Here is a 236,097-nt window from a genome sequence, read left to right as displayed (position 1 = left end):
TACCACCCTCTGATAAATATGTATTACAATATAGAAAATTGAATATTTTAATTAACAAAAAAAAATAATTTTAAAATAAATTCTGAATCATATACCCAATACCTGTGCTTTCTAGAGGAAGAAAAAAAGTGCAACTCAAAATCCTGTTACAGTTTTATTTCTCTAAAACATAAAACATTTTTGAAATTTATTTTTCTAGGGCATTGCCATGCCTAACCCTTAAATCTTTTCAAAATGCATAGGTTCATCTGTACTTAGTGTAAATTTTAAGGTGAACATAATCAGCCATTTTCGGCAATGGATACTATCCGCATGAACCTTAATCATGTTAATGTTATGGAAGAAAATTGTCCATGCTCTTTAAAATGACCAATCCATATATATGTGTTCACAATAATTTTTCCCATTCAGTCAGACCTGCCAACTTTTGAAAATCTCCATGGGGGATTTAGCGCGCAACAAGATTTTTAAGGGTTACAATTTTAGTGACTTTTCTGTGAGCATTGTTTTTTACTCCTAAAATAGTCTAAGTTCTCTTCTTTTTTCTTTTGGTATACTAATGATGAGCTTATAGGCCTTGATTTCTTTTATTTGCATGATTCTTGTACTATTAAATTATAAAATTGACAAAATAACTGAGGAATAGAGAAAATGACATTAAAAATAAAGGATTCAAAGTAGAGACCCCGCCCCCTTTTCCCCCCTCCAAAGATCTTCTCATCTATGAACCTTGACTCAAAACACCTAAAACTACATGTCCTACAGTAAGAAGGATGAAGACAGATTTTGATTTAGTCTTACTTATGGTCTTGTCAATATCAATGAGAAAATGGATAAAATTTGAGTTATATTTCTTTGTATTCAGAGGTGCTCTTACCGGCGGAGGCTTAGACAGTAACACAGTAGAAGTGTATACAAAATGGCGTCGATTTTAAATCAACAGACACACGATGTCTGATTTCAAAAATTAAACAAATTTCAAGATAAGGGAGCTACCATTTGATTTTTATGGGGGGGGCTAGGATGAAATTTGAAAAAAATAGGCAGGACAGGAGTTTTGAGTAAAAAAAAAAGGCAGGATGAGACACTTGCAAAAAAAAAAAAGTCAGGATGACAATTTAGGTAAAAAAAGTCAGGATAAACTATAAAAAAAAAGGCAGGACCGAATAGAGTGAAAAATAAAAAGGCAGGACAGAGATTTCGGCTAAAAAAAAAGGCAGGACAAAATTTTTCTTCCTAGCCCCCCCATAAAAATCAAATGGTAGCTCCCTAAACGATGTTTTCTTGAGAGTTCTTTACAGTTCTCATCTTTCAATTAATTATGATTTTGCTGTGGAACTACGGCAAATGTTGCAAATTGTGCTTGAATGATAAATTGATTAAAATTGAAAGGCTGTTTGACCAAATTTGTTTTGAGCCTTGAGGACTGTTACGACCCATTAGGTAATCTGATTACATACAACCACTAATCATAACACCTGTTGTGACTGTTGATTAGTGTAGGGTCATTAACTTGTCATAATATGTCCCAAGGTAAAATGATTGATTTTTTAAAATTGATCAGAAAAACTTCAAAATCGGTAAACAATAATTTTTTGGGGTATATTTGTTGAAAATCGGGATTTTGACTAATTTTACGATCCCGATATCGGGATTCGGGTTGAGGGGTAAAAATCGGGATGATACCGCGAAAATCAGGATAGTTGGCAGGTCTGTTCAGTCTTCATTTTAGGGAATTACTTATAAGTAAGCAAGTAAGTAAATTTTATTTAGAGTCGGAATATATACATAATAACATAAATCATGCGTATAGGTTTAAAATTATGCTTGGATTTTTTTTTTAAGTGCGCGTGTTGTTCAGAGGACACAGGTCATAATTAATTGGATCTAGTTCTTTTCCAGAAAAGTGTACAAAAATAGGTGATTTTTTACTGAAAACGCAAATTTCAAGCTGATTTTTTAATAAATTTTAATGATGGGGGTATTTTTAACACAGACCCTGTGTTGGCTACTGTAAGTAGCACGTTAGTAGTAGGTTATGTTGGTTTGCATGTCTGTTCGTCTGTTGGGCTGCAGATGTTGAATTTTCCCACGTAAAAGTACTATCAAAGACAATTACGGTACAGCTATGATATCAGTTTCGGAATCGGTGGCCTGCTCACTTACTAATCAGTGGGGTCTTTGTTAAAGAAACAGTTTTACTGGAAGGTCGGAAGGTTCACAAAATAGATAGTTAAGGTTTTATAAGGGTTCATTAATAATTCAATGTTTTTTCTCTCTATGCAGTGCCACATCATTAATACAAATGTACTAATGAGTTATATACAAATAGCGACATAAAATTACCAGAGTGATTGAAATTACAGAGAGATTATAGTGTCAAGTTGACACTTCTAAAGACTAAAAACTAAAGACTAGTCAGTGAAGAAGGTGGTATGGGTATCTTTCGCTTTCTTGGATTGTAAAAAAAACCAAAGAATCTAAGCCATCTAAGCCCCAATCTTTAATAAATTTAGCTAAATCAGATGCAATATGCAAATATGAATTTCCATTTAAAAGAACAAATTTATAAGAACATTACTTATAAATATTTATAATTTTATAAGTGAAGATACTTTTTGCTTGATTTTTTTAAGAGTAGTGAACTGAGGGGCGGATCCAGCCATTTTCAAAAGGGGGTTAATAACCCAGGATAAAGGGGTTCCAACCATATGTGATCATATGTCCGCATGCAAATGCATTGATCGCCCCAAAAAAATGGGATTCCAACACCCCCCCCCCCCCTTTTCCACCTTTCGGGACTTTGGATCCGCCACTGGTGGGTCTTGAATAGTGCATTTTCTCTGGGAACAGTATATCTAACTTAATTATATATGTTTCTGAAGAACAAATTATATAATTAATAATTGATACCCCGGCCCAAACCACCTTAAAAGGTTTTCCAAATACTGCAAATGCATTCGCCCTCCCGTATTATTTTTTTTGTTTTAAAGGCTTGAAAAAGTCATGTTACAAAAGAGACGCATGCCTCTGGTTTCAGTGGGGGAATTGGAGTGGACATACACAACTAAAAGGCTTACAGACTACAGAGTGGTATTTTCAGTGTTTACCGTGAATTAAACCGACGGATGAATTATTTTCGTCATGCATAGAATAAGTTTATTTTTTCTGTAACATTTACCGCCTTATCATCGGAATAGCTAGGTGTGTCACGGTACACCAAGGATTTGTATAGACTATACAAATCCAGATGTACACTAATCACTCACAAAACCTACAGTGACTATCGACTGCAAGTTATCAAATCGTAACATAAACTACAACTAAACATTTATGGATTTTTATTCGTATTCAAGGGTTGTGTTAAACAAAAGTTTACAACAAATGAGACTCTTTCAGCTTCCAGATTGTGAACTTTCCATTCCTATGTAGCAACATTCTAACAGTACCTGAATATGGAGTATTTGATATATCCCAGTTGATACATATACCAGGGTATTTCATGAGTTCTTAAGGAGGTGAAGTGAAATCATAGAATCATAGCTAAGAACATTTTATGGCATTCACAGTAATTATCATTTATTACAGACTCAGCCTTAGAGAATATTGTAGGTACGGAATGGAGAAATCACAACATTGCATGCTTGAGTTTTACAGAAACTCTGAAACCCGCTTTTCATTCTTGATAAATTCAGACGACAACACGCTATCTTTAATTTTTTTTTATAACACGCTATCTTTTATTTAATAAAATCTTGATAATCAATTAAGGTAGAGATGGTCACCGTCTTCCTCCATTTAGGATTTGGAAATACCCGTAAACAAGGTTTAGATCTTTAATAGAATGTGCAAATTTTGAGAGTAGTAGGTAAATCATCAAGTTGTAAGAACCTTTATTTCAATATAAAAAATGACACATCTTATCATATTTGTGGTTGTATTTTACAAAAAACAGAAAACTTTTTTTTGGTGAAACTTATTCCAACTTTGCCACATAAGGGGAGGCCACTCAAATGCAAGAGTACATAAATCAGATTAAGGTACTTTAACAATAGAATGGGTTAGGATTTTACCTATTTTATTATGTAGCTAGAAAACGGGTCCAGTGACCCCATTTTTTCTTTTTCTTAACTGAAAGCATTCTATTAAAGATATCTTCTCATATGTTATCTCAAAATTCTATTTGGCAAATTATTTAAAAACTTTATGGATTATAATTTATAATTAAATTTGAATTGTTCGCCCTATCTCTGAGCTTTAACGACTGATTCAAAAGTAGAATTCAATCAAACGTATATAATAAGTTTTTATCTAAAACAATGAAGAATAGAGAGAATGGTAAGTTAGTTATATAAGTCTTTTACAATCTGATAGGATGTCATTTTTTGGGAATTACATAACGAAATAAAACCGAAAATATATTGGGTTGTTAGTATTATTACAGTGCGAAATAATATTTTATTGTTTATATTTCCCAAGGTTAAAACAAAATCTGTTAATACATATCTATTTTCATAAAGAACAAAACAGTACTGTGATTGTAAAGACAATGTTAATCAAATTACGCCAAACGAAAACCTCCCACTTTGCATTTGAAATTAAGACTTCATGGTGTTGAACTTATTAAAAAGTCTTTATTATGATTTGTTTAGATTTATCACATATTTTCATAAATTAAATCATGGCAGTGAAAATGACAGTTAAGGTTTTCTGATTAGATTTTCTTTGTTTCCAAAAGTTATTAATTTAAATAAATACTTATTGTACCTTCGAAATGGAAATTAGAATACTTGAATAACTCAAAGAATGAAAAGCGAAATTGATATATTTAGGAAGACAAATACAATCAAATTTAACGTTAAGTATCTCTGTACCAGAATCTATGAAAAACGAGACAATTTCAAATTTAAAATGATTAATCCCCCCTCCTTAGTATAGCAATATACCAACTTCACCTGCATATGCGATGTACATTTTCAAACTCATTCGATTTTCAAGAGCTTGCTGCTGCAACTCAGACTTTATAACACATTATGAGTGTCTGAGTAGGACTTTTTCCAACACAATTTCATCGAAAGATACCAAGTCAGGCCTTGTTGGTAAATATTCCGTATTAACTTTACAAATAGTACACAAGGTCTAAAAGTATTGATTTTAAGGTACTGTCCATATGTTTATCATGTTAAAATTGTCTTTTATTTGTCTCTGTATTTTTCATTTTTAATGTTTAGTCTATTTTTGGTAATATTCATTTGACTTAACTCGGTACTTCCACATCCCGTCATTGAGTTATTGTGCTATGATGTCTTGTATTCTGTGTTTAAGTTTTGATAATGTGCTTTGTCGATATACGCCTTTTTGATTTATTTGTTGACATATTTGGGTTTTTTTTCATAGAGATTCAGATTAAAACACACTGTTGACTGCTGTACCCTTATTTTTGACATGTTTACCTATTATGTCTGTTTGTTTTGTTCACATATTTTGTTTTACAATATAATCCGGGAATGCGACTATCGTACACGTGACAGGTTGAGGAAGCTAAACAACCAAGTTTAATCCACCATTTACTACATTATAAAATGCCTGTGCCAAGTTAGTAATATGACAGTTATTATCCATCCGTTTGATGTGTTTGAGCTTTTGACTTTGTCATTTAAGAAGGCACTTTCCAATTTGAATTTTCATTGGAATGCGTTTTATTTTAAATTTGTTATTTACTTCTTGTGTGATTAAGAAGGAAGGTACCAAGTAAGAGATGCCAGAGATGGAAAATTCCAAAAAGGGACAATCAGAGCTAGAGTATTTGAATAATACAGCAACTTTATAATGAAAAACTTAATCGCAACTGTAGCTTTGCTAATATTTCATAACACACAGTTAAACATTACTTACCGGTGCCTGTAGTTTTGATGAAAACAAAGAAGCGAAGCCTTTCTTAGCTATCAGTACATCGCGATGTTCGCCTGTTTCATGGAAAACGCGGGCTATCTCACCTGATGAGTTAATTTCAAAGGAAAACCTGTAGCGAAAACAAACAATTAACTGAAGTAAAACGAGCAAAGGTCTATCATAAGATTTGAACCAGTTGGTCAGTCAGGGTGATATTTGAAAGTGAGGATTGTTATCTTAAGTAAGTTTTGTAAATACATATTAGTAAATGAATTTTCAAATTATTTGACAGTCTGCGATTGAAATTAAATAACATGACACAAACTGAAACAAGTTTATAGTATATATTTTTGTAACCTTCGTTAGAAGAGATAGTGAAACAAATAAGATATAACAAAGAACACAATATAGATAAAACGTTTGAACAGGTGATTTTTTTTAAACATAATTCACACGTCACATAGATCTAGTTTTAGAATGTTTCATTTGAATGTTCTGATATATTCAAATTTATATTTTAGTTGTAACTACATTGTATTTATTCTTGTCATGTTTTTTTATTATTATTATTAAATCCCATTAATTTGTATTTAATATAAACATATGTGCAATATGAAGAAAGGTTAAAATAAATACAATAAATGACAGAGTGTAATGAATATATAAAGATAATATCTATTAGAAAATAAATGAAGTCTTACCACTCTGTAAAATCTAAGTTTTCAGACCCTGTACCTGTAAACCAAATAAAAGAATAAAAAACATCAACAACATGCTTAAGAAGAAGTTAATTCCATAAGACCAATATCAACAAGTCAAATAAGGGAAAAATCGAGATAAATGTTACTAGTCATGAAATACAAGTATAAATACCGCAAATAATTTGGGTTGTCTGCAAACAATATCGATAAAAAACAATTGGCAGACAGACTGCAAATGAATCTGAATCTATAAAATAAGTCATCTCAAAGAATATCACAATTGTAAAATTATGAAGTATAATTCAAAATTTTAAGTATACATAATTTATATCCCAATCAATTTCATAGGTCTGACTCATATGCACAAATCCCACTCCAGCTTTGTCTATGTACAAGTGCTTCTTTACGAATGTTTCCAGATAGCAACTAAGAGCTTATAACTGTATGTCATAATTTCGAACATATAACATATATTCAGTTGTTCAGTGATTGTCATTTGTTGATGTGGTTCATAAGGGTTTCTCGTTTCTCGATTATTATTTTGGATAAACTAGACCGTATGTTTTCCTGTTCGAATGGTCTTATACACTGGTCATTTTGGTGGCCCTTTATAGCTTGCTGTTCTGTGTGACCCAATGCTCCTTGTTAAAGGCCGTACTTTGACAGATAATGGTTTACTTTTACACATTGTGACATGGATGTAGAGTTATCTCATTGGCACTCATGTCTTCCTATATCTAATTACATGAATTTTATCAACATCATAATGATTACCGTATAATATCGAAGAAGCTATTTCTTGTTTGTTTAAATGATGTGTACTATTATTTCTATAGAAAAAATGAAAATATTTGCATGGTTAATCTTGTTCACTTTTACTGTTCTATGAAAATGAATACAAATTTGTCTTCTGTCTTAAAAAGAAGATTCAAAAATTTCATTGAAATCAAAATAAAGCTCACCTTTTCCTTCATGTTCCTCCGAGACAAAAGAAAATGCGTCGACTTTCAGAAGAACTTCTTGAAGTTCGCTTGTTTTATTTACTGTCGTGAAACTTATCTGCCAAATAAATAAAGTTAGATATATTGGTTTATGTGTAAGAACAACCATTTTATTTACTGGATACGGCGACAGCAATTCAAGGCCACGAAAAAGGCATTACTTAAGATCATCAAGATTAATATACAACCTTAAGCTATAGGCTATGTGCATAAAAACAAATCAAATACACAGATTAAAGATATGCTACCAACATCACATTTCATAAAGGTCAAACCGTTTAGATACAGTTGGAATCAGATCTAAAATCTCTTAAACCTGTGAGGAACTGTGTCGGAAGAAACGTTCTAAAACGTCTAAATACATATATATAGAAAAGATATTATAAAACTTCTAGAACAGTTTCTGAAAGAAGTGATACTACCTAAGGTCAGTTTAGACTGTTCGAATCTGTTTTTGTTGTTCCGTTTCCTCTTCTAGTTTTTGGTTTAGTTTCAGTGTGTGACCCGGATTTTCTTCATTTAAATCCATTTAAGATTATTAAACAGCGGAATACTACTATTGCCTTTATTATGCCAAATTCATTCTTTTACCATAAATTTGAACAACAATAACATGTTTCCAAAATTGACTCGAAATATTTCTAAATTCGTAACTGTTTACTCGCATTTTGTTACACTACTCTATTTTTTCCAAGTTTTCAATGTTTATTAATATTCATCTGTGACAATGTTTTATATTTTAATAATTCTGTACACATGATATTACATCTAGTCTAGTATAAAAAAAACAGACGTCCACTGCTTAACTTATGGGGGACCTCAAATCGTTTACATAATAATACTACATCACAGATATATGATTGCGCTACATTGTTTAATATTAGGTAAACTCGAGTACTATTACAATACTTTGAGAAAACATGATGATGGTCAAATGCAATTTGTAATTCTGATGCATATTAATACCTGCAATGTGTAATGCAGCAATTTTTGCATTATATATAATTGTAATTTAATGCATTACTTGAGGAAAAAATGTGTAATTTCGTGCCTTTTTCACAAACTATATTTGTTGCACAGGTTGTTCGAGATTTAGCTAAAACAGAATATTAGAGGGAAGGACAGTACTGTAGAAGAGTTTTATATCTGTCAAAACATCATTAATGAATACCTTGTCATAATTAGATAAAAGAAAATTGACATAAAACACTAATTTGTTTGGTTTGCAATCAATATTTTCACCATTTTGGCACTTGATAATAAATGAAGCTCTTTGTTAATTAAAATAGGAAAGAAATTCACAGTTTATATTTTTGATTGGAATAAATAAAAAATAGCTAAAATAGATATTAAACTTCATTTCATTCCTTTCTGTCATTTCCTTTTAGACATATACACCTTGTTATCACATAAGCAACACGACGGGTGCCACATGTGGAGCAGGATCTGCTTACCCTTCCGGAGCACCTGAGATCACCCCTAGTTTTTGGTGGGGTTCGTGTTGTTTATTCTTTATTTTTCTATGTTGTGTCATGTGAACTATTGTTTTTTTGTTTGTCTTTTTTCATTTTTAGCCATGTCGTTGCCAGTTTGCTTTAGATTTATGAGTTTGACTGTCCCTTTGGCATCTTTCGTCCCTCTTTTGAAACGCTAACGATGTTTAAATGTAAAAGTTGTATAGACTTTTTACTTGATACTTAAATTGAATATTTATACGGAACATTTATTGCATATACTTGAATCTTTTGTAACTTCATGTTGTTTTTACAATATGTTAGATTTCTTTCACTTAATAATAACATTTGCAAATTTAATGTGTAACTCAATGCATTACTTTGCAAAAAGTTAGTTGTTATTTATGCATTACTTTGCAATGTTATTCATCCAATGCCTGGTGCCTTGTCTATTATATGCCTTTTTGTTTCTTTGTTACAGATTACGTGGCTCTGTACGTATACATCCCGTCTTTGTCTTATGGTATTTTTTTTGTATTTATGTCTTTCAATTTGGATAATGTGTTTTGTTTATATGCCTTTTTGTGTTTCTTTTTTGCATATTTGTTTGTTTTTGTAGTGAATAAATAAAGGCAACAGTAGTATACCGCTGTTCAAAACTCATAAATCCATGGACAAAAAACAAAATCGGGGCAACAAACCAAAACCGAGGGAAACGCATTAAATATAAGAGGAGAACAACGACACAACCCCGAAACGCAACAGCACACAGAAACGGACCAAGCAACAGACAATACACCACGAGAATAACAAATATAACATCAAAACTAAATACATGAATATGGGATAGACAAGTACCGTGCCACGTCTTAACTCAAAAATAAGAGAAAACAGAAACGACTCAACGTTAAAATGCAACACACACACAGAAACGAACAATATTATAACAATGGCCATCTTCCTGACTTGGTACAGGACACTTTTAAAGGGGAATAAAAGTGGTGGGTTGAACCTGGTTTTAAGGCATGCCAAACCTCGCACTTTAATGGCACAGTTAAATATAACATTTAAATGAAAACAAAATAGAACATAACGTTGACTGATGTACCGTAATTTTTGAAATTCTAAACTTTTGTGTCTCTTTGTTTTGTTCACACATCGTCAATATAATGGAATTTAATGCGATTGTCATAAAAGTTAGTGATTTATCTAGTGAAGGAATATGACAGTTTTTATCATTTGATGTGTTTAAGCTTTCAATTTTGTCATTTGGTTAGGGACTTTCCGTTTTGAAATTTCCAAAAGCATCGGAGCAAGGAATTTTGTGATTTTCCTTCTTTTCAAATATTCAATGCAGAAAAAAAATCGCATTTAGTTATAACTCTGCTTTCTGATAGTTTAATAAATCTTTAATACCTTTATAGTTTTAAATAATGATGTAAATTATTGTATTTGACATTGCTTTTATTAGGCTCACATACATCTTAAAAGATATACACTTGCACTTAAGAAAATGCAGGAACCAAGTCAGGAATACGATAGTTATTATCCCTTCGGTTGATTTGTTTGAGCCTCTGATTTTGCCATTTGATCAGGGATGTTTCTTTTTGAATTTTTCTCGGAGTTCAAATTTTTGTGATTTTACTTTTTGTACATGTTCAATTACTTAATCTAATGGTGTTTTACTTTTAGTTTTGATATACTCTACATTTCATAAATGTATACACTAGTTTTATGTTGTAAGATTCATTGGTGAAACTTTAATACCATAATAAGTTTAAGGACTGTTAAGAACTGTTCAATGACAGATTATGTTGACAGCTTTAAATTTTAATTGCACAAACATAATTCCCCAAACTTAAAGCACTGATTTCCATTTTCAATATTATTTTAAATTCTTTCAAAAAAAAACCCAACCAAATAAAATATAAAACATCAAAGTAAAAATATATTGAAAGGGTTCATTAACTGTTGTATCACCTGCTATCTAGATTTAAAATTAAAAGTACGTGATATTTTTTTAAGTTACAGATAGACGTCATTATTGGCCAGGAAGAAGCCGTTTAATGACTTGCAGAAAGTTAAAAGTACGTGATGTTTTTTGTTAAGTTATAGATAGACGTCATTATTAACCAGGAAGAAGCCGTTTAACGACTTGCAAATTTATTTGTTGTAGCAACAAGTTATTATATTTGTTAGTCACCAAATAATAAATTTTATTAATATTCAAAGTTTGTTGTTACAAAAAGAATTTAGTGGTATACTTATGTTAAAATGCGTTAATTTAATAGCTATATTTGTTTTCGTGCGTGACCTGAATTTTACACTTGTTTTGTATTTTAAATATTTAAACAACCTTGAGAACGTTTTATTATGCATATATTGTTTTATTCATCGAAGTTTATTTTCATGTATATCTTTCCGATACTAAAGAGAAGGCATACATAAATCACTCTTTTGAGCACCATGAATCACAAAATGTTTTCAAACAATATCGTTTGGTATAAGTTTTATTTCATTAAGTCCCACATATTTCTATGGGATCTTCAAAATGCGATTATTTATTTGGGGAAGCTGTTAAAAGCGTAATACTAACTGTTTAAGAAAGAAATGGGAACTATTTAAGACTGGATAGTAGGTAAAACGAGAGTTGCAGGTTTTACAATATTTTATGCAAATAGATATACAATACTGATGAGATTTGTATTAGTCTTGGCTACCCTGGTTGTTGTTTCTTTATATAGTTAGTTATATGTATATGTTACAGGGAATTTGTAAAATCAGGTATTTTGTAAAATCACTGGACAAATCAGTTATTTTGTAAAACCACTAACAGTTTCAATGATTTTGTAAAATCAAGAACAGTTTCAGTAGTTTTGTAAAATCCCTGAAATTGTTAGGGATTTTAAAAAGTCAATGAAAATTGAGCTAGGGATTTTGTAAAATCCCTGATTGCAATTAAGTATAACTTTCTTTTAGAAATGTGTTTTTCTTAATATCAAAAGAGACTAATGATCACTAATGATTTGAAAATATATTTATTAATAAACACGATGAGCTAAAACTATTGATAATGATAATAACTAAAAGGCATATACACAGATATTTAGACCACTGTGCATTTACTTATTTTTTCGTGACATCTACTGTTACACATTTGCACACTTTCTTTTTGCGTACTTTTAATAAAATTGTGTCCATACCACCATTTAAAGCTATTGATATCTGAATTTTCTTAACTATGCTGAACATGTCTTCAAGACATACATAATATTGTTAAAACATCTTCATCTGAAGAATAAAATATCTGCATTAAAGAAATTCATACCAACATTTATAAAGTGTTACTGTTGTAGTGATTTTACAAAAATCCCGGTTTATTACAAATTCCCTGTTACATATACATTGGTTTAAAAACTTAAATTAACCTTCATTGTTGGACTAAGAAAAACTTTAACGATATCAAAGTGTAAAATGAGAATTTGCTTATGTTAAGATAAACTCATAGATGCAAGAATTGAAATTTGCACCCGGCGAGCGTTTCGTCTAAAAAGACTCATAGCTAAATCTTGAATTAACAAAGTGTAAAAGGCTAAATAAAGTACAAAGTTGAAGAGCATCGAGGACCAAAAACTCATGAAGCTTTGTCAAATATAGATAAGGTAATCTATTCCTGATAAAGGAAATCCATAGAATATTTCAAAAATACAAAACCTTGTTCACACTTAATTTATTATAAGTGTGAACAAAGTTTTGTGGACTATTGTTTTTCTGTTTTTCTGTTTGTCTTTTTTCATTTTTAGCCATGGCGTTGTCAGTTTGTTTAAATTTATGAGTTTGACTGTCCCTTTGGTATCTTTCGTACCTCTTTTATAATAATATAGATATAAGAAGATGTGGTATGAGTGCTAATGAGACAACTCTCCATCAAAGTCACAAATTGTAAAAGTAAACCATTATTGCCCAAAGTTCTGTCTTCAACACGGAATCTTGGTTCACACTGAACAACAAGTTATAATTGGCAACACAAATATCTAGTGTGAAACCATTCAAACGTGAAAACCAACGGTTTTATTTTTATATTGACATATCAATGTTAATTCGTGTCAACACATTATTGCTGACTACTGGACTGGTGATACCCCCTGGGAAAGTAAAACTCCACAAGCAGTGGCATCGACCCTGTGGTTGTGAATTACCTCCTCATTGATACAACGATTGACATTTTGTATTTTCGCCAGACGTGGGAAGGGTACAATTTCAAACCATTACAAACACAATGAAAATATTTATTATTCCGCTTCAGAAATATATCATGAAACAACACGTTTTCGTAATGTCATGCACCAGGCTTTTTAATTTGATTTTAATTTCACGCTTGAAAGTTTACAAATATCTCATTGTGTAAAAATGAAAACCAATATTTAAATAGACGAAATAAATAAAATAAAATAAAACTTTATAACTTGATGAAACTATCTTGTTTCTCGTACAGAATTATATATAAAACGGTATGTGTCGTCATATCTGTCATAAGAAAATGCCTGTACCATTGATGTGACAGTTGTTGTCCCTACGTTTGATGTGTTTGAGATTTTGATTTTGCCATTTGATTACGAATTTTCATCGGAGTTGAGCATTTTTTGTGATTTTACTTTATGTGAAATCGGCATATAGTTCCACTTATGTCGTTTATAAAACGACATAAGGAATGCTTACAACTTTTTCATTTTGATTATTTGACTTTTCATACAATGCCAATTAATTTTGTAAGAAGGGAGGGAAAATAAAATAAACCTCTAAACTTCAACTTTATAAGATTATTAATTTTGTTCTTAAATCACCAAAATTTTGTTTATAATTTGATGCGTGCATATGGAATACTGATTTTAATTTAAGCTTTGACAATATTTTGTTTGTCATGGAAGTAAAACATGTGTTCCCGAAGACAAATGGGTTAAAATAAAATAACTATAATGAGAGTTCATAGATCAAATCATTTTAATTTGCATCATGGGGTCTATAGCGTTGATCCATTTAAAAATGATTTTTTAAAGCTCAGAACAATTGAGGAGTTGAAAGACTTTATAATGAAATTTTGTTATCAGCTGTCAGTGATGTGATGTTTTGTTAAAATAATATATTATATTCGGAAAATATGTACCAATATCAGCTATTGAGTATTGTTAGAAATAACAAATAGCATGAAATACAGAAAGATTACATGGACAATACACATTTTAAGATATTTATAAATATGTATTGTATTCAACTGTGAACAAAAAATTACTGATTTGCGTGCATACAAAACGACCAAGCCTAAAAAATTTGTTCTGCAGGTGATTTCAGACTTCATAGTGCTTAAGCACGAACATTGTTATAATGATGGTTCTTATAAATATTTATTTTCGCTTGGGCTTGTATCATATTTTCCCTCCGGTTTATATGATCCGTTCATCCTATATTGACTCTTAAAATTCAAGAGTTTATCTAAAAATGAGGGTACTTTTTTTCTAAAAATGAGGGTACTTTTTATATGGCCTTCCAAATACCGTTTCGATGCCCAACATCACTGAAGAGACATTTATTGTAGAAATCCGGATCTGGTGTACTAAAAAATTATTTACACCATATGTTTGTGGCATAACATCGTGGCCACAAGTTACAAATTTTCTGTTTAGTATTAAATTAATATTAAGATCCATTTTGTTACATCTTGTGATCAATTTTAATTGGCAATCGCCAATGGCAGTCAGCAGGGTTAAAGAACATCAGTTGTTCGACCTGTTATTCAAATGTGTTTTGTTTAAATATACTTTTTCCCTTTTTTGGTCTTTTGGAAAATGTTGTTTGTGCTGTTTTTAGACCGTTCTACAACGAAATATGTTTTACATGCACGTATAAAAATTGCGGTTTTTATCCAACGCAATCATAGATTTGAACGTAGTTTTCAATTTAGACTCGTATATATATATATATCGTGTGGTCTAGCGGGACGGCTACGGTGCAGGCGATTTGGTGTCACGATATATCAGAAGCATGGGTTCGAATCCCATTGAGGGGAGAACAAAAAAAAACAATGGCGAAAGCAAATTTACAGATCTTACATTGTTGGGTTGATGTTTTGACGAGTTGTATATAAATAACGTACACAGCCATGTATCACTATCATTGCTGGTGATCCGATGGATAAATCAAGTGGCGGATCCAGAACTTTTCCTAAGGGGGCCCCGCTAACTGACCTAAAAGGGGGCCCGCTCCAGTCATGATTCAATGATTCCCTATATAATCAACTAATTTTTCCCACGAAAAGGGGGGGATGGTGGTCCGGGCCCCCTAGGGCCCCCTGTATACGCCTATGAAATCTGTTGTAGATTTGTCACTGACTCAGATGTACTTAAGTATAACAATGGCTCAAAATTATACTAGTGACAAGTAGCCCTACAATATTGTAAGATTACATTTTCCTTATTTCTTAAAATAAACAATAATATGTATTAAAAAAACTTGCTCCACTGAGAAAAGCAGACATGAATAGGAGTTTGGGTTTATTGATGACACTAAAGGAATCACAATCCCAGGCAATATGTTGCCATTTTGAAATATGAACATCGGGATGGCGTAAACACATTCCCTAGCAAAGTCAATTGCATGAAGGTTTTTCTCAAGTTGATGAGCCTGAAAATCATCTAAGTTGTCCATTTTAACAATGTCAGCGTTTTAGCATAACTAGCGGGACCATGTTTGTATGTGACAAGGCACATGAGTCAGTTTTAGAATTATATTTTACACTCTTGCAGCTAAATGTCTCTTTATCCCTATGGCTGAATATCTAAGATGAAGTATATTTTTAAGGTAATAAGCAGCGCTCTGAACCCAAGTGATATATGATACCATAAGAATCTTCGGAGCTTGATTATCAGAATAAACTTCAAAGAATACCAAAATCAATCTCAAATTGAAATTGTTAACATCGTTTTCCTTGTAACACAGAACCAAGAAGAATTTGGTCCTCTCGATACCAAAAACTGTTAATATGCCACATTAATATGAACCAGATAGGTCAATTGATTGTATGATATGTCTTGTGCACATATTTTAAAACAACAGAATCTGCTAAATCTTTCAATTTCATCGAGTACAACCACCTGGACATTAACTCACACATTTAGCTGCATCACTAAACCACAATTTTGTTTGTAATAAATAGATAAAGGAAGATGTGGTGTGAGTGCCAATTATACAAAAGTCTACTATGACTTCTAATGTGTAAAGTTTTAAATTAAAATCGTTGCACAGGCGTCTGTAAAATAAAGTATAACAAAGACATACATTTCATGAAAGTATGAATTGAAATAACAATACATCCTAAAATTTTGGGATTAAATTCGGAACAAAAAATGGATAGCTTTTGCAATCTTTTTTATTTTGTGCACAATTTGAATTTAGACGTAGAAATCTAGTACATTTACTTTCATTTATGTATATTATGTATTTTTTTTTAGATTGTACTTAAGTTTATTCGCATTTTTAAAATTGGTTAAGTTTGATATTAATACCGGAACCAAATAATGTCCTTAAACATTAAAACTTTTTAAAAATAGAACTGGTTAGTACTGGTTAGAACTGAAAAAAAACAGATATTCTATAATAAATTATACAACAATGCTTCTTCAATTTCTGTCATTAAAGAATAGCCCATATTTTGAAGATAAACAATAATTGACTCAGATTTTGGCAACGATGTGTATGATAGCCAAACTATGTCTAAATAAAACCATTCAATACACCAGACAATGATAATTTCCTTTTGTTACATAAACACAAGCACAAATAATAATGAAAGTACATAACTATGTGGTGATCAGCATAAACAAATCAAAGAATAACAAGGAAAACTATATATATAACAGTATACCATTTATTTAACATATACTGTGGTGTTGACAAAGCTTAACTTTACTTTGCTATACTTAATTAGGTAATGTTACGTTACTTTAGTAAATGAAATCCAAGTATTGGAAGCCAGGGGTTCCAGCAAATAAATGGCCAGAGGATGACGCTTCCTTAAGAAAAATAATCGTTTCTAATATAAAATGGTCTCGGATATCATGTTTAAGACCTGTAAACTTTATTGGAATGTTTACAATGTTTTGTTGTATGAATAAAAAAAAGATATACTCTATTTTTCCTAAACATCCAAAATTAGGAATACTATGATTTAACCTTTCCTTACCGGTTGACGGGTTTTATATTCAACGTGTGATTCGTTTGATCTCAGTTCTTCATTTGATAACTGAAATAATTTGCCAAATAAAACGAGCAGTAATACTTAATACATCTAAAAATATTCTAGCAACAAAACCGGGTCCAACCCACCACTTTTTTTCTTAAAATGTCCCGTAACAAGTTAGGAATACGGCAGTTGTTATCTAATAGTTCGTTTCTATGTATATGGCATTGTCGTTTTCTTTAAGTACCACTTAATTGTTTCTGTTGCTTCGTTTTATTCTTCTAATAGTTAATGTGTTTCTCTCGGTTTTATTTTTCAACCCTAATTTGTTTTCTCTCAATCGCTTCATGAATTTTGGTTACTACTTTTGTCTTTATTTAACAGTTTATTAAAGATTGATTATATTCATGATAATTCATGTCAACACAGTAGCACTGACTGCTTGTATCTTATTGATCTAAAATATGCCATTATGTTACATTTCTATTATAAATTAGAAAATACGTAAAACCACTAACGTCAAAATTAAATTATTAAATCACGCAGTGGAATGAACCATTTGTGGATTCTTATAAATTCTGTAGAACTTTTGGTCTATTTTAAATCTCGGTCTATTTCTGAAATTAATTCTTACACATTTTTTGATTTGTTAACTCTGTATGCTAACATTGTCCATGTTGAATTTTAATATGTTTGTATAAACATTGAACGGCAAAAATGTGACGTATACATTTTTTGACGTCAGACACGCGAAATTGTTTCATTTACTGAGCGAATATATCAACACAATTCCTGTGTAGTTAAAACGATGGTTTATATATATTTTTTAAACTATGATATGAAATTGATCGGACATAGAAAAATAAAATCTGTTTATATCTATATTTATTACCTACGGCAGTCTATGGATTTCAACTAAATATTAAATTTGAATGCGTCTAGACTTACCTATGCTTCATATGTTTGAGCTTACGTTTTATTATTTATTTAAAATGTTTTGTAATTTGAAAATACATTTCATTATGCTATAAATCAAATATGAGAATTTGAGTCCAAACGGTGGACATTATTTTGACTGCCAATGCTCATTAAAACTATAAATGTAACTACACTGCCCACATTATTTGCGTTTTGTTTGTTTGACAACGTTGATTTCTTCTGTCGATTGCAAGTGAATAGACATGTTACGAAAAGGTATATATTCACGACGCTGAGGGTGACAAATTACACTTTATACGTAGGGACTGTTTCACAACACCAAAGAGATTACCTGTGTATACATTGGATTTTATTTAAAAACTGCATTGACCCTTTTGCAGGCAATTCCGTATGGAACGAATATTCAATTATAACATTTATACGATAAGAAATATAAGAAATAGATATTAATAATTTCCATTATAATTTTAAGAAACCATAATAATACTGCATGTTAATGCAGTGGATGTGCGGGGCAACGGAGACACGGGGTAAATACGTGTGTGAGTTCTTTGGCGAGCCCTTAATATATCTTGCAAATAATCTTACTTATTATAATCTGTTGTATACCTACTCGTGAATATATATGTAACGATCATTTTTATATAGTTTTAAAAAAACCAAGCATTTATACTTGTATGTATTTTGATCCAGTTATTTGCCACCTAAATTTTTATCTAACGGGGTCTGTTTTAAAACAACTAAAACACGATTTCAATTTAAGGCATTTCTCACTATATAGTTTAGAAAATTTTCGCCAGGTCATATAGCTTCGATGGCATGTATTTTCTTTCTTTATTTCCTTCCAACTTTGTCTCAATTTTAAAAGTAACAGCTCATTTTTTATTTTCTGTATACTAGTTTTTGATTGATTGATTGTTGGTTGCTTAACGTTCAGTGGCAAATATTTCATGTATGTTCAGAACGAGCAGAGGTTTGTGTAAAATATGACTCGCTACTCATCGTTTGAACAACCCTGCAGAGTTTCAAAGAATTGCACAATGACTTAAAAGATATAGAAAGATGTGGTGTGAGGGCTAATGAGAACTCTCCATTCAAATAACAATTAAAAAAAGTAAACCATTATAGGTCAATGTACGGCCTTCAACACGTAGCCTTGGCTCACACCAAATAACACGCTATAAAGGGCCCCAAAATTACTAGTGTTAAACCATTAAGTTTGAATTTACATCTTAAAACCACTATAAGCAGATATTTTATATTTCATAAATTCCTGAAACATTGTTGGAAATTCGCCAACCGTTTCATAAGAGAATGAGAATATGAAAAAAGTGACACCGATGACCTAGGAGTTTCTCTAAAACATTTTTTTTTAAAATTAAATCTGTTGGATGGGTACCTATTACTACCCTACGGAGGTACTAGGGTTTTTTTTTCAGGGAGAGAGGGGGACTTGGATAAAATTTGAAAAATTTTAAGGCAGGACGGGAGTTTTGAGTTGAAAAGGCAGAATGAGTAACTTGGCCAAAAAAATACTAAAATTTAACTTGCTTACTATGTATAATATATGATTATCAATCTAGAATTGAATGAACTTTTTCTAGACCACCTACTCCTACGCGCGTACACCTTTTATGTCTTATGCAAGGTTTTAGCCAGCAATGATATCACAAAATCAATTGTCGTATAAGATGTTACATACATAATGATGTTCTAGATAAATTTAATTTCAATTAACCAAGACGCACAGGATTGAAATTTTACCTGTTTAAATCTATAATCAATGTTTTGACACCGTCCCCAAATTTAAAGTGTAATTTGTCAACCTCAGCGTCGAGAATATACCTTTTCGTAACATGTCTAATAAGATGTTTTGTTTCGCTTTTCTTTATTTAAATATGGTTCCTTTCCGAATGAAATTAGTGAGGAATGTTTTTGGAAATATTGATTTTTCCCTTAATAAATTTAGAAAAAAAGACGAGGATACCAACAGGACATTCAAACTCATAAGTAAAAAAATCACTTAACTGGAATTTAACTTATACTTTAGGTCGAAAAAAGAACCACCACTGTTAAACTAGAGAGTACATCAGTTTAATTTAAAAGAAAAAACAAAAAAAACTACCGAATTCCAAAGTAAAATTAAAATGGAAAGTTCCATATAAAGTTGCAAAATCAAAAGAACAAACATATTTAACGTAAGAAAAATCAAATGTCATATTTTTGGCTTGGTACAACCATTTCCTGGTTTTATAGCTAAATAAACCTCTCACTTGTATGAAAGTCGCATATATAGTTTCATTATATAGATAACAACATGTGAGAAAAACTAACAGACATATCAAGTAAAAATGACGAAAAAGACGGTACAGTAGTCAACATTCTGTTATAATTATAATATATAATCGGTATTTATACACCATTGTGAATTTATTTTTTGTATTCTTGTCTTTCATTTTTGCTTATATACTTTGTCTATAGAGTGTATATATGACTTTATTTTCTTTGTTGAAATAATATCTTGTCTATATATATATATATTATATTAGTTGATGTTTAGACGAGTTGTATATACATTATGTACACAGCCATGTATCACCATCATTGATGGTGATCCGATGGATACATCTGTTGTAGGGTTGTCACTGACTCAGACGTACTTATGAATATAATTATTTTCTGTGACTGTATCTTACATTAATTTGTAGGATCCTTTACTATAGATCATTTAGCTGATCTGTAACCATAACATCTTCATGCCTTATATATCATGTACTGTAGTACGCCGCTAGATTAAAACTGACGTGGAAAGGTAACACATGCCCACCGTAAGCTCTTTTTTTGAGAGCCCAGGTGGTCGTGTGGTCTAGCGGGACGGCTGCAGTGCAGGCGATTTGGTGTCACGATATCACAGTAGCATGGGTTCGAATCCCGGCGAGGGAAGAACCAAAAATTTGCGAAAGCAAATTTACAGATCTAACATTGTTGGGTTGATGTTTAGACGTCAGTTTTAATCTAGCGGCGTACTACAGTACATGATATATAAGGCATGAAGATGTTATGGTTACAGATCAGCTAAATTATCTATAGTAAAGGATCCTACAAATTAAAATAAAATTTTGGGAAAATAAAAACCAGATATAGCCATTTTGAATGCGCTCCATAATATTTGATATGTATTCCTTCATTAGGGACGAAATATCATCCACATATGGTTTCTTCATACACTTTTCCTTAAAATAAATTTCCTACTTTGAGTAGTGGAAGAAAAATAAAAAACATTATTTGGGACTAAAGTTGGAAAAAATGAACAGTCTGTTGTATACAGGGTTTTCCCTGGGTCACCTCTTTCGCCAAAACAATATATTTTTCGCCACTTTATTATTTTTTTCGCCATATAACATAAATATATTTTTCGTTTAAAATATACCTTTTTTTGTTTTTACTTAAAAGGGAAAAATATTCATTGTATTTTAAACAACTTTTCTAAATGAGGGGGCCACTATACTTTTATTAATAAAGAAGATATAAGTCCTGAAATATAACAAAATTAATGGAAGTATTTTGATCATATAATACCAGTATAGTTCGTAGGGAGAGTTTCTTTAAAAGAAAAATAATACTAATGTGCCCTTTTGTACTAAGAAGTAGTTTCATATGAAGTCATTACATTGAAGGGTTACTCTCATTTTCGAGGGGATGTTCCCAACCTTTTTGATCAATTTCTTCATAACGACAGTTTTCTTTTCTTGACCATCGTAAATGAAAATATTGAGACGTAAAACTATGCTTGTAACACGTGGTTCACTCAAACGACTTTAAAGTAGTCTCCCTATGTAATTACATATATTAAAGTCAAAGGATAATTGAAGTTTAAAATCGGAGATTTTTCTTGCTTTTGAACATTTTTCGTCACAACAACAGCTTTCTTTTCTAAACTATTTTTAAGAGGAGAGAAGACGTCAAAAGTTTGCTTCAAACACGTGCGTCGCAAAGTGGTAAATAAATTAGCGGAAGCCATTTAACCATATCATTTTGTCAAACAATTCAATCAACACCTTTATTAATTAGTCTTTTGTTGTCGATAGCGATAAAATGCAATCAGCTGTTTATTGGTTTCCTGTCCAAATCTTAATGAGGTCATGGTGAATTCTGAGTATTGTCTGATCGGGTAAAGTCCGCGAAACTCGAAAAAAAAGTAAATAAACAAGATGGAGGAAAATAAATATTTCGCCAAATTCTTCCGCAAATGTCGATTTTTTTATCGCCACACTAATAATTTTTTTCCGCCAGCGGAAACCCTGGTTGTATAGGAGCCTAATAGGAATATCAAATTTTATTACGATCACCTATTTTATTTTCTATCTGTCTCAACCAAGATAAGTAAATAAGATTAACCCACCTTTGCATCTGTCTTGAAGTTTCCCAAACCATGTATAGTTGAATCAGAGATGTAGTGATAACTGTATTCATAATTCCCCTGGAAACGTATATATTTACAATTTAAGATGCCGAATAAACACGTAACACCAATGAAGATGGACCTACACCAGTTCATCAATTTCATCCTCCTTTGGTTTTCAGTCAATCATAGCCGACTAAGTGTAAGTTTTGATCTACAACAAGAGAAAAGATATTCAACGAAAAGAAACATTACAAAAATGTCGAACTAAAATAAAATGTTTTAAGTCCCTTAAAAATTGACAAAATCAAAGGCTAAATCACACTAAACGATTGGAAATCAAAGCTCATAATCCTGACTTTGCACGAGCGTTTTCTTATGTATAGACAATAATGGATTAAATCATGTTATACATGTTATATAACTAGCTAAACCTCTCTCAATTGTATGAGAGTCGCATAAAATCTATTATATTAACAATAATGAGTGAGAAAAACCAACACATTATAGATAGTCATCTAGGGTACAATGCTTATAAATTGATGCGCCATACTCGCGTTTCGGCTTCATAAGACTTATCGGTAAGACTCATAAATTATCAATGAATATGTAATTTAACTATACAATTTTTTTTGCTTCATAATCATCAACAGATATTAGTTTGCATGTACCAAAGTTAAAGAAAGTGCAATTCAATACAGGAAAGACCAGGAGACCTAGACTTAACCCAATATCATTTTTAAATTACTTCCATATCAAACTTCAGAACAAAATGTCATCAAGAGAAATTTGATATGCAGAATGTATTAATGTAACTGTTTTTATATTTAAATAGCTATAGTTCACTTCTTTTAAATTAATGTAAATCATTGATATCCAATACCCAATACCTTCCACTTGAAAGTATGACAAGTAACCTAATCATACATTTTTTGCTCGAGTTAAAGGAAACAGATTAACTCTGACGAATGTCATTTGTTGTGCCTAAATAAATGTAAATCAACATCATTTCATCTTAATAGTACAAAACTATTTTTTATAAAATTTCGAAGCATAAGTCTTTTGACTTGTTTCGGATTTCCTCCTTTTACGCTGTGTACTCTTCTGTTGACATAAGTTACCATTAATAAAAAGTAAATGTTTACAAAACTTATAATTTTTGAAATACTAAGGTTTTTCATCCTCATGAATAAACAACTTAAGCTGGATTTGACGAAACTTTTAGGAATCTTTAGTCCTCAGTACTCTATATTCATTCTTTTGTTGTCCTTTTTACTTTGTTTTATTAGAGCGTCTCTGGTGAGTCTCTTGTAGACAAAACGCGCGTCTTACGCAAATACAATATTCCAATCCTGGTTTCTATGACGAGTTTATTATCACTTTAAGACGATTCGATGAAGTTTTCAATTTTGGTTTCTAGTTGAGACTTATAACCGTATATACATATATAGTTAACAGATCAGAATCAATTATTGGTATGAATTATTACTTTATCATGACAGAGATTAAAAATACTTTTACTTATTTTGATTTTGGACTCTTGTTCGTACAAGATTTTTGAAAAAAAAACATGTTAAATGTGCATTAGTACCTTATTAGATTTTTTAACACACAACATTATTCAATTACATATATATATATTTAAAGCTGTTCGAGAACTTTTAAAGTATAAGATATCCACATTTTAACACACATATGTTTACAAAAATCTCTGTAAATTTCAATCTTGCGAGTGAAACAAATATAGAAGAATTTGGTCCTACCTTGTTGATTGTTCAATTATAATTCAACATAGCTCACATGAATTGTTGATTGTTAACCTTTTTATTTAAAAATCATAGTGTCGACAATATGAACATTACTTGAAGGGGTGTTTTTTAAAATATTACAATTGGTCAAATAGACCAGGAAGAATGAGATTCATATTTAAAGTTTTCGCAGTTATTATTTGTAAATTGTAAATGATGCAGCTTTTTTAAATTGACTCCATAAAAAGGTAAGACACTTAATTATGAATATATAGATATATTTTTGAATAGTATTCTTCATTAACTCGAGGTTGATTATGAAAACAAAACTTTTCTGTAAAAGATTTAATAAGTTTAATAAGCATAAACAGTAAAATCACAAAAACACTAAACTGCACGGATAAATTAATAAATGTTTATTTTTTTTATGCCAGAGTTATTGAAAAAGGAATACATTTGAAGTATGAGAATTTAACTAAAGAAGATCCATTTAACTTTGTACTGAGCTACTTATAGTTTTCACTTGAACACATTTGATATACTCCCAACACATTAAGATCTAAAACTGGAAACATCTTTTGTTTGCTTCAACTTTAAAAAAAATCAATGTATTCATAAATAAACCATTTTTCATAAAAGTTTAAAGATTTGTTTAAATAGTACTGATTAAAAAAGAAAGAATTAGATATATACGAACAGATGAAATAAAATCTCAATGAAAAATAAAGGCAACAGCAGTAAACCGTTGTTCAAAACTCATAAATCCATGGACAAAAGACAAAATCGGGATAACAAACTAAAACCGAGGGAAACGCATTAAATATAATAGGAGAACAACTACACAACACTAAAATGTTACACACACATAAACGAACCTAGCATCAGACAAAATCCCACGAGAATAACAAATATAACATCAAAACCAAATACATGAATTTGGGATAGACAAGTACCGTGACACGTCTTATCGTGTTGGCACAAAAATCGCCATCTTCAGTATACTTTTTTTTTTAAATATAATATAACAATACAATTTTATTATTTGTTTAAAGGGTCACTCCGAACTTTAACTCTGTAATCCTCCCCTTATCGACACGAAACAATTCAAATTTAGGTAGATGTTAATATAGTCTTACATGAGCACAAACCTCCCACTGATCTCTTTACTCGGACATTAATAAGCAGAAAGATTGCAACACAAGGTATAAGAGTTCGGTAAAGATTAACATAATATACGTTTCCAATGTTAACTTTAACTACTAAATAGAGAGAACGAAGATATAACTGGGATATTTAAACTCACAAGTCGAAAACGAACTGATAACGTCATAATTTGTTTTTTAAAAATCGAAAAAAAAACTAGTCCACAAAACATAAAAAACACAACATTAAACAACACGAGCCCCACTAAAATTGGGTTAACATCAAGTGTCTCGGAAGAATGAGAAGACATATCGATCCTGGTCTTCATTTGTTTCTCATGTATGTATAATGAGTCTTGTTATTGAATGTATTAGCATCCTCTGTTATGCATACACTAACCAATATGAAAAGAAATACTCTGTAAACTATCCCGATGTTAAATAGGAAACCATCAGAAAATTTGAAGATTTGACGAACTTTTATTTATTGTTTTGATCTTAGAATGCTTTAGATTTAATTCAACAAAAGCGTGTTGATTGGGTTGATTTAAAATATCGTTATTTATCAATAAAACCATAGATATTTTTTTTCTGTTTTTATTGATGCTTATCAGGGTCTAGCATGTAGTTAACTTTTGAAACTTTGAAAGTTACATTGCAATTTTGCCAGAGGTTATATTATAAAATTTACTGTTTGCAATAGTATTAATTATTCTTAATAATAGGGATGTTCTGGTATCTAACAGAAAACCCTGGTCGTTTTTAGCACAATTTTTTTTAATATTTTGTCCTCTATGCTGCTCAACTTTGTACTTGTTTTGGCTTTCAAACTTTTGTATCTGGGCGTTACTAATTAGTATTATGTGGACAAAATGCACTTCTGGCGTATTAAAATTTTAAATTTGTTGCCTTTTGTTAGCTAGTATTCGTGTCAATTATGTTCTCCTATTTATTTATATGGTAGTCCTGTTATGATGTGTTGTCATTTCAATGTTATATTTCACATGGCCATAAAAAGAGGGAGGTTTGGCATGCCACAAAACCAGGTTCAACCCACCACTTTTTCCTTTAAAAATGTCTTGTACCAAACTAGGAATATGGCCATTGTTATATAATAGTTTGTTTCTGTAAGTGTTACATTTTAACGTTGTGTTTCCGTTGTGTCGTTTGTTTTCTCTTAGGTTTGAGTGTGAATTCACATTGCTATAAGACGTGTCACGGTACTTTTCTATCTCAAATTCATGTATTTGGTTTTGATGTTATATTTGTTATTCTCATGGGATTTTGTCTAATGCTTAGTCCGTTTCTGTGTGTGTTACATTTTAATGTTGTGTCGTTGTACTCCTCCTATATTTAATACGCTTCCCTCAGTTTTAGTTTGTTACCCCGATTTTGTCTTTTGTCCATGTATTTATGAGTTTTGAACAGCGGTATACTACTGTTGCCTTTATGTATATTCATTTTAAGTCTTATACAGACACTCCTGCATAGGTAGTTAAATATAAACCCATTGACTTTGATAAAGAGTTGTTGGAGGGAACTTCTATATTCCAAAAAAATGCACATCTACACTTTCTATGGTACGAAGTTAGAAGTAAATAATTTTCGCCATTTGTACCGGATGGAAAAAAAACATATTTAGTCTATGCCATTAAATAAATGGTTTATTCCATAACGAAAGGATCTAAATGATCGTTTGGAGTAAATATACAAACTGCGTTTGTTTCATCACAAAAAAGCAATATTAAATAACAAAATGTGTATTTCAACAAGCATATTAAGTTATATAGTATAGTTTTAACACTCTGTAAACATAGTTTCACGTGTCATTGATCACTTTCATAAAATCTGTCCCGAATATGATACATGTGTATACCAAATAATCTTTATTTCAACTTTTGACTTCGGTGAACACAATAAATTTTAAATAATTTTACAATAATGACAATAGAAAAGACAATGTCTACATTGAACATATACAGATACTAACTGTTTATATTGTACTTTGTTACAAATATTGCCAAAAAGTATTCTTAAATATTGTTGAATGGTTTCTAGTTGATAGCCGGCATTACATGCAATTATACCAACATCCTAATTGTAATAGTAAGCTTTGCAGATCCCCATGGTGGTTTACCCTGAATTGCGAGATTTGAACATTAGTAATATACTGAGGCCTACAAGAGACCCACGAACGAAGATACCCACACTAAAACGTTGGCAAGAAATTGGTTGATACGGGCAATTACTGTTATTTCAGTGTTCATTTTACCTTTAAAAAACCCTAAATACTATGATGTTCTACTGCAGTCATCGATTTGACCATTTTTCTACAATTTTTGGCTGATAATGCTCTGCAATTTCGAAATGATTTGGCTTTATGTATGATTTGTGAGGCTCTATATGGACGTAAACTGAGTTTCATGTACCTTATCATCAGCTGCATATCTTTTATTAGTATTTAATATATATAACTTCACTTAGGTAACAAATAGTTGTTATGTCCCACACGTTATTTTATTTCGGTCTGTGTGTCGTTCGTCGTTTCATTTGCCCGCCCGTAGGGCCGTGTGTTTTGCTTCAATTTAAAGTTTTTGGTCAAGGTAGATTTTGATAAAGTTGAAGTCCAATCAACTTGAAACTTAGTACACATGTTCCACATGATATGATCTTTCTTATGTGTAATGCCAAATAAAAGTTTGGACACCAATGTCAAGTCCCCATGAACATAGAACGTGACAATGCGAGTGGGACATCCTTGTATTATGGACACATACTTTTTTTTTTAATTTCAAAACTGTTAGGTATTTATCTATATCTATCTTTATGTTGCTTTGTATAATTCATAAGACTCTTATTCTTCGTAACTGGTCATTTAGAATATAGTAATTGAAGACCAAGTCTTTTAGGTTCCGTAACTAAAATCAATACACTGGAACATAAATTGAAAATATATGTACGCATATTATCGAAGATTATGCCACAAAATGTATAAATTGTGCCATATAACAGAAAGTAAAATAACAAAAATACCGAACTCTAAGGAAATTTGAAAACGGAAAGTTTCTCTATAAATTGCAAATCAAAAGCTAAAACACACCAACAATTTTTTCTTTTCGAAATAATGTTCACACAATCAAAAGTCACTTTTTTTTTTTTTTGTTGCACTTCAGCGTTTCTGTGATTTCGTTGTTTTCCTCTTATATATTTGTTTCCCTCGATTTAAGTGTATCCTAATTTTTGTTCTCTCAATCGACTTATGACTTTCGAACAGCGGTATGCTACTGTTGTCTTTATTTAGCACTTTTAATTTGGGTCTGCTGTATTTTCTTTTGAAAAGTCATTCACAACAAGTGGCTTTTTTGTTAACCACTTGTAACACCAATTGAATTCTAGCTTCTATATGCATGCACAATTCTTTAGTAGCAATATACCAACTTCAACTGCATATGGGATATACATGTTCCCGATTTTTTTTTATATTCAAGACCTTGTAGCTGCTACTCAGACTTTGTGGAACGTCACCAGTGTCTTATCAGAAAGTTGATGAATCAAATGGTATGTCAAGGAACGTCTTGTCCTTTGTCTAAAACTGTTCACCGGAAGATACCAAGACCTTTTAAATAAATATTCCGTATCAACTCCACAAGCAATACACGACGGTCTTGAAGGATATATTCTAGATACTGAGTTGTTTATCATCCTTATAACGTGTTGACAATTCAAAATTTGGTGACTATGTAGAACGCATCCATCCCATCGAATTGGAGATAAAAGATACTACAGATACAGTTAAGTCGGCTTCATATCTTGACTTACATCTAGAAATTGACAATGATGGTCGGTTGAAGACAAAAGAGATGATTTCAGCTTTCCAATTGTGAACTTTCCATTTCTAAGTAGCAACATTCCAGCAGCACCTGCATACGGGGTATATATCTCCATATTGAAACGATATTCCCGTGCTTGCATTTCCTATCATGATTTTCTTGATAGAGGGTTACTGCTCACAAAGAAGCTATTAAACCAAGAGTTCCAAATGGTGAAGTTGAAATCATCCCTTCGTAAATTTTACGGACGCCATCACGAGTTGGTTGACCGTTATGGAATAACCGTTTCACAAATGATATCGGATATGTTTCTTGCGTCTTAACTACAATCCCCTTCCCTTTCATGAATTTGACCTACCGAATTAGACTATTTACCGGATTTGTAATCACATAGGCAACACGACGGGTGCCGCATGTGGAGCAGGATCTACTTACCCTTCCGGTGCACCTGAAATCACCCCTAGTTTTTGGTGGGGTTCGTGTTGTTTATTCTTGAGTTTTTAATGTTGTGTCATATGTACTATTGTTTTTCGGTTTGTCTCTTTCATTTTTAGCCATTGCGTTGTCAGTTTGTTTTAGATTTATGAGTTTGACTGTCCCTTTGGTATCTTTCGTCCCTCTTTTGAAGTATTCTTTTATCTGTCTCTACCAATTTTACTTTTACTGTCCAGTCTATTTTTTTCTTTTACTGACCTGTATTTTTTCTTTTACTGTCCAATCTTTTTTTACGTAATATCCATTTGACGTGACTCCGTACATATGCATCCAGTCATCTTTTTTTTTTGGTTTTATCGTAAACTTTTGTATTGTTTTTTTTTATTATTGCTGATGTGCTTTGTCTATATGGCTTTTTGTTTTCCTTTGTTGACATTTTTTTTAAAAGTGATTACAATTTAAACACAATGTTGACTACCTTAACCCTATCTTTGAAATTTTGGTACCTTTAATGTCTGTTTGTTTGTTGGTACTGACGTTATCTTATATGGGAAATGAAGATTAAACTGGCAAACTTCTCACTTTTGTGACCGTCGCACACTTTTATGGAATTTTATGCAACGGTCATACAATTGAGAGGTTTAGGTAATTAAGCATATGGAGTATATGTGTCTCAACTAATACGTTACTCTAAAACTAGCTCAAAGTACGTTGATTTTGTTGAACGAGAAATACTGATTTATCAAAAGTAACCAAGTGAGGGTTATGAATCAATCAAATTAAGGTCATCACTCAAGAAATTTTACGGTCGCCATCATGAGCTGATTGGCCATTATGACAAAAGTGTGTCAGAAATCATATCTGATATTCTTCCTCAGTCTAATAACCTTCCATCATTACCGAACTGAACAAATAAATAACACGACGGGTGCCGTATACGGTGCAGGAAATGTTTACGCCTCCAGAGCATCTGATTTCACTTACGGTTTTTAGTGGAGTTCGTCTTGTTTCTTCATTATTATTTATAACTGTTGATGTAAATGTCCTTTGGTTTTGTGAGTCTTTGTTCACAACTTGGTTTTGATTGTTAGAGGAAAATCAGTTCGGAAAGTCCATAATCACATGGCAAAATCAAATAACAAAACGCATCAAAAACAAATGGACAAGAACTGTCATAATCCTGACATGGTACAGGTATTTTCAAATGTAGAAAATGGTGGATAAACCTGGTTCTATAGCGCTAGCCCTCTCACTGTAATGACAGTCTCATTAAAGTCCGCTTTATTTACATTGATGCGTTAAATAAACAGACACATTTCAAATGTTTCAGTTCAATTAAATTTTCACATCAAGGTCATTTCCCTCTTTGATTTTTTGTCAGCAATAGTTTAAATAAATAGTTTAATGTATTTCTCGGATTCTATGGTGATCCGTCAAAATCATGTTGACCGATTTGACTCAAATTCTCATATTTGATATGTAACATGATAAAACACATATGCAAATTATAATAAGTTTTAAATAAACAATTAACAATGCATATAAATATATGCATATTGGAATTAAATGTGTATTTTAGTCAAGGCATCATCTAAAAAACTTTTTATCGAAATGACTTTCGACATCAACCGACAGTCACATAACACGATATGAACATAAACGTAAATATAAATAGACGGCAACCTCGTGCAATATGATTTTTTTTTTTTATATCTTATTGATTCCATGTTATAGGTTAGGAAAATAAATTAATTTTCGATTTTACCTGTATATGAATGAAAAAAATAAAATAAAAAGTAAAATCACTAAAATACTGAACTCATAAAAAAGTTTTTTTTTATCAAATGACAAAATAGAACAAAAGAATGGAAACAACTGTCATATTCCTGATTTGGTATAGGCATTTTCAAATGTAGAAAAAGGAGGATTTAACCTTGTTTTATAGCGCTAAACCTCTCACTTGTGTGACAGTAGCACCTTTATCGAGTTAGTCAATCAAATGATTCACTTTTGTTTCAATTCCGCAATTGACAATGTTTTCTTTAAAAAACTGAACGAGCATAAATCATTCATAATCCATCTCTGCCTAAGGATTTACATTTAAGTTCATATGAAAACAAATTGAATGAGGTCAAATTATTCACTTGCATTATTTCTTAGCTTAATTTGACAACATTGAACCATACTAGCTGATAAAAACGATTTTTTTACTCACTTTTTCACTCTCATAAATAATTGAACAAAAAAAACCCACACCATTATTTGATTTTTTATATATACAAAGTAAAGATTCGATCTAATTTCAGATTGCCATGATAAGAGCTGTGGGAGTAATAGTCTGTTTTAATGTATTTGTATATGTTAATGCGCAGTAAGTAGTTATTAAGTTCAATATTGCATAAAAGAGGGTTTAAGTTTGTTAAGTAAATAAAGGAATGAAAAGAAAGTATACTTTATAAATTTCGTAGATACCAAGTGCTTTTTTTTATTTACATTATTTAGGAACGAAAAGACTTGATACAATTATTACTATGCACAATAATCTTCTAAAAATTTTTTGGATGTTGTTAAATGAACGTATTAAAATTTCAGTATGCATGAATTTTAACATTAAAAAAGAAATAGTATTAATTAAATGATTAATTAATTGTTATCCGCGAAGTACCCGGTGCATCATGTTTCATTCTTATTCTGAATCAATAGAACATAGATAAAAACGGTAGTTTTGGAATATTTAGACTTAAACTGTATAGCGGATATCCTGAGTAGTAGCAGACACTTTGCCTCGCAGAAAGTAATCCACTAAAGACTCTTTTAAAAAGTTTTTGCAAAGGGTATTTGATACGCAGACAGCTTAAAAAATCTAAATATTATACAGCTGTTCAACAGTCGAAGGTAACACAACAGAGCCACTTAACTGCAACAAAATCCAATGCTTAATAGTTATCAAAAATACCAGGATTATAATTTAGTACGCCAAACGCGCGTTTCGTCTACATAAGACTTATCAGTGCTAACATACATAGAAGCGGACTATTTGATATCAACTCCTATATTCCTGACTTGGTACAGGCTTTTTTCCCTACAAGAGGAATCAGATTTAATTGTACCATTCTGATCATACGAGGTTTCGATTTTATATATCCTCGACAAACGAACAAACACACCTTTCATGTCCAGCAGGATGGAATTACAACTTTTTTACCATGTTTGGATACTACGGAAGCCGATAAGGGCCATTCAAAAAAAAAAATTTATGTCGTAATTACGACATAGCATGTCGTAATTTCGACATCACTATGTCGTAATAACGACATATCTATACTAAAAGAATATTTATTATGATAGACAAGAGACTAAATGACACAGAAATTAACAACTATAGGTCATCATAATGCCCCCAACAATTAGAAAAGCCCCCGCATAGTCAGCTATAAAAGAGGGGGGATTGATACCATAGGGAGAGTCCCCGAAATGCTGTGTGGCAGACAGTGTTATTATTTAATTATTAGCTCCCTTGGTGAAACTCCAAATTTCATATTTAATGTATTTTATTGTTAAATAATTTACATGAAGCTTATGAAGTAAATATATGTTAATTGCATAGCTTTTGCTATTTGAATTCATTGGTTAAAGAATTCTATTTATATTGTAAAGTTTAATATTTGCATCGTCGCAAAATCCTATGTTACCTTCTTTGAATACCTTCAGTGAGAAACTTATATAATTTTGAGTTCGTACCGACCGTGCAAGGGCTGTATAGCCAGTCAAGGTCGTTAAAAACTTTAGTTATTATTTAAAAGAATTAGAATAATTAATTTACTGGACTTAAATATCCTTAATTAAAGGGATGTACAGACAGACAAGGGTGTATCACATTTTTATAAATTGGAAGAATATTTCTTGGGTTAATATAGGGACTGTTTTGCAAGCCAAGCATCCCATCTCCGTTTAAATAATCGCAAACTACATGGCATCTTGTGCTTAGGGTGAATTGAAGTATTGATTGCTCTATTTCTACTTTCAAACGTTGGACACGATGTTCCTACAATACGTTACACTTAAAATGCGGTGTCAAAGAGGGATTTGGACTTCGATTAATTTTTTCAAGTTTATTCGGTTTTTTATATTGTTGGTTGATTCTGGTTCTGTTCGTTTTGTGATGTCATTTTATCAAAAATTACCTCGAGTTGTGGAAATCGTTTTAATAATGTTTACCCTTTAAGTTATTTCAACTAAAAATGCAGTACTGTCGCAAGTAAAGTAGGAAGGAAAGACAGGACAAAAGTACATGTATACGATTTTCTATAATTTTTTTTATCATAGGATATGATGTTTAACTCTCAAGGTGCATATCATCCACTGTGATATCATCTGTCATTGTAAACTTTCTATATCTTAATTCAACCCAAATGCAAATATATCTGACACTCTGCAAACAGGAAATCGAAAATGTTTACCCTTGGTTAAATTTGAATAGAATTGTATTTTCCCTGGCACATATGTTTTCGAAATACACCCCTTCAATTACTTGAACCTTAGTTTGAGAATTATTTCCCAAGTCATCTTCAAATATGTACATTTTAGAATATAGTAATCTACTCCTGGATCGTCCGCGAAAAAGGCAAATATAATCCCGGGTTTTTATTAATTCGATGAAACGATTTTCGTTGCTGTTTGGGATTCGTCTTTCAATTACCTCCATTTCATGCATAAATTTATATGGACGAAAAGTTCCGGCTTCGCTAGTACAGGAATCAATTTCATCACGACAGTTATAACATGAATAGCAGGACAAATCGTGAAGTAAAACATTCCGTGAACTGGTATTAAGTCTTTTGTTTTGCGAACGAAATTGCGAAGATTCTGTTTTAAATCCTAGGGGTTGTAGGAACATCGTGCCCAACGTTTGAAAGTAGAAATAGAGCAAACAATAATAAAATTTACCCTTGTTACATAAAGCCATATAGTATGCGCTATATATACGGAGATAGAAAGAATTGCTTGCCTTGGTAGGACAAATTCACATTCACATTTCATTCAATTTTTATTAATTTCAATAATGAAACGTGGTTTAATTTTGCATCTTTTAGAGAATTGGTATCTGTCAATCAGACAACAAATGGAAGTTTTTAACGACCTTGACTGGCTATACAGCCCTTGCACGGTCGGTCAATCAGACATGAGATCTATAAAATATATAAATTTCTTACTTAAGGTATCCAAAGAAGGTAGCCTAGGATTTTGCGACAATGCAAATATTAAACTTTACAATATAAATAGAAATCTTTAACTAACGAATTCAAATAGCAAAAGATATGCAATTAACATATATATACTTCATAAGCCTCATGTAAATTATTTAACAATAAAATACATTAAATATGAAATTTGGAGTTTTACCAAGGGAGCTAATAATTAAATAATAACACTGTCTTCCACACAGCATTTCGGGGTATCTTTCCTCCCTCTTTTATAGCTGACAATTCGGGGGCTTTTCTAATTATTGGGGGTATTATGATGACCTATAGTTGTTAATTTCTGTGTCATTTAGTCTCTTGCAAATCATAATACATATTCTTATATATATAGCGATGTCGTTAATACGACATAGCTATGTCGTTATTACGACATGATATGTCGAAATTACGACATAGCGATGTCGTTATAACGACATGTTATGTCGAAATTACGATATAGCGATGTCGTAATAATGACATGTTATGTCGAAATTACGACATGCTATGTCGTAATTACGACATAAAATTATTTTTTTGAATGGCCCTTATCGGCTTCCGTAGGATACTTCATGAAACACTGAAAAAAAAATTGACTTATTTACTATTGAATTTTAAATTCGAATATATGAAATTCAATAAAAGAAACGAAACAAGGAATTTTCAATAGTACGTACAAAACTTGATACATTGCATCAAGCAAACTAAAATTAGACAATTAGTCTGATGCTTTTCAGTGACTGTTTAAAGGTATTATTTTATTTGCATTTGCATCTCCATCGATTTCAAATATCACAAATTATCAAAATTGATATTAGAAGTTAGAATCTGAAATACAAACAAAGATGGATTAAGGTGGTACCCAACACTTTCACTAAATTAATTGGGCTTGTTTAATTTTCATAAAATTTTGTCAAAGTAATTTAAGAAAAATATGAAAATTTCAAAAAGTTTGAACCAACGGTTTTGTAAGAAAATTATACTAGTTCTATAGTAGTTTGACAAAACACCAATTTTGATCAATGAGAAGCCTAATATTCCCACAACAACACGACGTAATTAAAACGCTAAGCTGATTTTACAGAGTTATCTCCCGGTAGTGTTAGGTACCACCTTAAAATGTTTAACTCCTTTATTGATATCTGGGTGCTAAATTCTAAGATTCGAAATTAGATTTTTTTTGTAATCCTTTTCCCTATTTGAATTTTACACCATTTATCTCATTACCACAGTATTTCATCGCCTCCCGTCAAAGTGATATATTTTTTAACTTTAAAAACATTTATTCAACCTGCTTTCAGATCTATTTGTGGACATTATTACTCTGTAGAATCAAGGTACAAATATAAGTGTGGACTATGGGACGCTTTTAGGTGTACAGGAACGAGGTAAGCCATACGTATAAAGCGTTCTCTGCTCAACCATTTGCCCGCACTTCTGTTGCAAAATGCACTTTTTGACAGCTAATCTGTTAATGACATTATAACATTCTTGGTTTGAAAAATTTTGACCCTTATGTTATGAGAATTAGTATTCAAGTTCTTAAAGTATAATTATACATTAGTTTGTTTCGAAAACATTTTGAAATCATTTTCTAATAAAAGAGAAGCGCAGGCTGCAGAAAAGAGACACACACAGTTAAGTCTATATTTTCACACAAAAAATGTAGTTAAAAAGCCATTCCAGTCAAAGATGTAAATTTCAATGTGTTTATTACTTTATATTGACAACGCAGATGTCATTACTGTACTAAAGTGTTCAGAAGTTAACATAAAGATTTATTTTGAACAGTTTGAAAAAAATACCTAATTTTTCAATTTAAACTTCGGACGTAAACATTAGGTGTGTCTATCACCATTACACTCATTTACAATATGTTTAATCGAGTTTCATATCTTATATCTGTAGATCAGTAATAATGTATAGTATTATGATTGATAATTAGTTTTCATGCTTTTGAAGATATCACCAGCGGTATGATGAATATTGTTGTCCAGGATATGAACACTATAGTAATTGTTATCGTAAGTGTTGATCATACATATATTTTTATCTAACAAATCTTCCATATACTGCCAAACAAAGCGTCATAACTATTAGCGAATTCAAACGTTATATCAATTCTAAATGATAAAAGTATAACAAAATTATCGAACTCAAAGGTAAATTTAAAAAAGGGGAAAACCATAAAAACTGACAAAATCAAACTTATCAACCAAGTTTCGTATTATAACTTTTGCATTTCACAATACATATTATATTCCATTAGGAATCCCAATATTAAAAGTTGTGATTAAAAATATCTACTAAACCAATCTTTAAAATCCATTTTAGAAATTAAATCATTTCTTTGCAATGAATTGTTTTAAATAAATCTAATACAATAGATCCTAAGTCATATTTTGTTTGAAAGTAATAATTTAGGTTATAGTTAAAAATTATTTTGGTACGATACAAATGTTCTTGTCTTGCGCGTTTTTGTCACAGTCACATAGTTTTTCATTTACTGCTAAACCATTAATGCTAGCAAGACAAATCTTTGTTTGGCTTGCTTGCTTTGCTTGTATTAATGTTTGCTCAAGCATAACAATTAAGATAGGCGGGGCTTCAGCTTGTTTACATCATACTTAAATTTTATTGGACGTTATGTTTGAAGATAAGGACACTAAATTTTAAAACATCACAGTCAAGATGACAAATATAAAGCGCAATAGTAGAAACGGAAGCCAAAAAATTGTATTTGTTTTTTCTCGAAGACATTTTCATCATCCAATCATCCAACTGAAAACACTGTCGTCAAAATACTTTTAGTAAACTACAATAGCTATTCGAACACACCTACTCTGATTTAGTGATTCATTACATAGGTATTTCATTTGACCCATATATGTCATCTTTTAGTACTGTTATTTTTTTTATGTTATAAAGTCAACCTGTAGCTATGCTATATAAAAATGAAAGAATCTGAAGCGAGATGATGTATCAAATGTTCTTTCTTTGTACGTTTTCAACACAGAATACTAATCTCAAACACACCCTAACATAAGAAGGTGCACTTGATTTTCTAATAAAAGGGATAACTTAAGTAGGGGGGATGACTAATATATTGTAATGCCGACATTCCCCCCTTTTTATAGTAAACCTATGTCTGTATAGTTTCTCGAAATTATTGAGGATAAAACGATAGATGTTAGTGAGATGTCTAATGTTACAAGTAGTGTATAACTTGTCATTGTTATTGTGGCTGTTGTTTTCATGATACGACAGATTTGTGTATGTTAGTTTGTTAAGATGTTTTAGTTCACGTACTGATTCTGTATTTTCGCGGTAGTTACCTTATTATACAATAAACTCAAATAAAACTGTTCTAATGATCTACTAATAAATTAAAAGTCGAAACCCATCTTTATTGATGAAGATCAATCGTTGTTTACAAACAGTATCAACATTACGGGAGTTTCCCTAATATGATCCATGGTTGCCGATTGGTAAACAATATGTAACAAGCTCTGTCATTGGTCAGTCGAAAGTATAAATACCAAAACAACAACAGAAACGACGGAGTGTTTGGTTGACAAGAATGGGTAGTGTCAAACTTTAATAAATGCTGGAATATGTAGCTTATGGAACGTTACCTTTGTTTTAATTTAAGGTTGTCGGTGCTGGTATTAATTAAGGGTGTCGGTGACAGGGCTAAGGCTTGTCGGTGACGGTGCTTAGGGTGCCGGTGACGGTGCTAAGGGTGCCGGTGACGGTGTTGAGGTTACCGGTGACGGTGACATTGCTATTGAAGGTGCCAAATCGGGGGCAAATCCTTGGTGCAAATATTTATTGGTGCAAACTTTAGGTGCCAAATCGGGAGCAAATCCTTGGTGCAAATATTTATTGGTGCAAACTTTAGGTGCCAAATCGGGAGCAAATCCTTGGTGTAATTATTTATTGGTGCAAACTTTAGGTGCCAAATCGGGAGCAAATCCTTGGTGCAAATATTTATTGGTGCAAACTTTAGGTGCCAAATCGGGAGCAAATCCTTGGTGCAAATATTTATTGGTGCAAACTTTAGGTGCCAAATGGGAGCAAATCCTTGGTGCAAATAAATATATAGTTTTGTGCAACTTGTTTTGTTAGGTGAAATTCCTAGGTGACAAACTTTAAGAAAGTCAAGTATTTAATATTTATTACGGAAGCTTTATGGTAGGAACGATTTTGTGATTACCTATAAAGAATTGTTGATTGTTGATTGTATTTATTATGTCATAAAGAATTGAGACTTATTATAAACTGTGGGTTAGTGAATCTGGTTGATTTACTTTAATGTGATCGAGTTTAGCGCTACACATTGGTAGTTTAATAATATTTAGATAGTGACAGAGTAAAGTCTCTGTTTAGGTTAGTTATAGATAAGACCAACCATACTAGGAACCGGACTAGGCCAGGAACAGAGCTGTACCACTACCAGTCCAGCATTTTTATAAATAATAATAAAGCATCTAAACTGTTCTATTTCATGTATTTTATTTCACGAATATTTAGTAAATATACAGTAATAACAAAACAAATATAAAATCAATATCGGTAGAGTGTTTTGGTCGACGGTAAACCAACTAGACGTCGACCCTAATATTTTATCCTAATATACATACACACAATAAAAAGATCCCTTTACTTTATGTTCATTGTGTTCTCTGGTGTCCGACTCTAGCACCCGAGAGGCAGTGTTACAATATCCCTTTTATTTATTATGTCTATTGTTATTGAATATTGCGCACTTTGGATTAATTTTGCTTGTAAACCTTCAAACTGATTATTCTTTGATTATAGAGAAGGCGATAAGTGCTTTCTGTTATGTTTACTTTAGTAAGAAATTTTTTAAAAGTGAATAGAAACAAATAAAATAACAATTTTCTTCTCAAATACAAAGTGTTTTATTGTAAAAAAAAACACCAACCATTTGCATAAGTTTTCAAATTATCTATTACATAGTTAAGCAGAACAGTTAGATATCAAGTCGACGACATGGTTATCTATCAAGTTGGATGAAGAAAATACATCCTGTGATGTTTTAAATTTTTTTTATAATTAATACGGACGGAGAACATATCAATCTATAAGTTTACTTATTTTTGTGTCTGTCCTTCCATTGCGTGACTCAAGAAAAAAAAAAGAAAAAAATTGGAAACAATTGTATCAAAAAGAGAAAATCGAGCGAACCCTCTTATGTTAGGGTGTGTTTGAGATGAATAATTTGTCTAAAAAACGTACAAAGGAAAAACATTTGATACATCATCTCGCTTCAGATTCTATCATTTTTATATAGCAAAGCTACAGGTTGACTTTATAACATAAACAAATCACAGTACTAAAACTTAAAGATGACATATATGGGTCAAATGAAATACCTATGTAATGAATCACTAAATCAGAGAATGTGTGTTCGAATAGCTATTCTATTTTTATAAAAGTACTTGACGACAGTCTTTTCAGTTGGATGATGAAAATGCATATCTTCGAGAAAACAACAAATACCATTTTTTGGCTTCCATTTCTACGATTGTGCTTTTTATTTGTCATCCTGTGGTGTTTTAAAATTTAGTGTCCTTATCTTCAAACATAACGTCCAATAAAATTTAAGTATGATGTAAACAAGCTGAAGCCTCACCTATCTTAATTGTCATGCTTGAGCAAACATTAATACAAGCAAAGCAAGCAAGCCAAACAAAGATTTGTCTTGCTAGCATTAATGTTTTAGCTGTAAATGAAAAACTATGTGACTGTTCTTTTGAATACATAAACATTGAATACAATCAGTGAAAGGTAAAAACAAAACATGTCAACCTCTGCAGTCAAATATACAGGATATGCTTCTGTTTATCAATTAATTGGAATAATATGCTTTAATTCCTTCAAAATTCTATGCACCACAAGTAGTACTGTGATTTCACGTCTTTAAATGGCAGAGGTAAAGTTAAAACGATACCAAAATATCATTCAAAGACAACTATTAACCAGTTGATACTGCTGTTAACAATATGAAATAGTGTCTTAAATCTCAATAAAAACTTATCAACAATTTTAAAAATTAAATATTTAATACATCATTTTCTTACAATTTGTATATGTCTGCTGTTTAATTTAAAAAAGGCCTATGAAAGCAGAATAATAAGATCGAAGCGAAGCCTTTAAAGAAAAAGCAATAGAAAACCTAAAATATGGAATCCAATAAATGCGAAATAATTAGGACTTTTAAGACAATAAGTAATCTTCTTTTTAAATAATTATCTGCATCACGTAAAAGTTTTTGTGTATAATATTATATTTTAAAATTGAAACTTTGATAATACTATTCGTCTGAATGCAGAGTTCCATTTTTTGCAGCTGTATGCAATGGGAGGACAATATTAAATAGCGCATGTAACGAAGCATATACATCAGACAGCATTATATACAGAGGAGGAAGTTCTAGGAACAGTGGAGGGGGTACCTGTTCATCACCAAATTACTGCACTAATTGCCAGGATGGATTTTATCAATATGGTGGAAAGTGCTTAAGTAATTGCTTCTTTTTTATCAAACGCTACACATATCATCGAATGAAAGCTCAGAACAAATTGCACATATGACATCAAGATTATAACAGTAACGTTACATGAATAAAATATACAGTGGTTGACCCATATTGACCGCGGACATTTCTACGTTTTGTGATTTTTTTTGTGAGATTTAGCTTGATTTTCACCAATTGATTTCAAAAAGAGAGTTATGCGGTTTTTTTTTTTATAAATATTCACAATTTAAACTCATTGTATACCAAATACAACGAAAATTATTTAGAACGGAGTGAAGGATGGTATGACATGGTTAAAGATCATGTCATTTCTCTGGTATGCCTTAAATATAAATATTCTAAGGTATTTTCTGAAAGGTAAAAAAATTTAAACCAATCGAATTAACAAAAAATGTAGAAAACTAAATCACAAAATAACTTTTTTTTCTGAACGTGTTTAAGGTGGTATGGGTGTCTTTCGCGAACTTGGATAGTAAAAAACAGAGAATCTAAGGTCCAGATTGTCTATCAAGTTAGCAAAATTTGATGCAGGAATGCAACTATACAATGTGAATTTTAATGTAAAAGAACCAATCTATAAGAATATAACTTATAAATATTAAATATCTTTACAAATGTAGATTATTTTTCGTTGTTCTTAAATGTTTTCAAATTGGCATTTTAAGGGGAGGTAACTTTTAAACAGTGCATTTTCTAAAGGAATCTACATGTAACTTTCCTATTTTTTATTTTAGCCGGAAAAAACGTACGGTGACCCTATCTTTTCATTTGATATTCATTGTCTGAAAGCTATCTATTCCTAATTTATTCCTTATTACAAAATTGTGTTTTTTCCTGTATAATCCACACAAAATGTTCCTTTTTGTCACAACCTGTAACTTGAGAAAATGCGCGGTGACCTATTATTTTTATAATATATTTGAACATATATCAATAAATAGAACGATTTGTCAAAGTATGAACAAATTCTATTATTTTTATTTTAGACCCCCATACCACCTTAGTGAATTACAATCAATATATAATCATGAAGTCAACCATTAACATTCCCAATGAAAATAAAACAAACAAGCTCTGCTGGTATTCCTTCATGAACAAACTTTACATGCGTTTATGGCGGTCTCATTCCAGATATTTTCTCTGGAATTATTGTCAGATAAAGCACACATATCCGTTGCCATCGTTTTAATCTAAATGCGAAACGTAGAAAGGTTTTTTAGTCGAAAAGTTAAATTTCCTTTCATACTTTTGTATATCTTTATTTGACAGTTTGTCCACCGATAAACAATTGTAATCACAGAAAATGCACGACATCCAGTGACAATTACTGTCAGTACTGTCAGTATGAGATTATAGACAAACTGTATTGGAGGGCGTATACAAGGCACTACGACGGACAGCAGAAGCAGTGTAAAAGTAAATTTAGATAAAAACATCAGATATACTTTCTAATTTAGACAAAAAAGAGTTTAAAAACAAGGCATTGCCTTATAGAAAAATTACAATAAAAGTAACATTTAAGCATGCAAAAATCTACATGTTTTGTCTGTCGTTTTAATGATCCAATCCGCTCTGCAATTTATAAACATTTAAAAAAAAATTAGATTTCTGTTTTTCAGCTTTATATAGATAAAAATGACAATGAAGATAGTTAAGGTTAACGTTTACTTCCTGGATATGGCTGTATTTTTGAGTTTATATAAATGCATATATCTTATTATACCACGACGTGTTAAATGCAGAATTTACTAGCTGAAGTGATAACTTTACATTTCTTGAGATTTGCGTTTCTATACAACAGTTGTGAACATCGATTATCAAAAAAATTATCTCTGTTTGCACTGAAATGAGACAAAAGTTAACAAAAAATAGGCACATAAGCATATATTACAAGCTGTACAAATATTGAATGCACTGTTCTTTCAAAAAAATCAATTAATAAATAATCGATTAGATATATTGCAGGACTGCATACACCAAATACAATAAAATCAAATCAAATCATGCTGTTTTGATTCCTTTGTACCTATATCATTGATAATGAACAATCATTTGACTTCACTAAACATTTCAGTATCTAATATCTATAGATTACTGATAAAAACGTATCGGCTTTGCATTCAATAATAGTGAAGAACTCTACGAAATGATATTAAAGATGAAACATTTGGTTTTTGTGAATTATTAATGATAACAGACGATCTGTATTTTAAATTAAAAAAAAGCAACGTTTTTCTGCCTACTTATATGGTTTTTATTTATTTTTAGTTACAAAATAACAATTTAATTATGGTTCGTGTAATTTTATAATTTAAAAAAAATAATCCTGGTATCTATGATGAGTTTATTTCATAGTTTGTAATCGACTATCTGTTTTATTTTGGTACCAGAGTCATGTTCCTGGCGATCTGATAGTACAAGATGTTTCCCAGGACAGTGTTCAAATGAAATAATAGAAACATGTTCTTGTACATCTGGTTTTGGAGGAAGTCAGTGTGACACAAGTATGATATTATTACAATTTCCACTGTTTTATATACATATTTAGATTTAGATATTTAATTAATAGAATGTAGATATTATATATGTTTCATTTTATCAGAGACATATATACACATATGTGTGTATATATGTCTCTGATTTTATTGAATCAACAATCGGATTTTTTTTTAAAATGAATGAAAATTCTTACAAAAAACAGAAATGCCGCCCTTAAGACTAATGAAGAAGGTATTGGTTGTAACCTTAAACACATGATAGATATAATTATATTCTCAGACTATTAATCAGTGCTCTTGTGCTTGTATGAAATATCATTGACAGAGTCCTGTTAACTTGTTGTTAATTAAATGTTCAATACTAAAAAAAATCTTTTCCAGACCTTCTGATTGTTTTGAATTTGAACGCCAGCTAACAGTCTAATGATTTTTTTTTGTTTGCATTCGTTAACTTTGTTGCTGTTAAATGTAAAACATGTTCATTTGGTGGATGAATTAATCAGTATTTTTTGCTGTGTTGAAGACCCATTTGGAGCATTAACATGTTTTTTTTTTTTTGGTTACTCTATGTTTCAGTTGTTCTCTCATTGGCACATTCCCCGTTTAAATTGTATTTTCAAAGAAATAATAAAAGGTAAATGTGTGGTTTACGCCAATAAAGACATAATATTAAATCACCATATGACACAATATGAACTGTCCCGTTTGATGAACACAGCACATTTTTTAGCAAATAGTTTTTTCATATAAAACATTATATTTTTTAAAATGTAATGGAGTTTGATGCGACTGTCAGTGAGAGTGAGAGGTTTAACTAAGGATGTTCTTATCCCAGGAATAGATTACCTTATCTGTAATTCGCACAAATTTTGAGAATTTTGAGTCCTCAATGCTCTTCAACTTTGTACTTGTTTGGATTTACATCTATTTTGATTTGAGCGTCACTGATGAGTCTTATATAGACGAAACGCGCGTCTGACGTATTAAATTATAATTCTGGTACCTTTGATAACTGTTAGCGGTCTAAAACCAGGTTCAATCCACCATTTACTACATTTGAAAATGCCTGTACCAATTCAAGAATATGACAGTTGCTATCCATTCGTATGTTGTGTTTTGTCATTTCATTTTACAATTTGATTAGGAACTTTCCGTTTTGAGTTTTCCTCGTAGTTTAGTGATTTTTCCTACATTTCGTCGGCTTCGTCGTCGTCGTCGTCGTCATCCTTGGTGGCGGCGTACACAAATATTCACTCTGTTGTTAAAGTTTTTGAAATTTTGATAACTTTCTTAAACTATACTGGATTTCTACCAAACTTGAACAGAAGCTTGTTTATGATCATAAGATAGCATCGATAAGTAATTTTCGTAAAAATAAAACTTTTTTTCCCCCTATATTACTTATAAATGGACTTATTTTTTTTCTGTGGGGAAACATTGCATTCACTCTGTGGTTGAAGTTTTGAAATCTTTTAACACTTTCTTAAACTATACTGGGTGTGTACCAACTCCGACAGAAGCTTGTTTATGATCATAAGATAGTATTAAGAAGTAGATTTTAAAATAAAAAAATCATTTTTTTCCGTATTTTACTTTTAAATGGACTTAGATTTCATTCCAGTTAACGTTATATACAGTCTGCAGTAACAGTTTTTTTTAAACATTTATTAGATTCATAAACTATCCTTGATTTTTACCAAACTTGGACAGAAGCTTCTTACAATCAAAAGATAGTATCAAGAGGAACATTTTTATTGATTTTATTCCTCATTTTTGTTGGGCCAGCGATTTACAGCAAAAGTAGGCGAACCACTAGGTTCTGCGGAACCCTAACACATTTTTATTTCATGGCACTGAAGTTTTATTTATAAGACATCATGAGTTTTAAATTAATAAATTAAGGAATGAATTAAATTATACAAAGCGATTCTTGTTGTAGTCACAGAAAAGACAACGATTCTTTATGCGGAAATAAAACTTCACAACCCATCACACGAAACTATCACAACACCATTGGATCCCAGTGACACAGGACCACAACCCGTCAGATTTACGAACAAGAACAACCTCAATGCTGCGGAAATTGAATTTCGGGGCAAATTTTTAACTTCTGGAACACCACCTCCACACGACACAACTGGCGATACTCATTTTGTGACAGATTTCGACTATGGTATTGTTTATGGACAAATGAAACTAGAATATATAATAGGTAAAGATGTTTTAAAAAACTTTTCATTAATAAAGCTACTGAAGGAATTAAAAATAATCTTTATACCCCACGCAACGAAGTTGTGGAGTGTATAATGTTTTTGACCGGTCTGTTTGTCTGTTCGTCCGTCCAATGTCTGTTCGTCCGTCTGTCAGTCCGTCAGTCCTGTTTCTTGTCATCGCAACTCCTCTGAAATCACACAAAAGAATTTCATGAAAACTTTTCAGCTAATAAGGACATACTATGTAGATGTGCATACCGACAGGAAATTACGATTCGATTTTTTAAGAGAAAGGCCCTTTTGAACTAATTTGCTTTAATGTACTACCGCAATAGTATGTCATCACAACTCCTCTGAAACCACACAACAGAATTTCATGAGACTTTATAGATAACAAGGACATACTACGTAGATGTGCATATCGACAGGAAGTTACGATTCAATTTTTTTCCGGAGTAACGCCCCTTTGAACTTATTTGCTTTTTTAAAATTTACTTCTGCAGCAGTTTGTCATCGCAACTCCTCTGAAACACACAACAGAATTTCATGAGACTTTGTAGATAAGAAGGACATACAACGTAGATGTGCACATCGAGAGGAAATTACGATTCAATTTATTCCTAGGAGTAACGCCCCTTTGAACTTATTTGCTTTTAAAAAAAATTACTTTTGCAACAGTTTGTCATCGCAACTCCTCTGAAAACACACAACAGAACTTCATTAGACTTTGTTGATAACAAGGACATACAACGATACAACGTAGATGTGAATATCGACAGAAAACTGTGATTTTAATTTTTAGGAGTTACGCCCCTTTGAGCTTTTTTGCTTCAATGTACTTCTGCAACAGTTTGTCATCGCAACTCCTCTGAAACCACAAAACAGAATTTCATGAAACTTTATAGATAAGAAGGATATGCTATTTAGATGTGCATTTTGATTGGAAATTATGATTAAATTTTTCTACTTATACAATTTTTTTTTACACTTATTTTATTTGATTGTGTAAAAGAGCAGTCAGATTAAATAAATAATATTGTGATTTATTATCCCTTTTATCTGCTAAAAATCATTGTCGCAGGAAAAAGAAAGACAAGTAAACTCGATACGATGGAGTATCGATCGAATTATGTCAGGAAGGGAGTTATCACTGTGTTTTAATTATTTCTTGAATCAAATTACAGGCTCGAGTACCAGTACCCACACATTCAGCTGTCCGTCAACGGAAGATTATCCAATTAAAACAAATTACATTTGTTCAAGAACAAACACCAACAACAGTGCAGTATCACTTCCTACATTCGGTCACAGTGATAGGTAAGTTGTGTATTCTTTTTAAATATCAAGAATATTGTTGCGTGATTGTCCACTGAACTTTCTAGTTGTACCGTCCATATTTTGTACTCCAATATTAAAGAGAAAACAGTAATTTTAGCTGATCAGACTGACAAAACAAATCTTGTTAACCATGTTTAAACAGATGTAACCATGTATTTATTTTAATATCTAAGATAAAATCAAATTTGGATTAACGTTACATATGTTGCAATATTTTGGAATAGTTCAAAGGAAAATTGTTTTAGAGGGGCGTTTAGATTTTATGTAGAAAGTAAAATTCCCAAAATACTAAACTCCGAAGAAATTCAAAAAGGAAAGGCCATAATAAAATGGCAATATCAAAAGCTAAAACACATCAAACGAATATATAACAACTGTCATATTCCTGACTTGGTACAGACATTTTCCTATGTAGAAAATGGTGGATTAAAACTTGTGTTTAGCTAGCTAAACATCTCACTTGAATGCCATTCGCATTAATTTTCATTATATATTTTACGATATGTGAACAAAATTAACGGACATAATAGGTACAAATGTAAAAATAGGGGTACAACAGTCAACATTTTGTTATAATCTTAATCACTTTAAAAAAAAATATGTAACTTAGAAGCACAACAGGCATATTGAAAAGCGCATGAGCAAAAATTAGAAATCAGACTACAAAAATCTACCATGGCACAATAACACAATGACGGGAAGTTTTAATACAGCACAACGTCGTATGCACCAAATAAAAAATAACCATTCAGACATAATACATAGTACATGAGAAAAAATGAATTACAAGAATACAAAAATTTTCACAGAACAATAACCACAATGACACGATGTATAGGTAAAGAGAACTTCATATGTATCAAACAGAATACATATAGATTTGCTATACAAAAAAGATGTGGTATGATTGCCAATGAGACAACTGTCCACAAGAGACAAAAATGACACAGACATTAACAACTAACGGTCACCACACGGTCTGCCACAATGAGCAAAGCCCATGCCGCATAGTCAGCTATAAAAGGCCTCGATATTACAATGTAAAACAATTCAAACGAGAAACCTCACGGCATTATTCATATAAAAATGAACGAAAAACAAATAAGTAATACATAAACAAACGGCAACCACTCAATTACAGGCTCCTGACTAGGGACAGGCATTTACATAAATAATATGGCGGGGTTTAACATGTTAGCGGAATCCCTATCCTTTCCCTAATTTTATTGTGTTATTGCTTTAATTTATAATCAAGGAGGCGATTGTTTTACCAACTGATAAAAAATCTTGTCAAATACACGTTTGTTTACCAACTGAGGAATTGTGTTGACCTCCCAAAATTCCTGATAGAAAAAAATCAGCAGCCGAATGTTGTTATTAATGAGAACTGGAAAACTAATATATTGTAAATTTATTGATTGTTAAGTGGATTGATTATTATTTAAAAAAAACCCGGACACAAATGTGAGACTAACTGTCTGAATTCATATTTATACGTCAATAATCAATAATTACTACGTTGCATCATTTGCATTAGTACAAACCTCGTAATATTTTTTCTTGTTTTCACTTATTTAGTAATGTTTTCTTTTACAGATTAATATATAAAATCGATGTAAGAAACGGTGGTTTCCTGAAGTACATAAACAGAGAGACATCCTCGACAATTAAATCGTATCTTTCAGGACAGACTACAACTATAAGCTACACAGTACAATGGGATTACGTAGTCCCATATTTTTCTTGTTTTCAGCTACACGGAACCAGTTGTACTGTTTCACCAATAAATATACAAGATGTAACTGATCAGGTAAACTTCTCATATATTTTATGATAGTATGATACTACACCCCTAACGGGATGGAGTGTGCCTGATATTCATATGATGAAGACATACTCTTTCAATTAGTTTTATTTGAAGTCTGGTGCTTGCATGTCAATTACCTGCTAGAAGTCTGTTGTTATTTATGTATTATTGTCATTTGTTTATTTTCTTTAGTTCTTTTTCTGAAATCAGACTCGGACTCTGAACTGATTTTAATGTGCGTACTTTATTGGTTTACTTTTCTACATTGACTAGAGGTATATAGAGAGGGTTGAGATCTCATAAACATGTTTAACCCCGCATTTTTGCGCCTTTCCAAGTCAGGTGCCTCAGCCCTTTGTTAGTCTAGTAATATATTTAATTTTAGTTTCTTGGTACAATGTTGAATTAAGTATGGCGTTCATTATCACTGAACTAGTAAAAATATTTGTGTAGGGGACAGCTGAAGGACGCCTCCGGGTATTTCTAGCTGCATTTAAGACCTGTTGGTGATCTTCTGCTGTAGTCTGTTAAACAAAATATTTAACTAAATTTTTTTTTGAAAGGACTAAAGCATAAGTTAAACAAAATATAGCAAAAAAAGCAAATGCCAAGGTAAATTTAGAAAGGGGAGTCCATTCATGACTGACAGAATTGAAATGCCAGCTATATTTATCAATAATCGTATGGAAACAGTTGACATTTTCCTGATTTAGTAATATTTGTAGTTGATAGAACATGCATTAAAGTTAAACTTACCTTTATATATATTTCCCAATATTTTTGATTAGGCAGCCAAAAATGTGTAAAAATACATCTCAGACTTATTAATGAAACATACATATAAATCTGACGTACCTTGACACACCTGGATTAGGGAAAACAAAAGACGAAAACCTAATAGCTCGATGCAGAAATACGATAAAAAAGGACACGATATATTCAATGGCAACAGGGAGTAAACTGGATGGCATTTTTTTTTATTCTTCTGTCTAAATGATTTCCGTACAATCACAATATTTAAAGTAATTATTGATAAAAAAAATTATGTTTTAATGAGATCATTCATTTCGATTTTTTTAAGTACTCACATATCAGAGGTTTAAATAATCAATCAAATATTTCACAAAGTAACACAATATATTTTAGAACATAATTACGTTTTCATGGGAACAGTGGACAGATGATTTGGCTGGGATAGATGAATACGAGTTTGACGTTTTCCATTTACAACCTTATGGTGACGTTCTAATGGAAGGAGACAAATTTACCACATCAAATAGAACTTTGTCATCTGTATTAGAGGTGAAAATTAAGTGATTTGTTTGTTAATTTGAATTTTGCATTTTATTGTTTCTTTTGAGATATTGAGATATGGAATCAGTCAATACAAAAATTGTATATTTCAGTTAACATTCTTTGGAAAATAATCTAAAAAAATAAAACAAGTAACCGCACTTTTTTTAATATAATTTATGCCTACATTGATCAATTTGATAACAATAATATTTGTCTGAATCCTAAGATTTGTAGAATGAACTAGTTTATAAGAATACAATGAAATAAGAAAAGTGGTTTACTCTGTATTTATGGATTGAACTAAACGACTCGAATGAAATATCTACATTCACCTCGGATATCACTGTATGTATTTCAGTTGAACGACGGTAGGTAAAGGCTATGGTGGCATACATCTGCAATCACTATGTCAACTTTGATGTATATGCCACCACAGCAATGAAATTAACGGTACCAATTTTCTTGCACCAGATGCGCATTTCGATAATACATGTCTCTTCAGTGATGCTCGTGGCCAAAATATTTGAAATTCAAAGCTTATATTAAAGATGAAGAGCTATAATCCAAAAGGTCCAAAAAGTATGGCCAAATCGGTGAAAGGAATCAGAGCTTTGCACGAGGGAGATACATTCCTTAATTTATAATAATTTATAATATTTTGTAACAGCAAATTTTAATAACACAAAAAATCCGTATTTTCATGCCAGGACCGAAGTACTGGCTACTGGGCTGGTGATACCCCCGGGGACTAATAGTCCACCAGCAGAGGCATCGACCCAGTGGTAGTAATAAAATTAACGGTGCCAATTTTCTTGCACCAGATGCGTGATGACTTCAAAGTTGTTTCCTTTGATTTAGTTTACATCTCCTTTACATGCAAAATTTAACTAGAGTACATAGTTATCAAAGGTACCAGCATATACAACTTTTGTCATAAAAAAATAGTCAAATTTAACAAAAACATGTGAACCATTTAAGTTTATGTCAAAATAATGTCAAAATACATACACCAACAACTTCTAATTTCAGAGTGAGTTAAATGTGACAACACCAGGAGTGTATTCCATAATACTTACAGCTTTTGATAAAGCCGGCAACTATAAATCCACCAGATCTTTATTTTTCTTTGACGACAATTCAATTGTGGAAACAACATCTGGTACCAGAATGATAGTCACCGAAAGTACTGTGGAAACAGATTATGAATGGGTAACTACGGAAACCAGTTTACTACATGTCACATGGCCTGGGCGTTTTAAAAATGAAAGACATGATATATATAAATGGCTGCATAAGATAGAAAGCAACAGTCATGTTGATGACACTTATGATGATAAATTTGGAAGACGAACTGTAGATTGGTTTACAAATATTAAAGGTACATTTGTATTTCCGATTATTAGTTTTTTCGAACTGATCAGTAACGTTATTGTATCAGTCATGCTAAATATGTATTTTAAATGTTTATAGAGAAATATTAGTAGTCAATCATTATATTAGTGTTAAGCTCGTTAAAGGCAAAATATGCTATGTAGTTAAATATATAGTAATACATATCAATAGAATTTTATCAGGTTTCTCTAAAAAAAAAAAAAAAAATAAGAATTAATTATTATTTCAAACCCCATGACGGCGATTTTATTGCGACAACAATGTGAAATTTGAATAAAATGTGTTCACTTGCAATCCTTCAATTGTTTTATTTTTAGGTGTGATAAAGTTTGACATCAACTTTACAGTGTCAGGACCTGATGTTAAATCGTTTCAAGGTTATACAGATGTACCAAACATCTTACAGGAATCGGAGACTTTGCCTGTCATGTGGGAAGATGGACAAAAACTGGACATAAGCGTAAAGGCTACTGACATTATCGGGGAATATACAGAAGATACAATAACAATTTATAAAGACATTTCCAATCCGGAAATAGAAAACCTTTGGTTATCATACGGAAACAAAACTGAATTATTTGTTCATCGGTTAGAAGACTTATCATCAATGACGTAGGTTTTTATTATATATTTAACCGTATATATCAAGACTGATATTCCATAAATAAAGGCAACAGTAGTATACCGCTGTTCGAAAGTCATTAATCGATAGAGAAAAAAATCCTGTTTTCAAACTAAAACCGAGGAAAAACAAATCAACTATAAAATGAAAACAACGAAACAACAGAAATACTGAAGTGAACAAAACAACCAAACGACAACGATAAGATCACAAATACATTTTCCTGACTTGGCACAGGACCCCCGCCAAACCTTACACTTTTATGGCAATATTAGATATAATATAAAAATTACACCATAACATGACAGAAATACAGTACAAATAAATGCAGAAACATTCAGGGCATTTATACACTTGGCTTTGTCCTTTCTAGGATTTGGTCCTATTTTTTGTTGATGGATCAAAACCTTATATTCAGAAGCTGTATTATAAATAATGGACGTTGCTCTCATTTTTTTAATATTGGTCGGGGTGTTAGACAAGGTGATCCTCTATCTCCATATATCTTTATATTATCTTAAGATCTTATGGGTGCTGCACTTAAAAATAACCCAGATATAAATGGTATGAAAATAAATGATTCTGAGTATCTACAAAGCCAGCATACAGATGACTCATGTGTCTTTTCAGACGAGGATGAGCAATCTTTAGAAAAATGTTTATATACTTTAGAAACATTTTCTGAGTTTGCGGGACTTAGGGCTTATTTTGATAAAACCGAAGCCATATGGATTGGGTCAAAGATTCACTTAAGGGATAAACTAACACATACAAGAAATTTGAAGTGGAATCATTCAGGAAAATTTAAACTTTTAGGAATAAATTTGATCTGTTCAGTGAAAATAAAACGCTTGTAAATTTTGTAGAAAAAAAAAATACAGAGCTTACTTAATTCCTGGGTTTATATAGATTTAACATATATGGAAAAGATCACTGTCATTAAATCACTAGCTCTACCTATTCTAATTCAATCATTGACAGTTTTGTCCAACCCGCCTGATGATAAAATAAAAGAAATTCAAAATATTTTTTTTAGTTTCTTGTGGTCAGGAAAACCAGATTAAAAGAAAAGTTATGATAGGGTTATTTGAAAATAGGGGGTTGAAAATGCCAGAAATAAGATCTTTTTGTTATTCATTAAAGATGACATGGAAAGATAAACTTTTAGACCCCTTGAATATTTCCCCATGGAAAATATTATTAATAGATCTATACAACAGATTAGGAGCAGACCAAATATGGTTGTATCCAAAAGGTTTCTTCAAATTTTAATAATTTCTGGAAAGATATTTTAATTAACTGGAATATCCAAAACACTGTCAATAATGTCACTGCTGAAGGGACCATGAAACAATCCATATGGTTAAACAAGAGTTTGAAAATTTATAATAAAACTGTCTTTTACCAGAGTTGGGTTGAATCAGGAGTTGTCTATTTAGGTGATTTACTTGATGAAAACAGTATTTTTTTTCCTTTAAAAGAATTCTGCAAAACATATAATCGTTATATTAATTTCTTGAAATACCATTCTTTGCTTCATATGATACCAAAAGACTGGAAAAATCTAATCACTACTTTAGAGAAAATTACGCGCATATCTAACGATAAATTTGAGTTTATAAAAATCGATAAAAAGTCTTGTTAGTTCTTTTATAAAAAAAATTGTCAATGTATACAGAGCGTCTTACAGAACAAGAAGACAAAATGTGTAAGGAACTAGGCACTCATATAGAAAATTGGGATTTCATTTATAGTTTACCCTTATGTTGCACTAAAAACGACAAATTTAGTATGTTCCAGTTTAATTTTTACATAGAACTCTCGCTTCAAATGCCTTTTTTTTTAAAAGAAATATGGATTAAAAGAAACTAACTTAATATGTAGTTCTGAAATGAAAATAAAGAAACTATAAGTCGCCTCTTCTGGGAATGTACCCGAGTTAAATATTTGTGGTTAGAAATTGTAGCACTTTTTCTAGTTTAAATAATTTAACTTTAATACTTAATGTGGAAAATATTGTTCTTGGGTCAGAGTCTTGGGATGTTTCCCTAAACTTTTTCACTATTCTGGTTAAAATATTACATTTATACATGTCGCTTTAAAACTTCATTACCGACTCTTACAGGTGTCATAGCTATGATTAAAAATTCCTAACGAATAGAAAAAATATCTACCTCTTTTTACAGATCCCCTAAATCAAGATAGTAAATGGGAATTAATTAGAAAACTTAGTTCACATGTGAGAAGAGATCTTTCTATTTTGTACTTACTTAAGGCTTTGTAATAGTTCATGAAGAAATAATAATATGTTGTTGCACATCACAACTGGACAGTGATTTGTATGCATCTTAAAAGTACTATCTATATTGTTCTATATATATTGATATATGTGTACTAGTTTTTGTTTGATTGTATTTGAATTATCTCCCCTTGACTAAGGTTGACATTCATTGTGTGATTCTGTCCTTCATGTTATCTGTTAATGATCTCTGGTGGCCTCTCCTGGTACCTCTCATGTTTAACATCATTGTATAGGCACTGATGCATGTAGCTAGAGGAGAAGGCTGATGCCATCATTAACCTTATCAGCATATTTAGGTATTCTTATCCAGAGTGGTAAAGGATGTGTATGATCGAGTATAAAATTTAGGACAATTTGCATAACTAACTTTTTAATTTTAGATCTATATCTATATCTGTTTATTTATGTATCACAGTACTTGGTGTATTTTTAGATGAAATAAAAATAAATTACCAAAAAAAACCCCATTCAGGACAGATAAATACACCAATAATCAATACAGTAGTATATTTCGAAAAATAACCCCCATTCATGCATACTACCAAATTGAGATCTTGAAATGATATTAAATGCAGGCTAAAGTAGTATATTGCTGTTAAAGAAGCTATTATATTTAATGCGTATGAGATCCTTTTTAGAGACTTATGAATGTAAAATATAATAATAATCGTTTTATTTCTGATAAAGGTTCGAATGGGATACTTATGATTACCATAGTGGCATACACAGTGTACACTGGAAGATTTATGATAATTACACGGGATCTGACGTACTCCATGGAAGTTCGCATGTAACAACACAAGCAGATGCTTCTGTAATATCAATTAGTAATCTAAGTTAAAGTTTCTATCAATCTTATATGTCTTTGCGGTATTTTCATTTCAGGTCAAGAAACAGAAAATTGGCTATGCCACAGCTTTTTCAAAAAAATTGCATACAACTTTGGCTCGTTGAACAATAAATGAAAATCGTAATAATAATGCATTGATATATTTCATTATCTGAATAATTACTTATTAAAGTCTTTCGAAATAGGTAAACATTTGTATAGAAAGCACATAAAACCATTTTTTTTCTTAAAATCATCAAATCTCCAATTTTTACTAGGTAAGTTTTTCTTGATTAACAATATAGTGTTGATACATATAATTTCTGTTAAAATGACTAAAAAAAAAATGCTCGTTTGTTATCTGATAAAGTGGTTGCCTAGTGACTAGAAAAAAAGACAACAAATGACTTTTAACCGCCTGCAACGCTATAACATTAGGATTATTTTGACGTGTAGTATACCGCTGTACGAAAAGATATATACATTATTTTTTTCCCGGTTTTTAGTTATAGTTAAACACGCAATAGTTTTATGGAAAATTTTAGAAAAAACTAGGATAAAGCTCATTTACTTAAACTTGACTTTGATATTTATAATGTATTGTAACGCAACACAATCATGTAATCCGTGTAAGTACTAGCCGATTTCTAAATTGTAGTTATATTCTTGACAACTCTTTGTCAACAGTAATAGCAAGCCTTACGATTGAGTGTAAAACATTTTCCTTAATAAATATATTATTCTTTGAAAATTAGGAAGTCTTTGATATTTGATATTTATATTTTCTAAGTTTTTATTGAGAGATGTTTGCTTTTCTTCCTGTATCATATAACTGAAAAAGCGAAAATACCGTTAGGGGTAGCAAAACTATTTCGATTACCGAGAATCATTATCATACAAAAATTTAAATAAATTGAAATCAAAACTGCCCTCCTAACACTATATAGAAAGTATAGATTTGGTGACACAAACCCTTGTAAAAGAATCCAGGAATGCAGTTACTCCTCTTGATATTCGCTTTAAAGATGTTTTGTATTCTTTGTTCTATATTATTGTTTCTGAATGCTTTATTTAGTTTCTTTCTCATCTGTAAGTCGCGATCATATTTGTTTTTATGTGGTGAAGTTGAGTCAAAATCACGGACCGTACTCAGACAAATATAACTTGTATTTTATTTTATAAACTGAAACATATCAGACAAACTAAAAGTCATAAGTTAAACAATATAATTGAATTCAAATAAATATATCTTCCAGCAAATAAATGTAACTTTAATGTCATATTTTTGCAACAAGGAAATGACACTGAAAATAATGTTAAATTAAAATTATCAGGATTTTTTTCTTCAGAATGTGACTTCTTGTGAACACAAATATCAGAACTCTCCTCGTGGACCCGATTGCTATTGTACCATATATCATGGATGTTTCCATCGACATTTTCATGTTAAACCGGAAATAGTGAACGGAACTGGTTTAACTCCCGGGAAAGATAAAGGTGTTCATGACTCTGACTATTTCATAGACATTACAGTTGTCAATAAAGCCATGCTTTCGTCAGTTCTATCGAAAAAAGTAAGTTAACTAAGTCAATCTTATAAAATAAATCAGTAACGATTACAAAATGTTCTTCATATATAAATGAAACTCTGTCAAGACTAAGAGTCGACATTTTGAACAGCAGAAACCATCAGTTACATTACATTGCAATATTTAAAAGAAATTAAAAAATAAATCAACACAATTATGAAAGAGATCGGGGTTAATAATTTATTATGTCATCACATTGGAAACTACAGGGAATCTTACCTTTCGACAATGGTATACAGTTTATTGCCGAACTTGTCTGTACAATTCTAGGAAATACAAAACACCTAAAAGTAATTTAGACCTGAATTTCAAGTGGTTAAGATAGCTACTTTCATGGTATTGATGTTTCGACGTCCTCGTTATCCGTTTGAAACCAAGATATTTTTTATAACTGCCTTAAAATTGACTTATCCTAATCTATATTTTACGTTATTGCAGATAACTATTGATATAAGCCCACCACAAGCAGGTACTGTCCATGATGGATTACCAGGTAGTCCAGAAGTTGATTTTCAACAGGAATTTAACCTGAATTTCTATTGGGATGGATTTTTTGATCCAGAGAGTGGAGTAAAATTTTACAAATATGTCATATCTGACCATTGTTGGGCAAAAGAAGACTTATTTGTCAGCATTGAGGTACAAATACTACTTGACAATCATACCTCATCTTTTAATTTTGATGCGAATATTGGTTTTACGATTGGTAAAAAATCAAGTAAGAATGTCTAATATATCTTGTCATTATTTTTATCTTTTTAAGCTGTATACTTAGTTACGTTAGTTATGAACATTTCGAATATAAAAGAGTTTCAATAAAATGCGGACATGCGCAGTTTTATGAACAAACCTTGTGATATCTGGGATTTTATGGATTTCTTAAATACGTCATCCAACTTCTAACTAAGCTTGAAAAGACAATAACAATCAAAACCTAAGAGTAAACAGAGACTTAAAAAACCAAAGGACATTTACATCAACAGAAATACTGTAGTCAACACTCCGGTGTTGACATGAATATCAATAATGTGGTCATTTTATGAATTTCCTGTTAACAAAACTTTGAATTTTTCGAAAAACTAAGGATGTTCTTATCCCAGGTATAGATAACCTTAGCCGTGTTTGGCATAACTGTTTGGAATTTTTGGTCCTCAATGCTCTTCAACTTTCTACTTGTTTGGCTTTATAAATATTTTTATATGAGCGTCACTGATGAGTCTAATGAAGACGAAACGTGCGTCTGGCGTACTAAATTATAATCCTGGTACTTTTGTTACTAATCATGAATAATAAATAAATAACAAGACGAACTCCAATAAAAATCAGGATTGAAATCAGGTGCCCCAGAAGGGTAATCATTTTCTGCACTGTGAACGGTACCCGTCTTGTTATTTCTTTTATTTGTTCAGTTCGGTAATGAACATTTTAAAAACCTTAGAATTACATTTTTTATTATATCAAATTGAATATATATTAATTACATTTTCAGTTGATATCATATTATTGAAATCTTTAAATAATGTTATTAGTTGTTTCCTGGTCGTATTCTTAATGCTTACTTCAATCTGACAATTCTGAAAATGCCTTTCAGATTCAAAAAGTTAATACATTGGTAATTTTAAAAGTTTTATGAAATGCGACGAGAAATTTTACATATCCCTTAATTTTCAGGTTTAAGGTATACATCTCTTAGCTTACCAAGGTATAATTTCTGTTTTCTGTTTCATTTTATATCATTGAATGATAGGTGTTCTATTTGTATTGCTTTTCATAGGGGAAAGAAACATATCAAACAATTACGAATTACGTCGCCAAAAAAGAAGGAAAATATTATATGACAGTAGTAGCTATCAACAGTGCAAATGAAGCATCTGATTCAGTTTGTTCTGATGGTGTAACAATAATGACAGACACACCAGCTGTCACAAACTTTGTTTTACATGAAGCTAGAATAAGTCCTATGCTTGTCAAAGACACCAGCAATACACTGTGGATTATTGGGGAAAATCTATCTCGGATTGTTGTGAACGATACTTCTATTTGCAGGTATGCTATCAATGTAACAGCGATTTGTTCAAGTTGATTTTTGTTCATGATTGACAATACTTATTGTCAAATTCTTAAAATTATCATACCTTTAAAATTAATTACAAATACCAGGAACATGAGAATACATCAGTGGCTTTTGAAGCAAGATAGATAAGAATCAAAATCAAAAACAAGAGATTTTAAAGTAGAAAACTCAGAAAAGTTGTGGTAATTACGCCCTAAGCCATGTATACATACGAGAAAAAACAATAAAAAAGTAAACGTATTAGAATTACATTAACGGAACCAATTGTTCTGCATAATTATCGTCAGAGATACATAATGCAATAAAAAGGAAAATGCAATGCATACAACTAAATTTGAAGAGACATAAAACAAATAAAAAAAGACAAAAAAACACCTGGAACATGGAATGTCAATAAAACATTTTATATATTATGTGACGATGCTTGAAATAAAGTTTGATATTTTACTTAACAGTGTTGTTTTCATTTTTTAAACCAATGCATTTTTTTATAGCCACATCACTTCAATAACAGAGGATATTCAATTGTTGCCAGAAGCAGATACGATAGATATAGTTTGCTCAAACTTACCCACAGTATCTTCACCGTTTATATCAGTTCTACCAAGAACATCACAGGTGAGTAGTTTTTGTATATAAAAAAATCAAAAATGTTTAAATTGGAATCAACGATAATTTGAAAATACATGTATATACATGACACATACTTAAAGTTCTCTAGCAGAATCATATAATTTTACATGGTACTCAATAATACCTTTAAATACAAATCTTTAAAGAAAATATATTTGTTGATATACATCTTAATTTCGACATTTCTTACAATAACTGGGATGGAATGAACAAACAATGATGTAAAATCTTATTTGTTGACAGGGTATGCATTTGGGAATCACTTGTTTCTTAGGGTTCCATATTTTGGATATTTTTTTTAATAGTAAGTGTGATGACCACAATTACGATAAAAACATTAATAGTGTCAATGATTTAACCTGTAATTCAGGAGCATTTAAAATCACTCCTTGTTTTTACCTTGGATTCGCGCTGAAAAGTAACCTAAAGTAGAATGTTGTTTGTCTGATTGTCTAGTTTTTAGTGAAAGTCCTGTTTGAATTGCAAATTAATCCAACTATCAAAACATTTGAAAACCATAATTTTCTGATGTCTGGTAATTATATAACTTTTCTTGTGAGAGATGACTGTAAAATCAGTTTGGTTTTACATACCGTCTTGACACCTTTAGCCCTCAAACACAATTATTGTGTATTTTGTTGTCGTGATCATTAATTATTAAGATATTTTTATCAATCTTTCAAGCTAAGCATGAAATGGGATTCAAATATGGATTATATATTTGTTCACGACTACCATATAGGACTGTCATCTACAAAAAATAATCCTGCTCCAGATATTTTACCGTTCCGCTCAACCAAACATCATAGACATTTCAGGCTTAATCATCCAGACCTTACTGAAGGGACATTGTTTTACATCATCATAAAATCTACCAGTAAAGCCAATGTCGATGGTATTCAGGTAAATATATTAGATTGATACTTTTAAAACATTATTAATTTACCGATGGAATATTTGTTGTAGTATGTTAATTAGGTGAAGAATTTAGAATAAAGTACTTGTCGTTTTATCGAACATTATTTAACTGCAAAATGTTAACACAATTAAAAATAATTTATGTAATGTAGGTCGTCGTCTTTTCAAATTTAAAAAACAAAGTTTATCTGAAACAAGATGCATGTCCGTAACATAATATGATGTAAGCAATAGCTCATGTAATAAGTTTACTAATTACGTAAACATAAAGCTGATTAAATATGAATAAATACACATGATTACATAGTCGCACCAGATCAAATTTCAGTTACATTCTGTAATCGTAAATAAACATACATGCATGTTCATTGGAAGTCGCTGATGCATTTAAAAAAGCCCCTTTTCACCTAGCATGAAACGTTTCATATTAGTTGGGTATGGTTTAATGAACTTGGTACTCAGCACAGCCGAGCAATAGTCGTAGAGATACATTGTATATTTATATTTTCTCTTTCCCAAATTTCAAAACTCAGATAACCTAGTAAGAATGACCCAAAATACTTTCATTACACGTCGCAGAAAAAGGATCTGGGATTTTTAGCTCACCTGGCCCAAAGGTCCAAGTCGTCGTCCTGTGTTAACTTTTACAAAAATCTTCTCCTCTGAAACTACTGGGCCAAATTTAACCAAACTTGGCCACAATCATCATTGGGGTATCTTGTTTAAAAAATGTGTCCGGTGATCCGGCCAACCAACCAAGATGGCCGCCATGGCTATAAACAGAATATAGGGGTAAAATGCAGTTTTTGGCTTATAACTCAAAAACCAAAGCATTTAGAGAAAATCTGACCGAGGGTGAAATTGTTTATCAGACATTCCATTGTTAGGTTGCTGCCCCTAAATTGATAATTTTCAGGAAATTTTCCTGTTTTTGGTTATTATCTTGAATATTATTATAGATAGAGATAAACTGTAAATAGCAATAATGTTCAGCAAATTAAGATCTACAAATAAGTGAACATGACCAAAATGGTCAGTTGACCACTTTTAAGAGTTATTGCCCTTTATAGTAATTTTTTAACAATTTTTCGTAAATATTAGTTATCTTTTAGAAAAATCGTCTCCTCTGAAACTACTGGGCCAAATTAAACCAAACTTGGCCATAATCATCATTGGGGTATCTAGTTTAATAAATGTGTCCGGTAACTCGGACGACAAACCACGAAGGCAGCCATGCCTACAAAATAGAACATGGGAGTAAAATGCAGTTTGTGGCTTATAACTCAAAAACCAAAGCATTAGAGAAAATCTGACAGAAGTAAAATTTTTGATCAGGTCAAGATCTATCTGCCCTGGAATTTTCAGATGAATCGAATAATCGGTTGTTAGGTTGCTGCCCCTGATTTGATAATTTTGAGGAAATTTTGCTGTATTTTTGTTATTATCTTGAATATTATTATAGATAGAGATAAACTGTAAACAACAATAATGTACAGCAAAGTAAGAACTAAAAATAAGGTAAGATGACCAAAATAGTCAATTAACCCCCTACGGAGTTATTGCCCTTTATAGTCAATTTTTCATAAATTTTGTAGATTTTCGCTAACGTTTCCCACAGAAACTACTGTTATAGATAGAGGTAATTGTAAGAAGCAAGAATGTTAAGAAAAGTAAGAACTTCAAACACATCACCATCACCAAAACACAATTTTGTCATAAATCCATCAGTGTTCATTGTTTAATATTCACATAGACAAAGGTGAGCGACACAGACTCGTTAGAGCCTCTAGTTAACTAGCACGATTATGATTTTGCACAGGAATGTGTACCTGTACCAAGTCAGGAATATGATAGTTGTTATCCATTCGTTTGATCTGTTTGAACTTTGGATTTTGCCATTTGATAAGGGACTTTCCTTCTTGATTTTTTCTCGAAATTCAGTATTTTCGTGATTTTTACTTATTTTCTTATAATCAACATGTGAACAAATGTCTCATGAAAAATTAACATGATTCATTTACACTAAAGAAAATGTCATATCGTATTTTAAGACGATACTAAATTGATCCTTACTATTTAACAATCTTCTATATAACAGGGAACATTAGTGTTTTTAATCTAGAAAAAAAAATCTTCTTATGTTTCTGAATATTTGATTTTTATAGAGTTATGGTCCTGTTGTAATAGACGTAACAGCTCCAGTGTTTACTGGTTCACACATTAATTTGGAGTTAAAAGATAAAACACTTATTGCTAATTGGACCAGAACAGCATTCACAGATGGAGAGGATCCTCATCCTCTTACGTATCAGTTTGCGCTAGGTTAGTATGAAAAATAAGAGCATTTGCAGCAACCTAAGATAGATGGCAGCAGTGAAAACATTGTGTACTTCATCAGTATAAGAGAAAAAGATGAGTTGTTAAGCTTGGGTCACACATTCACGATTTTTACTGCCGTCCTTGACATGACCATTTCTGATTAAAAAAATCAAAGTCTGTATCCTGTGAATCGATCGTGGATGGATATTCAAACCTAAAATTCAAATTTGAAAAAAAATTAATTTAATAACGACAACAATCACATATTATTCAGGAAGTGTCGATAATTTAGCGTTTCCATGCGAATTTCGTCCGATTATCCCGTTCACAATCCGATTCTAATCTGATTTGTATCTGTCATATGGTAAATAACGACCGAATCTGTCCCAAAAGCGTCTCTATTATACCGGCATAATTCACACAGTGACTAGACGATGAACCGACGCTGACAGAAGAAGTCCGTTAGAAATATGTCGTCATATTTGGAATTTACAGGTACTAGAGGAACGTGATCCTATCCTCTATAAACGGCTTTGTCTCACACCAGTCGTATTATGTTCTGTAATTCTCTGACGTGGGTATGATTTTCGAATTTCGTGCTTATAACGGGACTTTTCCGTAAAGGTATCGGCAAAGTCGGTTCGCATTCGACAAGATATGGATGCAATCTGGACTCAATCGGCAGAAAAATAGAAATGACAAATTTTTGTCCAGATCATTCACTTTCCACAGGACACCGTCCAGAAAACACAGCACTTTGTTAGAATATTGATCCGAAACGCAAGAATCTGTCACGACATAGTCCCGGTATGTAACAGGTAGCACCTTACTGTCGGTGTGTTTGATCACTCTCCGGACTATTTACGATCCTCAGTAATTTGTTACGAACTTACATGACTGCGTTCAAACAATTATAGGACATTTCAGATAATTGAGTATAGTAGTCCGACTTTTACACTTTTTGTGTCTTAAAGCTGTCTGGTCTCAAACGGGAGCCATTATTGGAATTGTGTGACCGTCGATAAAGCGCATATCCGAAATATATGTTATCTTTGATCTAATTTATCTTTTACAGAAACATAATTTTTATAAAAAAGTTAAAGAAAGTTTATAACTATATAATTTGTAGATTATGAAGAATAATACGAAAAGAAAAAAATCATTTGGAAATATTACAATACAATTTTGTAAGAATGTTAGAGTAGACATTTTGTTATATTACTCGTTCTGTTTTATTTATCTCTGTTGTGGTCTGTGTACTATTGTTGACTTTGCCCTTTCTCTTTATCATCCACAGCATTATCGTCATCTTCGACTTGTGAGGTTGAATGTCCCTTTGAAATCTTAAGCATCGGTTTTATTTGTTAAAATGAATCTATCGGGCAATTTAAGCATGACAACACATCATCTTCGATTCATAGTGCCTTAGTAGAAAGGCAAACATGTTGATACTTTTTTGACAATCTTTCAAATTCTTGTAAAAAAAACCTTCTACGATTGAATCCACTATATATCTTCTTTTGAATCATACACTTACCAATTTACTTATATTTTCCGTTAGGTCATTCTGCAAGTGGAACAGACGTTTTATCTTATCGTCCACTTCAGTACAATACCAAATGTATTAGGACAGAACCACCTGACTGCACAGCTATTGACACTTCGTCACTGGACTGGTCATTACACGGACATCACGATTACTATGTCACCATTAAAGTAACAAATCTAGCTGGTTTGTCCATAACTAAGACATCAGTAGTTTATACACACGACATACAGTTACCGTCTGCTGGAATAGTGTATGACATAAATCCAAACAGTGGCAATGATAGTTCTTTAAAGGTAATAGCTACGTATGGGTTGAATCTTTTTAGGAAGTCTCCATGTACAAACAAACTCTGTTAAACTGACAATCTATAAGTATATCAAGTGTTTTTAAAGGATCAAATAGTTGATCATTGATCATTTCTAAATTTACAGGCGTAATAACCGATATCATTGTCGAAAATTTGGATTATTATATCCAATGTTAATCAATTTTTTTTCTCCTATTCTTTTAATCAAAATAAGAATAACGAATCGTGCTTTTTTTTTTAAACCTTTCTGTTAGTGATTGAAATCTGGTTACTGCGATAAATATATCCCCAAACAAAATATTTATTATATCAGTGGTTAACCATGTGTTTTCTTTCATTTATTATTTTATGATTTATTATTTCAGGACCTTATTGACATTGATTTTTCTGTTAAGTTTGATTCCCTGGCTGCAGAATGGAAAGGATTTTATCATCCACACTTATCTTTACATTATAAAGTCTGTGTTGGAACAGTGAAAGGGAATTGTGATGTTACTACAAAAACTAATATTGACAGTTCGACCAATCAACATGTATTTGATAACTTGCTGCTAAAAAACTTTCAGGTATGTAATCATTGTATTATAGCTAAAATATAATATATCGATTACAAAGACATTTCAATGTATCCTACGAAGAATGAAGTGAATCGCAAGAACTGGATTCTCAGATTGAACATGAGTCGTCTGCTATGTATGCATCTCGGAAACCAACCATATGTGGGTATCAAAATTAATCGATTAAGTAACAGATTAAGCGACTGTCTTGGTATCATCTACCGATCAAAAACTAAATCGCTGCTGAGTTGAGACACATACATATCTTAAACTAATAAACGATGCTATACATAATCACTCTTTTAGCCTTGTTTTTGAAAAAAGTAGCATGCCCCTTATAATAAAGTCCGGCTCAATATGCACGAGCGTAACGTATTCATTGAGGAGAGAAATGTTAACGCCATACGATTGGGCTGAACGTATGCTATTGAATTAGAAAGTTGCAATCATCATTTGCGATAATTCCGAGGAAAAGAACACTATGTGATGCAGACCTTCTTGTTTCATTTGAATCGTTTTTTTCAAGTTACTCAAGTTCACAAAAGATGTAAAAAATAAAATAACAAAATTACTACTAGGGAAATTCAAATCGGAAAGTCCGTGATCAAATGGCAAAATCAAAAGCTGAAACATGGATATCAACTGTCACATCCTGATTTGGTACAGGCATTGTCTTAATCTGATAGCTGAACCTCTGAATTGTATAACAGTTGAATAGAATTCTATTTTATTGACAATTATGTGTGAATAAAACAAACAGACATAATAGATAAAATTTCCTTAAAAAAGGGTACTGCGGTTAAAATTGTGTTAGAATCATAGTCAGTCAGCTTTTCTAACCAAGGGTACGGTTTTCAAACAAAAGATGGCGCAACATTGATGTCACAAATTTGGCTTAATCTGCCAAGTGGATAGAGGAGGAGATTGGAGCGTAACCCTTGGCTATAAAAACAAACAAATATGTATCAAACAAAAAACAACAAAAAATGCATAAAGACAAATAACATAAGCAAACACGAATTACAAAATACAAAAAATGTACCATAGCACAATAACACAATGATACGTTGTATAAGTAAATACAGAGCCAGAGCCAGAACTCAGTAAACATAACCAGGTACATTAAGGAAGACAAATTATGATACTGACATTTTTTTTTATCAATTAATATAAAAAAAGACCATAATTCTAGAAACAACTCGGTTTGCTCTTTCTGGTTCTTGAATCCAATTCTCCATAGAAAATTACAATCGTTTATGGATATTGGAAAAACATCTTCATTTTGAAACATGCGAATATATTTTTCCATTTTCCATTTTATTTTACTTTCAGAAATACCACATAACCGTTGAAGCTGTTACCAAAATTGGTTCTATCAAGGGATCATCAGACGGAATCACCATAATCAACAATGCCACAGAGATATCTGGAGTAACCATTAATGATGGGTCTTTATGCTCAGGTGTTCTATTCTAACTCACTCTTAATTAAAACTCCCAATTACTTGTTGCTATTGCAACGGTGATGTCACAAGTAGAGTAAGATTCAATCCCTTTCTGAGATGTTCGACAACACACGAAATACTATTCACGATAGTGTACCGTTGTGCTATAAAAATCGAAATTTGATATCTTTTTAACTGATGGTATTGTTTGTGTAAGTAGTTTAAATATTTACAAAAGAAATATATGGGACTACCTGAATATGTTTCTATTTTCTTCTCATGATTACACTTTAAACAAAATAGATAGTGAATGCGTTTCTTGACAATAAAAAATAATATCATTATTCATACTATACTGTTTTATACTGCGATGTATGTATATCAATATCATTGAAAAAAAAATGTCAAAAATTTTATATTTTTAAAAGTCAGTGTATTGCTTTGTTGCAGAACCAGTTGTCTTAAATGGAAGCCATCATAGACGGGTAAGTCTAAGACATTAATGATGTTTATCATTAAACTTTGAAAAATAAAATATAAATAACAGGGTAAATGGAGAATGGAGAAGATACTTTAAAAAGTAACATATAAAACACAGTCTTATAATAGTTGACAACATCATGCCAAACAACAGTAGTTTTATAAGATATAAAAAAATAAGCTTATACATCCATCAAAAAGAAACAAATCAACGTTACAAAATGATGGAACCTTATGATTTCGAAAATAGAGCGACCGCATACATCTTTAACGTAAGCGTCACGTGAATATAATGTATCACCGGCTATGCACAAGGTAAGTGTCTCGTGAATATTATGTATCACCGGCTATTTACATCCACAACCAGTCATTATAAAATTGGCACACTCGGGTATATAATACAAGCGGGAAATTATAAATAAGACTTATTTTCGAGTATCTTAAGACAAAACACAGAAAAAACCTGTTACTTGTAAGTTGAGACATAAACACATCATATAGGACAACAAATCATTCATGGAGAACGTAATAATTATGATTTATCAGTTTCAGTCGTTTCTTCTTATAATTCTGGTTGCACATATTTTGTGTAATTTGCACAAAAAGGCCCTATTATTTAAGTTTGTACAGTGCGAAAGTGCACGACTTACATAAAAGTGAGATGTATCAATAATTGGGAAGATGAAATCATCACGCTTGAATAAATACGTCCTTTGTTAGTCTTGTATATTTTGTATTTTAGTTTCTTTTGTATAATTTGGAGTTTAGTATGGCGTTCATTATCACTGAACTAGTTATATATATTTGCTTAGGGGCCAGCTCAGGGACGCCTCCGGGTGCATGGATTTTTCGCTGTATTGAAGACCCATTGGTGTTTTTCTGCTGTTGTTTGGCCTATGTTCGGGTTGTTGTCTCTTTGATACATTCCCCATGTTTTTTTTTTATCAAATTCATTCTATGTCAATATTGAGGACTTAGGGACGACATCAAAAGATCAATAAATGATTAAAAGCTTAATTCAAGTAGTTTGGGGGTAGGGGGTTAAACTTGCTTCAAGTTTTGTTTATCCTACATCGATTTTACATATATCCATACGGGTCAATCAATTTTTCCCAAGTTAAGTTAAGAGGGGGGTAGGGGTAATTAAAAAAACTATCTGAATTAAGTTTTTTTTATCCTACATTGAACTTTTGATGTCGTCCCTTATACTTATAATAATCGATGATATTATTCAAATCTCGACGAAAGACAAGTAAAAGTCGATAAAGTAACACGTAGAATCGTAGAACACGCTGAATTTAGATACGAAATACGAAAACCTAATTTCTTTATTGAAAATTGAATGAAGACTTACCAATAACGTTACCAGTCCATAAACATATTTAATTGTTTTACATTATTTATTTTTTACAGGATATAATTTCAAGATGCGAAACCGATATAGATTACCAAACCTCGACTACAACTCTTTCAGCTAAGTGGGAAATTCCGGACGACAAACTAAAACAAATTGTTAGAAACGCATATTGGAGCATTGAACAACGATCTCCAGTTGGAGGTATTTTTAAAATTTGTTGAGAAATGAATTATTGCATACTTTGTCATCAGTTCAAATAAAGAGATAATTTATGTCAAAGCATATTTCTTTTATATTGGCTATTATATACTAAATGTTACATACATATTGTTTACAGTGAGCCTTTCATTATATCTCTGTAGATATGTGGCTACGGTACAGAGACTTCAGTTACATAGGAAGCCAAAGTCATGTGATAGTGAATGAGTTAGACCTACAGCCTGGTTTGTCATACAGATTTACTATAAAACTGTGTGCTGATGATGTATGTTTCCAAGTGATCAGCAGTAATGGTGTAACCGTTGTACCGAGTTACCCTGTAACTGGTTCTATGGATGTGAAAATAGAAACTCAAAAGGTGATTATTTATATTTAAAGAGAAGGAGTGGTGATATCCAGGGAAAAAACAAATCACTGATAATAAGGAATAGTAGGGCGCAATAGGCAATAGAGCAACAAATCAAGGAAATCATGAAGGGAAATGCAAGCCAGTAAATCAGGCCGTTGGTTTTTCTCGGTTGTATTGTTTAACATTATGTCTTTAATAACTGACTAGGGGTATAAGATTAAGTCGATTCTGTCACCTATAGTTGCTTATATTTTGATTCTGATTCATTCTTATCAATTTGAAATCATACAACATCCTCCTAGTTTCAAAGTGACGATTTGTTTGTGCAATATTGATAAATATTTATGAATGATCTAGCCTTACTTACGTTAATTATAATTTTCCACACAAAAGGCTTGATTACTGAACATTTTACACATGTTGCCTCAAATTGACGAATATTTAAAAAAAACAACACGTATTGTGCACATCGTGTATAATTAAAATTGGACACATATAACACGGGTTAAGTAACTATTTTATTCCTGGTGTTTTAACCTATATATCACAAACGTTTGATAATAATAATTTCAGCTCATAGTGACCATTGCGGCTATGTATGACCCCGATATAGAAGACAGATTGGAAGCAGTAGATGCAATAGGAGTATATGAATGGGCTATAAATGGTGGTTTATACGGAGATGGCTTGTTTGAAAAGTGGACTGAAATAAATACCATTAACAAAATTAACAACACCCATGTAAGATAAAATAGCCTACACATATTATTTGTTGTATGATATTCTTTAGAATAATAGTTGTAGAAAAAATAAATGTCGTTTAATTTTTACCTTATAATTACCTAGAATGCAAGCTTTCAAGTAACTGCAATTGGACAAGAGTTGAAATGTAACATAGTACAAGGATTTTTGAATTCTTATCGGAACTCATGTCAAACTGAGTTAACACCTTGATGATCTGATCCATTTTTCTATTAGGTTGAATTTGATATAACATTGTCCGGCGAAATAGATTTTACGAAGTGCAAGCGTTTTTATATCAGAGGAGCTAATAAAGCTGGAGTTTGGTCTGTTGTATCAACAGATTTAAAACAGTGTCATGTAGTTGACAGCCATAGTCAGATTAAAGCAAGAATCGTAATTGACGCACTTGGTGAAGCAGGTATTTATATTTTAAGGGTGTTATCGGTCAACAAACTTTGAACCTATTTATAGGGCGAAAACAAAGGGACAATTCAACAAAAGATGGTCGTAACCTTGACACATGGAAGTACGAAGAGAAGACAAACAAATGTCAATCATACACTACATAGAAAAACTAAAATCGATGAAAACAAAATCTACCATAAAACTAAGTGTATTTTTATTAAGGCCCCGGAAAGAATAGCACATTATAGCATCAGTTAAAACACGTCGTATTGAACAGAAATATAAATTATTTTGATAAGGAAAAGTTTGCCATAGGTGTCGTAATTAACACAATTAATACGTAGCTCAGGAAAGATCGATTTAAAATCTTAAAATGATCAAACTACACACGTCTACTAGTTACTGATCAATTAAGTTAGCTAGTTCACTGATTATTTTTCGTTAAACACATATTAATACGTGTAAATTAAAACATTTTCATCAAATGTTTTGTTTTTTCAACAATATTGTGCATATAAACTATAATGACACTATTTTGTGTCAAATTAGAGCTATAACATCACATTTAAAAAAAAAGATTTGTTATTAAAAAAACATAAAAATGCAAACTGTATATATGTAATCGACAAACTTCATTGAATAATTATTATATAAATGAATGAAAAAACTTTTTATTGATATAGTCAACGTCATAATGTATACGATGTGAACGATGTAAATACAAAGGTGTATACTTGGTACACATTATTTATACGATGTTGACGATGTAAATGATGTATGCACAATATTAAAAACATCACAATATAAACTTTGTTAACGATGTAAAAAGTGATAGAGTCGATATACAAAAATCAACACGATGTTGACGCGATATTGTCAAAATTGCGATGTATACGATGTGAACGATGTAAACACTAAGGTAAAGTCCTGGTTCACAACGTCTATACGATGTTGACGATGTAAAAACGATATTGTCAACATCACGATGTATACGATGTAAACGATGTAAACAGAAAGGTATGGACTTTATATATATATATTCAACATAAACACGATGTCGACACGATATTGTAAACATTGCGATGTATACGATGTGAACGATGTAAACACAAAGGTAAAGACTTGGTTCACAACATCTATACGATGTTGACGATGGATGTAAATACAATATTGTCAACATCAGGATGTATACGATGTGAACGATGTAAACGGAAAGGTATTGACTCTATATTCAACATAAACACGATGTTGACACGATATTGTTAACATCACGATGTATACGATGTGAACGATGTGAACACAAAGATAAAGACTTGGTACACAACATTTATACAATGTTGACAATGTTAAAACGATATTGTCAACATCACGATGTATACGATGTCAACGATTTAAACAGAAAGTTATAGAGGCAATATACAACATAATCACGATGTTGACACGACATTGTTAACATCACGAATATACGACGTGACAAATGTACAGAACATAAAGATAGGATACAATGTTAACACAATAACGACACTATAAAGTTGACAATATAGACAAAACATCGTGCACTGGACATACTTCGCAGATGTTCTGTAGAAACCAAGAAGAGATATTGACTTTGAATTAATATCTTTTAAAACTTAGATGAACATGAAGATGGTATTGGAGGTGGTGTATTTCTCGAAGAAAACGCAGCTTGGATACCAACGGATGTGGACTATACCCCTTTCAAGAATGTTCTATCTGCTGTATGGCCTTTACTCAGACATAAATCATATCAGTGGGGAGTTGTTGAAGTGAGCAGTAAAAATGCACAGACGTTCTATAAAGAATTTACAGATGTTGTGATAACCGATCCATGCTCTCATCCTAATACAGTGCTATGTGGACAAACAGGTAAAGTAATCGTTTTTTTTCATCAAATATAGCTTTTGCTTTAGTTTGTGAACTCATTCAAGTATGAAACAGTGAACGCATCAAAAAGACAAAGACCCGAGAGAATAAAATATGAGAAAAACAGCCCGACACGTACATTGACGTTATTCTGTAAATCTAGAAATAACGTTATGACATTCAATTTCAATGCTTTGTTAGATAATTTACAGCTTAACAATACCTTTTTACACGGATGTATCAGTATCTTATCGTTGTAATTGTGAAGTGGATAACGATGTTATATGTAGCGTCAAGAAACTTTCATAACTCTTAGACACTTGTTTATCATTGTTATTTGTATCTAATTGTTTAAAGGTTTTTTTTCTTCAGACGAATGAAAATAATGTATGTTTTGATTGAAGAGCATTTCGATAAAGCTGCTTTTCATATTTTCAATATAAATCACTACTGACAAGTAAAACTGGATAAAATTAAAAATATAACAAATTGTAAAATACACTTCAATTTCATTACAGTCAAAAACTTCGCAAATATACATTTTAATGAAACTGAGTATTTAACTCATGGAAGACGGTATGCAGTTTGCGTATACGCACCCGAAACTGTGATTGAACATGAGAAATGGACAGAAACATTGGACACAGTGACATTATGTAGTGATGGTGTAACAGTTGACTTAACACCACCAGTACCTGGAAAAGTGTGGATTGGTCCTGATCCACTCGTTTTTTATCAGGTAACTTTGCTTATACTTTTGTGTTTCAAGATTCAAGAATGGTGTTATAGAATCTATATATTTGAGTTCCTTGAAACTGTGTCGTTTCACATATGTATGCAACGTTTGATACAAATATGTTACACTGGTTTTCAGTTTCGTACTTAATGTTACCTTATCAAAATTTTGAAAATCGAGCGTCACCGATGAGTCAATTTGAGATGAAACGACATTCTGACGGATACAATTTTTGGCCAGGTATTGATGATCAACGATGGGCCATGTTTCACACGAGTTTTAGAAAAACTCAGCACAGTAAATCAGTTTGATAGTAAAACAATTTTGTTGAAGAGGATTAAATACTTAAAAACTGTTGTGATATAGAGTGATGTAGAATGATATAAGCATGTTTTATCATGTGAACAAAATTAAGAAACGCACGTTTAGTCTCCACAAGAATCATAGTTGGAATCGTAATTATGAAATGTTGAAAACTAAATATTAATTAAGTTAAACAGTATTCTAACGAAACAGTAAACTTCTAATCGTCGTGACAATTCTGATTAAGCTTTATAAGTCTAAAAACATATACATCACGAATAAGACACGACGTGTCCGGTGTAACATAACTTTTGTTCCTGCCTTTATTTGCTATCGTCCAATTTGAAAAAATAATACGAAACTGATAACAGTAGATTGACACCAATAGGACGATTTCGAAAATAATAAAAAAAATAATTATTCCCTTTTCGCACTATTTAATGTATTACATTGTTTTCCTACAGACATCTTCATCAGATATCACTGTTAGTTGGGATTCTTTTATAGACGTCGAAGAAGAAAGCAATTCAATGCATTCATCTGGAATAAAACAGTACTTCATTTCAATTGGTAAGCTATCTGATTTATTTGAGCTTTGAGAAAACCACAGTCGCCTTACTTTCAATGAATAAGGTGATTCCAATGTATACAACAATACACAATTCTACCTCTATATGCCTGATACAAATAAGTTTGTTTTATTAAAAAGAAATAATTTCAAAACAGAAATTGTGAAATTATAATTACATAAAAAAATAATTTTTCAATTGACATGTCCTGATATTTTATACATTTATTAATATCCGCTTTGTGACAAAACGCCCTTAACAAGTTCTGGATTGCAAAGATAAACAAAATTGTGAATGACATCAAAAAGAAGTAAAACGTGTCTCAAAAATGTCATTTTGCGAAGTTGGATACATTGTCATTATTATGCACACTACACTTTGTTTGTCAATTGAGATAACCAAATTGGAATAGATAATAGGACAATAGAGTGAAATAAAATGTATGATGTATTCTTTAGGTTCTATTGAAGGTGGTGTTGATATTGTTGATAACCACAATGTTGGTGTGACTAACCATATGTCTTTCCATAATCTACAACTTCAGAACGGCCACAAATATTTCCTTACTGTGAAAGGTAATACCTCATGATTATAAGGTTATAGACCTACAATTACCAATTAGCATTTTATCGTTCGAACTTATAACAGTAAAACGTCTTTGCAGATATATCCATTTACCGTTCAAAAAATATTTACATTTCAAGTTACATTAAGAAAACGAATTAAATTTTAAACTCTTACAATTTCCTATTATGGTCTTTGTTATGTTCACGCATCGTTGTCAATATAATGGAATTTGATGAGAATGTTGTGCAAGTGAGAGGTGAAGCTAGCTATAAAACCAGTCTTAATCCACCATTTTCTACATAAGAAAATGCCTGTACCAAGTCAGGAATTTGCATTTATTATGAATTCGTTTGATGTGTTTGATCTTTTAATTTTGACATTTTATTAAGGACTTTCTGTTTTTAATTTCAGTATTTTTGTGCTTTTACATTTTTCATATTAATTTCATTAAATGCCTCTGAAGGTTGCTTTATTTTGAATATATACAATGCAATTTCCCATAGTAACTCATTTTACGACTAAAACAGTGCCACAGTTATATTTATAATGATAAAATTCCCAAGTTATGTCTCTACAAAATGAAAAATAGATCATATTCGAGCAGGTGAACCAAAAGCAAAAACTGTGTATATTATAAATCTTCCAAAACGAGAGGTGGTTTGCCAAACAGCTGTACTTACGAAGTGCAACATGAAAGTGAAACAACATATTTTAAATTTATCGATGTCGGGAGAAAAGTCATTCTGCGTACTGATGTTGTTAATCATCTTAACAACGTGTTTTATAGTTTTTTTATTTGTCTTTGTTCTATTATTAATATTACTTTTACTGTTGGTTGGTTTTATGTGATATCCGTTTGACGTGGCTCGGTACTTATACATCTCGTCAATGTGTTTGTATTGGCTTTCATTTTTTTGTGGTTTGATTAATATATGCGACCTTTTGTATTTCTTTTGTTCTTATAACGTGACTCTGTACTTTTAAAGATCCCGTCAGTTCAGGAATAACAGTACTGTAGTTGAAGAGTTGCCACCGTCAATTGTAGATTTGACGGTCGCAAATGCAGTTTAACTGGCGACGCGTAGCGGATACAGTAAAACGGAGATTTGCGACCGTGAAATCAAAATTGACGGTGGTAACTCTTCAACAACAGTACTGTTATTCCGACTATAATGCATCACAAAAAAATATTACGATGAAACTTGAAAAAAGGGCAAAATTTTACAACAAAAAAAAATCCGCGAAACTTCATGAATGATTTTGGCGCAAAGACATGATGAAATGTGACGTCATACAAATGAAAACTTAAAAACTGGAGATTATTGCGTTACCCGTACGATTCAAATTCGGATAATTTTACATTAAAACGGCGAATTCGAGATAGGTTTTGTTTTATTTTTGATTATATAGTAGTAATCGAACATTTGTTGATTCAACAATTAAAAATGGCGGGTCCATCCTTAGTTACGCCAGGTCAACTGTGGATTTTACGGCAACTTTTAGCCAATGAAAAAAATTGTTACATTTAAATTGCATTAGAATATGGTATTGATCTATTATATGTCATTATGATCTTTTTCTATTATAATTACTATATTCGTTGAACCCCGTCAAAATCATTCAATCGTGTAGTACTGGAATTAACTATTTTTGGATTCTTATAAATTCTATATATAACTTTTGGACTAGCTTAAATCTCGGTCTATTTCTGAAATTTATTCTTAAATACTTTTGATTTTTTTAACCCTGTATGCTAACATTGAATATGTAAATTTTAAAATTGTTTGTATGCACATTGAACGTCAAATTTATGTGACCTATAAAAGATTTCTGGACGTCAGACATCAATGTAAATATAACGAAATTTGATTAGACTGTCATTAAAGTGAGAGGGTTAGCGCTATAGAACAATTTTCTACATATAAAAATGCCTGTACCAAGTCAGGAATATGACAGTTCTTGTCCATTCGTTTTTGATGCGCTTTGTTCTTTGATTTTGCCATGTGATTATGGACTTTCCGAATTGATTTTCATCTTAAGTTCAGTAATTTTGTGATTTTACTTTTCATTAAAAATCATTTAACAATAATAATCTGCTTCAACTTTGATGAATGTTATAATGTCTATATTATAGGGGTCGAAGGGATATTGTCATAACACTGTTTTGTTGCTATTTCTTTGATGTACCGTCCAACGTTTTTGACGTAAGGTTATATCTTAACTGAGACTTACAGCTAGTAATTATTTTCAGTTTTCTTTTTCTTTTAACAATATTCACTACTTAAGGGCATCAAAAATCAATGAAGGATAAACAAATAAATTTAAACAGTTTGGGGGTGGGTGAGTCAAAATTGCTGCAAACTTAACATCGATTTTATATATATATCCTTATTGGTCAATCATTTTTTCCAAAGTTAACTAAAGAGAGAGGGTAGGGGGTCAATGAGAAAACTATATGAATTAAGTTTAGAATCCTACATTGAATTTTTTATGTCGTCCCTTAAACTTCGAAATGCTGATCATTTAATAATTTTATAATTTATTCAAAGGTGTTGACTTCATAAACCGAACTGCAGAAGTTCGATCGTCTCCTATAACTGTTGATACAACACCACCAGAATTATCGGGCGAGTCCATCTATATCAAGGGTAGAATCATCTCTAATCTAACAATAATACAGGCTTGGTAAATATGAATATGAAGAATGTTTGTTTTAAAAAAAAAATATGATGAAAGTAATGATTATCTTTTAACACAGATAAATTGGTAGATTCGATTTAAAAAAAATGTTCAACAAATATTGAAAGCAAAAATGTTAAAGGAATGTTTCTCTAAAATGAAAAAGAAATTCATATTGTTATCCTAAACTATAATTTAATTGTAACAGTTGGGAAGACGTGTTTCTTGATATCCAAAGCGGAATAGATTACTATACATGGGGAGTAGGTTCACTCAGTGGTCAGGATGATGTCATACCGTTTTCAAAAATTCGTGAAAACTGTGATGTGTCGGCAGAAGATGAAAGTTTTGATTTAACAGAAGGCCATCCTTATTTCATAACAGTTATGGTAAGAAACATGTATGTGCTAAAATAATAACAAAAATATTTGAAAAAACAATGTTTCGATTTTCCACTATCCAACAGTTCAAATAAAACAAATACAAATTCAACGACTTGCTATGTAAAATAAGTATCTGTCTAAAAATGTATTTGTCCGATAACCGTTGTGATTGATGTCAGACAATGTATTTTCTTAAAAGTTCTAAATCTGTCGGTATTAAAAAATAGAAATCATATATGACGAGCATTACTTTTATGCATTGATGTTTTCAAACTAAAAACAAAAAACAAAACAGGGGCATCATTTTATTATATTAAGTACACCAGACTTTTCAACATTGAACTAAGAAACGGCAAATTTTAGATATGATTAATGTGGCCAGGTTAATACTGGCAATCTCCATACTGTTAACAACTTTTAGAAAAAAATACCAAAATATCCTCCACCTTTGAAAAGAATTTTAAAAAAGTGCCCTTTGTTCATTAAATACGCTCTTTCATATATTAGGGAAATTGGTGAACACGACAGAAACCTGATAAAAATATTTTCATTATTATTTGAACATATGTATGAATATTGTGGATATTCGAATATATCATTTTGTAAATAATCTTGATGTTAAAATATGGTTTACTAAACGCCCATTTCTAGAACAAAAAATAAATTTCAGGTACTCGAAAAGTGTTTTTTGTTCGTACCAACCGAAAGAACTGCCAAAAATACGGGTGGTATGACGTATAAACTACACGGAAGAATGAACTTATAAATTCTTTTACATTCAGATCTGTGTGCTGCGAAGAGAACCAAATGTTCAACCATATCTTCACCACACCATATCAAAGCTTTAGCCTTACATATTTGAATGTCCCTAATACTTAGTATATATTCTGTCTACATCAACAAAGACAGGTCAAATTTTGATTCATCTTAGCTTCTTTTGAGTCTTTTACAACTAAAATGTCTGTGCATTTACCTATTTCCCTAATTATTATCAACGGATTTATTATTGAATTTTGTAATAAATTGTATGTAATTGACTTAACAATTTTGGAGTGTCAAAACCAATATGATGTTCTACATAATTTACGTGCTTTTGAAAGTCCGTTCAACTCGGGAGACAGCTATGATTTTTTGACACATTGGGGTCTCTTTTAGTTTTAACAGCTCTTCAACATTTGTATTAGATTTTGGATTTTCTAATTTTTGGCCTTGAGCAACACTGAAGAGTCATGAATTGCCAACATTGCATCTGGTGCATTGAAACCACTTAACATAGCTCATCAGATGTTCGATTTATATACATCCTTTGCTTTCCAATATTCGACTTTGTGTATTCCTAATGAAGTTAAATCCACAAATGCGCTTCGGATGTATGGAATTCTTACGTTTTGTTTTCAATTTTTAAAGGCGTTTAATCGAGCACATCTTTCTACTGTTAAATCATCATGGGCCTATATTTATGACATGTCACCACCAACTGCCGGTCATGTATACGATGGCAGTAACAATAAAACGGAAGCCTCAACAAAAGATATAGATTACCAGATGGAAATGGCACAACTATCGGTTTACTGGGAAGGTTTCCATGATCCACATTCAGTAATCAAGTATTACAACGTCCATATTGGAACATGTCGAGGTTGTAATGATGTGATGGCTGAACACACTGTTGGAAAAAATACAGGTATACTTTTTGTGTTCACTATTGTGGGTTCATTCACGAATGCTTACATGACAGACAGAACAATTGTGAAATATATCTTAGTATTGTCAAACTAAAGAACATCCAACGGATTAACTTTGATAGCTCAAAGCGTGCTGTTCATTCCAGTTTAAAAAGTAAAAAGAAGGTATGAAAATATTTGTTTGTGTATCTATATATCATATTACAAGCAGTGTAACCCTTTTCCTTTCCTTTTTCTAGATTTTAACGTTCAAAACCTTAATCTACAAGCTGGAATCAAATACTTTACCACTGTTACTGCATGCAATACTGGAAATCTATGTACATCGGTTACTACTGACGGTGTTATTATCGATAACAGTCCACCTGTCCAAGGGGTAGTACAAGATGGTGTTTATGAACATGATATTGAATACCAGTCGACAAGGTATACTGGTAAATCGAGTATCGCATTCATATCTCAATCACAGTGGGCTATGTTCTGTATTTTGTTTGCCTGTCGATAGCCAGACATTTCTTGTTTTGACAAAAGACCTATTTGTTATATAAATCATTATCTTACCTAAAAATAATTGGTAATCAATAGTTATATTCATAGTATATCATGATAATAAATAAAACAACATAACGATAAAAACAAGCATTTAAAGGAAGTCATATACTTTTTGCTTTTGAACTACGGATTAAGTAAAAGTACAATAACTCCTCACTAAATCATTATAACATATGTTTATAAAGTCACCAAACTACAAATAGCTTACATTTCATCATATTATATTTAATTTGCAGAAATTACCTGACAGCGAAATGGTTTGGATTTGTAGACTCTCAATCTGGAATAGATCACTTCGTTATTCGTGCTGGAACATCGAGAGGATCCGGTGATGTATACCCCCCAACAAGTTTGACTTCTTTTGATATGGTTGTATTGTCTGATTTGCCCAACCAACTACCTCTTAACCATCGGATATACATTACAATACGTGCCTACAATAAAGCAGGTTCGTAAATGAAAATAACACAATTTAATATTCCTAAACCTTACCTAACTACATCCTTAATAGATTTTGCTCGTCAAAAACGCTTTTCCGAAAATACCTATACCATGCACAATTAAACTTAAAATGAACTACGTAGAAAGTTTGGAGCTATATGGATAAGGTAATTAGATAATCAGCAGTGTTATCAACCCAGTGCTATACATTGAATGGACCAATATTTAAAAATAAACTCATCATAGATACCAGGATTGACATTTTGAATTTGAGCCAGACGCCCGTCTACTAAAAAATCATCAGCGACACTCGAATAAGGAAAAGATAAAAAGGCCGAATAAAATACGAATTTTAAGAGCATTATAAACCAATAATCCCCCCAAAACTTGCCAAATACTGCTAAGGTAATCTTTTCCTGAGGTAAAATAAGCCTTAGTATTTCAAAAATTCTAAATTTTGTAAACAGCTAATTGATATTTATGACCAATAGGCTGTTGATACCCTCGAGCTCGGGGAATTAAAACACCACCAGCAATGACATCGACCCAGTGTTTGTAAATTATTTCATTATATATCTGTTGTTTGGATATTTATGATTTTTATGAACTTTTTGACCTCCCATTTAGGGCTTTACTCGGAATCTACATCCAATGGTTTCATAGTTGATATTTCCGCACCTGTAATCATCGCAAAACCTTCTTTATCGGGTCATTTGGGTACATTTTTAGAGGGAATAACTGTCTTACGATCTGCAGTTAGATTTCAGTGGAATGTTGAAGACAGTCAGTCAGCTATACAAAAGCAGTACATTTCGTTGTCATCACACATATATGGACAATTCAATACATCTTCTATAACGGTATGTTTTCTAGTAGGATTTGGAGTTCATGCGACTCATTCAGTATTTGTATGGTGTCTTGATCATCGATTTACGAGATTTGATAATTGGCAAATTACTTTCTTACGTATATACAAAACAGACCAGAGACGTGAATTAACTTTGCCTCTGATATCTTTTGTCCGTCTTTTATACTATGTTAGTGGGCATGATTTCCTTCATCTCCGTGAAACTAGATAAAGATTTTATGTTTTGTATAACCAAAAAACCTATTTATGTAGACATTCCTAATCTTATTTTTGTCAACTACTCTAGAATTATCGTTCATCTTTGCGTTGTTGGTGTGCCCTGCACCTTTTCCATAAGTATAACATGTAGTCCGTTACTGTTAATCCAGTGTCAATTGTTACACTTCGTGAGATTCTCCGTACGATATCTAAGCCATAGCTTAAAGTAGTGCTACAGTACTGATTTTTTAAATAGTTTATTAGGCTAGTATGAAATGTACATTTATAGATATATTCTTATAGATGAAATATTATAAACATCTCTGTATCTAACAGTTTTTGCACGTCATCTTTTACGTTTATAAATGTCATTGCACAATTTTAAAGGTAGCAGGAATAATGAGAGAATATACCTTGACCGGACTTGATTTCTCTGATGGTGGTTTATACTACATTAAATTAATTGTATGTAATGGTGCAAAGATTTGTACAGAAAGTGAATCTGACAGTTTTATAGTAGATACAACACCACCAACGTCTGGTTAGTACTTGCTCACACTTTGTAAAAAATGTAAAAATTGTTTTGTTCAATTAGAATATACTTAATGTTACAAGAGGTACACACAATATGCTTTATTGGAGATACCAAGGCTAATAAAATTCCATATGAAACTTCTATGAAAAGTATAATATCTGAAGTAAAGCATACCACTGATTGTTTACCAAATTTTTTAACTGATTGTTCTGTAAAATTGTTAAGTTATATGTAAATATTTTATACTGTTTATATCTTTTATCAAGGTATGTTCGCTGTGAGTACATATCATGCTGCAAACCTTCAACGTCATACACTTGGTTCAATGTCTTGGTCAGAATATCGCATACATGTTGCTTTGCTTGGATTCAATGACATCCATTCTGGCATCGACAAATATTACATATCAGTTGGCAGTGAATTTATGGCTTTTGATTTAAACAAGGTAAACAATGAAAGAAAATATAAAATCTTAATAAAAAGGTGTACGTACGAAGTATATTAAAGTTTGCAGTTTTATATGGTAGAGTTCCATTTAAAAAAAAATATAAAAAAAAAAAAAAGTAAAATCACAAAAATACTGAACTCAGTGGAAAATCAATTTGGAAAGTCCATAATCACATGGCAAAATCAAAAAACAAAACGCATCAAAAACGAATGGACAAGAACTGTCATATTCCTGACTTGGTACAGGCATTTTCAGATGTAGAAAATGGTGGATTAAACCTGGTTCTATAGCGCTAACCCTCTCACTTTAATAACAGTCTCATCAAATTCCGCTACATTTACATGATGCGTTAAATAAACAGTCACAATTAATAAAATAGTCAAAATATGTGTACATCAGTCATCATCGTATAACAATTTTAAAAGGAACAATTTAACAGGACACAAAAAACATCTACTATCTACGAACACATGGATTGATTTGAGTGTCTGACGTCAGAAAAAATTATATACGTCACATAAATTTGTCGTTCAATGTGCATACAAACAATTTTAAAATTTACATAGGCAATGTACGCATACAGGGTTATAAAAATCAAAAGTATGTAAGAATAAATTACAGAAATAGACCGAGATTCAAACTAGTCCAAAAGTTATACATAGAATTTATGAGAATCCAAAACTTTTAAAAGGAACAATTTAACAGGACACAAAAACATCTACTATAAATGCGTCATATTTATTCTTTAAAGGAAGGAGAGAAATATACCAAATGGACAGTCAAATTCCAAAATCGAAAATAAACTGACAACGCCATGGCTAAAAAAAAAAGACAAACAGGCAAATAATTGTACACAAGACACACCATAGAAAAGTAAAGACTTAGCAACACGAACCCCACTAAAAAAAACTGGGGGTGATCTCCGGTTCTCTGAAAGGGTTATTTTATGTACGTCATTTTTAATAAGTCTACAAAGTGGGACGAATGAGATGAAAACATGGTTTCTTCTAGGTTGATGGCTACATAGTCTTATGTTCTCAAATAATCACCGTCGTTTTAGCTCCATTGCAAACCCAATCAATTTATCAAACGCATGAATACCAATTTTGCATTGTTCGCTACAAGCAAAAATCCAATCAAGCGACATTATTATCTTTATTGAGTTAGAGTCTTTTCTTTTTGATTTTTCTTCGGAGTTCAGTATTTGTGTGATTTTACTTTTTACACGAAAGGTTAATTCCAACATTTCCGTAAGGTAGTGATAGTTATCTTTCTTTCAACAGAGTAAACGTCATTATAAACGTGAATAGTACTTTTTAATGTATACATCACGAAAATGTATGACCTACGTCAGATATGATTCATTATCTACAATAGCCACTTTTCTACTGAGTAATTATGTACAAGAAACGCGCATCTTGCGAACATTTTTTTTTTATCTGGAATATAACATGAATTTGTTCAAATAATGAAACTAAATAAACTGTTCTAACTTTTCAGTTAAATTCTTCGGAGCATCTTGTTTAACTACGGTTAATTCGTTTATGAGTACTTCCGTCTGCTTTATGTCGATCTGTTCATTGTTTCCATGTATGGTACATTGTTGTCAAGTAATCTCGTCCTACAGTAAACTTTTTTTTATTATGTAAAATTTAGTTCCTATTGTAAGAATGTGCATATTGTGAAGAATTTCTTTTTATTCGAAAAGAATCACAAATGACAGGTTATGTTCTCAATCTTATTTCTCAGTGACTGAAGGTAAAGCAGTTTAACTTTCTGTTCACAGAGAAATAAAATCGCATTTATATTAATTCAGTCTAATATTTAAAAAGACGAGTTGTCAACTGGCTATTGCATTCGCCATGTACATTTTTGTATTATTCATATACATTTTTTATCTACTGTTAACTTGCGTTAGGAATTTGAAGCGGAGAACAACAACAATAACTTTGAAAGCCTTAAAGAAAGAAAGACAACAATGAAAAAAGTAAAATCACAAAAATACTGAACTAAGAAGAAATTAATTCGGAAAGTCCATAATCACATGGCAAAATCAAATAACAAAACACATAAAAAACGAATGGACAAGAACTGTCATATTCCTGACTTGGTACAAGCATTTTCAAATGTAGAAATTGGTGAATTAAACCTGTTTCTATAGCGCGAACCCTCTCACTTTAATAACAGTCTCATCAAATTCCGCTACATTTACATGATGCGTTAAATAAACAGTCACAATTAATAAAATAGTCAAAATATGTGTACATCAGTCATCATCGTATAACAATTTTAAAAGGAACAATTTAACAGGACACAAAAACATCTACTATCTACGAACACATGGATTGATTTGAGTGTCTGACGTCAGAAAAAATTATATACGTCACATAAATTTGTCGTTCAATGTGCATACAAACAATTTTAAAATTTACATAGGCAATGTACGCATACAGGGTTATAAAAATCAAAAGTATGTAAGAATAAATTACAGAAATAGACCGAGATTCAAACTAGTCCAAAAGTTATACATAGAATTTATGAGAATCCAAAACTTTTAAAAGGAACAATTTAACAGGACACAAAAACATCTACTATAAATGCGTCATATTTATTCTTTAAAGGAAGGAGAGAAATATACCAAATGGACAGTCAAATTCCAAAATCGAAAATAAACTGACAACGCCATGGCTAAAAAAAAAGACAAACAGGCAAATAATTGTACACAAGACACACCATAGAAAAGTAAAGACTTAGCAACACGAACCCCACTAAAAAAAAACTGGGGGTGATCTCCGGTTCTCTGGAAGGGTTATTTTATGTACGTCATTTTTAATAAGTCTACAAAGTGGGACGAATGAGATGAAAACATGGTTTCTTCTAGGTTGATGGCTACATAGTCTTATGTTCTCAAATAATCACCGTCGTTTTAGCTCCATTGCAAACCCAATCAATTTATCAAACGCATGAATACCAATTTTGCATTGTTCGCTACAAGCAAAAATCCAATCAAGCGACATTATTATCTTTATTGAGTTAGAGTCTTTTCTTTTTGATTTTTCTTCGGAGTTCAGTATTTGTGTGATTTTACTTTTTACACGAAAGGTTAATTCCAACATTTCCGTAAGGTAGTGATAGTTATCTTTCTTTCAACAGAGTAAACGTCATTATAAACGTGAATAATACTTTTTAATGTATACATCACGAAAATGTATGACCTACGTCAGATATGATTCATTATCTACAATAGCCACTTTTCTACTGAGTAATTATGTACAAGAAACGCGCATCTTGCGAACATTTTTTTTTTATCTGGAATATAACATGAATTTGTTCAAATAATGAAACTAAATAAACTGTTCTAACTTTTCAGTTAAATTCTTCGGAGCATCTTGTTTAACTACGGTTAATTCGTTTATGAGTACTTCCGTCTGCTTTATGTCGATCTGTTCATTGTTTCCATGTATGGTACATTGTTGTCAAGTAATCTCGTCCTACAGTAAACTTTTTTTTATTATGTAAAATTTAGTTCCTATTGTAAGAATGTGCATATTGTGAAGAATTTCTTTTTATTCGAAAAGAATCACAAATGACAGGTTATGTTCTCAATCTTATTTCTCAGTGACTGAAGGTAAAGCAGTTTAACTTTCTGTTCACAGAGAAATAAAATCGCATTTATATTAATTCAGTCTAATATTTAAAAAGACGAGTTGTCAACTGGATATTGCATTCGCCATGTACATTTTTGTATTATTCATATACATTTTTTATCTACTGTTAACTTGCGTTAGGAATTTGAAGCGGAGAACAACAACAATAACTTTGAAAGCCTTAAAGAAAGAAAGACAACAATGAAAAAAGTAAAATCACAAAAATACTGAACTAAGAAGAAATTAATTCGGAAAGTCCATAATCACATGGCAAAATCAAATAACAAAACACATCAAAAACGAATGGACAAGAACTGTCATATTCCTGACTTGGTACAAGCATTTTCAAATGTAGAAATTGGTGAATTAAACCTGTTTTTTTTTAAGTGTCCTACATTTTGGAATAGATATCAAAGAAAAACTTTTGATTCAAATTTGTATGTAAAACAAGCAATGGTCCAGATTAGATAACTACAATCAAAACGTAACCCTTATTTCACGAACTTGACTACCCAGGTCCCTTATATGGTCTAGACGGTTCCTGTTTCAGGTTAAAATCATAGCAGGAGACGTTGACGACGCTTACTTTTACCACGCACTAGTTTCGTTTCTTTTACTGTTCATGAGATCCATTATTTTTAGTATTTTTAATCTTATTGTTTTTTTTTATTTTTCTGTCTTGATTTGTATCTTTTATCTTGATTTGTATCTTTTATATCGATTTATGAGATATAACTTCAGTCATCTACTGTTATCTAAATTTTTTTTTTTCAAGTGACATCTCCATGATCTATAAAGCAGATAGATAAGAACAATAGAATACTTATCAACAAATAGAGAATAATAAAAAAGATTTTACTGATTCGAACAATTTTTGCACCATGTTTATCACTATGAATAAGCACTCAAAATTAAATATCAATTATAGTACAAAAATAAATAAAAAGACATACATTGCTGATGTTTGATGGTTTCAGGTCCGAGGTTTGCCAATGGAATTTTATCACAACGATTCTGGTATTCGGTATTTGGATGAAGGCCCTCTGCAATTATTTGTAGTTTCCACTCAGTTAATGAAGAATTACAACCATGTCTTTATCAGCGTTTGGGCAGACAATAAGGTAATGCATACATCTTATAATAGCACTAACATCTCTTATCATAATAAAGATGTTGGGTTTAAAGACACAATAGCACAAATAATGCTAACATCGTTAACATAACGGAATCTTTGCTCTGGTCAGTACTTTATTATTCAAAAAAAAAAAAATAATGATTATTTTCATGTTTGATAATTTAGGAATTTTGGTTCTCAATGCTCTTCAACTTCGTAATTTGTTTGGCCTTTTTAACTTTTTTGGATTCGAGCGTCACTGATGAGTCTTTTGTAGACCAAACGCGTGTCTGGTGTATATACAAAATATAGTCCTGGTATCTATGATGAGTTTATTTACGCCACAGTGAAGTCAACATTAATATAAAAAAAAAATAATAAGCAAATTGCTCATTTATGAAGGATTGATTACTGTTTTTTGATAAGCTACAAGTGTAATTGTCAAAATATATTTATTTTATGCAAGAAAAATTTCATGTCTGACTTATTTAAAACAATTATTTAATATACAGGTTGGATTAAGAAGTTCAATGATACATTACAAATTTCAACTTATTCCTGGAGGTTACTTAGATTTAATAAGACGTTGCACGGCTCTGACATGCCTTGGTCATTGTATTTGTTCGCCAAACTATAAACGTTGTCATCTGAACGGAGACATATGCACTGATGTGACCACAGGTAATTTAATGAAATTGCAATTAAATAAACATTATATATTGGGTTTCCGATGACAAATATAATCAAATGATATACAGTTTTCACTAATGGACATGATTCTATACCATATGTTTACTATAAAATCAGTTTGAGTTCAGAGTGAATAGAGACATAGAGTCTAGCAAGCATTTGTTAAATGTTTTCACAATTTGTGTTATACTATAGGCATTATTTTTATGCTAAATGGTGTATATTTGATAGCAATACTAGATTAGTTACTGTTGCAATGAAAATAAAACTTTAGGAAGCGTGTTCCTCAAAAACAATATATGAATCATATTGTTATAATTCTTTTAAGTTTATATACAAATAGAGGCAACAGTAGTACAATGTTTACCGCTGTTCAAAACTCGTAATTCGATTGACAAAAAACTAAATCAGGGTAACAACCAAAAACTGAGGGAAACGCTTTAAATATCAGAGGAGTTCAACGACACAACGTTAAAATGTAACACACACAGAAACGGACTAAACATAAGACAAAATCTGATGAGAATAACAAATATAACATCAAAACCAAATACACCAATTTGTGATAGAAAAGTATTGTGACACGTCTTATAGTAATGTGAATTCACACCCAAATATAAGTTTTATAAAAAGGACACAACGACAACACAACGTTAAAATGTAACACACACAGAAACGAACTATAATGTAACAATGACCATATTCCGGACTTGATAATCTTCAATGGCAATGTTAAATATAACATTACAATGACGACATTACATTACAGGACTACAATAAAAAAAATAAGGAGAACATATTAGACAAAGAAACACATGAATAATAGCTAACAAAAGGCATCCGCTTTAAAATTCAATACGCCAGAAGCACGCCTAGTTCACACAAGACTTACCAGTGACGCCCAGATATAAAATTTCGACCCCTTTTATTATAGGTAACAGAAATACCTTAATTTCAATATCTGATATCATTGATCTTTCTGACAACACGGATGTAGACTTTACACCTTCGAATACCTTTCTGTCGGCAAAATGGGAAATAAGTAAACAGCAAGGATCATCTCCACTTTGGTAAGCTTTTTTTAAATTGATATTAAGTGTTAAAATAGTCCTAATTCCATATTTGTTGTGAGTTTACTAAAATTCTTTTAGCTTCTTATAATTAGGTCAAATGTCACAGTTTGTGAGGTATAGTGAATTTTAAAATTTATTTTTGAAGTATAGTTCATTTCTTCAGTCAGACTTCCTGAAATAAAGGATGATCTAAACGTTTCCAAATCAAATAGGTAGTTGTTGATCCATTTGACAGTATGTTACAACTTTCAATAGTTTAAGCATTTTGATAGATTATAACAAAGAGAATTAAACATGGCCATACAATTACAGTTTAACATAAGCAGCAATGGTTGACAAAAAATAACATTAGAAATGTCAGGAAGATGTTAAATATAATGTTCAATTAATAAAAAATGTCTACATTTTTATATTCCTTAGAAAAAAAATTAAGAAGTACATATTTTTTATTATGTTTGCATCTATTCAAGAATATTTAATTACGATACAACTTACTATTGGTATCACAAATAACTTTTCAGGTATGAATGGAGCGTTGGTTTAACTTCACAGGATTTACCTGAAGGTGTTATTGATGCTTCTAAGGATCCATTATGGCAGCATTCTGGCCAAAACAGGGAGGCTACATACTCCTTAAAACGAGGTTTGTTTTATATGTTATAGCAAATAGGAAGCTAATTTAGATAAGTACTGGTACGGTGTGTGAAATTTAAATTGGGATACTTTAAGTGGACATCATCCTAAAAAATCTCGGGAATGTAAAACAAAACAAGTTGAAGAATGTGTACTTCATCAAGCCATTTAATTTTACAAATTTTAATTTCAGGCCATGAGCTCACCGAGTTATTGACATATTCCGTTTTTGTTCGAGTTTGGTATAGTAGCAATACATATGCAATATTTAAATCAAACGGAATAACCGTGCAGGCAGAAGAAGTCCACGTGAATACTCAGAGAGGTGCTGCAGTAAGTAATATATTGTATACTAGTTATTTTGGGGCCCTTTTATTTAGCTTGCTGTTTGGTGTCGGCCAAGACTTTGTGTTGAAGACCGTACCTTGACCTATACTGTTTTACTTATATAAATTGTGAGCTTGATGGAGAGTTGTCTCATTTGCAATCGTACCACATCTTCCTGTATCTATTTATGTTGTTTATTGGAGAATTTATGATCAGGCTATTGTTTTGTCCATTGAAATCACGAGGAAAAAATTATGTCAAATCTTCCAATTACTGTCCTTCTTTAATTCTCAAAGCATTAGTTTGGAAGATATCAGAATTTATAGTTTATGATTTTGTCTCATATATTTGCATCTTTTTACTAAAATGACAATATTTGTAAATTTTTTTTTTTTAGTTAAGCCTTAGTTCATCCTGTCAAAAACCTTTGTAAATAATTTCTATATTTTTTAAAATTTAGTTTTGATAGATATATGTATATGTTACAATGAGTTTTTAAAACAAGGGATTTGGTAAAATCACTTACTGTTCCAGTCATTTTGTAAAATCCCTTAAATTTCTGAAAATCACTGCAAATATTGCTAGAAATTTTACAAAATCCCTGATAACAAGTTTAAACTTGATATTAGAAACACTGTTTAAATTTTCTTTATACCACTTAACAAACCAATAATTTTGAAATGATATTTTTCCAATTAACAATACTAGTGAAAACTATTGTACACTTATTACAAATGATTTGAACTGATATTAGACTTCTATTTACTTATCTTTTAATAAGTTTGGGTTACATGCATCAACAATTGTCCTGCATTCGACAAACACACCTATGTTGTTCAAATCTATTTTTTCAAGAACATTCACATGAAAAAAACTTATCCATCACAAATGAAAGACTGTTTGTTTAGCTGCTTGTCGAACAGAAATGAAATTGTCAAATGATACAGCTTATGGACTGAAAAACAGGAATTAGTGGCTCCAAGCTGGTTTCTATTGTTTCACCCTAACAAATGCCATGTTAGAATAAAGACTAGTCATGTTGTTGTGAATGTCTTAAACATGCATAAAATTTGATATCTTCAACTGATTTTTAATTCTTTTTCTATAAAAGAGGGACGAAAGATACCAAAGTGACAATCAAACTCATAAATCAAAAGCAAACTGACAACGCCATGGCTAGAAATGAAAAAGACAAACAGAAAAACAATAGTACACATGACACAACATAGAAAACTAAAAAATAAACAACACGAACCCCACCAAAAACTAGGGGTGATCTCAGGTGCTCCGGAAGGGTAAGCAGATCCTGCTCCTTATGCGGCACCCGTCGTGTTGCTTATGTGATAACAAATCCGGTAAATAGTCTAATTCGGTAGGTCAAATTCATGAAAGGGATATCATTTGTGAAACGGTTATTGCATAACTGTCAACCAACTCGTGATGGCGTCCGTAAAATTTACGAAGGGATGATTTCAACTTCACCATTTGGAACTCTTGGTTTAATAGCTTACTTGTGAGCAGTAACCCTCTATCAAGAAAATCATGATAGGAAATGCAAGCACGGGAATATCGTATCAATTGGAAGATATATACCCCGTATGCAGGTGCTGCTGGAATGTTGCTACTTATACTATAACATCTCCATATTGAAAAACTTCAAATTTAAGTAAAAAAAAACAACATTGAATTATTCTAGTGATTTTGTAAAATCACCAGTCAAAAAAGTTCAGCGATTATATTAAATGCCTGAAAGTTGACTGATTTTACAAAACCCCTTATCTTACAAAATCACTGTAACATATATATATAATTTATAATAACTTATGAATATAATTATTTTCTGTGACTGTATCTTACATTAATTTGTAGGATCCTTTACTATAGATAATTTAGCTGATCTGTAACAATAACATCTTCATGCCTTATATATCATGTACTGTAGTACGCCGCTAGATTAAAACTGACGTGGAAAGGTAACATATGCCCACCGAAAGCTCTTTTTTTTGAGAGCCCAGGTGGTCGTGTGGTCTAGCGGGACGGCTGCAGTGCAGGCGATTTGGTGTCACGATATCACAGTAGCATGGGTTCGAATCCCGGCGAGGGAAGAACCAAAAATTTGCGAAAGCAAATTTACAGATCTAACATTGTTGTGTTGATGTTTAGACGAGTTGTATATACATTATGTACACAGCCATGTATCACCATCATTGATGGCGATCCGATGGATACATCTGTTGTAGGGTTGTCACTGACTCAGACGTACTTATGAATATAATTATTTTCTGTGACTGTATCTTACATTAATTTGTAGGATCCTTTACTATAGATAATTTAGCTGATCTGTAACAATAACATCTTCATGCCTTATATATCATGTACTGTAGTACGCCGCTAGATTAAAACTGACGTGGAAAGGTAACATATGCCCACCGAAAGCTCTTTTTTTTGAGAGCCCAGGTGGTCGTGTGGTCAAGAGGGACGGCTGCAGTGCAGGCGATTTGGTGTCACGATATCACAGTAGCATGGGTTCGAATCCCGGCGAGGGAAGAACCAAAAATTTGCGAAAGCAAATTTACAGATCTAACATTGCTGTGTTGATGTTTAGACGAGTTGTATATATATATATATATATATATACGAGTCTAAATTGAAAACTACGTTCAAACCTATGATTGCGTTGGATAAAAACCGCAATTTTTATACGCGTGTGCATGTCAAACAAATTTCGTTGTAGAAGGGTCTAAAAACAGCACAAACAACATTTTCCAAAAGACTATAAAGTAAAAAGTATATTTAAACAAAACCCATTTGACTAACAGGTCGAACAACTGATGTTCTTTAACCCTGGCCATTGACGATTGCCAAATAAAATTGATCACAAGATGTAACAAAACGGATCTGAATATAAATTTAATACGTCACAGAATTTTGTTTTGTTAACTTGTGGCTACGATGTTGCGCCACAAACATTCGGTGTCAATATTTCTTTAGTACACCAGATCTAGATTTCGACAATATATGTCTCTTCAGTGATGTTAGGGATCGAAACGGTATTTGGAAGGCCATATAATTTACTCTCAATTTAAGATTGACTCTTGAATTTTAAGAGACAATATAGGATGAACGGATCATGTAAACCGGAGGGAAAATACGATACATGCCCAAACAAAAATATAAACGAGTCTAAATTGAAAACTACGTTCAAACCTATGATTGCGTTGGATAAAAACCGCAATTTTTATACGTGAACATGTCAAACAAATTTCGTTGTAGAAGGGTCTAAAAACAGCACAAACAACATTTTCCAAAAGACTATAAAGTGAAAAGTATATTTAAACAAAACGCATTTGACTAACAGGTCGAACAACTGATGTTCTTTAACCCTGCTGACTGCCATATACAGATATTTTTTGACAAATGTTTGAAAGAAAACACTGATGAATTATGATAAAAACTAACCCCGTCGCGTTTTGTAAGTATCTTACCAAAGTAGACGTCTTTGTCGTTTTAGCGTAGATCATTTCACATAAGCAACACGACGGGTGCCACATGTGGAGCAGGATCTGCTTACCCTTACGGAGCACCTGAGATCACCCCTAGTTTTTGGTGGGGTTCGTGTTGTTTATTCTTGAGTTTTCTATGTTGTATCATGTGTGCTATTGTTTGTCTGTTGATCTTTTTTCATTTTTAGCCATGGCGTTATCAAGTTTTTTTTTCGATTTAGGAGTTTGACTGTCACTCTGGTATTTTTCGTCCCTATTTAGTTTGAACTAGTACAGATTTTATCACATTGGTTCTATAAATTTCTTTTCGTTATAAGGCTTAACTAATACCGTTATGCGTAGTAATTTGCACGGGTGGATTCACCCGTGCATACCTAAGCGGGAATTAAATCATTCGACGGTTTGCATTCAATCAGTCTACACGTTTAATTCAATTGCTGTTAAGGTCTGTTTGACTTTTTCTCCTTCATGTCTGACGAGGAAATCCTAAGTACTCATGAACGTGCACCTGCAAGAAGTCATCATAGGAGTGAAGATGACAACCCTACTAGCAACCCTACAGCTGATGCTTTATCGTTGTTTTCTACTGGACATTGGTCGTCTAACTGTCCCGAAATAAGCGATCTTACAACACCAGCAGTTGCAAATGAGGTATTATCTTTGATTGACTTTAGTTTATGTTTAGACACATATGAGTATGACAATGAGTTAGTACAAGTTTATAATGTAAAAGGTCAATTATATTATAGCCTACATTTTCGGAAAGAAAAACTCTTATTGGCCGAGTTCAGTTTAAAAAATTTAGTTTTGCCTATACTTTAATCTGGCTATTTTTTGAAAATTACCGATGCACATGCTTCTGTATTTTTGGTATTTTACGGGAGTCGCTAAGGAAGCTAGCACATCCCTTTTGTTGTTCATCCTTTATCGGTGTTGATTCTTGACATCAGACACGTACTTCAATACGAAATGTTATTTAAAATTAATTACGAGGTTGTAAAAGAGTCCAAAACGTATGCAGAAAATTAAAAATTTGCATTTAAGTTTGATTAAAGACATCATCGGGGTACCATCATATAGATATGCATGTTGAATCACAAAAGTTTCTTGTGTTTTCATAGAAAAGTGACACTAAAGTTAAATATAACACTTCAGCTTTGTCTTTTGTGCTGAGCTCAGCTTGTTCCATTTTCACTAAAATGGTACGCCCTCTTGTAAAATATTGGCATAGTAAAGGATTCAATATAATTGTATATCTAGATTATGGACTTGGATTTGAAAATACTGAAACATTTATGTTAAAAGTGTCAAAAGAAATATTGTCCGATTATATTGTCAGCTGTGTTTTTGCCAAATTATGGAAAAAAGTGTGTGGAAGCCATACAAAATTAGACTAGATTGGTTTTGTGTGGGATTTACATATGATAGGGGTACTTTAAAGTGTACCTGAACAGAAAATGTACGAATATTTTGAATAGTATTGTTTTAGCACTTATAAATCTTTTGTAATACGACTGCAAGGAAAGTTGCAGCGGATATTGGTAAACTCATTGCATTATCACCCGTAATAGGTAAATTATGTATAATGTGCTGAGAATTCGGTTTTAAACCAATATAGGTTTATTTCAAATGTGCTTGTATTGAACTTGTTGCTAAAGTGAATGATTGAATTTTGAGAAAAAATTCTTTATGCGGACCTTGCACCTTTTTAATTTTTAATATTGTAACTGTAGATTAAACAGTGTACATGTGTGTAATATGCGGAACTGGCCGTAATGTTGTTCTGTCTTTGAAGGATAGGATTTTGCATATCTTTTCATGTCTTGTATTGAAACTTGAAACTAAAATGAATGAATGAATTTGGAGTAAAAATATTTTTGTGCGGACCTTACCGCTTTTATGTTTTTTTATGTTGTAACTGTAGATTGTACAGTGTACATGTGTTCTATATGCGGACCTGGCTGTGATTTTCTGTCCTTGAAGGATATGATATTGCATATCTTCCCATGTCTTGTATTGGAACTTGATGCTAAAATGAATAAATGAATTTTGAGTAAAAATTTCTTTATGCTGACCTTGATACTTTTTTGTTTTTTGATATTGTAACTGTAGATTGTACAGTGTACATGTGTTAAATATGCGGACCTGGCCGCTTGTATCACGGACCTGGCCGTGATTTTCTGTCCTTGAAGGATAGAGTATTGCATATCTTTCCATGTTTGTATTGAAACTTATTGCTAAAATGAATGAATGGATTTTGAGTAAAAATATCTTTGTGACGACCTTGTCGTTTGTGTTTTTGTTTTTGTTTGTTTGTTGGTTTTTTTTATGTTGTAACTGTAGATTGTACAGTGTACATGTATTTTATATGCGTACCTGGCCGCTTGTATCACGGACCTTGCTGTGATTTTCAGTCCTTGGAGGATAAGATATTTTTGTATATCTTTCCATGTCTTGTATTGAAACTTGAAGCTAAAATGAATGAATGAATTTTGAGTAAAAATATCTTTGTGCGGACCTTGCCGCTTTTATGTTTTTTGATGTTGTAACTGTAGATTGTACAGTGTATATGTGTTTTATATGCGGACCTGGCCGCTTGTATCACGGACCTTGCTGTGATTTTCAGTCCTTGGAGGATAAGATATTTTTGCATATCTTTCCGTGTTTTGTATTGGAACTTGATGCTAAAATGAATGAATGAATTTTGAGTAAAATTTCTTGATGCGGACTTTGATACTTTTTAGTTTTTTGATTTTGTAACTGTAGATTGTACATTGTACATGTGTTAAATATGCGGACCTGGCCGCTTGTATCACGGACCTTGCCGTGATTTTCTGTCCTTGAAGGATAGGATATTGCATATCTTTCCATGTTTGTATTGAAACTTGATGCTTTATGTGGACCTTGCCGTTTTATGTTTTTTGGTGTTGTAACTGTATATTGTACAATGTACATGTGTTTAATATGCGGACCTGGCCGCTTCACGGTATCACGAACCTGGTCGTGATTCTCTGTACTTGATGGATAGGCGAAACCAATACAAAAGAAAGAATTTAACTTTCTATTTAACCTGTATCATGATAATTCTAACCTGTCCAACTGTATGTTAATTTGTATGTTATAATTGGCTTATACTTGATTTTTTAGATACAAAGAACTCTCGCTTATAATAATGAGTGATATCAGTTTTCATAAAACACACGTTGACACTATATATAGTTCACAATAGCAAGACCGATATTTATTGACAAGGTAGTATAGTTATGATAGCAAGTACTGATAAACCGACTTATTCACTTAATTATCAAGTCTTAAGATTGATTCTTCGGAGTACATCTTTGTTCTTTGCAGCCCCAAGAAGATACCTTAGTATTGAGTAAAATATATAAGCCTTCATCTTATACTAGAACCAGATAGCTTTAAGCGCAATAGGGTTAGACAAAAATAATTTAGTTTGTATAGTTTACGAAGAGGAGGCGCTTCTGTTTCTTATACCTTGGCACTCTTTCGCCTTTTGTCTCGACTGGATGCTGCAAACCTACATCCCATAGTATATTGTGTTTTGTGTTATTAAGCCTTGTATAGAAAAGAAATGCTTTATGTTCGGTTGAACCCGTGAAAAAGAACATAAATAAATTTCTTTTCGTTATAAGGCTTAACTAATACCGTTATGCGTAGTAATTTGCACGGGTGGATTCACCCGTGCATACCTAAGCGGGAATTAAATGATTCGACGGTTTGCATTCAATCAGTCTACACGTTTAATTCAATTGCTGTTAAGGTCTGTTTGACTTTTATTTTATTTTTTTTGTTTTGAAACAAAAACAATTGTTCTTTAGGACTGGTACTGTCTTTCACACGTATATTAAGATTATTCTTATAGAATTGTACAATTCAAAAGATGCACATGTATACTGTCCAAAGTTACAGTATTTAATCAATTTTCTCTTTTCATTCATTTACATGTAGTTGTGAATTGTTTCTAATTTTTGCAATTATATTTTGTAGATTGTTCAGGCTGTTGATCATACTTCTAGTGAAGATAATGTGATAAGGACTGTCTTTTTGACGTAATGCCTGCCATTCAAAATTGTGTTTTTTCACGTGTTATTATGTTCCGAATGAAATTATTAAAAGACTGGATGCTGCAAACCTACATCCCATAGTATATTGTGTTTTGTGTTATTAAGCCTTGTATAGAAAAGAAATGCTTTATGTTCGGTTGAACCCGTGAAAAAGAACATAATTAATATACAGTAGGACGATGATCTTATCATACAGACACATAAATTATATGAATTCGACGCGCTTTTCAGATTTCACTTTCATCTTACATCAGGGGTGTCAAAAAATAAAACTAAAAAAGCTAAAAATGATTTAATATCACACAAACAGCTTTTCGGTAAAAAAAGGGATAAAATATAATAGCCAAATCTATTTATCCTAAAAAGGAGAAGGATTTGATTTCATTGATAAAATTGTTTTCGTAAATATCAATTTCTTAATTTGCTTCCAGGTTTCCGAAAAGCTTCCATCATTTTGGAAAAATGACGTCGATTTTATCCTACCTGACTCTTTATATACTGTGGTATGGAAAAATGTTTTTATTGCTAAGGTTGGAAGCGTAAAAAAGTTTAATCTTTACATCAGCACTTTCAAAGGAGGTAAATGTGACCATTACCGTTAGTATTTGACGTACAGTAAATTTGATATCAACGATAGAACATTGTTTAACTAAACATTTAGGAAAATAGATTGAATTAATGTACGTTCGTTATAAAATCGCTAAACCCATATTCGATAAGTCCGAAGTGTATGTAAAAATGATTTTTAAGTCAGAAGACGGAAGACCACACGTCACAATTTCATATTGATCTAAACTAGTATCTGCATTAAAGATGATATATATGAAAATAAGAATAAAAACGAAATAAGAACCAAATAGTTTTTATCATGCACGTCATTTATATAAATATCTATATGTCGGATATGTATAGATAGAATAGATTTAACATCACAATATTATAATTCAAATCTTCAGTTTTGGACATACTTTTAATTCAACTGATATAATATACTGTTAAACGAATGACTAAAAAGAAAAAAAGGTACCACGCAACACAATACACTACATTATCCCCACACCCCAATCTGTCATCAACTCTATAAATATATAATTCCGTCTTGATTTCAGGCGCGGATCTACACAAACTTAATCTAGACATTGATTCGTCAGTAGATGCTGTCAATATTAGTCGACTTACAATGAGCCCAGGAGTTGTTTACTACAGCAACGTCGTCGCATATACTTTTTCAGGACTACAGACTGTCGTGTCATCAGATGGAATAATGGTCGACAGTAGTCCACCTATATCTGGAATTGTGTATGATGGTTTGGGTAAGAATTTGTATACATTGTTTTGATCTTTTTGTAATATTATTTCTTTTGTTTTCTACAAAATCATGTGGTAAAAAAATACATTGTGTAAAAGTTTAATAACATTTCAGCTATTTTACATTTGTAAAGTTGTATAACTCTAGCACGCTAAGAATTACACAAATTTCAAAATTGAACTGTGTTTTGTTGTGATACGCATTGTACATAAGATCCAAAACATTTGATTGAGGCAAACTAAAGTTATACAACTTACGTACGGACGTATACATAAAACCAACAGTAGTATAGCACTGTTCGTATACACGGACGCGGGTAAAACTTAATGTTCCGTCGTAGTTGGGGATGCATTTAGTTTTACCCTTGTCCGTCAGTAAATCAGTACGTCCGTATGTGCAAAATTTTGTTCCGTAAACATTGATATCAGTTTAAAAATTATCACGTTTGCATATATTGAGATATTAGATTACTTCTTACTTTGATATTTAGGTCTCCATGACATCAAGTATCAAAATAAATCTGACGGAGCATCAGCATCATGGCACGGATTTACAGATACAGAATCAGGTATCGATAAGTATACGTGGTGTGTTGGGACCAACCGGAATGATAAAGAATGTGACATTGTACCATGGAAGTATATTGGAATGCATACATCAGTTTCATCAAGCTTACAGAATCATTTAAATAATGGTATGGAAATAATTTACTTTTGATTGTATAACACCACTAGTTGAGATTTTTGTAAATGTTCAAACACAACCCTCAAAGATGAAATATAAATGTTTTTTTTTCTATAATATATCCAATAGCAGATTACATATCTGTGTCAACTAGTTTTCAATTTACGTATATATATTTATACGGCAACTTTTCTTTCCCCGTATATGTACAATCCTTTCTATTAATCATCACAGAAAAAACGGTTTAGGTCCCTTAAAACAAACATTACCTTTTTTGACAACACGTGGTTTATATTATATCTCAGGTTTTTGTGGGTTTTTTTCAAACTCATCAGTACATTAGTCGTACATTTTGTATACAAGAAACATTAAATCAACTTTGGTGTCATCTTGACATACATTTAATTATAAAGCTACTTCGAGTATGATTCCGATTAGACTAGTCCGCATCATTCAAGAATTAACTCTCAAATAATGGCAACAGTAGTATATCGCTGTTCTAATGTCTTTAAACGATGAGTGAAAATAAAAACCCACAAATAACAAACTAAAAACCAACGAAAATTGTTATCAAAGGTACCAGGCAATATATCAACTAAAAGAGAAAAACAACGGAACAACAGAAACACTGAAGTGCAAAAAACAACAAAAAACGGTAGCATTATTTTAGCATTAATATAAGAATATGAAAAAAATGCAAACAATGCGACAGGAAAGCACAATCGAAAAATTTCATAGGCATAAAACAATGATTTTCTTCAAACTATCCTTTTTTATACAGTTGGGAAAAAAAATGTCGTCATGATATGTTTTACATTCAAACGACATTGGTAAAGTGTGCATAATGTAATCTTTTATTTATGAATAAAACAATATTGATACGAACTTTGTTTTATTTGAAGGTCAAATAATTTACAGCAAAGTTATAGCTACTGACGGAGTAGGTCATACCTCCGATATTACTTCGTCTAATGGGGTAACTGTAGATACAACACCACCCGTACCGATCATGTTTTCACATGCTGCAGATAACTTCATAACAAATCCTTCATTTGAGGAAACGAATGGTTGTTTTATGGACATTAATGATATTGCAGTCAATAACCTGTGTGATAATGCCAATTGTTACCAACCGTTAACGTGGAGTAAAGTTGGTTGTCTAGCAGCCATTAAATCAGATGTTGACACTGCTCATGATGGACGATCTTTCGTCTATTTGAAAGGGTCAATACAACAAAATATACAACAGCTTTCATCAGGACATTTATATAGGTTATCATTTGTAATTAGCCATCCACCTATTACTGCAGCGTTTGTTTCTAATATAGAAGGATCCGTCAAGTTTGGCAACAAAAACTATGTATTTCACATTTTTACAAAAGAAAATCAAAGTGATATAGTATGGCATCTTCATACATTTTACTTCAGACCAAATACAAACAGTTTGGATTTGATTATAAGCAATCTCGACAGAAACATTGGATTCCTAGTTGATAATGTAAAGATTCAGGCCGTTGAAGAACAGCCAAACAGTGCTAGTGAAACACCAGTACAAGTACATACAGTCGGCCTGCATCTTTGGTCATCTATTCATGCTTCGTGGAATTTTGTGGATTTCGAAAGTCCGATAACTGAATATCTTTGGGCTATTGGTGTGTATATATAGTCATTATTGTTTCTATTACATTCAAATTAATATTCATTGCACCAAATTACAATAGAATCTAAATGACAACTATGGTTTACGGATGATAAAATTCCTTTAATGAATTTAAGGGGACACAACTAGAGGGAAAACACACATTGTAAATCTATTGAGTAAGCGTCTACTATTTTATTTCCGAATTTTTTAACGCAAGCTTTTATTTTAGGTTAAGGTTGATCAATTATATAGAACCTTTCATATTATTGCTGTTGTAATGTTTCTTTCTTTATATTAGGAAATACAAGAGGAAACGCAGAAATGCAGAATTTTCAGAGTGTTGGTGATAATAACTTTGGTTATAATTACAACATAACATTGGCTCATTCATCGCAAGTTCATGTCACAGTAGTAGCTATTAATGCTGCTGGTTTACAAGCTAAAGCTTATTCAGTTGGAGTAGATATTGATAATACACCACCGGTCATTAACCAGGTACATGATGGAGTAGGTAAGTGTGATCAATTTTTAAAAAAATTAATGACCCAAATTATTAATTCTGTTGATGTTGAATAAAAGTTCCTTTAAAAAATCTGAAATTTTTTTTACGAAGCTCAAGTCAATTTGGTGAACTATTTTGACTATGATTGTTCATTGATTTAAAAAAAAATTTAAAACCGTCAGCAAAGAGTGAAAAGTGAAAATCAAATACCACAAGCCAAAAAGACAAAACAAAATAGACAAATGAAAAGAAATATCCATAAAAACCTCGTACAAATGGTCAAGTCGAGCAAAATAAACCAATCTTGTGTCTACGTTGGCCATTCTTGTTTTGAAACAAAGCAATATCAACTCTTTTAATTCGTATTTTAGTTAACCTGCGCTCACTCCAGTTTAAGAAATAGTTCATAAAGAATTCAAATGAGTAGTATGTCGAACGGAGAGTTTTATATTCATCAGCATCTGTTTTATTCTATTTTTGTTATATCTATTTGGGATGTAATGGTTTTAATATGTATTTTTTTGTGTATCTAAATATATGTATATATAGTTGTCTTCAATTTTCTCCATAAAATTCACATGAAATTGTTTGATAGGTGTAGACATTGATGGACAAACATCTAATATCATATCAGCTAACTGGGATGTCACTGATCCTGAATCAGATATTGATTATTGCGAATGGTCTATAGGTAAGTATATATAATTTTTAGTTGTAGGCTTAAATGCAACTCCGTGGTAGTTATTGTTGGCAGTTTGTACTGCTGTATCTGTATTGAAATTCCTTGCAAAATGTGTGTAGGTTTTGAATTTATTTTTCGTAGTACAACTTTAAAAACGAAAAGATCTATTTGACAATATCGATTTTTGATTTTAGACGAAAAACGCATCTGGTGAATCATATCATAATCATAGTAGTATATTTGATTATTTCTTACAGCTTTTAATTTGCAAAATGTACTTTTTTCCACTGATTTGTGTAGTACTGAAACACCACTGTTTTAGGAAACGAAAGTTGAGCACTCGCATGCTTGGTTAACCTCGGCAAGATGTTTTAAATGTCTGTCCCAACTAAACAAGGAGCCTGTAGTTCATTTGTTGTCATTGGTTTCTGTAGGACAAATTTTTCGTTTATTGTATTGTATCAATTATGACATCGGTTTTTCTCGTTTGAATTGTATCCCATTTTGTCATGTCGCGACCTTTTTTATACCTTGTATCTGATTATGCGTTAAGAATTTCATTCATTATTAAAGGTGAAATGGTGATTCAACCATTAGTTTTATTACGTCATAAAATGCCAGTGGTAAATTAAATGCATGTTCAAGATGCGATCATGTTAGTTCGATATGAATATGAACTCTTATGTGTGCTACAAAGACATATTCAATAGTTTTAGTAATAGTATAAGTAATGAAGTACACTTTTCTTTTAAAAAACGCTTAGGTCTTCAACCGTATGGAAACGAACTTCAACCGTTTACAAAGACATCAGACGTGAAATCTGCCTCCATTTCGTTTGATGAGTATATCATATCACAGAAGACAGTATACACTACTGTTAGGTGTCACAATAAAGCAGGCTTATATTATACTGCTACGTCAGATGGTGTTACAATATCTGATATTCCTCCTTCAAGTGACCATGCAGTGATAACAATCATTCCTCAATCACTCACGGAATATAGTCCTGGTGACTACTATCAAGAAGACAAGACGTCTGTTAGGATAAAATGGTCAGGATTCACAGATCAGTTTGGTATTATGTCTTTTGTTGTAAGTAACGTACTGAGTTTTTTCAACAAATTATCATAGATTGGAAAATGTAAGGGCGGTAAAAATATATTAGGATCCGATTAATGTATACCTTACTTAATGAAACAAAAATATTAAACACGTATTTTATTGCTAAAGTATACTACTAGTATAGACATTTTTGACAAATAAGGTTTATGTTTGAATGTTATCTATTCATTATTTATATTCAATAAAATATCTCAAGAGCCTATAATGTTTTAATCATTATATGTGAATCGAATCAAAATACTTTTGTTTTTGTAAAGTGCTTTAATTCAGTATTATAAGGATGTTCAATTAGGCTTGATTTATTTTAATCTGAAGGTAGATTGGGCAATCGATAGAAGGTCACTCTTGGTCATCTTCTGATATCCTTGTAATATACTTGCTGAACATTAATATTTTGGCTTTTTGTGATGAAAATCAATCACAGTCTAAACTGGGATGTAGAATGTGATGCTTCGTGTAGAGAGTGTTCTACGTTCTCTACGCGTTCAGAACCCTCGCAACATTTCTGAGGGGTCCGTGTGTGGTCTGTTGGAATGCCAAATTAATGTTCTTATCTATTATACCCTCATTTTCCAGTGGCCGGCCAAATTTGCCTTACAACCTCCTGGTCGGCCTTCGTTAGGGACCAACCTATTAAATTTATTGATATTTCTGCTCGTCCTTTACATGCATGACATATTTGCCACTGGACAATTACCAAAAATCTAACAATCTATCAAATAATCATTATAATATTTAAGAACCAAAACCAAAAGTTACTGATAGGTGAAAGGATATTTCTTTTTATTCTTATTTTGTAAACTTTTCATTACAACAGTAACACACAATTTCAATAGAATTAATAAAATTGTAGGTTCAGTTTGATGGCGAAAGTATTCATTTAAAGAACTCCATTCTAGACATCAACAAACAAGTGTCTTACATGGTGATGACTGGTTTAGATCTTCCTGATATCTCATATACTGCTAGTATAGCTGCTATGAATGCTATGTATATCAGGAGTAGTAAGATTTACACGAATATTACAGTGAACACATCAGCCCCTACTGTTGTTGGTAAGTATATGTGGGTGAGTGACAGGAGATCATTTATTTATATGAAAGTGAAATAAAAGAACTTCGCTAGAGATTTTGTTTTATTTGGTCTTGATCATTTTGGTTTCCTTCGTGGACTAAAAATGAAGAGCCAATTATATTGGAATTGGTATGATTTAAACATATTTTAATGTGAAGTTGATTCATACTTTGATCACATGCTTACCTAAAAATGGTTATGTGGGATACTGACAATGTGACAGTAACCCTAATTACAGTCATTGTTTACAGTTAATAAAGAACCATGCGTTGTGTTCAATAAAATCATAGTGTGTTGGTAACAAACAAAAAAAAAGCAAACACCATATTTTGTAATTAGATATGGTAAAAAAAAATACAAATTCACGGATAAAGAAATATGATAATAAGTTAAAATAGAGAAACCTAGAAATTGATGTATGAAAACCATTAGTCTAGACAAAGAAAACAAACCACGAAGTATTATCAACATAAAGCCTAATTAAGTTCGGTGATGAATTTTTATGCTTAGGAAAGTTCAGTGGTAAATGCTTTTTTATATACTTTGTTATCTTGAAAGAACTGAAAATATTGGAAACAATAATTTACTAACATATGCATCATATTTGTCTTTTCAATAGGTGGGTCTAAACTTTCTACAGTAAAAAAGGACGATGAGATAATAATCAACTGGAATGACTGTTTTATTAACTCCGATCGTCTTGTTTATGAAGTATCTGTAGGAACTACACAAGGTGGCGCTGATGTCATTCAGTGGCAGGAAACGAAAAACACTTTTATAAATATATTACTTACCGAGAAACTGAAAAGTAAATCAAACCTCAATCTGTTCTTTTTGATACGAGCTATTGATCACAACGGGGCGTATTCTTCAATAAAGGATGATATTTCTGTGTAACAAAGGCAGCTTGTACTCATCTTATGTTCAATATTTAGATTGTGAGCTGTCATTCTAAAACAAATTCAATTAAAAAGGGAAAGGAAAAGGTATGATGAGCCGTGTTTTTGACTTTAGATTTATAAATTTAGTTTAATTGGCACAAGAGCTTCAAACTTACAATTAACTGAAATATATAAATAATTGTGGAAGTAGTCGCATTTTGAGGTCTCATCTTGAATATTTAGATTTATCCTAAAATGTATTTAAAAAAAAATGTTAATGTATTTACAATATCTGTTTTAGTAAATCCCTTGTTCGTGTATATCATATTTAGTTTGCTGAGAATATTGTTTTCTCATACGTCAGCATGAGTATAGAAAAAACCTGGCATCATACGTCAGCATGATGAGAAATAAAGAAACTCATACGTCAGCATGAGTAGAGATTTTTACAAAAGAGCTCTTACATAAGTATGATAACATGTAAAAGAAACTCGTACGTCAGCATGAGTAGTATAAACGAAACCCATACGTCAGATTGGGTAAAAAATAAGACCTCATACGTCAGCATGAGAAAGTAAAAAGAAAATCATACGTCAGCATGAGAAGAAAATAAGAGCTCATACGTAAGCATGAGAAAATATAAAAGAAATCCAAACGCCAGCTTGAGTAGTATAAAAGAAACTCATACGTCAGCATGGGTAGAGAATAAAAGAAAATCATATATCAGTATAAAAATAATACACTGCACATAACGGTGGAGTGAGTTGTTGAGTGACACTTTCTACGTGTGTTGATCTTAGAACCTGCACATGCCAAGTTGCGTAAATATGAGTCCCCTTTTGACCAATCTATTTTGATGTTGTGCTGAATTAGCATGACGACACATTTAGCTGAGAATATTTTGTGATATTCACAAAAATAGTCTGGCCAGATGTTTGCTGTTTCAATGATGTGTGCCAGGTTTAAGTCTAACTCCTCGTTTTTGTTACGGAAAGCTGTACCGATAATACGTTTGTAACGCCCAAAGGCAATTACACATTCGTCCATTGATAGATTTCTCTGGAGTCTTAAAGCAGATTCCTTATTCTTTTTTATAGTACAGTTTTCATAGTTTGGAATTAATAACATATTAATATTGACATCTTAACCTGCAATGATATCGTTCCTTAGTTCGGGGGAAACCATGTCTACAGCTGAAAACGAGGAAGCTGGGAATCCGAATTTTCCTAGAGTTAAAGAATTAGCAGAATAAACCGGAATAGTGGAAGTAAAAGACGGTGCAATGCCTAGGGAAGTTGAACCATGTCCTAAAGCTGTTGATAGATTGTAACTTGACAGTATCTGCTCTCCTTGTTCATTTAATTTTGCATAGATTGCTGGCAGAGTTGAATTGTATTCTTTAAGAGGTTTTGCATGTTTACATTTTGTTTGTTATTGTTTACGGGGTAGTAATCTCCTGTTGAACGGTTGAAATATGAATTGAGTGAACATCGCGATCGAAAGTATTTATGTCAAGGATTACGTATAGTAGCATCACTTACATTTAAAGAATATTTCCCATCAGATAGGAAGATGTGGTGTGAGTGCCAATGAGACAACTCTCCATCCAAGTAGAAACTGTTTTCCGTTCAGCTGAATCATCGGAATTATCAATCCTTGCGGAACTATAAATGTCCGGCACTTAACTCCAATTTCACCGAGGGCAGCCTTAAGTTGAGACGCAGTCCAATTAGGAGGATTTTGGTCGTTTAATGTTCCTGTTTGAACACGACTTGCCGATTTCCTCCTTGTGGCCATTTTGATTCCACAAGGAACGTTTGTTATTTAAGAAACGGGACAGTTACCATGAATTCGTTTTAAAGTCTGAGATCACACGGAATGATGTATTAATATCCATTAATCAGTATATAATCCAATCAAAAGTTTAGAATATGAAAATCTAATGAAAACGTAATGAAAATATCTGATGACAAAAGGGGCACTGCTTTTGATCCGAAAGCAGCAATATAGATGACGTATATTAAAAAAAAAATTGAAAATGAGGCTAAAATGATCGAGAGGTACAAATGGTGAAACCCTATCTATGACTTAAACTGAGTTAATCCTTTATATAAACATCAATTATCAAAATAATTGTTAACTGCACAAACAATCGTTTTCATGCAGAAAGGGCAACTTAACCAAAATTACAGAAGATTTGAATATGAATAAATACTATTTCTGCATAAGACAAGTAATTCAACGATGTTTACCGCCAAGAGATTTCTAGAGAGGAAAATAATGTCCCAAATAGAAGACATTTGACTTTACAAAATATATCACCGCAAGTTTAATGAAGTTTTTGGCAAATAAAACAAAAAATGCTAAAATCAAAGATCTTCCAACAACGTCAAATTCCTCGAATACTTAAACAATACAAAAAAAAACAGCATTAAAATAAGAAATCGGAAGACGAAAACCTCCTTGATATTTGTCAAAGGAACAACTTAGTTATTACTGGCACTATCTTTCCACATAAAGAACATCAATACTGGACACAAGAGCAATGAGAGGAGCAGACATTGGCAGCGATCACGAACTCCTCAAATGCAAATTAAGAATCAAACTTAAAAGACATAAAATAGTAATGGATGCTACAAGGAAGAGATTTGATACCACCAAACTGCAACGTCCAGAAGTAAAAAAAGCATTTTCAATCGAGCTTAAGAACAGGTTCCAACTCTTAGACGAACTAGAGGACATAGAAACATTCTGGGAAGGAGTAACAAAATGCTATAAAGAAACAGCAACTAAAACCTTAGGTTTCAAAGAACGTGGGCATAAGCCCTGGATCACCAATGAGTCATGGAAACTTGTAGACGAGAGAAGACAACTAAAGGAAAGAACAAACAACAGTAGATCAGAAAGAGTCAAGAACAGTTTAAATGCCAAGTATAGCGACAAAGACAAGGAGGTAAAGAAAAGTATGAGAAATGACAAAAGGCAATGGACAGACAACTTAATTGAAGAAGCAGAAAAAGCAGCAAGCCATGGTATGATGAAAACAGTATATGAGGTTACTAGAACAATTTGCAATGAAAAACAGAAACCACCTCAAGTCATCAAAGACAAGTCTGGAAATTTATTATCAACCCATGAAGAAAAACTTAAAAGATGGAAAGAACACTTTCAAGAAGTCTTGAATAGGCCTGAACCAGAAATAGCACTTAACATCAATTTAGACTATGAAAAAAAAAGTAAAATCACAAAAATACTGAACTCAGAGGAAAATCAATTTGGAAAGTCCATAATCACATGGCAAAATCAAAAAAACAAAACGCATCAAAAACGAATGGACAAGAACTGTCATATTCCTGACTTGGTACAGGCATTTTCAAATGTAGAAAATGGTGGATTAAACCTGGTTCTATAGCGCTAACCCTCTCACTTTAATAACAGTCTCATCAAATTCCGTTACATTTACATGATGCGTTAAATAAACAGTCACAATCAATAAAATAGTAAAATAGTGAAATCGAGGAAAGAGAGATTGATACTGGCCCAATCAGAAAAGAGGAAATTACAAAAGCCTTGAAACAATTAAAAAATGGGAAGTCAGGAGGCATAAGTTGCATAACAGCGGAACTACTTAAAGCAGATACAATAACAACCACCAAGTATTTGCTAAAGCTCTACAATATGATATTGTAAACGAAATACCAAAGGAGTGGAATAAAAGTCTAATTGTTAAAATTGTAAAGAAAGGAGACCGGACATGTTGCGACAACTACAGAGGCATAACACTACTCTCTGTGCCAAGTAAGGTATTCACTAAGATAATCATCCAAAGAATACAAGAAGGTATAGATGAAGAGCTAAGACAAGAGCAACCTGGCTTCAGAAGGGGAAAAAGCACCACTGAACAACTATTTGCTTTAAGAAACATCATAGAACAATGTTCTGAATGGAATGCTCCTTTATACATCAACTTTGTAGACTTTGAAAAGGCGTTTGATTCCATACACCGGGAAAGCTTATGGTCCATCTTAAAAGCTTATCACATCCCAGCCAAACTCATCACAGTAATAAAACTCTTTTACGATTCATTTGAGTGTGCAGTACTAGATGAAGGAGTACAATCAGATTGGTTCAAAGTAAAAACAGGAGTAAAACAAGGATGCGTGATGTCTGGCTTCTTATTTCTGATAGCCATTGACTATGTCATGAAGCAAACAATAAAAGACCATGAAACAGGAATTAGATGGAAATTTACCACCAAACTAGAGGACCTTGATTTTGCGGATGACCTAGCATTACTATCTTCCAAATTCCAACATATACAGTTAAAAACAAGTAAACTTCAAGAAAATGCCAGCAAAATAGGATTAAAGATAAACGCATCCAAAACAAAAGTAATGCGGATGAATACCACGAATAACAACCCGGTGAAATTAAATGAGAAAGACTTAGAGGATGTCGACACCTTCACTTACCTAGGGGGAATAGTTACAACAAAAGGTGGCTGTGACAATGATATGGACAACAGGTTCAAGAAAGCTAAAGGCCAATTCAGCAGGTTAAGAAAAATATGGAGATCATCGGTACTGTCTTTTAAAACAAAGGTCAGACTATTTAACAGCTTAGTCATATCAGTCCTACTGTATGGATGCGAAACCTGGAAAACAACTGAACAAGACAAAAAGAAATTTAACACCTTTCAAAATAGATGTCTCAGACAGATATTGAAAATAAGATGGCTCAATACAATTTCAAATGAAAACCTCCACATAAGAGCTGGAACAAAGAAGCTAAGCGATGATGTTATAGAACGGCGTTGGAGATGGATTGGCCATGTACTTAGGATGGATGCCAACAGTATATGTTCAGTTGCACTGACATGGAAACCAGAGGGAAAAAGGAAAGTTGGACGTCCCAAAACCAGCTGGAGACGGACTGTAGAGACAGAACGAACATCACTTGGATGGAACAGCTGGGCTTCAGCAAGAACAGTAGCTAAAGACCGTGTGAGATGGAAACAATGTATCAGGGCCTTAAATGCCGACCGGCATGAAGAGGATAGGTGAGGTGAGGTGAAGACGACTTTCCTGGCTTTGGACAGGCATGTTAGTTTTTGGTTGTGTTGTATTAGTTTTTGATATGTAAGTTTGTGCGCCCTAAAAGGTGGTTTAAACTGAAGACCTGTAGCATGTTACTGAAACATTATTGTTTTTTGTTGTTAGTCTTTATGAGTCCATGCATAGCGCTTTTGAAGGAGTCTGAATGATGGGTGTTGTATATTGTACTGACTGCCAATATTGTTTTTGCAATTTCTTATATGCTTTTAATGTGTAAACTTGACTCATCCTACCCGAGTCTTCAGAGACAGGAGCTTGAATCACGGTACGTCCGAAACCTATTGAGGTTACCCAGTTTGTGATTGCTAAAATAATTTCCCATCAACATTATTATATTTTGCTTAGTCATTCATTCCACACTGAATGAAAACGTACATATTGTGTTTTATACATTTGCTTATCATTTTTCTGTGATAATTTGTTTGCATTGTGTCATATTTTACTCTATTAAAATAAGGAGACAACTATTCACCAGAGTGCAGATGAAGTGATAAGCAAAACGATGAGAACACAGCATACCATATACTTGAATGAGCTATAAAAAGCCCCGAAAGGAGAAGGTCCAGTAAGACCCCTTTTAGGCCCCAAAATATAGCAGATTTACAAAATTGTTAAAATGTAAATTTTTAGTTATTAATTGAACAGTAGAATGCTTCGGCTACACAAATATGTGCTGTTTTTGACAATATGATGCACATATATCGGGTACTAGCACCATTAAGTCATGCTTAATTACTGAAATCTTCACAATTCTAGCAATTTAGTTAAATTTTAGACGGTTTCCGTGTAAAATGAAAGTAACCGCATTCGTTTTCATCCTTAATATTGAAATGTTAGTTGTATTTGGTGATAATACATAACATATATAAAGGTTGAGGATGAACACGGATGCGGCCACTTTTATTTTTGACAAAACCCTTGTGAATAGAGACATTTTTCGGCATTTGTGGTAGATTTTTCATATTTGTGATCTTGAATCGGATCGTTTTTAATGACTAAATTAGTAAAAATCTGTCACATTAACTAATTGAATCAAATGAAATAGACACTTATAAAGGGTGTAAAAAGTGTTCAAAATCTTTCGATAGATGAACCTAAAATTTAAGCCCAAAATCGGTCCTTACCGGACCTACTCCTTTAGTAGTTTTACATCAATTTTACCTGAATTTTAGACAGTAATTTCATATCTATTGATTATGTGCACCTCATATTTCGAACAAATTATAGTTATTTTCAAATAATTTAATTTTGGATGTAATGCGTTATCTGATTTGCTGACGGTGTTTTGTCTATCAGCTCATAGACATAATTTTGCCATATGGCAGTGACGTCGTCAACGATTTTCATGATTTACTCTGGCTTAAAATGGAATTTAGAAGCAAATTATAATCAATTAATAGTATATGACTACTATATTTTTTCTATTCGAAATAACATCAAAAATGTTGTGCACACTTAAAAATAACCCGCTACGCAAGTTATTCAGTTTGCATCACATTTTTTTTTTATTACAGTCATTCCTTAAATGGAACTTCTAACTTTTTGCCATTGCCTGCTATACAGTGAACATAGCTTTTATTCATTTCAACTCCCGCAATATCACGTCGTGTAAATCATATCGTGTATAAGCAACTTTTTTATGTTTTTATGTAAAAAAAATAAGATATATGATTTATATTTGATATTCAAGGGCAATGGTTTATCTCCCTGTACTACTACAATACGATATTTCTACACCCAAGGCGTGTTTGTCACAACTACACTCTCATTGGCTTATTCGTCTAATAAAGTCAGAGAAATTATTTTCAATGTGCTGAATTTTCTTTCTTTTGGGGGGGGGGGGGGGGGGGGGGGGGGGGGGGGGGGGGGTATTTTTGGTTTTGAAATAATTGTTATAAAAATTATCTAAATTTATTCTTCGCAAAATCTAACAATCCAGAATTGAGGATATTGACTTTGATATTTATACAAAAAAAACTTTCTTAAACGGCACTGTTTGTAGTGAAGAGTTCTTCATTTATATAAGTGGCTTGTCTATTCGAAAATCAATAGAACATAGAGTTACTTATTCGATTCTGGTATGCCTTGTTGTGATAATACTCTTTCAAACTTTAATTTTTAAAGTCTTTACCACTATTTCCAAATGGGAAATATAGCATTATATATATTATAGGATTCACGAAAAAATCTATTGACATTTTTAACAGTGATTACATAAAGATCTGCATGGAAGATGTACTTTGTTTAGACAGGTTTGATTCATGTTTCGCAGATTATATTTCTAAGAACTATTACCAAGGATCAAAAGCTTAAGATTATTGTATCATACCTACACTTTCTTCCGGTTGACTTTATATAGAATTACATGTAAATAATGATAAAAAGTGCTCTGACCTTATTAAATGCACACTTAAGTGTCATATGATACATTAAGTATATCTACGAATTGTCTTTAACAGAAGCGATTTGGGTGTATCAACAGATCTGGGATGGAACAAGTACACGAAAAACGCCTCTATTGACGAGTATCCTTCATTGGATGTTGGAATGAGCATCACTGAGGAAACAGTACAGATGTCGAAACATGCATCTAGTGCATTAAACAATTGGCACTGTTAATGTTATCTTTGCTATCAATTGCTTACAACAGCTAGTTTCAAAAAGAAAACGTTTATAATTTCATCAATAATTTTAAAGAAAATACCATTCATTGAAATAATTTGAAGATTTATAAGATGCGTGCATTGATCATGTTGGTTTATAACAAACGGTTAAAGTTATGGCGAAAGATATTCATTTTCTTTCATGTTGTTTTCTGCTTGACATTTCTGTAATTGACATGATACATAAAATGGTATAATGACATAATATAAATGCGGTTTGCCAATAATTAGTTTTCTTGTCAATGCAGAATTATAATTATTGCTTGTGTATCTATTTATAAAATACCGAAAAGAACATTCTACAAAGTAATATTTCAACTGTCCTTGCAGCAGTCTGGGTATGCATTATTAACAGAAAGACACTCAAATTGTAATGTTAACGTAATCTTAAATAAAAAATTGAAAAGCCGAAGATAATTTAAGGTAATCTCAGCTAATCTTATGTACTAGTATCTACAATGTTATGTTTATAATTCTATAATGGAATCCTCCTCCTTGGAATCAAATTCACAACAATGCGTGTAAGCTGGGCTTGTTTTTAGTATTTGTAAATCTTGATATACATGTAGGCTTGTTAACAACACTTTATTATTTATAGCCCAAGAAGACGTCATCAATTCGATGAGGGTTACGTACAACTTTAATTTTGGTTAACCGTAATTAGATTGTTTGAATCGCTAATGTCCAGAGATATGGTCCATGCGTCGTTATCTTAATCCCGCATTTTCCCATCTTTATGACATTGGCGAATGCGACTTATCACCGAATATGTTCTTTTTCTGAGCAACACGCCGGTTTTCGATAGTAGAGCAAGAACTCCTTTTAACAGTAGCATCAGTGTTCATCCTATATCGTTTTTAGAGTTCTCGTTTCTTTGCTTTCAATTTGTTGTTCGTGATTTCTTTTAAAAATAAAAAAATAAATTTATGTTTCATTATAAAAAAAGAGCCGAATGAGAGCGTTATTCAACCACAAAAATACCAATACACATATAATAGAGATCAAAGCATGGTTCCTAACAAAACAGGTGTTCGAACAACATACGAATCTCTGTATCACCCTTAGTCTGAAAAACACTCGTTTCCCACTTCCGAACAATAATTATCGGCCGAACAACATAACAGCTCTGTATTCCCCATCGTATGGAAAACACTCGGTTCCCAACAATAAACAAGAGGCCGAACAACATAACAGCTCTGTATTCCCCCTCGTCTTAAAAACACTCGGTTCCCAACAATAAACAAGAGGCCGAACAACATAACAGCTCTGTATTCCCCTTCGTCTTGAAAACACTCGGTTCCCAACAATAAACAAGAGGCCGAACTACATATAACAGCTCTGTATTCCCCTTCGTCTTGAAAACACTCGGTTCCCAACAATAAACAAGAGGCCGAACTACATAACAGCTCTGTATTCCCCTTCGTCTGAAAAAACACTAGCTTCCCAACAATAAACAAGAGGCCGAACAACATAAAAGCTCTGTATTCCCCTTCGTCTTGAAAACACTCGGTTCCCAACAATAAACAAGAGGCTGAACTACATAACAGCTATGAATCACCCTTAGTCTGGAAAACACTCGGTTCCTAACATCCCAACAGTAAACAAGAGGCCGAACAACATAACAGCTATGAATTACCCTTAGTGCCTAGAAAAAAACTCGGTTCTCAACAATAAAACAAGAGTTCGAACAACAAACCAAGCTATGAATCCCCTTTATTGTCTGGAAAAGCCAGCAGAAAAAAAGATCTATCATCAACATTTATATGTTTGTGCTCAACTCAATATTCCCTAAAATGTTTGTGATGTTGGGTTTAACAACATAAATTAAATCTCTGGGATGGAACAAGTACACGAAAGACGCCACTATTGACGAGTATCCTTCATTGGATTTTGGAATGAGCATCACTGAGGAATCAGTACAGTTGTCGAAAAATGCATCTAGTGCATTAAACAATTGGCACTGTTAATGTTATCTTTGCTATCAATTGCTTACAACAGCTAGTTTCAAAAGGAAAACGTTGTTGTGACGATTACGGTCTTGTTAAATCTTTTAAATTGAATTGTCCTAAACGAAATTTCAAATTTGGTCATATTTTATAGTTATAATACATTTATGTATTGATATTTCTATAATCTGGTGCTATCTTGGGGTAAGACAAGTATTGTCCTCCTTCCCACCAGCTCGCATTGTGTTCATGTATGTGTCGCCAAGATACTAAATGCATTGCTTTTAATGAAATATTAGATACAGTGAAAAACTAACAAAAAGCTACTAACAGTAGTCTGATATAAACCTTTGGCTAGCACAAACATTCATTAATCGATCATATCAAAATTTATTTCGAAAGTGATCAAAATACTCATAAATGTGCGGATACAAGGTTCTGAATCTCATAAACCCATAATCAGAATTTTACAGGAATAAAAGAAAAATCATTTTTATTTCTTTTAGAACAAATATCTTTTGCTCTGTTGATATCATAACTAAGAACTTTTATAAAAAAAACAATTCCATAAAACACAATTTCTCTTAAACTTTTGACATCAGTATGATTTTTTTTCTGAATCTAATAATTCATCATTACTATTAGATCTGGTTGTCAGAAATGTCCTTCAGGGTCTTTTTAAAGGATATTAGAATCGAGAAATTTAACATGATTATTCCCAAGATAATGGTTCAAGGAGAGTTCAAACTTATTTAATGGACTGAAAAGGAAAATGTTTTTTTTTCTATTTGATTAAGTTATTGTTTACAGATATAGTAATCAGAAACAATAAAATAATTGCTTACAACATGGAACAGTATCAATGATCAATTTATGATATGTTTAACAAATTAAGTATAATTTACTGTCCAACTGTTCCAGTGAACAAACAGTCGGGAATATAAAGAGTGTTATGGCAATAAAAAAAATGTCTAAAACAGACCATAAAATATCATACAACATTTATCTGCATATTCTTTCAATATTTTAATTTTTCAAATTTTTTTTTGTCAATTTATATAGTTGTATTTTGTAGTTAAACCGTGCCTATCAATGTAGCATTCGTCGTATTTATTGTAATTTCCATGGCATCCTTTACCATTTCGAACTATTTACTCACAAAATACTTATCTTTGTAAATTAAGTGTCGCCGCGTGAAATGCACAAGTGAATTTCAAGCTTTTTTTTGCTTTGAACTTTTGATTTTTAATGAATATTGTCACTCAATAATGATATTCTGAAAAGTTTAAAATACACAAAAACTAAACCTCTATCCACGAACTAATTTGAAAAGTGTTCTGCTTACTTTTTAAGCATGACACAATTACTTGAAATCTTCAAAAAAATGAAAAAAATGACTCTGCGTGAATATAAATAATTTTGTCTGCACAATTAAATCCCTCCCTTTTTTAACGAGTATAAGATAAATTCGTCTCGATTTCAACGTATATGTGTGCAATCTTCTCAAATTATTTGCATGACATATCTTTATTAGAAAAAGGAAGGTTGGAATTTCCCTCTTGTACCAACACTAATTTTTAAACAATACATCGAGCCAAACATTGTTAGACATTATTTTATTTTAACTTCTTTTAAAAGTGTGTCTAGATTCGTATGTATACACCTAGTAAAGGCGTGAGTTTAAGCAAGAAGCTGAAAAATATATTATAACAATGATATTGAAACAACACACATTTTATTGCGTGTAGTAACTTTGAACATGCCAAGAAATTGCCTTCGTTGAAATTTTACAAACACCCCATAGAGCAAATTACATGAATGATTAATATTGACCATTTGCTATATGGCCTTGTTCTAAGCGACACGTACATGCAGGTCATAACTTAATTGGTTGAATGAGATCAAATCTTCAACTATTATTTTTCCAGTTTGAATTGTTTTACATGGTCATTTCAGGGCCTTTTATAGCTTACTATGCAGTATGGGCTTTGTTCATTGTTGAAGGCCACAAGGTGACCCATATATTAGTTTAAACATATTTATTTATAGTGGATTGGGAAACAAGTTTTGCAACTTATATTAATCCCTTTCCACTTTGCGGGTGCGAGTGCTGCCTTGTAGCGGCATTAGCCTACTCTTTTTCGAAATCTACAAGGGTGTCTTTAACGTGCAAGAGATATGGCTCTCTCTTAACACGGGTCAGCCATTTATCGTCCCCTTCCGACGGACTATCATCGTTTCCTTAAGACCATACTCGCAAATGGTGTCAAGGGAGAGCCGAAAGTTGAGTTCCTGAAATTTTCATCCCAAACGGGAATCGAACCAGGAACCTTTGTGTTAGTAGTCCGATGCTCTAACCACTACACCACGGCTCTCTATATGACCCATATATGTTAATTTCTGTGTCAGTTTGGTCTCTTCTGGTGAGTGGTCTCATTGGAAATCATACCACATCTTCTTTTTTTTTTTATAATAATTGGTGACGTAGGAACTTTTAGCGAGGATTTCTTTGCATGACTTACTTTGCCACAAAACTCCATAAAGCTTGCTGTTTTCGTTGTGTGTTACATTTAAATGGGTATTTATGATAATTTATAAAATTAACTGTTTGCAATAGTGTGAATTGTTTTATATAATATGAATGTTCTTATCCTGGGCATACAAACAATGCCGTATTTGGCAAAACCTTTTCAACTTTTGATCTTCAGTGCTGTACAATTTTGTATTTTTTTCGTCACTAGTGAGTCTCGTGTGGACTAGACGCGTTTTTGGCGTATTGAATTTTAAACCTGATGCTTTTTGTTATCTATTGATCATGCTTTTCTTTGTCTAATATGTTCTGCTTTTTATTTGTATTGTAGTCCTGTAATTTTTTGTTTTCATTTTAATGTTATATTTAACTGTGCCATTAAAGTGCGAGGTTTGGCATGCCTTAAAACCAGGTTTAACCCACCACTTTTATTTCCCTTTAAAAGTGTCCTGTACCAAGTCAGGAAGATGGCCATTGTTATAATATTGTTCGTTTCTGTGTGTGTGTTGCATTTTAACGTTGAGTCGTTTCTGTTTTCTCTTATTTTTGAGATAAGACGTGGCACGGTACTTGTCTATCCCATATTCATGTATTTGGTTTTGATGTTATATTTGTTATTCTCGTGGTGTATTGTCTGTTGCTTGGTCCGTTTCTGTGTGCTGTTGCGTTTCGGTGTTGTGTCGTTGTTCTCCTCTTATATTTAATGCGTTTCCCTCGGTTTTGGTTTGTTGCCCCGATTTTGTTTTTCGTCCATGGATTTATGAGTTTTGAACAGCGGTATACTACTGTTGCCTTTATTTATGGCATTACGCAGTTTATCTGATTTTATTGTATTTATTCAACAGTGGATTAAGCATTTTTATCCAAACTGATTATCAATATCGCGGCTTTACGAGTGAAGAGACATTATTTTTATAGGAGATATTGCAATATCGTATAAGAAGTTGTATTCATCAATTGGTGATTGATTTGATAGTCGTAAAAAGAGTACTCTGACGACAGCTAAAGGAGTCATAAAAAGATATGTATGAGCTTCAAATATTTGCCCATGCAACGCTTTAACACCAGTCACTTTACACCAGTGGTCAGTATTTTTAAAGCATAAGAAATTAATCCCGGACTTATTAACTCAAAGAAAGGTATTTTTCAATGAAACATTTTGTTTAAAGCAAAAGTAGAAGATCAAATATAATGTGTTGTACAAGTTATTATCTTTTTCTCAACCAAAATTGTACAAGTAATTACTGGTACAATTATTTGTGTATAGGTAATAAAAACTTGTATGATGCTATCATACGAGTAATTACTCATACGACGTTTGTGTATAAGTAATAACCTTTACAAAGTAATAAAATGTACACGACATATATAGTGTAATTTACAATTTACTTTTATCACCTTTTCTCTCTGTATAATTGTTCAATGAAAATACTTGCAGAAAAAAAAAAGCGCGAAAATGTTGACCTCTTTTTAGATACGAAACGCTACACACAATATATATATATATATAGAATACACGTTATTTAAATCCCTCATAGTGAATAAATATAGCACCGGTAAAACCTTTCACCATTACACATTACACAACACGTTTGCTGAACATATTATTCGTTAGGATTTTTATGGTAAGATCTATCGTGTATCATAACAGGAATCTAGATTCATTGCTTTACGTTATTCCTCAGCGTTATTCCGATTTTAAATATATGTTTTTATTAATACTAAATGTAGCAAAGTCAAAAGAATACACAATACATAGCGGTTACGTTTGGTATTATACACCAGGAAATCGTAGTTTCGATTTGATCTATTACTTCAAAAGTTCACCTACTGATAGCGACGTTTGCAATGCAAAAGTTACTCTTTATATACATCTGTAATTTGAAAAGTTTTAAACTATGTCCTGATCCCGGGGAGCTACTGAATATCCTTTCGGATATAACTGTGCTGACAGCACTTGCCAATTAAATCATACCCTGTTCTATAAATTGCCAGTAAACATTGAAAACATACCCTGTTCTTAACAGAAATGTTGAAAAACACCCTGTTCTTAACAGAAATGTTGAGAAACACCCTGTTCTAGACCCGCTCAAAAAGTGTATACCCTGTTCTAGACACGTTTTTTTAGGGACTAAGAATAAAGCAAAACTAAAGATTTTTAATCTAAACTTTTTGCTCCTACATTGTATAAACAGTTAAATAAGTGATCCTGTTCTAGACAGATACTTTGTTAAAAAAAAGCCCCTGTTTTCACCCTCAGGGTATGAAAAAGCGACCCTGTTCTAACCAGCAGGGCATGAAAAAGGGACCCTGTTTTGCGGCACACTCATACCCCTAAAAATATAGGAAGCAACCCCCGGGGTCCTGATAATAAGTTACATGCACCATGTTTTAGATTATTTTGTCTACTTTTATAAATTTAACTTTTACAGCTACTTCTTATGGAGTCTTATTCCCTGACTAAAATACCATCCTGTAAGCCAATAATTATTTCAATAAAAGTTAAAGGCTGTGACCATACCAGTATTGATGCTGATAACAAGACATTAAAGGAAACATTCGAACAGCTTGGATATGCCGAACCTGAAGTTTTCAATCAGGACAGCGACAGAGATAGAATTTTAAATCAATTGTTAAATATACGTAAGTATATACATTACATTACACACACAAACACCAACACGGCAGAAATATAGTAAACAAAAAAACAATGATTTAAATGATAATCTCATGACATCCAATACCAAGTAAGTAAATGTGAGTTATTCCGTGGGTAACTTGATTTTTTGTTGTTGAAATGAGATTGTGAGCAATGAATCTATGCATGTAGCACGCATTTTTTCCTTGTCGTTTCCATATTTTGATATACATGAATGATGAACATTCGTTAACGATGAAATCATCTACATGGATTTAATTATTAGTTGTCAATGGCCTTGAAATACCTTCAGTAACTGCGAGTTATCATAATTCTGTGCTTGAATCAATGTTTTTTGTGTAAGTTATTTTGTTCGTCGTATTGCTCTTTTGAGATAAGCCAATCGCAACTGATATTTACAATTTGTTTTACAAAAAAATTGTGCTGTTATAGATATTTTTTTTTTAATTTCCAATTTGCAAAAAAGGAAATATATTAACACTATTACACCACTATCGCTAGTTAAGGGAGGACTGAGTGCATACAAACATATGTAACCCCGAATCATTCACTGTGTGCCACAGGTTGTCATCGGCTCATATCTTTGAAGTTTCATATTTGAATTTAGGGCATTACTTTGATATAAAATAACCTGTTAGTGTTCTCGTTGATTTGGTTTACATTTATATGTCGGTACCTGTAATACTATACGCATGGTTGTTTTTTTCTTCGGAGGCCGTACGGTGTCCTATAATTGCTTTCTTCCACTCCATTTAAACTTTTATAGAATAGACGCGAATAGTTGGGAATTTTACCACATATCCCTATTTTTAGGTGCATCAAACACAAACTGATGTTTTTTTTAGGTGAAAAATCAGAATTTACAGTAGATAGAGATTTTTTATTATGCGTCATAATCAGTTGCTGCGGTCGTGTAAATGGCTGTTTTCAGGACGTCAATGGCGTTGATATTTCAGTTGATGAAGTTATTCATATCTTTAATACAGAAAACTGTATAGGACTGAAGGGTAAACCCAAGATATTTATTCTACAGGTAAGACATTTATTCTTAAAAGCGGAGATACAATTATCAGTTTTTGTCAAATTCATGTTCACCAATTTGACTCTAATTCTCATTTTAGATTTATAACAATGTAAAACATTTATCCAATTTATAATAAGTCTAAAAAATCATTTTATAAAGCATGGACTGAAAAATATGTAGCTTCTTTTCGTGTGTAATTTCTCTGTAATTTAGTCTTGTCGCCATTTAATTAACTATCGAGACGACCCATAAAAACAACCGACGGTCAAATAACACAATATGAATATAAACATAAATTGAAATAGAAATAGACAGTAGACCTCGAGGATTTTTCGATTATACCTGTATGAGAATCGATTCAGTCAGTCAAATGTTTTACCTTTCTTTTACTTTCAATGTTGACCTTAAGGTAGTACCCAACACCTTGACTTATATTTAATTGGATCGGTTTATTTTCAAGTTTTTTGGACAAAATTATAAAAATTTCTAAACATTTGAACCAACCACTTTATCAGAAAAATTTCATTGGCAGTTTGACAAACACTAATTTTGATCATTGAGAAGCTATATATTTCATTAACAATACAACGTGATTAAAACGTTTAGTTGATTTTTACAGAGTTACATGTACCTTTCTGTAGTGAAGGTACCACCTTAAATAGCCTTGTACGCCTCAATCATACATAATCCATCTCTAGCTAATTGGTTGAATTGAAGTTCACATGAATGCAGATTCAATGAGGTCGAATTTTTACTTGCAAGTGAATAATTCATGATCGATGTTTCTTAGCTTATTTTGACAAAATTTAACCATACTGGCTGCTAATAGCGAATTATTATCATTACACTATTTCATTTTCATTATTTTTCAGACACTTTCTAAAGGTTTTAATATGATAAATTTTCAATATATCGAAAATGTTGTTTGTGCTGTTTTTAGACCCTTCTACAACGAAATTTGTTTGACATGCACACGTATAAAAATTGCGGTTTTTATCCAACGCAGTCATAGGTTTGAACGTAGTTTTCAATTTAGACTCGTTTATATTTTTTGTTTGGGCATGTATCATATTTTCCCTCCGGTTTATATGATCCGTTCATCCTATATATTGACTCTTAAAATTCAAGAGTTAATCTAAAAATGAGGGTACTTTCTCTAAAAATGAGGGTACTTTTTATATGGCCTTCCAAATACCGTTTCGATCCCTAACATCACTGAAGAGACATTTATTGTCGAAATCCGGATATGGTGTACTAAAGAAATATTGACACCGAATGTTTGTGGCACAACATTCTGTCCACAAGTTAACAAATTTTTTTCTTTCTGTGACGTATTAAATTTATATGAGAATCCATTTTGTTACATCTTGTGATAAATTTTATTTGGCAATCGCCAATGGCAGTCAGCAGGGTTAAAGAACATCAGTTGTTCGACCTGTTAGTCAAATGCGTTTTGTTTAAATATACTTTTTCACTCTTTTGGTCTTTTCGAAAATGTTGTTTGTGCTGTTTTTAGACCCTTCTACAACGAAATTTGTTTGACATGCACACGTATAAAAATTGCGGTTTTTATCCAACGCAGTCATAGGTTTGAACGTAGTTTTCAATTTAGACTCGTTTATATATCTACAACGAAATTTGTTTGACATGCACACGTATAAAAATTGCGGTTTTTATCCAACGCAGTCATAGGTTTGAACGTAGTTTTTAATTTAGACTCGTTTATATATATATATAAACGAGTCTAAATTGAAAACTAGGTTTGAACGTAGTTTTCAATTTAGACTCGTTTATATATAAATTGCGGTTTTTATCCAACGCAGTCATAGGTTTGAACGTAGTTTTCAATTTAGACTCGTTTATATAGTCATAGGTTTGAACGTAGTTTTCAATTTAGACTCGTTTATATATATATATAAACGAGTCTAAATTGAAAACTAGGTTTGAACGTAGTTTTCAATTTAGACTCGTTTATATATAAATTGCGGTTTTTATCCAACGCAGTCATAGGTTTGAACGTAGTTTTCAATTTAGACTCGTTTATATAGTCATAGGTTTGAACGTAGTTTTCAATTTAGACTCGTTTATATATATATATATAAACGAGTCTAAATTGAAAACTACGTTCAAACCTATGACTAGGTTTGAACGTAGTTTTCAATTTAGACTCGTTTATATATATATATATAAACGAGTCTAAATTGAAAACTACGTTCAAACCTATGACTGCGTTGGATATATATAAACGAGTCTAAATTGAAAACTACGTTCAAACCTATGACTGCGTTGGATAAATATATAAACGAGTCTAAATTGAAAACTACGTTCAAACCTATGACTGCGTTGGATAAAAACCGCAATTTTTATACGTGTGCATGTCAAACAAATTTCGTTGTAGAACGAGTTGTATATACATTATGTACACAGCCATGTATCACCATCATTGATGGCGATCCGATGGATACATCTGTTGTAGGGTTGTCACTGACTCAGACGTACTTATGAATATAATTATTTTCTGTGACTGTATCTAATATATATACAACTCGTCTAAACATCAACCCAACAATGTTAGATCTGTAAATTTGCTTTCGCAAATTTTTGGTTCTTCCCTCGCCGGAATTCGAACCCATGCTACTGTGATATCGTGACACCAAATCGCCTGCACTGCAGCCGTTTCGCTAGACCACACGACCACCTGGGCTCTCAAAAAAAGAGCTTTCACTGGCCATGTGTTACCTTTCCACGTCAGTTTTAATCTAGCGGCGTACTACAGTACATGATATATAAGGCATGAAGATGTTATTGTTACAGATCAGCTAAATTATCCATAGTAAAGGATCCTACAAATTAATGTAAGATACAGTCACAGAAAATAATTATATTCATAAGTACGTCTGAGTCAGTGACAACCCTACAACAGATGTATCCATCGGATCGCCATCAATGATGGTGATACATGGCTGTGTACATAATGTATATACAACTCGTGTAAACATCAACCCAACAATGTTAGATCTGTAAATTTGCTTTCGCAAATTTTTGGTTCTTTCCTCGCCGGGATTCGAACCCATGCTACTGTGATATCGTGACACCAAATCGCCTGCACTGCAGCCGTCCCGCTATATAAAACGTCTGTATAGTAGTCAACGATTTTCCCCACGAGGGCGCTGGATCGTTACGAGTAACGATACATGTACACAATAAATAAATTATATAAACGCCTAAAACGTACACAACAACTCCAAATACAAAAAAAGGTAACTATAAATGTAATTATTTATAAATATTTCGAATAACAGATATCCTTCGTCAGTCAGATTCTGATGTGAAATGAATCATCTTTGAGTCTCGTTAGATTAAACTTTTACTAAATCTTGAAATTTATACAATAAAAAAGTCAAACCGAACATCAGTGAAGACGCTTGCACCATCTAAAAAAATGTTAACATGACATAGGTTATATGGTTTATTACAACAGAGAGTTCATATATATGCTTTAAATACAAATAATAATGTGCGATTTGAACTAGCACAATTCTAAAACTGTATCGGGAACGACAATTATGATGGTATAACATGTATACGCATGATAACGTCTGTAAAATTACCAAATAGACAGCACTGAACGATCTAAATATTTGAAATTGAGAGTAAAGTAGCTACAACAGAGTCTGAATATTTAAACATCGTGAACAAACGGCCGTAAAAATGTAATAATATTTTTTTACTAAGTATACCTAGAAGAACGTGGCTAGGTACTTATACATCCCTCAAAAAATTAAGCAATTTAAATTGGTATCTTCAACAAATGTATTTAACAAATGAAAAAGGTTAAGAAAAAGAAACAGAGACTGTAATAATAAGTAATATAACCTGAATGTGAAGCACTACACGGAGTCGAACTACATCTTTTCATTTATCCCATTTGGTGCCAAAGCTGTTAATTTTCGTATCCAAAATCTTTCCCGAGCGAGTCTATCCTCCTTAGACAAAGCAGAGTTGTGGTCAATGATTTTAATGGTCAGTCGATTGAGATCTGCCTTAGTGTGGCCAGGGGATCTCAAATGTCGACTGAGAGGGAGGTCTGGCTTGCATTGGTAGTCGCTACGATGGCCGTTCATTCGTTTGTGAAACGGCTGTTCTGACTCGCCAACATACTGTTTACCACATTTACACTGTAAGAGATACACAACATTTGAAGTCTTGCAATTAACATTGCAAAATATGGTGTATTCTGTGCCAGTGGAGTGACTGTTAAAAGTCTGGGTATCCAGTATTTGTTTGCAAGTCAGACATCGTTTGTTTCCGCAACCCTTGCAAGATCCCATAGATGATGAGGCTGCTTGAGAGGATAAATCAGCTCTCACCAGCAAGTCTTTAAGGCTTTTGGGCCTACGGAATGCCAGTACAGGTGGCGCGGGAAAGATCTTGGATAGTTTTGAATGTTTTTCGATCTCTTTCCAATTTTCGCGGATTAGGTGAGATAAGTTGTCAAATTTTGGATGGTAATTCAACACAAAAGGCATATATATATATATATATATATCAAGACGTTTTAGAACGTTTCTTCCGACACAGTTCTTCACAGATTTAAGAGATATTAGATCAAAATCATATATGTATCTCGTAGCTAGTGCCCTTTTAAAAAAACGAAACATGCTAGAATAACTACTTGCATGAACGAAGATCAATAGACATGATAGAGTTTTCATCTAGTTACTGCCCAATTTTCGATTTGAATTACATTTGAAATTTGTTTATTCATAATTATACTTAAATAATATAATTAATGTGCAATGTTAACTTTGTGAGGTCGTTAGTGTCAAAACGCTAAGACAAAACCTAATGAAGAACGGTTTAGTATTTTGATAATAAAGACATTTGATACTGTATTTTTTGTTTAAGTAAGTAAGTTTTTGTTTAAAGTCTACTTTTAGAAAAAAATCCATGAATAAAATTGAGAATAGAAATAAGGAATATGTCAAAGAGACAACAACCCGATCAAAGGGCAGAAAACAGCCGAAGGCGGTTAATGAGTCTCCAACGTAGCAACCAAATCCCGCACCCGGACTGGCCCCTAAATAAAAATGTGTACTTGTTCAGTGGAAATGGACGTCATACTCAACTCCAAAACATATACATGAAATAAAAAAAAATAAAAAACTAATAAAGGCCAGAGGATAATAGAAGATGAATAAGATAAATTAATATCTATTTGACTATTTGCAAGAAGTTCAACATTCTAATATTGATTCTGAAGGATTCAGGTGGGTTCCTTATTTATTTTTAATTCATGAATATTGATGATTAACCTCTCTAGTTAAATAATCCAACACGAGTAATATATTGATGATTCAAAATTGCATACCCAAAATAACATAAAAATATAAACCGCACATTACAAAGTCATGCCCTCGAGTAAAAATAAAGTGAAATCATGGTCTATGACTATAACATTATTTCAAAGGACAAAGTCAAGAAAAATAGATATGCATCGTCATTTCGTGTTTTGAGAAGTCTTGAAAATATTAGTCATTAAATACGTGAAAAATCCTTCAACAGAGTCTTAGAAATACACAACATAGAATTTACCATACTGCTTACATTTATTAGTTTTGATCCAAAACAAATATCAGAGAACAAGAAGTTCTATGGGGTTTCGAACAACCAAAATAATTAAATTTTAAGCTTCTAAAATATACTGTTTTTAGACGGATGATTTGAGTATTGACCAAATGAGTCTTGGTAATTTTGGAGATATATTAGAAGAAGTAACAAGACTGCCAAGACAGGCGGACAGTTTGATTTATCATTGTAGTATCCCAGGTAAGTTAAAGTAGAGATATCATACACATAGATCTTAATGGATCGATAAATCGGCAGGGAAGTCATTGGTTTGTAAGCTTGAGTAATACTACGTAAACATAGATCTAAATGGATCGAATAGAGCGACAGGGGATGTGATTTGGTTTGTAAGATTGAGTAATACTACGTTAACATAGATCTAAATGGATCGAATAGAGCGACAGGGGATGTGATTTGGTTTGTAAGCTTGAGTAATACTACGTAAACATAGATCTAAATGGATCGAATAGAGCGACAGGGGATGTGATTTGGTTTGTAAGCTTGAGTAATACTACGTAAACAAAGATCTAAATGGATCGAGTGGATCGACAGGGGATGTGATTTGGTTTGATAGCTTGAGTAATACATTCGTAAACATAGATCTAAATGGATCGAAAAGAGCTACAGGGGATGTGATTTGGTTTGTAAGCTTGAGTAATACTACGTAAACATATATATAAATGGATCGAATGGATCGACAGGGGATGTGATTTGGTTTGTAAGCTTGAGTAATACTACGTAAACATAGATCTAAATGGATCGAATAGAGCGACAGGGGATGTGATTTGGTTTGTAAGCTTGAGTAATACTACGTAAACATAGATCTAAATGGATCGAGTGGATCGACAGGGAAGCCATTTGGTTTGTAAGCTTGAGTAATACTACGTAAACATAGATCTAAATGGATCAAATAGAGCGACAGGGGATGTGATTTGGTTTGTAAGCATGAGTAACACTACGTAAACAAAGATCGAAATGGATCGAATAGAGCGACAGGGGATGTGATTTGGTTTGTAAGCTTGAGTAACACTACGTAAACAAAGATCTAAATGGATCGAATAGAGCGACAGGGGATGTGATTTGGTTTGTAAGCATGAGTAACATTAAGTAAACAAAGATCTAAATGGATCGAATAGAGCGACAGGGGATGTGATTTGGTTTGTAAGCTTGAGTAATACTACGTAAACAAAGATCTAAATGGATCGAATAGAGCGACAGGGGATGTGATTTGGTTTGTAAGCTTGAGTAATACTACGTAAACATAGATCTAAATGGATCGAATAGAGCGACAGGGGAGGTGGTTTGGTTTGTAAGCTTGAGTAATACTACGTAAACATAGATCTAAATGGATCGAGTGGATCGACAGGGAAGCCATTTGGTTTGTACGCTTGAGTAATACTACGTAAACATAGATCTAAATGGATCAAATAGAGCGACAGGGGATGTGATTTGGTTTGTAAGCATGAGTAACACTACGTAAACATAGATCTAAATGGATCGAATAGAGCGACAGGGGATGTGATTTAGTTTGTAGGCTTAAGTTATATTGCGTAAACATAGAACTTAATGGATCGAATAGAGCGAAAGGGGATGTGATTTGGTTTGTAAGCTTGAGTAACACTACGTGAAAAAAGATCTAAATGGATCGAATAGAGCGACAGGGGATGTGATTTGGCTTGTAAGCTTGAGTAACACTACGTAAAAAAAGATCTAAATGGATCGAATAGAGCGACAGGGGATGTGATTTGGTTTGTAAGCTTGAGTAATACTACGTTAACATAGATCTAAATTGACCGAATAGAGCGATAGGGGATGTAAATTGGTTTGTAAGCTTAAGTAATACTACGTTAACATAGAACTTAATGGATCGAATGGATCGACAGGGAAGCCATTTGGTTTGTAAGCTTGAGTAACACTACGTAAACAAAGATCTAAATTGATCGAATAGAGCGACAGGGGATGTGATTTGGTTTGTAAGCTTGAGTAATACTACGTAAACATATATCTAAATTGATCGAATAGAGCGACAGGGGATGTGCTTTGGTTTGTAGGCTTAAGCTATATTACGTAAAGATACATCTAAATGGATCGAATGGAGCGACAGGGTATGTGATTTTTTTTATTTGTAGGCTTAAGTTATATTAAGTAAAGATACATCTAAATGGATCGAACGGAGCGACAGGGGGATGTGATTTTGTTTGTAGGCTTAATAAGAGATTACGTAAACATAGATCTAAATGGATCGAATAGAGCGACAGGGGATGTGATTTAGTTTGTAGGCTTAAGTTATATTGCGTAAACATAGAACTTAATAAATCGAATAGAGCGAAAGGGGATGTGATTTTGGTTTGTAAGCTTGAGTAACACTACGTAAAAAAAGATCTAAATGGATCGAATAGAGCGACAGGGGATGTGATTTGGTTTGTAAGCTTGAGTAACACTACGTGAAAAAAGATCTAAATGGATCGAATAGAGCGACAGGGGATGTGATTTGGTTTGTAAGCTTGAGTAATACTACGTTAACATAGATCTACATTGACCGAATAGAGCGATAGGGGATGTAAATTGGTTTGTAATCTTAAGTAATACTACGTTAACATAGAACTTAATGGGTCGAATGGATCGACAGGGAAGCCATTTGGTTTGTAAGCTTGAGTAACACTACGTAAACAAAGATCTAAATTGATCGAATAGAGCGACAGGGGATGTGATTTGGTTTGTAAGCTTGAGTAATACTACGTAAACATATATCTAAATTGATCGAATAGAGCGACAGGGAATGTGATTTGGTTTGTAGGCTTAAGCTATATTACGTAAAGATACATCCAAATGGATCGAATGGAGCGACAGGGTATGTGATTTTTTTGATTTGTAGGCTTAAGTTATATTAAGTAAAGATACATCTAAATAGATCGAGCGGAGCGACAGGGGATGTGATTTGGTTTGTAAGCTTAATAAGAGATTACGTAAACATAGATCTAAATGGATCGAATAGAGCGACAGGGGATATGATTTGGTTTGTAGGCTCAAGTTATATTACGTAAACATAGATCTAAATGGATCGAATAGAGCGACAGGGGATGTGATTTAGTTTGTAGGCTTAAGTTATATTACGTAAACATAGATCTAAATGGATCGAATAGAGCGACAGGGGATGTGATTTGGTTTGTAAGCTTGAGTAACACTACGTAAAAAAAGATCTAAATGGATCGAATAGAGCGACAGGGGATGTGATTTGGTTTGTAAGCTTGAGTAACACTACGTAAAAAAAGATCTAAATGGATCGAATAGAGCGACAGGGGATGTGATTTGGTTTGTAAGCTTGAGTAATACTACGTTAACATAGATCTAAATTGACCGAATAGAGCGATAGGGGATGTAAATTGGTTTGTAATCTTAAGTAATACTACGTTAACATAGAACTTAATGGGTCGAATGGATCGACAGGGAAGCCATTTGGTTTGTAAGCTTGAGTAACACTACGTAAACAAAGATCTAAATTGATCGAATAGAGCGACAGGGGATGTGATTTGGTTTGTAAGCTTGAGTAATACTACGTAAACATATATCTAAATTGATCGAATAGAGCGACAGGGGATGTGATTTGGTTTGTAGGCTTAAGCTATATTACGTAAAGATACATCTAAATGGATCGAATGGAGCGACAGGGTATGTGATTTTTTTTATTTGTAGGCTTAAGTTATATTAAGTAAAGATACATCTAAATGGATCGAACGGAGCGACAGGGGGATGTGATTTTGTTTGTAGGCTTAATAAGAGATTACGTAAACATAGATCTAAATGGATCGAATAGAGCGACAGGGGATGTGATTTAGTTTGTAGGCTTAAGTTATATTGCGTAAACATAGAACTTAATGGATCGAATAGAGCGAAAGGGGATGTGATTTGGTTTGTAAGCTTGAGTAACACTACGTAAAAAAAGATCTAAATGGATCTAATAGAGCGACAGGGGATGTGATTTTGTTTGTAAGCTTGAGTAACACTACGTAAAAAAAGATCTAAATGGATCGAATAGAGCGACAGGGGATGTGATTTGGTTTGTAAGCTTGAGTAATACTACGTTAACATAGATCTAAATTGACCGAATAGAGCGATAGGGGATGTAAATTGGTTTGTAATCTTAAGTAATACTACGTTAACATAGAACTTAATGGGTCGAATGGATCGACAGGGAAGCCATTTGGTTTGTAAGCTTGAGTAATACTACGTTAACATAGATCTACATTGACCGAATAGAGCAATAGGGGATGTAAATTGGTTTGTAAGCTTAAGTAATACTATGTTAGCATAAAACTTACTGGGTCGAATGGATCGACAGGGAAGCCATTTGGTTTGTAAGCTTGAGTAACACTACGTAAACAAAGATCTAAATTGATCGAATAGAGCGACAGGGGATGTGATTTGGTTTGTAAGCTTGAGTAATACTACGTAAACATATATCTAAATTGATCGAATAGAGCGACAGGGAATGTGATTTGGTTTGTAGGCTTAAGCTATATTACGTTAAGATACATCTAAATGGATCGAATGGAGCGACAGGGTATGTGATTTTTTTGATTTGTAGGCTTAAGTTATATTAAGTAAAGATACATCTAAATGGATCGAACGGAGCGACAGGGGGATGTGATTTTGTTTGTAGGCTAAATAAGAGATTACGTAAACATAGATCTAAATGGATCGAATAGAGCGACAGGGGATATGATTTAGTTTGTAGGCTTAAGTTATATTGCGTAAACATAGAACTTAATGGATCGAATAGAGCGACAGGGGATGTGATTTGGTTTGTAGGCTTAATAAGAGATTACGTAAACATAGATCTAAATGGATCGAATAGAGCGACAGGGGATATGATTTAGTTTGTAGGCTTAAGTTATATTACGTAAACATAGATCTAAATGGATCGAATAGAGCGACAGGGGATGTGATTTGGTTTGTAAGCTTGAGTAATACTACGTTAACATAGATCTAAATGGATCGAATAGAGCGACAGGGGATATGATTTAGTTTGTAGGCTTAAGTTATATTACGTAAACAAAGATCTAAATGGATCGAATGGAGTGACAGGGGATGTGATTTGGTTTGTAGGCTTGAGTAATACTACGTAAACATAGATCTAAATGGATCGAATAGAGCGACAGGGGATATGATTTAGTTTGTAGGCTTAAGTTATATTACGTAAACAAAGAACTTAATGGATCGAATAGAGCGACAGGGGATGTGATTTGGTTTGTAGGCTTGAGTAATACTACGTTAACAAAGAACTTAATGGATCGAATAGAGCGACAGGGGATGTGATTTGGTTTGTAGGCTTAAGTTATATTACGTAAACAAAGAACTTAATGGATCGAATAGAGCGACAGGGGATGTGATTTGGTTTGTAGGCTTGAGTTATATTACGTTAACATAGATCTAAATGGATCAAAAATAGCGACAGGGGATGTGATTTGGTTTGTAGACTTGAGTAACACTACGTAAACAAAGATCTAAATGGATCGAATAGAGCGATAGGGGATGTGATTTGGTTTGTAGGCTTAAGTTATATTACGTAAACATAGATCTAAATGGATCGAATAGAGCGACAGGGGATGTGATTTGGTTTGTAGGCTTAAGTTATATTACGTAAACAAAGATCTAAATGGATCGAATAGAGCGATAGGGGATGTGATTTGGTTTGTAGGATTAAGTTATATTACGTTAACATAGATCTAAATGGATTGAATAGAGCGACAGGGGATGTGATTTGGTTTGTAGGCTTAAGTTATATTACGTAAACAAAGATCTAAATGGATCGAACAGAGCGGTAGGGGATGTGATTTGGTTTGTAGGCTTAAGTTATATTACGTAAACATAGATCTAAATGGATCGAATAGAGCGACAGGGGATGCGATTTGGTTTGTAGGCTTAAGGAGATATTAGGTAAACATTGTTGTAATTTAATTGAGTGGAAGCTGAATACGAGATAATTATCAAATGTTTAATATTTATTTGATACGCGTCAGAATCAAGTTGTATTTTCTAAAAATAATTACGATAGATTCTAGAAAAGGATAAAATCCAGCTTAACTTAATACAAATTATCTCATATATATGGCTTATTCTTCTGTTTATATGTCTATTTTAGGTTCTATTGAAACATTACCTTGGTCAGATTCGGTTAAACCGGAGAACAAATGGAACATCGCACAAGGTTCTAAATTTATACACACATTCTGTAATGAAATAAGAAAGGAACGAGGTATTGATATACATAAATTAACATTGAAAGTAAATGCTTCTATGAAAGAGTATGTGGATGACATTAATAGCCGGAAACTTCAAGACCAGAAAAAAGAGCTAAACAAAAATCTAGAGCTCCCGATCTGCACATCACAGTTACTTCGACAATTTACACTTTGTCAAATACAGAAGGAAACAGAAGTATAATTATGGTGAAACTAGATCTTTCGATTAATCATGTAATTGTATAGTTTGACATGGAGAAAATATGTCTTAGAAAATTTTCAACTTGCTATCAGAAGAAAACAAACTTTCATTTTCATTTTTTTGTTTTAAACATATCTTTTTCAACCATTTCATAAAGGCACCATTCTGAAAAGTATGATTTTAAATATAATTTTGTATTATCTGCAAATGAATAAATCACTTTGACGATTTCTATATATCTGCCTTATTAGAATAAGAAAAAAATTACATGGTGTCTAGATTGCAACCTATGTTAAAATTGCAATTAAAGACCTGCAGGAACAAATCGTTTATCGTAAGTCGACACAATAATCAAAAGATTGATTGACCGATTTATTCTTGTTTGCTTTACGTACAATGGCATATATTTCATGTATGTTCCGACCGTCCCTCTGGTATCTTTCGTCCCTCTTTCACGACGAAAACAAAATATTAATCAATAGAAAAATTATGTTCTGGAAGATATGGTTCGATTTGGATAAATTGCGGGAGATTTTGACTATTAATTAAAAATTAGGGTATATTGGATCAATACATAAAGCGTAACGCTCCTTCTACAATATTCATCGGAGTTAACCTCCATATTTCGACCGGACATGGATGCGTGCTTATAAACCCGTTAACAAAAAGAACGATCCCCAGTTTTCTATTTGGAACGTTGGGAGCTGATAATAATTTAATATCTTACTCAACTTTTGGGATCAAAATCAAAAGCAAGTCAACAACATATAACATCAAACAATAAACAAAAAAATTAAATAACAAAAATATCGAACTCCGAGGGAATTTCAATTGAAAGTCCCTAAACTAATGGCAAAAAAAGCTCTAACACACTAACCTTTTTCTTATATAGACAAAAATGAATTAATCCTGGTTGTATAGCTAGCTTACCTTGTCACTAGTATGACATACAATTTCATCATATTGACAACAAAGTGAATAAAACAAACAGAAATGATGGGTCAAAAGGTAAAAAATAGGGTACAGCAGTCAACATTGTGTTATAACCTTTATTAATATAAAAGGTGTCTACAAAAAAAAGCATATGTGCAAGGTACATTAGCAAAAACGAACAAAAGATTACAAAACATTACCATAGCACAATAACAAATGAACGGGATGATCCACGATGGATGAGTATCAATCAACGTCAAACGAATAGTACCAATAACTTCGTAATTTATTTGGTCTTTTTAACTTTTTTTGGATTCGAGCGTCACTGATTAGTCTTTTGTAGCGCGCGTCTGGCGTTTATAATAAATTTAGTCCTGGTATCTATGATGAGTTTATTTACTAAATATTTAAAAGTAATAATTCACAAACATAAATAAAAGAACGCTACACCATGTAATTTAAAAGATATGCAATGTCAGTACCAAGAATATATATCTTTGGATTATCATTCATTTTTGGGGAAGTTGATACTCATGGCAAACGGTCTTGTTTCATCCGGATGTTTGGAAGAATTCACAATGTTCAATTTTAAGTTTTCGGTGTATTTAATCGATAGATACCACAACCTGGTATACAACAAGGTCGTGGTATCTTTCGATGACCTATACCGAAAACTAAAAATTGAACATTGTGAATTCTTCCAAACATCCGGATGAAACAAGACCGTTTGCCATGAGCATCATCTTCCCCAGAAATGAATGATTATCCAGAGATATATATTCTTGGTACTGACATTGCATATCTTTTAAATTACATGGTGTAGCGTTCTTTTATTATACACAACCAACAGTATTATTGTGAAATCTTAAAACAATTCAAATAGTTACAGAAATGTTGTAATGAAAATAAGACTTTATGACTTAGGTACGTAATTAGTATAAATTATACACATGTTTCGCCTACGTAGTTGACCAGTATTTAAAACCAAAATTTCCCAAAAGTTATCGTTCAGTTATCAAATTATTAGCCTGGTATATTTGATATTTTTTAAAAGAAATAATGATTTTTTTTTAATTAATCAGAGTTCATGTTTAAACGTACCCTGCGAATTATATTATATGTTGCAACCATTTGTGTTCATCATTTTTTAACCCTCAATAAATCAAGACGTGCGAATTGCTTATGCCCATGGAAAGCACATCGAAATCATGATATTAATGCTTTATGTTTTTCTCCTGCTTTTCAAATAGCGACAGATTATAGCATCTTATTTGTGCATTTTCAAACATATTTTTTTCGTATCCTTTGCGTTTATAGTACGTTTTTTTTTCACTATGAACTAAACTTTCCATTAACAACAATAGCTCAATATCTTATTTCTGGTCGACAAAATATTAGTCGAGTTTGTAGTTTAGCAGTTCAAATAAACTCATCATAGATACCAGGATTAAAATTTTACAGTTACGCCAGACGCGCGTTTTCGTCTACAAAAGACTCATCAGTGACGCTCGAATCAAAAAATGTTTAAAAGACCAAATAACAAAAGACAGAAAGTAATCCAAGGGTATTGAATACATAAACATACTAGATAAGTTTTTTTATGAACGCATAAATCTTAATTCATATAGTGAATTATTGACTTTATATATATTACAGAGAATTTAATTAAGATGAATGATAGAACAAAATCTAGAAGGTGTTCTACATAAATTGATCCTTTATTTGTTATTAAAATTCCTTAAAAATGTGACGTATAATTCTGTATACAAAACGCACGTTCCGTCCATACAATACTCATTATGATGCTGGAATTTAAAACAGCTTCAGGCAATATAGTAAGGCGTTGTCTATTAACGTTTAGTCTACTTAAAACTAGAATCTATAGAAGAAAAAAATGTGATGGTTTTATCTTTACAATTGTCAACTTTCCATTTCCCAACAATAGCATACATTCCCTCTGTCGTATACTAGTGTATTGTAAAATAGCTCAGTGCATGCATTATCCTTGTACATCTTCAAACTATACACACTTTGTTAACAGGGGATGTGCTCCTAAAACCGAAACAGTTACTACTGAGTTATGAAGAATACTACTGATATCGAAACTTTATGATTTTAGTCTCCACCAATAATTGGTTGAGAGAAACAAATGAAATGGTTTCGCTGTCTTAAAACTTTAGATACTTTGTGAATGAAACATACAGAGCAACAGACGCGTACCTTTTAGAAGTACCCAGTCTCGCTCCTTTTTGATTTTACGTAAATTAATTTTTGATTACAGCGATCGACTTTCGTCGACGATTTTTTGTATTACATTTTTTCACGTTCAAACTTTTTTTAATTGTCCATTGTCATTTCATGATTTTGTACCTCTACCAAGTCAGGAAATGGCCATTGTTATATTATAGTTCGTTTTTGTGTGTGTTACATTTTAATGTTATGTTTCTGTTGTGTAGTAGTTCTATTATATTTTATACGTTTCCCTCAATTTTAGTTTGTAACCCGGATTTTTTTTTTCTCTATCGATGTATGAATTTCGAACAGCGGAATACTACTTGTTGCCTTTTTTTGACAATATAACAAGGAACACTGAGATTAAGTATACATAGTGTTTGTATCTATGATACTTTAGCCCTCGTCGATTATTTAAAAAAAGTTATAGTCCTGGATTAAATATCAAATACCGCACGCATTTCAATTTGAATAAAACATTTATTAAAACATAAGATGTAGACTCTGATAGTAAATTAAGCAAACAAAGGTTATAAAGGATATTTCGGTCATTTGAGACTTCGTTTCATTTAAATTTATAAATTTTAACAGCAATTCGAAAAGAACATTTTTCAGTGTTAAACTATGCTTATACATATATATCAAAAGCAAAGAATATCTCCACTTATAAGTAAGTCGAATTCAGCAAGTTTTCAATGTATGAGACTTTATTTTTTACTAAACTTGAAAAGGTCAATATTGTTTACCAAAATGAACAATACATTTTGTACAGACTTAATTTACCTTACCTGATTGGTTTTTTTTAGACAAAGAACAGCAAAACGAAAATGTTTACATTATTTGATCGACATGATCGATATACATTTGACGGTATAAGGCGAAATTTCTCCTTTGCAGAGTGTTTGTTTGTTTGTTTATTTGTTCGACTGTCTGTTTGGAACTTCAGCACACCAAACTAAATGGAAAACAACTGTTATATTCTTGACCTTGCACAGGCATTTCCCTATGGTCCAGTATGGTGTACTGCGGTCTGACAAGTACTGACTTTTCAGAATATAATATGTAGAACTAAATATGCTGCGTGGTTGTAAATGGAAAAATGATAAAAACATTTATACCTGCAGAACATGGTCTCTAACTATAATATTGTACTTCACTACTTGCTGTAAAATAATTTCTAAAGTTTTGTCCTTATTGAAGTATTTGTTTGTTTATTTGTGTGTCTGTTTGTCTGTTTTATTGTTATTTGTTTTAATGATGTTTTTCTGCCTTGGTCGCTCGTCAACAAATAAACAAATCAAAAGTTCAAGCACACCAAAACTAAATGGAAAAAAAACTATTATATTCTTGACTTGGCACATGCATTTACCTTTGGTGTATTGGGGCGGGTCTGACAAGTACTGATTTTTACAATATAATATGTAGAACTAAAAAGGCTGAGTGGTTGTAAAAAGAAAAATGATAAAAACATTTATCCCTGCAGAACATGGTCTCTTACTATAATATTGTACTTTACTACTTGCTGTAAAATAATTTCTGGTCTTAAAGTTCTAATGCTTTCTCCTAATTGAAATATTTTTGAAATGAAAAATCTTTTATGTGAATTTATTTGATACTTGTTGTCGACCTGTCTGTCGGTTCATATGGTAAATTTCATGAAAATTGTAGCTTCATATAAGTTTTTAGTTTTTTTTATAATTTGTTATATCACAATGATTTCTAAAATATTCAGTATCAGTTTACTTTTGCTTGAAATAAGGGAGAACATTTGTGATGTTATGCTATTGTTTCAGAAAAAAGGAGAAGGTTTGGGCCCATTAAAACGTTTAATCCCGCTGCAAATGTTTGCACCTGTCCTAAGTCAGGAATCTGATGTACAGTAGTTGTCGTTTGTTTATGTAATATATACGTGTTTCTCGTTTCTCGTTTTGTTTATATAGATTAGACCGTTGGTTTTCCCGTTTGAATGGTTTTACACTAGTTATTTTGGGGCCCTTTATAGCTTGTTGTTCGGTGTGAGCCAAGGCTCCGTGTTGAAGGCCGTCCTTTAACCTATAATGGTTTAATTTTTGAATTGTTGTTTGGATTGAGAGTTGTCTCATTGGCACTCACACCACATCTTCCTATATCCATTTGGTACGTTCGGTTTATAAGGTCACTATCGATTTTATACGACATGTTGCTTTACATTATTTCAAAAATGAAAAGTTTCAGTTTCCACTGTCTAATTAATATGTTTGTTTTGCTCGCTGCCCTTCCTTTTTTATGAAAATATAAGGTTCACCTATTTCGGGTATTATTTTCTGTTGCTTTGGTAAGACATGACGTCACACATTATATTTAAAATGATGCTTTTTGTAAGTTTTTTTTTTGTAATCACAAAATTGGTTATTTTGAATGAAATATATAGAAGCGAGATAGCTATCTGATTACTATACAGATCGTGTGTCAACTGTTTGTTTACAAGGGTCTGAAAACATTCCTATATATACATTTAAAGACCAGTTTTAATTGATAATTTCTAATGAATTAACAATGATAATGTTATTTGATTGGATCTACGAGAATTGTGTCTACAAAGAATATAGAAAAACACAGAATAAGGAAGCACATATAGTTAACTTATGGTCGAACATATATATATTAGAGCTGTTCTTAAAAATAATTTATGACGCTAAATAAGTCATTAAAATATTGATGATATGTGCGTGACAGTTAATAAGAAATCAAAATGGAGAAGGTCGTATTTAATACTTATAACGACAACAACATACATTAATGAAGTTCAGACACATCTTAATATTGATAATCATTATGTTTCCTTAATATTCTCACCTACGCATAAGTTAAAATTAATACTTGACTTATCATAGACCTTCAACATAAGACCTTCATGTTAATTTCAGTTTTTGAAAACTTTTAACACTGCTGGTGTTGTTAAACATTTTTTTTAATAATAAACCCGAAATAATATTCTATTTCACTACTTTTGAGAAAACGTAAGAAATCAAAAAGTGTATATATAATCTTTACATTTAGATAATTACCCGCACAGATTCCAATTGTTGTTTTTGTGTTTGTCTCTTTCATTTTAAGCCCTGGCGTTGTCAGTTTGTTTTCGATTTATGAGTTTGACTGTCCCTTTGGTATCTTTCGTCCCTCTTTTCCAAAACAATTGTTGATGTTTTTATTTTTTTCTGGAAGGGGTTAATACTTAGTAGTATTTTTAAATATTAACAAATCTTTAAAAGTTTATCCAAAATTTAAAGGTCGGTGTTTCATGAACTGAAACGTCTTTTGTGGAGTTTTTATGGCTCGGTCTTTATTTTTCTATGTTGTGTTTTGTGTACTGTTAACGTTGTTTATATGTTTGTCTTTTCCTTGTTTTAGCCATGGCGTTGTCAGTTTATTAAATACCTTTGAATTTGAATGTCCCTTTGTTATCGTTTGTATTTCATCTAAAGATACGTAGTGAACTTTATTTGATTTGAATAAAAAAGGCAATTCAGTTATGTTTTAACCTCCTTTATACAGAAATGTATATTACAGTTTGAATATAAAAAAAAAATATCATCGGAGCATTTACTTTGTGATCTTAATGATATTTCTTATATTTTACTGGGACCAGTACCTATTCCTTATCTATAACCTCTTTACAGCAATACGAACTCATAATATTTCAGAAAAGCTTTGTCGATTAGAAATGCCGTTTGCTTTTAGACTTTGTTGAATTGCATATAACAATCAGGATATATTCTAGAAATATAAATTGCACCGATTATTGACAAGTAACACACACAATCTCATTATCTATCAACTTGTATCAGCAGCCATCGATCTAGCAGATTCATTGAAAACCTGGTACAATGTTAAATGATCTACTTATGATCTTCAATTACAGGTGTCAAAAACAGGATAAGGTTATATCGGTACAGCTACCATTCACCCTGTATTTCAAAAATGAAATACTCATTAGCGCACCCGGTAATATAAATAGGTTATTAAAATGTATCAGTATAGTGAACTGTTCATTCATTATACGACAAAACGGTCAGTGAACCAATTTGAGGTGGGTTTATTTTATGCTGCTATAGTATAAAGTCTGGAAAAAATGCTCATTCTTAATTTTCCACACATGAATTGATAAACTAGTTTTGATTGTTATAACCAAGGACTATACAAATCCTTGTTATAACTAAGGTCAATAGTGAGTTTTACTCTGTGTTATGCCATTACGCAAAACTATGGGTGAAGCTTCCTCGTCCTGGTTTGTGTAAAGTCTATCCCTCTTCCCCAAAAACGATTTTTAATAATCGATTTTATATATTTGTGATTTTTTTTATTCCAAATTGCATAATCAATTGTCATTGGTATTCTACATGAAATATCTAACTGAATTTCAGTTATCAATAACTGTGAGCATAGCACGATAAACCAATCAGTCGAATAATCCTGCCTCATTTTTTTGAACATCATTAAATTTTTGATTTGCTTATGTTTTTACACAACTGCCATGAAAAGGGTATATCATAATGTTGCCACCTTGCTTCACTGATAATTTTAAGTCAGTCTGAAAAATATATATCTACGAAAAAAGATAAAATGCTTTTCAAATACACTGTCATTTATCAATTTTATTATCAATATCATATTGATGTTTTGGGAGGCGACTTTCCTGATATGAAACTTTTATAAATTTTCTTAATGGTAAAGGTTTTTATAGATGTCAGGCCACCAATTAGATATCCCTAACTGTTCAACCAAATTTTAAAATTTTCACAGTTTTTCTAAATATTTTACCTTAAGTTTAACTTCATAGAAACCAGGTACATCCAGAATTGTAAAAGTAACAGCTTTCTGCGTGCCAATTTTAAATTAGTATATTGTGTAGCGCATTAATCTTCAATTTTTAATGCAAACACATAGACTAGTAAATGTAAGCTCAAAATGGTCTAGATATATTTCTCCTTCACTAAGAGGTTCATATTTGCCAATTTGTTGGTTAGTTTAACTAAACAAGGACATCAAACGCACTAGTTTGTGTCAGAGTTGGGCTAGGTTTACATACGCTCTAAATTGGAGGGGGAAAATGGTTGTCTGACACCTATAATATCTATCTTGAGACCCAATGCGGATACTATACTTAAATGTCAATTATAAAAGAAACCCATTGATTATCAATAGCTCCGTGATCTATAACCAAGGGTTTCAAACATTTACGTTCACACATTGCCACTTCGTTTCTTGTAAAGGAGTAATTATTAAAAAAAAGAAAACACGGTAGCTTTTCAAACTAGACAACTCTTCACAAGTGACAAAATGACACAGAAATTAACAACTATCAGTCATCATGACTATACCGCATTCGATACATTAGTAAATTGATATAAAAGTTAATACAAAATATTTCAACTTTATCGTTTGTTTTTCTAATACATCATTAAACAAGTCCATTTTTTCATGTATTTGTGAAAATCGTGGTGACGAGTTTTCATCGACTTCGTTTCAAAAGAATCAGCAGCGACTCTTTGAATAAAAAAAACGTTTATGAAAGGGCCAAATAAAGTTCGAAGATGGAGAGGATTAATGACCAAACATTCCGACCGTGTTGGCCAAATACGGGTTATCTATTCCTTGATTAGAAAATCACAAGTACTAAGAATATTTTAAAAATAAAAGTTTTGAAATAAATTAATTTATAATTTTGATCATATAATGTCAAATGTCAACACAGACTTGCTGATTAGTATCCTCGGCGAGGAAACTTAACCTTCACCAGCTTTGGTTCCCTTAAGGAGATTTTCTGTCATTTCATAACACAAGGTAATACTAATGGACGATCTTAGTACTAATATAATGTTAATAATGTTCAAAACTATTTTAGGAAAAAAATAAATCTTCTTTTACAGACTTTTGTACATACAGCACGGCGTCATATTTTTCTACATATAATAGGATCAATCAAATCTATCTTAATTAGACTCGCACGCCTCTTTTTATATATTAATGAACAGTTCAATGTACTGATATTATTTGTACTAATATATTTATAATACGAAATGCATACATAGGTGTCTCATTGTGAAACTAATTGAACTATTCGAGTTTGCGCAAAGTCATCAAGTTTCATTATTCAAAAACTGATATGTGCATCTAATTGGTATACAATGGGATTGGTTGCTTTGCTGCAATAACTCAATAATGCGTTGGCACCTATAATTGAAGAATGAAAAATAGACTGTTTCACGTTGTACTGCGTTTTCAATGAATCTGCTAGATTGATGTTTGATGACAAAAGATAATAGATAATGATATTGTGTATGTTAATTGTCACTGATCTGAACCATTGACAGTTTAATGATATGTGTATAGTTGTTATATACAATTGAATGCAGTGTAAGGGAAATGTCATTTCTAATCACCAATGCTTTTCAAATATAAATCAGTTGGCATTGATGTAAAGGATGTTGTATTTTTTTTATTTAATATCTAATATTTACTACTCTAAAGGAATTTTAAAAAGTAAGGTTACATAACAAATGTTCTGAAGATTTAAAAGAGGGACAAAAGATACCAAAGGGACAGTCAAACTCATAAATCGAAAATAAACTGACAACGCCATGGCTAAAAATAAAAAAAGACAAACAGACAAACAATAGTACACATGACACAACAAAGAAAACTAAAGAATAAACAACACGAACCCCACCAAAAAACTAGGGGTGATCTCAGGTGCTCCGGAAAGGTAAGCAGATCTTGCTCCACATGTGGCAACCGTAGTGTTGCTCATGTGATAACAAATCAGGTAGGTCACATTTAACGGTGTTAACATAGATGATGTGGTTTGCTAGAGTCTCGACTCGTCAACACAGCACACATAAGATGCTTTCAAGTAAAGAAGAAAATCGTTACCGAATCACATATAACGATATCTATATTAAAAGCAAAAATCCGAAAAGATGTGCAAAACACGACTGAGGCAATCAAAATATGAATTTTAAAAAAGTAGCATTCTGAATATCTCAACCAATTTTAAACAATGAATTTACAGAGACTTATTGTATCAAATATATGTCATGTAAGCACACACATACTGACTACTGAGATACTGATACCTTCATGATCGTTTCGTTTCGTTTTCCAGCAGGGACATCACCCAGTGGATGTAAAAACTCATCTAAGATACTAAGCATATAGTAAACTATCAATGATGATATGACTGATAAAATCTGTCGTACATTTGTCACTGGTTTAGACAAATTTTAGCGGTCTAGCACGCCGGGCATAGTGCAAAGTGATTTTGTGTCACGATGTCTCGATAGTATTAGTTCAAATTCCAGCTAGGGAAGAACAAAAGCGGAATACACTAAAACTATAACAGAAGAGCGCATTGTTTTCATTGAAACCCAATTAAATTTATTACGAACATCTGTAGGACATTGTAGAAAGACATTAAAAAGGATGGACGATTTAAAACCAAAATCGTTCACAAAAAAGGCAACCGTGATATAACGCTGTTCAAAAGTCATCAATCTATTGAGTGAAAACAAAATCTGATTTCACACTTAAATCAAGGGAAAAATAAAGGCAATAGTAGTATACATGTACCGATGTTCAAAACGCATACATAGATAGAAAAATCCGGGTCACAAATCAAAACCAAGGCATTAAATATATGAGAAGAGTGGCGACAGAACATTAAAATGTAACACACACAGAAACTAACTACGCATTAGACAAAATCCGATGTGGATAACAAATATAACAAATATCAACTACAAGGAGAAAACAACGGAGCAACAGAAACACGAAACTGCAACATACATAGAAAAAATGTTATGGTTGTCAACTTTCTATTTCCCAGTAGTTATTTACCCGCTGCTTCGTCGTATGTTGCTTACATATCTCAGTTAGTTCTCATTAACCAGCCGTAATATGCTCATACATGTTCATACATTACAGACTGCATAAGCAGGAGTGCCACATATGTAGCAGGAACTGATTATTCCTTCGGCAGAACTTGGATTAACAATCTTTTTTGTTTGGACTTGTAAGGAATGGTTCGTCTTTTGATTTTTTTTTTGTCATGGCGTTGTCAATTTCGACTCGTGAGTTTTATATCTTCTGCGATTCTTTTTACTACAGGCTTTTAATTTTTCTGTAGACTGATGAGAGTCATTTTCTTTTGATAAAATCTTGATTTGAGTTATGCATGATTCTTTTTAGAGTAAATAAATTGGAATATTAAATTAAAACGACCTTTAAATTCGCTTATTCTTTTAACTGCGAATTAGAGTTTCATTCGGTTTGTTTGTCAACATTATTTTTTATCCATTTTGATAGACCTTTGTTTATCATTTGATTTCCATTTTTACTGGTACCTAAATGAAGTCAGGGACTATATGCATATATTGTTACCTATTCAAACAAATAACTAAAAACATGATTTCAATAATAGATGCAATAGGCGGTGATTTTTAGTTCCGGCATTTATTGTTAAACAGTATTTAAGCGAATGAGAGTAGTTGCTAAATAGCTTACAATTTTCACATTTAAGTTTACTCTAATTGATAAAAAGAGCTGTAAATTCAGAATATTGCGAGAATTTTATTAATGAAGATAATGCTATCTGCTTATTTCAGAATTATGAAAATCTCTAATTTTGATAAATAATACATATATCTGTTAGTATATTGTTCTAAAATCATGATAACTAACCTAATAACATTTTCTTGTCTCTTTCGTTCTTTTATCCTTATCAAATAAATTTTGCGCTTGAACGATTAATGTCGTGTTTCCTCAATCGTGAAGAAAAAGAATGAGTCTTTTCACCAATTAATTACAGCCATGAGTAAACCATGGTTGTATGAATGGCTTCCGCTCACATCAGATCGCCCCGCTTTTGATAAGTGTTCGTTTTAGACTGTTTTTCTCTCTTCATTCATTTGCCTTACGACCATGGTATTGTGGTCTTTTTTACTTGCAATGTTATTGTCCGCTACCCTTCTGCAATCATTGAATGGCATCCTAAACATGCTAAACATGAAGTTCTAAACTGGCTTTTAAATTAAAGTTCTTAATTAAGTACTATGAAACTTAAATGAAAAATGAATAAATTTATATTCTCGAATGGAAAAGTTTTATTACGAAACAGGTATTCGTGAACTTTTTTGTAAATAAAATGTCTTTATCTTATCAAATTCGCAAGAATTACAGTGCGATTGAAGTATTGTCTTCCCTTACTAATTAAGTTTTTCTCGATGCAGTCACGTTCTTTACGAGACTTCACGTTGAAAACTTTGACAACTGCACACAACATGTGCGAGGGAAAAAACTGTTATTAAAAGAATGTGAACACACGTGCGCTGTAAGGTTAATAAAGTAAACAGTATTTCCTTACCATTATAATTACATAAAACTCGTTTCAAATGAATTCAAAACAATCAGAAACATAACAAAGGATTTGGTTTGTGCAATTAATGTTTGATTATCCGAAAAATAAAAAAATGGCCATTAAATCAGCACTTTATCTTTAACATTTAAATCCTTTGATCAATGCTAAAGGATGATATATTTTCCGCTTCAGATTCCTGTACATTAATTGTTAAGACTAATGCATATTAGTCATTCAATGATACACGTTTTTCGGCAAGTTTCTTAACAAGCGGCTAAACATCTTTAATACAATTCAACAAATTTCAAACTTAATCATTAAAATATTTGTATTTGTGTTTTGTATGATTATATAGTGTAAAGACATCTGTCCAGTGTGGAAGTCTGATTATCGACTGCTTGATTGCTTATGGCTACAATGGATTCAATTAATGTTCACTTTACCTGCTTTGTTTTTTAGAACTTCTGAATTTTTTTTAATTTTGTTTAAACAATGATTTGAAAATAAATCAACACCTGATTCAAGACGTTTTTTTTTAACTTCATGTTAGTGAACGAAACATGCTTTATTGATTTCAACGTTACCTTTAGTCATTCTGTGGTCGATTTTGGCCTATAAAGCTTTTGTTCAAATTCTATTTTACTGAATTAAAGATCAAAATTATTTGTCAAAAGCTTTTTTTTATTAAACAATAAGTCCTTAGATATATTTTTCATTGAGTCCTATCCAAATAATACAAGGAAAAAAAATCAGTTTAAATTTTAACTGTATGTGTGTTGTATGACAAAAAAGTCTGAAAACTCATTTAAGACCTGTAATATTCACTGGAACAGTAATGTTCATCAACGATAGAAAAAAGATTGATTTGACATGATTGCTATCATCAAATATGACCATTTTTCATTGGAATGGATGCAAATTCTAAATTTTGAATTTTTACTGATTTTCTGTAATGGGAGGAACACCAGATTTCAGATCTGAGAAAGAGGCAATAGCAAACAAAAGTACCAGGCTTATAATTTGATACACAATACGCGCCGTGTGCCAAAAACAGATAAGGTTATCTATGCCTGGGCTAAGAACATCCGTAGTATTTCAAAAAATTCATTATTTTGCAGTACATTTTCAAAAATGACCATATAATTGATATTCCTTTTACCACCGACTGACTTCTGGGCGGGGGATACCCTCAGATGTTATCTATGTCAAAATGTTCTAGAATGATAACGATGCAGTCAGCTTTCATTTAAACACACATTACCATAATATTCTACATATTTAAGAAGTAATACCCATACGTAGAGACTATTTTGATTTAATACAATGCGTAGAGACTATTTTGATTTAATATATACTAATTTCGGGTATTTTATTTCATTTTGGGACTGAATTAGTGATTTAACACCTATAACATCCCAATTCAATTAAAAAAACAATTTCTCAACAATATAACTGTAGAATTTATTTCTAAATTTTAAAATTAAAATTTAGGAATTGTACTATATTCTAATCATAATGTAGAGACTGAACTACAAATAGGAAACACCCCTAAATCCTGTAAGAAAATCTGATCACACTTACAATCGGCAATGTCCTCGGTTGAACGATGACATATTTATAGCACGATGTCTGTTCACTATCAGACAAGAAGACATAAAATTCCCTTAACTCAGAAATATCTGTTGTAACAGCTTTTAAGTCATCCTATTTTATACAAATAAAACATAACCAGTCTGTTCATTCCTATAATGGACAAGCGGACATATTTTCATTTGAAAAAAAGTTAAATGGAATATATTTAGTATTTAATCAACAAGACCGGGATTTTAACCCCTTCTGAAAACACCACCAACCAACTTTAGACTTATTTTAAAAAGAGTGCGAACATCACTTTTTTTGTTATATAAATAAACTCATCATAGATAACAGGACTAAATTTTGTATATATGCCAGACGCGCGTTTCGTCTACAAAAGTTTCATCAGTGACGCTCGAATCCAAAAAAAAATAAAATGGCCAAATAAAGTACGAAATTGAGGACCAAAATTCCTAAACGTTTGCCAAATCCAGATTAAATGGTTAAAAAGGGTTTTAAAATGTTCACAACTGTTTCTATTTTCTTTCATATTTAAATGTGCCGTCATAATTTATTTTTGTTTGCATCTTATATACACGTTTTTATTTTAATTACAGTCCGTTTCAATGAATGATGGCGTTTGCTATTTTTGTAGGTCAATGTTTCTTTTGTTCCATTGTTTTCATCTTATACTTAAATTTGCATCTTTGTCCCGGCGAAAAGTGTTTGTGGTTATCATTAGAATTGGTAATTATCTCATCTAATAGAGAAAGTCGGGTACATATTTTAATGTTCAGGCGTGGGTAAGTTTACTATTTTGTCTTGAAAACGTATGAAGCCAAATCATTTAATGCATAATCTTGCTTAATTAACATTAAAAGTTCCAAGTACTAAGAATGCCATAATGGTCCACTAACGAATGTATCTTCAGAAAAAAAATGAAGACAAAAAACACAAGATTTGTTCTTCTGCAAATATTAAAATTTGAGGTTTATTTCTCCCTTGTATTCTATTCTATGTTCGTTTACTTTCATTTCTGATGAAGTTACATAATTATCTTTTTTTTCTAAATGTACTTAAAATAAAGATCAGTCTGAAAAAAAGTTCACTTAACCCCTTTACATCTTACTAATAGCCCTTGCCAACAGGTATTTGTTATTCTCGTGAGATTTTGTCTGATGCTTGGTCCGTTTCTGTGTGTGTTACATTTCAGTGTTGTGTCGTTGTTCTCCTCTTATATTTAATGCGTTTCCCTCGGTTTTAGTTTGTTACCCCGATTTTGTTTTTTTGTCCATGGATTTACGAGTTTTGAACAGCAGTATACTACTGTTGCCTTTATCTATTTGTGTGTGAGTATGTGAATTTTTGAGAAGTTTAACTACAAACCAAACATGCGTGAGTAATCTAAGGTAATCAATTTTCAATAGTTGAAAGTTATTGGCCTTCTCTTCCACTTATCTCATAGTGTTTTGTTTACCTTTCAAAGTTTCTTCTCTGATAACAAATTAGAAAAAAAATCAAGTTGAAAAAAAACACTTAAATTACATACAATGATGTCTTAAAGCTAGTACATACTTTTGTCTTATGTTATACAACTGTCGTATACAGATAAATTAATCGGTTTTAGGAGCTAAATTGATAACCCGTCATCGTTACAATGGCTTCAATTTTAAGATTGTAACAAACAAGGTGGCGAAATAATGCTTATGAAGAAGAATACTGACTGTTCGTACGTGTTTCATATTACGTTTTTTTTTCAATAGTTTTATATTGAAAGCATTTTATTTGTATGTTTATCAAAATCTAAAAGTAAAAGGACTGGTATTTTACTGGTTTTTTTTAGGAATTTTAATTTGTTAGATGTATTATACGTTTTTAAAATCTAGATTTTTAAGAAACCGAATAGCAGAAGTATCACACTTTTCCGCTTTAATATTACAATGCATCAATCGAGCAGACGCGGAGATGCCTTTTTGAGGTGAGTTTTACGCATTGCAACATCATCAAAATGAGAAGAAAAAAAATAACTGAATCCGTATAAGGTCAACTTTGGCTGAAGAAGTTGAAACCCGAATTTCTAAGTAATTTAAAAGTTTTTTAAACGAACAACCTCATAAAGGTTTGTCATAGACTAAATAATGTCATTACCAAAGTGATGACTGTTGAGTTGTTGATACTACATACGTTTTTTTTAATGAAACTAAAATCATCATTTTAAAAGCTTCCATCTATTGCAAGAAGAGATATATGGCCGGTTATGGTGATTGTAATATTCATAAATGGAAACTTTCACATCTTCTACTGTTAAATCCAAATGACATATTGTTCCCTGTATTAGTACATGAATTATAGACTTAAACGGGCATTGTTATTATCTTAAAAACATCATTTGAAAGTCTGTTTCTTAGAAACTTTAACTTTTAATGATAGGTTACTTAACTTTTCCAGATATTTTCAATATGTTTCTTCCGTACATTTGTCTTACAGTTAATTTATTGCAAATGTAATTGATTTTAAACATTCAAAAAAGAAGTAAATGGTTATCAAAAGTACCAGGCTTATAATTTATACGCCAGACGTTCGTTTCGTCTACATAAAAACTGATTTAATAACCACTTAGGATTAACTGAAATATCAATGATCACTACAGAAAATGTCGTCTGTTGGTGAAATGTTAGTCCCTAGGGTAACCAAGAACCCGGTATTTCAACGTTCGGAATAGACATGCATTTTCGAAAATTTGCAGTGCTCAAATTAATAAACCAATTGAACTCAGGAAATTTATTTTTCTACAAACATATTATGTATATATGATAATTTTATTACAGAATATGTCATGGTTGAGGCCTTTTGATTCTTTTCGGTTTTATCGGCATTTCATGTGTAATCTTTTATATATAGAAATATGCTGCATTCAAGCACCTTTGAAAGACATTATATGTCAAAAGGGGCATCTGGTGCTGGAAAGGGGATAATGCCTTTTTAGTTACTATTTCTGCGTGTATGTCTCTGCCGGCTTGTGAACGCTACATATAAGCTAGTGATGTTTGTCCTGTCTTTTAAGAAAATTTAGTACCAATGAAATATAATTTGCAGTGGTAAAAATCAGATGTAATTTGAAATTACGAATGTGCCTCCATTATGCATTGAAATGATTTGCTACCAAAGATATGGCTATACAATTCGTCTGTTTAGGATTCATCAGCTCTATTTTGTTTGTGTGAGGTTTTGGATCTACAACAATAATAGTCAAAAGTTTTACAGATATTATTTCATTCTTTGTTAGTTAATTATAGCTTTTAAAAATAATAAAAAGCATGCAAAGCATTTGAACAGATATGTTTCCTAGTTCAAGCCAATGTACATTTGAATCTGCACAGCTAAATTTGACCCATCCCCATCTCATGGTGTATGCATAATTAATTTAGGTTTTTCTGATCTAAACATATCTTAATCCTTCTGTATGTCTCTGCTTGTTCTTCTGTGATTTTTAAAAAGAGATTTTGGTGGCTTGTCGTTGGGCTGTCTAGTTTGTGTTTTTATTTGTGAATAATGTTTCATTGCATGCACATCAACTCATATTGATTTTGTCTGTAACATTTCCGTTACAGATTATACAAGGAGTGGGAAGACAGCCATAATTAACAATACACATTTTTAACAAAAGATAACCCTAAATTGACGGTAAAGTATGACAGATTTCCTCAATGAATCTTCTTTATATAATCTTGGGTATGTTTAGTTTACCTGGTTAATTTTCATCAGTCGTTTGGCATTTTCTTTTCAGTATGCCCTTCATTAAATTTGATTCACGAATTTAGTAGTAGTCGTGATAATGTTGTTTATTGAAAATTAAGCCCGGTTCTATATACCGAAGTCACGAAGAAAAATTATACGCTTAATAGAAATACATATATAAATGAATATTAAAACGAAAAAAATTAGCACATAAGCAATCAAAAACGATTTTCATTCATCGAAATAAATATATAGTTGAAATCATAATGGTGTAATTAGCTGATAGGCTTATGATGCATTATTGTGTGCTTTTATAGGATTGCTCAAATATTGATTCGCAGTTCACATTAACATGCTGATTCACTCTATAAGTCAATTTTATGAATTATAAGACAGATTTGGAACTAACTTACTAACTGACTTGTAGAAATACCAAAACTAGATTTAAGCAACAATAGTTTACCAATGTTAAAACGAAAAAGAAATGAATATTGAGGTAATCGCACAAACTCCAAAAAGAACTTAAATTGGTTGACCATTATGTAATAACCGTATCAATGATGTTTCGGAAATGTTCCTTATGTCGTATATTTAATCCCCTTCCCTTTTTGCGGATATGACCTAACGATTTGACTTATTATCGGGTTAGAAATAACATGAGCAACGCGACTGGTACCACATGAGGGACAGGCTCTACTTACCCTTCCGGTGCACCTGAGATCACCCAAGTTTTTGTTGGGGTTCGTGTTGCTTACTCTTTAGTTGTGCTCTGTACTATTCATTGTCTGTTTGTCTTTTTCTTTTTTTAACAATTGCGTTTTCAGTTTGTTTTCAATTTAATAGTTTCACTGTCCCTCTGGTGTCTTTTGCCCCTCTTTTTGTCTACAGGGTAAATGTCTTCTAACATACATGCATCACCGGCCTTACGAGTCCACACAGTTTAAATTTATCAGGAATATAACACAATCAGTTAAATTACAGATCAACTACTTTATACTATAAACCAAATCATTTTTGACATAATGAAAAAATCCTTTGGGGAAATAAATATAGATCTAAAGAGTGGGACGAGAGTATTGCATACATAAATGAAACAAGTTATCAAAATGGACAAGACATGTCTGTTCCAGTATACAGAAAGTTCAAATATGAAATAGTTGTATCTGAAAGACGATATAGCTTGCCTTCATTTATTTACAATTTAGAATTAACCGTCTTGTACCTTTTATATAAGAAGCCAAAATTGCAATGATCTCCAAGTTTCTGACCTAGCTTATAGAATTTATAACTAATTTATATATGTCGAGAAGGAAACCATATGTTGTTAAAGCACTTATATACTGAGACTGTCAGTAAAGGTCGAAAGACTGAAAATGACTCTATTGTGATATAAATGCTGGAAATAATTGGCTCTTCCTCTTTGCCCGAGGAAAACTTAGTTCAAATCGGGAAGTAGTTAAATTGTACTCTGTTATTATTGATATAATATACGCACTGACAAGAACGAAGACATTCGGAAAAGAAAATGGAAAAAGTAAATCGACAAATGTTCAACTTGCTCGAATAAAAATGCGGAAGTTATCAAAGGGATATTAAACTGAAAAGTCGACGACAAAATAACAACATAATTCTGAAGTGAGACACCGAATAAAAGGGACTTAAATTGCTGTTCTGATTAAACCACCAAGTCCTCCTTTCTGTTATTTTTGGTCATTATAAATAACATTAGTTTGGGTAGATTAAAGCTTTTTTTTTGTAATTTCCTTTCTTTGGAATGTTTAACTTTTAAAACTCAAGTATGATAAGAACACATGGTCATTTACTCCTAAGTTTCTCAAGATACAAAAACCATTTATAAAGTTGAGAATGGAAACGGAAAATGTTTCAAATAGAAAACAATCCGACCAAAGAGCAGAAACAACCAAAGGCAATCGATTGGTATTCATAATAGCGAAAAAATTGCGACCCGGAGACGGACTTCAGCTGACCCCTAAACTCAAATGCGATTTAGTTCAGCGAAAATGGACGTAACACTTAACTCTAACATATACAAGTAATTGAATAAAAGGTAAAAAAACAAACATACAAGACTAATAATGTCCAGATGCTCCTGACTTGGGACAGGTTCAAAAGTGGGGCGGGGCTAAACATTTTTCGTGAGATTTCAACCGTCCCCTGTGTGTCTGGCTAATATAGAATAAACAAACACACAGCAATTTGCACAGAAAAATTCAGTTTAAAAGAAGCGCAAGCCTTATGTCAGACTATGTAGCAGTAAGCCAAATGACCATAATACATACATTATCAGGGGACTACTTATATTCTTCGTCATATGAAAATTAAGCATAAACCCTCCTGTTAGCAGTTTATATCACATAATCATAAAATATATTGGAAAAAATAACCCGTGTCATGCCTAAAACTGATTTAAGAATAAAAGCGCTTATTTCGGATTCAAAGACCGTATGAGTTATTTATTTGAAAAAATCCCTCTTTAATGACTTGACAACAGTTTCGTAACTGTATCCCTATTAAACAACTTTGTTTAAAGCTTTTTAGCTTTTGAGGTTAATGACGACATGTTTGAGCTATGTATAGCATTTTACCATAAAAGATCAGATGTGAAATACCATTACCATAGGTCTATAAATATCTAATTTATTTAGTGTTGGTGTAATCAAAACATAAACTTGAGACTAGTAACGCAGTTTATGTTCTACTTACTGATCACTAGATATTTTCTATGACACGCATTCACATAGTTCTCTTTATATTTTTGTATTTCTATTTTTTTTATATACCCCTATGCTTTTTTGATTAGCTTATCAAAAGTTTTAAGTTAAAGTTTGTTTATAAATCTTTACATGGAAATACTTTAATGTAAAGCTCGTGTGAATACCTCCGGCTTCTTATCTTACAAAAAAAACCCAAGGAATTAAATTATGTGTGCTAGGAGAGTAAGAAAAGTTTTAAAAATATACTTTGTGGCGCCAGTATTTATACACAATAGTACGATAACATCACCAGTATTAAAATAGTTATTTTTTTACTTGTTAAAGTTACCTATCTCAATGAAATTTTATTTCGTTTTTTCCATTACTAGTTTTATTTAGAAATCTTCTCAAACAAGTTGAACACCATTAAGATACATGGAATTGCAATTTTCGCACCAAGTGCAGTGAATTGGCGCCGTTAATGTGATTGATATTTTGTCAATTGAATCATCTTGATATATAAAAAAATATTGCATACGGTCTTCACAAAATTTGTAAATATAATGAAATAGTTAATGTATATGATTTTAATACTTTGAAACGACGAATCCCGAGAGTTTTTTATGATTCATCACATCTTTGGTAACACAAATCAGTGTGAAACAATCAATCTTACACTTCCCAATGTTTATGACAGAAACAGCTAACTGGTAAACCAGAATGAAAATAAAGCTTCAATCCCTGAGGTATATTGACAAATTATTGCATTGTTACATTCTCTTTTCAATGATCTATAAATAGCAAGAAAAGCGATAATTGTGCATTTAAGAGAAAAGCAATCATTGACTAAATCTCACATTAGCTATTCCTTTCTAAATGTTTTCAGAGTCCATTTGTCAAAGGATGTCATCATTTTAAGAACATTGTTCGTCATATGAATATATACCAGAACGTTGAAAACAACCTTTGTATATTTCATGCGACCAAAGCTCTCTTCCAGATTTACCTTAATCAGCAAAATAGATATTCGAAAGCCTGCATAGTATAAGAACTTATATAACAAATAAACTAAACGCAACGGAAAATTCAAAAACAGAAAGTCATTTATAAATTCAAATTGCAAAAACAAGTTTAAACAAATTAAACGAATGTTAAACAACTGAAGAACCGAAACCCTTGAAATTCTATTTACCATGATATGTGTTAAGTGGCAGGTCCAATTCCACCTTGTATTTAAAACCTAAATGAGTTTCACAATATATTTCAAAATGTTTTATAATTTACAGCATTACAGCATCATTGGAAACATATTTCTGAAAATAACGTCAATTTAAATGCTTAAAAGTGGATCGAAAAAACAATTTCGAACATTTTTTTATTTTCTGAAGTGAAGAAATCAAACGTCTTTCAGATACAAATTGGTAAATTTCAGATATTCCCGGGACTTTAAACATGTAAATAAAGACAACAGTAGTACACCGCTGTTCAAAACTCGTAAATCTATGGACAAAAACAAAATCGGGGTAACAAACTAAAACTGAGAGAAACGCATTAAATATAAGAGGAGAACAACGACACAACATGTAAAACGAACCATATCTGACGAAACTAATACTCAACTACAAACATATTTAATGTTGTACTTGATAACTTCTCTTTCTTCGTCAATGTAACATTCTACAATTGCTTCATCGTCACCTTAGTACAATGTGATGTATCAATTTTGACTTACCTACAGGCGCTCATCTTTTTACGTAGATCTGGCTTGATCATATATCCATATATTCATCAATTGTGTCCGTATTGTCATGATTCACATGATAAAGTGTTGCTTACCAGGAAGCTGTTAAAGAAAGAGTTCCAAATGGGGAAGTTAAAAAACCGTCTCTTCGAAAATTTTATGGACGTGAATGGTCGTGAGTTGGTTGACCGTTATAGCTAGAATATCTTTTTTAAAGAAGACACCGGATATGTTCCTATCGTCGTTATCGAAATCTCGCCTTCCATTGCTTGTTATTTGATCTACACAGGTAAAGTTATCCCAGGGTTTGTTATTACATGAGTAACACGACGGGTGTCACATGTGGAGCATGAACTCCTTACAATTCAGAAGCATTTGAGATTACCCTTGGGGTTTGGTGGGCTTCGTTTTACTCAGTCTTTAGTTTTCTGTGTTGTGTTTTGTATACTGTTGTTTTTATTTTGGTCTTTTTCGACTGTTTGTCATGTCCTTGTCATTTTATTTTCGACATATGAATATGAAAGTTTCGTTTGTATCTTTTGCCTTTCTTTTATCCCTACTGTGATTCCATTAAATACGAAATCAAATCTTTTATTATTTTCCCTCTCTCTGATATGTTTGATTTTTTAACTCGTTGCAACCAAACTTTGATTATCCTATCAATCAAATCCGACCATGGCTAATTCATAATTTTAAGATGTTGTGCATATTGTATGTGACTTATTGCTTCAGATTGTGGCGTGAAGCAATAACATTGTTTAATTTGTTTGTTTGTAACAACTCCCATTACTAATTAGTCTTATATTATTATAAGACAGCTTCGGTTTCTTTTTATGCTCATGTTATATCCGATAGATTGAGTCCTGTCAGAAAAAGTAATCAGTCAAGACTAACATCATCTATTTTAGGAACTGCATCACGCATCAAGCATATTTTGTGGTCGTGGTCAAGAGTTACTTCCTTTCTTAGATTGTCTCTCTAATGAGCGAATACATCTATTTATTTGCAACAATTGTTGGCTCAAGAATTAAGAAGGTGTGGATATTTGAGACATCGACTAAACATAACGACACAACAGATTAAAAATATAGATCTATGAACATCAGCCTCACTTGAATTTTTGTGAATAGTTGTCTCATTGACAATCATATCACATCTTCTACTGTAAGGGAACATGGTAAATGCTACATTCTTAAATGCCCAACCTGAAGGTTTACATTATATCATTTACGCTTTATATATGAGGATATTAGATTTCGTTGTCCAAGATTACATTTTTTCATCTTTTTTACTTTAAAAGAGGGACGAAAGATACCAAAGGGACAGTCAAAATCGTAAATCTAAAACAAACTGACAACGCCATGGCTAAAAATGAAAAAGACAAACAGAAAAACAATAGTACACATGACACAACATAGAAAACTAAAGAATAAACAACACGAACCCCACCAAAAACTAGGGGTGATCTCAGGTGCTCCGAAAGGGTAAGCAGATCCTGCTCCTCATGCGGCACCCGTCGTGTTGCTTGTGTGATTACAAATCCGGTAAATAGTCTAATTCGGTAGGTCAAATTCATGAAAGGGAAGGGGATTGTAGTTACGACGTGAGGAACATATCCGATATCATTTATGAAACGGTTATTCCATAACGGTCAACCAACTGGTGATGGCGTTCGTAAAATTTACGAAGGGATGATTTCAACTTCACCATTTGGAACTCCTGGTTTAATAGCTTCCTTGTAAGCAGTAACCCTCTATCAAGAAAATCATGATAGGAAATGCAAGCACGGGAATATCGTATCAATTGGGAGATATATACCCCGTATGCAGGTGTTGCTGGAATGTTGCTACTTAGAAATGGAACAGTATTTGAGTTATGTGTTCGTCTTTTATAGATATGTGTCAGATGTGTAACTTGTACCTCGCTTTAATGAAATTGAGATTGAAAAAGAGGAATGTATCAAAGAGACATCATCCAGACGAAAGGACAGGAAACAGCCGAAGGCCCGCATTGGCTGTTTTTTTTTCAGTTAAGGCATATCGGTCATCTTTATTGAAAATTTTATTTTCTTCGATTTAATGACAGTATATTTATCGTTAACTTCAGTTGCATGCTATAATACGGTCGAGAATTATAATAAAAAATTATATCAATTTGTATTTTTGCAACAATTGATGGCTTTGAGCTTTTGATTTTGACATCCGATAGGGAACCTTCCGTTTCGAATTTTCGAATTTCCTTTGGAATTCGGTACCGAATTGCAAGAAAAATTCAAAAGGGGGAATATACAAAAAAAAACCACTATCAATCAACTGAAGTGATCATGCTATTAAAACACCTCTTGCGATATTCCCGACTTATTACAGTTATTTTCAGGAGAAAATGAAGGGAATTACCTTGGTTTTATAACCAGCAAAACCTACCACTTGCATGACAGTTATTTATACATGTATTTCCATTATATTGACTTTGGGTGAGCAAACCAAATAGACATAAAACGTCAAAATGTCAACAGACAATGTTCGCCTGTGTGATCTACCTAAAATCATATCATTATCAAATAAATTAATTAAACTTTGTCATGTGCAACAAGTTCAGTGTTGCAGTACGATCTAACTTAACAAATCATAGCAAATCTAATCTAGAGTATTATTGAGTGCTGATACAATTAGTGTGATTCGTCACTTGATTAATCACGTCGTCCGCTGTAATTCCATAGAAAGGAATGAATAGTGTTGGTGCAGTTGTACTCAAAGGAATAATATTTTCTGTGAATGTCATACATATCTAATTATTTTGAATAACTACTTATGAACTATCAAAAAGAGTTGTGCTTTCAGTTGATGTTAACAAAAAACCCTACACAAATAATTAATCTAAAACGATGCAAATGTGATCTGTATTCCTCAAAACGTTACTTGTATAAAACCATATAAACGGGAAAACCACCGGTCTAATCTACAAGTATATAAAAAACGAGAAACGAGAAACACCTATGAACCATATCAAAAAACGTCTGTATAGTTTGTACATTTTTATCATACCACCAGATAACACAAGACATAGGAATCTTATGAGCAAGGCTATGAAGAATATCAATATTGAAATGCATTGTTATGGTACATCATTCACCTCATGTTCTTTTTTTCTATAAGAGATTCCGATCAAACCAAATCTAAAAAAACGTTCTAGGGTATTTAGCAAAATGGGTAATCCAAGGCACAAGCATTATGTATTATATTTGTAGTATGTTACTATAGAAATGGATGCTATATGTATTGTATTGTAAAATAATAAACAAAACAGTTTGTATTTAAAAGCATAATTTAGTTTTCAGCTTATATCTCTGAAATATGAAAAGTTACCATTACCTTTGATATATTATGCTAATGTATTTGTACATGGTAAATACACACTGATAATCATTTATATTCTTTATTATTGCAAATGAATATGTATATAAAACTTAAGCGAAAGTAAACAATGGTTTTATGATATTACACAACTTTGTCTTTTTACAAGAGATTGCGATGATAATGAAACTGGCATAGACATCCGTCTCCGTATTAAATCCGGACTTAATGAATTAGAAAATTTAGACAGCCGTAACAGTTCTTGAAAAATTCCTACAATGTTCGTATTTTCCTTAGCTGAAGCCTGTACAAAGCCTGATTCCCAGTCTACACAAGCTATTGATTCAATTGTTTCTGTGTCCATTGTCGGCACATCAGTGTTTATATCAGCTTTATTTCCCACTATAACTATGGGCACTTTACCACGCTGAGATATTATTTCTTCTCGTAGTTTTTGTACCTCATCAAACGAAGTCATATCCGTAACTGAATACACTAAAACAAATGCATCACTGGTTGTTATCGCTAACTTTCTCATGGCGGGAAATTCCCTATGTCCAGCAGTATCCAGAATATCTAATGTCAGTTTAATACCTCCAATGTTATACTGTCCTCGGTGTAATTCCTCTACTGTCTCTTTATATTCACTATTAAACCTTTCGTATAAAAACTGTGATATGATGGATGATTTACCCACACCAGCAGCTCCGAGTACAACAATTCTATAATGTACCTCATTCGATGCTGCTCCTTGACTGCCGGATCTCTGACGAATGGACGCCATGTCTGAAAAAAAAACAAAGAAACTTGTTTAAAAAACTGAACTCGTTCAAAAAGATGTGAAGAAGTATGAATAGATACATTGTAAATACATTCTTTTGAGTGTTGATAACTAATTATACATTGCAGAGGTGAAAACAGTACTAATGCAATTTTTGTCGTAAATTATTGTGTATATTGAACTTCAGTACCAAGTCCTTTTTTGCTTTCAAACTATAATAAGTATGCTTTTTAAAAAAGCTTGATCTATAGATTTAATCCAAACAATAATATGATAAAAAGTAAAACGACAAAATTGTCGAACTGTCATTAAAAATGAAACGTTCTCTTTCAAATGGCAAAGTTAAAAGCACAACCACATCAAACGAATGGAAAACAACTGACATATTACTGACTTGGTACATGCATTTCCTTTATAGAATATGGTTGATTAAATCTTGTTTTTTTTTAGCTAGCTAAACCACTAACTTGTCTGATATTATAGTGGTGGTAAGAGTCGAACTTGACTTTGATATCGAAAAAGAGATGGTTTTGAGTTATTTTTTTATTAAAATATATTATTTTATCAACGATATGGAATAAAACAATCATATTAAATAGTTATAGCGTTTGATACATGCAATAACAAAATTAGCTTACCTTTAGTCAAAGCTCCACAATCAGTGGTTAAGAAGTGGGAAGTATAATAGTTCTACTGGAAATTATCTTATATGTAGTCATGTAAATCAATAACTTCATTAACGAGAATAACCACATCCCTTTCATCGCCCATTGGAGAAGGAAAATACATTATAGAATACGTTTGCAACAAAGCGAAAGGGAGGTCAAATTAAACACATTCATAACTCATTTGTTGCTATTTCTTCATAATATCATATATAATTTTATTAAATAACTGTTCAAAATCCATGGAACTAGCAATCATTTATATTTCAATCAAGCAATATTCCTTAATACGTAATACTTCCAAGCTGTTTATTGCTGATGTTATCAAGCCTTGTTTAACACAACATTTTTGTATATACTGAATTAGGAAACTATAAGTATTTGAATCCAGTGCAATTAAGAAAGAAAACAATACTGCCAAGGGGTTTATCATATTAGTTTCTTTTACATTTTATTTTATAAATGGAAAATGCATAAGAGAAGATGTGGTGTATGCGTGAATAAGACAGTCACCTATTGACACATAAAAAAAACAACAGACCTCAAGAATCCAGCATCAAGTCTTTAACATTTTGACAAGTGTCTATGATACAACATGTCAATCTCTTACTTATTCTAAAAAAGTGCGTACATATCATCCTGTCTCTCAACAAACTGCCAGCAACAATTATAATGTATTTATTTTTTTTGAATTGTGATCTTTGTTCATACATCTACCATTGCCTCTAAATAGAAATGATAACTATCAGAAGTTAATGATAAACGCAAACGTATTTTATTTGATAAATATGAATTCAACCATTCCTTAAATAAATTCAAATGTGTTGCACAGAAAAATATTTCGAATCACTGGTCATTTATGTAATAGGATTTATATTATTACAGTAATTGCATTAAAAGAAGATATGGTATGCTTGTCAATTAGAAAGCTCACATAATATAGATGTTAACAACTAAAAGTAACAGTTTTCAACAATGAGAAAAACACATACCGCATAGTCGTGATCGGCTGTAAAAGGGCCCGAAATGTCAATGTAAAACAATTCAAACGAGAAACTAACGGCCTTATGTATGATCAAGAAATGAACGAAAAACAAATATGTAACAAATAAACAAACGACAACGACTGAAATCCGTTTTCGATGATCACATTATATTGTTACGCTGCCTCTCTGGCGTTAGAGTCGGGCACCAGAGATAACAGAGTTACATAAAAAGGAATCTATTAGAGGTCGAGAAAGGTGTCTTAATTTAAACCACCGATCTAAACCCGAAATAGGACGAAGGAATTATATACCAATAAAGGTGTATTAATGCGCTATTGTAGTCCTGTTTTCATAAGTATTATTAAAATAAAATAGAATAATAATGAAGTTCAACATTTTATTAATGAGATAAAATACTGGAACGAGTCTGGACTCTTGGTGCTGTCACTGGTCAGTGCCCCCGGGTATGGTTGGTCTTACAATTATTCACCAGAGTGAATACTACTCATAAACTATATATTTATAGCTTTTCTTTAACACAAATCCTTAATACCAAGGTTTCAATCATAGTTATATTAAACAAGATCAAAAGCCTTGTTCTTCATCAAACTGTTATATTAAAAACATATAAATATATATATATGTTCTTCAATTAACTATCTTTGTTACTATCTCAATAGTCACGGTTATATTTTCATTAATTTATATTATACACATCTGAATCTCCAAATCTGGTGACAAAAATATTAAGTCACCGTCACCCGCAAGTATAGTCACCGTCACCGATATTATATAGTCACCGTCACCGACAGCTATAGTCACCGTCACCGATATTATAGTCACCGTCACCGAGATTTAATCACCAGGACTTAGATTTGTCACCGTCACCTTTAATAAACTATAATAATATAATATATTTCACAATACTAACTTTTAAACTCATTACATCCGACATAATTGTATTTTAGTTTATCTATCTATTTCATACGACTCTTTCCACAAGTTTGAGCTATCTCCCTTGACGCAGTCAACCACACGTATTTATATCCTTAATTGACCAATGAGAATTGAGCTTATATAAAGACGTCCAATCACGAGCCATCACTCTTCTTAGGGAAATTCCCTTAACGGTGACAAAATAGTAAACAATGCCATGTTCTTCACGAATAAATATAGTTTAAGTATTTAAAATGCAACTAAAAGCCTGGAAAACTTTTGTAATGGATACAAACAGATACAAACTACTGTATATAGCAATTGAAAGTCAACAAATAACGAGCATTATAACCAATACACATCAAACATGTAAGTATCACCTAGATCGGTGACCAACATTGAAAATCGGAACGAGAGTTATTTACAGTCTTTAACTGTTCCGAGAAATTAGCAATCATACACAAAAGAAACCCAAACATAACGAATTATAAGATGTAAAATTATGCCGACATGAATCACCATTTAATTATTATTTACAGCCGTAAACAAAAATCTATGGCCTACTTTCATTTTCCAACAGTACGAGTATAAACATCATCTGTCTCAAAAACAATGATACTCAGTTTTAAATCATACAAATTAATAGTTTTATATATACAAAAATAAGCCTTTCCTGACTTATCAAACACATTCGATAACCATCTTCTGATCATGGATCATAACAACAACATACATGCATATTAGAAACTGAATAACTACGGGGAGCCGGCATAACATTGCCCCCTTCCTTAAGGATTTGGTCCCCAAATATATGAGCTTAGTAAGCTTATTGATACAGCTTAGGAAAAACTCATCAAAGTAGCTATTTTTTTTTTTTTTTTTTAGCGGACAGTATGCCTGTACTATGTGGATTTAACAACAAAGATATCATTTCATTCCCAAGATAAATTTTACTAAACATATTAGCAACAAACATCAAACTACAACAAATTTAACAACAAAGTCTAAAAACTACTGAGTCTGCAAGCACATAAGTCATTCAATCTCTCCTGTACTATGGAAACAAGCCCTGACAGTTTGTAAAACTTTGCCTCCTGTAATAACTCATACAGATATATGTGTTCTCTAGGTAGATATCTTTTTTCTACGTTGCAATTGTTCCTTAAATAATTAAGAATTATCTTAAAGTGAGCTGGATCTCGGTCAAAGAAATACACGTTGTTTGATGGTCGGAATGGACTTAACGGTTGCAGCATTAATGCAAATACACATGAAGGATCTGCTCTGAGTGTGTTTTTACTTGTTTCTATCTTCATCCCTCCAACATTGAGGGTAAGTGTGTTTTCTTGTGTGTCCTGTAGTGACTGTAAGAAGGTCTCTACCAATTCTGTTTTAGCAGAAAATTCAACATTCCTGATTGGATCGATTTCGGTCTCTACAGGTTCTTCTACAACGTTCTCCGTATTTTGTGGTCTACTGTCTTGAGTTGGTTTCTTTACTGTCCTTGAGGAGTTAGAAGAGCTAGACGACGTTCCTGACGATGTTGTTGAGGAGGAGGAACTCTTGTTATAGTTGTCTGCTTTCTCTAACGTCTTCACTTCAGTTTCTGATACATGCAGCTCGACTTCTTCCTCTAACAATTGGCTGCTTGTATTTCCCTCTACTTTATCTGCCTCTGGCTCTACCGATATGGTTATGGTTTCCCCATTCTCACTCATAAGATCTTGTAGTACGTCTTTTATTTTCTTCAGCTTTTGTTCTTTTGTTTCTGATGGTTTACAAATCTTTGCAGGAGTTGGCCCGGAGAGGTTGCTATTTTCTTTGTTCTCTTCTATGTCAGATCTATCAGTTCTTTTTCTCGATGTTTCCCTCAATGAGCTTCCTCTCTTCTTCCACTCCACTCCTTTATTAGTACCAGTGGTTCTATAGCTGGTTTCGCCCATCTCTGATTTGGCATATCTATTACGTCTGGGTGCCAGTTCGATCTCATTCCCATTACCATCTACTAATTTGATTTTCTTTGGCATTTCCTCAGTTTTAAACTTTTCAAAATCTTCTTCCGCCTCTTTTCCCCTACGTCCGGAGCTGTTCTGAAAGCATATCATCTGGCTTTCTAGAACCTTGCATCCATGGCTTGAATTCCGTCTTTGGAATAATTTCTTGCATTCTGGACACTTCCAGGCAAAGTCTGAGTGTCTTTCTAGTATGTGTCTCTCCAGGAACCACCTCTTATCAAATGTCATATCTTCACAGATAACACACATCCATTTACTCTATAATAGAATAAAATAACAATCATAAGAGAGAGATACATAATCATGGACTAATCATTATAATAATTTATATTTTTACAACTCAACAACGTATACAAAGAGTAGTAAAACTAATTTAATTACCAGTAACGGTCATACCTATATATGGTTTTTTTTTTTTTATTCAATATTTAATCATATGTAATAATTATAGATATATATATATAAAAAGATAACCAACATGCATACAATACAACTTTGATCAAAGAACAAAGTTAAACTAAATTTGATAATTATCGACTATGAAAACCAGGTTGGACCATGATCTCCCAAATAAGGTTTGAGTTTATCATGGTGAACCACTTTCGGTTTCATTCTTGGACCCAGCTGAATTCTATATAAGACGTCATTCAGTCGATGGGTAACAACAAATGGACCATGCCAAGGTCTCTGAAATTTTGGATTTACACCAACTTTCCGTTGATATTGGTAATACCAGACTGGATCACCAGGATTGAACAGCTTTAAATGAATGTTATGATCATAGTTTCTCTTCATAACATCACTAGCAACATTTAAATTGGTTCTCGCAAATTCATGAACAGTCAACAATGTATGTTCAAGATCATTTACAAAGTCAGAAATAGAACTTTTAGGAGTGTCAGGAGATTTACCAAACAATAAATCTACCGGTAGATTGATTTCACGTCCATACATCATTTTACAAGGTGACACACCCGTACTTTCGTGTTCAGCTGAACGATATGCCATCATTAGAATGGGCACAAATTTGTCCCAATCCTTTTGGTGGTTCGATACAAATGAAGACAACATATTTTCCAGGGTTCTCATAAACCTCTCAGCCATTCCATCAGACTGGGGTCTCATAACCGTGGTTCTTGTTTTGTCAATATCTATCAACTTGCAAAGTTCTTTAAACAGATGAGACTCGAAATTAGCCCCTTGGTCCGTATGTATTTGTAAGGGGACTCCAAAGATCGAGATAAAATTGTCTACTAATGCTCGAGCTACCACCTCTGCTTCCTGAGATTTTAGTGGAATGGCATGTACAAACTTAGTGAAGTAATCACCAATTACGAGTAAATAATTATTTCCCTGAATTGACCTAGGCAAAGGCCCCATTATGTCCATAGCAACCCTTTCTAGAGGCGCACCGACATTATATTGTCTCATAGGTGCTTTTGGCTTCCTATTTGGTCGCTTTCGTGAAGCACATACATCACATTTGTTACACCAATTCTCAACATACTTTCGTACTCCAAACCAAAAGAATCTTTGTCTAATCTTACTTAAGGTTTTCTTGATACCTAAATGACCACCAGTGACACTATTGTGTAACTGCTTGAGCACACTTTCTTTCAAATTTTCTGGAATTACTTTTTGCCAGGTGACCTTGTCCCCTTTTTCACTTTCCCATTTTCGACATAGAATACTGTCTCTTATCTCAAATGATTCAATTCTATTCCAGAAGTATTTGATAATCGGACTGAATTTTGATATTTCTGACCAAATGGGTTTGAAATTGTTTACTAGCCAATCTCTAATTATCTTTAGTACCGGGTCATTTTCTTGTTCATTTTCTAAATCAAAATCTATCTCAACAAATTGTGCATCGTGTATCGGAGATGACGAGCTCTGTTTTTGTTGGTCCAAATGATTAGGTGTCATACTTCGAGTTTTAACTACTCCTACCCGTTGGTTAATTATGTTTTCAGGGGTCTTTGATTTGCAAACATCCACTGATGTTTCTCCTGCAAATCCTCTTTTCCCTTTTATTTTCACGGACCTTTTCAAATTGGGAACATTTAAAGTTTCAGAACTACTTGATTTACGAGCATCATATGATGCCTTTAAAGCAAATCCACTTTCATCCTTCACTTTATCAGATATGTTCACACTTTCATTTTTATGTTTTGTACAGGGTTTAGAAGCGTTTAAATCGTCTGATCTATAACTAGCATAAAGTTCTGCTGCTTCATGTTTCTTACTAGTCTCTAGACGTTGACTACCTTCAACTTTAACGGCGCCTGTTAAAGTATTCGTATCATCAACCACAACTGACTTTACTACCACTTCTTTAGCTGAAATCTCGTTATTTATTTCAACCTCTCCTAAACCCACATTTGAAAATTTATTCTCAACTTTCGAGCAATATGAACAATCATCTGGACAAGGTTTACGACTCAATGCATCAGCATTTGAATGAATACGACCAGGGCGATGTATTATTTGAAAATCATATGCACCAAGTGTTTCCAACCAGCGGGCAAGCTGACCCTCAGGATTTTTGAAATTTACTAACCATCTAAGAGACCCATGATCTGTACGAACAGTAAAAGATCGACCATAAAGATAGTGATGAAAATTTTTAACTGCACGGACGATAGCAAGCAATTCTTTTCTGGTGACACAATAATTCCTTTCACTTTTAGAAAACGTTTTACTAAAATATCCAATCACTCGTTCTACCCCATCTTGGATTTGAGATAAAACAGCCCCCATTCCTACATTGCTAGCATCTGTATCAAGAATAAAACCACCATCATCCATTGGATAACCTAAGATAGGTGCAGATATTAACAACTTTTTCAGATGCTCAAACGAGCAATTACAAGCTTCTGTCCATTCAAATTTCTTACACTTCTCGGTTAATTGATGAAGGGGCTTTGCAATAGTAGAGAAATTTTCTACAAATCGACGATAATATGAACAAAGTCCGATAAAGCTACGTACATCTTTTACATTCTTGGGAGTGGGCCAATCTTGCACGGCCTTAATTTTTTCATCGTCAGTACTTATCCCTTCATGACTAACTTTATGTCCCAAAAAGGTTACTTCCTTTTGAAGAAGGAAGCACTTCTTAGGATGTAATTTTAAATTAGCTGATCTTAGCCTATCACAAACTTCACTTAAATTTTTGAGATGCTCATCAAAAGTTTTGGAGAACACAATAATGTCATCAAGATACACTAAGCATATCCTCCAAGTTAAACCAGAAAATATTTTCTCGACTAACCGCTCAAAAGTCGCGGGAGCCCCACATAGTCCAAAACATAGCACTTTAAATTGCCATAAACCACTACCAGGTATTGCAAAAGCTGTTTTCTCCCGATCTTTCTCATCTAAACCACATTGCCAGTAACCACTGCGCATGTCCAGAGTTGAGAACCACTTACTGCCGCTTAAAGCATCCAGAGTGTCCTCTATACGAGGAATCGGTTGGCTATCTTTTTCAGTAATATCATTAATTTTCCTAAAATCTATACAGAATCGAATACTCTGGTCTTTCTTTTTCGTGACCATGACCACTGGGGAACACCAAGCACTACTTGAAGGTTCTATGATACCCCTTGATGCCATGTCTTGTATCTCTTTCTCTGCCACCTCTCTCTTTGCCAAAGGAAGTCTATAAGGTTTAAGTTTGATGGGTTTTGCATTGCCCGTATTTATTTTATGGTTAACGATTTCAGTATGCCCAATATCAGATGGAGATTTTGAAAAAACATCTTGATAAGAACATAAAAACTCCCTTAACTTTTTGACTTCAATATTATCCAAATCTTTGGAACTTTTCTCAAATACACCCTTTAAATGATCAGGAATGTCCACTTTAGTGTTACTATCTGCACAATTGACCCGACTTACAGTACTCACTTCATACGTTTCTAAGTCAACAGGTTCAAAAGTACCCACAATTGTGTTTTTATAAACCTTGACCGGCTCTGAGCTAAAATTAGCAACCCTTAAAGGTATGATATTTGAATTTGGCTGAACTATTACTCTGGCTAACAACAAACCAGTTTTCTCAATAAACGACCTGTTTGTCTCCACAAGACCTACTTCATTAAATATAACCGGGCCACATGGAACTCCTTTTATTATCATTTCACTATCAGGCGGAATATCAACTGTTTCCGCAATTGAGATTCGACAACATGAGCTATCACCTTTATTTGTAAAACAGGTTATAAACTCATCCTTAATTCTCAGGCAACCTTTGCTAAAAAGAACATCAATACTGTTAGTCATCAAAAAGTCCATACCAAGTATAGCCATATCTTTGATTTCAGCTAACAAAAACTCGTGTTTGAAAACATGTTTCCCTAATTTTATTTCTAAATTAACTTTTCCAATAAACTCTGAAACCTCTCCAGTTGCTGTTAATAAATTCATTCTGACTGGCATAACTTGAGGTCTATTCTCAAGTGCAAGGCTATCAAAGAAATCTTTTCTCAAAATGGAGACACTCGCCCCAGAATCAACCAACATATTTACAGACATAGAATTTATACTAGCAACTACAAAATATCCATTATCTTTTCCCCAAGAAACATTTGAAATAACTGTGTTGGGTCTTTTTATCGTGGTCGAGCCGCGACCCCCGCACTCGACGCTTGGTAGTTTTCCGAGCTGTGATAATTTTGGTTATTATTTCTATTCCCAAAATTATTTGATCCTCTTTGCTGACGTGAACCATTATTATTATTATTGGTATAACGTTGACTATTAGTATTATTTTTCTTTATAGCCCCTACATCATTTTGTAGATTTCGTATGCCTAGTTTTATTTCTTTTATTTCACTGGCCAATTTACTATCATCACTGTCACATACATCAGCAGTTCTCACTGATCGCCCTTTTTGTCTATCTGCTAGTCTTAAAGCTTCAAGACGAACAGCAATATTTTCAGCTTCATATATCGTTTTTGGACCTACTTCTCTCAATCTTAGACGAATGTCAGTTTCAGTTATAGCGTCAATAAAGTAATCAAGCGCAAGGGTATCCCTGACAATAGGGGAAGTACCAGGATATGCTCGCCTTGTAAGTTTTTTAATTGCCTGTGCCAGTTCAGGCAAACTTTCGTTCCTTAATCTAACTCTAGTCTGTAGCTCAGCTCTAAAAACTTCTGAGCGATTTATAGAACCAAATCTGCTTTTAAGCATTGTCACTAAACATTCAAAGTCATGCCTTTCACCCTCTGTCATTTCATTTAAAAGAGCACGAGCGCTACCTGTTAGACTACTTGCCAACAATAAGGCTTTAGACCTTAAGTCCCAATCATTAATTTCCGCCAAAAGATAAAATTGTGTGAGATACTCTTCTAGATCGTCTGATCCGTCATACAGCTGAGGTTTAATTTTACATTTTATTTCAGGTTTAGCTCTGATGTTCTCAGTGAAATGGCTATTATTCAAATCTTGTTTATTATGTTTCGCTTCTCCACTCGCACTTATAGACGAACTATCATACCCCCTTCCCAAAATAGGAGTGGTTTTATTTGTTAAATGATGGTCAAATTTTGCCAACATACTGTCCATTTTCTCAGAAAAATCTGAAAGACATTTATCTACCATAAATTTCATTTCAACTTTAGCGTCAGCAACCCTTCTATCTGCTTCTACATTGTTTTCACTACTAGAAGCTATCACTTCATTCGATAGTGTTTCATTTACCTCATGTCTACTCCCAGTATTGGGACCGAACGTAACGATATTTGAATCGTCCATTTCTATTTTTACAACAACTTTAGATTTTGATATACAAACAATATTAGACTCTAATATATTGAGAGTGGTATCCCACCGCTGCCACCAATTGTTACGCTGCCTCTCTGGCGTTAGAGTCGGGCACCAGAGATAACAGGGTTACATAAAAAGGAATCTATTAGAGGTCGAGAAAGGTGTCTTAATTTAAACCACCGATCTAAACCCGAAATAGGACGAAGGAATTATATACCAATAAAGGTGTATTAATGCGCTATTGTAGTCCTGTTTTCATAAGTATTATTAAAATAAAATAGAATAATAATGAAGTTCAACATTTTATTAATGAGATAAAATACTGGAACGAGTCTGGACTCTTGGTGCTGTCACTGGTCAGTGCCCCCGGGTATGGTTGGTCTTACAATTATTCACCAGAGTGAATACTACTCATAAACTATATATTTATAGCTTTTCTTTAACACAAATCCTTAATACCAAGGTTTCAATCATAGTTATATTAAACAAGATCAAAAGCCTTGTTCTTCATCAAACTGTTATATTAAAAACATATAAATATATATATATGTTCTTCAATTAACTATCTTTGTTACTATCTCAATAGTCACGGTTATATTTTCATTAATTTATATTATACACATCTGAATCTCCAAATCTGGTGACAAAAATATTAAGTCACCGTCACCCGCAAGTATAGTCACCGTCACCGATATTATATAGTCACCGTCACCGACAGCTATAGTCACCGTCACCGATATTATAGTCACCGTCACCGAGATTTAATCACCAGGACTTAGATTTGTCACCGTCACCTTTAATAAACTATAATAATATAATATATTTCACAATACTAACTTTTAAACTCATTACATCCGACATAATTGTATTTTAGTTTATCTATCTATTTCATACGACTCTTTCCACAAGTTTGAGCTATCTCCCTTGACGCAGTCAACCACACGTATTTATATCCTTAATTGACCAATGAGAATTGAGCTTATATAAAGACGTCCAATCACGAGCCATCACTCTTCTTAGGGAAATTCCCTTAACGGTGACAAAATAGTAAACAATGCCATGTTCTTCACGAATAAATATAGTTTAAGTATTTAAAATGCAACTAAAAGCCTGGAAAACTTTTGTAATGGATACAAACAGATACAAACTACTGTATATAGCAATTGAAAGTCAACAAATAACGAGCATTATAACCAATACACATCAAACATGTAAGTATCACCTAGATCGGTGACCAACATTGAAAATCGGAACGAGAGTTATTTACAGTCTTTAACTGTTCCGAGAAATTAGCAATCATACACAAAAGAAACCCAAACATAACGAATTATAAGATGTAAAATTATGCCGACATGAATCACCATTTAATTATTATTTACAGCCGTAAACAAAAATCTATGGCCTACTTTCATTTTCCAACAGTACGAGTATAAACATCATCTGTCTCAAAAACAATGATACTCAGTTTTAAATCATACAAATTAATAGTTTTATATATACAAAAATAAGCCTTTCCTGACTTATCAAACACATTCGATAACCATCTTCTGATCATGGATCATAACAACAACATACATGCATATTAGAAACTGAATAACTACGGGGAGCCGGCATAACAATATATTAAGAATAAAAGTGTTACCTCATTTTAGTTTATCGTTTTCTAATATAATATTAAAGACAGAACAAATATTTCGGACATGAACAAAGCTTTCGGAGTTCAATGATAATTGTGAAAGGGATCGAAATGAAAAATGCTCTACATAAGAAAATGCTCGTACCAAGTCAGGAATATGACAGTTGTTATCCAGTCGTTTGATGTGTTTGAACTTTTGATTTTGCCATTTGTTTAGGACTTTCCTTTTTGAATTTTCAGTATTTTTGTGTCTTTACTTTTTATGTAAAAATATTCAAACAAGAAAACTGACTTACTGATTTGAATACAAAAAAAAATAAAAAAGAAGTGATACACAACAACAAATGACAACTATATTTTTTTTTAAATGAACTATCTCATATACTGAGAAAAATGGGGTCACCGTTTATTTAAACTCACAATCTGCCTTCGAAAGAAGCATTCTTTTTTGTTAATATCCTTTTTTGCTGTCGAACTAATAGGAGAAATAGAGGTAATATCGAAATAAAATAAGAACTAAATTACAGAAATAGCTAAAATTTTACAATTATTTAGTTTATGCACAGCTTATTTATGTAATACGATGAGTATAGGTCATCGATGAGTTAAAAAAGAAATTTCAATTTTAATGCCAAAAAAAATTGGTATTTTTGCATCAAAGTCAGATAGTTTGGAGCTTTTTCAATGAAACAAACATTTTAAAAGTCATGAAATATTTATAAAAATGATTTTGAATTATTGATAAATATAATGAAGGAAATAAAGAGAATCAATCTATCAATCAATCATGAGTAAAGTAAAACCAATCTTTAACGGGCAAACAGAAGTTGTCTGTGGTGTTTCAAAAAGCATAATCCCTTTTGAATGTATTTCATTACATTGGAAGGGGTAAAAATCTAACTAATACGAGAAAAAGAAAGTTCAATCACAAAAACACTGAACTCCGAGGAAAATTCAATCGGAAAGTCCTTAATCACATGGCAAAATCAAATGACAAAATACGTCAAACGAATGTTGTCAAAACACATCAAACGAAATTGTTGACTGCTCTTTGGTCAGTTTGCTGTCTCTTTGACATAATCTCCATCTTCAATCTCAATTCTATGCTATCAATTTGTGAAATTGTGTTAGAAGGCAGAAATACTCGAGAAAGTGCCCCCCGTAATTTGTCAATTATCTGTGTCAGGGATATGAAGCCCGTGGCGAATTTACAATTATTTGCATTACGTATTCAACATCGCGATCGTGCAATATTTGTAATGACGACACACGGTTTGGTTGAATATAATTCTATCAGTATAAGTAACATTTCACTGTTTTAAAAAGTCAACCAGATTTGATGTAATACCTGCCACAGGTGATATTAGTACAATTCGTTTGAAATTATTCAATATGCCAAATAGTAATTTTTTCAATTATTAAAAAGTGTCAGATTTTGTTATAATAGTCCTTCGGTATTGCATATAAAAATGACTTTTATAGTTTTCTCTATGTATTATTGTCTTAGCAAAATTCTGGACAGCTACTGTATGAACCGTGATATATGTTCTTATTTGAATATCTGTTTAAAGAAAGGGAGATTACAAAAAGGAAAATAATACTTCATACATTACGTGCAAACAAATCTCTTTTCTGGATTTTCCTTTATCAGGAATAATTTCATAAGGTCAAAATAGGAGCTTTTGTTTCGCTGTCACGATATACGCTACGAGCGTCATAGAAGGTAACCGAATGGAAAATAAAATATCCTTAAATAGTTGTTCAAATCACATAAAAGTATCCTTTATTTGATAATTAAATATATAACATAACATGGCCGAAGTTAACCGTTGTGGAAGTTAAGAGTTTGACAGTTGACCGCTTTACTAATATATTATTTATACATAATATAAGAGCTCTTTGTCAATGATTGTCAACACAATGTGTTCTATTACTTGTGAACATGTTAAATTCAAGAAGAAATTGCATCACACTTGTTATCAACAGAATTTGCCACTCCGGATGAAAATTGTTGAGTAAACATTGAATTGTAGATGTCGTAGTCTTTCAATTCAATTACAACGAAGTGAACTTTCCTTGAACTGATATTATGGAAATACTCGATTATCCCTCATAAATTGAAAAATCGTGATATAAATTCCGAAAACTTTAATCAAGTTAGCATGATCAGTTTTATTTAAATTTCAATGAAACATAAATAAAAGTGCAAGTTAAATTTGTTTTCAGGTTGACTTTGATTAGACACTTGGCGTCCACTACGTGATGTATGTTTGAATTATGTATTGTGAAATCTAATGAAACCCTTTCCATTTCATGGTAGAAAAACAATTATTTTATAAACAAAATATAACTAAATTTTAACTTGTGGCAAGTTAATATATCTTCACGCATGAGAAATAACGTGCAATTCTTGTTTCTAGAATTACGACACAATGTAAACACCATGAAATGAATATTTATGTTCAAGTTCTAGTTTGTCTACAATTTCTATTTTTACAAATGTCTCGCGACAAGAGTAAATATAACTGTTGTGAATGTGTTTCAATTGAAACTATACTGGACATTTGAGTCAACTCTCAAATCTTTCATACTTTCAATACGTGACATTTTTTATGTTATTTCTCTTTAAGTTAATTTCGGCCCGGTACTCGGGTTCTTAATTGTCTTTGTAAGTAAAGACATAATCTGACAATGATCAGACAGTGATTTGAGTAATGGTTACTGACGCAGGCGGAATACATCCGAAAAGATCGGGACTCAACTTGTACTCAATCGGCATAATCAGCAGTAAATTTCTTTAAATCAAACCTGTTCAAAGGGCCACCTTTTAGACACCGTTCACACAACACTGGACATTGTAACGATTTTGATCCGATAAAAATGAATGCGTTGTGTCTAAGTCACCGCTGTTATCCGTCAAGACATACATACTAACATTTTACTGAAATACTTAATGGAGAGGTGACTAGAAAAATAAGGACAAGAATGACAAGAGAAATAGATATAAGACGTGGTATGAGTGCAAAAAAGAAAACTTGTCCTGATTGGACTAACAAAGCACCAACAGTTTGATGTGGTTTAAAATTCTCATTTATAAGGTCTTTCCACTATTATGTGGAAAGACCTATTGATTTTCTTCTGATTATTTTTTTTTCTTCCGCCTAATTTTGTTTTTTCGATAAATATTGGTTTCGCAATATGTCGCATAAATATTTGGTATATGAAATCGAACAGTTTATGCGCTTTTGAAAGGAGTAGGTCCAGTAAGACCCCTTTTCGGCCCCAAAATATAGCAGTTTTACAAAAACTGTTAAAATGTAAACATTAAGTTATTTTTGGGACAGAAGAATGCTTCTGCTACATTAATATGGGCTGTTTTTGACAATACAATGGATATACCGGGTAGTAGCACCATTTAGTCATGCTAAATTACTGAAATCTTCACAATTCTAGCATTTTAGTTTAATTTTAGACGGTTTCCGTGTAAATCGAAAGTGGCCGCATTCGTGTTTATCCTTAACATTGAAATATAAGTTGAACTTGATGATAATACATAACATATAAAAAGGTTGAGGATGAACACGGATGCAGCCACTTTTTTTTTTGACAAATACCACCAGAAAAGTGACATTTATCGGCAGATTTTTCATTTTTGAGCTTGAATCGGATCGTTTTTAATGACTAAATCAGTTAAAATCTTTTACATAAACTAATTGAATCAAATAAAATAGACACTTAAATGTTTAAAAGGTTGTTTAAATCTTTCGTCAGATAAACCTGCAATTTGAGGCCAAAATTGGTCCTTTACCATGCGAACCAAAAACTTTTCTTTGTAGGAGTTCTCTCCCGAAACACTGTTTTCCCGATTACGACAAATTCATTTAAAAAAGTTGCTCGTTATATCCTTCACATGATATGTCCTATTTTGACCGAAGCAATATGAACGCTCCATATGAGAGTTAGTTCACCTTATGCATTCGGGATAAGTGATATGAATTTCTATCTTTTAAACCATAAGTGATAGAGACCTAGGATCTTTTTATTTAGAGTCCTTGGTCCAAGAAATGAAAATTAGGTTAAAGACCAAGGTCAAGGTCATATTCTATTTTTTTTTAATTTAGCTTATTTTCACTAAAAACCGTATAAGATATCAACAAATTATTTTTACTAAAATGCTAGTTGCAACATATGATAACACGTAAATTTTGATTGCAAGAGTACGTTGAACGTAAAAGGGAGTTATCTACCCTCTTGTATTTAAAAATACGCGTATCGAGATATAACTCACTAACCAAATATAATTAAGACCTATGTTCTTATGATTTGAGGTCCTTGGTTTATTACCATCAAATTGATCTCAATGTCATAGCTTAATTTGACGTTCTAGATTTCGACCTTTGCTTTTACTCCATATGTATACATGATAAAGCCAGGAGACTTTGGGCAAAAGGTATCAAACCATTTAACCTTTAAAAAAAAACACAACCGGAAGTGACCTTGTGTAAACCGGAAGTAGCTAATTTTGTACTTTATTAATATAAAAGTATATAGAACCAGATATTTTTGGAATCAGTGTCAAGTGAATATTCTAACATTATCGGAAGTAACACTTCTCAAACCTGAAGTAACAAATTATCTCCCTTATTTAATAAATATTGTATAGAAACCATATATTTTTGGAAGCAGCGTACAATAAACTATCATTTGACGATTGAAATGAAATTTTAAACTTAATTTTAAAACTTTCATATTGTCTACATTGTTTTTGATGGAAAGACCTTCAATTGTTTTCTGAACAATTGGTCTGAACAATTGGTTTTTAATTTTGTGAAATGTTTCCTTCTAAGTTTGATCGTTTGTCTTTTCATTTGATTCTTCTTGCTTATTTTTGCACTTCCTGGATTAAGGATTTATTGTTGTTCCCTTCGTTTTCTGTAATTATTCCTAATATGAAAAGACCATTTTGTTTTATATATAGAAGTATGTTTTATAAAAGGCTCATTACCTGCCAAATTCGTAACCACCAAAATGAATCAAATTGTCAAATTTGATTTGCAACCAACTCATTTATCAGAATTTCAAAAGTTGTATATGATACATTTATAAACACGAACAACCCAATGTTATAATTACAACGACAGAAATAAGACAATTTGATTTGTAGAGTATTGAAGAATGAAGTGCAGTAATAAGCAGAAATATTTCCTTCCTGCGAGTAATTCAGTTAGCAATTATCGATAAAGTTTGTCTTCATGGGAACATTTAAGTGCAACATGGTTCAAAACAAAGCTTAATTTGATCATTCAAAAGTGACGATGTTTTAATGGAATACTATTGTTAAAAAGGGCAAAAGTCCTTTTAAGCTTTCTATACTATCTGAAGGTCAAGGAAATCAAATTATTTTGATTTTAAATGATTGGATCACAATATAGAATAAACCCTCGAGTCAATTTCAATGAAAAATTTTGTCATGTGCAAGATTTAAGAAAAACGTTTTTTTTATTACGGCAATATTTTTTTTATATAAGAGTAGAGACAAACAACACCATGCTTAAATAAAATATGATCAGACAAACAACAATTCACAAAACACTATACAGAAAAACAAACAAACAATTAACATCGGGATTGCACTTATGTTCTGCTGAAGGGCAAGTTGTGTCTCTTCAACTAATGGCACTCTTCTATTTGCTAATGGGAAGTTAAATTCCGGTATAGATTATGAGATATAATAGTTAAAGAAATAAAAGTTGAACTATAACTACCACAAGTGTAACATGGCCGTGATTAAGTGTTAGATAACTTGTTATTGCTTCCATTTATTAAAACGTAAATAATTTTGAATATAATGTTATACATTAACAGCCTCATTAAGTCTTTTATTAACCTCTTACTTCAATCTTTTAAATTAGATTTTTTTAGGGAAATATATAATCATTCATTTTGCCTTCTTAAGTTAAAATAGTCAATTTCTACATGCAATCATCATTGTCTCCATAATATCATATTTTAGAAATAGAACTGATGTTTTACTTTTTAATTCGGTCTGAGAGTACAGTAGTTTACAGTAGAAGTATGGACGATAGATACATGAAAGTAAAAAATATTAACGAAATATTCATAAAAAGTTTTGATATTTACTATTTAAGAAAAAAACACATTTTTCCAAAATCAAAGTGAGTGATATAATAATAATTAATAAGATTTGTTTGGCATTTCTTTTCAAATAAAGTACTTTTATATAATTTCGAGATTCTTTTGTTTGGTGCAAATTTTTTTTATCGTCAAATCAACCTTCAAAAAGGTGCTCGAAAGACGCCAAGTAATTCAATCAAAGTTCCCTAAAATATAAAGTAAAATTCTCATGTTTAAACAGATTTATTGCTTTTCAAAAATATCCAATCATTCTAATAAAGCTAATAATTGTCAGCGTCTCCTGAATATACAAACACAACATGCAATTATTACTTCTTCTGTATTGTATAAATTTGATATGTCGTACTGTCATACAATAATTAGGTTCCTTGAAAGAAATAATTAGTCCTTAGATCAAACTCTTGGCCTATTTACTTTCTCATGCAAAGGGTGAAGGAGAGTTTATCTGAATAAGTAATACAAGGGATTCTAAGTACAATAAATATGTTTCTAAATCGTTATTTTTTGTTTTTCTTTTGTTTTAATTGCAAAGTGTTTGCATTTGAAAAGAAAAAGAAGAAAAAATAGCCATTTTAGAGTATGATATATTGTATAGACATAAACATATAGTAAAAGCTTGTATGTCGCCCTTTATATTGTATATAGATGAAATAGAGAATTAAAATGGGGAATGTGTCAAAAAGACAGAAACCCGGTATATATATACTCTTATCCAACGTAGATTAAACAAAGACATGCAAATGCTCACAGTAAAACTCAGTTTAAAAAAGTCCATGTCTGATGTCAGAATAGGTAACAAAAGAAAGCAAGCAAAATCTCAATGAAACACACATTAACTAAAACCTATAAGCAGCAACTATCATACCAGTTCCAGACCTCAAATCAACTGATTGGAAGATTATATTTTCATCATATGAAAATCAAGAATAATACCTCCCGACAGTGGTTTAGTACCATACTATCATAAAATAAATAAGAAGAACATAACTCGTATCAATCCAACGACTGGTTTTAAATAAATGTGTTTATATTCAATGCAAAGACATTTTGGAGTGAATCAATATTAATACCAAAATATGCCGCATATTTAATTACCTGTATGTTTAAAGTTTTGATGAGCTTTTTCAGGTGAATGCCGATATTTCTGTGCATTATATATAATTTGACTATAAAAGAATTTACATGAATATGATTGAAAGTTGTGTGCTGCCCTCTAGAGCTTGGTATATTGTATAGAAACATAAATCTCGTTGAGAGTTGTGTGTTGAACTCTACAGTTTGGTATATTGCATAGATACACGAATCCCGTTAACGGCTTTAAGTTTCCCTCTAGACCTCTTTTGGTTTTTTTTATTGATATTTTGCTGTTTCATTGACATATACTAAAATTTCCTTTTATTCGTTATTTCGTGTTTGTTGTTGTCTTTTTTCTTTTCGTCGTACGATTGCATCATCGAGTATGCAACTAATAAAAGTTATGTTTAAAGACTGCTGCGATAGCATTAAGTCATCTTAAATATTTTTAATTCCATTAATTTTGTTTAAAGAGTACTTGGTGCACGTAATTTCTCAGAATAACATAAAGAGATGTGATATGAGTTACAACTATTCAACAGAATCCAAATGATGTAGAATTAAACAATTTTAAATCACCATGTGGCTTCTAAAAACAACAAAACAAATACCGTATAGTCAGGTGTAAACCAGCTGCTTGATTTATGTCAAAATTATGAACCACAAAAAATAAATATGACAAGACAGCAAATAACGACAAACGACATAGCTTACGGTACACATAGAATGCGGCGGAACCAAAAGCATGTCGATTGCACAACCCTCCATGGGATAACATGTTTCACTGCACAACAAATGAAAAATAAAAACTAGTTGGAAACGGCTTGCCTTCCTAGACCGGAAGGACACATAAAAACCCTTGTCACAAAAGAACGACACAAACTAACCGATTCAAATTCACTGAAAGTTATCTGAAATACTTTGTATAACATGCAATGCTTTTGAATGTCTTCCTTACATTGAATACTGCTCAGGCTTTTATTTACGTTTTTCTATAATAACAATGATTCTTGTCGATTCTTATTGTTCTTCATCTTCAACATTAATATATCATATTTATTATCTTGTTATAGAGAAAAGCTGATCAAAAAGAAATTAAGTTTTCTTGGAAAACACAATATATCCTCAGAGATGTAAAAATGAAATCGAACTTTTGAACCTAGCCAGAAGGCTGCTGTAATTAATATAAAATGTGTTATGATTTCTTCTGTCAGGAAATTTGACAATCCGTATAATTCAAGGTTCCTAGAAAAGACAGTATTTACTGTATCGTGAGTAATTCTTGCAATAAATAACTTATAGCTTTTACGGGATTTGTGACAATTGATGTGTTTATTGAAATGAATGTTATTTAGCGCTAAATACATAGCTTTTGAAAATTAAACCTTCTCACAGAAAAACTGTATCCAAAATTGAATAAAAGTTAATAAATAAAAACAAAATTGAGCCTCTCACGATTAAACTTAACAAACCCGTTACTATATAATAAGGTTTGCTGTGATTAGATATGAAAAAACAGCAAAAAATATAACAATATAAATATACAATGTTGAAATCTAAATGCCTTACTTGTTCAGATCTGTGTTATAAATATTGGTTATGGCAATGAAAATGTTATTGCAATGAGGGTTTTTTCTTAAAATACAGAATGAATGACTACTTTTCTTTGCTCACGAAGGTATTGAACCAATGTTGTTGAATGCTGAAGTTTAAGTGAAGGCATCTGCTGCAGATTTTTCACAACTTATCACACTTATGTTTCATATGTCGGATCCACGATCTTGTCCCCTTTCTATGTTATTGACCGAATTTAACTTACCACTAGATATTCATTTTTCATTCAGAAACATTGCGTGTAATACATATTTGAAAAAGTAATATTTTATCACAGAAATTTTCTTGATGTGCAAAATTTTGTCATTTTCTTATTAAGTCTATAACGTAGACCTCAATGTGATGTTGGAACATAGAACATCAACATAACACAAATTAAGATGATTTTGATAAAATGAACCTTTTCAGACTATTTTACCTTTGTTTATTGTGATCTTCTCTGTAGTAGAATTAGAATAGTGTAGATATAAGTAGATGTGGTATGAGTGCCAAGAACACAATTTTCCATCCAAGTTACAATTTGTTAAAGTAAACCATAATAGGTTAATGTACGACCTTCAACACGAAGCCTTGTCTGTTTTTTAACTTGATATACAAGTTTTTGAAGCATACATTTCTATGATTCAAATCGTTTGTTGATGAACGCTTAACAAAATATTGAAGAATATTAGCTTAGGTATATATGATATGAAGCGAAATAACGAAAAAAAAGATACTTAAGGGTCCGGATAAGATTTACAGAGTAGACATTTATAAGCCAACACTTCAGAAAAAAGGATGAAAAATCAAGAACTAAGAAAAAGTGAAAAAAAATAACTTAAGTACATAGTAAGAATTGAAAGGACATCCAGATTGTCACATACCTCCCAAAAACTGTTTCTTTATTTTCTTAAAAAATAGAAAACGTTTTCAAGACCAGTCTGTACCAATAATTTCTTATACCTATACCAAACCTATTGAAACTAAAATTTTCAATTACAAACGCGTTTTGCAGGATCTCGATATTGACGACTTCAAGTCTAAACCTCCTGATTGCACTTGTGCTAGTTCCCAATTCACATATAATCCTGCTGGCCACGTTATTACCGGTGACCTTAACATTGTTAATAACACTTCTCTACGAAACGTGTTATCGAAAGGTCCGAAATATCGTGAGCCTAAATCCATCAATTGGAAACACAACTTTAAAATTTTGATGGATTCAGTCGAGGATTATGCCAGGCAATGGGCTAAGCGCGAGAAGGAAGACGTAGACACTCTATCCGAATGGATTAAGGCAGTGAGGTCGTTAATACAAATCAGAATTAAGAAACTGAATGGGTCCATCAATGCCCATGCTACGTCAATCTTCAAAGATCAAAATGTTGCTAAACACCTATCTGACCTCCATGATGAATATGTTGTTGTCCCCGCAGACAAAGCCCCAAATAACATCGTTTTTATCTGTAAAAGTCATTACATTAATTGCTTGATAAACGAATTAGGTATAGACAATTCACTTGGAAACCCAACATATACCCTCACGACACTTACCAAAGAGGAAATCCTGGATAATCATAGGTCTGTTCTTTGTTCCTTTGGCATTTCAACCAAAGATGAAGAACTGGATCTTCCATCACTGTATTGGATACCTAAACTACATAAGTGTCCTTACAAACAACGGTATATTGCTGGGTCTTCCAAGTGCTCCACGAAACCCCTTTCTAAATTATTAACATCCATTTTATCAGCAATCAAAGACGGGCTTCAAAGTTATTGTGAAACTGCCTATTCTAGAGGTGGCGTGAATCAGATGTGGATACTTAAAAATTCCAAAGATCTTTTAAAGTACATACAATCTAACTCTCTTTCATCTTGTAACAGTATTAAAACATTTGACTTTTCTACTCTTTACACAAGTATTCCACATTCCAAACTAAAAGACAAATTAAAAGAGTTGGTATTACTTTGCTTCATAAAAAAGAATGGCCAACGTAGATACAAGTATCTTGTCTTAGGGAGGGATAAATCATACTTTGTAAAGAACCATTCTGATTCAAACAAAATATTCTCTGAAACCGATATTATCAAGATGCTTGATTTCTTGATTGACAACATATTTGTTACGTTAGGAGGACGTGTTTTTCAACAGACTGTCGGCATCCCAATGGGAACAAACTGTGCCCCTCTACTTGCTGACTATTATTATGAGGCTGACTTCATGCAGGAACTTCTTAGGAAGAAAGATAAGAAGTTAGCAATATCCTTTAACTCTACTTTCCGCTATATAGATGACGTTCTTTCACTAAACAATTCAAAATTTGGTGACTATGTGGATCGCATCTATCCCATCGAATTGGAGATAAAGGATACTACAGATACAGTTAAGTCGGCTTCATATCTTGACTTACATCTAGAAATTGACAATGAGGGTCGGTTGAAGACAAAACTTTACGACAAAAGAGATGATTTCAGCTTTCCAATTGTGAACTTTCCATTTCTAAGTAGCAACATTCCAGCAGCACCTGCATACGGGGTATATATCTCCCAATTGATACGATATTCCCGTGCCTGCATTTCCTATCATGATTTTCTTGATAGAGGGTTACTGCTCACAAGGAAGCTTTTAAACCAAGAGTTCCAAATAGTGAAGTTGAAATCATCCCTTCGTAAATTTTACGGACGCAATCACGAGTTGGTTGACCGTTATGGAATAACCGTTTCACAAATGATATCGGATATGTTCCTTACGTCGTAACTACAATCCCCTTCCCTTTCATGAATTTGACCTACCGATTTAGACTATTTACCGGATTTGTAATCACATAAGCAACACGACGGGTGCCGCATGTGGAGCAGGATCTGCTTACCCTTCCGGAGCACCAGAGATCACCCCTAGTTTTTGGTGGGGTTCGTGTTGTTTATTCTTTAGTTTTCTATGTTGTGTCATGTGTACTATTGTTTTTCTGTTTGTCTTTTTCATTTTAGCCATGGCGTTGTCAGTTTGTTTAAGATTTACGAGTTTGACTGTCCCTTTGGTGTCTTTCGTCCCTCTTTTAATTGACATATGAGTTTAGATGAATGAACTTCAGTCTAATCATACATCAACAACAAAATAAATAAAATTATAAATTGTCACTAGCTATTTCTGATAACTTTACGTCATTTGTACAATAATCTCAAATAATTCCTACGTGTCACTATAAGTTTTAATGTCAGTCATTCTACATACTTATTAGTTTTTTTTTTTTTTATTAAAGACTAAAGCTGAATGTAAACAAAATTGGAAACATTTTCTGATTTTGACTCTATGGTAAAAGTTACGTCCACACTACAGGAAGCACATGGAAATATTATATTAAACCAGTGCGTGATAACTAATCATTATGATGAATGTATATGTCATTGATTAAGGTCATTCCACGATTAATTTTAATTTGTTTGGGACTATACTAGTACATTAACTCTCCGTTCTTGTCATATTGTTGTTGTTGATGTTATGGTTAAGTTTTAAGTGTTACACGACAAGTTAAATTAAAAGCATGGATACCCATTAATAGAAGCTTAGAATTTCAGACACTCATATGTCATATGCACTCTATTATTATGACACGATTTATATGAAATATAGAAAGTCAGTTTATGAAATTAGGTGTCACTGCATGCAGGTATTTCTGTTTTTAAAGGACTAGTTTCGACATAATAATTCAATTTTACCGTATTTTGAAAGTGTGCCATCTTTAAGCTTGCCAGCACTAGTTTCCTACTGCTGTGTGATAAACTGAGGGTTATAAAACTAAAAAGGAATATAGGAACTTAGGTCCTCTTAATATATTTCTATTTTGCTATTTACACTGTACACATAAGTATAGTAACCTTTTCAAATATAAATAAAGTATACAGATATAATTATCTTTCACATATAATATATATGGCAATTTCTGGAAGATATTTAACATAAAATGCGTTATTTATAGTAAAATCAAATAAGTTTATTATTATGCATTAAGTGTTCAAATTTTGATTATTACTCTTTTTAACTTAAACATAAAAGTCAAATAATTGTGATCATTTCGATACTTCATTCTGATTCTACACCAACAAAAAATATATAAATTATTAACTGTCATTAGTTATTTCTGATAATTTTACGTCATTTGTACAATAATCTCAAATAGTTCCTACGCGGCACGATTAGTTTTAATGCCAGTCATTCTATATACTTGCTTTATATACCTATATGGAGTTATTTTTTTTCAGAACGTCAGGTCATTCTTTTTCAGAATCAACCCGGACGATACCATGTTTCAATGGTATATGCTCCAAGGCATAAAATAATGACCTGTGTAAGGTTATTATTTTCCTTGATAAACATGCAATCTATGATTTACTTCAAAATCTTATTCGTCTAATAGTTTTTTTGTTGCCGATTTGGAAATTTATTTTCTAAAGTTCAACCGATGATAGATGTAAAAGCAACCGTCCTTGTAGAGCCGCAATTTAATTTTAGAAACAAATAACGTGAAGTTTTGTTGATTTATCGCTATAATTAAGAAACATTATTATATAGGTCAGATGAATTTTAATGTAGACTTTCATAGCATAAATCCAGATTTAACATATTCGTGTGCAAAATGTGGAAAATCTCATTGAGTCAAAATGAATAGGTTGATTGCTTAACGTCCAGTGGCAAATATTTCATGTATGTTCAGAACGATACACACTGAATAGGAAATCATACTGTGACTTACATGTTTTTATATTCGTCTTCGTGTCAGTTCGTAACTTTTTAAAATTTATTTATACCTTTTACTCTATCAAATGATCAACTAATAAAATAATCTTATACATTAACGTAACTCACGAAAGGGTCTGGTGCGGAGGGTATATAATTTTATCCTGATTATCTTTTAATAAAATGTATTGCTATTCGAAAGACAATCTTTCTGAATTTTTCATTCGATTCAAGTAAAATGGTTAAATAAATAACAACTTTTCCGCGATAGAAATAACATAACAAAACGAAAACAAAACCATATCCCTCCCCCTTTTCCATAAGCTAAGTGATACAATAAATAACTTACAATGTGTCTTGTATTTGTCATACACCGTTATCGGATGGTAACAAAACATTTGTGTCTTACTTGATGCAGTTACAGTAATATTTTTATTGTGTATGGATAACAATTTTTAAAAGGTTTATATCTAAATTATTTAGTGAGTTCTATTTCACATTTTAAATGAGCCGAAGGCCGTATTAAAACCTGAACGCATTAGAAAGGAATATCCCACTTTAGTGTTGTCGGTAAAAAAGGATACTAAATTTTACAAATCTTTATAAAATTAATATTTTTTGACGGTATATAAGTCAGATAATGCATATTTTAAGGTTTTTCTTGTCGTAGAACACACCTCAGGGTGTCAGGATTGTTCAAAGAAAGACCTCCCTCCGGTCGGTCTTTCATTTGATCAATCCTGACACCCCTCGGTGTGTTCTACGAAAAGAAAAACCTTAAAATATGCATTATCTATAACATCTACTATCTAGTTTGATCTTTTGTTAAAGAATAAACCAGAATGTCAACAGAATTGGAAACATTTCTTGATATTTTTCAAAAAGATTTTCCTGTGGAGAAAATAAAACCCACACTACAGGAAGCACCTGGAAATATTATCTTAAACCAGTACGTGATTACAAGTCAGAATTATGAATGTATATGTATTTGATGAAGATCATTCCAGGATTAATTCTAATTTGTTTGATATAGAGTCTATACTAAATCATTCACACACCCTTCTTGTTAGTATTGTTGTTGTTGATGTTATGGTTTAATTTTAAGTGTTACACGACAGGTTAAATTAAAAGTATGGATACTCATTAATAGAAGCTTAGAATTTCAGACACTCATATGTCATATGCACTCAAATGTTATGACACAATTTATATGAAATATAGAGAGTCAGTTTATAAATAAACTCATCATAGCTACCAGGATTAAATTTTTGTACTTGCGCCAGACACGCATTTCGTCTACAAAAAAACTTTCAGTGACGCTAGAATAAAAAAAAAGTTGAAAACGATTGCTTTGAATGAAAGTAGGTTTCATCACATGCACGTATTGCTGTTATTGAAAAGACTGGTTTCTACTTCATTATCTAAATTTACCAAATTTTGAAAGTGTTCCATCTCTTAACTTCATACTGCTGAATACGATGTGCAATAATTTCAGTGTTATAAAACTAAAAAGGGATAATCGTGAGAAGTTTAACATTTTCATATATAAACTATATTTTATTAAAAAATCAAATAAGGATATTTTATTCCGAATAAAAGAATTTTTAAGTCACAACAGGTTAAAAGCGTGAAACTTTCAAAATATAAAAAAAACTCTGAGAGACTTGAATGTTTCAGGAGAGATGCATATATAGTATTTTGTTTATTCTTTTTTCACGATTTTTTTTATGAAGGGATGTTTGGATATATTTAGAAGTCGGTTTGTTATCAAATTACGAAGCGGTTGTAAACAATTTTCTTTTTCTATTTCTATTTCTATTTCTATTACTTTCATTTCTAACATAATAAACAAAATACCTTAATTATAGCTTATCCCAATCTAATTAAAATACAGATCTCTGATATCGCTATACTTACATGATTTATATATAAGAGCACGCGAATTAAGGGAGCAACCATTTAACAAGTTTTTCGAAGCGATCAATCAGGTTATTTTCTAAATTTGAGCAAACCAGAATATTTTCCCCCATCAAATTGGGGATCAGAATAATAAATAGAAACAAAAGAATTAATTGTAAAAATATTATATTAACAGTCCTGAAAAAGAAGTACATCTCTTTTGTCATACATGCTGAGCAATACATATAGAGCTAGGTTTTGATTTATTAGAAACAAAATAAAAGAAACAGATAAAAACCATATTCAAAGATCTTTCAACAGAGTTTAAATGTTACCCTTTAAGAATCAGTAAAATTACAGGGGTCTTATTTAAATGTACGTGCTATATAAACAGCATTGCTATAAACATTGGATTGTCTAAATAAAAATCTGCCATTATAAAATTTGAAGCAACAAATTTTAAACAGTTAATGTAACTCTTTTAATTTTATGACGAACATAAAGCCTTCATTTAAACGGATGCATAAACGCGACCACATACAAAAAGACAAAACAAAAGACAAAAGACCATTGAAAAAAACAAAGAGAGAGAGAGAGAGATTTTCGAAGTCAATGAAAGCTGTCTGCAAATTGAAACCCTTTAAATGTGTGAAAGATTGCTTGCGACCATTGTGTTTGTTAACAAAATAGATCATGACCTGTAGTATAATGGCTCGGCCATCATATCGCTTGTATTGAATACATATTTGTATTCCTTTTGAAGCAAATGTATATGTCATTCAAGTTTTGTCAGTCAAAGAAAGTTTAAATATATTTATTTGTCATTTGTGTAATATTCTTATAGATATTAAGACATAAATTAAGGACGCATTTCTACTTATCTAGGAAAATACTAATACCATTTTGGAAACAAATCAAAGATATACCCTTGACCTTTGATAGTCAATATATAATGAATAATGATTGTTATTGTCATTATTGGAGCTTCTCTAAAGTTAATGATCAATGCTATTGGAAATTGAGATATTAACTGCTATGAATATGAAAATGCATACTTGGTTTAAGACAGATAAATACATATAACAGTTGTGTTTAAAATTTAAGACATATTTTTTAGTTCAACCTCTATAACTTTTGTTTCTTAATCAATTTTTTTATATAAATACCTGATTAAAGGCAACAATTGATCAAACATCGAACAGTTTATACATTTTCTTTTTTTATGACGACTGATTTTGTAGCTTCCTCAGACGTTGCTACCTTTAAATGTTTGGTCTAGAGTTATACGTGAATTTTGTTTGTTTCTCTAGAAATATTCCATATTTATAAAGAGATTAAATACCATCAACATGTCCATGTATGTGGGTTTTCCACGAGGGTATCACAAGCCTAGTAGTCAGCACTTTTTGTGCTGACATGAATTATCATTGCGCTTGTTATATTTATAGATTAACTGTTTACAAAATTATGATTTTTTTGAAATACTAAGGCTTTTGTACCTCAGGCATAGATTACCTAAGCTGTATTTGGAGAATTTTTTAGGAATTTTGGTCCTCAATGCTCTTCAACTTCGTACTTTATTTTGCATTTTTAACTTTTTTGATTCGAGCGTCACTGATGAGTCTTTTGTAGACGAAACGTGCGTCTGGCGTATATATCAAATTTAGTCCTGGTATCTATGATGAGTGTATATATATACTTTCTGTCTGTACCAAGTCAGGAATATATCAGTTGTTATCCATTCGTTTGATGTGTTTGAACTTTTGATTTTGCCGTTTTTTAGAAACTTTCCATTTTTAATTTTCCTCGGAGTTCAGTATTTTTGTGATTTTACTTTTTACTAAGTTGCTTCAATACGTGTATGCGTGCATGTGTGTGTTCGTATTTCAGTTAACCTACTAACATATTTCATTTTTAAACAATCTCTTTAAATAGGGGATAAAGTTATCACAAACTAGTAAAAATTTTCACTAAATGCAATGTTGATATATTTGAGACATTTTGATTAACGAAAAAATGTTTGAGGTAAAATTATCCAAAAAAAAAATCTAGTGTGAAAATACAACTCATGCTCTGCAAATTGAAGGGGCATACACGTCCGAGACGCCAATGACTGAATCCATTCCTGGTAATATCAGCATGTTAGTAATTTAACTAACTAGAACCCCTGTTCTTCAAACTCTCGTAATATTGAAACTTGCTTATGTAATAGTAAACTGTATAAAAAAAAAGGTATGATAGCTGATAATGAAACAATAATCCATAAAAGACCAACGGAATGTAACGACCACAGATAATTGAAGGCAAAATTCATATAGCATAGCTATAAAAGAAACTGAATATTGAACAATTAAATAAAGAAACCTCACAGCTTGAGATAAGCTGATTAAACAAAATGAAACTTAAGCAATTGCAATTGCAAACTGCATTGAGTAGAACCCAGGTACTTGTTTGGACAGACACATACAAATGTGCTGGCTTAAAATTTTTCGTTAACACTCAATCGCCCTTATCCTCGGGGTTTTAAATTTCAAAAATAGTCAAAATCACTGAAAACAACTGAAACAAAGACAAGAAATGTAATAATCGTCAATCTGATAAATTAAAGACAAGAAATATAATCCGTACGTCAGTGTTATGTTATTGATTTTTTATATAATTTCGTGTATTTGTTTATCTTACCATGTTTAACCACGAACTATATATAGATAAAAATGTTCTTCTTATAGATAATTATTAATTATAAAAAGGTAAACAAAATGTCACTAATTGTAAATAAAGCCTTAAATAATTTGAATAAGAGACAAACAAATGTCATCATTTTCAATATTCACATATTAACCAAGACGTCATTTCAAGCAATACCCAAGTTTGGAATACGACATTTAAGAAATAAAATGTCAGATCCTATTTCGACAGATCATTCACTAAATAGCTTTTTTTTACAGCATTGTTGATATGATAGATACATCACAGTATCACAATATACTCGACTTTACCAAACAGTCGTATGCAATATCCTGATTATTTAAACCTGTTTAGCATGATAAAACAATAGTGTTGAGTTCAGGTGATAATATTCTATTCTATTTTATTCAACATGAGAGTACAAATCTGGAAAACTAATTTGCGAGTCATTGGAGAAAACAGAACAGTTTTTAATTTGTGTTCAGTAAAACCTCACACTGTCAAATTGAATGTTAAAAATGAGATTTTTTTTGTGGTTGCAGTTTTTGCTAAGGAATAAATAATACAATTGTGTCGATTTCAGAACCTGATAGCGCGTGTTCATTCTACATAAAAATGGAAAGTTGACTATGGGAAAATTAAAATCATCACGTTGTCATACATTTTGGTAATCAACCTTCCATCAGTAGTCATTTCGGGAAAAAGGTTGAAATATGAAGCAGATTTATCTGTGTCGGTAGTATTTCAAGTTCACTTGGATACATAAAATGTAAGTGATCATTGTTTCTATTATTATTAAGAAACAGCACTTCATCAATATACCGAAAGGTGAAATCAAAAGACTTGGCTAATTTCTTTTTTCCTTTCTGTACAATCCTTGTATAAATTCTGCTTCATAGGAGCATACAAACAAATCTACAAGTAGAGGAGCGCAATTGGTGCCCATTGGGATTCCAATAATCTGTTGAAAGACCAAACCTCCAAATTCAACAAATATGTTGTCAATTAAAAAGTCCATCATTAGAGTGATATCCTCTTCGGAGTATTTTTCGTTGACTCTGTTTGATTTTTCAAAAAGTAAGCTGAATTCCAGCCCAAAACTAGATATTTAAAACGTCTAGTGCCCTTTTTGTAAGGGAAACATAAGCTGACGAGTTCTTTCAGTCGAGCTTTAAGTTTAGTATGAGGAATAATGGTTTAAAGAGTTAACAAAAATCTAAAGGTTTTAATGTTGGTACAATATTTTAATGATTGAGATTGTAAATTCACCAATAACTCTTTCGATTTTTTCAGTATCCACATCTGATTAACACCACTTCTTGAATATGTCGTTTCAGAATATTTCTGAAGTCCTTCTTTGACTGAAGAGAGTATAGCAGTAATGATATTAGAAAGAGGTTTAGTGGAACAGTTGGAAGAACCTGCAATATACTTTTCCTTATAAGGATTCTTGTGAAGCTTAGGAATCAAATATTAGAATGGAAGTTCCTGGTCTTCATCCTTTGAATTAACAGCAAAGAAGATTAGAAACGATTTTTTGTTTTCCAGGATCTCCTGATTCGTAAGCGTACTTAGTGTATATGTAGGATTTCCAAGTGTGTTATTTGTCCCCTGTTCCTTAATCAGGCAGTCAATGTAGTGTTTTTTGCAAACAAAAACAATATTGTTTGAGGCTTTGTCAGCTGGAACGACAGCATAAGTGTCATTAAGGCAAGACAACGCCTCTATGACCTGAGGGTCTTTAAAGATGGAAGGAGCTTTGGTGCTCACTGACCCTTAAAACTTACTTACTTTTATCTGAATCAATGACCTCACTGATTTTACCCACTCCGAAAGAGTGTCAAACTCGACCTTTTCTCTTTTTGCCAAGTCTTTTGCATAACCCTCAACAGAAGCCATTAGTAGAAACTTATTATTATTCAATCTACATTTAGGATATTACTTCGAGTTTGTATTCATGCAGTGAAAATACAATTGTTATTTTTTTATTAGTTCTACAACTTGTGCGCAAAAGACTAATATTAGATTGCGGGATCTATGATTGGTCCTTATGTATAGAACATTTTGAATGACATGTCCTCGACTTTATCGTACAGCAATTTTTTGTGTACGAATGTTTTATCATATTGTTGTTCCTGAAGACGGATAAATTACTCCCCTTCTTATGTTTTCCTTTCAACATATATTGTTTATTGTAATTGGCAGGAAAAATATCTTGTCATTGTTGCGTAGAACTTCCATTTTAGTATTCTTTATGATTTGTTGCGTTATAAGTCATGAGATGTTTAATAACTTGTCATAAGCATTGTGAAAAATAGTTTCGTTTATAGAAATATTTGTTATTAAAAATGACTTATCCCGTGGCAATGGTTCAAGACAAGTTTAAAGAAGTCCATTAGTTGTATTGTTTTTTTTTTATATATATATAAGCAAATGAAACAAAAACTTGTTGTACCAGGACAGATGAAGCTATTTTTTTGGTATTCATACCAAAGCATTTTTTCTTACAGGCATATTTACTATTTAAGTGTTTAAAAAGGTTACTTGTTTAATGTTGTTGCAATACGGACAAATGGGATTTTAAAATTTGATTTTTATAATAGCCTAAATTCAGCTTTATTTCAAAAACGATTTAAATTTACTCTACTTCTTTATTACAGCATAAATTTGAAATAATCATCAGGAACATTTTTGGTAAGCGTATTGCATAGTTTTCTGGCCCCAATAAAATGTATTTATATTTTTTGCAATTAGACGTTATATTTTTCATTGTATTTTTGAAAACAGATAGTGTAATATGAAATGGCGACGACAATTCAAAATATGTGACTTATTTTCAACTAAAAGAGATTGTTCGAATATTGTTTAACAATTCATAATCGACAAATATATAGTCTATTTAAGGTGAGAATATTTATTTAATTTGATGTATCATTTTTTCGTTTTAGTTGAAGTTTTCATAGTCAACCTATTTATTGTGATTTAAAGACATATTATGCATTGTAACTTACATTAAGAAATAATTTGCAAATACTTGATTGTATGACTTAACCTTTTTATGTTATGTACACATAAAAAAAACTAAGGAACTAAGCTTACGCAATGCATGCATGGAAGAAGGCAACTAACGTTAACTCACTTCATGCTTGTATGGACTAACAGTACAGACTAAGCATGAACTAAACTAACTTAACATATACATTTGAAATTATTCAAGCAGACTTTGTCCAAGCATGAAATAATTTAACATAAGTTGCTTCCGTCCTTGCATGCATAAAGTAAGCTTATTTCTCAAGATTTCATGTTTACATAATAAAAACGAACACATTAAACAACATAGGACAGCACAAAAACAGCACAACAGAACAACGAACTGTCTTTTACATGACTGGATCAATGTCACTCAACTCTTATAATTGCATATCACGGCTTTGTGACGTCAACTACTTTGACCCGACCTTTTAAAACTGTGACCAAGATATATCAGCGGCGTCAACATATTTGAACAGACAAAAAACATATAAAGTCACCTTCTGGTTTGCTGGTGAAACCAAGAAAACACTTCCAAAAGACCCAAATACAGTCCGCTAAATTGATTATCAGGTTATCTGTATAATGATATTTAAAACGTAAGGTACTTTATAAAATGACATAATTGAAAGCTAAAACACGCCCTTCATTTTCATGATTTCCTTGATAGAGGGTTGCTGTCCATAAGAAGTTATTAAACCAAGAGTTCCAAACTGTCGATATTAAAATCATTCCTGTTTGTGTTATATACTTTTATCCATGGCGTTGTTAGTTTATTTTCGATCCATGCGTTTGACTGTCCCTCTGGTATCTGTCGTTCCTTTTTTATAAACCTTTTTGAAAAAAGTAAAATTCCAACAGTACCCAACTCCGACGAAAATTCAAGATGGAAAGTCGTAATCAGAATGCACACATGTAAACTCGGAAGCTATTCTGGTAAATAAAGGCAACAGTAGTATACCGCTGTTCAAAACTCATAAGTCCATGGACAAAAAACAAAATCGGAGAAACAAACTAAAACCAAGGGAAACGCATTAAATACAAGAGGAGAACAACGACATAACACTAAAATGTAACACACATATACGGACCGAGCATCAGACAAAATCCCACGATAATAACAAAGATAACATTAAAACATAATACATGAATTTGGGATAGACAAGTACCGTTACACGTCTTATCGCAATGTGAATTTTCACTCAAAAATGAGAGAAAACAAACGAAACAACGTTAAGATGTAATACACACAGAAACGAACTATGGTACTATGGTAAATCGGATCAGCTTAAAGTTGTACATATAAATCGAATACAGGCACTCTATTTATTTCAACATAGACAATGTATATAATTGTTTTGAAGAAAAAAATTGTAGTTAAATGATTGACTTAAAACTTTGACTGTCTGCAAAGGTTTAGCTATAGTGATAATAATTCCTCTCAATTCTACGTTTATAACATACTTATTATTACACACTATAGAACATTCGCGTTTAGTTATTATAGTCATTACAACCAAAAACTGATTTTGATGTCTATCTTATATTTTGAATGTGTACAATTTTCCTAAATGGTTTTGACGGTCAATACCCCATACGGAATTGATCAAAATCAGAGAAACCTTGAAATTTGTGAGCACTAACATGCTTGTACATATATTTCATGCATACACTATTGTTTCTTCCTAAATACGACTATCAGTATAATTTAGCAGTTTTTGCAACACTTCAAATTTATTTAAATGTTCAGTGGATAAAACGGCAACCAGTGTATACCGCTGTAATAGTCATACATCTATTAAACTGACACAAATCCGGGTCACAAGTAATGAACCGTGAGAAACACATCAACAATAAGAGAAAAAACAACAGTACAGAAACACTTAACAAAAACAAACAAGAAATACATTAAAACTAAGATACAGTAGTTTGTCGATGTTCAAATCTCATAAATCGATTAAGAAAATACGAAACAAGGTATTTTGATATCACGTGCTTATTTTTGCTTTGTGAACAACACTGTGATAAAATTTTCGATATATCTATACTTAGCGCAGACTCAGAGATATACATAATAATGGCTGTTACAATATACTTCCCACGTAAATCTACATGTAATGGAACCTATTTGTAGACCCTTTCCGATTTTTTTTTAAAGTGCAATTCTAAAAAGACAAAAAAACTTTTTCATTCTTATTCGGATGCATAGTAAAAAGAAGTAATACACAAGAACTCGGAAAAATCAACAAAATATTGATTTTTTTTGGCGCATTTAAAAGTCATTTCAAAAGATGACGTCATACAAATGAAACCTCTAAAGTTGGAAGTTTTCTGTTACGTGAAGCCTCGAAATTCGTTTGATAATATTGTTTAAAAAACTGATTTTTGAGGTAGGTTTTGTTTTATTTTCTATTCTATTGCATTATTTGCATATTTACTAATTTCAGCAAATCAACATGGCGGCTTTAGTTATACAATATTCCAGCAGCACCTGCATACGAGGCATATATCTCCAAATTCATACGATATTCCCGTGCTTGCATTTCCTATCAATATTTTTTTGATAGAGGGTTGCTGCTCACAAGGAAGCTATTAAACCAAGAGCTCCAATCTATGACTTTGACTGTCCCTCTGGTATATGTCGTCCCTCTTTTATAAACCTTTGAAAAAAGTAAAATTCCAACAGTACCCAACTCCGAAGAAAATTCAAGACGGAAATTCGTTATCAGAATGCACACATGTAAACTCGGAAGCAACTCTGGTAAATCGGATCAGTTTAAAGTTGTACATATACATCGAATGTAGGCACTCCTTTTATTTCAACATATACAATGTATATAATTGTTTTGAAGAGAATAATTGTAGTTAGACGATCGACTTAGAACTTTGACTGTCTGCAAAGGTTGAGCTATAGTTATAATAACTCCTCTCAACTCTACGTTTATAATACACTTATCATTACAAGCTATAGAACATTCACGTTTAGTTATTATAGTCATTACAACCAAAGACTTGATTTTAATGTCTATCTTATATTTCAAATGTGTGCAATCTTGCTAAAGGGTTTTGACGGTTAATACCCCATATGAAATTGATCAAAATCAGAGTAACCTTGAAAGTTGTGAGAACTAACATGCTAGTACATATATTCCATGCATGCAATATTGTTTCTTCCTAAATACGACTATCAGTATAATTTAGCAGTTTTTGCAACACTTCAAATTTATTTAAATGTTCAGTGGATAAAACGGCAACCATTGTATACCGCTGTAATAGTCATACATCTATTAAACTGACACAAATCCGGGTCACAAGCAATGAACCGTGAGAAAAACATCAACAATAAGAGGAAAACAACAGTACAGAAACACTTAACAGATACAAAAACAAATAACAAAATACATAGAAACGGACTAAGGTACAGTAGTTTGTCAATGTTCAAATCTCTTATATCGATTAAGAAAATACGAAACAAGGTATTTTAATAAAGATGACCAGGATATTGACGAACGAACCTATTTCGACGAACGAACGTATAAGGAGCGGTAATTGTATGTTTACAAACGTACCTTAAACCAAAAGGTGTTGTTATGTAATGATTTATATGTTTGATTTGTATTCGAATACAATCAAGATAATAAAGAGAAATGCATTATAGATACCAATTTTAAATGGTTTTCATGATTTATCGATAAAAGACGTATATAAGTGTTACGTATGTTACGATATCGTAGTATACATGTAATTTTTATAATTGGTGGACGCATAATGAAATAAACATCACGCTCAGGAGTATTCGAGTGCACCGACAACTTTTACTATACTCGTACAGATATGAAGGCATAATTTATATTCTCTCAAACAATATGTAAATGTGAAGTAAATGTGGTGCTGTGGGATCGTTTCTTTATCTGTCTTTTTAATTGGGAATTCAAGTTTTATATGTGATCTCATCGATCAGTTTATATATAAAAAATATGTCGGTTTTTTTTAGCCCGTTCAAAAATGTTTTTTTTTTAAATGAGGAGGGGGCAGTATGTTAAATGATGCCCTGCACTCTTTGTGATCTCTGTCCTTTTTATTTTTTACCCTATTCGGTCCTGCATTTTTATATAAGTTTATCCTGACTTTTTTATTACATAAATTGTTATCCGCCTTTTTTTAACACCACATTGATGTCCTGTCTTTTCAAATTTCATCATAGCCCCCGTCCCCCCCTTTACCCCCCAAAACTCAAATGGTAGTCTTTTATCAATCCTGTCAACCTCTGACGGAGTAATCTTTTTAGTGTTAAACTGGTCATGAGATTTCATACAAGGCTTACTTGGTCCTTCAAAAATGCAAATGACGACATTGGAACCTCACAACAAATTAATAAGATAAATGCAGATACTAATGTGTATAAAAAAATACCAAGACGACATAGGAACCTCACAACAAATTTATACGATAAATGCAGATACTAATGTGTATAAAACAATACCAATAGCGGTTGTGAGGTAGTATGAGGTAGAACTCCCCCCCCCAAACCCACCCAAGCTTATGAAAAAAACCCATACATTATAGCCAAGGCCGTTCTTTGACCCATAATAAAAGGAGGGTAGTATACCTTATATAATATTGACTTCATTGTTTCGCTAACAAGCAAGCTAACCAAAGACTCTACCTTACCTACACACTCAATGCAACTGGCTGTAATTCTGTTAAATTATCACAAAATAACAATACAACAAATAATCAAAATGGTTCCTTGAAATTGCAAGCCTTATTATGATTTCCTGACATATTCTCCTTTCACCATTAGGCAAAAACCTGGACCGCTGTTACAAAATAAAATCAGCACACAATGTTTATAAATAAAATTCAGTGAAAATGGACGTCATACTAGACTCCAACACATATAAACGAACTAAAATTAAAAAAATACATACACAACTAACAAAGGCCAGAGACTTGAGATAGAAGCAAACATGCAGCTATGTTAAACATGTTTTGTGAGATATCAATCATACCTTATACCTCAAACCAATGCAGTTTTGGTCCCCGTGGAAGGAAATTTCGTTTACGAATTTAAGTTATGATTCTAGACACCAATGGTATAAGTAACGGAAATACAATAAACGATTAAAATCCAGAAAGTGCTGTTGAGGCATGGATTACAAATGTATGTCATTCGTAAATTGTAAAATTGGTTATCACTTTTGGAGTTTCGACGAGAAAATAATGTATTTTGCTTCTTCCCAAAAATAAGCCTTTCAAGTCTGTAGGTCATTATTTTTGACGTTTGAAATGTGGAAGGATTTTGTTTAGTAATATATCCAACGATTTACTGTAGAAAAATAGGTACAATATAACTTAATTTCCGGTAATTACATGTTTACTATAATTAGAATAAGAGCTTTGTCCTAAATTTTCGGTTTTCACATGATGCCATATAGCTATAAATGTCACACAAAACAATGTATTTGTCTCAAGAATATCTAAACCAACATTTCAAAATGATGTTTTAATTTTATTGTCTGATTTTTTTATATGCCATAATGTGATACTCAGCCAGTTGAAATGTACTTTAGGTCCATCTGTGTGCGTGGGTAGGATGATCTGGTCCAATTTTTCTAGGGCTATATCCCTTAGTACTCAAAGATTTGTCCCTCACCCGTATGCGCCTCCTATGACGTGGTAAATTGGATAATAATATTCGTATAAGTTTGCAATTATAACGAATAAGCTAATCAAATGAGCGGCAAATATAATAACCATAAGAGACGCAACTGCACTTTGATTAGCAAAAGTAACAATACACTAGCAATAAACTTCAATATCTATTTTTGTAGCATCCCCTTTTACGAAATTCAAAAATTTAAATAAAAACAAAATTTAGCAACTTATTTCTTTGATTTGATCAGGGTTCCTGGTAATCAGCCTTATCTGGCTTGTCTGGGGACATAAGCCATCGAAGACAGATAAACTTCGGAAAAGAAAACAAGATTTAAAATTAAAAATAAATGATATCAATATGGTAAAATTTGATATCTATGCTTTCGCCATTTTATACCCTCCAAATTTTAAAACAGAGTCTTGAATATCGAGTGCACCTTTTTCTGTTGTAGCAAACATTAAGATCGGAGTAAGCTTATAAACAGGTAAGATCATGTAATATTTCTTTAAGCTACATGCAGAACCATGCAATTTCTTTCACTTGGACTTTTTTTTTATGTTGGATTCATTCATTAATAATGTATAAACTTCCGCTCCCGCTTCGTACGATTCGTCAAGTTACGCTTTCGTACGTTCGTTCGTCATTATCCTGGTCATCTCTAATATGACGGGCTTATTTCGTTTTGTAAACAACACTGTGATAAAATTCACGATATATCTATACTTAGCGCAGACTCAGAGATATTCATAATAATGGTTGTTACAATATACTTCCCATGTAAATCTACATGTAATGGAACCTACTTGCAGATCCTTTGCCGATTTTTTTTTTATTAAAATGCAATTCATAAAAGACAAAATAACTTTTAAATTCTTATTCGGATGCATTATAAAAAGAAGTAATGCACAAGAACTCGGAGAAATCAACAAAATAAAAATTAAAACAAAAAAACCCGCGAAAGTCTATTAATTTTGTTTGGCGCATTTAAAAGTCATTTCAAAAGATGACGTCATACAAATGAAACCTCTAAAGTTGGAAGCTTTCTGTTACGTGAACCCTAGAAATTCGTATGATAATATTGTATAAAAAACTGATTTTTGAGGTAGGTTTTGTTTTATTTTCTATTCTATTGTATTATTTGCACATTTACTAATTTCAGCAAATCAACATGACGGCTCCTTAGTTATACAACATTCCAGCAGCACCTGCATACGGGTTATATATCTCCTAATTCATACGTTATTCGCGTGCTTGCATTTCCTATCAATATTTTCTTGATAGAGGGTTGCTGCTCACAAGGAAGCTATTAAATGTTCCAAATGTTAAAGTTGAAATCATCCCTTCGTAAATTTTACGGACGCCATCACGACTTGGTTGACTGTTATGGAATAACCGTTGCACAAATGATATCAGATATGTTCCTTACGTCGTAACTACAATCCCCTTCCCTTTCACGAATGTGACCTACCGAATTAGACTATTTACCGGACTTGTAATCACATAAGCAACACGACGGGTACCACATGTGTATGAGTTTGACTGTCCCTTTGGTATCTTTCTTCCCTCTTTTATGAATATCAACTTTGGATTTGACGGAAGCTTACGAGAAAATCATGTTAATTAAAAATGACAAATGTTGGGTTTGAGAATTAAAAGTATCAAACATTTTTTTTCTAGCGGTTATTCACGAAAAAAACCAATGCAAGCTACGGATTTAGATATTTGAGCTTTATCTAATAGGGAGTAAAAACGATCAGCCACACACACACCAAATTAACCCTCGCTTCAGCATTTAAATAACTGTATTTGACATATTGGAATCGAAATAATTCATGGAAGCCATATATTGTTGGAAATTTACACATGGCCTGGGTCGTGATATTCGTTTATTTTATCCATCGCTAACGTTCAGGTTAAAATTCGAATATCACGACGAAGGCATGTGTAAATTTCCAACAATCTATGTCTGGAAAAACTCTTTGGAAATTGTGTTGAAAGGCTAAGTATATATCGTTCTTAAGAAATACTCAAGAGTGCTCTCCGTAATCAGTAACTTGTTCGAAAGGATATAAAGCACGTAGCGAATTAACTTTTATTTGCATTACGTATTCGACATGGCGAGCGTGAAACATTTGTAGTGATGACACATATTTGGCTGGATATGATTCTATAGGTATAAGTAACAGGTTCCTGTTTTAAACAAGCCAACTAACTGTGATATGATATATGGCACAGTTGATGTATGTATAATTCTTTTAAATCATGTAATATGCCAGAAAGTATTTTTTCAATTATTTTAAAGAAGTGTAAGATTTTGTTTTGAATAATCCTCCGGAATGATATATAAAAAAAACGATTTTTATAGTTTTCTCTATATATTGTCTCATAAAAATGTTGGACAGCTACTGCATAAAGCGTAATACATGTTCTTATGTGTATATCTGTTTAAAGAAAAGGATATAACAAAAAGAATAATAATACCTTATACATGACGTGCAACCGAAGCACTTTTCAGGATTTTCTTGCATCAGGAATAATATCTTTAATTCATAATGTCAAAATAGGAGCTTATGTTTCGCTGTCACGGTATATATGCGCTATGAGTGTCATAGAAGGTAACCAAATGGTAAAGAAATGTATCTGCGTAAATAATCACACAAATTCCATAAAGTTACTCTTTATTCAATAATTGAATGTATAACATTGCCGAAGTTAACCTTAATGGAAGTAAGAGTTTGACAGTTGACCGCTATACTTACGTATTATTTACAAATCATATAAGAGCGTGTTAAAACATCTCAGTGTCCATGTTTGACAAAACAATTTGTTGTATTGCTTGTGAGCATGCTAAATTCAAGTAGAAATTGCCTGACAATTGCTATCAATAGAATTGATCACTCTTGAGGAAAATTGTTGAGTAAACATTGAATTGTAGATGTCTTTGTCTTTTAATTCAATAACAAAAAAATGAACTTCCATTGAACTGGGAATACTCAATTTTCCTTAATAACTTAGAAACACGTGAGATAAATTCAGAAACTTTAATCAAATAGCAATGATCAGGTTTTTTTTTTTAATTTCAATGAAAAATAGATAAAAGTGCAAGCTAAATTGTTTTTATTTTGACTTTTATTAGACACTAGACGTCCACTGCGTCATTTATGTTTAAATTATTTTAAAATAATGTATTGTAAAATTTAATGAAATACTTCCCCTTGTAGAAAAACAATAGATAAACAAACTATGACTAAAACTTGGCTTGTGGAAAGTGCACATATCTTCACTGTATGACAAATAGCATGCGATGTTGTTTTTTGTAATACGATACAATGTAAACACCATGATATAAGAAATAAAGGGAAAATTCGCAAAAAAATCAAAAAATAATATAATGCTTATAATTAATAGATAATCATATTCCTACAATATTAAAGCTTTATTTGTTCAGACAAGTGAGTTATTTGATTTTTAAAATCGACTCTAAATTCCCGGCAAGACGCAACCTCCGCCATCTTGAAAACTAATGACCACTGATATCTAATTACCACAAAGTCCTAGTACCCGGCAAGACATGTCCGATAATCAGTGTTAAAATGACTTGTCGAGCTGATGGGTGTTCTACCCGACCAATTGATTGAAAAATTCTACACAGTTTCCAAGATCATTAAATCAAGTAATGATTCACTAAGATTGCTAAGAATATTTCAAAAAATACTTTACAAGACATCTTAATTTTTTAAGGGGGTTTTATATTGAGCGTAATATGCTGAAGTCAGGTTTAAAAGCTGTAAATGACATAAGATCGTACAATGGTTTAAGCTCGTCATTAAATTTACATTTTTTGCACCGAGATACAATATCAAGTATTATAAAGGAATTATTTTATAATAATGGTAGAGTAGTTTTAATAAAGTGAAAAAAAGTCCGGAGATATTTATTGTGGAGGAATTATAAACTGAGATTTTTCTCTTATGAAAAAGTTTTTTTAAATGCTTTTTTTCTAACGTATATTTTGGCTTATTTTAGATTTTTACATAACTTGACCAACGTTCAAAAACTTGTCTTCTTGCAATCAGCATGGCTCCATACCGCGGTAATACCGGGGTATTGTAGAAGTTACATATTCGGGTATTCTAACAGTCGACTTCCTGGGAGGCTTGTTTAATTCAATACACAATGAACAAGGTCAACGAATCACGTGCGTCATCGCGAGTGAACCAGGTGTGCACAGGTAAAATTTATAAAATATTCTATACCAATATACGGCCCGTGTACAAAATTTAACAAAATTTAAGAGTGGTTGTAAGAATAGGTATAGATTATCCCAATGTTATCTAATATCAATTTTACTTATATTTCAGCAAATTTTCTTCGGAACTTCCATTTTTATATATAATTTTTGGTCCCTTTATTTCTAATAAGTAATTCGTTCTATTTATATCCTCACATGTGAGACTTCATTTTCAGTCTAGAAAACAGTGGTTAATTTCAAAATGAATGCCTTTTTTTAATAATTGTTCATTCATTTAACATGTAAAATAAGAATATCAATAAGTAAACTTCGGACTATACAAATGCAGAATATAATGTGCATGTTTGCTTTCGTCTATCGAGATAAGAGAACTTGAAAAAAACTGTCATATAAAAACAAGCACGCTGAAATTTAAAGAGAAAAAAATATGTGAGTAAAAGTCTGGAACAGCAAAAGTAACAACCTTTGATCTCGAGTGTATTGGTAATAAATTTATATGATTTTATAGTATAGCTCCTTCCATTATCCAATGATATCAGAAAATCTATATTTCTCATAAGATTAACCCTTCCGACCTCACTAAAATCTGAGACTTCGTGTTATAATAGTCTTAGCTAAAATGTAATACCAAACCCTAGAAGTAAAAATATAATACAGGTATACCTATTTATTCATGGCTTACAAAATGTCCAAATTCAATTGTTCCCGTACAATTTTTGCCTGTTTAAGACAATTAAAATGCTTATGTTAAACTAGTTCTATTCTTCCTGTTGAAAAAACTTAAATAAATGATATGAGTGTCTATCATTTTATTCTGAAAACTGAATCTAATTTCCATGCTTTAACTTTTAATGCATGTAGAACTTCAGCTCTGTGTGTTTCATTTTCTTATTATCTGATGGTTATTAGATATAGCATTAGTCTTCGGTGCGCTTACGATTACGTTTAAATCCCGGCATGCAAAACCCAGGAGATAACGTCACAACCTACAGGAAGTAGTTAATATTATTCATTGATTATTGAATTTCTCCTGTATTACTGCACATATAGCGATAAATCTTTGTGAATATATATCTTATTTCATAATGAACATATTTAAACCATAAGTAAAAAATCGCGAATTTTCCCTTTAAGATCTAGTTTTTCTGCAATTAACATTTATTTTACAAATACCTCGCACCAAGAGGAAATATAACTGTTGTGCATGTGCTTCATTTGAAACTTTACTGAACATTTTAGTCTTCTTTCAACTCTCATACTTTCAATACATGATATTTGTTTTTGTAATTTTCCCCTTCAGTTAAATTCGGCCCGATACTGGGGTTCTGAACCCGATTTGTAGATAAAGCCATCATCTGGCAGTGATCAGACAGTGATTCGAGTGAATGTTACTGACTCAGACAGAGACATTCCAGAAGATCTGGACTCATTTTGGAATCAATCGGCATATAAACAGCAATAAAAAATAAATCTAGATCAAACCTCTTCATCGGGTCACCGTTAAGGCACCGTTTAAACAACACATGACATTGTAACTGCTTTGATCCGACAGAGTGCGTTGTGTCCATGTCAAGACTGAATTCCGACAAGACATACATACTAACATTGTCCTTGAATACTTGATCGAGTGTCGTTCAAAAGAAATAAATATAAGAGGTGTCATGGAATAGAAGTTTCTTCATAATTTATGTTCCAGAAGGAAAATATGTTCTGGAATATTTTTACCACAAGAATAAATATTTCAGTATATGTTCCTAACGGAATAAATGGTATAGAATATTTATTCCAACAGGAATAGATATTATGACAATATTCATAACAAAGTTTCCATTGGAACTTCTGTTAGACGGAATACATTTACGTTGACAGAGGATGTGGTATGAGTGCAAATAAGAAAGCTTGAACTGATTACACTTATAAAGAACCAACTGTCTATGTGATTTATTGTTCTCAGTTAACTGGTTAATGTTTGCGTTAAGTATGGTCGTTTGTCGTTTTATTTGATTGTTGTGGCTAATGTATGCACTTCCTGGATTTTGGATTTTATGGTTATTCCCTTGGTTTTATGTAATTATTCATAATATGAAAAGGCTATTTTGTTTTATATATAGAAGTATTTCTATGAAAAGGACATTACCAACCAAATTCATGACCTTCAAAATGAACAAAATTGTCAAATTTTATTTATAACTAACTCATTTATCAGAATTACAAAAGTTGCATTTATAAACACGAACAACCCCATTTTATAATAACGACGACAAAAATAAGTGAATGTGAATTGTTGAGTAGCCACAAATGAAGTGCACTAATAAGCAGAAATATTTCTTCCTGAGAGATATTCAGTTAGCAATTATTGACAAAGTTTGTCTTCCTGGGAACATTAAGTGAAACACGGTTCAAAACATCATTTAAGCTTAATTTTATCATTCAAAAGTGACAATGTTTTGAATAGGGAATAACATTGTTAAAAAGGGCAAAAGTTCAACATTAAAGTAATCTTAAGCTTTCTAGGTCACGGATTTCAATGAGTAGGAACAGAATCTAAAATAAATACTTGCGATTCAATTTCAATGAAAAATCTTGTCATGTGCAAGATTTGAAATAAAAATTTTAATACGACAATAATTTTGTTGATCAGAGTTGAGACAAACAACACCCTTCCTACAGGAAAAACGACAACAATAATTCAAAAAACACTATACAGAAAACAAACAAACAATTAACACCGGAAATGCACTTATGTTCTCCTAAAGGGCAAGTTGTGTCTTCGGCTGTGCCTCGAGCAATAGTTGATAGCTCAGGGACAACCAACTGGCTATTACCCTCACACCCAGTAAATAGGTGTTTACAATTACATAATATCAAACAAACGCACATGCATGAATAATGCAATAAAAAACTGTCATGAAATATACAATTTTCAAAACAGGTAAAAGTTACAAATTCATATACGACATATATAGTATTGCCATTAACAATATCTTAAGTTTGAGTAAGTGTGAGAAAATTATTATGCAAATATAATCGCACATCTTAATGTTACAACAAGTAATTTTTTAAATCTTTTTTGTATGACCTTGGACTTGGGGTTGATGTTTTTAGGGATATTGGTAAGTTAGGGCATACAATGGATCCTGAATATATAAAAGATTTCTTATACAGCTCGGTTTTGGCTTTTGGAACAATTTTGCAAGAGGCATTTCTCAAACATAATTGGTTTATTTCTGGCATTTCTTTAAATTTTTCAGTGAGATATACAGGGGCTTCATTCTTAAGGGATTTCTGCATCAAAACAGATTTGTGGTACGAAATTCTGATCTCTACTGTCATCCATCCAAGCTGTTTAAACAGTGGAGCTAATGATTAAAGTAGATTAGCATCTAAATTAAGTTTTGCAGCCCTTTTCAGCATTTTTATAATTCTGACTAGCTCATTTTTGGCACAAACACTCAAAATAGTACAACAATAATCTATCAATCAGAGAATATAACCATTATAAAATAATTTTCTTCGATCAATATTTAGAATTTTTTTGATTTTAGACAGTACATACAATCTAGACGATATAGATGAACATAAGTAATTAATATGGCCTGTCCAGGACAATTTAGAGGCAATTCTTACACCTAAAAGTTTTTCAATTTATGATTTTTGAAGAATATAATTCTCAATAGTTAGAACTGGATCTGCTTGATTTAAAAGCAGCCTTTGTCTTGTACTTATAACCATGCATTCCGTCTTATCCTAATTTATGAACATGCTATTTTCATGTTAATCTCTTACTTTATATTTTTCTTTTTCATTTTATTATGGACAATCATTATCTTTTATTTTGCCTTCTTGAGTTAAAAACGGTATAGATCTACACGCAATCATCATTCAAAATCAAACTGATTGATTTAATAAAAAAGATTTTTTTTTACATTTCTATTAAAATAAAGCACTTTTATATAATTTCGAGGTTCTTGTGTTTGGTGCATAATTCCTGATCATCAATTTCAAAAATACCCATAATTCTAATAAAGCTAATAATTGTCAGCAGCTCCTGAATATACCAACACGACATGCAATAATTATTTCTTCTGTATTGCAGGAATTTGATATTTCGTCTAGTTATACACCAATTAGGTTCCTTGGGAGAAATGATTAGTCCTTATATGAAACTCTTGGCCTATTTACTTTCTCATGCAAAGGGTGACGGAGAGTTTAGCTTGATAAGTAATACCAGGGATTCTAAGTACAATAAAGACATTTCTAAATCGTTATTTTGTCTTTATCACTTTGTTTTATTGCAAATTGTTCGTATTTAAAGAAAAAAAAAGTAACTATATTAAAGTTTGGTAAAGTGTATAGACACATATATATCGTTGAAGGTTGTGTGTTGCCCTCTAGAGCTTGGTATATTGTATAGTGATGAAATTAGAACATTCAAATGATGAATATGACAAAAAGACAACAACACGGTATTTATATTTACCCTTAGCAAATGTAGATTAAACAAACATACATCAATAGGCACAGTAAAAATCAGTTCATAAGAAGTCTAAGTCCGATGTCAGAATAAGTAACAAAATAAACCAAGCAAAAAGACAATGGTACATAAATTAACAAAGAATTATTAGCAGTAACTGACATGCCAGCTCATTTTCTACTCATTATTAAGTGTGTTTTGTTGTCTTTTTTTCGTCGTTTGATAGCATAATCGAGTATGCAAATAATCAAATATTTCTTTTGAAGACTGCTGCAATAGCATAAAGTCATCTCAAACAACTTTGATTCCTTTGATTTTGAATAAAGAGTACTTGGTGCATTTAATTTCTTAGAAAAGCATAAAGAGATGTGATGTGGAATGCAACAAGGCAACTTTCCAACAGAATCAAAATGATGTTGATTTATACAACTTTTACAATGAGCAAAATATGTACAGTATGTATTCCTGAATTTGTATAGGCAGAAAGTATGTATACCCACATACATGGACATGTTGAGGGTTTTAAATCTCTTTATAAATGTAGAACATTTCCAGAAAAATAAACAAAATTCACGTTTAACTCTACAACCAAACATTTTAAGATAACAATGTTTGAGGAAGCTACAAAATCAGTAGTCATATAAAGAAAATGTATAAACTGTACGATGTTCGATCAATTGCTGCCTTACATCAGGTACTTATATATAAAAAAAAATATTAAGAAAGAAAAGTTATAGAGGTCTTAAATTTTAGACACAACTGTTATATGTATTTATCGTTCTTAAACCAAGTATGCATATTCATAATCATAACAGTTGATATCTCAATTTCCAATAACATTGATCATTAACTTTAGAGAAGCTCCAATAATGACAATAACAATCATCATTCATTATATATTGACTATCAAAGGTCAAGGGTAAATCTTTGATTTGTTACCAAAATGTTATTAGTAATTTCCTAAATAAGTAGAATTGCGTCCTTAATTTATCTCTTAATATCTATAACAATATAACACAAATGACAAATAAATATATTCAAACTTTCTTTGACCGAAAAATCTTGAAAGACATATACATTTGCTTCAACAAGAATGCAAATATATATTCATTACAAGCGATATGATGGCCGAGCTAGTATACTACAGGTCATGATCTTTTTTTGTTGACAAACACAATTATCGTAAGCAATCTTTTCGTGTCTGGCATATATACTAAATTTAGTCCTTGTATCTATGAAAAGTTTATTTACAACCAGTGGGTCGATGCCACTGCTGGTGGAGATTTTTTCCCCCGAGGATATAACTAGCCCAGTAGTCAGCACTTTTTGTGCTGACATGAACTGTCATTGATATGGTTATATTTATAAATAGACTGTTGTTGGATATACTAAGGCTTTTCTGCTCCAGGAATAGATTACCTTTGCTGTATTTGGCAAAACTTTTAGAAAGTTTGATCCTCAACGCTCTTCGACTTCGTACTTTATTTGGGATTTTTAACTTTTTTGGATTCGAGCGTCACTGATAAGTCTTTTGTAGACGAAACGCGCGTCTGGCGTTTATACTAAATTTAGGCCTGGTATCTATGATGAGTTTATATCTTATTAAAAGAGCTTAAATTTGCAGACAGCTTTCATTTTCATTGTTGCGAATACCTCTCTCTTTCTCTCTCTCTTTGTTTTTTTGTCTTTTGTCTTTTGTTTTGTGTTTTTTAATGCAGTTACTTTTATGCATTTCGTTTAAATGAAGGCTTTATGTTGGTCATAAATTTAAAAGAGTTACATTTATTGTTTGAAGTTTGTTGCTTCAAATTTTATAATGGCAGATTTTTATAAAGACAATCTAATGTTAATAGCAATGTTGTTGATATAGCACGTACATTTAAATAAGACCCCTGTTATCTTACTGATTCTTAAAGGGTAACATTTGAACTCCGTTGTAAAATCTTTGAATATGGTATTATCTGTTCTTTTATATAAAAGAGGGACGAAAGACACCAAAGGGAAAGTCAAACTCGTAAATCTAAAACAAACTGACAACGCCATGGCTAAAAATGAAAAAGACAAACAGAAAAACAATAGTACACATGACACAACATAGAAAACTAAAGAATAAACAACACGAACCCCACCAAAAACTAGGGGTGATCTCAGGTGCTCCGGAAGGGTAAGCAGATCCTGCTTTATATAGTTTCTATTAAATCAAAATCCAGCTTTATATGTTTTGCTCAGTATGTATAACAAAAAAGAGGTGTACTTCTTTTTCAAGACTGTGACCAATATATCTTTACACTTAACCCTTTTGTTTCTATAAAATTATTCTGATTCTCAATTTGATGAGGAAAAAATATTCTGGTTTGTCCCCGAGGGTATCACCATTCCAGTAGTCAACACATCGGTGTTGACATGAATATCAATAATGTGGTCATGTTTAATAAATTTCTAGTATACAAATCTTTGATTTTTTTTGAAAAACTAAGGATTTTCTTGTCCCAGGCATAGATTACTTTAGCCGTATTTGGCACAGCTTTTTGAGTTTTGGATCCTCTGTGCTCTTCAGCTTTGTACTTGTTTGGCTTTATAACTATTTTGATATGAGCGTCACTGATGAGTCTTATGTAGACGAAACGCGCGTCTGGCGTACTTAATTATAAGCTTTTCACCTGCTGTGACCTACAAATTGTATTATTTGGAATAAAATGTCCTTATTTCTTTTTTAATAAAATATAGTTTATATATAAATATGTTAAACTTCTTACGATGAAATTTCGGAGGAAAGAAGTGATGCACACAACTTTTAACATATGAATCAAATAAGTCATGAAGACTGATAAAAATTGCTAAATGACAATATTAGGTGAATGGAATATATGTTGAATCAATTTGTTTGCGTAGGATAGTTGTTTATATACATTTATGACGTTAAGTATCCTAATGATCACGATTTTATGTAATAAGAAAATAGAGCAAATATAATCAAAATTAGAACACTGTTTATTATAAAAATTACTTTATTAAATTTTACTATAAATAATGCATTCTTTTAGAAAAGCTATAAATTCTTAGGTGAAAGGTATTCATATCTGTTCATAAAAACACTTTATTTATATTTCCTTGTGTTACTTTACTTACGCGTACAAAGTATATTGAAAACTAGAAATATATTCGACAGGAATTAAGTTCCTTACTCCCTTTTTAGTTTTTGAATACTAAAATCATCGCACATCGTATTCAGCAGTATGAAGCTAAGACTGAGATGGAACACTTTCAAAATTTGGTAAATTTAGATAATGAAGTAGAAACTAGTCTTTTAAACAGCAATACGTGCATTTGATGAAATCTACTTTTATTCAAAGGAATCGTTTTCAACTTTTTTTATTCGAGCGTCACTGATGAGTTTTTGTAGACGAAATGCGTGTCTGGCGCAAGTACACACATTTGAATCCTGGTATCTTTGACGGGTTTATTCATAAACTGACTTTCTACATGTCGTACAAATTGTTTCATAACATTTGAGTGCATATGACATATGAGTGTGTGATATTCTAAGCTTCTATTAACGAGTATCCATGCTTTTAATTTAACCTGTCGTGTAATACTTTAAACTTTACCATAACATCAACAACAACAATAATAACAAGAAGGGAGAGTTAATGTTGGAGTATAGACTCTTTATCAAACAAATTAAAATTAATCCTCGAATGGCCTTCATCAATGACATATACATTCATAATAATGACTTGTAATCACGTACTGGTTTAATATAATATTTCCTGGTGCGTCCTGTAGTGTGGGCTTTATTTTCTCCGCAGATTCCTTTTTAAGAAAAAAACTCAGGAAATGTTTCGAATTCTGTTGACATTCTGATTTATTCTTTAACAAAAGATCAAACTAGTAAGTATATAGAATGACTGGCATTAAAACTGATCGTGACGCGTAGGAACTATTTGAAATCATTACACAAGTGATGTAAAGTTATCAGAAATAACTGATGGCAGTTAGTACTTCATTATTTATTTGTTGGAGTAGAATCAGACTGAAATATCGTAATGATCACAATTATTTGACTTTTATGTTTGAGACAAAAAGAGCAATAATCCAAATATTAGTACACTGAATGTCACAATGCTAAACTTATTTGAAGTTACTATAAATAACGCATTTTAAGTTAAATCTCTTCCAGAAAATGCCATATATTCAAACGTGAAAGATAATATAGTATCTGTATACTTTATTTATATTTCATAGGGTTACTATACTTATGTGTACAGAGTAAACAGCAAAATAGAAATATTATTGAGAGAAACTGAGATCCTCTGTCCTTTTTCAGTTTTACAGCCCTAAGTTTATCACACATTCTATTCAGCAGTATGAAACTAGTGCTGCAAGCTAAAAAAGAGAGACGAAAGATACCAAAGGGACAGTCAAACTCATAAATATGAAACAAAGTAACAACGCCATGGCTAAAAATGAAAAAGACAAACAGAAAAACAATAGTACACATAGAAAACTAAAGAATAAACAACACGAACCCCACCAAAAACTCGGGGTGATCTCAGGTGCTCCGGAAGGGTAAGCAGATCCTGCCCCACATGCGTCACCCGTCGTGTTGCTTATGTGATTACAAATCCGGTAAATAGTCTAATTCGGTAGGTCAAATTCATGAAAGGGAAGGGGATTGTAGTTACGACGTAAGGAACATATCAAATATCATTTGTGAAACGGTTATTCCATAACGGTCAACCAACTCGTGATGGCGTCCGTAAAATTTACGAAGGGATGATTTCAACTTCACCATTTGGAACTATTGGTTTAATATCTAAAAGATGCCACACTTTCCAAATACGGTAAAATTGAATAATTATGTAGGAACCAGTCCTTTAAAACCAACAAAACCTGCATGTGATGAAACCTTATTTCATTCTGATCAATCGTTTTCAAAATTTTTGTTATTCCAGCGTCACAAATAAGTCTTTTGTAGACGAAACGCTTATCTGGCTAAAATACACATTTTTTATCCTGGTATCTACGATGACTTTATTAATAAACTAACTTTCCACATTCCGTATAAATCGTGTCATAACAATAGAGTGCATTTGACATATGAGTGTCTGATATTCTAAGCTACTATTAATGGTATCCATACTTTTAATTTAACTTCTCGTGTAACACTTAAAACTTTACCATAACATTAAAAACAACAATAATAACAAGAAGGGTGTGTGCATGTTCTATTATAGACTCAAACAAATTAAAATCAATCATGAAATGGCCTTCATCAATGACATAAACATGCATTATAAATGAGTGGTTATCACGTACTGGTTTTATCTAATATTTCCATGTGCTTCCTGTAGTGTGGACTTTATTTTCTCCACAGAAAAATCTTTTTGAAAACAATCAGGAAATGTTTCCAATATTGTTGACATTCTGGTTAAGTCTTTAACAAAAGATCAAACTAGATAGTAGATAGCAAGTATATAGAATGACTGGCATTAAAACTAATCGTGACGCGTAGGAACTATTTGAGATTATTGTACAAATGACGTAAAATTATCAGAAATAACTGATGACAGTTTATAATTTATTTATTTTTTGTTGATCAATGATTAGACTGAAGGTCATTTATCTAAACTCAAATATCAATTCAAAACGTTTTCTGTTTTTTTTAGAAAATAAAGAATCATTTTTTTGGAGAGATGTGATAATCTGAATGTACTTTTAATTCTTATTATTTACTTAGATTATTCTTTTTTTTTATATCTTGATTTTTCCTCTTTTTTTCTGAAGTGTTGACTAGTATTCTTCAATGTTTTTTTAAGCGTTCATCAACAAACTATTTGAATCATAGAAATGAATGCCTCAAAGACTTGTATATCAACTTTAAAAAAAAAAACAGGCTTCGTGTAAAAGGTCGTACATTAACCTATTATGGTTTACTTTTAGAAATTGTGACTTGGATAGAAAATTGTTTTATTAGCACTCATACCACATCTACTTATATCTACACCATTCGTATTCTACTACAGAAAAGATCACAACAAACGAAGGTAAAATACTCTGAATATGTTCATTTTATCAAAACCATATCAATTTGTGTTATGTTGCTGTTCTATGTCTCAACATCACATTGAGGTCTACATTATAGACTTAATAGGAAATAACAATTTCTTCACAAAATTTTGCATATAAAAAAACATTCCGGTGATGAAAAATTGCTTTTGTCACATATGTTTTACACGTAATGTTTCTGAATGAAAAATGAATATCTAGTGGTAAGTTAAATTCGGTCATTAACGAAGAAAGGGGAAAAGATCGGGGCTCCGACAAATGAAACATAAGTGTGAAAAGTTGTGAAAAATCTGCAACATATGCCTTCACTTAAACTTCAGCATTCAACAACATTGCTTCAATACCTTTCTGAGAAATTCCAAAAGCTATTTATTTAGCGCTAAATTAAGTTCATTTCAATAAGTTCATCAATTGTCACAAATCCTGTAAAAGTAATAGTTAATACTGTCTTTTCTAGGAACATTGAATTATACGGATTGTCAAATTTCCTGACAGAAGAAATCATAACACATTTTAAATTAATTACAGAAGCCTTCAGGCCAGGTTCAAAAGTTCGATTTAATTTTTACATCTGTAAGGATAGATTGTGTTTTCCAAGAAAACTTAATTTCTTTTTGAGTAGCTTTTCTCTCTTACAGGAAAATAAATATGATATATTAATGTTGAAGATAAAGAAGAATAAGAATCGACAAGAATAATTGTTATTATAGAAAAACGTAAATAAAAGCCTAAGGAGTATTCAATGCAAAGAAGACAAAAAACAGTTGTTGGCATGACACGGGTTATGTTCTTCTCATATATGTTATGATGGTATGATACTAAACCCCTAACGGGAAGGATTGTGCCTGATGTTCATATGATGAAATCATAATCTTTCAGTCAGTTTAATTGAAGTCTAGAGCTGGCATGTCAGTTAACTGGTATTAGTCTGTTGTATATTATGTATTATTGTCATTTTGTTTATTTTCTTTGGTTACTTCTCCTGACATCAGACTCGGACTTCTCTTGAACTGAATGTTAATGTGCGTATTGTTATGCGTTTACTTTTCTACATTGGCTGGGGTGTAAGGGGAGGGTTGAGATCTCACAACCATGTTTAACCCCGCCGCATTTTTGCGCCTGTCCCAAGTCAGGAGCCTCTGGCCTTTGTTAGTCTTGTATCATTTTAATTTTAGTTTCTTGTGTACAATTTGGAAATTAGTATGGCGTTCATTATCACTGAACTAGTATATATTTGTTTAGGGGCCAGCTGAAGGACGCTTCCGGGTGTGGGAATTTCTCGCTACATTGAACGCCTGTTGGTGACCTTCTGCTGTTTTTTTTTTCTATGGTTGGGTTGTTGTCTCTTTGACACATTCCCCATTTCCATTCTCAATTTTATTAAAAAGCATTGTATGTTATACAAAGTATTTCAGCAGGCTTATGGTGAATTCGAATCGGTTACTTGTGTCTTTCTTTTGGTGACAAGGGTTTTTATGTGTCCTTCCGGTCTATAAAGGCAAGCCGTTTCCAACTGGTTTTGATTTTTTCATTTGTTGTGCAGTGGAACCTGTTATCCGATGGAGGGTTGTGCAATAGACATGCTTTTGGTTCCCCGCATTCTATGTCTTCCGTAAGCTATGTCTTTATAAGCTTCATTGGTTGTCGTTATGTGCTGTCTTGTCATATTTATTTTTTGTGGTTCATAATTTTGACATAAATCAAGCCGCTGGTTTACACCTGACTATGCGGTACTTGTTTTGTTCTTTTTAGAAGCCACATGGTGATTTCTACATCATTTGGATTCTGTTGGATAGTTGTCTCTTTACAATCAGATCACATCTCCTTATGTTATTCTGAGAAATTACGTCCACCAAGTACTCTTGAAACAAAGTTAAAGGATAGATGATTTAATGCTAAAGCAGCAGTCTTAAAACATAATTTGTATTAGTTGCATACTCGATGAAGCAATCGTACGACAAAAAGAAAATGACAACAACAAACACTAGATAACAAATAAAAAGAAATGTTAGGATATGTCAATGAAATAACCAAAATAGCTCTAGAGGGAAACTTATAGCCGTTAACGGGATTCATGTATATATGCAATAAACCAAACTGTAGAGGTCAACACACAACTCTCAACGAGATTCATGTATATTCTTTAATGGCAAAGTTCTATACAATGCACAGAAATGTCGGCATTCACCTCAAAAAGCTAACCAAACCTTTAAACCGACTTATTAAGACAGGATATAGTTACGATACTGCTGTCAGGTAATTAAATATGAGGCATATTTTGGTATTAATATTGATTCATTCCAAAATGTCTTTGCATTGAAAATAAACACATTTATTTGAAACCAGTCGTCCGAATGAAACGAATTATGTTCTTCTCATTTCTTTTATGATGGTATGATACTAAACCACTGTCAGGAGGTATTATGTTTGATTTTTATTTTTTTAGTTAATGTGTGTATCATTGTTATTTTGCTTGCTTTCCTTTGTTACCTATTCTGACATCGGACACTGACTTTTTTAAACTGAGATTTACTGTGAGAATTTGCGTGTCTTTGTTTAATCTACGTTGTATAAGGGTAAATATACGTGTTTTTTGTCTCTTTGACACATTCCCATTTTAAATCTCTATTTTATCTATACATAATATAACAAAATAAAGAGGGCGACACACAACCTCCAACTATACGTTGATGTCTATACAATATATCAAACTAAAATCGCTATTTTTTCTTCTTTTACTTTTTAAATGCAAACACTTTTCAATTAAAAAAAAATAAAGAAAATTAACGATTTAGAAATTTCTTTATTGTACTTAGAATCCCTAGTATTACTTATCCAGATAAACTCTCCGTCACCCTTTACATGAGAAAGTAAATAGGCCAGAAGTTTGATCTAAGGACTAATTATTTCTCCCAAGGAACCTAATTATTGTATGACAGTACGACATATCAAATTTATACAATACAGAAGAAGTTATAATTGCATGTTGTGTTTGTATATTCAGGAGACGCTGACAATTATTAGTTTATTAGAATGATTGGAGATTTTTTAAAAGCAATAAATCTGTTTATAAAACATGAGAATTTTACTTTATTTTTTAGCGAACTTTGATTGAATTACTGGGCGTCTTTCGAACACCTTTTTGAATTTTGATTTGATGATTAGATAATTATGCACCAACAAAAAAATCTCGAAAGTATATCAAAATATTTTATTTGAATAGAAATGCCAACAAATCTTGTTTATCATAATATCACTCATTTTGATTTTCGAAAAATCAATGTGTTTTTTTCTTCAATAGTAAATATTAAAACTTTTTATGAATATTTCGTTAATCTTTTTGACTTTCATGTATCTATCGTCCATATTTCTACTGTAAACTACTGTACTCTCAGACTGAACTAAAAATTAAAACACCAGTTCTATTTCTAAAATATTATAGCACGGAGACAATGATGATTGCATGTAGATATTGACCGTGTTCAACTCAAGAAGGCAAACTAAAAGATTATGTATTTCCCTTAAAGAAATCTAACTTAAAAGATTAAAGTAAGAGGTTAATAAAAGACTTAAAGAATCTGTTATTGTGTAACATTTATATTCAAAATTATTTACGTTTTAATAAATGGAAGCAATAACAAGTTATCTAACACTTAATCACGGTCATGTTACACTTGTGGTAGTTATAATTCAACTTTTATTTCTTAACTATAAGATCTCATAATCTTTACCGGAATTTAACTTCCCATGAGCAGATAGAAGAGTGCCATTAGTTGAAGAGACACAACTTGCCCGTCAGCAGGACATAAGTGCAATCCCGGTGTTAATTGTTTGTTTGTTTTTCTGTACAGTGTTTTATGAATTTTTGTTTGTCTGATCATATTTCATTTAAGCATGCTGTTATTTGTCTCTACTCTTATAAAAAATAATATTGCCGTAATAAAAAAACGTTTTTTTAAATCTTGCACATGACAAAATTTTTCATAGAAATTGACTCAACGGTTGATTCTAGATTGTAATCCAATCAATGAAAATCAGAATAATTTGATTTCCCTGACCTTCAGATAGTATAGAAAGCTAAAGAGTACTTTGTTTGAACTTTTGCCCTTTTTAACAATAGTATTCCCTAATACCTCGTTACTTTTGAATGATCAAAATAAGCTTTATTGATGTTTTGAACAGTGTTTTACTTAAATGTTCCCATGAAGACAAACTTTATCAATAATTGCTAACTAAATCTCTCTCAGGAAGGAATATTTGCTGCCTATTACTGCACTTCATTCTTTGATACTCAATTCAAATTCTCTTATTTCTGTCCTTGTAATTATAAAATTGAGTTGTTTGTGTTTATAAATGTATCATATACAACTTGTAATTCAGATAAATGAGTTGGTTGTAAATAAAATTTGACAGTTTATACAAGGTCAATTCCGGTTGGTTTTTTCATGGTTAAATGGTTTGATACCTTTTGTCAAAAGTCTCATGGCTTTATCATGTATACATATGGGATTAATGCAAAGGTCGAAATCTGGTGTCAAATTAAGCTATAACCTTGAGATCAATTTGATGGTCATAAACCAAGGACCTCAAATCATAAGACCATAGGTCTTAATTATATTTGGTTAATAAGGAATATCACAATAGGCGTATTTTTAAATTTAAGAGGGGAGCAAACTCCCTTTTACGTTCATCGTACCCTTGCAATCAAAATTTACGTGTTATGATATGTCGCAACTAGCATGTTAGTAAAAATAATTTGTTGATATCTTATACGGTTTTTGGGAATAGTTGAAAATAAGCTAAATTAAAAAAAATAGAATACGACCTTGACCTTTGACTTTGACCTAGTTTTCATTTCTTGGTCCAAGGACCTTAAACGAAAAGATCCTATGTCTCTATCACTTATGATTTACAAGATAGAAATTCATATCACTTATATTATAAATTTTTCGTAATCCATTACGGTTGCGAAGGAGTAGTGGACACAAGGAAACCAGTGTTTTGGCAGATAACTCATACAAAGAAAAGTATTCGGTTCGCAGGGTAAATTTCAAAAGCGCATTAACTGTTCGATATCATATACCAAATATCTATGCGACATATTGCGAAACCAATCTTTATCGCAAAAACAAAATTAGGCGGAAGAAAAAAAAATTATCAAAAGAAAAACAATATGTCTTTCCACAGAAAAGTGGAAAGAACTTATAAATGAGAATTTTAAACCACATAAAACTGTTGGTGCTTTGTTAGTCCAATCAGGACAAGCTTTCTTATTTGCGCTCATACCACGTCTTATATCTATTTCTCTCGTCATTTTTTACCCTTAATTTTCTAGTCGCCACTCGATCAAGTATTCCTGGAAAATGTTAGTATATATGTCTTGACGGATAAAAGCGGTGACTTAGACACAACGCATTCCTTTTTATCGGATCAAAATCGTTACAATGTCCAGTGTTGTTTAAACGAGGTATAAACGGTGGCCCTTTGAACAGGTTTGATTTAAAGAAAATAACTGCTGTTTTATGCCGATTGAGTCCAAGTTAAGTCCCGATCTTTTCGGATGTCTTTCGTCAGCGTCAGTTACCTTTACTCAAATCACTGTCTGATCAATGTCAGATAATGCCTCTACTTACAAAGAGAATTAAGAACCCGAGTACCGGGCCGAATTTGACGGAAAGAGAAATTACATAAAAAAATGTCATATATTGAAAGTATGAAAGATTTGAAAGTTGACTCAAATGTCCAATATAGTTTCAATTGAAACACATTCCCAACTGTTATATTTACTTTTGAAGCGAGACATTTGTAAAAATAGAAACTAAAACATCATCATAAATATTCATTTCATGGTGTTTACATTGTGTCATGATACTAGAAACAAGAATTGCACGTTATTTGTCATGCAGTAAAGATATATTATTTTTCCACAAGTAAAAATTTAGTCATATTTTGTTTATAAAATAATTGTTTTTCTACCATGTGATGGGAAGCGTTTCATTAGATTTTACAATAACATTATTTAAACATACATCATGTAGTGGACGACAAGTGTCTAATCAAAGTCAACCTGAATACAAATTTGACTTGCACTTTTATTTATGTTTCATTGAAAGTTATATAAAACTGATCATGCTAACTTGATCAAAGTTTTAGGAATTTATATCACGTGTTTTAAATTTATTAGGGATAATCGAGTATTCCCAGAATATCAGTTCAAGGAAAGTTCACTTCGTTGTAATCGAATTAAAAGACAAAGACATCTACAATTCAATGTTTACTCAATAATTTTCCTCCTGAGTGAAAAATTCTGTTGATAACAAGTGTCATGCAATTTCTTCTTGAATTTAGCATTTTCACAAGTAATAGAACGTATTGTTTTTCGGCCATGTTATATATTCAATTATTGAATAAAGGATAATTTTATGTAATTTCAACAATCATTTAAGCAGATACTTTTTTTACATTCGGTTACCTTCTATGACGGTCGTAGCGTATATCGTGACAGCGAATCAAAAGCTCCTATTTTGACAATATGAAATTATTCCTGATAAAGGAAAATCCAGAAAAGAGATTCGGTTGCACGAAATTTATAAAGTATTATTTTCTTTGTAATCTCATTTTCTTTAAGCAGCTATACAAATAAGAACTTATATCACGGTCCATACAGTAGCTGGTCAACATTTTGCTAAGAAAATATATAGAGAAAACTATAAAACTTGTTTTCTTATGCCATGCCGAAGGACTATTATAACAAAATCTGACACTGTTTAATAATTGAAAAAGTTACTATTTGGCATATTGAATAATTTTAAACGGATATGTACTTACATCACCTGTGGCATGTAATACATCAAAACTGGTTGGCTTTTTAAAACAGCGAAATGTAACTAAATATACTGATAGAATTACATTCAACCAAACCGTGTGTCGTCATTACAAATATTGCACGATCGCGATGAGGAATCCGTAATGCAAATAATTGTAAATTCGCCACGGGCTTCATATCCTTCACACAGGTAATTGACAATTTACGGAGGGCACTCCCGAGTAATTCTGCCTTCCAACAGAATTTCACAAATTATAGCATGAAATTGAGATTTCAAATGGAGAATATGTCAAAGAGACAGCAACCTGACCAAAGAGCAGCCAACAATTTCGTTTAATGTGTTTTGACAACATTGGTTTCACGTATTTTGTCATGTAATTAGGGACTTTCCGATTGAATTTTCCTCGGAGTTCAGTATTTTTGTAGTTGAACTTTCTCTTTTTGTATTAATTAGATTTTTTACCCTTTTCAATGTTGTTGTTGTTGTTATTGGTTTTGGAAGGCGGCTTTCTTATGAAGTAATTGCGCCTTAAATTCATATAACATACAGATTATGTATATATACTTTCAGTCTTTAAATTTTTTTTTTGGTATTACGTTTTGGCGAGTAATTTGAATGTAATGAAATAAATTCAAAAGGGATTCTGCTTTTTGAAACATCACAGACAACTGATGATGCCCGTCAAAGATTGTTTTTACTTCACTCATGATTGATTGATTGATTGATTCTTTTTATTACTTCATTATATTTATCAATAATTCAAAATCACTTTTATTAAAATATTTCATGACTTTTAAAATGTTTCTTTCATTGAAAAAGCTCCAAATTATCTCCCTTTGATACAAAAATAGCATTTGTTGGCATTAAAATTGAAATTTCTTTTTTAACTCATCGATCACCTATATTTTTTATTAATGTTTCCAAATAAGCTGTGCATAAACTAAATAATTGTAAAATGTAAGCTATTTCTGTAGTTTAGTTCTTATTTTATTTCGATATTACCTCTATTTCTCCTAATAGTTCGACAGAAAAAAGGATATTAACAAAAATGTGTGCTTCTTTCGGAGGTAGATTGTGAGTTTTAATGAACGGTGACCCAAGTTTCTTACTTTATTTTTCTAATAAGTATATGATATTGTTCTTTTAGAGAAAAATATAGTTGTCGTTTGTTGTGTATCATTTGTTTTTTATTTCTTTACTTTGTATCCAAATCAGTCCGTCAGTTTTCTTGTTTGGATTGTTTTACATAAAAAGTAAAAACACAAAAATTCTGAACTCCGAGGAAAATTCAAAAAGGAAAGTCCTAAATCAAATGACAAAATCAAAAGTTCTAACACACCAAACGATAGAATAACAACTATCATATTCCTGACTTGGTACAAGCATTTTCTTATGTAGAGCATTTTTTCTTTCGATCCCTTTCATAATTATCATTGAACTCCGAAAGCTTTGTTCATGTCCGAATTATTTGTTCAGTCTTTAATATATTAGAAAACGATAATATAAAATGAGGTAACATTTTTATGCTTTATATATTATGTGATCATCGAAAACATATTTCAGTGGTTGTCGTTTGTTTATTTGTTACATATTTGTATTTCGTTCAAATCTTGTACATATATAAAGGCGTTAGTTTCTTGTTTGAAGTGTTTTACATTGCCATTTCGGGGCCTTTTATACCTCACTATTCGGTATGTGTTTTTCTCATTGTTGAAAACTGTAACTTTTAGTTGTTAACATCTATATTATTTGGTCTATTGTGAAGAGCTTTCTCATTTGGTAAGCATACTACATATTTGGTCTATTGTGAAGAGCTTTCTCATTGGTAAGCATACCACATCTTCTTTTAACGCAATTACTGTAATAATATAAATCATATTACCTAAATGACCAGTGATTCGAAATATTTCTCTGTGCAACAAATTTAAAAAATGGTTGAATTCATATTTATCAAATAAAATACGTTTTTGTTGATCATCAACTTCTGATAGTTATCATTTCTATTTAGAAGCAATGATAGATGTATGAACAAAGATCATAATTCAAACAAAATGAATACAATATTGTTGCTGTCAGTTTGTTGAGAGACAGGATGATCTTTACGCATTTTTTTAGCATAAGGTAGAGATTGACATGTTATATTATAGACACTTGTCAAAATGCTGAAGACTTGATGGTGGATTCTTGATGTCTGATGTTTTTTATGTGTCACTAGGTGACTGATCTTATTCACGCATATACCACATGTTCTCTTATGCATTTCCCAATTATAAAAAAAAAACGTAAAAGAAACTAATATGAGAAACCCCTTGGCATTATTGTTTTCTTTCTTAATTGCACTGGACAAAAATACTTGTATTTTCCTAATTCAGTATATATACAACCATGTTGTGTTAAATAAGGCTTGATTACTCAGTCATAAACAGCCCGCAAAGTATTACGTATTAAAGTATATTGCTTGATTGAAATAGAAATGATTTTTAGTTCCATGGATTTTGATCAGTTATTTAATAAAATTATGTATTATATTATGAAGATATAGCAATCAATGAGCTATGAAAGTGTTAAATGTGACCTCCCTTTCGCTATGTTGCTAACGTATTTCATAATGTATTTTCCTTCTACAATGAGCAATGAAAGGGATGTGGTTATTCTCGTTAATGAAATTATTGATTTACATGACTATATATAAGATAATTTCCAGTAGAACTATTATACTTCCCACTTCTCAACCACTGTTTGTGGAGCTTTGACTAAAGGTAAGTTAATTTTGTTATTGCATGTATCAAACGTTATAACTATTGAATATGATTGTTTTATGCCATATCGTTGATAAAATAATATTTTCATATATATAAAACTCAAAACCAGCTCTTTTTTTATATCAAATCAGGTTCGACTATAACCACCACTATGATATCCGACAAGTTAGTGGTTTAGCTATAAAACAAGGTTTAAACAACCATATTCTATTTAAGGAAATGCATGTACCAAGTCAATAATATATCAGTTGTTTTCCATTCGTTTGATGTGTTTGTGCGTTTAAATTTGCCATTTGAAAGATAACTTTTCATTTTGAATGACAGTTCGACAACTTTGTCGTTTTACTTTGTATCATATTATTGTTTCAATTAAATCAAATGAAAAAAAATGTTTTGTACACAAATGTGGCTTTTCAAACTTTTTTAAACAGCATACTTATAATAGTATTCAAATAAAAAAAGGACTTTGTACTTTTGTTAAGAAGTTCAATATACACAAGTATAAATGAACGAGTTTAAATTTTTGAAACAAGATTCTTTGTTTCCTTTCAGACATGGCGTCCACTCGTCAGAGATCAGGCAGTCAGGGAGCAGCATCGAATGAAGTACATTATAGAATTGTTGTACTCGGAGCTGCTGGTGTGGGTAAATCATCCATCATATCACAGTTTTTGTACGAAAGGTTTAATAGTGAATATAAAGAGACAGTAGAGGAATTACACAGAGGACAGTATAACATCGGAGGTATTAAACTGACATTAGATATTCTGGATACTGCTGGACATAGGGAATTTCCCGCCATGAGAAAGTTAGCTATAACGACCAGTGATGCATTTGTTTTAGTGTATTCAGTAACGGACATGACTTCGTTTGATGAAGTACAAAAACTACGAGAAGAAATAATATCTCAGCGCAGTAAAGTGCCCATAATCATAGTAGAAAATAAAGCAGATATACACAATGATGTGCCGACAATGGACACAGAAACAATTGAATCAATAGCTTGTGTAGACTGGGAATCAGGCTTTGTACAGGCTTCAGCTAAGGAAAATACGAACATTGTAGGAATTTTTCAAGAACTGTTACGGCTGTCTAAATTTTCTAATTCAATAAGTCCGGATTTAATACGAAGACGAATGTCTATGCCAGTTGCACTATCATCGCAATCACTTGTAAAAAGACAAAGTTGTGTAATATCATAAAACCATTGTTTACTTTCGCTTACGTTTTATATATACATTTGTATTCATATCCAATAATAAAGACTATTAAAAGGCTTCATATTTTTTTGTTAACTACGCCTTCTATATCAGGTAAATATTAGTCTGTATATATGCTCTGGGTGAATTAAGAATAGATCGTTCCTAGTCTTTGCAACCTAAGTTATATATATAGGTTGACAGATGCAGTAAGAACTTTTTTTTTAAAATTTTATACATTACATAGATATCGTATCACTCATTGCGGAATATACTTCATTCTGACTAAAAGATGTTAAATTTACTTTTTAGTTTCTCGGTAAAATTGTATATTGAACAAATTATTTGTAGTTTCCTGTCATTGTATTTCATCAGTACCGTCTTGTGTCGTTCCGGCAGAAAATTCATATTCACCAGACTCTCAGAGTTTGAAAAAAAATCCGACCAACCGATAGTTATCTCGTCATCTTTCCTTACCGTTGTTACTTCGTTGGTAATGATAAAAATAACTGTTGTTAGATTTAAAATCCACTTGTTTCTTCCAATCCTATATTTAATATAAGACCTTTCATTAATCTATTATCTGATTTGCTTTCTCTCATTCGTTTTATAACTTTTGAAAAGCAGTATACTATTGTTGCCTTTATCTATCTTTTGTCTCTCGATATCTTGTCGAATATTAGCTATCGAAAACTAGATGAAGTGGAAAATAAAATTCTTATTACTAATTATATAATGCTATATATGAATTTTCACGTTTTAGGAATTCAGTTCAGGGTAAATGTCAGTTGGGAGATGTCTTTTTTTATTTTACGTGTTTTGAAATAGTGATGTCTCAAAATAACGTATTACTGAGAATACAGCTTTTGAATTTTCCTAGATTATTACTTGGCTGCACAAAACAATCTTAATAATTGGGATGCAATCAGTATACACATATTTTTATTTCTAAATAGAGACAATTGGCTGCGTTGAACAATCAGATCATTTAGATGCAATAAACATACAAATAATTTCATTATTTAATAGAGAATGAGCTTAGATGTCCCATGGTTGCCTTTTTTAACCTACAACTACATGCTCTTCAACTAAGAACTTTTTGTTTGGTCATTTTAATCTATTTTTATTCGAATATCACTGACGAGCTTATTGTAGACGAAAAGTGTGAATGGCGTACAGGATTGTAATCCGTGTATCTATAATACGTTTTTTGGGATCAAGGGACAGTGATTTCAGAGATGGCATGCACAGTGAAATCAGGTTAATCGCTACAGACTTTACGATAATACACTTTTCGTCAGTTCTATAAGTTATATGGATCCCAAAGGTAAATAAAAGTAACAGATGTATACCACTGTTTATAAGTCATCAATCGATTGGTAGAAAACAAATCCTGGTTTCAAAATATAACAGTTTATATGCACCTTAGATTTACATCACCATTCTTTTCATAAAGAAGCCCTGTACGCTTATTGAAAATGCTGACTGTAGAAAGGAATCCTGTGGTATAATCTTACATTACAAGACAGACAGAGTATTGTACTGCCAGACAATGTTTCATATCTAATGATTAACAAATCCTTAGAATTTCCTAGCACTGAGTTTTCTGTGTATATAAGGAGTACATGAAGCCATCACAACCGTTCGTTTCAGTATATTATGAAATATTGTAATTTCTTATAAAATATAAAAGGACATTCACTTGTCAAACAAACCGGAGGCAAATTATGATATAGAAATGATCTGTTTTCAAATCTAAATTGATGGTAATAAAGGAGGCGAAAAATACCAAAAGGACATACAAACTATGATCACTATTTATCAGTTATTTGGAAATTATTTTATAATATAACCGATTCGGACACATAGCATTTATAACGTATTATTAACATGTTTTACAGCACGATAACTTTGCTGGTGGTATTAGTCCGCGATAATAACCTTAGCTCAGAGTCAATACTTCGGTACTGATACAATTTCTATCAAAACTTTCTAAAATTATCCGTTTATAAATGTTGATTATATAGAGGAACTTAGGTTTCAACTCCTTCAGGCAAAGTACACCTTAGGTGGATTCGATTATTTATTGCGTCCTTTTTTTATCAATATAAAGCTCTTTTTAAATGTTTCGGTTAGTTTAGATCATTTGTTTTCAAATGATTTTAATGTTCCTATTTTAAATGGTCTTCAACTTCGTAAAAAGTAAAAAAAAAATACCGTACACCGGTTAAATTCAAAACAGAAAGTCTTCAATACATGACAAAATCAAAAGCTCAAATATATCAAACGAATGGATAACAACTGACATAAACCTGCTGCTCTTTGACTTTGTACTTTTTTGGCTATATAACTATTTTAATCTGAGCATCACTTAGAAGTCTTATGAAGACGAAACGCGCGTCTGCCGTATAGAATTAAAATTATAGTACCTTTGATAATGTTTTACACCTCTAAGTCGAAGCCACTGCTGGTGGACTTTCATCCCCGAGGGTATCACCAGCCCAGTAGTCAGCACTTCGGTGTTGACATGAATATCGATTATATGGTCATTTTTGTAACTTTCGTAATTACAAAACTTTTAATTTTCGAAAACATAAGGATTTTCTTATTATAAGAATATGTAGCCGTTTTTGGCACAACATTTTTGAATTTTGGGTACTCAGTTCTTTTCAACTTTGCACTTATTTGGCAGTAAAACTTTTTTGATCTGAGTCTTATGTAGAAACACGCGTCTGGCGTATTAAATCATAATCCTAATACCTATGATAACATTTTGCTACAAGAATTTTCTTATGTAGAAAATAGTGGCTAAGACCTGGTTCTATAGATAGCTTAAACTCTTACTTGTATGACAGTCGCATACAATTCCAATATATTGGCAATGATATGTGAACAAAACAACACCGTTATAATTTGAAAGAGCTTCCTGAACCTTATGTATGCCAACAAACTCTGGATACCTGAAAAGAGTAACATCAACTTCAAAATTTAGAGATCTTCGACAACTTATTAGAAATGACACTACATCACTACTGCAAGGAGTAAGATGTAGAAGATATTAGTTATACATGAGGCAAATCAGAGTGGTCTTTCTTCCTTTATAAAATCTGTTAACTTGAACTGGAATTGTAATGAGAATGAGATGTTTAGAATTATTAGAAGAGTGCATATTGATTGCACCGTGGAACATGGACGTACGAAAGTTTGGTTTTAATCTATTTCATCTATTTTTCATCTATTTCATCTATTTCTTTATTATTATGAGGCTGACTTCATGCAGGAAGTTCTTAGGAAGAAAGATAAGAAGTTAGCAATATCCTTTAACTCTACTTTCCGCTATATAGATGACGTTCTTTCACTAAACAATTCAAATTTGGTGACTATGTGGAACGCATCTATCCCATCGAATTGGAGATAAAGGATACTACAGATACAGTTAAGTCAGCTTCATATCTTGACTTACATCTAGAAATTGACAATGAGGGTCGGTTGAAGACAAAACTTTACGACAAAAGAGATGATTTCAGCTTTCCAATTGTGAACTTTCCATTTCTAAGTAGCAACATTCCAGCAGCACCTGCATACGGGGTATATATCTCTCAATTGATACGATATTCCCGTGCTTGCATTTCCTATCATGATTTTCTTGATAGAGGGTTACTGCTTACAAGGAAGCTATTAAATCAAGAGTTCCAAATGGTGAAGTTGAAATCATCCCTTCGTAAATTTTACGGACGCCATCACGAGTTGGTTGACCGTTATGGAATAACCATTTCACAAATGATATCGGATATGTTCCTGACGTCGTAACTACAATCCCCTTCCCTTTCATGAATTTGACCTACCGAATTAGACTTTTAACCGGATTTGTAATCACATAAGCAACACGGCGGGTGCCGCATGTGGAGCAGGATCTGCTTACCCTTCCGGAGCACCTGAGATCACCCCTAGTTTTTAGTGGGGTTCGTGTTGTTTATTCTTTAGTTTTCTATGTTGCGTCATGTGTACTATTGTTTTTCTGTTCGTCTTTTTCATTTTTAGCCATGGCGTTGTCAGTTTGTTTTAGATTTATGAGTTTGACTGTCCCTTTGGTATCTTTCGTCCCTCTTTCAAAGTAAGGCATAAGCCTATTCCGTTTGAAAGGAGTTATAAAGTTACACTATTTACAGTGTCATTGATTAAAAAGTCAATTCGTTGATGTGTAAAGTCCCTAAAATAACTGATATAAATCTTGAGATTAAAGATAGAATCGTAAACAGAAGTTCGTATATTTTCCACGATTAACAGATGGACCACATTAGAATAGAAATTATGACAAACGAGTTGTCCAACTTTCGAATTGTCAACTGTCTTTGAAATAACATGCAATCTGCCTAATCGTATGAAGTTTACACAACTCAATGTATGCTTCACATTGAAAAGTTCATTCACAGAAATGTGGTCACACAAAAATGATCCGAAAGAATAAAAAAATACTGAACTCCGAGGTAAATCCAAAAAGGAGAGTCACTAGTCAAATGGCAACATCAAAAGCGCAAATACATCAAACGAACAGTGAACAACAGTCATATTCCTGAATTAGTACAGGAAGTTTCCTATGTCTAAAACGGTTGATTAAAGCTGGTTTTACATCTAGCTTAACTTCTCACTAAAAAAATAAACAAATATGTAACAACGAAGCACAAAAAGGCATTATGAGTTATAAGAACTAACGTCTGAAATCGATATCATATTACTTTTTTTAGTTTTACTTTCACAATATCAACTCATCGCCAACATCAACTTGCTACAGTCAAAATACTGTGTTATGCTCCTATAAAAACTGTTCCTGGTGATTAATTAAAGTTAGTCATGCATTTATGAAGAAGAGTAACCTTGAATCATTTCTGAAATAGAGATGAATTTAGGCTATAATCAAAGTTTAAAATTCCGTTTGCTCGTATTGCAACAATTTTAAGCAAGTAACCATTCTGAACACCTGAGTTCAGTACGTGGACTTGATAAATAATAATAGTAAATGTGCCTGTAAGAAAAACTGCTTTGGTATGAATACAAAAAAATAGCTTCATCTGTCCTCGTACAACAAGTTTTTGTTATTTTTGCTTATATAAAAAAAAATAATACAACTAATGAACTTATTTAAACTTGCCTTGAACCGATGCCACGGGAAAAGTCATTTTTAATAATAAAAAAAAATAATTATAAACGGAAACATTTTTCACAATGATTCTGACAAGCTATCAAACAATTCATGACTTATAACTCAAACAAATCATAAATAATACTTAAATGGAAATTGTACGCAACAATGACAAGATATTTTTCCTGCCAATTACAATAAACAATATATAATGAAAGGAAAACATAAGAAGGGGAGTAATTTATCAGTCTACAGGAAAAACAATATGATAAAACATTCGTACACAAAAACATGCTGTACGATAAAGTCGAGGACATGTCATTCAAAATGTTCTTTATATCTATGGAATAATCAAAGATCCCGCAATCTAATATTAGTCTTTTGCGCACAAGTTGTAGAAATAATAAAAAAATTATAATTGTAGTTTCACTGCATGAATACAAACTCGAAGTGATATCCTAAATGTAGATTGAATAATAATAAGTTACTACTAACGGGTTCTGTTGAGGGTTATGCAATATCTGAGCAAAAAGAGAAAAGGTTAAGGTTGACACTCTTTCGCAGTGGGTAAAATCAGTGATGTCATTGATTCAGATAAGAGTAAGTTAGCTTAAAGGGTCAATAAGCACCAAAGCTCCTTCCATCTTTAAAGACCCTCAGGTCATAGAGGAGTTGTCTTGTCTTCATGACACATATGTTGTCGTTCCAGCTGACAAAGTCTCAATTAATATTGCTTTTGTTTGCCTTGACTGCCTGATTAAGGAACTGGGGATATACATCACACTTGGAAATCCTACATATACACTAAGTACGCTTACGAAGCAAGAGATCCTGGAAAACCACAAATCAGTTCTAATCATCTTTGGTGTTAATCCAAAGGATGACGACCAGGATCTTCCATCCTTATATTGGATTCCTAAGCTTCTCAAGAATCCTTATAAGGAAAAGTATATTGCAGGTTCTTCCAAGTGTTCCACTCAACCCCTTTCTGATATTCTTACTGCCAACCTCACTTCAGTCTAAGAAGGACTACAGAAATATTCTGAAACGGCATATTCAAGAAATGGTTTTAATCAGATGCGGATACTGAAAAATTCAAAAGAGTTATAGGTGATTTACAATCTCAGTCATTCAAATATTGTAACAACATTAAAACCTTTAGTTTTTCAACTCCTTATACCACTATTCCACACACCAAACTTAAAGCTCGACTGAAATAACTCGTCAGCTTATGTTTAAGGGCACTGGATGTTTTTAATATCTAGTTTGGGTTGGAAATCAGCTTACTTTGTGAAAAATCATACAGAGTCAAGGAAAAAATAAACCAAAGAGGATATCACTGCAATGCTGGACTCTTTAATTGACAAAATATTTGGTCTTCCAACAGACTATTGGAATCCCAATGGGCACCCATTATGCTCCTCTACTTGCAGATTTGTTATTATATTCCTATGAAGCCAAATTTATCCAAGGGATTGTACAGAAAGGAGAAAAGAAATTAGCCATGTCTTTTAATTTCACCTTTTGGTATATTGTTGATGTACTGTTTCTTAATAATAATAGATTCAATGATCACTTATATATCCAAGTGAACTTGAAATTAAAGATGATACCGACACAGATAAATCTGCTTCAAATTTAGACCTTTTTCTCGAAATGACTACTGATGGTAAGTTGAAGCCCCAATTTATGACAAACGCGATAAATTAAATTTTCCTATCGTCAACTTTCTATGTCTGTGTAGCAACATCCTAGCGGCACCAGCATATGTTGTATATATGTCTCAATTGATACGTTACTTTAAAAATAGCTCAAAGAACGTTGATTTTGTTGAACGAGGAATACTGATTTCTGAAAAGTTGCTAAGACAGGGCTATGACTCAATCAAATTAAGGTCATCACTCAAGAAATGTTACGGTCGCCATCATGAGGTTATTGGCCATTATGACAAAAGTGTGTCAGAAATCATATCTGATATATCAGTCATGATAACATTCCATCATTACCAAACTGAACAAACCAATAACACGACGGGTGTCGTATACGGTGCAGGCAACTGCTTACCCTCCCGGAGCACCTGATTTCACTCCCGGTTTCGAGTTGAGATCTTTTTGTTTCTTATTTATTATTTATAACTGTTGATGAAAATGTCCTTTGGTTTTGTAAGTCTTTGTTAACTCCTTGGTTTTGATTGCTATTGTCTTATTAAAGTCAAATTTTATATTGAAATATCACCAACATATAGTTTAACGTACATTGTGCACATCCATTGATTTTTTGGCTGTATATGAAAATTCAATTAACATACAGTTTAAGTATTTGTATTGTCATACATTATATAAAGGTTTGAATATGTTTTGAGTATTCTACTTGCCTTTAACTTTCAATTAAATCATAAAATGTAAATGGTTCATATTTTATTCCTGATGTTTGAATTTCACACAGTGACTTTGAATTAAAGCAAAAAATAAAACAAATGCTATTAGCAAATTGAACAGAACAACAAACAAACTACAATGAGTTTAAATTAAACTACACTGCTCATTTTCCCAGTACAATTTTTGTTTTCAAAATGTGGAGAAGCTTGGCAGAATATTCGTTTTTCGTTTTCGTAATTTTATTGTTTGCTAGTAAGTTAATTGTTTTGCTTTTAATGAGGTAAAAAATACTTTGCTGACATGACAACTATTCAACTATTTTTTTTACATTTTCATAACTTGATGCTTTCCGTAACTTACCGTAGAATGAACACCGCTGTTAGGTTCTAAAATCGACACAATGGTGCTATTCATTCTTAAGCAAAAACTGCAACAACAAAAACAAAATCTCATTTTTCACATTCAATTTGACATTGCGAGGTTTTACTTAACACAAATTAAGAACTGTTCTGTTTTCTCCAATGACTCGCATATTAGTTTTCCAGATTTGTACTCTCATGTTCAATAAAATAAAATAGAATATTATCACCTGAACTCAACACTTTTGTTTAATCATACTAAACAGGTTTATATAATCAGGAAATTACACACGACTGTTTGGTAAAGTCGAATATATTGTGATACTGCGATGTATCTATCATATCAACAATGCTCTAAAAAAAAAGCTATTATGTTAACGATCTGTTGCAATAGGAAATTAACTATCTGACATTTTATTTCTTAATTGTCGTATTCCAAACTTGTGTATTGCTTAAATGACGTCTTAGTTAATATTTGAATATTGAAAATCTTGACATTTGTTTTTCACTTCTTCAAATTATTAAAGGCTTTATTTACAATTAGTGACATTTTGTTTACCTTTAAATAATTTATAATTATCTATAAAAAGAAAAATTTTACCTATATATAGTTCGTGGAAAAACTTGGTAAGATAAACAAATACATGAAATTATATACAAATTCAATAACATAACATTGACGTACGGATTATATGTATTGTCTTCATTTTACCAGACTGACGATCATTATATTTCTTGTCTTTCTTGCAGTTGTTTTCAGTGATTTTGACTTTTTTCAATTTTAAACCCCTAGGATATAAGGGCGATTGGATGATAACGAAAATTTCTAGCCCAGCACATTTGTATGTGTCTGTCCAAACAAGTATCTGAATTCTACTTAATGCAGTTTGCAGTTACTTAAGTTTCATTTTATTTAATCAGCTTAGCTCAAGTTGATAGTTTTCTTTATTTAATTAGTTAATATTCAGTTCCTTTTATAGCTATGATATATGGATTTTGCCTAGCAATTATCTGTGGTCGTTACATTCCATTTCTTTGGTCTTTTATGGGTTATTGTTTCAATATCAGCTATCATACCTTTTTGTTATACAGTTTAATATTACATAAGCAAGTTTCAATATTACGAGAGTTTGAAGAACAGGGTTTCTAGTATATTGATTATTCAATTATAGATTGTTTATATTATTAATACTAGAACACACCCGCGAAATCGCGGGCATTCAGAGCGTAGTTTAAAGTATGTCAAGTGTTGTTGGAAGAATTTTGTAAATATTGAATGACTGGTGAATTTCAGCAAAAGTATCATAAGTCATAGGTTATTGGGGACAGGAAAATGATTTCTTTTTATCCCTCCTCCTTTATTTCCAATATGCTCATTTTTTGGTTTTCTATAAATTTCAATATGAACATACATTTAGTATGTTATGAACATTCAAGTAAGGAGCCTGTAGTTCAGTTGTTGTTGTTTGTTTATGTGTTACATATTTGTTTTTCGTTCATTTTTTTGTACACAAATAAGGCCGCTAGTTTTCTGGTTTGAATTGTTTTACATGGTCAGTTTGGAGCCTTTTAAGGCTGAGTATGCGGTATGGGCTTTGCTCGTTGTTGAAGGTCGTATGGTAACCTATAGTTGTTAATATCTGTGTCATATTGGTCTCTTGTGGAGAGTTGTCTCAACATGGCAATCATACCACATCTTCTTTCTTTTTGTAATCAATGAATTTTGTAAAAGATTTAATGACTAGAGAATTTCAGAAAAGGTATCAAAAGTTCACATAAATATTTTTAGCGCTTATCTGTATATTATGAACATTCATTACTATATAAATATAGTGTATTTACTTTGAATTCTAAGTTTATTAATCGATCCATAGTGGTCATTGATATAGTAGACAGATCCTCTCTATTTAATAAACTTTGGGACTCATGTGGATAGTAAACTTGAAAATGATAGCAGATAGAATTCTGAAAATACACCTTATTCTTTGTATATGTATGTTCAAAGTATACAGAAAAACCCAAACCGGAAGTATAATCTGACTTTAAATTTCGTCCAATGACGGGACAATATCCGGATGCCTTTTTTTCTCGTTTTTCTCTAAAAATAACTCAATCTGAATAATCATATAAATGGATGACAAATGGCACTATGTACAGTACCTATAGGACACAGAAACGTGTTGATTAATTTATTGTGGAAAGAAGAGAAGCGACACCCAAATTGAGGTCCTCTCATTTTATAGTATAGATGCTGATATTACCAGGAATGGATTCATTCGTGGGCGTTACGGACGTGTATACTCCTTCAATTTGCAGAGCTTGAGTTGTGTTTTAACACTAGTACTTGTTTTGGATAATAATTTTACCTCAAACATTTTTTCGTTAATCAAAATGTCTCAAATAAAATATATTAGTACGTGAACTGAAATACGATCACACAAATGCACTTATCCCCGGCTTAGTATATATCTAGAACTTTGATTGGTTAGCGCATGTCGTTACAAAACCCATAGCCACTGGGTGATGCTAACTTCTATCCCCGGACGTTGCTAACCATTATTCGGTGGAACTTCACGCATGTTTTCCTTAGATTCTGTAGATTATCCATGAAGTTTGTAATTAAATATTTAATTCATTAACGATTTTGTCCTATTATGCCGATCATTTACACTCATTTCATCAAATGCATCACTTGACTGCCACATTTTCAAGGTAATGGACTACTGACCTAGCTATGCAAATTACCCACGTTGACGTCACACCATCTATGGCGTAAAGCTCACAACATTTAGCGCCAAATTTGACTCAATCCAGTTTCTCTGTCTCCGTATTAAAAACGTCTTATATTTGACTACCTGTAGGGTTCAACCAAAGGTAGTACTTTACACCCCGTAAAAAATATGTAAAATTTCGAAATTTCAATAAAACTTTTTTATATACGGAAAATAAATTTGTTTTCGCGTTACACTTTGTACCCGAATTCCATAAAACTCGCCCGATTCGGACTAAGACCGGGGATAAATTCGTTATCTTCGTTCATATCCGTAGATATGGATATTTTAACACCCTTCAGTATCCTGTACACCCTTCGGCTACACCTCATTGTGTAATGGGGTACTTCAGGGTGTTAAAATATCCATATCTACGGATATGAACGTAGATAATTTATAATATACACATATTGAAACAACTCAGAAAAAAGTAAAATCACAGAAATACTGACATCCTAGGAAAATTCAAAACGGAAAGTTTCTAATCAAATGACAATGTCTCAAAAGTTTAAACACATCAAACGAATGGAGCTACTAACGAAAACAATGAACTTATGGCGACCAGGTTGACGGTATCCACAGAAAGCTGCGGAACCAAAAGATCTCATTGGTACAACCCTCATTGAGACAACAGTTTAACAGCACAACACGTGAAGAAATTAAAAAATAACACAGTTGAAATCGGCTTTATATATAAAAAGAAAAGAAGATGTGGTATGATTGCCAATGAGACAACTTTCCAAAAGACATCAAAATGACATCCGAAAATAACAACTTAAGGTCACCGTACGGTCTTCAACAATGACCAAAGCCCATACCGCATAGTCAGCTATGAAAGACTCCGAAATGACAATGTACAAAAATCTAAACGAGAAAACTAGGGGCCGTATTTATATATAAAAAAAATATGAC

At 32.0% G+C, this 236,097-nt stretch overlaps 5 protein-coding genes across 6 annotated transcripts; 4 read left to right on the top strand and 1 right to left on the bottom strand.

Moving 5' to 3' along the window:
• The first annotated feature begins 24,536 nt into the window (after positions 1–24,536).
• LOC134725650 (uncharacterized) lies at positions 24,537–106,067 on the top strand. 2 transcript variants are annotated; one of them, XM_063589639.1, is made up of 54 exons: positions 24,551–24,618; positions 32,084–32,148; positions 36,316–36,402; positions 36,977–37,038; positions 41,390–41,563; positions 42,849–42,995; positions 43,970–44,083; positions 46,017–46,289; positions 47,475–47,607; positions 49,225–49,438; positions 50,582–50,737; positions 51,761–52,109; positions 52,441–52,735; positions 55,735–55,861; positions 57,226–57,450; positions 57,904–58,104; positions 59,240–59,511; positions 60,034–60,157; positions 60,857–61,075; positions 63,256–63,412; positions 64,971–65,251; positions 65,631–65,831; positions 67,155–67,284; positions 67,717–67,751; positions 69,160–69,304; positions 69,466–69,680; positions 70,245–70,412; positions 70,650–70,833; positions 72,456–72,707; positions 73,223–73,443; positions 74,208–74,313; positions 74,771–74,887; positions 77,429–77,564; positions 77,767–77,947; positions 79,349–79,625; positions 79,866–80,052; positions 80,415–80,626; positions 81,247–81,479; positions 82,073–82,226; positions 82,487–82,665; positions 87,293–87,436; positions 87,942–88,110; positions 89,054–89,189; positions 89,714–89,835; positions 90,019–90,158; positions 98,172–98,319; positions 98,850–99,053; positions 99,540–99,743; positions 100,636–101,385; positions 101,674–101,886; positions 102,473–102,568; positions 103,323–103,651; positions 104,535–104,736; positions 105,375–106,067. In XM_063589639.1, exons 2-54 carry the CDS (start codon positions 32,090–32,092, stop codon positions 105,650–105,652), a joined length of 10,137 nt encoding a protein of 3,378 aa, XP_063445709.1. In that variant the 5' UTR covers positions 24,551–24,618; positions 32,084–32,089; the 3' UTR covers positions 105,653–106,067. The 2 variants fall into 2 exon arrangements, with proteins under 2 accessions (XP_063445710.1, XP_063445709.1); XM_063589640.1 differs by lacking the exons at positions 98,172–98,319; positions 99,540–99,743; positions 100,636–101,385; ... (3 more) ...; positions 104,535–104,736; positions 105,375–106,067 and having other exon boundaries at positions 24,537–24,618; positions 98,850–98,996.
• Positions 106,068–108,181: 2,114 nt separating this feature from the next.
• LOC134726617 (uncharacterized) lies at positions 108,182–113,369 on the top strand. Its single transcript, XM_063591028.1, has 3 exons — positions 108,182–108,872; positions 109,306–110,695; positions 113,210–113,369. The coding sequence occupies exons 1-3, from the start codon at positions 108,182–108,184 to the stop codon at positions 113,367–113,369; spliced, it is 2,241 nt and encodes a 746-aa protein (XP_063447098.1).
• A 6,064-nt stretch (positions 113,370–119,433) lies between these two features.
• LOC134725649 (caspase-2-like) lies at positions 119,434–133,876 on the top strand. The gene is made up of 5 exons (XM_063589638.1): positions 119,434–119,514; positions 120,322–120,532; positions 121,394–121,581; positions 127,287–127,401; positions 133,343–133,876. Exons 1-5 carry the CDS (start codon positions 119,512–119,514, stop codon positions 133,642–133,644), a joined length of 819 nt encoding a protein of 272 aa, XP_063445708.1. The 5' UTR covers positions 119,434–119,511; the 3' UTR covers positions 133,645–133,876.
• Positions 133,877–159,460: 25,584 nt separating this feature from the next.
• On the bottom strand, positions 159,461–160,766 carry LOC134726616 (GTP-binding protein Rhes-like). Its single transcript, XM_063591027.1, has 2 exons — positions 160,744–160,766; positions 159,461–160,110 (listed from the first exon to the last, which is right to left on the bottom strand). The coding sequence occupies exon 2, from the start codon at positions 160,106–160,108 to the stop codon at positions 159,461–159,463; it is 648 nt and encodes a 215-aa protein (XP_063447097.1). The 5' UTR covers positions 160,109–160,110; positions 160,744–160,766.
• Positions 160,767–223,892: 63,126 nt separating this feature from the next.
• LOC134726615 (GTP-binding protein Rhes-like) lies at positions 223,893–224,540 on the top strand. The gene has a single exon (XM_063591025.1). It carries the CDS (start codon positions 223,893–223,895, stop codon positions 224,538–224,540), a length of 648 nt encoding a protein of 215 aa, XP_063447095.1.
• The last annotated feature ends 11,557 nt before the right edge of the window (positions 224,541–236,097 follow it).

This window comes from Mytilus trossulus, chromosome 7 (assembly GCF_036588685.1).
Source record: "Mytilus trossulus isolate FHL-02 chromosome 7, PNRI_Mtr1.1.1.hap1, whole genome shotgun sequence".
NCBI classification, from domain to species: Eukaryota; Metazoa; Mollusca; class Bivalvia; order Mytilida; family Mytilidae; genus Mytilus; species Mytilus trossulus.
The sequence above is the reverse complement of the archived record's forward strand: the minus strand, read 5'-3'. Positions and strand labels throughout refer to the sequence as shown.

Excerpts from the sequence above, each read along its gene's own strand:
- LOC134726615 (XM_063591025.1), top strand. The coding sequence starts at position 223,893 with ATGGCGTCCACTCGTCAGAGATCAGGCAGTCAGGGAGCAGCATCGAAT.
- LOC134725650 (XM_063589639.1), top strand. The coding sequence starts at position 32,090 with ATGATAAGAGCTGTGGGAGTAATAGTCTGTTTTAATGTATTTGTATAT. Across the intron at positions 41,564-42,848 it reads ATATGGTGGAAAGTGCTTAA|TTTGTCCACCGATAAACAAT; the intron begins GTAATTGCTTCT and ends TTTATTTGACAG. Across the intron at positions 87,437-87,941 it reads GCGTTTGGGCAGACAATAAG|GTTGGATTAAGAAGTTCAAT; the intron begins GTAATGCATACA and ends TTTAATATACAG.
- LOC134725649 (XM_063589638.1), top strand. Across the intron at positions 121,582-127,286 it reads CCAAGATATTTATTCTACAG|ACGGATGATTTGAGTATTGA; the intron begins GTAAGACATTTA and ends TACTGTTTTTAG. Across the intron at positions 127,402-133,342 it reads TTATCATTGTAGTATCCCAG|GTTCTATTGAAACATTACCT; the intron begins GTAAGTTAAAGT and ends TGTCTATTTTAG.
- LOC134726617 (XM_063591028.1), top strand. The coding sequence starts at position 108,182 with ATGAGAGGAGCAGACATTGGCAGCGATCACGAACTCCTCAAATGCAAA. Across the intron at positions 108,873-109,305 it reads TTTAGACTATGAAAAAAAAA|CTCTACAATATGATATTGTA; the intron begins GTAAAATCACAA and ends TATTTGCTAAAG. Across the intron at positions 110,696-113,209 it reads GACCGGCATGAAGAGGATAG|AAGCGATTTGGGTGTATCAA; the intron begins GTGAGGTGAGGT and ends TGTCTTTAACAG.
- LOC134726616 (XM_063591027.1), bottom strand. The coding sequence starts at position 160,108 with ATGGCGTCCATTCGTCAGAGATCCGGCAGTCAAGGAGCAGCATCGAAT.